Source organism: Mastigoproctus giganteus, chromosome 11 (assembly GCF_048544385.1).
Source record: "Mastigoproctus giganteus isolate SK-2022 chromosome 11, ASM4854438v1, whole genome shotgun sequence".
Taxonomy (NCBI): domain Eukaryota; kingdom Metazoa; phylum Arthropoda; class Arachnida; order Uropygi; family Thelyphonidae; genus Mastigoproctus; species Mastigoproctus giganteus.
This window is the reverse complement of record NC_143585.1, coordinates 131,285,880-131,538,757: the sequence shown is the minus strand read 5'-3', so window position 1 is coordinate 131,538,757 and position 252,878 is coordinate 131,285,880. Positions and strand designations below refer to the sequence as shown.

At 38.5% G+C, this 252,878-nt stretch overlaps 1 protein-coding gene across 1 annotated transcript; it reads left to right on the top strand.

Moving 5' to 3' along the window:
- The first annotated feature begins 64,606 nt into the window (after positions 1 to 64,606).
- LOC150078436 (uncharacterized) lies at positions 64,607 to 230,655 on the top strand. The gene is made up of 5 exons (XM_090385122.1): positions 64,607 to 64,697; positions 187,532 to 187,664; positions 197,214 to 197,359; positions 209,958 to 210,087; positions 230,245 to 230,655. Exons 1-5 carry the CDS (start codon positions 64,652 to 64,654, stop codon positions 230,510 to 230,512), a joined length of 723 nt encoding a protein of 240 aa, XP_090241248.1. The 5' UTR covers positions 64,607 to 64,651; the 3' UTR covers positions 230,513 to 230,655.
- The last annotated feature ends 22,223 nt before the right edge of the window (positions 230,656 to 252,878 follow it).

Genomic DNA, 252,878 nt, shown 5'->3' with positions numbered 1-252,878 from the left:
CGTCATCAACCTTTGCCCCTGGAAGACATATCCTGGTCCTGTTCCCCCTATTCTTTTTACATACAATGTTTCCCGTTTCCCTGACAATAGAGTCACCAACAACTACTAGTTCCTGTGGAACCAGCTCATTCTGCCTTGGGGGTTGCCGCTGTGTTGCGTGATGTTCAAGTGCAAGCTTTCGCGTTGATCTGGGCAGCTGAGAGCTTGATGGGCCCCTTAATTTAGATCCTTCGCGGGCATCCACCCTGTCCTTCAAGCTCTCATCTAGGCGCATAACAACGCTGAGTTGTCGCCTGATTTCCTCACACTCCTTACATCGCGCACACACAAAGTCCCTTGGAAATATCATGTCCCGTACCTGATTGATCCACAAACATCAAGCAAGCAGTGCATTTTAAAAGGCTGTGATTCAGAGGGCAACTGCTCCCCTGAGCCACAGCACTCCATTTAGCTTGAGCTCCTTTGTTTTGCTGCTCTGGTCTGAGTCATGATTTCTATTCAATTTCAATAAAGTTATCAATTTCAGTAGAAAATTATAACCCTAAACTTGTATCCCAACGCAGTTATAACACTATATATCTATATATATTTTTTCGGTATCGAGTATTATCTTCGAGTTCTGTTATATAACTTCCGTATCAAGTTATGTATTAATTAATTATGTTACGTTTGTAAAATCTAAGTCGTTATATGTATTTAGTTAAAAAGTACAAATTAATTGACAATGAAGTTCAACAAGATTAATAATTTCTACAGATTAATTGATAATATTATATACTATACTGTACTAAGCTAACGCTATCTAGTTAGGGATTAAGTTAATATTATTCTATCTTTTTTAAACGGTTTTTTTTTTTATGTTTTTTTATTCACTGAAGTTTGAGAATTTTAGAGTATTTCCCCTCCTCTAAAATGGATTTAAATGAAAAAACTAATGTTCACATTGAAAACAACTTTGTGTGAGCTTTAAGAAAAAAAATTACAAAAAAAGCGATGGAAACACTCCATTAGTTACACTGTATAGTTTTTGTCGTGTTTAATTAAAATAAAGTTTGGTTCCTGTCGTAAATTTATTTTTATATTTTTAACAGATGTTTTAGTGGCCTGTATAAATTACTCAATATTATTTTATTCATACTTATACCTTATAATAACATTTTAATATAGCCTGTACATTGTAAGCTCATTATTAATACAGTATATGTTTTTAAAATACATTCGATTTAACGGACTTTCGGCAATAGCGGACACCCTTTCCCCCAATCAGTCCGTTAAATCGAGGGCCTACTGTATATTAAAAGACTGCTTATATAAAAAGACAGTTATTTTCCGAATTCTAACGACCCGTCCAATGCTCTAACAGCAGCGCATTGGACGAGTGGTTAGAATTCGGAAAATAACTCGTAAAAGGAAGTTTGTTTGAATAAATTGAAGAGGAAGGAGGAAAAAAACGGAAGATTGCTTAGTCACTCAAGGAAAGGGCACATATGAACGGAATCTTGAATTGGTATAGTGTTATTTGTAATGTGGCTCCTGGGGTTTCTCCCAATTCCGCTTTTAACTTTGTGATGATTACAAAACCTTGTAAAGGCCAGCTTTATGTAGGTTAGTGTGTGTTCGTGTAGTGTTAGTGATGGCTGTGTTGTTCATCTGACCTCTTAGCCTAGGGGCTTGTGTTTGGACCCAAAAACCTCTAGTTTACCGTCCAGCGACACGAGGAGGCGGGCCGGGCAGTAGGGAGTGTACGCTCTGGCGGGGAAAACCCTGGGATACCCGAAACATACAGCGGGGGGGCCAAAAAAAAAGAAAGTAAAATTGAGAGGGAATGGTGCGAGATAGGGAGAGGGCGGGATAAAAGTAGAGGAATAGAGGGGGGTAGTGTAGACGCCTAGCTAGTTGAAAGGGGCACTAAGGGTAACCCCCCCCCCCCCAGTGAAGGACTCTTATCCTGATCCAGGGTACCTAGGAGTTGATTTTGAATTGGTAGTGTGCTTTTTCATGAAATTAAGTTTCATCCGCTCCCCAAAATTCTCAGTTCCACTTGAATAATCCAATAGTTGACATTTTTTCAGCCAAGTATTTCAATATATAGTTTTCATTGTTCGCTAAACATATTTAATTATATTTATAATTTATAATACAGTATATAGATTTAATATTGTATTATGGTAATTATAGATTTCACTATATTAATTTAATTTAATATTAAATTAATTTAATATTAAATTAATATAGCGTATATTCCATCATATATGAGAATCTCATTTAATCTTTTATATAATTGGAATTATTTCCAGGATTGGCTGAATTGGGTCCCTCAGTTAACACATAATTATTGAAATTAACGATTACTGTGACTATGTTGAAAAATAAAAATATACGTATTCAACTGATCATTTAATCAAGGGCTAGACAGGTGATGTGGGAAATTTTTTTGGCTGATGCTGCAAAAGTTGCTTTCTTGCATCATTTGCCATACTAAAACTATTTCGAAATTATGTACGTTTTTAGATGAACTCTATTTAGTACCATAAATGGTGTCGGAGCCAGAAAATTTCATTAGGGTAGGGAGATTTTTTCGGTTGCATCTCATATATGATGGTATTTTAAAAATATTTTTTTTATAATTTTTACCAAAAAAAAAAAGAAATAGATAAATTACAAATAGAGCCGAGAACTTAAAATATTGCACAGTTAAAATATAATGCTGCATTATATGGTTAATTAGCTGCGGAGGACACTGCTCTGCTGATAACTCCCAGGATCTGTTGCTCGCTGTTCTGTGTGCATATTATGAAAGATCTTCGAAGATAATAAAACATTCAAACCTACATTGGTATCATTTTGCTTTTTTTCCGAATTGGGAATACGTATGTACATAATGGAGTCAAACCAGTGCCGTATTAAGGCACGGGCTAGCAGGGCCCTTGCCCGAGGCGCCAAATCTTACAAATCATGAAGAAATATATATCCTTAGTAAAGGGGGCGCCGAAAAATCTTTCTGCCCGGGGTGCGAAAACATCCTGGTCCGGCACTGAGTCAAACGTTTTTTCGTAGTATTATCTTACCGCTTCTTCAGTGACTGCAAAGACAATTTCTAAGGATTATTATTATGGAATTCTTAATTTTTAGTAGAATTAAAAGTTTAAGTTAACATAATTTATATCTAATTCGAAAAATTTTGTTTTAAGTTTAATTTTATATAAGTAAATAACAATAATATGTTATTTACCTTCTGTCTTTGCAATATCATCGCCACAAAAGGTCAATTCAGTCACAAGAACTTGTTGATTTGTTTATGGGTGAAACATATATATATACTCTGGTTTTACTTAAGCTCCACCTCCCCTCTCTCCAAGACTCTTATCGCTAAAAACTGGCTACAGTATAGTAATTACGCTAAAGCTTACATAGCAAGAGAAAACTCATAATAATCAGGGTAAAAGGACATTAAAAAAGGCAGCAACAAATTCAGACCAGCTTTTCATACATGGACAGAGGACCATAAATGGGCATTTTCCGAAACATCAGTACGAAACTCAGCCAGATACCATAACCTTAGACTAAACAAAAAAGCCTTTTTAATAGAAGCCACGGATAACATTAATCTCAATAAAGGAATTTAGATCGAAAGCAGGGACATACACACTTTAAGAATAGCCCTAACCCAAATTAAAAATCAGTTTAAACTTCTTAACCGCAATACGCCCTCCAACAAAACCCCCACCCCCCCAAACAAGGAGTGGTAGGTCAGTCACTGCTTTCACCCGTTAATAAATCTTGTGGCCTAAGTGACTTTTTGTGATGGTGATATTGAAAAGACAGCTGATTTACGTATTGTTGTTATTTACGTACTTATATAAAATTAACATTAAAACAAAGTTCTTCGATTTAGATCTAAGTTTCATAATAACCCTTACTGTCTTTGCAGTCACAGTCTTAAAAAAATATCACGAAATGTTTGGCTCCATTATGTACATAAAACATAATTATACCAACGTAGCTGGGAATGCTTTATATAATGTGACTTTCTTATATAATCAGACAACACAGTTTACCTACGTACCATGCCGCTCAAGGATACCTTAGATTATGAAGATATATTCATATACAGTATATCAGACATATATATATATATTCTTGTTTATAATCCGGCACGACCACCAGGTCAGTGGCGTTTACAATAATCAATGAATACAAATGTTAATCGTATTTAGTAGTCACGGGCTTGAACCCCAGGTCTATCTCAAAGAGCGTGTGCTATTGCACTTGCGCTCCTGATCACTCGGCTACGCCAGGCCTACAGATATTTTTTCTTATATATATACAAGCTGGTTAAAATTCAAGTATCCCTATGTAGAGTGCTCTGGAGGGAGTTCTAAGGTCGTACTGAAGAGAAATTTGGACAACAGGTACAATAAAGAATGCGCTCGCCATTTATTGGAAAAAAAAAAAAAATTAGTTACAAAATTTGTCACTATATGGCGCTGTGGCAATACAAATCACTTGAAGAGCGCTACAATTGTTCAATGTGTCCTACATTTTGGTCAACAACAGTTTCCATTCGAAGAACAGCGTTTTCTACAGCAGAACATAACATGTCAACTGGAATAGCCAGCACATGACGTCTAATGCTGTCCTTCAGATCTGCCAGAGTTTGATATCCTTCCCGATACAACCGGTTCTTCAAAAAACCCCACAACCAGAAGTTGCATTGGGTGAGTTCCGGTGATCGGGGTGGTCAAAATGTCTGGAAACATCGGCTGATGACCCATTCGTCTGTAAAGTGTTGCCTTAGCAATCTTTGGACACAACGGTGGATGTGGGGTGGCACACCATCTTGCATGAATATGGTATCCTGAAGGAACCCACGTTGTTGCAGCTCTGGTATTGCGAAATTCGCCAACAACATTTCATAATATCGCTGTTCACTGGCGGAACAGGTGCGGGGTTCAGTCGTGTTACCTGTTCAAAAAAATATCGCCCAATCATGAATGGTAAATCCACACCACACTGCCACTTTTGGAGAATGCAACGGGACCTCTTGGATAACTCGAGGGTTTTCTGTTGCCCAAATGCGACAGTTGTGCGTATTCACTTGTCCATTTAAGCAGAAGTGGGCTTCATCACTCCAAAGGATATTCCATGGCCAAGTGATATCGACTGTCATTCGCGTCAGAAACTGAAGCGTATGTGAAACGAATATCTGCATCATCATGCTTTAGCATGTGCATCTTATAAGGATAGTACCGCAACACCTAACTCATTACTACCCTTACAGTGGAATACGGCATGTCCACTTCACCAGAAACAGCTGGCACACTTGCGCTACCACATGGAGATTGACTCGATAAATCCACCACAGCCATATCTTCAACACGAGAGGAGTCCACTCGTTTTCGACCTCTTCCTGGTTGAACACTAAGATGTCCTGTCACCTCATATTTCGCAATCATTTTGCGGGCAGCACGACAGTCGTAGGTCCATGTGGGCCTTATGCACTTCTGACGCCGGAATTCTCTGATAGCCGCAGCTGCATTGTTGCTGTTCTGATAGTACAGCTTCACTAATAGCGCCTTTTCCTGCAACGTTCTGACAGTACAGCTTCTCTAATAGCGCCTTTTCCTGTAACGTTGTTGGTATTGCTGCTGTAGTGCAGGCAAACATCTACTGTATGATTTTGAAGAAACTGCTTTGCTTTTATACAGTACAGCAGAGCTGAGTAATGAGGCTGTGGCAATAACTTACGATTATGCAAATAACGTTAACGTTAAGTTATTTGCATAATCTTAACTAAAATAGTTACGCGCCATACAGTGACAATTTTTTTTTTTTCCAGTAAATGGTGAGCGCATTCTTTATTGTACCTTTTTATCCAAATTTCTCTTCAGTACGAGCCTTTGAACTCGCTCCAGAGCCCTCTACATAGGGATACTTTAATTTTATCAATCCTATATATATATATGATAAGCCCAAACTATTATTCATTCAAAATTACCAAAAGAATATGTAAATTTGGTTTACATTAATTTATATTACTTCCCTTTTTTGGCATCACTAAGGTCATCAAATAAATAAATACTGTTATAGAGAAATTATTTGTTACAGCATATTCGGTTTAAAAATATTTAGAATATTATATAGATTTCTAATTAATCTGCTTTTTCAGTTGCCCTCCACACTTTATGTACAATGCAAAAATTTCATTTAATATTTTTCCCTCGAATAAAAAGCAAATTTGATATTTAAAGTATTACTTCAAATAAACAGCAGATGGCAGCACCGATCGGATAAATTTCGCACTCACAAAACTGTGTATTATTTATAAGCTGAACCGTTTTTGAACGACCACAGCCTTTTGTATATGTTTAAGAAGTGGAGCCAACAAAATAAATAAATAATAAATAAATAAAATTAATAATAATACTTATGTACCAAAACCCCTATGTGTAGGAATGGGCTAATCTGTTACCCTGATCGGGAACGGCTGATATAAGATTGTAGTTCGTACACCTGGCGGTCAGTTTTTGAATGTATGCCAGGAAGAATGGGTCGATCGAGACCTTTCCGACTTCGAACGTGGATTGATTGTGGGGGCAACGCGTGCAGGTACCAGATCTCGAAAACAGCAAGCATAATTAAGTGCTCCCATTCTGTGAACTCGCGGGTCTGTAGTGGCTGGTTCAACAGCGGTCGAACGGCCAGCCAAAGGTGATATGCGGGAGAGTCAAATGATGTCGATGCCAGTGGTGAGCATCGTGTGTCTCGTCTCGTAACACAGCAGCGACGTAGTACAGTGGCTCTGCTACCCAGTACAACGTAGGAAAAGGAAAACCAATGTTAACATGGACTATATGCTGGACATTACATTAGTATAGGTTATGGCAGTCGACGGCCAACACTTACACAAGAAACTATGGCTTGCATGGGCATGTCAGCACCAACACTGTACCACCACATACGCCTGGTGTGATGAATACCGTTTCCAACTCTATCATGCTAATGGTCATATTCGCATTTGGAGAAAGCACTATAAGGCCATGGTACATGGATGCACCGTTGGTGTTTCGCAGGCTGCAGGTGGTGGTTTTATGGTTTAGGGACTCTTTTTCGTGGAAGGCCCTGGTTCCGCTGATCACCGTTAGTCAACGACTCTAGGCGCAGTCCTACCTTTCTGTTGTCGCAGATCAAGGGCATCTCTTCATGATTACAGTGTATCTAGACAACTCCAGCGTCTATCAATATCCAGCATCTATCCTGCCATCCCACAAGGCCAGCAGGGGTTCTTTGCTGTGGAACTACGTACTTCTGAGTGTGCGGTGCGTCGTCATTTGGGATATTATTCTTGCATTCCCGATATTGTAGTGCGACGTCATCTGTCGCAGGGTGGCCTGCTGAGCCCGTACATTGACCTGCACTCTTTGTTCACCATGAGTAATCCTTTAAGTTCTGTTGGGGAGAGGTTGTTTGACCCGTTTGATACCATTCTTTGTACACCTTAACAAAGTAGGTCATCATGCCCTTTTGATACTCTATGTCTATGATATCTTTGCTACATCAATTTTTTTACTTTATTATTATTTTTATTTTATTTTATTTTACTTGCTCATTTTTGAATGGTTTGGACATTTAGTACACGATACTCGAGGTATACTAAGGTTCGCGCTCAGTTGTGGTCCGCCACCTCGTGGCGTAGACGGATAGCAGGGCGCACCTCCCTAGTGCTTGATGCTTCCTGGTAGCAAAGTGGCTAGAAACAACTAAGCAGCATAACAACATACACTGAGTGATCACTGAATTATGACCACCCCCATGAAAACTGAATGCGACCCGTTGACCACGTGAGATACGAGAATGCGCAATTATTCGACCTACATAGAATAGATAAGGTGTCAGTGGTTCAGTAGATAGTAAAATTCCGAGCGTGATGGGTAAAAGGAAGGATTTATCGGACTTCGATAAAGGACAGATTGTGGGTGCTCGACGAGGTGGTGCCTCGATTTCCCAAACGGCTGAACTGGTGGGGTGTTTGAGAGCCTCCGTAGTTAAAGTGTACCAGGACTGACGTCAAAATGGTCAAACAACGACCCGACGGCACTGTTGAAGAGTTGACTACTCAATACAACATGGGCCAACCCGGAACAATATCCGGCATGAACATGCGTCGCACACTCGCACGTATGGGCTATACCAGCAGATGACCCCTACGGCATCCTCTCCTAATCAAGGTTCATCGGCATAAATGACTCGCCTGGTGCAAAGAGTATGCAAGTTGGATTAGAAGACTTGAAGAAGGTGTGCTGGTCGGATGAGTCACGTTATTTACTCCACACCGTGGATGGTCGTGTACGAATTTGGCGTCAACAGCATGAGGCTCTTCATCCGTTATGCATGGTATCAAAAGAGCAGGCCAGTGGAGGCGGTTGTATAGTGTGGGGCATGTTTCACTGGCAGGAACTTGGACCCCTGGTGCATGTGGAACAAAGTATCAGTGGGCTCCGCTATCGTCAACTGCTTGCTGACTGTGTACACCCCGCTATTTTACACTTTTTCGCGAATGGCGATGGTGTCTTCCAAGATGACAATGCGCCGAGCCATCGGGCACTTGCTGTGCAGGGATGGTTTGAGGAACACAGTTCTGACTTCCAGTATATCGATTGGCCTCCGAACTCCACCGATATCAATCCCATAGAGCACTTGTGGGACACTATGGAAAGTCAATCAGGCGTCTGGATACACCAATCACCTCCATACTTGCATTACTGACCGCATTACTGACCGCATTGGTTGGCATACTTCCCGAACGCTTCCGACATCTTGTTGAAGCAATGGCATGTCAGATAACTGCTGTACTGAGGGCAAAAGGAGAATCTAAGAAGTATTAGGTAGGTGGTCATAATTGAGTGATCACTCAGTGTATGTTTGGTCGTTGTGACCAGACATGTGTTGAAAGGCAGGTTAATCGTTTTAGGTGTGATTCAGGACCAGAATTGTACTTGTGGAAGATATGAAGTGTCATATAATATGGCTTTATCCACATTATTGGGACTTTGAAGAAATTTTTAGAGTGATTGGGCTCTGATCATATGGACGCACATGATCTCTTTAAGAACAGAATGAAATACAAATGCTCAGGATGTAAATATTGCTCATAGTATAGTGTTTTATTTATACATGAAGTTCTATTTATGCAGTTTTTCAATTCAAGAATGATGCTTAAGTGAAGTGCAGAAGGAGATGCTATGCACATGTTGTTATCGTAAATGGATAGCGATCTGCCTCCATAAGGCAGGGGGTAACACGCCTCACTGTCTCACCAGGTGGTGAGTTGTGGCTAAGTAGTCTTGAAATGTATAAATTGTAGAAATAATGTAGTTTTTGAAATGATCATGTGTTTCATGTAATATTATGCAGGTTTAAGTGTTCATTCCATGATTTTTTAAAAACAATGAGTTAATATTATTAAAACTTATAGAGAAACTGGATTTTTTAAGAGTTAAAAACAAGTAAATTCTTTTATAATTATTAAAAGTTTCTTTTTGGGACACTGAAATGTCTCGGTTTTCTGACATTTTTAAACGCAGTAGTTATTGGGCAGTTTTTATCATCGCCATTTACAGGAATTCATTTTCAGTCTCAAACTAAATCCAGACTCATAGTAATTCTCATTCTCAGATTAATTCGCAATCGGAAACTAAATCTCAGACGCAAGCTAATGCTTACCCTCAAACTGATTTATGATTAATAAAAATCATTCGCATTTTTAGTGCTGGAAAAACTATTTATGCGCAGAAGTTTACTATGAGTCCAGCTGTGATCTATATTTCTAAGGAAATAAGAATGACAGCTGGGCATAAATTTTCTCTTCGTTCTCTACTATCTAAAGTGTTTCACAATTGCACGCAACAAATGTAGGAGCACGTTCTTTAGCTTAAAAAAATAAAATAAAAAAGCACCTGTAAGAATATCTGGCTGAAGTCTTTATATGGGAAATATAAACATTAATCTCAAATTATAAACCTTGTAAAACGGCAAAACAGTTTTGGGTTCAAATTTATGCCGTAAAACTATTTTAAAGAATACATACCGACGTGAACAGTGTTGCTCTACCAATTATTCAGTTAGCAGTAACCAGCTTTGCGGTGGAATTGGCGCATCATGGCCTTAGTCGCCCTTCTGCCGTAAAAATCAAATCAAACCAGCGTCGCAGGTACGTAGTACAGTGCCAGCGTATTTGTTACTTGAATTTCACGTTCCTCACTGCTTCTGTTTACAGTGCAGCATTTGTTAAACCGATATTATGAGAGATACTACGAATCTGTTTACTTTTGCCGAGTTAACTTATAATTTATGACGAGGTTCAGAATTCCATAGCTGCTGTTTGCATATACGTCGAAAAATTTCCAACTTGACGAGTACCAAATCCTAACACATTTGTTGTTGTGGAGAGACCACTTTGAGAAACGCTTGCACCATTGGTAGTCGGAGGTAATTTGTGCTGCACACGTATCTCCTTCAAGTACCAATGGTTGTCAGGTGTGTAACTTTCATCTGCAAGTGTCTGGAGGACATTACAGTATATGAACAGCAGTTGTATCTATTTCACAATGGATACAACTGCTGTTACAACAGGGCTAAAAATAGGAATTCCACGTGTATAGTAGGCACGTAATCTGCTTTGTGTGGTGGGAGAATGTGCTTTGCAATTTCCATTAATTTTGCTCATGATGCAATGCGATTTTCGTTATTAGTTCGTCGAAGTGTGAGAACTGGGTCTTTATTTTATCTTATTTAATGCTATTTTTCTTATAATATCCCCAGCACTTAGAGAGGCTTGACCTCTGTAAGTGTGGCAAGATGTAATTTGATCCTGGCCGCCTTGGATGGCCGGAATTTGCTTTGCTTTACCACAAGACGTTTACGAGCGGCTAATGGGGGAAACCCTGGGGTCCGCTAATTTTAACAAATTAATAAAAATGAATAATATCCCCAGCTTACCTTGGAACCTCATGTGCTGTTGCTGTGTGTTTAAATTCCAGAACAGGTGGTCCTCACTTCCTTCCAAGGTCTACAAGCTCAATTATTTGCTGCTCAATTATTTATTTTATTTACCTTTTTCAAAATCAGAAGATTCCATGTAACGAGGATTTTCTTTTATTCTTTCCCCAAACCGGTTATTTACTATAGAGCTGTGTGTATTTCTCTTGAATGATGAGACATATATATTATCAACATAACAAAGTTTATTTCACCGTTAGGATCATAAAGAAAATACAAACACTAAATAAATCATGATTATACAATTACCCATAGCCTTCTTCCATTCCACAAAATTTCCAAACTCACGCATACCTCTTTCTTTTCTATTAAAGAGCTTTACAACAACCAATAGTGGGAACTTATCTCTCTCTCTCTCTCTCTCTCTCTCTCTCTCTCTCTCTCTCCCTCCTTTTACTTATCTTTGACTTACTTTCCTAAAGTGTCTTACAACTTAACACATATTTACACACACGTATATATAATTACTTTACATTCCATCTCTCTCCTGTTACATGGCAACATCAAATTTGGCATACAACCTTCCCTGGCTCAGTGGGTTATGAACAAACTATGGTTATTCCCTCTGAGCACAGACTATTCCGAAGTATTGAAGGTATTTTTCTTGCTGAAGAAAAGCTGCCGAAATTAATTGTAAAATATTTTGAATCACTGTTAAATACTTCCATGTTATGCATAGTGTGTTTAGCATATTCAGTTACTAATTATTAAAAATTGACTGTTCCAAAAATTTCATCATAGAGTTATGGATCACGTGCATCAGACGATCGAAATGCTTAAATTAGGGATTTTAGATAAAATTTCTCCTGGTAAGTTCTTGAAAAATTTTTCAATGGTCATAAATTCAGGGTGAGCAAATGATATCATTTGAAGATGAAATAGTTGACATGTAGAAAATGACTTATGAATGCAGAATTGGTATAGTACAGGATCCTCGCTGCCTCTACAGGCTCAATGAAACTTTGGAGCACCTCTTCTATGACTGTCCCCTCAATGAAGACATAGGATCAATCTTCTTCACCAGAATACAACAAATACCACGAGGTTATGAACACTTCTAGTTAACGATGAGCAGCAATATCGTGCCTTCTCTCAGTTTTCCCGGGATCTGTTCACTAAAAGGAAACGTCTGCAGACCCAGTGTCGCAACGACGCCGAACCTCCCCAATGGAAATTGGCACCCTCATAGCTTTTTTCAGGGTGAGACTGTAATCTGACTACACTCTTATCTCTTAAACAAGACAAAACTTAGACTTGACTCTGATTCGGGATTTGACAAACCTGGACATTTATCTTCACGTGCTCTTACATTCATCTCCATGGACAGTGACTTTGTACGTGTCATGGATTGCTCCTGCTGACCCGTCTTGCTGGATAGGATTTTTGTTGCCAGCAGCCTCTGACCATTCATGCCACTAGCGATCTACACAGCAAACTTGCTATGTAACTTTCATCCGCATCCATGAGGGTTCTCTCCTGGGGAGTTCCCTCCCTAACCTTCGCCTGATTGACCGTTCGCGCCTCCACTGTTTATCTTGCACTGTTCCCTCACTACTCTTAACTTTTAATTTTTCTATTAATTTAATCTCCGTCCAGGAAACTTAGGTGACCCTGGCAGAGCCAGCGAGGGAAGCAATCTCTACTGCCTGGCTCACCTCCTAGTGCCGTGGGGTCCCACCAGGGACCCCACGGCCAAGTAGCCAGACGAACAACAGAACACGACACAAATCTACATAAACCACACACACACACACTTCTGGCATTTATGGAGTACTGTTTTCTTCAGAACAGTACTAAAGGCGCCGCCGGAAACATCGGTGAACCACCGATGGCGCCTCACCCCAAACACTAACTATAGCCACACCAACTCTGCCACGCTGGTATATGACTTCTGACATTACGTTTGATACCACTGCGCAGTGGTATCGTCACCGTCCTCCTCACCCCGGGTGGAAAAGGCCTGGGTTCGAATCCCGTCGATGACGCGAGGAACTTTAATGGACTTTTTTCACTCTGTGGCTGAGTTAGCCTGTCTCAGGTGTAGTAGATAGCAAGGTTTTTTTTGTTCAGCTAAACAGGCAAGTCGACATGAGAAAACACGCAATTTAAAGACACAAATACGGGTTTATGTATTGAATTACGGGTAACCCTAATATAATAGTTTGATTACGTTTGAAAACAATCTATAATTCGTTTCGAAAGCTTGTGGTTTGTAATCTACTATCAAAAACACACACGAAGACTATAATTCCTCAGACAATTTATTTTCCTGAATTTAACATACCATATGAATTAAAATATATATGTAGAATCCTGTCCTGTAAATGTTCTTTGGTCATATGGACGAAACCGTGTGTAAGTATGTATAAACCATTAATCCCTTTAAGTTATGTAAATTAAACATACACTGGTGTTCAGAGAAAGTGCATCACCTAGGAATTTCACATTTCTCACTCTTTTTCGCAATGGTATGTTACATTAATGACTAGCAGAACTAGTATTCTTGAGTTTGGAAAGAAATCTACTTACTGTAGACTGATTATAAGACAATCTATAAACAATATGACGGAAAGAACATCCTTCCTCACGTAAAGCAACAATTCGTGGCGTCAACTGCACGGAACTCGCCATCCTGACACAAGCAAGGAATGACTGCAACTCTTGCAGAGCGTGCTTATATAGCTGAAAGTAACAGCTGATGCAATATTACGTCATCACCTACGCATGTCATCTTATCTGATGCAACCTGCAAGAAATATTGCCATATACTTACGCTATTCGGACGACAATTACAATTTTAAGGGGTGATGCACTTTCTTTGAACACCAGTGCAAATTTAACGTGTAAAGATTTTTATTAATCAAAATATGAGTAGAGCAGAAAAATATTTCAGTAAAATACAGTCGAGTAAAGCTTTTGGCTTCAATTTATTTTATTTCAATACTGCTTTAATCATTCTTCAAATATATTAATGTAATTATTTTTCGATATACTGTATATTAAATCATCTTTTCTCTTCTACAAATATTTCTTTAATTTTTAGAGCACACGTTATCTAAACTTATTATTTTTTTTTTTAATTTAAAGCCAGATTTCAGGCTTTAAAACTTTTGTCCCGGTCGTGGTTGTCAACAGTGATTAAGTCTAGAATGAGTATGGGAGTAACGTCCCATATCACCTGAAGGTGATATGGGACGTTACTCTCTTTTCACAATGCTCAAAGCTTGTTCACATAACAGAGATTAGCCTTAGCTGGCATTTTCTCAGAACGCATCACCCGGGGTTATAGAAACACCGGATGTAGTAATATACCCGTAATCCTTTCGAGGAAGAAAATTTATGTTTACGGTATGCCCAGATGACGTTATAGAAGCAGGAATAAAAGAAAAACGAAATCACAAAAAGAAGAAAGAAAGAATTGAATTGCAGTATTGTATTATGAAATAACTGTACACTCTCCTTCGTGAAATATAAAATAGTTTTATTACAGACGATCAGGTTATAAAATAGTTTTTATTACATGATACAGGAGTACTAAAGGCGGACTGCACGAATGTTTGCAGAAAGCGAGTAACAAAGCACACTCCAATAACTGAATGAAATGGTTTTAATACGTAATAAACTGCTGATAAAGAGTTACACAAACGTTCCACTTATAGATCTATTAGCTACCTTGGAGTGACCAGTTTGCAGTACATAACATTAACGAAAATAGATAATGAAATGAAAGGAAATGCAGACGTGCTGTAGCATCTACAAATACACCTACCGCAGAGAACAGAATAAGAATTGTTTGAATGTGGTGGGGAGGTGAAAATGATTTCATGTTGCTGGTAGCATTACATTATATGGACTCTCTATTGTCTGGATCCTGGAATTCGGAGAAGCGTTTAAGCGAATTATTAATCAAAGGAAGAAGTAATGAGGTTGGGAACGCATATGTACCGTGATGTCACTTGACTGTTACTGCGCTTAGATGCTCTTGTCATCTGCATCAGACGACGGAGAATTATCCGTGAAAGTGTAATTTTCCAGATCAAGCACTTCTAGTCGCCAGGAGGATGTAATCATTCTCTTCTTTCAGTCCTAGACTTCATTCTTCTCTCCTTCCATCAACGCATTGGAAGGAGAGAAGAATGAAGAGATTTTGGCGACTGGGAACACTATGAAGGATGTTTAACATTCCCTACCCCGGAGATGGGGGGCGGTTTAGATATTTAAGCGAAACGGTAGCTTTCATGTCCTTGTTCACCACAAAATTAAATTCACTGGTCTGTAGTTGCCCAGTGCCTCTTTCTTACCTCTGCAGCCCATGGAGAAAATAGTGCTTCTCCAGTTCACATTGGAATTTAATGATGATTTCTATGACATTCCTAACGGCTTGAGGCAGTTACATGTTCGACATTTTAGTATAAGAGGATGTACACTGTCAATCTCTTGAAGCTTACCCTCCATCAGCCGTAATAGTTTTCTTTATAGAGACTTCTCAGAGATCATTATACAGTATCACTTATTTTACAGCAGTCTATTCATCAATCCTGTTTATCCCTGATTTAAACGTGCTTTCGGTTAGGAGCAAAGTACCTATTCAGTTTATTCGTCGCTATTATTGGCTTCATGGCTAGTATAATAGCTAATCGCTGTTCTTTCACATCATGTTGTAACGACCTGGGTTCGAATTCCTTCAAGACCGATTAACATAGTCACGGTTTTTCCATACCGTGGTCGTGCTAGGTCTCTTTCCTTTCTTTCTTTATTTTTCTCCCGAAAACGAGATTTTGGAAGATAACCAAGGTTATAGGTTTCAGGAGTAAAAAAAATCACAGCATATAGAAAAGTCCTGAGTTGAAAACCTGTTTTGGTGGGTGGGAGGATTTTATAAGCCTTTATTCATAACTTAGCGAGTTTCTCAATTTCGCTGTTTGTTTGTTTGGCCTAAGGCTTTAAGCATCAGCGACTTAGGCGATATTGCGCCATAAATATTATGTCTGTAAATTGCATGTGTTCTGTGGTCAATTTGTTATTTTCTGAACGAAAAACTCTAGTTTCCGGGAGAGAAAAAATCATGATACTCTCGCCTGAGAGCTGCTAACTCAGCCAAGTTTGGAAAGATGCCCATAAAAATTACTCACGTTATCGATGAGATTCGAACTCAGGTCTTTTCTACCCGGCGTGGGAAGGACGGCAATTCCCACTGTGGTACCGCGAGGGCGTCAGTTTTACGCAGCATGGGTTTGTATCCTAGAAACGTGTAGCTCTCTAATGATTTCCTTATCCTCTTGTCAGCAGTTCTCTGAACTGTTAAGGCTTCCTCTTTGTCATAGAGGCTGTGATGTCTGTTTACTGATGTCATAGAGTCTGTCATCTGTTTTAGATGTCATAAACGCTATCAAATCGCAAAGATCGTTTATTTCATCTTTTTAAGAGAATTCCATCTTTATTAAGTAAAATAATTCTGCGAACTAGAATAGGCCATGCTGCGAAAAATCCAACTTCGTAAACGATCAGCGATTAGCGTTTAGTTCTGTAGAAAAAAAAAAACTTAAAAATTTAAAATCGGGAAAATAGATATTGCTCTCTTCGAGGCATTTTACATGTCGTTGTACTGAGACAATGTCACACAAATCGGAAAGCCTAGCAATATGGAAGGAAATGCATCTTGGTTAAAATGAGCAATGATGTGGTAAAACATGAATTACTTTTAGTATAATATGTTTTATTATATTATTGTATTTGATGTTATATTAAAATAATACTTCTCAGCATAATTACTATTTTAATAATAACACTTATACAGCAGCAGCAGCTTGAGCAACAACTGTTATTAAAAAAAAAAACACGGCATTGCACGTTTAAGAATAAACGGAAATTTATATTTTATTATCATGTTTAAAACTTTTTCCGAAAAATGAAAAATTTAAGGGAAGTTAAAAATCTAGAGGACGGATCAAGCTAACTCTCATTCCTATAATCACCGTCTTCTCACACCGAGTGGAAAAGGCCTGATTTACAATCCCGTGGGTTGTGTGGGTTTTTAATTCAGAAACTCAGATTTTTCGTTCAGTAAACTGATTAGACACAATGCAAGGACGTCTCATGGCCTTAGTTGGTTTGTTGCTTAACACACGCTTAATCCAATCACAGCGTGTGTAAAAGGAATGGGCTTGAATCCCGCCTCCATGGGAGAAATTTTTATCGTTTTATTTATTTTTTTTCCCACAGTGTGGCCGAGTTAGTTGCTTTCTCCTGCATGTTTTATCTCCTCGAAATTCAAGTTTTTCGTCCAGCAAATTGGTAGATCGACCAAAGAAAAAACGTGAGGAATTTTTATGAGCCTTTTTCACAAGGTGGCTGAATTAGTTGGTCTGAGGTGAGGATAGTATGGTTTTTTTTATCCTAGAAACTCGAATTTTTCGCGAAACAAGAAATCGACCACAGAACAGAGAATTTACAGACAGTGTATATGGGAACAATATGGCTTTACAGTGGAGTTGCTAGTGCTCCTAAACCCCAACAACAATCAAAGTAAACGCTCCGTTATAAACACAATATATTGATATCTCATGTCGGTAATTGCTCTATCGCATAATACACACACAAGCTTCTTCAAGTTCTCTGCCCACAGGCAGTTTCACTGCTCCATTGACGCCATTTTTTTCTATCTTGTGCTTTCCTTTTAATACCCGCATAATTTCCTCTTCCCATCCAGTCCTCATTCCAATTCTCCTTCTCCCAACAGCTCTCCTCCCACACATATTTCCTCAGAATGCTTTCTCTTCTCAAAACATGCCCTATAAAGTTCTTTTTTCTTCTTCTTAGTTCTTTTACTAACGTTCTCTCTTCTCCTACTTTTCTCCAAACTTCCTCATTACTCACTTTGTCAACCCCTTTTCACCCTTTCCATTATCCTCCACACCTACATCTCGAAAGCTTCTAGCCGTCTGATCTCCTCTCTTCCCAGTGTCCATGTCTCTGAGCCATAAAGTACAACAGTCCATATTAATGTTTTCACCATTTGCTTTCTCAATTCCTTCTCTAAACATCTTCGCAATAGTTCCTTTCTATTACTAAATGGCTCTTTGCCCATTGCAATTCTTGTTTTTATTTCCTCCAGGATTTTCCCATTTTCTCTCATTATGCGTCCCAAGTATCTATTTGTCCACCTGTCTAATCTTATTCCATCTAATGTTACATTGATTCTTCTTCCTGGCCATTTTGAAATTAACATTATCTTGGTTTTCTTGCTGTTAATCTTCATATTGTACTCCTTTACTTTGCTGTTCAAGATATCCAAGGAGCTCTGTAATTCCTCCTCATTATTAACAATCAAAGTCTGGTCGTCTGTAAATCTTATTGTCTTTATCTTTTTTTCCCTCCTGCTTTTACACTTCATTTTTGCTTTTTTTTTGTACTCTTTCATCATGCTTCTGCATAAAAATGAAATAGTAAAGGGGACATGGAACATCCTTGCCTTGAGCCCCTACCGATTTCTACTTCTGAATTCTTTCCATCAATTCTAACCACAGCTGTCTGTCCCATGTACGCATACCAATTAACCTGGGCCGATCCTTATGGGATGTAGGAGGTGGCTTAGTCTCTGAACCACTCGTACTGTTTAACGGACGGAGTTCTAATATATATAGAAATATATAATTTTCATCAAAATCATGATAAGGAGCCAGTACCACTGTTTGCTCACGGTTCACTTGTACCCTAGGACAAGTCCTGCAACCAACCAACCAACCTATTAACCATCTATATGAGTACGTAATGTATGTTCTGGAGTATATCTCCTCCCCCGCTACCAAACTAAGATCCTTACCATTCCGCTGGTCATGAATGCTTTATCCGATTTCGTGTATAACTTTTTTTTATACGGAACGAAACTTCTAATTATATTTTAAGGTAGGTTTTCGTTGTTGCACTCGTGGATAGAACCGTTGGTGGAATCGCCGTCCTTCCCACACCGAATGAAAAAGACCCGAGTTCAAATTCCATCACTGACGCGACGAATTTTCAAGGGCCTTTTTCACAACGTGGCAGATTTAGTCGGTCTCAGGCGAGCATGGTTTTTACTTCAGGAAACTCGGGTTTTTCGTCAGCAAACAGAAAATCGACTACAGAACACGCACTTTACAAACGTGTTGTACACGGCTCAATATAGCCTAATGTCCCATAAATCTTAGCAACCTTTCGTTGTTGCTGTTTAGTGTGATGTGCGCGAGGTGTTCATTTAGATCTTGTTTCAGCCTCACTCATGAAACTGTTTATACATTACTCGCTTCAGCTTTCTGCATTATGGTATCTCTGTGAACCGGCCATACAGCCTTTTTACACAACTAATCTGCGTAATACTTTTCGGTTATCCGTTTAATTTAATCTTAAGGAAACAAAAAATTAAGCTGCTGTGTCACATGGTTAGCGAATCACGGAAAACAGATTCAGTCAGACAAAGGTTATTCATATATTAGTTACCATATTTGTCTCCATTACACATAAATTTGATTGGGGTGGGATATTAATAAAAATAAATGAAGATTGTTTATATGTATATTGGCCATGTCAGAATTTTGACATAATCTATTAAAATTTCGCATCAGAAAAGTTATAAAATTTTCCTTTTGAATGGTAAACACTTTTTTTTTTTTTTTTTCAATATTGGCGAGGATTTATCTTGCTCATTCTCCCATTTCCCACCTCTGCGTTTGTCCCTGATTTCAAATATTTCAATATTATTGAAGCTTTTGTTAGGGCGAGGCAATTACTCACGCTTGGAACTTTTAAGCTTGCCATGTAATACTTTAATATTCCTGTTGATGTTTGAAGTCTCATCCAGCCACTAAACGAAAAATTGGAATTCCACATAAATTTAGAGCAAATAAGTTTCAGGCTTCCCGAAGTAAGGTACTTTAAATGCAAGTACATAGTAATAAAACATTATTTCCATATAAAAAGCAAACTAAAAAAGATTTAAATATCTCATTTTTTCTGCGAGGAAATAATATTTGTAACTTTGGTGATTCGCTGTACAATATGAGATGTTTCTGTGGCAAACTTGGTTTGCATTTTCAGCTACTTACAGAAATGACTCTTTTAGCGCTACTGGACGTAAATGCAGAATTGAAACTTGTTTAATAATTGATAATGAATTCTGTTATAGCGTATCATTAATAATTAATTATGCTTTTAATAGCGTGCATCTTTCAGGGGAAACTGAAATATTCATATTTTTGTCTAGTTTTCATGTGACGAGGCACATTTTGGAAAACAGCAAATAACTGCTGCATTACGAGGTCGTGAAAATATTTCCGAATAACTGAAATTAGTTTTTTTATAATTTTTAAATTCAGTTCTATAGTGATAAAGTATAATTTAAACATAAAGAATAGGCATTGCATCTGCTCTGACGTAACCCATTACGTATCAAACGTCATTCGATGTTTTATACGTAATGGGTTATTGTTTGTTGTCTTCAGATAATTTATAGGTGTAAATGTTTTACTAAAGAATAAAAAATAATATTAATTTTTAAAATGTAGGTGTATTTTAGCCTGTGCAATGGGTTGAAAAGTCTGTTGTTATTAAATGATAAACGTATACTGGCCTGTTAATAGATTCGTTTCCTTTACTAATTAAAATATTTATTATGAGCAAGTGAAAAATAAATAATTCAGGTATGGCTGCTGAAGAGTGCTGACAATCAATAAACTGGAAAATGCGGACCAAAATGGCGTAAATAGTTCAGCAGAGCACTATGCAAGGATTAAAATAAAAGAAAGCCTGTCTTTTTCAGCATTACTGTCTTTTGTGGCAGCAGGAGATGGTTATATTGAGAAAGAGATTTTGTATAAAACAAAATTCAAATTCCACAGGGAATTGAAACCAATCCACCTGATATAAGCCCTTATTTAGAGAACGCCACCTAAATCCCCTGTCCGAGATGGGCCTAAGCTTCCAATCCCTTCTTGGTAAGTGATAGTCATGCGACAAGGATAATTTAAAAGATCAGACTTCTGAAGATTCGGGCTCGCCATTAAATATTTTAACAAAGGTAGTGTGTTAGTTATTTGTGACATATTACTGTATTCGTGGAGGTGGCTCTTATATGATTTAAAAGGGTAAGGAATAACTTATTCTCAAAAATATAAAATTTTACAATGTTTGGATAAAAAATCGAACTGTCCTGCAAAAGTGTACAGGACAACTCAAAAAAGAGATTATTCCTGATAAGAGTGAATTAGAATACAACCATAACGAAGGTTCTACTATAAACAGACATGAGAGAATTTTAAAAGGAATAAAATAAGCGCTAAGGATTTATCAGAACGGCCTTCAAAATTAATTCATAGAGAACTATATTACCGTGCTGGGGAAGGGAGGGAGCAGTACACCATCGGTGTGTGTGTGACTATGGTACTTAAGGTGTTCCTAATATTTTTCACCATCAGTGTAGTTATGGCGTTTTAAGCAATGTTTTTCTCCGATTCCTCTTAATGAGTTCGTCTAGTGGCAATATAGGCCACAGCCTAGTATATCCTGGCCTTTAAAGAATAGTTTTCTATGAGGGGCGCGATTTGGGCTGAAGGCGTTGTGTTCACATCGAAAGTCTAGTTATGTAAATAGCCCGACCCTCGATGCCGCAATTAGCATATATCTTATTTCTACTTCTGGTTGATGTGGATGAGGGTTAGCAGAAAGAGACAATCATATAAGAAAACTGAACATTTATTAAAGACCTCTCATACACAATACATTCACAATTTAACATAAATAAAATAACAATAAGTTCGAATGCTATTGTAGTTTTACATTAGGGAACATATCCCCCATCTTCCTTTATTTTAACTTCGCGCACGAACTTATATAGAAGGATCAATTTGCATACTAAGAGTACTTAAATGCTGGGATACATTAATAGTAAAGACACCAGAAGACTTTGGCCGTCTTTTTTTATAGAGTGAGAATTCATTTTGCAAACTTAATTTTCCTGTGTATAAATGTTCAAATCTAAGTTATCTCCCTTATGTATGTATATGTGTGTATATATATATATATATATATATATATATGTTTTTCTAATTATGTATTTAAAATTCTATGTACACCCTTCTAACCAACCAGCAATACAGGGCGTGAAAGCAAACTTAATAGACTGAATAATAATAATAATAAAAGGTATATAAGATACCAACACCAAATATTAAGAAGGAATCATTTATCATTCTCGTTTCCACTTTAGTAGGAATTAACTTGATTATTTATATTAACTCATTGTTATCTCAGACATTCTCCTTCCATACTTATGGAATAATATTTGTATAATAGACAATTTCCACTTACCATACTCACTATGGCCCTGAGCCCTCAGGGGTTCAGGCGGTCGGGCGACGAAGAACCAGCCTAGATATCTGGGCTTCCTTTTCTTTGTGGCGAGCCCCATCGATTTGGATGGTTTCTTCGGCCTCCTTCTCCGTCGAAACTCCTCTTTCCTCCGTTGAACTCTTCTCACTCGAATCCACTTCCCAACAAATTACAACAAACACTAAAAGACTCCCCCCCTTTCCTAATGGGTCCACCTTTTATATCTGGGAAAAACTCTCCCCCAAGTTAAGGGAATCTTAGCTTTTCCATTCGCCCGTTCAGAACTGGGACTGAGGTTCCTATCACTTAACACCTGATTGTATTTAATACTTGTCAGCGGTTCCCACACTTACATAATCAGTTGTTCGATACTAAGGGGTTCGGATATCTATCTCTGATTACAACCGTGCAAGGCGGATTAAATTTCACTGTCCCCTTTTACCTTGGTGAGGTAGTGTTACTATTTTAAGAAATAGTTGAGAACAGTGGACTTCAGTTACAACAGAATTAATTTTCCTAACTGTACTCTCCTCATTTATCAGCATGAATTAATAATTGCTCAAAATACTTGGTTTTCGTTAGTATTAGAACAATACAGGAAAATAAGGTTCTGTATAAATCCTTAATAAGTGGGCATTGGGAAAAGGGGAGTAATTAAATAAGTAAGGATCAATTCGTAGCAGGAAAATTAAACGGGGAGGGGGAGACACGGGGGAAAGCCAACGTATAGGAGAAAAAATTAATTCTATTGTAACAACTAGAATTAAGTGAATTTTTGGACTATTTCATTTCTGATGACATGACTTCCTACACGAAAAAATATATATATACTCTGCTCGAATAAGTGTTCTTCAATCTTTAGAGGATAAGAGGCTATTTATAAATATTTGTTAGAATTAGAACCGACAACGAAGAAACAAGAGATTTTCTTTGTTGATTAATGTGGAAAAATAGAATATAATTCAATTAAAATTCTTTGATCCAATGCGAATATTTCTGTGCAATATTTAAAAAAATACCATTCAATTCATTGTATAAGAATGGCCGCACATGTGTTCCGTTATTTTTTTGTTTGTTAGCGAATAAGTTGACAAAACATGCTTGAATTTATTTAATTTAATAATAATAAATTGCCAACAGCATAATTTTTCAGTTTGAACCAAAATTTGTTATTATAGACTGAAATGACCATCCTTAATACATTGTAGGACGTAGATTTCCCCGTGATCAGGTTTGGCTTCGGAAAATTCAAGACATACGTCTGTTATGTCTTGAATCCACGGAGTATAATAAATGAAATGATTTTTGTTAATATATATATATATATATATATATATATATATATATATATATATATATATATATATATATATATTTGATTTACAGCTTTTAAAGATGATTAACAGCTGATTCCAGAGGTACCCACTTTGTGATTATTGAGAAGATAATTATATCAGAGACGATTCCACTTTCTCCCCTCATATTTAGACTACTCAGTGGCTTGTACTATGAATAACGCCGGATTTTCTGAGGTGCAGTGGCACAGTTTCTCTAAGGGCTCCAAGAAGTATTTTTAAGTATTTTTAAGGGTAGTAAAGGACGTATGGTGATCCACATGGGTACCAATTACATAAAGCATAAACGAACTGGTCAAGAAATACAAAGAACGAAATGTTCTTATTTGGTTTTTAGGAGCATTAGCAACTAAGGCCATATTGATCCGGGGATATGCCGTGGTCATTCCCTGACCTTTCCGCATCCTCCGTATTTGGTGGTCACGGGCTCGAACCCTGGTCTAATCAAGAAACGTGTGCTACGCACTGCTGCTCCTGGCTACGGAGGCGCCAAATGTTCTTGTGTCTATAATTCTGTCCGGATATGACAGAAGGGAATATATGATGAAAGCCTTGTGAATCAAGGCTTTTAGGTGGGGGGGGGGAGTTATTTGCAAATGTCCTCAATGACATTAGCACAAACCCCCTTGCATCTCCTCTATTCTTGAACCTTAAAGGTTCAGTGGATGCGAATTCGGGGAATTAGAGTACTATACGAGATGAATCAGTGTTGTGAAAAGCCAAAAATTCCAAATTTTATTTGTTTATATAGTGATACCGTATATAGCGTATTGTAAATAAATTAATACCTACTTGAGTTTTTGATTAGTTGATGTATTAGAATTAACGGAGACATGGTGTCATCTAAAGATAGAGGGGTATCTAGGGATATTGAATTTTATTATTGTGAGCACAGTGTGTGTTCACGGTAGATAAGGGAGGGTCGACGGGACGGAGAGTCATGCTTATCAAAATGCTCTCTGAAAGTCATCAATGTACTCGTGTCGAGAGTCAGATCAAGTCCAGATGGACGTTGGATAGTCTGGTATGTTACTTGCTAAACAGTTCTCAGGACACAAATCTTGTTATACATCTTGAATGTGTAACCAGTTTTGATATTTGTGCCATTTGGATGATCGTTATTTATTCGAACATATCATAAAAAGTACAAAGAGCTCTAATATCCTTGACGTCATTTTCAACAGGGTTCCGCATTCAAAATTTGACAGTCCTAGAACCAATAGCTGGTATGATCAGATTGTCATAAAATGGGTAGTGTACGAAGAGATTTCTGTGGTCAAGTGGAAAAGGGGAGAGTTTCAGTTTCAAGAAAGGAGGGTTGTAGTGGATAAAGTTATTTCTTGAATTCTATTAATTGGAGGGAGAACTATAGACTGTTGGATACGAGTTCATCATGCGAAGTATTCAATAGGTTTATCTTCGATGTTACAAATGCATTTTTTTTTTCAATGAAAGTTCCTCAAAAGAAAGATGTTAAAGTGGATGGCAAGAGAGGTTGAGTTTAATTGGGCAGGACAGTTACAGGCTATCGTGAGATAACTAATTTATAGGAGTATTATAAGCGTATTTGTAACAAAACTACTGGTGGAATAAGGCAGGTGAAAACTACGCAAGAGACATCACTAGTAAAGAGTTAAAAATGGAGGAAAAAAGTTCTTTTCGTATGTGAATACAAACAAATATACGCAGTGCTTTACATTTCAGGCCCGTGTGTATTACACTATACTGTATTAATTTACAGACTACTGTAAATTAATACAGTATAGTGTAACGATTTCGAAGAAGAGTTTATTGGAAGAGCTATAAAACTGAGGTAAGGAGTGGAAGGTATTCTGTTATACCAAAAAAGGCTGCATATTAGTGCATCAGCTGTTGATATTAATGAGATCGTCTTTTGAATCCGTGGTGATCCCCTCTGCTGGAGAAATGTTAACGTCTCCCCAATCCACAAAGGAGGTAAGGCAAAGGAAGTGAAAAATACGTTATGAGTAATTATAAATCACTAAATTTGACTTCAGGATGTGAGAGATTATTGAGTCTATGGTTATACGATACAGAACTACCTCGACAGAAATGGTATCCTTTAACGGACCACAGCATGGGTTCTTCAAGGGAAAGTTTTGCTTGGCCAATCTAGTTAATTATTATTACGAAATAATAACACAGTTTGATGCAAGAACAATTTTGATATAATTTACCTGACTCTTAAAGCTTTTAATACGAATCAGTGGATAAGAGATTTTAATATGGGCTTTGTTGGATTAGTGACTGATCAAAAGATAGGAAAGGGAGAGAGAGAGAGAGAGAGAGAGAGAGAGAGAGAGATCGTAAATATATATTGGCCAATTTTTAATGAAATTTAGTGTGGCTCAATTTCTTTGAAGAACCCAGTTATAAAATTTCATGAAATCCGTCTACTGGAAGTCGATTGTTACATATGTTAATGGACGGATAAAGTGAAGACAATAGGTACTAAATCACCTAAACAGAAACCCGATGCGATTTGAGAAAGGGAGATGAACATGCGCATAATATATATAAAAGTTTAAAGGTATTGGAAAGATGGAATTGGTTCATCCAACATTCTTCTTCACCAAACAGTTGGGCGGCAAATTTAATTAGCAATCCTTCGAAAGGTTGTCCTTAGGATATCATTTCCAGCAGCTGTCCAAGGTAAAATTTAAATAGAAAATTCTACTTCGGTCTTAGCTAACTTATAAAATGTGATGAATGAAGCCAATACTAAGATTATGTGACAGTTATTTAAATATATTAACATCGCAGAGCAAGTTGTAAAGCTGATAGTTAATAATTCCGCATGGCAGGTATTTGGCAAAAGTCCAAGTTCAGGTAACAGCAGAAATAATTTGCCAAGACCTTGTCTGCGCCAGTGACGATGAATTTACCATGATCCGTAGGAAGGGAGGTAGTTGTAGACCGCACGATTTTCATCTATAAAATTGCCCTTCATTGTCGTAATATCTATAAAATCCTGCTGTTGTAATTTTGGTCCAAATTGGCGACTAAAGTCCTGCTGCTACGACAGCAGGATTTTATAGATGTTATGACGACAGTGAAAGTCAATTTTGTCGAAGAATATCGTGCAGTCTGTAACTACTTCCTTACCATAAGAAACATGGTACACCAGGGAAGATAAGGACTTGGCACAATCGTTCCATTACCTTGACTTGGATAAATGCCAAATACCTACGGTAATCGTTAGCATTTGCACCCCCGTCTGTTATGTTAATATATTTAAATAACTGGAATGCCGCCTTAAGATTGCTCTCTGAATCTAGGTTTTACTTAGAAATTCATATTTATTTGAATTTAAAAGGATTTTTATAATTTTAAATAGCGAACTTTTGTTTATTTTTATCTCACTGTGATAACTGAGGTTGTAATCTTTTCATGAATTTTAAGAATAGACGCAAAAACGGAAGAAATAGAGAAATGAGAAATTAATACGCTTGTTTCTATACTTGGCAAAGTTCAAGTATGCCGTTTAACCGTGGAACCTTTTTGAGCGCAGCATCATAAGTTTATTTCTTATGCCGATGATATAAAATATTTTGTTGTATCTAAGGAAAGAGCTCTTGTGCTCAAAGTCAATACACATGCCAACGCCCATCTTTATGAATTGCATTTATACTTATCTACAATAGGTTTGCGGCTAAACTCTGACAAATCAGCACAACTGACCATAACTAATAAGAAGATCAAGAATCGAATATATTTATTTATTAATGGAACACAGGTAAAGAAAGTCATCTCATACACTGACCTCAGAGTGACGTGGGATGAGGGCTTCACCTTTCAAAACACCAGAATAAAAACTCTAGCTGCCATATGGGCTGTAAAACAGGAGATAACTGGGTTTCGTAACCAACAACTATTAACCAATACATCCAAAAATGTGTCGTTTCCGTATATGCTTTGACAATTTGGTCCTTTGCCCCAAATAACTATATAAGGAAGTTTCTGGGCCTGGAATACTGGGTGCCGCGATGAACGAATAAGATTGCCTGGAATCCCTTTACAGTATCAAAAACCATATTATATGCAAACTTGAACGTAGCTCCGTGGATTCAGCTGATTACTGTACGTAACATCTGCACTCTTGCTCAACTTTTGACTGGGAGTTTAGGTGCCCTTGTAGTCAGACCACGTCCTGAAGGATAGGATAGTTAAGCCAGGCTTAAATGTCCACATAACGTACGTATTGCTCTTCATAGCACTATGTACTCTTCATACACTACGTACTACTGTGCTGCATTCATAGCACAGAGGTTTTAAAGCGGCTGTTCTATTCTACCACTCTAGAACTTTTTTTAAAGACCTCAAAATCGACCCGAACAAGTACTGGCAAGACAAGACCTACAGGAATCTTATTGCAGTTGAGTACTGTAGTGGCTCAGTACACTATTGTTTGCTCTTGAATTTTGAATGTGCCTGATGGAACTTTGGACATTGTTGCCTGCTTTTGAATGGATGTACCCCATTTTCTGTACGGGTTTATAAATTGTACCTGTAATACTGTATGTATGGTATTGTAAATATACGGCTGGGTTGCCAGAATTTGGCAGTGACCACCTGGTACAATAAAAAAAAAAAAAAAAAAAAGGAGAAAACATCAATAATTATATTGCAGCTGAGATGTACACCAAACGAATCGGGAACGAAGAAGACTCACAAAGAAAGAATATAAAGTCTAAAAACTCTGCTTAAAGAGCATCTGAAAAGATTGATAAAATCTCAAGAGATTTAATACTTGTAATTCAATTAATGGTGTAAATAATTGTTTCTAAGGGATCATTTTTCTGTCTTTATTTATTTTTATGTTTATCTATTAAGTATTGAGGAATGATGCAGGTGCCACCCCATCCGCCTGGAGAATTCCTGTACAGGGGTGTTCGATCAATAAACGAATAATAATAATAATAATAAATTCTCCCTTTCAATCGAATAAATATCGTTATCGAATTTTCTACTATAATTGAAAGAATTATATTTAGTTGCCTGATGCAGATTTGCGTATAACCTGGTTTTGCCGACCGGGCTAGCCAGGTGGGTAAAGTGCCTGCCTGGCAACCCAACGGTCGCGGGTTCGAATCCCGCCTCGGACTTGGATCAGAGTAAAATGCAGAAACTTTGGTGTATTATGGCCACAGAAGCCGATGCGCTAACAAAAAAAAAAAATCTGGTTTTACCCTTCCCCCATTTTTATGTACTGTGAATAAAATAAATTAACGCACAAAGTAAATGAATCATGCGAGACAGTGAAATTCCTTGAGGATTCCGCGCGCTTTTTTAACAATGTTTTTCACACTTCGTTCATCTACCACGGTCGCGACTATGAATCTCTCATAATTTCATACCTTTTTGTATCCTGGGAAAGTATATCATTGCACTCTCTTTTGTGTATCATCACTTCCAATATAGATTTAACCCGCCTTCTCATGAATCTGTTTCTCCTTGCGATCTTCTGTTAAGAGGGATTCGCGATTCGGGTACAAAATGTCTAGACTGATTAGGGAGGTTGCACAGGCTTGATCCGTAGCTTTCAATTGCTTCCACGCTGGGTCTGTTTTAGCATATATTCACAGGCCGATTTGCACGGCTGAAATCATGGCTAACTCAGTTTAATTGTCCTTCAGTCCGGGCTAACTTAGCCAGGATTGAAGAAGCCTTAAGAAATTCCTACAAGATCTGCACGGATTTGAGCCAGACCTTTCCAACGACTCACAATTGGCGATGTTACTATATTGTCGTGAGTATTAATGCATTTAATGCTTGGTATAATTCCTGTTTTTGGTGTTACTTGTTCTTCGCACCAGTTATTTACCAGCTACCTCCTCCTTTATTTGTTTTTTCGCAAGCTTTTTTTTACAGTGAAACCTAAAAAAAAAACAGCCATCACTGTTTTTGTTCTTGACCTATTCATGAATTAACCACGGAAAATTCAAGCCTCGCGCTTGAGCACTCATAGCCGAGTGGTCAAGACCCACCAATTTTCCGTGGTTAAGACCCACGCGATTGCTAAATACGGCGATGTTCTTGTATTCTCTCTAATTTGTGAATTATTCTGATCCTATGTGGCCGTCCCGGAGTATTAACAGAAAATTTATTTTCGTGTTTGTTACTTTTAGTTTCACACGTGTAAAGTATATATATTTTTTTTCATTAATTTTATCTTACTACAGTAAACTCTTTAAAATCCAGATTTTAGAGAGATCATCCTCTTTGGAGAATCACATTCTCCAAAGAGGCTGATAGAGAGGCTATCAGGCTGAGCAGTTTTGGAGAATCGCATTGCAACGAATATTAAGCACTAATAGCCGAACTTATTTACATTTGTAATTATTTATAACGACTATCTTGTCCTTTCATCTGTTTTTTCATGATTTAAAATGCAGTGTTGTTAATTCTCACAGCAGTACATGCTTTCTATTGTAACGAGTGGACCTGATATTTCGTTACTTTCAACAAGTAGCTTTATCTTTATTACAACTTTTGGGGGGAAACCCCCTCTGATTTCATATACCGTATGAAGCTCACATCGAAATATGGGTGTTGCCACTAGAGACCACCTGCTTGTCTGATGAGGGACTAGTTAGCCCTGAAGCAGGCTGTCATTGCAGTCTCATCTTTTCAGCAAATAGACAATTAACCTATCGGGGAGCCATCTGTTTGAAAGGGCAACTCGTTGCAAAGGCAGGTTTGTTCTGCTGTGAAAATTAAGATTAATCCCTTATCTATGCAGTTTAAATCCTGCTGGTCACAAAAAAAGACAAAGAATAAGACAATCCTGCAAGCATTTTATAAAGAAAAAAAAATGTCACTCTTTTTACATGGAAAGACAAATGCGATCATTGGAGTCCAGAATTATTTTCTTAATACTGTATTTCGAACTGTAAAATGTTGATTTTGAAAAATGTGCCGGATTTTACAGAATTTACTGTGTATTATTATTTTTAAGACTACCGTGTACTGGCATCAGAAGCTGCATGATAAACTTTAACCCCAAGTAGTTTATACACGGCTGTGTTGCATTTACCAATTCACTTTCTGATAATTTGCTTTATATACCTTCGCATGATTTTGAGATTTCCAGACGTGAGTGGGACGGGTTGAGGCCTTCCCGACGAACTTTTGGCAACGCGGTCATGTTTATAATATCATACAGATTAAAGCCAGTAGAAAAAAAAAAAGAAAAAGAAAATTTCTACGATGGCTATGTCCAGATGTAATTTTCAGTGATATCGCTGATATCACATTATAGATTTTGTCAAGGTGACTGTAGTTAATATTATTGAGACTAGTTAATCATTCTGAAATGCCGATTTTAAATTCTGAGAAGGTTTTTATGACGACAATGCTTCAGGAATATAATACGATGAGGTGTGTATAGAGCAAATAATTGCGCGGAACGGTATGAGGCCGGGCACAATCTCACTGTTATCAGGAAACCTTAAAACCATTCTGCTGTCTTGGAGCTGTTTTAGCCATTTTATAGTCTCGGACAAAATGATAATGAAATTAGTGCATCGTTCACCCCCCCCCCCCCAACACAGTATCCTACCGTAATAATCAGCCTAATTCAGTAATCTGCCGCCTTAACTTTAATTCCACTTCCCGTAACCTCATTCCTGAGATTTCAGCTGACAGGATGCTTGCAGCACATGCTTCAGCAGGGGTTAGCAACACGAAAGACACTTCATGACCTGCTGATATACAGTGGCGGACAAAAAAAAACTGCATCGCTTGCGAAATTTACAAATAGTGTGTTTTGTGCTGCATTGTGGGTTGCAGAAATGTTCGAAATGCATTTGTTAGATGAGATATATATCTCTGTGAATGAAATCCAATAAAAACACTCCACCTGACACACCTAATTGCCATAAATATCTTCCCAAAGGGTAAAATGCGTAATTAATGGAAATATGATAAATCATGCAAATGACAATCATCACAACCAAACATACATTTTATTGCATTTACGTGTACAAACTGAAATGACAAGTTAACTTAGTGTTATGTACTGTCAATCAGAAAAATAAGTCCTCAATATTTTGTTGTTCCTCCTTGAGTTGCAATTACAGCCTTGTAACGATCTGGCATCGAGTTAATCAACTTTTGGATATACAGTTGCCCAATTTCGTGGTACCACACCTTTACAATGCTCTCCTGCAGCTAAATCTTACTTGTTGGCCTCTTCGGGCAATTTTACACCACAGTATGTAAGCGCAATTTTCTATAGGGTTCAAATGTGACTGTTGCCGGTCCAGTCCAACACTGTAATGCCAGCATTTCTGAGGTGACTGAACCTTAAGGGAGAAAAACGAGGGAAAACATTGGTGTAAGTATGTTTTAAGTCTTGTGAGACAGAGAGATAAACTCATCATTAAATCTAAATAGCATAAAACTTACCAATTTTGCTGTGTGGCAAGGTGCTGAGTCCTGTTGAAAAATGCAGTTTTGAATGTCTATGTGGTGATCCCTAATAACGACTTTCAGGCACTCCTCCAAGATAGCAATTAGCTTTCTGCATTCACCGTTCCGTTAATAAACTGAATTCGCCCCACCCCTTTGCTTGTTATGCATCCCCAGACCATCTGACCGGCGGGGAACTTTACAGTCAGAATGGTATGCCTCCGATTTTCGTCTTCTGACATATCGCTTCCCATCCGAGCCATGCAGGTTGAATTTCGATTCGTCAGAAAAGATGACGGTGTCGCCTTGCTCTTTTGTCCACGAAACATGTATTTTAGCCCAAGCAAGTCGCTTTTTCCTCATTTGTTGGGTCAACAAAGGCTTCTTTTTGGGTCGATAGGCATGCAGACCACATTCCGAAAGCCGTCTTTGGGTAGTTCGTGCACTTGTTTCAACACCAGAGGCCATCTGAAAGTCCACTTTTAGATCAGGAGCACTAGCATGGCGATTACGAAGGCACAGCCGTTTCAAATATCGATTTTGGGAAGACGTAGTCACTCTCTTACGGCCTGATCCACTTCTTCTCTTCACATCACTGGTTTCACGCTTTAATTTCAGCACCTGGGATACTGTTGACCGGTGGCAGTCTTTTTTTTTCAACGATAGCACGCGTAGAAAGCCCTTCCTGGGACAGAGCAACAGCTACACTTTTTTTTTTCTTGATGTAAACTGAACATATGGAGCCATGCTTACACCTCCACAAAACAGAATACTAATCAGCGTGTATACCCTTCCAACGCCGTATTTATAGAAACTGCTGATGCAATACCTTGCAATTACTGTCTGATACAATAGAAGCGTTATCTGACGCAATACCTTTGCTTTGCAACAAACAAAATGACTGTAATCAAACAATATCTTATACGTTTCACTACAAATGTTACTTTTTTTAAGGTGATGCAGTTTTTTGTCCTCACTGTACGTTCATTGGCCAAATGAGCTTGTCAACCAATCATTAATGCACTTTAGTAAAGGTCAATCGAAGAATACGATATTTAATTCAGTGTTGATAAAATCCCATGGCAATTTATTGAAAAAAAATTCGTTATTATCTATAATATTCATTTTTAACCGATTTTTAGCAAAGAACACACGGAGAAGATATTCCATCTACAATACGTTGTTGTTTCAATTAAAAAAAAAAAAAAAAAAAAAAATTCGCTGACGATTCTTAAGACGAATTTTCTTAACAAAACCCAAGCAAAACTGCCATGGAAATCATGCATCACAGTTTTTGATCCATGGTTCATTCCAGTAATGAACACATAATCAGGAAAGCAAGTCATCTATCTTCCATATACCTGTTATTAACCTTTGCGCTTGCTTCCATTGCACGATGCATAAATAACTCAGTGTGATTATCTTGGCGTAATTCAGTGTAGTACTTTTTTGCTTGAAAAATACGCTTTACAGTACAAATCCTAAGTTCAGTTCTCATATCACCTGAAATGCCATGTTGACGCCTAGTATTTTGTCTGCAGTATTGTTTCAAAGATTTTCTTCTTCGGATATGAAAGGTTTCGAAATTCATATCTTGTAGTTTTCTCGATTGTGTGATGCAAATTGCTGCTTCAGCAGTTGAGAAAAGAAGCAACTGTGTTTATAAAGCTAGAGGTAGAGGTGGAAATTTGCAGCACTGTGTGATTCATATTCTTTTTCATTATAATACCCAGCCACAGCAGCTGGAATTGTAATGGAAACTTATACGTCTCATCAAACCGAATGTTATTAATACCTCCTACTTGAGCTTCCATTTAGACCATGAGCATCAGTGCAAAGGAAGGTGCAGAGCTTGCTGTTTTGAAGAATCATACATTTCTTACGATTTATGCAACACATCCATTATAATTTTGGTTTGCATTTGCATCGAGGCAGCTAAGGCCAAGAGGCCTCATTCTACGGCCGATTTGTCGGAGACAAAAAACCCCCCGTGTAACCTTTGTCGGAGAAAACCCCATCTCACACCATGACGAGTCTCCGGTGACTCGTCTTGGTGTGAGAAAAAAAAATTCTCTCATCTCTTCTCTGGTTCAGCCCCTGGTCTTCTTTACATTGTGTGAAAAAACAGCGGTCGTAACTATTGTGTTATCCGCGTGGGTCGTCCATTATGAAGTAAGGAATATGAAAGAGGCATTTCCCAACCGCAATACTATATACACTGAGTGGCCACTTTATTAGGTTCACACGCCTGATAGCGATAGCCCTTAGAATAGCGTGGATTCGTCGTGGCATGAACTCAACGAGATGTCGAAAGCTTTCAGTAGGAATTATGGTCCATATTGACTCAGCTACCTTCTACAGTTGTTGCAAATTGGATGGTTTGTGAATCTCCACTCCGACGAGTTCGTTCTTCCTCATCCCACAGGTGCTCACCTGGACTGAGATCTCTTCTCAGCAATCTTGGTGCCATTTGTGACCAATAAGTGCAATTGGATCACATATGCTGACGATGTCAAGCTCCTTACTAGAATATCGCCATCCAACTCGGCAGCCGAAATCACTCAGCAAATCACTAGCAAACTGCAGGACATGGCTGACTACCTCAATACCTTCAACCTCCAAATCAACCCCCTAAAATCAGCACAAATAACTTATTCTCTAAAGGGCAGCCCAACAACGTTGGAGCCTGTGCTTAACGGCTCCTCAGTTCCAAGTGTTGAAACACACAAAGATCTGGGGGTCGTTTTCGACTCCAAACTATCTTTCAATGATCACATAAACCTCATACAGTCGAGGCTGAATTCACTACGCTGGGTCGCCAAACAACAGCTGCTCTACACCACCGACCCACAACTGGTAAAAAGATACATCGTATCAATCCTTTACCCGACAATACTGTATGCTTCAGAGATATGGGCCTCGGCCGCCGAATCCAACATTAAAAGAATATTCTCTGCCGAATTCTGGCTTCTAAAATGGGCCAACAGCAAACTCCACCTTCCCCCAGCTCTCAGATCAACGCAATTAGCAGAAGCTCTTCAACTACGCAGGCTCCGGTCCTACATCGGAGAAAGAAGGCTGCTGTTCACCATCAACATGGCCACCGGTAAAATTACAGAGCCGAACTTCTGGGATCACTGCTCTTGGCGCATTCCTCCCCCTTATCTCCGGTCTTCAGCACAGCTGCTAGCAAACCATAACCGACTAGTACTAACCGACAGATTCCTGCCAAAGCAAATGCTGCCCTCACTGCAAGCCATCGACGGGGACCTCCAAGAAGTGGTCAATAATAAAAAATACAGGAAGGGTATCCTCGTCGAACTGAAAATGTAAAACTGTGCTTTGTTAATAATCTGATGTAACTTATGTTTTTCTCATTTATCTTTTGTAAATATGTTTTGTAAACCCCTGGCACCACCATGCCGTGACGGGAACTAATTGTATGTCTATCATTGCTGCAATTAAAGATTCTATTCTATTCTATTCTATTCTATAGTATTATGATTATTATTATTTATTCAAGTAAAGGAAAAGAAAAGGTTACATTATGTTTACCCTAGACAGCAAAAAATTGCTAGGAGGGTAAACATAATTATAACAGATTAACAATATATACATTAATATAACGGATACAGATCAAATAAATTACAGCAGCTAAGTCAATATTCGAGATAATAATAATAATAAGATTCTTTATTAACATAAATTGTATACAATAGTGATTCCTTACACACCAAGCCAGAGGAATCTTACATTCGTTGTTTATACAAGTGACTTTGTTTTATAATAGAATAAAAAATGAAATAAAATAATAATAATAATAACTAAATAATAATTAATAGATAAAAACAAAGATGATAATCAAAATGTAAAAATGAAGTAGTAATTACAGCGAAAAAGGACTACGAGTTGAGCAGAACATGAAATGACATCGGCTAACTAAGATCGGCACTTACATAAATGTCCTTTACAAACAGCAAGATGGGACAATATGCCATCGCTATATGCCTTGTCTATAGTCCACAGGTCGATGTCGAACTAGTTGAGAGTGTCCAGAGTCACATTTGGGAAGTGTCTCTTTAAATTCTGTAACCGCTGGAGCCTTGAGCACAAGGAGGGGGTACTACGGAAATGTCTGCCTGGCAAACGCCAACCAACCGTGTTCCAGATGTTGATGTGATCCTGCTTAGCTGAGCGCAGATGAAGGAATGAGTTTATTTTTAGCACATGGGCTCTGTGAACCATGGGCGTATATTGCAGGTTGCAACAGAGAGTAGATTTAGATGTTGTGTAGATCTGGTGCGACCACAAGTTGGCCCACTTCAGTACCCAGAATTCGAGGCCCCATAGTTTCCTGAGGTTAGTGGGTGGTGCCGCCGACCAAACTTCCACGGCATAGGAGAGCACACTACAGAAGTAAGTTGCAAGGTATTTCTTGATTATTTGCTTATTGTGCATTTTGCACAGATCAGTTTTCATTCCCCAGAATGCTGTCAGGGCTTTGGAATACTGAGCTTGGATTTGCTTTTTATAGGTGAGGTTGGCATCAAGGATTACTCCTAGGAATTTGACTCTGTCTGTGGGAGTCAGAATATTTCCTGCCAATTCCGGAAGTAGAGAAGATGCAGTATCAGCAGAAGTCATCTGACTTGGCGTAAAGATGAGATAGTTTGACTTCTCTGGATTGACTGACAGGCCAAAAAACTTGGCATACTTACAGAATGTATTTAGGTAGCTGTTTACAGATTCAGAGGAGGTTTGTCTTTCTTGTGAATCATCAACATGGCGTTTGCATGGCAAGTAGCATACAGTATCATCAGCATACGATAGGAAAGCTGGAATTTGATCCATTAGTGGAACGAATATTGCTGCAAATAGCAAGACTGAGAGAGAACCACCTTGTGGGATCCCTACTTCGACGCTTTTAGTGACTGTAATACCATCGTCTTTGAAGTGAAGCATTCTCCTAGATAGCAAATTATTGAGGATCTCGAGCATATTTCCGGATATCCCGTAGAATCTCTCAAGTAAGGCAAGAAGGAGTGTTATTTGGACTGAGTCGAAAGCAGATTTCATGTCCAGAAAAATGGTGAGAAGATCTTCCTTGTCATTCCAGGCGTGAATTATTTTCTGTGATAATGATTGTAGGCAGGTTACAGTAGATCTATTAGGCATGGCATAATGGGTATGTTCTGGCCTATGCGCAAAGATTGCGAGTACTACATCATTATAGATGCACTTCTCGAGGCATTTCGGGAAGGGAGAGGCAATTGATATTGACCTGAAGTCAGCCGGTCTATTCGCACGAGGCTTCTTCGGAACTGCCACGACTCTGTATGATAACCAACTTGATGGCACATGTGCAAATTTGAGTACTTTGTTGTAGAGTTGAGTGAGCTCTTTGCTGATGAAATAAGAAGCAATTTTTAGACTAAAAAGAGGTATTGCGTCAATTCCTATGGTGGACTTGTCAGGTAGTGAATTTATTATTTTTATTAGCTGTTCTTCGGAAATTTCTGTATTACTAGAAGGTAAAGAAACGTTAAACGCTTCGTTCCAAGGATATGCTTCGGACACACGGTGATCTCGCTTAAAACGCAGCACATGCTCACACCATTCCTGGATATCTAAAGATAGAAGGGTGCAAGTATGACTTGTGGACCACACACGTTTTCCCCTGGATAGCCGACCGTTCATGAAATTGTCAATAGCAAATTGTTTACTCTTCTGGAAATCCATCCTTGCTTTGGAAAATTTGACGTATGACTCTCCTGAAGGCGACTTCTTGTAGGAGGCATGGGCTGCCTGTTTTTCCTTTTTCCCTAAAGGCCTTAGTCAGGAGATCATTCCACCATGGCTTTGAGTGGGGACTAAGGATGCAAGTTTTGGACATTGCAGACCTTGCAATGAATTCCATCCATCTCGAAAGCCAGTAGGCAGCCTCATTTATGTTAAGCTCAGCGAGTATGTTTCATGGGTAAAGTTGGAAAAGGGTAGTAACTTTTCCAATGTTGATGTATTTTGGATTGTATACTCTCCTGACAGTGTTTGTAGTTTGTACTTGTGTACGTTCATCCTTAGGTTCCTGCAGAGATATCATAGCAGCAATCGGAACGTGATCGGACGGGAGGAAGTTCTCAGTTATGGTCAGGGTTTCCTTTACTAAACAGTTTGAGAAGATGCGCTGCAGGGTAGCATCGCCATGTGAAGGAGGAACATGAATAATGAATAAGACCAATGCCCATTTCCGATATGTTCAATGACAATGTATCTAGGAGCTTCTTTGTGGCTGGCAGTGGAAGGTTAAAGTTTCCGAGGATGATGAGCTTTTGCCGATGATTGATTGTGGATGACAGCCATGCTGTCAGATTAAGGACAGAATCCTCAGAAACCGGTGGAGGGAAATAAACGGCACACACACACACAGAGATCGACAAACCAGCAATTCGGTAGATTCCAAGAACAGCTTCTATGTCACCTCCTGGGTAAGTGGATGCCTTAATCAGGGGGAGTGAACTCCTTTGACAGATTGCTACACCGCCACCTCGTCTCCCAATTCTATTAGCAGCCAGCGTGTGATAGCCAAGATTTGAGGTGAAGGCAGCAATTTCCATTTCATCTATGAGCCAGGTAACGAAACAGGCCTACGCGCTCTGGATTCATTAAGAATTTATTACAGTATACACAGAGCGTACAAATCTTCCTTTATTTGTACGCTCTGTGTATACTGTAATAAATTCTTATGAGCCAGGTTTTATTCAGAATGACGAAGTCGTACTCTGCGCAGGAAAGCAAATCAAGTAGGCCATCTAGCTTGTTTTTGACACTCCTGATGTTTTGTAGGAAACATCGAATTTTTACTTCGACAGAAGGTTGTACTATGATGAGATTACTCTCGGAACAGTATTTGCTTTTTATATAATGATCTGAAATCTCATCATCATCATCCTCTTCACTAGTATCACTGTCACTCTCATACAATAAATGATCTTTAGTGCCATCCATTGCATTATTTATACCGTATTTTTAAATGACTTGGCCACAATTTCAGTCTTAACATCATGCCATCACCTCAGCACTATTCACACACTTGTACTATTGATGGATGTTTCATCCTTCCCGTAGGCGTCGTACCATGGTTTCCCTCTATAATCCATTCCATTGCTCTCGCTTGTTATTCTTGAATGGCTTATTGATGTTGATATCTAACAGCTGTAACTGGGAAGTTAAGCATCCGGAATTTCTGCCAATTCTGTGTTCATCATTTCGGCCAGTTGTTCGATGTTTTTAGTCCTATGTGCTCTAAACTGATCCCATACTAGCAGTGCATTTTTACGTAGTAGTCCACCAGGACGCCTGGACCAAACTTTTACAAACCAATCCTTCTCCATCCATCCATCCATCCATCCATCCCTTCGGTTGTACAAGTACGTGAATTCCATTTGGCAGTTTATCTTTCGGTAAAGTTTTTCTTTTAAAAATTAACATTGGCGGAAGTTTGGTCCGATCAGCACAAGTTAAAAATGCGGCGTGGTGTGTCTTTTCATGTCCGGTGGTTTTAATAGTTGTAGATTTTTGCCGTCTTAGATTTAGTTTTATTGGATGGCACATCAAAAGTCAACAGAATTTCATCCATATTTCCGATTTGGCTAAGTTTGTAGTTGCTTCGTTTTCTAGCGTTAAGGACAAATTTACAGAAATCCTATATTTTCTGTTCGTACTCAGCAGGCATTCTCTGCGCTATTCTAGTTCTTGTGCGTAAACTGAAGCCGTTTCTTTTCATGAAGCGATAACACCAAGATTCAGTTCCTTTAAAGTCGTGTATCCTAATATCAGCTGCTCATTTCGTGCTTCTGCGATTATCATTGTAGTACTCACTTCAATTCGCACGTCTCTAAGTTCGATTACCCAACTACACAAGTTTTCTTTCAAATTTGGCCATTTAGGTGGAATTTTACAAAGTTGTGCTTTTTTTTTTTTTATCAGCTTCTTGTAATAAAACTTCGTTTCCTCCATTGATGAATCATCTTCTCAGTAGGCGGTGTTCCGAAATTTCGTTCTGCTGCTATGTTCCCGTGTTCTCTGGCATATTTTACTACTTTTAGCTTAAATCCAATAGTATAATTTTGCCTTCTTGATGCATCTGCTATAGATTAGGGCTTAAATGTATAACTGGAAACACTTATTACTCCAACAACAGACTGGTAATTACCGAAAAGTGTACTAACGTATTGTAAAGACGAAGGGCGATTTTTCAAGGTACAGTATTTATAAGGAATAAAAAGTGCGTCTTATAAGCCGACAAACACGGTACGTCAAAATTCAACCACTGAAGTGTATTGTCCCTTGAGGCAGCTATGGTGGGAGCACCATATATTATGCGCTTGTTTTTTTTATTTATTTTTATTTTTACAAATAAAATTACAACAGGTTGGTTTAAGTTTATAACGAGTAAACTGAACGAATTACATAAAATTTGAAACAAAATTATAGTAGTTGGATTGTGGGAATTTTTATGTATTTATTTAAAAGTAAAATGTATTCAACAGAGTCAGAAATGCTAGAAATGCAGCATGGTGAGCCATCATAACAATCATAACATCAAAACGATGTTGATTAGTTTGTCAGATGACAGCGCAAAACACCTGATTCTTTTGAGAAAGTTAAAATTAAATTTCCTCTCAAGGGCTCAGGACGGTTTATTGTACTATTCACTTAGAAATGCAGACGGTGCACCTGTGATCTTTAATGATACGAAATGGTACATTAATTCATAACAATTAATAGAGTGTATTGTAATATTAAATCCAGTTGTTCCTGCGCAGACATCTGATGAAGTTCTTTTATCAGATATCCGTATGGCTGTAGTCCAGTTTCTCAGTGGGACGATTTTGAAGTCAAATGAGCATTTAAATCTACAGAGGGCAGTAGGAGAGACTTGAGAAAACTATAGAGCTCTGTTGAAATGTAATATTCGGAAGTAGCATTATTCACTAATAAAAATCAAACCTGTTTATTTATTTATTTGAATTATTTAAGATCGTGTGAGTCTGTTAGATTTTTACTGTAGTGTTGCTTAACTATTATGTGTCATTACGAGTCCCAGTTTTTGGTATTAATAATGTTTAATGAAACAAATAAATAAATAACATTGCAAAACTAGTTTTCCATGAGTCCTGAATATTCTCAAATCTCATGTTCTCCGAGGGCTGGGTAGGATAGCGCATTCTAAATCTTTCACTTATACCTGAACTCTAATTAATTAGAATTATGCGCAGCTTCCAGAGTCTCTTTCTTTGCAACTATAAATAGAGATGCACTTGATTTATATATCAGAACATGTCAAGAATTTAGATTAAGGTTATGTAGGTTGTAAAGAGCGTGGTGTTCATAGAAAGTGCAATCACCTAGGAATTTCACATTTCTAACCCTTTTTCGCGATGGTATGTTACTTTAATGACTAGCATCACAAATAGAAATATAAACAAAAGATATTTATTAATAGTTAAGGCAAAGCTAAGTAATATTTGACAGGTGTTCTCCAAATATTCCAAAATGAGCATTTTCAAACTTTATACAATAGTTTTGGTAAACACGACAATTAAGGCTGAAATGTTATCAGAAACCCTCAGTTTGCTTCAATTTATCATTTTAAATGGAAAACAAAATGAAAAGTTCACCAGGTGCAAACTAATATTTAGTTGAACCGCCTCTGGCCCTGATGACAGCAGCACACCGTCGAGGCATTGACAAGATCAATTTCTGAAGATAAACAACTGATAGCTCGTGTTCCAAACACGAATTTTGGCTTCCTGAAGTTCACGAAGGGTCTTTAGGAAGCCAAAATTCGTGTTTGGAACCACAAACTATCAGTGGTTCTAGCAACTACAGATTCCACACGATACGAGCAGTTCTCTATAGGATTCAAGTCTGGGCTGTTTCCTGGCCAGCTAACAGTTGTAATGGACCGTTCTTCCAACCATTTTTTTCACCTGTAACAAATGTAAAAACATTACTGTCAAGCCTCTAATGCGGAAATGAAGATAAAGTAACTACAGAAGTGCCTACTTACACTTTTCGCCCGATGACAAGGAGCAGAGTCGTCCTGAAAGATGCAGTTACTTGGTAGGTTGAAATGGTCTCTAATGGTTGGCAGCAATTTGCCTTCCAATGCAGTCAGGTATCCATTGGCATTTACGGAACCTTTTATAAATTGCTGGTGACCTACTCCGCGATACGAATTGCAGCCCCCATATCATATGGCTGGTAGGGAATTTCACTGTAGACACCATACAGTCTGGATGGTATTTTTCACCACGTCTACGGCGAATCGTTTGTCTTCCATCAGAGCCATGCAGGTTGAATTTCTTCTCATCCGAGAAAATAACTATAACTGACTTCCACTGCTTGGGGGTCCATTTAATATGCTCCTTACATACCAAATTAATCGGGCCTTTTTCATTTTTTGTATGAGGAGGGGAGCTTCTTAGGACAACGGACTACAAGTCCATTTTTGAAGAGGCGTCTTCTGACTGTTACTGCACTTGCTACCACTCCTGTATGTGCTTCCCGTTCCGTTCTCTTTTCAGCTCAGACGAAAAAGCTTTACGGTTTTTAAGGCATAAGCGCTTCAAAACGCAGTCCTGTTTTGGCGTAGAGACTCGTTTGCGTCCGGTTCATTTTTTCCTATCAGCAGAACCAGCATTCTTGAGTTTGGAAAGAAATCTACTCACTGTCGACTGATTACAAGACGCTCTATAAGCAATATGACGGGAAGAACATCCTTCCTCACGTAAAGCAACAATAGCGCTCTTTCCTCGTGGCGTCAACTGCACGTAACTCGCCATCCTGACACAAGCAAGGAATGACTGCAACTATTGTAGAGTGTGCTTATATAGCTGAAAGTAACAGCTGATGCAATATTACGTCATAACCTACGCGTGTCAATCATATATGATGCAATCTGTAAGAAATATTGCCATTACGTTATTCAGACGACAATTACAATTTTAAGGGGTGATGCACTTTCTTTGAATACCAGTTTATATTATTAAAATCATAATAGTTGTTATTGTGATAATTATCTCTATTAACCATAAAGTGAGAAGATTTAGATAACGGTATATTTATAGTGTATTTGTCCACTGGTGATTTTACTAAATATTTTTGTCTTTTGTAAGTTATTCATAATTACTTTATCTTAAAAAGCTTATAATATTTTAGAAATTAATATATAACTAATAAAATAAACTTTGAAAACAACTGTAATAGGTGCAAAATGTATATGTTTCAGATTTATCATTATGATTACTTCAACTTTTCCTAAGTCCATGATCGGCTATTAAAGTCACCACATTGGCCTCCAATACACACCACGTCCTCTTCTTAAAATTGATACTATCGATCTTAGGGATGAATCTGTCTCTTCCCTGATTTGCTTTTTCCTAACGATCCTGCCATAGTCTAAAAATACTTTGTGAAATTTTATTTTTCGCTGTCCTGATGGGTAGGGTATGCTCCAACTCTCCCACATCTGTTTACATTAACGTTATAAGGATGTACCTTTTAATAATGAAATAAATACTTAAAAATAGGTTTAATTAACTTAAACTCAAATTACGTGGAACCCCTGGAATGTTGTTGCGGCACCCCGGTTGAAAACCACTGCCTTACAGCATATTCAAGATTTCTTTTAGCCGCTAACAAATCTGCTGGAATCCTTCCGGGTAAAGCATGCAGAGCAACAAAGTTCTATTCCTTGGTGATACTCAATAGCGCTGGTCTTTGTGTAGCTGTCAACTGCCTTCTGATTTAAACTTTATCAACTCTGTGCTCCGCTGCATAAGTTATTATGGAACAAATAAACATTGATACAGCATATTTAAGTGCTTTCCTTTTATTCCCCAACTTGCGCGCAGCACTCTTTGTAATTTCATATAAATATTTTTTACTTTATTTCTCAGGAATCTCATATGATTGAGGAAAGACAGCCTATCATCAATAATGACTCTTAAGTAATCTCCGTCCTAGAATATGCCAGTGTGATACCTTCTCCTTGAATCGGAGGGTGTCTTCTTTCACTCAGCCTACCATTGAGTAACATACATTTGGACTTTGGTATTGAGATTTCCAACCTTATTTTTTTGTGACCACTCCTGAATAATACTGAAAATACTTTTTGACTTTGTTTCCAGCTGATGTCTGGAGTACGCCTCCATCAAAATAGATATTGGCATATGAGAAAGCTATTGTTAGGCTAGACAAGATCCATAACAACTCATCCATTACAATAGTCCACAAATTTGGACCGAAAACCGGTCACCGGTCCTTTAGGACATCCTTTTTGGATAACCGTCTCCATCTCTGAAAACCTTGTCAGAACTATGACTGTTCTGTTCGAAAAATAATCCTTCACAACATTGTACATATTCATGCGTCATTCGTAATCGCCTCAAAACTCCAGGGCACCATAAATTATCGAAAGCTAATTTGAAGTCAATGAATAATCCTATAATTAGCTTCATCTACCGTCTGCATTTTAACTTACATGGGACAGCTTCCGTTGACAAAACCAAATTGGGGCGGAGTTGGTGACAACAAACCGGTTAGTCTGACTTAAGTGGTAAGGAAAATCTTAGAAACAATGATTAAGAGTGCAGTCCAGGGACATTCAGATAGATATGATATTCTGAATAACACACAATGGTTTTGTTAAGGGAAAATCATATTTAACTAACTTAAGCTATTTTGACACAGTTACTCGTGAGCTGGATGTAGGGAACAATTTCGACATAGTTTGTTTGGATTTTAGCAAGGCATTTGACTCAGTCCCTCATGGGAGGTTATTGTATAAGTTGGAACATATTGGGATTACTGAAAAATTCTAAGATGGATTTCTAGGTGGGCAGAAGGCAGAATTCTAAAATGGATTTCTGGATTTCTGTTGGGCAGAAGGCAGAAGATTGTATTAATGGATATCCTTCAGATTGGTGTAAAGTCAGAAGTGGGGTTCCCCAAGGATTGGGTCTTGGACCACTGTTGGTACTGATTTTCGATTTTCATAAACGCCATCGACGATAGGATAGAAGAAGAAGGCTTGATGTCAAAATTTGCAGACGACGTAAAGATTGGTAGATTAGTGGTAGATTGGTAGATTTTAACAAGTTGTAAGAATGGTCAGTAGAGGAAGATAGGGATCTGGGGGTTATAATACGGGCAGATATGTTTTCTGAGCAGTGAAAACAGACAGCCATTAAAGCCCATGGTGTCCCATCGATGATTTATCGAACATTATTCCCTAGAGATATGGCGGTCCTAGACCCACTGTATAAGGCAATTGTAAGACCACATTTGGAATAATCCAACCTCAAAATTTGCGGTCTTATCTTAAAAAACCTTTTCACTGACATCCACCTCAATAATGTCGATTCCCGGAGCTTTATTAACTTTCATAGCCTTGATTCCATCATCCGATTCTTCATGGATGAAACCTAAGGCTGGCTTCACACGTGGATACGCGTATATAAGATACCGATAAACCTTTACAGCTATTATAGTGTATACTGTGTTCGTGTCTAATGGCACCAAGGATTTCCCCCATCTCCGCGTTGCTTTCATTGTGAGTGTAACAGTTCACTGTAAAGGCCAGAGATTTAAAAGTATATGGATTTTGTAAGTGTAGTGTTGTGTATCGTTGTTCTTCTGGCCATTTAGCCGCTAGACTCCTGCTGGGGCCCAACGTTGTCCACACTGTGTCTCGTGGAGGCAGACCATGTACCCAGTAATTTTAAAATTTTCACACTGGCAGGTCCTGCTACCTAATTTCCTGAGATTTCAGTGGCTAGGACCTAAAAAAAAATAAATAAAGGGGGGGGCAAAAAACACTGGAAAAGTAAGGCCGAAAGAGGTTTATATTAATGCTGTTTAATTTTGGTCGTTTTTGAATTTTGACATTGTGTGGGGTGTACGCTGACAGTTTAGGCAGAGTGGGGAGGGGAGGCTGATGACTGGGAGGAAAAAGACAGAGGTATGGGGACGATAGAGAACACGACCCCAAAAAAAGTCAGTGGGGCACGCCCAGGCCCCACCAGGAGAAGAAGGGGGAGGCAAGGGATGGAAGGAGACAGAAACCCGTATCCTCCCTCTGGCCTAGAAAAGGGGATTTATAGGGAACTAGGTTAGGCACCTAGTTCGAATCGCCAGATTGCACTTGATGGGGTTTGAGTGTGTCAGTTTCCTTATCTTCTGCTGTACGTTAATGGAACTTCTCTCTCAATCAAGGCCCCAGTCAGTGATTCAAAGCTGCGTCGTGAGTTGTGGGTGGTACTGCACAGTTTTCAAATTTGTGTCCGTAGAAGCGCCCCACGTCGGGTGAACAATTCTTGAGCAAAGTGCGTGAAGGCAATGTAGTCGTTGGCGTTATCAAGGACGTGCTGTTCCCGGTCTTTTGGAAGATAGTGGATTTTGGTGAAGAGAGTACATCTTAAGTCCTCATAGAGCTCCCAGTCATACATTAAATGGCTCCAGCTTTCCGAGGAACCACAGTGGCATAGGGGTCATCAATAATGCCTAGTGCTTGTAATTTCCCTTTGATGGGCCCATGGCCAGTTAAGAAGAACGTGGCATGGAGGCTGGGGGAGAACCGTTTCGACATTTCCGGATAAACCCTAGTAGTGTCGGGAATGAACTTTATCGTAATCTTTCCTTTAGAGGAGTTGGTCCACCTGGATTGCTAGGTAGTGGGCTAGGCGTCTTTTCTCTTCTTTAGCTGTGTTAGCTGGGTCTGTTGTGTAATCCATGACTGATACTGCTTTGCCCTTAGAGAGGCAATATAGCAACCCGCATCTGACGACCTAAAGGTCCAGGGGTAGCACACCGGCCATCACCTGAATGGCATGAGTGCTAACCGTGCACACCGCCCTGGTGATGATCAGTAGCATTGCTCCTTGTATTGTTTCGAGAGCTTTCTGTAATTGACTGCTGTTATGGCCTTCGTGTACCAGATTCCTGCTGCGTATGTGATTATTTTTACGACGATGGCTCAGTAGTATATGGAAAGAGTTCGTTTCTTCAATCCCCACTCGCGGCGAGAGACTGTTTACCAGTGAGGTGTAATTACGGATCTTTTTACGTAGATACGTCAGATGAGGGGTAAAGAATAGGTTCTTGTCCAGGATTATGCCTAGATACTTCATTTCTAGTGGCACGCTTGACACTTCTGCCCTGTATTTTTAGTTGTAGAGGTCTCCGAATGTCCACCGTTCCTTTAAGAAGTATGGAGCAGGTTTTGTCCCGTGAGATCTGGAGGTTGTGCTCATTAGCCCAGTTCTGTAGGGTAGCAAGTGCTCCGTTTCCTATATCTTCAAGATGTGCTCTGTTATTGGCTTCCAGGGTAAGGACCAGGTCACCTGCATACGCCTGAGTATTGACGTTTGCTAGGTTAGTAGAGAGGAATTCGTCTAGGACGATGTTCCAGAAGAGGGGCCCCAGCACGGACCCCTGTGGGCAGCCCTGTAGATTGTAACTTCTCCTCAGGGGAGTTTGTTGGTGGTAATCTTATATACCACCCCCCAGGAGTGGTATATAAGGTTACCACCAACAATATTGCCTGGGGTGATCTGGTTGTATGGTGTTCTGACATTTATGCTGCGGTTCGAGAGATAGATTTTGGGGCAGGTTTGTGGCTCGAAGTCTACCCAGGACGCTTGACCACCACATTGAGTCAAACGCCCCGGCGAAATCAATTGAGATTGCGAGGAAATATTTCTTAGTAGACTTTTGGCGGTTGTGACGATGTTATCCAAGGCGTCCACAGCTGACCGTCCCTTCCTGAAGCCATACTGGTTTTGTGACTGGAGATTGGCGTTGACATAATGAGTTGTTCTGCTATGTATGAGATGTTCAAAAAGTTTGCTAAGGCAGGAGAGAAGAGCAATTGGGCGGTAGGAGTCTGGTCTATCTGGCGGCTTTTGGATTTTTTAGGATCAAGCGTACACTTGCTACTTTCCATGCACTTGGGAAATATCCTACTTACAGACAGTGGTTGAAGTGGTCCAAGATAGGGTGTGGGGTATATTCAATTAGTTTCTTAACAATTTATGGCTCGAGTTTTTCCAGACCAGGTGACTTACGTGTCCTAGTTCCTGCTGCTGCTAAGTTCCTCCAAAGTAAATGGTGGTTCCGTTGTTTCCGTGCTGTAGTCATCATTTTCTCTGCATAGCAAGAGCTGCTGTGGGGTTGTTACCATTGCTGGCTGCTTAAAGATTGCATAAAGAATATTATTTATCGAGCTTGTCCGGGTGTTTGTCATATTTCCCGTTGGTGTTACGGTTGACGGGATAACTTCTCCTCAGGGGAGTTTGTTGGTGGTAACCTTATATACCACCCCCCAGGAGTGGTATATAAGGTTATCACCAACAATATTGCCTGGGTCGCCGGCGACGCTAGCGGTATCTAGGCGGCTGATCTATTGCACAATTCACACGGAGGATTCTATATTGGATACTTCGCGAGCCGCGCTCCACTCCTAAAGCTTTCTATTCTTGTTTTGCTATTTAATATTGTTTTACTGTTTTATTTTTTTACTATTTTACTATTTCAGAATTTATCGGAATCACACAGAAATTCTTCGAAGAGTACATGAAAAGTTTCCCGTTTTGTCACGCAAACTAATGATTGGATGAATCCAATGTTTCATTTCCGTTTTTTATTTTAATTTTCTTTTTTATTTATTTTTTTTTTTTTTACAAAATCCAAAAGCGAGTTCTGTCGACACCGTCCACAAACAAAACTCTTGGTGGCAAAGCTAGTGATTGGCTGGGGAGGGGAGCACTTGGTCGTTCTCTCACACCTTCGCCGACTCCTTCCCTATACTCAGTCTACCCGTGAGAAAGAGTTTTGAAGTGCGTGTTGTGTTTTTGTTTATTCTTATTCCTTATCTCGGTATTCTCGTGTAAAACCAGCCTAACGGTGAAGAAAGGGTGCATCCATTTTCGAGATTTGAAGGAGACATTTCAAAACAGACGTGCTTTTAATGCATTGGTTAAAAACATTACGAACAAATTGATAAAGGACTTACTGTTGCTTCTTATAACATTTCGCAACTGATTGCTAAATGTGAAGACGCACATAACATTGGAGAGACTTTTCCTACCAGTTGCGAAGAAAATTATTAAAACTATGGACCGCCCTCTTAAGCAACAATTCAGTATCAAAAGACTAGATGGCAAATAACATCGAAAGTTAGCTATGTGAAAATTTTAGAGTGATTGAATTTGCTTTACAACGTGATGAATCAACTCTATGTGATAGTGAAGGTTATGTACTAAATGAGAGAGAGAATCGTATTCAGCAGTCACGGGCTTGAACCACAGTCCACTCAAAAGGTGTGTGCTGCAGTACTCTTGCTTCTGATCGCTCTGCAACGTCACGCCTTGGCTTACATTTTGTAAGTGCCAACGAGAATATTATTGAAGTTATTATTTGGTACGCATATACAAGGGAGCAGCCATTTTTAAACTAGCTAAAAGTTACTTTGATAGAAAGAGGCATTCCTCTTACCAATATCCTAGCATGCTCTAGTTGATCGATATAAGCGATATTATATCGAATTAATACGCGATATTAATACATTAAATAACATGATCACATCTTTGGAGATTTAAAAATCGGTGTTCGCTTTCTTTTAAAAGCATCGTGAAGCTTTATTTTTTTTTTATCATAAATCATTATGATTATAAGAGAATTTGTGAAAGTCTCTATATCTCACTTAATCTTCTTATATCATAACGATTTCTAGCATACTGAATTAAGAATCCCTACTTATATCAAATGAAATATCTTTGCTTTTTGTAGGGTAGTGTATTTCATTATAAAGGTTGAAATGTCTCTGAAAAATGTTAATTGTATTATTGTTGTTAGCTTTATCATCTTACAAAAGCTTATCCCCAGGTGTCACTTCGTATGGTAAAATGTGGTGAGGAAATATAGCGCTCCAGAACAAATTAATTTTCTTTGGAAAATAAAATCTTGATTCATATAAATGTCTGATATGCGGGGCTGTTTCCATGAGTTAGAAATAGCCCTGCATATGAGACATTTATATGGTATCGCACAACAAAAATACACTTCCAATTATATAAAGTAAGGGTTGAGATGTTTAAAAGGGGGTTCGATTGAGGTAAGCCCTAAGGTGACTAAGGCCCCAAGTGTCAATACAAATCTTGATTTAACAGACTTGAAAAATTGGACTGGCACTCGTGTGTGCTCACGAGATAGGAAAAACCAGGGACATGAATCACGGCATCTGACAGCAAGCGTCACAGTCTATTTATGTATACCCTTGTTATCAGATGGTTAAGTCGTGCCCTGTTTTTTTATTATAACCTCACTTATAGTGTACCATCATGTCCCCCCCCCCCTAAGAAAATTGGTGAAAAGAGAAAGCGTGAGCATCTCAGTTTTGCGCAGAAATTAAAGCTCAGAAAATTAGAGAAGTCAGACTCTGTTATGGAAATTTCGGTGTCTGTTAGAAATATGGCTTAAACAAAAAAAAACAGATATTGTAAAAAGCAAGGCTAATCTGGACACTAAAGATTCATTAATATTTCAACTTCGGCTTCTTAGATCCGACCCTGAAGGAAGTTTTTTTTCCAAATAGTTTTATAGTTTTATAATAACTGTGTATCAAGCAATTTTTAATTTTTTTATGAAAAATTTATCCCCTTCTCCTATATTATGACGTTTCTAGTTTATAACAAGGGTCACCAATAAGCGGACTATAATCCGCATTCGGACTGTCAACGATTTATTTCAGAACACAAGTTATCCGAACCTAAGTTAGTTATTTGAAAAAAAAAAAAAAATTAAATTTAAAATATGAAATTTAAAAAATTTATCACGTGTTACACTGAATTCACAGTTATTGTTTTGTAATAATAAGTGCTTTGTGCAATCTAAAGTTATAAAAATGTTATCATAATATTTTTAAATTTTATTACTACATTTTATAAATTTAATAACCTTATACCACAAAAGGATCCGGACCAAGATAAGTTATATTAAGACTAATTGGTGATGACTCCTAGTTTATAATGCAAAAACAAACGGATGTAATGTGTATTACATTTGTTTTTGCGTGGACAGCAGGTAAGCTACCAGCAGTTAGGACTTGTAGGTTGATGTAATGAGTCCCACTCTTTATGAAGCTAGTTAAGACAGTGTGTATAAAATTTGAAGCGTATTTTGTGTTCAGGAACCTGGTCATTGATTGGTATACTGTAAATGATGGACATTTCCCTTTACTATGACTTTATGCCGGAAAATAAGGCACAATTTTACTTGATAAATGAAGTAAACATTTTTCGCTACTTTTTTATGATATCTTTTTTGTTGGTTGTTGTTGATTCTATGTTGTTGATTCACAACTGTATGGTCATCTCCACTGTACAGCCTTGAAGCTTTCTACAAGTTGAGTGCAAAACAGGAAATAATCATTGACGCTGTCAGGCTAAAACTCTTATCACGTAACACGGTTTTATACCTGGTCTTCATAAGACATATATAGATAACGTTTCAGGCATATATAGATAACATTTAAGGTTAAAAGTATGTAAAGGAAACAATTATAATAAAATAATGTTTACTGATTCATCATCTGTACATGAGTTTGTAACGCACATCGGCAACGTAAGTCAATGCATAGAAGCATTTATGATAGACAGTACGTTTCTAAATTAACTTATGTGGTGGTCGTGTAAGTTGGTTTAGAAATGGCAGTTATGTCCGTTTTTTTTTTTTTTTTAATTTGGTCACTCTAGTTTAAAATATTGTTGAGATTCAGTTGAAGTGTAACTTTTTAACTGAATTAAGAACTTTTATAGAACGTTTGAAATATTTAATTTGTCATAAGGATCAGTATTGAACGGATTGAGCAAGCTCATTGCTGATGGGATTTTTCCTCTTGCTCAGATTAAGAACCTGAGGGGGAATAGTTTCAAACTGAGGAAAGACAGTTGTAGAATAAATTGTGCGGAAATTTGCCTTTAGCCAGCGGGTAGTTGATTGCTGGAACAGACTTCCATCTCTTGTTGTGGAATTTGATAGCTTAAATAAACTTAAGGCTGAGCTAGATAGGCATTTGGAGTAAATGGGAAGGTTTTTTTTTATTTTGCTGATTCTGCATAAGCTTGTTTTCTTGCATCGTGTAAATTTCGATATGCAGGGCTGTTTCCAGGAGTTAGAAATAGCCCTAGATATGAGACATTCATATGGTATTGCCCAACAAAAATACACGTACATTTATCTAAAGTAAGAGTTGAGATCTTTAAATGAGGGTTCGATTAAGGTAAGCCCTGAGGCAACCTCAACTAATAATAATGCTAATTAAGAGTTGAGTGGGGGTATTTAAATTAAGTGCAAAGACGACTTAAAAATTAAGCATGTTTGTGTGTGTGAATTGCGCATATTCTTATATTAAATACGTTAGATTTTCTGTTTATGTTCCTGGACGACCACATAAGATCAGAAGCGTTAGCAGGATAGAAAGAGAATATAATCTAGAAAATAAAAAAGACCTGGGAGTAATTGTGCAGTCAGATATGAAGTTTTCTGAGCAGTGCAGACAGTCTGCCAGAGCAAGTCATGGGGTATTGTCAATGATAAACAGGAATTTTGCTAGCAGGGATAAGGAAGTGATTATTCCTTTTTTATAAGACAATGGTCAGGCCACACCTTGAATACTGCGTATAGGTCTGGAGGCCTCATTTTAGGAAGAATGTAGAGTTGCTTGAGAGAGTACAGAGTAGGGCAACAAGATTGGTGAGGGGAACGAAGGGGTCTCTTACCAAGAAAGGCTTAAGCTTTGCAAATTTCAGCGTCTGGAGACTGGGCACTTGCGAGGTGATTGAGGTGTATAAGGCTTTGAATGGGTTGAGCAGGCTCAATTATGATGAGATCTTTGCTCTTGCTGAGATTACGAACCTGAGGAGGCATAAATTCAAATTGAAGAAGACAGTTGTAGAATAGATGCGCGGAAATTTGCCTTTGGCCAGTGAGTAGTTGATTGCTGGAAGGAACTTCCATCTGCTGTTTTGGAACGTGATGGCTTAAATAAATTCAAAGAGGAACTGGACAAACTTTTAAGGGGAATGAATGTGTGAAATGGTTTTTTTTTTTTTTTGGCTGATGTTACAGAAGCTTGCTTTCTTGCATCACATGCCTCTACTACTACAAGAATGTAACTGAATTTTAGGGCTTATAAAAATTAGAATTTCCAGGTGGTCAAAAGGGAAAAAAAAGCTGTCATAGAGAACTTCTCTGACCTGCAATGGGAATCAAGCTTCAGAGCTTTACCAAACAAAAGGCAGGGCGGCATGTTCACCGGGGTGAACAAGAAAGAAGGAAGTCAAAACAAGAAGGCAAGAAAGGAAAAGAAGATAAATTACATATGAATGGGTTTATCGAAACAGCTCTAAATAACAAGTGGAATAGCCACGAAAGCATAACATATTGAACCATCTGAATAAATGAAAATGAATGATAGATTGGATCAAGGTTATGTGTGTGAGTTATTTCTATGGTAACTGGTCACATTACTTCATTTGGCGGTGTGCAGCGTTGATCCACTGGATCAACACCGTCCTCCTAGATTTTATCCACTGAATTTTATACATTCTTGAGGAGAAATTGACTCTACATAACACCAGTCTCCCTTAACTTTCTTGTTATTTAGTGACATTTCACATAATATTGTTTATCTCAACAATAGCAATATATATAATTTTTAATATTTTTCTGCATATTTTATTTATTTGGATCCCACCGTGAAATTGAAAAATGACAGCTACAGATAAGCGTTTCACAAATGACATTTTAGTAATTTTAATAAAGTAATTATTGGAAAAAGAAAATAAATAAATTGGAAAATAAAAAATTCATAGGGATATATGAAAGGTCAAAACACCATAAGATCAATTCTACTTGGTGAGCCTTGAAATAAAATTAATGAATGTAAAATTAAACAAGTCAGGCAAATTTCTCAGTTAGCACAAAATTGGAACTTTTTTCTTAGTCATAATTGTTTATTGTCTTTTTTTTTCCATTTGATGTGATAATAATGTAAAAATTTGTTTCTTGAATATACTTTTGCAAATTTAGCAGGCTTGGGATTGTAAATTTAGCAGATTATAAATTTTAACGCCATTCTGTTCTGTGAGAAGAAAATTGAAGTAAGATTTTCAGATTTAATTTTCCACATTTCGTATATTTATTTATTTAATTATTTTTTTAATAGTAAACTTTACCGAATCGCTTTTAATAACCTTTATATGCCGTTATTCTGAAAGTCTACTGTTGTTGGTAGTACACGAGGAATAAATGGCAAGAGTTCCATCATATTATTTTCTTCACTTTCGTGAATGATTGTTTCGTTAAGTATAATTTCTAGTTAGCGGTAATCGGCAACAGTTTTAGTTAGCTTTCAATTTCAAAATTTGAAAATCAATAAAATCTTATAAAAGGTTTCCCGATAGAATTTCAAAAGGACGACTATTTGTTTTACCGAATCCATTGAAGCTTTATCCAGTTGACTGGCAAATTTGCAGGGTTTTTTTCCTCCTAGTGATGTTCTTTAACAAGTATGTTGTAGGAAAAAACTCTTCAGACTGCATACTACCGATAAACTTTTTCATGTGAATAGCTGATGCCATGTTCTTTATTTTAACACTTTTTGTTCGTGGATGCTCAAAATACTGAATCTACACTTGAAATGATATGAATGTTACCAACCTCAAGATTATGCAAAAAAAAAGATGCTTTAATGGTAATTTAAATACGATGTAAGTTGGTTTTCTAAACTTAAATTTTATAATTTCCTCTTGGAAATAATTAGTGCGTAAACGTAAATTTCCTCAAACAACCAGAACATGATTTACATCGATTAATATACTGTGTAAACAACCAGAACATCGTTTACATCGTAAGTTTAACTTTTCATTGTTTTCACTTTGTAAAGATAACCTTACGATGACTTACATCACGTCTCAAAGGTTTCTAATTTTCATTCAATGTGACAACAGCGTGTTGCTCCTTGTGATCACTTGTGGAACTAATGACTTAATTCTCAAACAGAATCAATAAAAAGAATCAAGGAACTTGTAAATGGGTATTTTTTTAAATTGATAACTTGCTCTACACCGATTCAAACTGGCTCACTTTTGAAATCCTTTTTAATAATATTAAGAGTTATTAGAATGAAGTCAAATGGGTTTATGGCCAAAGTTATTATGCTACGACAATAGCTGTCATAGCATAAAAAAAGCATCACGTGATACAGCATCCACGTCATTGTATATAAAACAGCATTATCCTTTTCCACTGAAGCAGTGCGTTTTATTTAGAGTAGGAAAATACCAAGGCAACTCGTGGCTAGTTCTACGTGTAATGTGAATTCTATGCATTAAGTGGAAGATTTAGTTTACTCATCTCTATGTACAGAATGTGGCTATGCTTTTCATGTACTATGAGAGGTTTTAGGCCATTTACTGTTTTTCCCGTACATTAGAACTGAAATAGTAGATTCAGTCCCACGCGTGTAATGACTGCTATAAGTTCAACTTCAAGTAAACCAGATTTGAGGTTTTCGACTTGGCAATGCAGATAGAAATTAATGTGATTTAATTTATATCATGTTAAACTCCTGGCTTTATAGTCGTGATGGTATTGCAATAATAAGTTTGTACACTATTTTTCTTCCTAATTACAGCAAAGATATTTAATTATTTTATGTATTTTCCAATCGTAATAAGGTTAACCGAATATACATTGTACTGCCAAAAGGATCAGAACACCCTTGAAGTTTGAAAAGAACGAGTCACGCCTGCCACCAGCCTGTCAGGAATAGGTATAAAACTAACTGCGTTCACGCTAGAAATAAAGCAGATCAACGAAATGCATTATGCGTGGATGCGTTGAGCTTAGTGGCAAGTCATCGTGGGATGCCACATTAGCAGTCAGTCCCTTCGTGTTACTGCAGCAAAACCCAGATCAGTAGTGCACAATCTTTTATGTCGAATGGCCACATTGGAGATTGGATTTGCTGAGGCTTCGCGGGCCGGGTAGGGAAAGGATTGGTTTTATGTCATACTGTTTTCCACCATAAGAGCTAATGAAGACTCCTTGGTGTCTTCCTAGAAAAATAACTTAACTGAACTGCATTTAAACTTAATAAGAATTTTTTTTAAAAATTTATATTTAACCATGAATATCAATAAACAAAAAAAAAACAAACCAAACACTTTATTATTTAAACTTCTAGAAAGCTCGAGGCACTTGCAGTTGTGTCTCATGTATATCAAAATGTTGGAGTGTATGCTTGTATTGAAACAGCCTGAACTGATATTGTGCGAAGCTGTAGTTCAATAAAGGGAATTATTGTTCTTTTATTAAGAAACTGTGGTTCATATTTTCCCTTTAGGATGTTCAGTTTGACTAGTGATATTTTTCCAAGTTCTTTTGCGGACTTTGTAAAACCTTGTAGAGAGCCGGATCTGGCTTGGATGTCGTACTTTGAGCACCTGCGCCCTAGATAAATGGTGCATGATGTAATCACGAAAGGGAAACGTCATGGTGCTACTGCAATCGAGAATCTTCTGTCAGACCGCAGAAAATTAACGGAAAGCGGCTAAAGGGCGCTCAGAAAAATGGTGTGCAGTTTCTGTCAGTCCCTCACTAAATAGTTTCACCCAGAAGTTCAAGGTGGTATTGGGTATGTTGAGGGTCTAACGGCTCCTGGGATTTCTCCCATCTCCGCGTACGTTCTCTGTGTCGAGTGACAGTGCCCTGTCAATGCCAGAGGTTTGACAGTATGTGGGTCATATAGAATGTAGTATGTTGTGCCCATTGTTCATCCGGCCTGTCAGCTGCCGGGTCCCTAGTGGGGCCCGATGTTAACATACCCAGCGACGGCAACGCCGGCTGGGTGTACCAATAAGACTAATTTTACTCTGGCAGGTCCTGCCACTTACTTTCCTGAGATTTCAATGGCTGGGACCTAAAAAAAAAATTATTCGCCGTTTGCTTAATTAGCATTAGCATTAGCATTAGTAGAGGCATTTGATGCAAGAAAGCAAGCTTATGCAGCATCAGCCAAAAAAAAAAAAAAAAAAAAAACCCCACTTCCACTTCACCCCTCTGTTCGTTCAAAATACCTGTCCAGCTGGGCCTTAAACTTATTTAGGCTATCAACCTCCACCACAAGGGATGGAAGTCTGTTCCACCAACCAACCACCCGCTGGCTAAAGGCAAATTTCCGCACGTCTATCCTACATCTGTCTTTCCTCAATTTGAATTTATGCCCTCTCAGGTGATTTTTCTGAGCTAGAGGAAGAATCCCATCAGCATTGAGCATTCAAGGCTTTATACACCTCTATCAGATCACCTCGCTGGTGCCTAGTCTCCAGACACTGTAATTTGCAAAACTTAAGCCTTTCTTCGTAAGAGCACCCCTTTGTTCCATTCACTAATCTTGTTGCCCTTCTCTGTACTCGTTCCAGCAGCTCTACATCCTTCTTGAAATGAGGTCTCCAGACCTGTATACAGTACTCTAGGTGTGGCCTGACCATCGCCTTATACAATGGAATAATCACCTCCTTATCCCTGCTGGAAAAATTCCTGTATATCATTGACAATACTCCATGAGCTACTCTTGCAGCCTGTCTGCACTGCTCAGAGAACTTCATATCTGCCTGCACAACCACCCCCAAGTCCCTTTCATTCTCTACCACAAATACGATTTGTTTAAACATAGAGCGGGGTTTTCGCTGAATGAGTTTCTCTAGAGGTCTAATAGTTCAAGATGGTCATAGGGTCTGATTTAGTACAAGGAGGATGGTTGGTTGGTTGTTTTAGGATTTTATGGTGCATTAGCGTCTACATCTAAGGCTGTAATGCGCCAAGTCAAGCAAGGAGGATACGTAGGGAGTATAATAGTATTGGATTTTATGGAAGGACTTCAGTACACAAACCAAATATTACAGCAGGAAACGCACAATGTCGACTTGTCTGGTGCACAGCCCATTGTAACTGATCTCTGTAGCGTTGGAAAACTTATGGTGTGACGAATCTTCGTGCACGGTTTCCTGATATGAAGGCCGTATTTGGCTAGCAAATGCATGCCTCAGAGAACGTTATTTACTAGACTGGGTCACCCAACTGTGAAACTTTTGAAGGTGCTGACCCGTCTTTGGTTGCTTCTCGTGATTTAGGCTTAGATCATTAGTCTTTGTTCCTGGAACAATGAACGTTGTATAGTACATTGTCATTCTGGATAGTACCGCGCTTCCTGTGACGGCAATGTGGGAACGGTTCCTTTACTGTTTTAGTACGACAGTGCATTATGTCATACCTCACAGTCTGTAGTGACTGGGTTTGATGATATGGGCGTTTAAAAGATTCATTTGTCTGCCCAGAACTGGAACTGCAAGTGGATTTAACTGGACACTGATCTAAACATTCAGTGTCCGTTTAACTGAACATCTTTTGGGACGAAAAGGCACATCGCCTTGGAGCGAAGCCAACTCCTCACGATCAGTAACCGAAATGACCGCTGTGTTGAAGTAGGAATGGACCAAAACTACTGCCTTCCTGTTATCAAAATTGGTGTGAAGTCTATCCATAAAGATGGAGTGTGTAATTAAGGACAAAGGAGGTCTACCTCTGGTTGCATGTTTCAAATTGCACATATTTCATAGAACCTTTTATTAGCATATATCAATAAAAGGTTTTTTGAAACATGCAGGTATCTGGTTACTTTTGGTAATATAGTTTGTGTGTGTGTGTGGAAAATGTTTGTTAATGGCGAAACCGCTGTCGATTGACGAGCTCCTTCACGCCATTGTTTGAACGAAAGCGACGACCTTTGAGTTTCCTCTCCCTCTCTCTAGAGAGGATACTCAAAAGTCAGAGGGTACTCTTGTAAGATGAGCATGAAAGTCTGTGTAGTTTGGCCCATATTATGCCCATTTATGAATTTCTTACACCATTGGAAGATTGTGATGCGTTTCAAGCAGTCTGCGTTATACTCAGCTACACCATACAGCAATAAATGTTTTCTGGTTATTCACCCTCTGCACTCAAAAATTGCGTCACTTCACGCTGAGCACATTTGGGCGTATTCACGTGTTATGCAGCACGCAAAAGACAAGCCATTGTTCCGTCTCGCAGCGAGAATCCAACATTTGTACCGATACACCTGTCCCAGAGGGCGACGCTATCTGTTGTTCCCTGCATCTCCCACCTGAATATCCCAAAGGGCTATGTTTCATATGAACGTCACTTATACTGTACATCATGCTAGCTCAAAATCAAAAAGAAAAGAAAACAAAATCATAAATAGAGTAACTTCAGCGCGAGGCAGAAGCAGGAGTTAACTTTCATAAGCTAGCCGTTTATGATAGTTGAAAATACTAGTTCAATAATACTGTAATTGTACAATATAATTGTAGTGACAATAAAGGCTCTAATTTGGAATATTAAATATTCTCTTAGAAGCATGGTGCGCAAGTATATCAGGAAATAGAATTCAGTGAAATAATTGAACACTTAAACCTGCGTGGATTGTAATCTGCCTTTAATTTCTTGAAGAATTACATATTGTTCTCAGACGTTTCATGGTACTGTCCGTAGAGGGAAGTATCGCTGAAGAATTGATACTAAGTGCTACGAAACGTCTGAGAATAATCTGTAATTCTTTAAAAAATTAAAGGCAGATTGCACTATATGCAGATTTAAGTGCTCAGTTATTTCACCAAATTCTAGTTTGGAATAGAATTTGGAAAAAATAAAAATATTCTAATTCTTTTTTTATTTCCTCTTCCATCTATATAAAAATAGCGCTTCATTTCTCGTTTTTTTTTTGGGGGGGGGAGGGTGGAGAAGAAGAAGAGTTCTAGTGAAAGTGCGAAACATCTCGAGTAGAAACGAGAGCTGAATTTTTTCTTAAAATCCGCAATTGCATTTGATTAGTGTAGTGAATGGGAGTCAATTCAATTATTTTAAGTTTATCTAGTAAATTTTACAGCCCTGTTTTAACGTGCCTAACGATGAAATTCCAAAATCAAATATCGTTGTTTCTGAAATAGCGTTATGCGTGAGAACACCTACCTTCTGAGACTTTCTAAAGTAGTGTATGCTAGACAGTAGTTGTAACTGAAGGGAAATGCTGGAAAGAAGCCAGTTACGTGACCGCATCCACTTTGCTTCCTGCAGGAAGCTCAGTTAAAGTAGACCTGAACTCCCAGACTAATATCTTGATACAGCTCCCTGCGTTTTTACCTTTAGGTTAGTACTGTGTTAGTTTAGCCGATAAAACGAAAGGCAACTAAAAACAAAAGAATGCGCTGTTAATTACTTGATTGCATTAATCATGCTTAGCATCTTATAAACCTCTCTTTTTCCAACCTCATTATGATTCGCATCTTCCCATGTCTGCAAGAGCTCGTATTAATTGCATCCGAACATAAAAGCTTTACCGATGTCGAAGGATAAAACTGCAGCTGGACGCCACATATTTTTATTTTATTATTATTATTTTTTTTTTGTGATTTTCAGAGGGGGGGGTTAGAATTTATTTATTTGTGGCGCTTTTAAACAGTCATTAACTGATATACTGACTGTTTTCTTCTCAATTTTTTTTAAATAAAGCCACATTGTAACAAAAAAAAAAAAAAAAAAAGCGCGACATATCCCAAATACAAAAATTACTTATCCCTTATTTGATATCCCTTTCGTATATTAATTATATACGATAGGGGTATCAAAACGTTCGTACCCTTACATAGAAATAATAGCCCTGGAAAGATGAAACTTCACAGGAACTTTAATCCTTTTCTATGTACTCTCCATGTACAGAAAACACATTTCTCCCGTCTATGGATCAGTTGTTTAATGTCTTGATCGTAGAAGTCCGCACTTCATTGATGACTTCCTGAGACGAATCATAGCGGCGTCTTTAGTCTCCGGATCATACTGGTACACCCAGCATTCGTCATTTGTCACCAACCGATCAAAAAAGTTCTCAACATTCGCATTACACAAATCCAACAATTGGAGAGAACGTCGCATTCGACATTGCTTCTGCAAAGGCGTCAGCAATCTTGGAACGTATCGTGAGGAGACTTTAGACATGTGCAGATGGTCATGTAAAATGCTGTGGGCAGACCCATCACTAATTCCCACTGCATTTTCGATTAAATGAATTGTCATACGTCTGTCACTCAGCACTAGCTGCTCAGCCTTTGCAACCGTCTCACTGTCTGTGGATGTTGATGGCCTTCCTTCTCTTGACTCGTCAAAGACACTTGTACGACTGCACTGGAACCCCCGTTTCCACTTTTTTACAATTTCATAGGATGGACAATTCTGCCCACAGACAGCTTTCATTTCTTCGTCAATTTCCTAAGCTTTCTTGCCCTGCAAATGCAGAAACTTGATCATTGCTCGATCTCCACTTTGTCAACCATTGCTTCCTTCAACAGATTCCGGGCTCCACCTCTGGTGTACGATCACCTACGGGAATGAAACTTCACATGTTAGTTATTGAATATGTAGACAATTTATATTAAAAACTGCATCTTCCTACTGATGTTTGATCTAGGTCAGAGTACGAACCTTTTGATACCCCCTCGTATTATGTTATTTTTAATGCGATCCATGCTATTTCAAACATTTCGCGACACACTAGGATTTTTAAGCGACTCACCAGAGGATCGCGACTTACAGAATATGAGGCCAGTTAAGGCAGTGAGGCATCTGTATAATGCTGTACATTGTGTGTGTTCGGTACATGAGAGTAATAAAATTATCAAAGCGCAGCTGATATAGTTTATTATACACTGCTCGTCATTGAAATTGATCCACCTAAAGGTCTACATGCTTTGAGCACAAAATACACAATACATCAAATCAGATTGTAAGTGGAGTGTAGATATCAGTGTAGAGAAGAAATAAATAAATTTTCTGTTTATACTTCGGGACGACCAAACGGTCAGAAGAGTTTTACAAGATACACAGAATACAAGAAACAGCACCGTATTCAGCAGGCAGGGGCTTGAACCCCGGTCACTCAAGGCACGTGTACTTATGCACCCGCGCGCCTGACCACTAGGCTACGGCGGTCTATATAGTATAATAAAAAAAATAGTAACTATAATGACTACACGATACAGAAAGCGGACTTTTTCTACATCTTCCCAAACAAACAAATAAAAATCCGATCACTCATACTTTCCTCGTTGCAAGAAATCGGCCATATAATGTTGAAATCTGTATATCAATTCAGTAATAGTTACAAAAATGGGCTGCAGATCAATATGAAGCGGGGCCTCCAATTATAGCGATAGAAACTCACTACCAAACGTCATGGTAGCTAGTCTCAAAAAAGTAACGATGTCATCTTGGAGAACAATAAGCCATGCTTCTACTTATGCTGCGAGTTGGGCAAACAACAGTTGTAGGGAGTTGATCCACATCACCTAGGAACTGTTGGAATATTATATATACACTGTGTGTATATATATATATATATATAGAATATAGTAACCGGATATAATATATATATATATATATTCAGTTACTATTATTATTATTATTACTGTTGGCTACCTACTTTTCCAAATGCCACATTATTAATTTCCTGTCTTAGTTCTTGAGTATTTCCTTATCTTTTCCTCGTATATTTTCTGGAGGTTGCTGGTGTTGGGCACCGCTATATCGATCAAGTAGGTAGCCATTTCCTTCTTGTCAATGCGGGTTATGTCTGGTCTGCTGTGTGGGATTGTCTTGTCTGTTATTATGGCACGGTCCCAGTATAGTGTTAAAGTGTGTTAGTTGTCTGACGGCACCAGGGGATTCCCCCATCTCCGCGGTCCCAGTATAGTCTGTGAGTAGAGGTTTCTAGTGTGGCTTGTGGCTCGTACTTCTAGTAATACGGTAGACTTTCTTTAATCAGCTGGTATATTTGCGCTAATTTCTGATGTATTATCCTAGCCACCTGGTCGTGTTTTTTAGTGTACTCCGTCTGGGTGACCACCCTGCATCCTTGCGGTAATGTGCTGGATTGTTTCTGAGGCTAGGTGGCATCGACAACATGTGTCATCTATTACTCCGGGGTCCTTGGCGATGTATTTCCTGTAGTTCTTGGTGTTGATTACCTCATCTTGGATGGCAAGCATGAATCCTTCGGTCTCGGGGAAAAGCTTTCCTTTTGTGGGCCAAGGGTTGGAAACCATTTTATCTATGTAGTCTTGATGGAGGTCATTGTAATGTCTGCCATGGAGAGTTTTCTTCGCCCATATTTCTGTCTGTTTCTTGTGTGTGTGTGTGTGTGTGTGTGTGTGTGTGTGTGTGTGTGTGTGTGTGTGTGTGTGTGTGTGTGTGTGTGTGTGTGTGTGGATCTCCTTAACAAGGAGATCTTGATATTGTCACAGTGACTGTGGTCGGTTTTCCTTTGTGAAAATGGCTGCAATTCGATTTTGTCGAGATAGAAGGTTCTTTTATGGACCCTTTTTGGGTACTCTAGCCCATTTAGTCAGTCTAGGGCAAAGGTTTTACGAGTTTTTCTCCCCGAAACCCGGGTTTTTTACCCCGCAAATATACCGTAATATACACGTCATTTACAGTAGATATTCTGACACCTCACGGACTCAGCTTCCTCGATTTTTATTCTAACCCAGTCCAACTCTCCTAATAGTAATACTGTTTATTTGTAATGCAGTGTCGCTACCAAGGCGACCAGTTCGAAGATTATGATTTTACTTTCGGTAAAAATGCAGAATAATGACATCATGTTGATTTTCATTTAACAATAGTTTGTTGGTTTTATTGCTGTATAAAATTATTTTTTTATCATTAGGAAGTTTCTTTTTAAAGTTCCACGAAATTTGGCTGACATATCGAGGAAAATTACTATAACCTTTGCGTCTTAATATATAGTCCATTTAATATTACTGTATTGTATTTGCCCTTTTTTTAAACTTTGCTAAGTTAATGATGCACCCTAGGCCTATTTGCTTACCAACCTTATGCCAATTAAAGAATAAACCCAGCGTTGGCGGAGAATCGATTCCAGTGCTCCTTTCTGTTATTATGGCTTCTGTCAATAAACCTCAGCAAGCCAAAATCTCTGGCCTCAGTGAACTGCCATAAATATCCGGCGGTTGCTTGAGTGTGAATATTGACTTAAACAGCATCTCACTAACGGAATAAAAGGCACTTTCATAACGCCGATACATTCTCATGATGCTGTCGACCACTTCTTGGGCGTGTGACGAAAATTCGCAAATGCTACAGTTTCACGTCATCTGTGACGTCACCGCTCAATGTTTCGCCTACATCGTTCCAATGCTGGTGGTTCCGAGCTGTATCACACATTCGGCCGTTAGTTTTCCAGAATGAATGGTGCCCTCGTTGAACTTGTAGTTTTCCTCGTCATCGCTGGTAAGTAATTCACACCACCTTAAGGATATTTGCATTTGCCAGTGATAAAATTGTATTATCTGAGGGAGAGCTTATTCTTTTGTAATAGAAAAGCGATGAATCCAGAACCGATATCCGTTCCTCTACACTACACTTCTTACAACCGCAGAAAACTGAAGATGTCGGAAGCATTGCCGGTGCAGTAAACACGCAATAATGTCGGTAGCTGATAATACCCGGTTATCCAGCTGGTTTGCAAATGGCATTCTTATAGTCATTGCTGCATAAAGCAAACTAATAAAGGTGCCCAAAAGGGATTAATGAGCAACGATCCAACTATTATTTTCTTTCAAGTCTTTTAATATAAAGGGTCCCTAGAGGTCCTCTCCCTTCTGTCTGCAAACAGTTCCTTAGTTTTCACTTGGGTGTATATCCGAGGTAAGTGGAAGACAGGCGCTTCCTTGCAAACAAGTTCCGTACGAGGCTCATTAATGAAAGACAAGAATTTAATATTGTCTTTCACATTGTGTAACCTCAATGAAATTCTTCTTTATCAGGTTTGTTTGTTGAAATATTTATTTTAATTGTGAAGTACAGTACTGCACGCATATTGCTTAACATTTTCGAGTTAAGAAAGATGTCTTTACATTAGTGCCTTAGTGCAAATGTGCTGGTACCTATTAGGGCATTTATATTCGTAATGAAGACACGAAAGATGTGCTACAGCAGATTATTTTATGAAATTATACGTCGAAGTTTTTCAGTGGAATGTTAGTAGTTCAAAAGGTTGCACGTGTATAGCAGTAAACATCGATTATATGAACGGCATATTATTATTGGTAATATGGACCAAAAGGAAGTATAGTTTTGGTGATGGTAGTTATAAATTGTATATTTATTCCGAATGTATTGAATATTTCATTTAATAAGCAGGTTGAGTTAAAATAACAGTAAATTAATATACCCACATTTGTTGAAATAAGATCAGTTTGGTAGATTCCAGTTAATCGTTCTTACAAAAGTAGAAAGAAAAGTCGAATATTGAAAATTTTGTTAAATCAGTAGTAACGTAACGTAACTGGAATCTGTACTCGTTATCAAATTCCTCGGGAGGTGGGGGGGAAAGTCGTGTAGTTCGAACGTGTGTTGAGCAAATAAATGGTACATGATGGTGCATAGTATTCGCTTTTCTCTTGAGCTAATAGTATTTTATTTTGACAATTTCTCTGGCAGTTTTTTACGATTATACTTGTATATTTGTAAATGTATTCTCTCAATAATGTGCATCGAGTTCTTTTAACCATCTAAGCAGATTTCGTAATAGGAGTTTTCATTAACGCAGATTCTTCTATTACTAGGGTTTCCTCCACCAGTGTTATGCGTACTTTTGAGTGGTGGGGAACATGAAGAAGAATAAGTGGAGTACTTTATTCTCTGTTTAAAAAGAAAATTAGGTAGTTAACACATGTTGACTAAAATTCAACAGTAGATGCATGATTTAAAGCAGGCATCCAATGTTGAATTTTAACATCGCATTTCATATGATGTGAAATATACAGTTTTGATCATAATACATTTATAATAATTGTGCTGAAAAGGGATCATATGTAATTATTCATACTTATAGGTTAAACGAAAACTAATTCATTGTTTATCTGAAGACTGGGTTCAGCAGAACCTCGGAACATTGCTAATATTTTAAGTGTTATTTGATATGGTAACACTTCAATAAATACTTTTTAAATTGCATTCACGTAGTATAACAGTGTACCTAGTTATCATTTAATCTGTACATTTATAAGAATTGTTTAAAATTTGTACTTAAATATAATTGAGCTCAACGTTCCATTAGCCCGTTTCGTTTAGCACTAAAAGAAAAGTTGATTTGACCTCTGTGTCAGATAGTCAATACGGAACGTTTCAATGACGTAGCCGTTGCCACTTAGAAGGACAGAACCTTTCGGTAGTCATAAGGATTTTCCCTCTGTAGAAATAAAGGTCTAGAACCATTTTTTATTTTTTATTTTAAAATAATGTTCATATTGCAGAGTGGACAAATTCAGAATCATAGAAAACAACGTTCCAGATAATCCCTTTTAAATATGCAGTTGCAATAAATTGAAACTGTCTAACGATCTAAATATTAGTCTAATAAAACTCTAAGATTTGTATTAAACGACAATTTTACCGATTTTGAATAAACTCTGATCTACATGTTATTAGGAAATAATATTATGAAATGATACTAAAACGTCTGGAGAATGAATATTATTTTAATACCATATTAAAATAAAAAAAAAAAAAAAAAAATGAGAATGCTACTTCCCAAGTGGTAAAATTATTTTCTGCAGAATTATGTTGTCTTCTACAATCCCCGAAAACTGTTACCACTAGTGATCAAAGACAGGCATATTTCATGGTGAGATCCGGAAAGGGCAAACTTACGGGGGAAGACTTCGATTATGTGGGCTACAGAGCTTGACAACCAGGCACCTTACAGGGCATGATTGGGGTCTATAAGACTCAGAGGGGATCATAAAATGAATGGAGGCGAAAATTTCGCTGTTATAAAGGATTCCAGAACTTGGGACCATAAATTCAAATTACGGAAAAGTTTGGACTTCATTGTAGGAAGTTTTCATTTAGCTAGCGAGTTGTTGATTACTGGAACAAGTTATCTCCTTGGGAAGTTGAGTTATTTCTTCACGTGAAGAAATTCAGAGGTCAGTTGACATAAGTGAGGAGGACAGCACATAATTAGTCTATGTTCTTATATATCTCGTTTTATCTTTTTTTATATTTTCCTTTATATTTTTATTATTTATTATTTTTTTTTATTTCTTTTTTTAAAAATTATTATTTATTTTGGCCAGTGCAGAAAAAGCCTATGTCTTTCTTACACTATATGTCTAATAGTAAGATCTCGGTATGCCATTGTTAATCTTATAAATTTTTTCGTGTCTATATTAACAGAAAACCTGATATGGTAGTTATGATATTCCGGCACTAGCCGAATTTTTTCGAAGACAGGTAGGTAATACGAGTAGTATATCCGTATTCACTTAAATATTCCCACTGGACTGGTCATCATACTTAATTCTAAGGACAATGGAACTATTCAGCGAATGTAAAGCTGATCCATCCAACCTTTGAAACCGTTTAAGTTTGAAACCCATTAACTTGTTGAAATCAACAAGTTAATGGGTGGTTTATATTTGGATGATTTAGCAGGTCCTGAGCGGAGATTCTGGCTATCCCTCATCCTTGAAATACATGTGCCTCTGTAGCCCTGACACTAATCTGAAATAGCCTAACCGAACTTTCAGGCTAAACGAACGAATTTTGTACCATTATAGTTGTAGTCCTTTGTTAGATTTTGTACAGTATGTCGCATGATATTCAAGGAAGAAAACTTTATTTTGCTTCTGCTGGGAAAAATAAATAAAAAAACTTCATTATTCCATCCTCAAAAAAGTATCTATCCAATTCTTCCTTGAATTTTGCCAAACTCCCCGCTTCAGCTACCCTTGCAGGCATCTTGTTCCAATGTCCCACAACTTTCTGCTTGAAGGTAAACTTGATGAGATCTGGTATACTGTCACTCCCTAAAGTTTTATATTTGTTCTCTGTGGTTCTTATCTCACTCATCACTGTGAGAATATTCATTTTACTATTCCTCTCATTCTTCTACACTTTAAACAAGTGTAGAAGAATGAGAGGAATAATTCCGCTACACTTCAAACAAGTTCCCCGCCCCGACGTGTCTGGTTGCTAGTCTTTGAAGACCATATTTTTTAAGCTTCTTCAATAGGGATTAATGCTTAGCAGTCTTATTTGCACTTTCTATAGAGGTCCTATATATCTTTATTTATATGCGGCCTCAGGACCTGAATATAACATTCCAGGTGTTCGCATCATCGTCTTGTAGACAGGATTAATGAAATGACCTTCTACTTGCAAAATTCAGATAAATCACACAATTTCCTTTTTGCCACCTACTTACACTGCATATTGAACTTCGCGTCATCCTGTACATCCTTTAACATAGCGGATTACTTGCATAATTTCCCATTACAAAGTGTGTTTCCATTATTGAAACACAAAATCAGCTCGGTTGATTTTATATTCTGTAGCAAAATATTTCTAAATCACAGTGTAAAATTAGACTAGCGTTATACAAAATGTTTGCATTATATGGATTTAAATGTTTGTGCGTTTCCGCTCTGCATCAATAAGCAGCGCTGAATAGCTGCATTCATCGTTATCAGCTGGGAACCGAAGTGATCGCAGTAAGCGACGTCTGCTATAATTTCAGTTTGCAGCATAAAATTTACTTTGTGTACAATAAAATCATACCGTGTTTAATTATATTGTAGACAACGTAATTTGATTGATTTAAAATAAAAACAATTCGACGTGTTAATGTTTTTATTTTATTGACTGCGTATCAAACTGTGGAATAATTGAACTGAAGCAAACGAATTGGATTATAAACCGACAACGAAATTAGAACAAATTAACTTCAGAAAAACAAGTAATATGGCAACAGAGCACAAACTGTTCTTGGATATGGAGTGCGATTTTAGGCAGAGGACAGAAAGTGTTTCATTGTGATATAGCCTTGATATTTGAGAGACAGTCATCATTTATTGGTATGATGCATTGATTCATTCAAAGCCCAACATGGGAGGCATGTTCGTGAAGAGCGAATAAACCGCGTAGATATTGTCTTCCCTTTCCCGCTTTGTTAATTTTTTCTTTCTGAAAATTTAGGATGCTCGTAGGCAACACAAAGCTGCTAAAGTTACCGCTGGTCATTTAACCTGAGTGCAAATGTTGACATAAATTTTATTATAAAAGCTCTCCGATAGATTAATATTAAGATTTATTAAAAGTGTCCAGGCCCTCAAAATTTGAGCAGTAAGCAATTAAATTCCATTAAACACACACGCACACTTCTCTCGCGAGTAGCACAGTACGTATAAGCATTGTCCTACCCACACAAGATGGGAAATAGTAATAGCCATATAGTGCAAGGAAGCCAAAGGCTTTTGCTGCACTAATCGCAAAAAAAAAAAAAAAAGAAAAAAAAAATATATATATATATATAATAAATAAATAAATTCGAAAACGAGTAGATAAGAAAATTCCCTCCTCACCTAGGTATCTGTCCAGTTGACCTTTGAATTTATTCAAACTGTCATCCTCAACTACCTGTGAAGGCATCCTGTTGCAAAAATCAACGACTCTCTGGCTAGAAGAAAACTTCCTATAATCCAGTCTAAACCTACCTCTTCCCCTGTAATTTGAATTTATGCTACCGAGTTCTGGAATTCCGTATAACAATGAAAATTCCGCCTTCGTTCATTTTACTAACCCCCTCTTAGAGCCTTATAAAACTCAGATAGGTCACCACTGAGATGACTGGTTGCCAAACTCTGCAGCCCACATAATACGGGGTCTTTCTTCGTATAGTTTCCCTTGCCAGTCTTTGGACCCTATTAAGAAGATTAATGTCTTTTTTTTCCAGATGAAGTCTCCATACTATTTCAAATGGGGTTTTACAATTGCCTGATACAGAGGGACTATGACCTCCATATCTCTACGGAATAATGTTCGATAAGTCATCGATGGGATACCATGGGCTTTCCTGGCTGCCTGTTTACACTTCTCAGAAAACTTCATGTCTGCCCGTTTTATAACTCTCGCTGTTCCCCAGGTGAATACTGCTTAGTACTGATCATTAACTACTCTACCAATCTTTTCATCGTCTGCAAATTTTGACGTCAAACACCCTGCAGTTTTCTGCATTATAACATAGTTGCCACTTTTCTGACCATTCTTGCAGTCTGTTAAAGTCATTCTGAAGGAGCACTGCTTGGTACTGATCATTAACTACTCTACCAATCTTTACGTCTACAAATTTTGAAATCACGCCTTCTATTCCATCGTCGATGTTGTTTATGAAAATCAGAAACAACAGTGGTCCAAGGACTTGATCCTTGGGGAACCCCTCTTCTGACTTTACACCAATCTGAAGAATATACATTAATCACAACTCTCTGCCTTCTTCCCTGTAGCCACCCAGCAGTCCATCTTAGAATTTTTCCAGTAATCCCAGAATGTTCCAGCGTATACAATAACCTCTCATGAGAGACTGAGTCAAATACCTTGCTAAAATCCAAATAAACTACGTCAAAATTTTTTCCTACACCCAGCACATGAGTAACTGTGTCAAAATAGCTAAGTTAGTTAAATATGAGTTTCCCTTAACAAAACCATGTTGTGTATCATTCAGAATGCCATATGTATCTAAATATTCCTGGATTGCACTCTTAATCATTGCTTCTAATATGATCCCTATCAATGAAGTCAGACTAACCAGTCTGTAGTTACCGTCTTCGCTCTTAAAACTGCCTTTAAGTATTGGTGATAAGTTGGCACTTCTCCAATCCAAAGGAATCATGCCGAAATCCAAAGGCCCTCATAATGAACTTAAGGATACAGTACACTACCTGGCAACTTCTCTCAAAATGGGTATGCCATCAACTTTAGGAGCCTTACTTACCTTTATGCTGGAAAGGTTTTCTGATTAAAAAAAAAGACATCTGCAATTTTGAAATCAATAATTTCATATGATCCAGCCTCTTCTGAGCATGAATGGTCTTTATTCAGTAAAGACAGATGCAAAGTACCTGTTCAGTTCACCGCAACATTAGCTGGATGGTTTAAGGGTTTCTCACACCCAGTGCTCAGAGAAAAATGTGAATCAAAGTCCGATCTGATACACATTTTTCTTCCTTGTTTTCACATACATGAAAAATTCCTTGTTTCTCTTCTTTGCTCTCTTAGCCAGTACTGTCTCATACGCAGCCTTGGTCGCTCTAACCTTACCTGTGATACTATGACAAATCAACTTGTAGCTCTTGTAAGCTTCAGTACTTTTCATTGCTCTGTAACTGTCCCATATTCTCTTTTTCTGCTCTATGTGACAGGCCAGTTCCACATTAATCCATTATGGCATCCTCCTCCTGCAATATTTTCTTAATGATATGCATGTGTTCATGGCTTCTGTGATTTTTGCTTTAAAGGTATTCCATAATTCAAGTGTATTCGCCCTCACTCTGCAATCTATCCAATTAAGATGCGATATAACGCCTTGTTATAGACGTCAATATAGACGTTTTGTTAGCCCCGTATGTCAGCATTAGTTGTCCTAACAAGGCAGTTTCAGTCATTTTATTGACAACATTCCTAATATAACTGTAGACTCAGTTAAGACTAAGTATTCTTCTTTAGTTTACTACCCTGACACACACCCCTTGCAGTTATTTTGGCTTGTTTCCCTATGTTTGTATTATGCATGTTTCTCTTCTCTTCCTGCTCATTTGAAATGTTACTACCCTCAGAACGTCTTGCCATCATCGGCTGTTGCAACAAACAAGAATTCTTGAGGTGAGTACAAGCATTTATTTGACCCATATCATCAGATAAACGCGGATCTATATTATCCTTCTCCCCGCCCTAACTAGCAGTTTCCCTGAACCTTTAAGGTATCCTCAATGATACTGGCAATAATCGTTGAACCACATTTGTTCAAATGAATACCATCTCTACAAAATAGATTCCTTCTACCTAAAAAGTGCGGGCCACGGTGATAAAAATTTTCCCCCAGATTACTGGGTTTGAATTCCATCAATGACGTGAGGAATTTTTATGGGCTCTTTTCACAACGTGACTGAGTTCACTAGCCTTTGGCGAGGGTTGCACGCATTTTCTCCTGGAAACTCGGTTTTTTTCGTACAGAGATTAGGCAAATCGACCACAGGACTTACGCAATTTACAGACAATATTTGTAGAAGAATAAGAGAAATTTACCTAACAAGACAGATATTTATTTGAAACAGAATTTATAAAATTTATTTCTTATTTATTTTAATTAACTTAATTGTTATTTTAAGTAAATATTGTATTATTATTAGTAGTAGTAATATTATTGTATTATTGTATTGTATTAGTAGTAGTTATGGGGGTGGTTATGTCCGGCTATTATTATTGGTTGAGGAAGTCTGTCTATCCTACAGGTTACTGGATGGCTGCTTTCTGGAGTTCCTAGATGTTTTCTTTGAGGTCTTTTGCTGCGAGGTTGTTATGTGGGACCTTTGGCACCATGCCTGTGAGCGACACGGTGATCGAAATGGTCGTTACTTGTTTCATAGACAACAACTCTTTGACTTCATGTATAAGGTCTGATGTATTAAATTGTACTTCCTGACCTTTTCTTCCCAGGTTTCATAGAGGTTGCTGGTATTGAACACTGCCATGTCGATCAAGTAAGCAAGCTTTTCCTTCTTTTCATTGACAAGAAGGACTCCTGGTACTTGGCGATGTATTGGCTGTAGCTCCTGGTCTTGGCTGGAGAGAGTGAATCTTTTGGTCTCGGGGAAGAGCTTCCCATTCGTGAGTCATGCGTTGTGGAAGCCATTTTATCTATGTAGTCTTGATAGAGGTAATTGTAGTGCCTGCCATGGAGTGCATTCTTCGTTCATCTCTCTCTCTCTCTCTCTCTCTTCGTTTTATTATTATTAGACCAGCTAAACATTCAGAAATAATACATGATAATAGTGACAAATGGGCCTGGAGTACTGGGGTCCATAGTTTAACAAATAGATATTTAACACATGATAATATGTTTGTTATTAGTGAAAATAAGGAAAAATTACTCTGAAAACTCACAAAACAACTTTTGACAAGAGAACAGCTATTTATTTTGCTCCTATTGATATAGTATTAACTATGAAGTCAATATGTGCACGAGTCTTACTATATAAAAAAAAATAGGAACAGCTTTTGACAAGAGTATTGAAATCAGTATACGAAGAATTTGGCTCAATTCTGATTACAGAAAAGGGATATTACTATTATTTCAAATTTTAGTCAAAAGCTAAAACTGAATGTAATTAATTCTAAGAATAAAAAACAAATATGCTCTTTGATCAACTCACTCGCTCAGCTCTTCTTTGTAGAAGATATGTTTCTAACTAAATAAGATTTAAGACATTTTATCAGCAAGTCATTATTTATTTGGACTTCAAATTTAAAAGAAGTTATTCCATAAGTAAACTGAAGAGTCCTTAACTAGTAAATAACTCATTTATAATGGATCAGTTGAGATATTTTCATTGCGATATCAACTAAATTTTAATTTATAAAATCAAGTAGTTTTCTCTACTCTCTGAATACTTTTTTATTTTATATTATATTATTTTTATAAATATTGTAAGTTCTTCGTGCTGGATTTTTCTTCATTTGAACGGCATCCGGTTTATTCTTAAAACCTCTTTCGTCGGGAAAACAATCTTTTTCTTTTGTACGGCAGCAAGCTTCTTAATAGAAGCCTATGTATTCGCTCTCTCGGGATCGCTACTAGATACAGTACAAAGTGCAGTATATTCTTTCAGTTATCTCATTTATATTTCATTATTCACAACTTTTATCGCTGCCACCACTATTTCTTAAGGAATGATGGTTTCTTAATGGAATGGAGAAGTTTTGGCTAATGAACTACCGAAGGAAAATGGCCATTTTAAAAAAAAAAGCTCGCCGAAGAGACAAGGTTAACATGAAGTAAGGTTGCAGTTTCTGGATACGAAAGACAATTTTTGATAAAATATAATGTCTAAACACAACAAAATATAATATCTAAAATAAACTATAGTAAAATCTGGCGAGATCCTGAAGGGGTTTAGTAAAATGAAAAATGGAAGAATGTTTTCAATGGAGGGCGACCAGAACAAGAAGGCACAGATAAAATCGTAGGAAGTAATAGTAGAATAGATCTTATGAATTTACCTTCGGGCAGCACGTTGTAGAACGTTGGAATAAATTTCCGGCAAGAGTAGTTGGGGCAAAGCGTTTGGAAACATTCAAGGAGTATTGGTAGTAGGCACTTTTTGACGATCGGATTAATACAAGAGCTTTTTCTTTCTTTTTTTTTTTTTTTTTTTTGGCAGATTCAGAATAAGTTTGCATACTTGTATCGTCTTGCCATTTTAATACTACCCTGCTCGATAAAACTAACAGAACATACGTAGAAAACGTGGTGTAACTCGTGCAGCTTGCGATTAATCTGGACAAAAATTTGGGCGCTGGTTTACCATAGAATAACGATGAAATGAGGAGACAGCGAGAAACTTCGGACAAGTGAAAGGTATATTTATAGAGGTTATATAAGAATTACCAAAAAAAGGTCACATTACAGAAGTATAATGTTCGAACACATGTTCGATCGGGCTTAAATCTGTTGATTATGCTGGCTACGGCAGTCGTTGGATATCTTCAGAGTCAAGATATTCCTTCACCACTTGACCTTTATGTGCAGTAGTGTTGTCGTGCATGAAAAGAAAATCTGGGCCAACCGCACCCATAAAAAGTGGCACATAGGGTTCGAGGATCTGTTCTCGGTATCTCTGCGCCGTTACGGTACCCTTATCGAAAACTTGAAGAAGGGTGGTGCCGTTGATCATTCCGTCCCACGAGAACACTGCTTCGACCGTAAGTGTCCCTGTCTCTGATGTTGTAGGGATGGTACCGCATTCCTCGTTGTCTCCAGATGAATTGGCATCTAGAACCTGCTTGTAAGCTAAAAACGGGACTGATCAGAGAACAGAACTGTATCCAATTTTTCAGGGCTCCAAGTCACATGTTCATGGCACCAGTTTCGACGAGCTCTGTGGTGGTTTGGGGTTAAAGTGTAAAGTATTTGGTGTCTAACGGCACCAGGGGCTTTCCCCCATCTCCAATGCATGGTTGTTTTTTGTTTGTTATTTGGTTTTTAGGAGCATTACCAACTAAAGCCATATTGCTCCGGGATATGCGGTGGTCATTCCCTGACCTTTCCGCATCCTCCGTATTTGATGGTGACCGGCTCGAACCCCGGTCTAATCAAGAAGCGTGTGCTACGCACTGCTGCTCCTTCCCACCTGGCTACGGAGGCGCCCCAATGCATGGGCTTTCCCCCATCTGCGCTACACTTACAATGCATGTTGTATGCATTGTAGGTGTAGCGCAGTGAAAGCCAGAGATTTACAAAAAGTATATGGGCAGTGTCCTGTTGTGTAAGGTCATGGCATGTTGTACCATTTACCGTTGGGCCCCTAGTGGGACCCATCATTGCCCACACTTGCCCCATGGAGGCAGGTCAGGGTACCCAGCAGATTTATATTCAGCACTCTGGCAGGCCCTGGCCACCTAGTTTCCGGAGATTTCAGTGGCTATGGCCTTAAAAAAAAAAAAATGCGTGGCACATCGCTTTACTAGAACTACGCCGAAAGGGTTAAAAGTTGAAGACTGGGGGATAAGCAAAAGTATGGGGACATAGTGGATAGTGGCATAGTGTTTGGGTAAGGTGCCACTGTGCTTTCCCGCATCTACGCCATCAGTACTCTTGTGATGTATACAGAACTCTGTAAAAGCCAGAAAAAGTGTAGTGTGTTGTATGTGAAGAGTTTTGTGTTGGGTTCTGTTGTAATGTTCTGGCTCCTTAGCCTCAGGGCCTTAGTGGGACTCCACGTTGTCTGCCACCACCACCACTGGGCGGTGAGCCAGGCTTCCACAGTATTCTGGCTGCTCTCTGTCAGGGGTAGCCTGAGCTTCCTGACAGAGAACAAAAAAATAAAATAAATAAAATGATAATAAATAAATAAAATAAAAAAAAAAAAAAAACAGTGAGATTGAGTGGGGAAGATCGTACGAGAAGCGGAATCAAAGTGGGAACAAGGAGGAGGAGGACAAGGAAAGAAGGCATCCTCCAGCGGATCAAAGAGGTCAGAAGGAGAAGTGGAAATCACCCCTGACATTGGGAGCCCACCCATTGCCAGGGCAAGGAAGACAGTTTGCAGAACAAGGAAGGTCTACAAAGGAGAGCGCCATGTTGGCATACCACATCTGGCAAGCCAGATTTCAGCTGCACCCGACCAACCCAAAGGTATTCAGGTGAAGAAAAAAAAAAAAGGTGCGAAGAGTTAGTGTCATCAGTTGGGTTGTCCTGGAATTGGTATTGAGTGCCTCAAGTGGGTAGAACGCCTACTCTGTAATACATCTTGAACGAACTCAATGAGAGCTATATAGAAGTTTTCTTCCGTAAGAAAAAGGTTCTCAGAAATTCGGGGATTTTCCTGTATCTTCGTGAATAGTCTAGTCTGGTAGTCGTCATACTGGGGACAGAGGTACATGACATGTTCCCAGTTTTCTTCATGGTCACAGAGACAGAATAGGTTTTCTTCAATTCCAAGCGTGGCTAACTTATGTCTAAATGGACCATGCCCTGTAAGCAGGAAAGTGACTTGGAGACCTGGAGCAAACCAGGGAGGAGACTTTGGGTATGTCAGTGATACAGTTGGAATAAATTTTTTGGTAACAGCACCTTTTGTTGTTGAATCTCAGTGATCCTTCCATATTTCACGCAGTTTGTCTGCTGTCCTTCTCTTTTCTTGTTTTGGATCATTTACCATATCAAGTTGAATGCCAGCGACTGTGCAAGGGATCCCTTTTCTGAGTTTATGATGTAATCCGCTCTTTATGACTTCAAGGTGGAGGGGCATACAGCCAGCCAGGACCTGGAGAGCAGGGGTTCTTACGGTGCAACAAGCTCTTGTGATGGTTAAAAGCATAAAACATTGGTATGTGGACAATAGGGAAGACGTTCCCAGGTTGAGGGGAATAACTCTCAATCTACATACAGTAACTTAAAATCTTGACGTCCAGAGTGCACATCCTCCTTGGCATCATCCTTATTGAAAAACAAATTTCGACATGATTGCACCCTATCCTTTTTCTTCTTCTTACTTTCATTATGGAATTCTTTTATAGCAGCGAGGATCAATAGAAACCAGTCTTCATTACTACAAGCAGGACTCCGAATGGACGCTGGAATGTCTTTCTGGTACGTCAAACATTTCGGTAAAGTGATATTATGTATTAACTGTCTTCTGCACACATTATCCTGACGAGCATTCTTCTTCGTAATTTTCCATTTTAACCCTGTGTCACAATCGAGATCTCTCTGTAAATCGGGACATCATCCGTGGTCGTATGAAGACCTCATATATTCCGATATTCATCGAAAAGCCCCTTTAGGTGCTTCAAGAAATTCATCAGTGCCCAACTTTCTTAGTTCCTTTTCACTCTCTTTATCAGGTAACTCCACTGAGCTTTGGATTCACTCAACTGAACCGAGTCTTGTGTTGAGCTCTTTAGCGTGTGGCACCAGCAGCTTTTTCAACGTTACAGAATTCTAATTCCAAAGTGAATAATCCTCTCCTGCCCTATTTGGGTGTGTTTCCTGTTGGAACAGAAAAATCGGCAATACATTCTGATTGTAATTTCCTTGTGTTGTTTGTGTGTGTGTTAAACTCAAAAGCAACTAATGATTTGGTACATCAGTATGGTGTGCCTGCAAATTGCTTTTCTTTACGATCGATTTTCCTGTTTGCTGTTGTTAAAAGACGAGCTTTCTGGAGTTAAAACCATGCAACTTTCGCCTGAGACCGGCTTATTTAAAGATAAAAAAAATTCATCTCATTGTTGACGAGATTTAAACCAAGGCCTTCTCCTCCCTGGGGGTGGTGTTTATATTCACTGTGCTACCGCGAATAATGGCAAACCACTCGTGTCACAAGGCCATGGTAACATAAGCTTTCTTCTTTGATTTCAAAACCAGAGGAAGCTAAAGTCTTTCAAAGCTCTTGGTTTCTCCTAGTGATAAACGAATGTCGCTTTCAACTTGACATTTCAAGTGGTATTATCTCCCAGGGGGTGTCAGTTGATTCTTGGTTTGCCTGCCTGGACTGCTCAGGTTTGCACTGGCCGACAGCACGTTAGCGAAATGTAAACTTTCTGAGGTCTGCTCTATTAGTTTTTCCTCTGTTAATTTATGTTTATTACCCCAAGTATCCCATTTCAGTTTTATTCCACTTCCATTCACTTTGTTCTTCTTTTTCCTCCGTGCCTTGTACACCTCAATCAGCTATGTTCCCCTTCCCGCGCGTACACACAGAATTATGCTTAGCTTTCCCAATATGTAATCCACGTCTTTGTGGCCTTTCCTCATGTTGATGACACTTTGCTATTCTCAAGAAACGAGCCGCCTGTCTTTGGAACTTTCAAGAAGATTAATGCCTTTCTTTCGATGCGGTCTCGCGATTTGAAGACAGCGGTCCAAATTTCTCGAACCAGCTGTTGCGAAAAATTTTAGAAAATCATTGCAATTTTCTTCGTACTCCCTAAGATTGTGGAAAATACTCTTGTTCTTCTCCTTTATCAAAATGTAATTTACATTAACTCTCTAAGGCTTGCTGATTTGCCAGCTTCAAACCGAGCAATAGCTTTAAATTTTGTTTTCGAAGTGGGCATTATTCATTGGCTTCTTAGCTTCTCATTTCATCTCGAAGCTAGAGGCGCTTGAGCTTATTCCAAAAATAAAGTCAATAAGACAAAATCGGCAGACAGTTAACTGGTTTGAGAACCTCATCAGAAATTCTTGGTAGACTGGCGCTGTTGGGCGATTGGAAGTTACATTAATGGCGCTTGAGAGAGGTGGTATGTGACCACGGATAAGAGAATCCGTGGTCGACAGACATGAGAGACGACGGATCAGGAAGTCGATGAGGGCCCACAGAAAACACTATCGTACTGAAAACCGTGCTTAAGAATAAAACCAATCTTATTAAAATAGAAAATGATTTAAAATAATAAACATCCATGTTTATCATATTGAAAATGCTATTGTGTCATTTATCGTATTAGCCTAATTCAAGTTCTAACAAAGAATTAAAACATATTTTATTAGATGTAAAAAGCAATTTTTTAATTTGACACTTTTCATTTGCTGAAATATCTTCATGAATGAAGGAGAATCGCAGATTTCTCCCGCGAAAGGAGTCATAAGGATGGACGGTGATCTGTATTCTCAATTGGTTGTATTAGTTGGGAATATCAACAGATGATAGGTGTCACTGTGGAAATAGGGAAACATGGAATATATATATATATATATATATATATATAATCTTTATTGTGTACAAAAGGATGTATACAATTTACCCTTCACGGCAAGAATGCCAGGGGCTTCACATTGGCTGGTGGAAGAAGGCCTTGAGGACGGGGCCCACATCGAAGTTCGGGTTCATCCCCCAGGGCCAACAATATAATAAGTTTCAGTTAAATTATTCACAGTATTCATATTCATAAATCACATTGCGTTTCACTGCACGTGGACCTCAGAATGGAATTTAAAAAATCAACTAAAGAAATTGGCAGATGGGAAGACGGCAAAGAGGACTGTATGTTGAAAATGGAAACGGCATTTAAGTCATTTCACTTTGTAGTAGTTGAAATTTTCAACTACCGCATTGTATTAAGAGTATTACTGCAACTTCAGAGTTTGCAATAAGAAGTATCTGGTTTGCAATAAGAAGTACATGGTATGGTAATGATAGCCAGGAAGTTTTACTTACGTTGCTAGCTAGATAAATACATATAAATAGATAAATGCATATATATACACTGAATTATGACCACCTACCTAATACTTCGTTGGTCCTCCTTTTGCCCTCAGTAAAGCAGCTGTCCGACGTGGCATTGATTCAACAAGATGTCGGAAGCGTATTACCAACCAATCTTGTATTACACCATGCCATTCGGGAAAAAGTGTAACATAGCGGGGTGTACACAGTCAGCAAGCAGTTGACGAGAGTGGAGACCTGATACGTTGTTCTACATGCATCAGAGGTCCAAGTTCCTGCCAGTGAAACAAGCCCCATACCATACAACCGCCTCCACCAGCCTGCACTCTTGATACCCTGCATGATGGACCAAGAGCCTCACGTTGTTGACGCTAAATCAGTACACGACCATCCACGGTGTGAAGTAAATAACGTGACTCGTCCGACCAGCACACCTTCTTCCAGGTCTTCTAACGTCCAACTTGCTTACTCTTTGCACCAGGTGAGTCTTTTACGCCGATGAACCTTGGTTAGGAGAGGATGTCGTAGGGGTCGTCTGCTGGTATAGCCGATACGTGCGACACATGGTCATTCCAGATATTGTTCCGAGTGGCCCGTGTTGTATTGGGTAGTCAGCTCTTCAACAGTGCTGCGCCTGTTCGCCTGTACGAGTCGTCGGACCCGGTGCTCACATCTAACTTCTACCTTTCGCTGACCTTTGCAGTTTTGCCGCCTGTCCTGGTACAGTTTAATTACGGCGGCTCTGGAACACCTCACCAGTTCAACCGTTTAGGATATCGAGGCACCAGCTCGTCGAGCACCCACAATCTGTCCTCTATCGAAGTCCGATATAAATCCTTTTACCCATCACGCTCGGAATTTTATTACCTACCGAACCACTGACACCTTATCTATGCTACGTAGGTCGACAAACTGCGCACTCTCGTACCTCACGTGGTCAACGGGTCGCATTCAGTTTTCATAGGGGTGGTCATAATTCAGTGATCACTCAGTGTATTGTAGTAGCTGAAAACTCAAAACGAAATATTGTTTTTGCAGGACAAGTGGATGTGTTTTTTTTTTTTTTATGTGAACCCCAAACACGAGAGGTATTAGAACCTAGAGTACTTAGTACCGTGCTTGGGTGTGATAATATTCTGAGTTAAAAGATGAATGCTTGTTCTGCGGCGTATTTTACGCCATTTCAAGAGATACGATATGTACATACAGTGTCAGTACGGTGGCAGAATTGGAACTCAAGAATAAAATATGCATATATATTGCGTCAGGAAGACATTGGCATGTAGTGGCTCCAGCTGGTCTATAGGTGACTTATCTGAAATGGAAGAATTTTGGGGAATCTTCCTGTGGCAGCTAAGTTTGGGTATGGAAGATTGCCTAGGTTAGCTAATTCAGTTACACATGAATGGCACAAGTATTTTTGTGTGGCACATCACGGGGAAATGAAGGAACAAGCTGCTGAATGGATATGATGCGGATTATTATGCATGGCGATGAATATAGAAGAATACATGAAGAATTACAGTTCCAACAGTTCATGTTGCTGTGAATTTATAGTAGTATATATTTATAGTAGTATATGAATCATGAGTTCAAATGGGTTGAGCTCATGCTGCTCTGTCTGTGTGATGTACAGCTCATTGTGGTGTGCATGATGATAACAGGTAGTAATTGGTTACGATGCAGTATAAAAAATATGGTAATCGGTTATGATGAAGTTCTTTGTGCTGAAATTTAGATGATTATGTACTGGTACCACCATACGTATGATTGTGTGGGGACTGTATACGTTACTATATGCTGTATGGACAATATGCCGACCGGGCTAGTCGGGTGGGTAATGCCTGCCTGGCAACTCAAAGGTCGCGGGTTCGAATCTCGCCTCGGGCTTGGATCAGAGTAGTGCAAAAACCTTGGGAGGTGCATTATGGCCACAAAAGCCGATGCGCCAACAACTAACAAAAAAAAAAAAAAAAAAAAAAAGGACAATATATTATCTACTATGGGGCAAAATATTGATGTGTAACACTACACGGAACTGCCTTGCCGCGTAAAGTAACGTACATAAAACGCGTGGCGGGTATTTCATAATCTGGCTTGGAACCGCTCTAACTTAAGAAATTAAAAAAAAAAAAAAAAGGAGATGAGCAGTAAACAAAGAAAAACAAACGAATAGGAAAAGCTTCCTGGTGCAGCAAACTTAATAATTGAGTTGTTGCTAAATGCGGATATCAATATGTCATCGAAAGAAAATGTCATGTGGAAATTAACGTATTCTTGTGTGTTTGAAAAAAGAAATTAAAAATGATCATTCTGTTATTCAATAAAAACTGTTAACATAACAAAAATCCGAGATATATAAATGAGCGTATTCATTACCATTCATGTAGTAGTAGTAGACACCATTATCCTAAAAGCGAAACGGCGGCTTCCTAATATTGATCCTTCTATTTTTCCTCTTCGAAGTTCAGGAATGAATAGCTTGCGTATTGCGTGACTGATAAATATGTATGACTGTTGACTATATACTACATGGCATTAAGCTGGCCTTCCTTTAAATATCATTTCTCAACTATTTTAAATTATATTTGGGGCCACGGTTAACACGCATGCTTCATTGAATGTTACTAGAGTATTCCATTTTGATTCTAGGATCGAACACTCGAACATTTGAAGCACATGAGCTGCACGTGCATAGCGGATTGCTGGTGGCCAGTAATAAAGTGAGCATTTGACCCACTACTTGCTTAAAAAGAACAGAAAGAAAATAAAACCAATGCGGTGGTAGTGGGATAAACAAATACTATCACTCGGACATGGTTTCGGCTTTTGCCAATCAATTCCAGTTAAATAACTGAACAGGGACGTTTCAAGAAATTCCTGAGTTCCTGGCGGTCTTGATAAAGTGGCCGCTTAACCTTCTTTGTAGCCTATCCAAATAACATGTGGAGCCCCGCTACTTTCAAATCTCTTTCAAAGAAGTCGAGCAAGATGTAAATTTGAAAAGACACGCAGGATTTATGAATTTTATTAACGTGAGAAAACAACAGAAAATAATTTTTAAAACATTTGGTGTTTTTATTAATACTAATTTTGCAATGAAATACCAACAGGGACCTCGGGCAGTCCCAGATTCCTGTCAACTTCCGGGTCTGCTGTTACGTTAAGATATCATGGAACTGAAACGATAATCTTAGGACATTAGTTATTACAGAATAAAACTTAAGCTCAGCAAAACGTAATAAAAATAATACATTCCAAGGTGGGCCTCTTGACCTATTCTTAACTGTTATAAACAATCAAATACGTATCTCATGTTTTAAGGCACCTATTTAATTTTTATCATTATAGCAAAGAGATTATCCTACTTGACTAGTTACTAATTATATTTTATAATTCACAATATGCTAAGAAACTTTCTGCTATTATGGGCTTTTTACGCTTATTTAACGACATCGCATTTTCTTTTTTCTTTCAATTTAAACAACATGCAGAAACGCAATATGCTTAAACATACTGTATATTCTTTTGGCCCGCTAACATTTTGACTGATTTTTTGGAAGAGGAATCTTTATTTTAATAAATACAAAGCAAAAATGAAACATTGCAGAAGGCTGCGATGTTTTGTTTCAATCCAGACTTCTTTAATTGCACTCTCTGTCACATTGGAGTTCCGCATCCTTTTTATTTTTTCAGCCGTTTATAAGTTTTTTGCACTATTGACAATGTGCGTTTGATTTGCGTTGCTTCAACTCGTGACTAAGTGATTATGATCGTGACTATCAGTGTATCTTTTATATCAAAATTTTCAGTACTTTTTTGGCGTTCAACTTTGCGGGCTCATGATGCATGTGTCCTTTTGAATGATCCCAATATTACGGAAAATGTGTCCGTAAGTTTTTGCCATAATGTCCGTAAAAATCATTAGTACAGTTGTTAATTATACTCCGCCGATAGTTATGGCCTCGCCACTCTAGCGATACACTGATTGAGTTAGGATAGAATTACTGGTAAGTTTAACCTAACAAATAAACCTAATAATTAACAAATACCAAATCATTTTCACAGAATGACAGCTCTTGTTACACCATCCCGCTCTTCGTTTGGCAACCAATTTATTTCGCTTTTGAGACCCTCACGGGAAGCTCAATGGATAGCGTGATTTCTTTCTTTGACCGCCTGAAACTTGAATTCCTGTTGAATTCCAGTAGGCTTGATTACGAGTTCCACGTGAGAAATACATCAGCCATTCTGTTGGGCTTTCTGTGAACTTTCTACTGAATAAATTCACAGATATGATTTGCTCTCTTATTTTCTTGTATTCACATACTTAGCTATCTTTGCTTGTGCTTTCTTGCAGTCAGCTTTCTCCCGTCTTCTTTATCAGTGGCTTTGTTACTTGTATATTCTTTTATATATTTTTTTTGCCTGGTGCTGTATATAAAATAATAATAAAAGAAATAAAGTAATGCTGCTGCTAAAAAAGAAAAAAATAATAAATAAATACATAAAAGAAAGAAAGTAGTGATGCTGCTTAAAAAAAAAAAAAAAAAAAAAACACTTAATTTCGTCTGCGGGCCTAATCCAGAAGAAAACTTACACTTCTTGAGGATTTTAGTTTAAATATTCAACAATTATTAAAGGAGATTTAACCAGCTGTGCATGAACAGGGCCATTGTGCTGTATCCTGTCGACACTGAACGCCTTCGCAGAAATACGCCTGGAGCAAAAGTCTGAAGAATCAGATATGACTCCGAGCTTTGAAGCAAAGACGACTCCTGTCCTGGTTGAAAATTAATAAGTGCATCAAGAGGAAGTCTGAGATCATCATACAGGGAGCAATGAAACAAATGCTAATGCTAATGCAGATCAGATTTCCCCGATGGCCTGTAACTGTCCCATACTTGTTTAGTTTGCCCAGTTAAATTATTAGCCTCGCCTGTCATCCATTTGGTATCTCTCGTTTGCGGAACTTGACCACTTGACTACGAATGCGTGTTTGGCTTTATGGATAAATCCCTTGAATATTTCGTGTAGCGTATTTATAACCACAGCATACAGCAGTCTCTCCAGTTAATGGAGCCCAATAAATATATCATCCCATTATAGTCCCCTTTCTTGAAATTGAAGCTATCGCCATTTACGTTTGACATTTTCTGGTATTGTGGTCAATGCCTGCTATTGGTTCTCCCACTGTCACGTTTATGGAATCAGCCAATTTGTCCAAAAACCTTTTACCATATAGTGTATTTCGGGTCTTACGTACATTGCGGTCTCTTATAGACCGCAATATATATAAGACCTGAATAAAGATAGTTGAAGTTTCCCCTAATGAGAAATAATAGTTACTAACCCATTCAATATGCTCAAGGTCGTCTCTAGAAAGTGACAAAGACGTATTCATTTGGATTCTGGTTTATTCCTTCCGAAGAATACCCTCTCTTTGAAAGAATTTGTCGACCAGCCTAATCGGTTGGTCGACGGGCAATTAGTACGTTAGATCATCGTGCACTCAGACAATCAGACTACATTTCACTATATAGTTCCTTTCCTGGATGTTAGAAGGTTCTCCGAAGAAGAGAAAACGTCGAAAATTAATTAGAAGACCGAATTGTGGCTCATTTGTAGAGAGGACATTGGTCCTTGACTCTAGAGATTAAGTTATTTTCATTCGGTGAGACAGACTTTTCTGGAGGTGGGGAGAACACAAACCATGCCATCTTACATAAAGTTCCCTTTCCTGTGGCATTATGTATGCATACAATTTGTCTAGAAATTGTAGTTTCTGTATGGCCACTGAGAGGCCGAGAAAGAGAGAGAGAGACCTATTTCTTTACGGATTCTCACTGTTAGAATTATAGCAGTCATTCTACCTGACCAGGATACAGTAACCCTTCTGAATTTCACAGACACCTTTCCTGCCTTCTGATGTATATCGTTCTTAACCATAATGCCATTCTTGATGTGATGAACAGTGATGGTAGACTGGAAAAAAGTAGATTGAAATATATTATTACCTTATTGCTCCGCTATTTTGATTCATGACAAACCGAACAATATACCATGTCGAAGAATGGCTGTCTGTCTTCAGTTATCTTCCAAAGAGAGAGAGAGAGTATTACTGTCTGCAGAATGAGCTTAGCCACTAGAGTCAGTTTCGCGGATTTTTAGTGAAGTTCAAGTTTCACAGTATCCCTCCCATTGTGGAGATTGCATAATGAAATAATTGGACTTCTGCTCTTAGGAGAGAGACTGTTAGACTGTATCCTTGGTCATAATTCATGTTTAATTAATTAGTAGAGGCATGCGATTGCAATCAAGCAACTTAATTAATAAGAAATTAATTAGAGAGCAACGTAATTAATTAATTAAGCAAATTAATTAAGTTATACTTAATTCCTTCGAATATTAGCAAAGTATTGATACTCCTTCTCATAAAAGTAAAAGACTACAAGTTGCAATTTTTGGTAAAATAAGTGATTACAGGAATCTCTAAATATTAATTGACCCTTAATTTATTTATTAATTAATTAAATGTAAATTGGATTAAATACGTAAATTAACGATAAATTTTTGTATGCTATTCGCTAGGGGAAAATGTTATGTCAGTTTACCTTTACACACAATGAAAATAGGACTTCGCAAATTAATGTGAGCTAACCTTAATAATTTTGTATTTATAGGTCTTCTTAAAGCATATTTATGGTACCTATGAGGTAGATCCGCCATCTTGAAACAATATTATTATTATTATTATTATTAGCTATATGGTGCAAGGAAGCCTGAGGCTTATGCTGCACCAGCCAAAAAAAAAAAAAAAAAAAAAATCCCGAGAGAGAGAGAGAAGTAGAAGGGAATCACCAAGAAAGAGAACAATGATGATATCCAGCTCAGGATCCAAACTCACCAGATGTGAGCTCCTGGGATACGTCGCCACATCTTGTTATTAATAATGTTTATTTACAAAATGAAATTACGCAAAAACTGATGATAATGTTGTCATAGTATTGATAGAAATCAATACTATGGCCATATAGAAATCAATACTATGTATGTTGGTAACATTGAGCGCTCACATGGCACCATCTGCTGACACAATTTGGAAACAGCAATTTTTTAAGATGGTGGCACCTGCAACCATGCACCAAAGTAGATGCGATCAGTAATCAGACATTAGAAGCAGAAAAACTTGCTAAAATTTATCTCAGAACTTTGGCTCAGTTAAGTTGTGCATGAATCAGTAGCAAGTTTACGAATGAGTGAATCAGTTTAAGAATGTGTTCAGGATTTCTTCAAATAGGGCTGGCACATCGCGTCGTGACACCTGAAGTAATATTATATTGGCAGTGGAAGAACTTATACGAAGAAACCATCACATTACCACGGCTTGCAAGATTAGTGTTGGTTCAGGGCATGCTATCGTTGACGAGTAATTGCACTTTCGAAGTGTGAGATGAATCCTGGGCGCACTATTTTGTACCAGAAAACAAATGTACAAATGTACTTTTTTTTTTTTTTCACAATCCCTTCCTCACGGAGGCTGGATATCGACCAGTTACCCCGTTAGAACCTCCTTTATTTAACATACTTGAGCAAGACTTATTAATGGGGACTGTTTGGTGGCAGACTACAAAATTGGTAAATACTCAAACCTGAAGAACCATTATTCTTAAATTAGCATCAAAATAACATCTACAGACCCTTATCCATCACCAGCCGAAAGAATTAATCATTGAAGTTCTGTCGATATTCTATGTATATCGAAAATAATGTTTTCTACTGGTGTCTAAAGTATTGTAGTTAAAACAAATGTTTATTCCTAATTATACATTGATGGAACGAAAAGAAAAGGAAATAATAAAATGCTAGTTATATTATAAAAATTAAGGTAACTAATAATAATAATAACGTAAAAGCAGTGTATAAAGCATAGTAATGTCTGTAACCTCGATAAATTTGTTTTAAATCATATTTTAAATTTTAACTCCTTGTATCGATATCACATAATTTTTGACTATATCTTTAGCATATAAATCCGAAATAAATTCCTTTTTTTTTTTCATTAGAATTCTGCTGTGACACCCGTATGGTTGTAAATTTATCTATAATATATCTGCAGACTTACTTGACAAGTATAGGACAATGTTGAAAAAAGATCGCGAGTTAGGGTTAAATTTGAAAGTGTCTGCCCAGACAGGATAGGAGGGAGCAGATGGAATAAAATGAGACAAGTGAAGGACCTGGAATATCCCTTCAAAAGAGGTGTGATAATATACTCTCACAGAGTGGGCATGTACATTCGCCAGATGATAGGAACAGTGGCATACTCAAAATAAACTGTTGGAAACATTTTTCTAATATGTAGTTGATTTTGGGTGAACGATGTGAACATTATTGATTTTGGGCGCAGAAATGTGTGCCAGTCGATTTAAAGCTTTACTTTCGTTTATAACATTTAAAATTGCACTTAGTAACTATTCAAATTAAGAAAGTAAAATGATACATTTCATTATTCGCAGTTAACTGTATTTTTAAAAAAATAAAAATCAGCGCATGATGATCAAAGCAACGGCTGTACTACCACTGTTAAAAATGAACATTGCCCGGTATATGATGGCGTGCGAGCGTCCGCAACGTGTATCATTTCTTAGGTTGAGAATTGCAAGTAAAATTATTCATTTATGACCATGATGACGAAAGATGGGTTGCTGGTTATTGTAAATGCATATATGGAACTTTGTCAGTTAGTTAGAACTCTCCCAAAACTGGACGGGCTATTTCTGCATCATTACAAGATAAGAAAGAAGATAAATGCCAGTAACTTACAGTTACATATAGATTTATACTTCTACTAGCAACTATAAATTGGAGGAAATTCGGAGACCTTCGCTAAGGTCTTTCCAAATAGCGATCGATCGTCAGAGCGAACTACGAATGGGAATGATTTTTATTATTATTTATTGACTCTTGTAAAGTATGGATAGCCTGATTCCCTTTGGAACAATTTGCATTAAATTCTTTGTCTGAGCTGTTCATTTCAATAAAAAAGTAAGTCTCTCATTACTATTTACTACAGAATAATCCTATTAAGGATGCTGCAATAATAATAAGTGTATGCTTATTATTTTAAACTTTAGCCGACGCCGCTTTTAACAACGCAATTATTAATTAGTTTAATGATAATGTTCCCTTCAAACGATGAAGATGAATGTGAGGTCAAACGCTGTTTCGAAAAGCTTGTTTAGGAGTTAATTAGTGAGTGACATTTTTATCTAGTACGACAGTCGCAACTCCCCCTTCATCAGTAGAAAAGAGGAAAGAATGTTCTCCACCCAGGGTGATGGATGTTATTTATTTCTCGTAAATATGGAGTGTGGCAGAATACACGCACACCGTGAAACGTAAAACTAGTGCTTGTTTATGTGCAATGTTTGTTGAGTGCAGTCTATTTGTCTGGCAAACACACACTCACGCAGAGGTTTCCGTGATGGGAAATGCCTCCCGGGATTGAGTCCTGTATTTGTATATGCTTTTCGGGTGGGAATGTGGGGGTGGGGTAAAGAATCGTTTTTGATGCGCATAATTGCTAATTCATTTTCTGTTTATCAGCATTCTCTCTCTCTCTTTATTGCATCTGTTGTAACCATTTTAATACGATTGGTGTGTACAACAGATTAATGGATGAGCAGTGAGAGAACTGGCATTTACAATAAAATATACAATAAAAGATTGGAGGGAATAAGAAGACACATCAATTTTGAAAGGGATGAGGTGATATGGAAGAAAGAGAGAATTGAGTGAATGAAACATGCTTGGGATTCCTTGTGTATTAAGTGGAAAATAGTGTTCCCCGTGAAGGCCGAGGCGAAGGAGTTATCCTCTGTACACATTGTTTTCATACATTAAAAGCGTAATTGACAGCCGTGTTCATGTGGTATTTTCTTGCGAAGTCGCGTACTCCATAAGAACATTAATTAAAGTTAATATTCTTTCCTTGTTAAATAGACTTCCTTTGGAAAATGATTATGTTCTCTTTCTGTAAGTTAGATAGCCCTTGATAATAAAACGGTTATAGTATTATTTACTTGATAATTGGTTTTATTTTTGAATTAAAGAAATATTTTTATTCATAATTAACATACTTAATAAAATGCATAAAAAATTATGCATTTGTGTGCTTTGCGATAGCTATATGGTATAATAGTGATAACTATTTTATTACTGGATCATTAAAATCCATTGCAATGCCATCAGATGGTTGCTTCCATTCACTATCATCTCATCTCTTTGAATATGCCATCCACTTTATAATTTACTTTACTTTATAACTGAATTTTATTTAAGTAAAGTTTGTACTTCATGGCTTTATAACGTATAAATTTATTTTCCGCTTCGTTTTTAAAAATGAAGGAATATACATTTCATGCTTTGGTTTTACTCGAGAAATTGCGCCACACGTAATTATCGCAAAAAGAAAAATTTGAGGCAATGAATGATGCCTAATTTTTCCCATGTCTTCCCCCCTTCTATCTTCCAAGGAAGCTATTCATCCATAAACATTTAATGTTAGAGAATGTGATGGACGTTATTCTTTATTTTCACCTACATCAACCTCTGCACATAATAAATTAGTAATAATATTTAAAGTATTTTTGTTTCTGGATGTTATCAGTGTTATTATAATCGTAGGTAGTGTTACATTCGATCATTAGGCATTAGTACATTGCAGTACTTTGCTTGGTCCCACCAAAAATAGCGAAATATGAGCTTTGAAAAAATTCTAATTACACTTGAAAGGTAATTATCGATGTTGTAATATTTAAAAAATAAAATGAAGGAGCAATAGAGAAGTAAAATAAGGTATACTGCTCAGCACAGAAATTTTTTTAAACGATAATTTTAACGCAGCCGGTCATAAACTTTAAGTAGCAGTTTTGCTCTCCACAAATAACTCCTGTCTCCTATAGGCGAAAACTTGGCTAAATTTAGCCACGATTTCGATGTCAAAATTAAATATCATTATCGTGGTTTTCAGCAGTCATCCAGCGAAAGACACAAACTCCCTTTTACGCAGTATTTGTCAGTGTCTGTTTTCAACGAAATTATTTTTACTCTTGATTTATTAACGTAATCTTACCCCTATAATGAGTACGCCTACCACATACCCTCATAAAAACCATGCTACACTCGTCTGAGACCGACTAACTCAGGTACGTTGTGAAAAAGGTCCGTAAATATTAAATTCCTCGCATCATTGATGGGATTCGAACTTGGGTATCCACACGTCCCCTGTGTGGGGACGACTGTGCTACCGATGAGATCGATGCCGTTGTGGAAAGCCCTACGGAGTAGGCAACCTGTTTATGTGCCCATCGACGCACTCTGCCTGCAGTGCGCACTGGAATACCATTCCTGAACATTAAACCACTGGAAAAGTCACCTGGTCTGATGAATCTAGGGCCGATGTACGGGTGCGTAATCAACAGAGGTGAACATCTGCAACCAAATTTCAGTATTGGATGAAAACTGGCCGTCGCTGGCAGTGGTGTCATGATTTAGGGAATGTTTTCATGGATATCACTGGGGTTCCCTCAATACCCATTGAACACACACACTCTCACGGCCAAGTCCTACTTCGGCATCGTTTCGGACTAAGTGTTGTCCTACATGGTGATCTAGATGGCACTGGATTCTTCAACAAGACAACGCCCATTGTTATAAGTCCCGCATGGTGAAGGAATGATTCCAGGATCAAGTCTAAGCATTTATGTGCTTTTCTGGACGCCAAACTTTCCCGACATCAATCCCATCGAACATTTGTGGGATACTACACTACGATCTAAGCCATGAGGCCGAGAAGCGATAACATTTGTGGGATGCAGTGGAACGCAGAAATTCACGCCAGTGCCTCACTCCATTGACGAACTCCGGAGCTGGTCCAGAATACATGAGGACACTTTTCGCTGTCTTTTAAAGTCGATATCATGCCGGGTGCGGAGCAATATGGCCTTAGTTGCTAATGCTCCTAAAAACCAAATAAAAAACAACAAACAAACATGCCGGGTGCAAGCGGTTATCATGGCGAAATGTGAACACACACGCTGTTAGGTAGTTGGTCATAATGTTTTGGCTCATGGGTGTATGTTGATTTTTTGACTCATCTTTGTAGGCAAATCTCTCTCGGATCTCGAGTGCCCAGCTAACTTGGTCTTTTTATGACCTTCTTGCTTGGACAGTTACTAATGGGTCGATAAGAGTCTCTGAAGGAGATATGCGCAGCTTATCCCCTGCTTATCCTTCAGAGACCAAGCTGATGGTTTTCAGGGGAAAATCCTTCCCTCATTATTATTAATTGAATTTCCCAGTGATTTCACAACTTCCGGAGTTATTGTGGATGACCAGTTAAGCTTTATGGCCCATGTGAATCATCTGATTTCAAGATCAAATAGTATATGGGTGCTCTAAAGAGAATCGTCAAGACTGAATTGGGCTAAGTAGAAAACTCTCTTGCTATATGACAAGGCTGTTTTTATTCCTATGGCCACAAGCTCACGGAGTACATGGTTTCATAGGGAAACCAACGTAAAATTTAAAGATAAATTGATCACGCTTCAAAAATCAGTGCTCCTTTCTACGTTTCGGGCCTGCAGGACAGTGTCCACTACTGCATTGCAGCAGGCCTTGGCAGGTGTACTTTCATTGGGCCTCCACCTCGTTTACAAAGGTCTCTGTTACAGAATAAAACATAGTCCTCACTGAAATTCTTGATATAACCTGTAATCTATATACAGTCAAACAAAATTCGGGATATTGAATGATTTGATAAGCATCTAGCAAACTGGATGGACACACTGTAAATAAAACACGAATTTTCATACCTGACGTTACCTTTGCTACCGGAAAGGATGTTAAGAGATGGTTCAGCCCCAGTCTTTATTTTTCATTCCTAATCACTGGTCGCGATTTCCTGAATTCAAAATTATTCAACTCAGCTTTGTTAATTTAAATTTTTGTTCCTGCAAGTTCGAGGAAACTTGAGCTCACTTATGAGCTCGTAATTTATCATGCTACAACTAAAATGACTCGAAAATCAGCATTAAAATCATAAAGTAATATTTTACTAATTTTGCCAAAGGAAAAGCTTTTTTTGGGGGGGGAGATGAAGACTCCTTTCAGATTTTCCAAAGGTTTGGACTATAAGTGTTTACGTTATATGTATGTTAACTATTCCACAAACTATTGTAATTCTAGAAGCACATCCACACTTACAATAAAGTGCAGGACTTGTAACTAATTTGGAAATCCCTCAACTTCAAACCATGGATAAAGTTTCAAACCAATATATGATTAGGCTCTTGGATTCTAATAAAACTATTACTTATGAATTCTCCACATATACCAACCTTACAGGACCTACCTGATTAGAATACTTTGCTGATCTTCTTTTATTCCAGGATTAGATTAATTTGGTCTCACGTAGATTAACTGCTGATACGACGCACTTGACTGTACTTACCTGATTTGACTTTAGAGGATTGGACTTACTTTCACGACCATTGACCTCTTTTGGACTTCCCTGGCTAGATACATTGAATTGGACCTACCTGACGGGACCTTCTCGGGTTTACATGCCTCTTCTTTGATAGATCAGAGCAAATTTTTTGGTTCTCCAGGACATTGATGAACACCTGATTTGGGGGGGCGGCAGAAATTATCAAGTTGAAGAAAACCTGATTTTTTCTCAGCCCCTTATGGAAACAGAAAAATTTTGCTGGTATCCAGGAGTACCTGTGGTACGGTAAACATAAAATCTTGCACCAGTCCGCGAATTAAATGATCACCTCTCATAAAATGCGGTGTACACGATACAGTGACAATAAATTTAAAGACATATGGAAAAATATTAGAATAAAACTAAATAAAAAGGGTACTAATTTTAATACTATTTATTCATATTATTAATACATTTTAATTCTATGCACTAAAAAGGAATGCTTTCTTTTGACAGATTCATTTCTTAAATACTCTTTCTCCTCATCTAGAAGTAAAGCTATGGCAGTAAGGTCTTCAAAGTTTTTAATCATTTTACGACAAACAGTACAGCTCTTTGTACAGGCACTGACTGAGCCTTGTCTGCGCGTATTCGAACAAATCGTAATTTGAAGTGACTGCTGTTGTTGTTTTGGTTTTTAGGAGCATTAGCAACTAAGGCCATATTGTTCCTGACCTTTCCGCATCCTCCGTATTTGGTGGTGGAAGTGACTGCGATTTGACGATAGGGTTACCTGTATGGTGGATCGGCGTTAATAGGTCACAGTTCCGTATGAAGTGGCTATCCAATGTAGAAACGGTGTGTGTAAATTTGGCAAGGGATAAAAACTGGTACTAGAGCGAGAACAGGAATGACTTAAACATAATTGCTACCGAATCTCGTTCTGTGATGGAGAGTTTCACGTTTCCCCCTCACATTCTTTTATTATACAGTTATATCTGGAATTATGCTTATGTATTTATGTCCTTTATTAAAAAATATTTCTTTAGTAGGCGTACTTGCTATTTTGAGAAATATATGGAAACTATTGTTGGTCTGTTTGAAATAGTTCAGAATATGGCACGCTGCCTCATTTTCTTCATTCCAGCCCACTGAGCATCCCATCATTCTGAAAGATGCTTATCCCAAAATGATGTAGTGCATCCTTTTTCCATTATATAGATCGCCATAAACCCCAGACTGTTCTTGTCCGTAAGGGAATTACAGTTTGTACGTTAATTGATTCCCCCACATTATCAATATCAGGAGACATTCCTGGGCATGCATTACTTGACAGGTGGTACTGTTCTCAATTAGCCTCATTCACCAAATGACTATTTCATTGTCGGCTTTTTTGTGTGCATTTGTGTCTCTTGTGCCTTCCTAAATATTTATTGAGCTAGACTGAATGCAATTTGAAATAGTCGAATTTTTTCTTCCTAACTTTTGAATGTTTTTCTCTCGAATTTTATTTTATTCGAGAGTATTGAAAAGTTTGGGAACTTCAGAAACTGGCTTGTAAAATTTTAGCTGTTGCTTAACAGAAATTAAGTGGGTAGAGGTATAATAATCATCTGAAAATTTCATCATTTTGTGTATACATCTCAATCAGGGTGGTTGTTACATCTGTTTTGCATTATACATCGCGTGGTATTAAAATTGTCTCATATAATTCTGTTATTGTGTCACCTGAGATCAGTTCAAACGTATCGTCTATGGGCTCACGAAAATTAGTGTATGAGTAATATCGCTGCAATAATTTATTAATCGATATGAGATTAATGGAAGTTTCAAGTGTTCCAGTCATGCGAGAAGTAGCATTTCGGTGCCTTTATTATATGATATTTGTTCCCTGTAATGTGCGCGTAATCTTGGAAAACGATGCCATTTGTAAGTTAAATCATGATTTCATTTCTAAAGTGTATTTGACTGTAGCTATATAATTTTATTCACATAAGCTACTTGTTTATATAATACTCGGAAGAAACGTAAAAAGTAACAAATTTCTCAGTGATACGAACGACGTCTTCATAAAATGCGTTACTGCTGGGAAACTGCAAGTAGCTAATCAAGTTAGACTCGTTGCGCAATAAGCCTGGCTATATGTGGGGATGCACTCTACTCCTGTATTGTAGCCATCTGGAAGTTAATCCCAAGCAATCTTCGCAACATTATGTCGATACTTGCGTTGTTTGAGCTGATTTCGCAGCGCTGAATACTTGTGGTCGATGACGAGCACTAGTAATCCGTACTATCCGGTATTTTGTACAGCCCTCTTATGTTCAGCAGCAATCTTTATTCCCAGATGAACCTCTTTAGGATCCCATCATTTAATTTGCATCTGCAGGTTATATCATAGGAATTATTGATCGAGAATTAAATAAAATGAGCCGTCCGTGGTTATTATCGTGAAAACATTTAATAATATGAGATGAAGAATATAAAAGTAGTAAAAATAGAATAAAGCTTCAAGCAGTGTAATGTCGTATGCATGTAAAATTACTAGCTGGACATAGCTAGTCAAAAAATGGTCACTATAAATTTACTAGGCATGTTAAAGAAATAATTATGGTGATATTGTTTAAGAAATGCGAGATTTCTTTTAAAATGGGCTGTAATATGTTCTTAAAGATATATATACTTCCTGCATTCGCACTTATATTTTTGCTTAATCACATGCTCTGTCAGTGATGAACATGGCATTTCATTAATAGATAACTGACATCGAAAAGCGCTATGTGGAATCGTGGAATCCGAATTGAAGCCTGTAGATGTCAGTTATGAAATTAAACGTTGAACGCAAATGTTTTCTATTTAATTTATTACAATATTAATAAATAAAACTTTGTTCATATACAAAACTGGTGAGGAAAAAGCTGGAGCGCGGAAAAAGAGATTTGGAGGGCGGAAAGCTACAAAAATTAGATTTGGCTTTGTTGTCATTTAATAAAGACGAATTCAAAGTGTTTCAATGTCGAAAGGTCACAATCCTTAAAGCTGAGTGTTCTGGATCTGTAGCGGTTCTTAGAAGGAGAAAAGAGAAGTGAAGTTTATTGGTAAACAATCTTCGACAGTTCTGTGCAACAAACAATAAAAATATTCTCACTAAAGAACACTGTTCTTTAGTCAGAATATTGTTTGCTGTTCATTAGGTGAGAATGTGTAAGAACATCAGTGAAGCCTGTTGTTCTGCAAGTACACATCTTTTTTGTTTGTAAATTTTTCACAAAACTTATGTAACAACCAAATACTGTAGTTTGCTTTTTATTCGAAAGAAAACATTTCTCACAATTTTTTTACTGAATAAATTGAAATACTTTAAAATATTTAAATACCAAACGGCTAACCAGAACATATTTTATTGGTTATGCCTGATCTGACTACACACATTTAAAATGGAAGCCGATAATATTATTCTTCGTAATATTTTTATACCCACGTCGTTTTCTGCATAACTTTATGCAAATTTACTCAATTTGTTTTTCTGCAATCACTGCTATGAAACCTCGTATTTGAATTCATTCCATCATATTTTTTTTTATTTATAATGTCAATATAAGTATGTATTGCATAAAATTTCATTACATTCAATCCTATTCTTTTATTGAATATACCGTATAAAATTAAATACACGACATAAAATCAATATTAGAGGAGGAAGGCCATCTTCATATGACTGAAATAAGAAATTAATTCATACTGGATAACAAAATAAAAATAAACCACATTTATAAACAGAGAGAATATACAACAATAACAAAAAACGTTATCTGACTACTTCTATATAATTTTTGCAGCAAAGATGGATTTATACCTCACTAATCAATATTGAAGAGTGCAAATAAAAATTTTCGCCTATGGCGCCAAGAAACCTTGGACCGGCGCTGGTTACAGATTTATATATTGTACTACTATTCTTAAATTTAATTAGACAGACAGACAGACGTATGTAATATAATTATACTGTAATATTAATAACGGTTCGGGAGTTAAATTTTTCATTCAGGATTAGGAGACTGAAATGGCGTGTTGTAAGTTACGATTTTTTTAAAAGTGTATTTTAATATGAAATACAAAATGTTTTTCCACAACAGCAAAATGCTAGTAGGGATATTCTTAATTATTCTTAATCAACATATTTAATTTATTTAGGGAGCGTTAAAAATTTCGTTTTTAATTTAAAATTTAAATAAAATGTTTCTGTTTATTTTCTACAGCTGAAAAAATTAGTATTTTTAGTTCCAAAGTAACAACTTATCTTTTGGAGTTTTGTTATCAATAAAAGTTATGTTAAGTGATTATGATATTGCTTTTGTCTGAAATGTTCTTAATTCATTGAGTAAATGAATAGCAAGTACAGAATACCTCATGGATTCTACAGAATGTCTTTGACATGATCCGAAAGCTTCAGGAATGTTTTGCACTGAATTGTTATCATAATAAGGAGAATACACTACTAATTTTGTAGTCTAAAGATAACAAATAAATTACTTTTTTTGTTTGTTTTCACTAACTAAATGCAGCGTTAATTTGCAATTAGTATATTGCAAAGCTTGATGACAATGAATTAAATTTACGCAAATAAATAAACGTAATTTTATTCTTTAATTAATGAATAAAATTGCGGTTTAATTCAGGTTAATGTGAGAACGGAATTGTTCTGTACCAGGCTTATAGTAATCACTCTGCCTAAGAAAAATATTTTTCTTTCCTTCCGTGAATTACAATAGATTGTGTAAACAGAAAAGTAGTTGAATAAGTGAGTGTGTCGTATGGTACGTAAGGATCAACGCGTATTTTTAAATTGAAAAAAGATGGTTGCAAGATAGATATGTGAAAATTTGCATTCAGCCAGAGAGTAATTGATTGTTGGAACAGAGTTCCATCTGATGTTGCGGAAGTGGGTAGTTTGAATAAATTTAAGGAAGGATTAGACAAATTGTTGGAAGGGATGGACACATGAAATGGATCGCTTGCTCTCTCTTTCTCTTTTTAACTAATCCTATATAAGCTTGCTTTCTTGCATCATTTGCCACTAGCAGTGCTATTACCATAATTGGAATAATTTGTTTCCTAAATGGTTTTTCTTAAATGTATGCATTTCTTCTTCTTAAAAATAAATTCACTTCGTTTCACATAATGAGAACCTCTGCACTAAATTAAAAGGTGTTGATTTGCACTTGCTGTAGAAAGCTTGTGTCGTTGTTCGTGTCTGAGCGGCTCCTTATAATGCTCAAACTGTCACATCATGAACCCGAATGTTTGGGTTTTAATTTTAAACAGATGACCAGCCGGGAAGACGGGTAGTCAGGCACTCACCTCTTATCAAATATATCACCCTTTGTACGAATGAAAGCTCAGACAGTATATTTGGGAATGCAATTCCGGCTCCAATGTACAACGTGCGGGACTCCTCCCCTGCGATACCACAAAACTTTGTGTATATCCCCGAAGAACATATATTAGAATAATTAAAAATTCATATCCTGGATCTCATAGTCAAAAGGCAGTCCATTAAAGTTAAAATAATTATGTAACGTACGAAGACTATTGGCAGTTATAATCGTACATATACACATCATTTTTTTAAGATGCTATTCCAGATAAACTGATACTTCTTAAAAAATCTAAGGACTGACGTGATTGCATTTTTTGCCGCGTGCGAGTCGCCTTCCCCGTCATTAAAAATAAATACCATGATTCTCTGATACTTTCGGTAAGTTGTTTGGCAGATGGGGGGATATAATAACTGGCTATATTCAGGAAGAACATCAAGCTTATTATCTTAAAGAAAACCATTAAGGGGTGGAAATAGGATACAGTTCTACGAAAAGATTAATGTTCATTTCTGCTGTCTTCATATCATGAAATGAAATAAATTGCGATTTCTTTATCTAACATCTAAATTTTCTGCAAATTATCTGCTCCAAAGATCCTATAAATGGATTCTTAATTATATTTATTCAGCTTTCTCATACGTATACATTTTCAACTACTATTTATGTACTGCCGTTTGAACTTTTGAACCTCAGAATCATTTTCAGAGATGGATATGGCCCTCTACAGAGATCATTTTCTTTTTTTTTTTTTGGACATTCGGGGATTCAGCTAATATTTTATTCGAATAAGTTTCATTAGCACTGTTTTAATAATTCACTCAGAACTTCACTATAAAAGCACACGCAACGAAGAACATGAATCATGCCTACTAATAATACATTACTCTCCACAACAATTTAGAAATGTGTCACATAAACATGAACACCAAGCTCTGTAACGGAAAACAAGAGGGAGGGGATAATTATAGCGAGATAATTATATTTAAGCCTATGTGTTCCGAAGACATTTTTGTAATTGGGAGCGGAAAATTATATTACGGGGTGGAATTTCATGATAGTTAACATCAAAATCAGTTTAGCATTCAGTAAAAAAAAAAGTCAGAAATCATATTTGCTAATGGATTTTGGAACTCAGTTCGGATACTCACTTAGCGATTTACTGCATTCAGCACTAGGGAGAGGAGGATATAACTTATGTAAGTAGAGTGCAAATATATATTTCATGGGAATACATATGAAGCAAGCATCGAAATATATATATATATATATGAGTTTGAATAATCAGTAATATAACTTGTAATATAATTCAGAGGTATTATAATTTTGAATACTAAACTATGAATTTGAGATGGTTTACGAAGTCTTGTACGGGTAATGTTCAACAGATAAGACAGAAATAAATTTGATCATCACAGAAACAGAATTGTGAACCTTTTTACAATTAAATGATGAGCTGTCTGCAGATTTACAAACTATTTGACTGCTTCCTTTAACATTTGTGCATTATTTCTATATTAGTAATGATTTCATCTGTGTTTTTTAAAATCCAGGTGTTCAACAGAAGGTAATTTGAATCAGGCATCCCTGGTGATATGTTTATTATTGGTATTAAAGGTATATTATTGGTTATTCAACCTCAAAATTGATTTCGCCCTAGTGCATATTGATCATCACAGAAACAGAGAACCCGTTATCGCTGTCTTACTTTCAATTCGGGTGGTTGACCCACAGACGAAGTCACCCGAATTGTGGGTATACAACGATAAGTTATGTATATTTTCCTTTTGTATATATATTATGCGTTTTCCATAGATCCGTCTATGTGTATAGTGTGTTTAGGGTCAAACTGCACCAGGGGTTTCCCCCATCTCTGCGTAGCATACATAGTCATGTGATACAGAACACTGTAGAAGCCAGAGAGCGAATTTGGAAAATGCAGCATATGTTTCTTCTGATTCCAGGAAATATTGTTCCCGGAGTCTCGGGATGAATTAAATTTTTAATATTAGAATGCACCGAAGGTTCTCATTTAATGGCCACTGGTACATCAGATGCTCCCATGATTCAAGTTGGCCACAGGAACAGAACAGGTTGTCAGTGAGGCCCAGGGTGATAAGTTTTCCTCTCGTGGCGCCGTGTCCAGTCAGCAGATAGGTTGTCAGGAGAGCTGGGGAGAACCAGGTTGGTGACTTCGGGTAGGTTGGCCGGATTTTTGGAATGCATCGTAATATGATTATCATACTGTAACTTTCCTCACAATATATTAATACGATATATATATATATATATATATATATATATATATATATATATATATATATATTCATTATCAGATCGGACCGTCTTTGTTGGAATAACGGCGAGTGGCGCGGCATGGACTCTGTAAGGTGTTTTGGTACGTTTTGGTCTAATTGTAACCATTCTTCCATCAAAATGTCACTCGGGTGCGAAAAAGTTGAAAGAAGGGGGACTTCGTTGCCGAATAGGTCTTTTCAGCTTATCTAGCACATTCTGAATAGGACTGAGATCAGATGAATGTGGGGGCCAGGAAAAATGGTAGAAATCTGCGTTATATTCTCCGAACCATTCTGGCACGATGCATTGTTGCATTGTCATCCATAAAGTAGCCATCAACTTCGGGATAAAAATATAACATTGCAAGGTGCAGTGGATCTGATACAAAATTCAGGTATGGTATTCCCTGAATGACATTCGGCCTTCCGCCCGTATCAACGGACCCAGTACATGTCAACAAAACATTCCCCATACCAAGATACCACCTCCAGATGCTTGGGTTATCTTAATAGGCAAGCAGGGTCTATTGCTTCGTGAGGTTCTCGCAACATTCTTTGCCCACCATCAGGTGCAAAACAAAGTATATTGTTATTCGTCTGACCCCATGACTTTCTTCCATTTTTATACTGTCCAATCACAAAGTTCTTGCTCTACTGCAAGCGGACTTTTCTCTGAAACAAATAGCTTCTCATTAGGCAGGCGATTGCCGATACTCAATTTCTTAAATTCCCTGCGCATGGTACGGGTTGAAATAGGGTGGTTCTGGACTTGGCTGAATTCAGATGTTATTTGCTGCACACCGAGTTTCTTATTTTTCCGTACAGTCCTCCTTAGAGTACAACGGCTCTGCTCATGGCATATTGTTTTTCTGCCACATTTACGCGTTTGAGTTGTTGAAGAACCGCTCTGCATTTCGTCTTACCTATAATCATTATGGATTAATTAGAACAAAATTCTTCCCCACAAAATAACTCAGCCACGGAGAGTAAAATGATCATAAAAGTTCCTTGCGTCATTGACAGGATTCGAACCCTGGCCTTTTCACCCCGGTTTTCGGAGGAATGTGATTATAACCGCTGTGCTAACGCAAAAACTATGGATGGGGACAAGAAGTTCTGCTCGTATGACACACACACACACACACACACACACACACACACACACACACACACACACACACACACACACACACACACACACACACACACACACACACACACAAAAAGGCACAAAGGAAGAAAGGTTAGTTTTCTAAATGCTCTTGTAAAACTCAAACCTAACTAATAAATTCAACCGGGGGTGGGTGGAAATATTAAAGCACATCACCAATTTCTTCATATTCGATTAAATAACTATATAGTTATTAAATATGAAGTCCGTATGACAAAATTGAATAGGAGGGGCAGCTAATAAGGATAATTCTTTAATAAATTTAAATAATTTTTAATCAACGATAATCATTTAGACATTTAACATCTCATTATTATTAGTGATGGGCATAATGGAACTATTTCTTGATCGAGTGAAATAATCGACTATATGCAAATTAGTTAATCACTAAATTTTTTTTCTTCAGCTTTCAACAAGAAAAAAAAGTGACAGTGAAGGGGGATCTCTCTATCTCTCTCTCTCTCTGCTTGAAGGGATTATTTTGAGGACTGAGTAGCAAATGATCAACTGAAAAATAAAACAAACATTTTCAAAGGGTTGAAGCTGATATATCCAAAATACTTCTGATGATACAATTTGTACACTCTTTGATAGTCAGGAGTCCTTTCACCAACCGTGTGAATTTATCAGATCAGTTTTTAATACGTAGAACAACTCTTGGACAGTAGATTCCAACCTTCTCGTTGTTGGATGTGATGGCTGTCCCCACCACGAGGCTAATAGTTGCTGCACGAATTGTTGTTGGGTTTTAGAAGCATCAGCAAATAAGCCCATGTTGCTCCGTGTATATTGTCTGTAAATTTTCTTTTTGCTAGACGATAAACCCCAGTTTCCGGGAGAAAAAACCATAATATCCTCGCCTGAGACTGACTGACTTAGCCACATTGTGAAAAGGATCCATAAAAATTCCTCTCGTCATACACGGGATTCGAACTCATGTCAGATCTTTTCCACCCGGTGTAGAGAGAACAGCAATCCTACCAACAATGCTACCCACGAGGACATCGCTCTGTCAGATGTGACCCTGAGATCTCTTTCGACTAAGGTTAGCACTTAGATAAGCTAGGACCGACTTTGAAGCTCTGCTTATAATAATAATAATTTTAACAATAAAATATTGGCAAAGTGATCTTACAGCGAGTATTCCATACAGGATGTCTTTTTATAGATTAAGCAAAATTAAAACTCGAACAACAACAAAAAAGTGACGTAAAATGGATGGGTAAAGAGATAATACCTGAAAGCACGATAAGTAAACAAAATGAACAGTGTTAATGGGCAGAGAAACAGTTCCATTATGTAAGAGTCCGTGTACTTTACTTGCCTCAGAATTTGTTTTTCTGCGGAACGATATCGAAAGCTTTTGGTTTACATTTTTTGAAAAGTAACACCAAGTAGGATCCATTAAATTCCACTTCGAATTTGTTTCGAAATCTTTTATGCTATTTTTTGTTTGTTCACACAGAAAGGTGATTTACTGTTGATTTACTAGAGTTTATAACATTAATACAGTATTAAATAAGGCTGTTATAATTGTGTAAATTATAAACTGTGATTAGGCTTGTTTGCCCTTCTGGATTGTAAATTTTCAAAATAGTACGAATTATTCTTTATCTGTTCATGGCAGTTTATATTTTTTTACCTGAGTTATGATATGGAAACGAAATATCGGGGTTTTTTTGTTGTTATTTAAAATCCATAAATATTAGTCACCATTGTGACAAACATTTCCTATATCTCTTTTCGTTCCCGTTGTTTCATGTACTTATGCCCAAAGAGTAATAGCTTTTACGTCATTCACTTTATTTTCTTGCCTTCCCCTGCTTTCAGACACTGCTTTTCTCCATACAGGAAAATACACGTTCTCCATAACATTGTCGAATGCTGTCACACTACAGACGTACTCGTCTGTATATCATTTGTCTCATGCCGAATGAAACTATCTGTGTCTGTTAGCATGGCAGCATGTATTCGACTGTTTTACATCTTTGTGTGGAGAAGAAATCATATATTGGAGAATTTCAGTTTTAACAATACCTTGTAAGTTTTCTACCCTTATATTTTGAAGTAATTTTAGTAATGACTTCATTTTTACTAGATATATCAATTCTCCTAACTGGACTACTTTGTAAGCTAATGATTGTAATTACAATTTGATGTATAATTATGTCCCTATTGTAAACATTTAAACACTGTCTCTGATATAAATAAAGTACAATTTTTTTTTTATTCTTCTTGGTAACTGAAAGCAGTAGTAAGTGGCTTTTTATCAGTAAAGGCAAATTGACCACAGAACACATGTCATATACACTGAGTGATCACTGAATTATAACCACCTACCTAATAATACCATGTTGGGCCACTGTTCGCACGGTTAGTCTGATTTCAGTGGTAGGGAAAGTCTTAGAAGCAGTGATTAAGAGAGTGCAAATCAGGGATAGAATGAAATGGCATTTGAAAGACACACACACACACACACACAACGTGGTTTTGTTAAGGAAAAATCGTGTTTAACTAAATTAGTGGGCATTTTGACAGTTACTCATGAGCTGGATGCAGAGCACAATTTATACCTAGTTTATTTGGATTTTAGCAAAGCATTTGATTCGCTATATCATGAGAGGTTATTGTATAAGCTGGAACAGGTTGGGATTACTGGAAAGATTCTAAGATGAATTTCTTGGGGGCTGCAGAGCAGAAGGCAGAGGGTTGTGATTATTGGATATTCTTCAGATTGGTGTTACGTCAGTAGTGGGTCCTCCAAGGATCAGTTCTGGGACTACTGTTATTTTTCATTTTCATAAATGACATCGACGAAGGGACAGAAGGCGTGATGTCAAAATTAGCAGACGACGTTAAGATCGGTAGAGTTATTAATGACGTTCTGACCATCTCTGAAGTCTGTTAAAGTCGTTGAGGACTTGAACAGACTTCAGAGATGGTCAGAGAAGTGGCAGCTATGTTTTGATACAGCTAAATTCAAGGAGAATAGAAACCTCCAAAATAAATTTTACATTTGATGAGGGTTAAATTGAAAACAGTGGTGGAAGGAAGGGATCTGGGAGTTATGATACAGCCAAATACGAAGGCTGCCTATTTTCACTGAACAGCATAAACAAGCAGACAGGAAACCTCATGGTGTCCTTTCATCGATAGAACACCATGGGGTTTCCTGTCTGCTCAGACCGAGATTGCGAAGAAATTCTGCCATATTCTACTAGGAAAATCAGCTAGGAATTCAAAAGCTAATGGGGTATGATCTCAATTGAATATATAAAACTTTGCATTGAGCTTATATTTTCGAGATCGTGATTGATGAGGTCTAAACTTGAGTTCCCGCAATCGGTGGTGTTTTAATTTAATTTAATCTCTAATATGTCTTTCTACGTTTCTTTTATCTTGAACGGAACTAGTTTCTATATGCTTTAGTGATATACATTAATCAACTTTGAATCTAAAGTGGTATGCTCTCCCATTTGTTGTCAGCTTAATTTTCTAACCAAAATTAGACTTACACTTCCCGACCTTTTATCGTCCAAAAGTTTTTTTACCCCTCAGATTAATCTGTTATGAATTAAGAATGAAATTGAAGGAAAGGAAACAAAATAAAATTAATAGCAATACACGATTTCAGTAAAAATATTAATTCACTATTAAGTTATAACAAGAAGATATTTCGGTATGTAAATATGGATTTCATTATAGGTCACCCTATGTATTGAGTTATGTTTAAAGTGGAAATGACATTCCAGTAACAGACGAGGGTGATTATTAAAATGAAAACAGAAAAAGTTATATACGAGCTGTTTTAAGTACTCAGTAAGAATATTTAAGTCATTGTAATTCCCATTACACTGTACACATGTCCTCCTTCTAGTAAGTGTGTTCCTGCAGGGAAAAATTCTTTTGGCTGGTTGAAGCCATCAATGCATCGCCGCGTTCACTTTACCTCTTGACCTGACAACCAGTTACGAGCTCCGAAGGGCCTCTTTTAGTGTCCAGAAAAGGTGGTGAAAAATCACTATGTTTGATGAGCATGGAGAGTGACGTAACGCTTCAGATTGAATCTACTGTACGTCTATAGCTTAGAACGAGTGAATGTAAACAAACCTCGACATTTCTGAAGATTTGTTTGCCATCGTTTGATGTTTGCTTGCAGTTGACTCATGCGCGTTTCACCAAACTGAATTCATATACTACTACTATAACTCTTTGGCTGGTTCATTTCTCCTGCATTAAAAAAAAAAAAAAACATTACAGATAACCTCTTTCTTCATGCATGATTGCAGTGCATCTGTTACCTTGTATGCTGTCTTCTTAAGAATGATGTCGGCCGTATGTATTTAGTTTTTTTATGGAAATGATGTACCACAAGTTCCCTTTTTTTTTGCATTTGCCCCAACACGGCGACTTTATGGTTTTCATTTCATGCACCCTATTATTTGCTGATGTGTGTGGTATTGCTGTCATTCACAAGTGAAGTGCAAATGAAATGATACAGTAGTTCGAAATTTTTACTAATCCGTATGAAAGTCATCACGATCAAACAGTAATTTTATTTTGTTTGATCTTCATACGTGGACATGTGTTATTGTTAGGGCGGCTCTTAGAACGTCAGTTCAAATCCGCCTCGTGTCTCTGTGAAAAGCAGTACCGCTGCAAAAGGGCCGGATATGTGAATAGTGTAGGTTTGTGTGTACAGTATAACATGTTGTGTTGTTCTGGCCGCTTGGCTACTCAGAAGCGGAAATCACCTGGAAAGCTGTTTCCGAGGAGTACTCTTCCATACCATGGGAAGGTGGGGCACTGCCCAGCAGATCACAATACGAGACGCTGACCCACCTGACGTTGCCAAAAGGTGGGCAGATTCCTCTGAGGTAACCAATGGTATTAAAAAATAATAAAAACTATTATATATGTATATACACTGTATATATATATATATATATATATAATAAAATAATAAAAATTAAAAATGATAAATAAAAAAAATAGAGAGAGAGAGACTGCGTACAAACCCTTGAACTGTACGAAAAATTTATTGTACATGAAACTATGGAACTCGTAACCTACTAGTTTCATGCCTGAATGTCCTCTTTTTCTTTTCGGTGTTCAAATAGAACTTGTAGTGAAATTAAATAACTCAACACATTTACCTTTCTGTTCAACACTGCCATTTATTTAAATTCAACCTTTACTCCTATTATCCAAAAAATGCAAGCAAATACTCTTCTGTTAAACACTTCATGGGCAAACACATCGAGCGCTTGTAAATTAATGGGAGACTCTATAAGTTTAGTTTCTTGACCAGAAAAAATGCTTCCCACTGAGATCTCAAGTTCAGTCCTTATATATATGTAATATGTACATTCATATAATACATATACCCAGCTTTCGGGCATCCCACAAAAGCGCAGAGGCGTGTTACCTAATCCAAGCTTGTATAAGTTATCATTTAGTGAGCCGTGTCCAGAAATTATATATGAAGCTGACATTGCGAAAGAAAACCATTCGTTCCTCTTTTTATCCATTAAGTATGAAACCTGTGGAATAAAATTTTTTTGTCACGATTCCAATTTCTGATGTGTCCTATTTAATTTGCTATATTTTTACCATCTCATTCCAACTCTTGTTTTCCTTTCTTTAACATCTTGTATATTTATATTGACTCCCGGATATTCTGTTGGAATTTGTTTAAGAATACAATAACAGTCCTCGATACGCAAGGAAGAGATTCAAAGGATGCGCTCCTACGAAAACCTGCAGAGCAGCTGTCGAAACAGTTCTACACACACCTAGCATTATTCGTTGTAATGACCAAAGGTTTGTTTGGAACCTACCAATTCCCTTCCTGTGGTACCATGCACCTGCTTCATAGGTCATATAGGGAGGAAAACAGCATGATAGTACGGTATCCTTCAGAGTTTTACGGGATAGCCCCCAATTAGTTCTTGACACCCGAAGTATAGCTGCAGTAAACTTCTTAACCTTATCAGATAGATATGAAAGAAAGATGTGGTGAGAAGTTTAGTTTGTGGTCTTTTATCACTCCTAAATACCCTTACTTCTGTTACTTTTTCTTATCTCATTTATTTATAACATCTAACTCATTATTTTGTTATTATTGATCTCTGTACAGTTAGAAGAATATTTATTCTGCTTGTATCGAGCAGCAAACAACTACAGGTCAATATCAGAGCTAGAGCGCGACTCTGCTGGTTTCGCACAGTTTGGAACTGATGATACTCTCGCTCTTTGATTTCGCTTATCCTAATGATCTCACATCTTTTCTTAAATTATAATCTTTGTTAACTTATTAACCTAGCAAGTCATAACGAAATGCAGTAACGTATACTTAATTTAATGATTAACATGAGTAGTACAGCTATTCAACCATTTACTCCAACTAAGCTATATTTTAGTTCTCTTATCTTTGTGACTTGTCTTCATTCAGTATTCTGATGCAACCTCTTCTACTACCCTCAGTTAAGCTTTAAATGCTGCTTTCATGCCTTATTAAGCAGGCATATAACTGCTGTTTAATAGGTTTTCTTTAGTTGAGTGTCATTTTAGTGACTTTTACGCGAAATAGTAGCCTCTTTATCAAAGTTCTTTTTCATTAAATTTATTGAGCATAACTGATGCTACTTATGTGGTACCTTTCTGAATTCTAATTTCCTTTTTTCGTGCTGTTTTAAAAAAAATTCTTATTCAAGTAACTGTCTTATTTTTCTCTCTGTCTTCCATTCTAGCTTAATGGAAAGCCTTATGCTAGCATTCTATGTTTTGGAAAGAATCCAAATAATTTTTTGTCTTGCAAATACAGAGACCTTCCGCACTGCGATATTTTTAAAAGTCGATAGATAAAAAGGTACTGTCGGGTATTCTTCCGGTACTGCAAACATGGAAAACTTTTAATTGACGCGTATTAATATTTTAATACGATGTTTAAATTTATCGAAATCATGTTACGTATTATAATTTAGTTAATAAAATATTTACTAGTTATTTAAGATGTTATATTTTTCTAAATAATATCTGTGATTTAAATTCTTCGTTAAATATATCCTGATTTTCCTGTTGTGGTAGTAGTGTTTTAGAAGCATCGGCGACTAAGGCCATATTGCTCCGTGTATATTCTATGTAAATTGCGCGTGTTATGTGGTCGATTTTCTGTTTGTTGGCTGGATGAAAAATCCGAATTCCGGGCGAAAAACCATGTTATCTCGCCGGAGACCGACTAACTCAGTCACATTGTGAAAACAGCCCATAAAAATTCTTTACGTCATGGACGGAACTTGAACTCAGGTTATTTAAATCATGTTACGTATTATAATTTAGTTCTTTTATAATTCAGGTCTTTTCCACTCGGTGTGGGGAGGACGGCGATTCTACCAACTTGTGCTACCTACGAGGGTCTGATTTTCCTGTTTTTAAAACTGCATTCAGTGGCATAAGATTAGCATAAAATTAAAAATTCTCAATTGATAATGCCACTTTAGAGATTAAAGTAAATTGCTAGTAAAATCACGAAATTCATGAAACTTTTAAAATTTTGGAAATATCATGGTAACAGTATTTAACCAAGCAATTTCTCAACTGTCCAACTATGCTGTAGCGCTTATGAATGGTTGTATATATTACGTAGGTGGTGTCTTATTTTTATCAACTACTCTTTCTGTATTTGTGACTGCTTATATAAGTATTTCGTTTTTCTGTATAGCATAAGGAGGGCTATCATGGTTTACGAAATGTAACTGCTGGAGAGTGGCCAAATCAATAATGAATAAAATGCCCAGCAAAGAACCTTGGATACCCCTGAGGGTTTTGAGCGAAGTTTACCGTATTTTCGAGAGGCGTCGAAGCTCAGTTGGATGGAATGAAAATTCTCGCATTGAGAGAAAGTTTTTGTTTTTTAATATATGAAAAACTTTGAACGCTTTGAAACCCTTCGTTCTGCGGTCTCTCTCTCTCTCTCTCTCTCTCTCTCTCTCTCTCTCTCTCTCTCTCTCTCTCTCTCTCTCTCTCTCTCTCTCTCTGATTATAAAGTATAAAGGAAAAGAGATAAAGTAATATTCAAAGAAATAGTTTGACAGTGGTTCGGCCCAAGTGCTTTTACTGTATTTAGCACTTTCCCTTGAGTTCACCGAAACTAATGTCACACGTATATTTTACTTTCATCCTACGGTTTTGTAAAAATCATCAAAATTTGAAGTCTAGTACAAGTTTGGGTTGAACTTAAAAGAGTGAGCACCATAAACGTTTACTTTCCAGAGAAATTTTGTGTATCAGGAATTAACAGGGAAAAAAAAGCGCCCGAATGATAATCTTTACATTTAGTGGCCGTGTTTATTATTATGGGTCTAATACTAATAAAAGGCACTCTTGTTTTTAGGGAAAAACATTTCGATCTTTCCCAGTAATATCTTACTTTTATCTTTTCTTCATCTGCTGCAGCGAACATTTCTCCAATGAAATGGTTTCATCTGCGAAAAAAAGCTGTCTTTTGTTTTTTTAAATATTACTTTCGTCGTTGGCTGCCTTGAATATCAGCGAAAGCATGGAATGTTCTATTTCTCATACGCTGATGTTACTACGACCAGTTTTACAATGCGCTGCATCAAAAATGTGATCATTTCATTTCTTTCATCCTTCAACAATAAGTTATTCAAAAAATTATCATTGATGTTTGAAATTCCTGCGCCAAATGATACATTCCAAAACGCAGCCATTTTAACTGGAGCTTATATAATGCAGAGAAATGATCTGGAGTTCCGGATCTACGAAGGTACGCTGAAAAAGTAATATTATATTTTTTTCTTGAGCAGATATTGCAATGAAGAAAAAACGGATATGTACTTGATATTTGTTCAACCATTTGATACAGTTGCTTTTTACTCTAATATCTCTGCGGTCCATGCACTTCTACAGTATGCACGTAGTTTCGGGCTGCTGTCACGATAAAACCCGTACAACTTCCTAACAGTACTAACGTTTCACAGTTAACATGAATTCACTGTCCTAGGAGAAGATATTCTTTAAGTTAGAAAAAAGTATGAAAGGCTGACAAAGTCAGATCTCTGAGGTTGGATGAGAGCTACAAGCAGTAAAACCGAGGTGGCAAATTGCTTTGGTCGTTCGTGCACTCGTGTGAGACTGCGTGTTCTCATGCTGTAGGAGAACCTTTGAATTGATGTTGTCAGTTTTTCAGAGTTAATGGTGATACCGGGTGGAATGATTTGTGAATGGACTCTGTGGATAACATCCCTCAGAAGAAAACAGTAAGAACAATTTTTGTTTAGCAAATGCCTTTGTGTTTTCTTCCTTTTTTATATTTTTTCTGGTATTAGAGAACCTTTCTATCGATATTCCAATGGCCGTCTCTTGTTCGCGTGATCATAATGGCGCGCTTGACACATCTGACGTTCATATCATAGCAACAAATATCCACATACTACCATCATTTTTAATTGCATGACTTTTTTATCCATTAATTAAATTTATTGTTAAACTTTTCCATAAATTGGTCACATTTATGGTCACATTTCTGATTAATAATGATAGACTGCTATAATCACTCTCAATGATCATCCCCCACATGGGGGTGGTCATTGAAAGTGATTATACGATTGGTAGAGAAGAAAATGTATAGTATGATTATAAATGATCATAAATCAGTATAAGCTAGTCTGAAATCAAGTTTCTAAGGGGATTAGGTAGGCTAAGGCAGATTATGAAAGGTTTTGGCAAAGAAAATCAGAAAAATATTATTAAATTAGTAGTGGTAAATGACACAAGAAAGCAAGCTTACACAGCATCAGCCAAAAAAAAAAAAAAAAACCACCACCTTGTTTTTCACCTCTCCATCCTCTCTAACAGTTTATTTAGTTCTTTCTCGAATTTGTTCAAATTACCGACATCTGCAACACCGGATGAGAGTTTGTTCCAGCAACCATCCTTCCTCAACTTGAATTTATGCCCCGTCATGTTTGTAGTCTGAGCAGGAGGTCGGACCGCGCTCATGGGGGCAGGTGTGCGGGGGATGAGGACCCAAAGGGTACTCCATGGCTGGGGCTAGGATCTGTTGAGTCGTCCTGTCTGCAAAAAGAGGCGAGCTGTGCAAATTTTTGGGATCTGTTGTTCCTGTCTCCATGCAATTGTATATTTAATCCTTTAAATTTCTCGGGTCGAGGACGCATGTACTCTTTTATATTGTACGTGTTCCTCGCACCTTAGTCTGTAAATATTCACACCTTTCTGGCACAGTGCCGTCCCGGGGTGACCCAAGGCTTCTTGGGGGAAATAAACTGATTTTAATAAGAGAAAGGATTCTATCAGCGTTGAGCTTACTCAGTCCATTCAAGGCCTTAAACACCTCCATTAGATCTCCTCACAGGTGTACCTAGTCTCTAGTCGCTGCAGTTTGCAAAACTGAAGCCTTTCTTGGTAAGCGCACACTTTGCTCCTCCTCATCCTTCCTAAAATGAGGCCTCCAAATCTGTATGCAGTATTCAAGATGTGGCCTAACCATTTCTTGTACAAAGATATAGTCATCTCCCTACCCCTGCTGGAAAAATTGCTGCTGTATATCATTGGCAAAAATCCCATTAGCTGTCCTGGCAGCCTGTTTACGCTGCTCGGAGAACATGTCTGACTGCACAATAACCCCCAGGTCGTGTTTTTTTTTTTCTCTCATTATCCACTGCTCTGAGTGTGGTACTACGCAGCTGGTTCGTTATTGTTGCTCCCCCATATGAAGTATCTTGTATTTGTCAATTTTAAACTTCAATTGCCACTTGTCAGCATTTCTGCGTAATTTGTCTAGATCTAGTTTGCAGCAGAATACTCTGATTCCTGATATCAACCACCCTGCCAAACTTCGTATCATGAGCAAACTTCGGCATTAAATTTGATAAGCATTTATCAATATTGTTAATAAATAATAATAAATTTATAATAGCAAAGGGGCAAGCACTGATTAATAACTACCCTCTGTGTTTTGCCAATCACCCTTGCCTATATTCATAGCAATAAAGTTGTCTCCAATGCTACATTACTACAATTTATACAATAATCTTTCATGTGAAATAGTATTAAAAGCTTTACGAAAATATAAGTACGTATATTTAGATTTTTCGTATATAAAATCTTTTTGCGTCCTTCTCTGACTACGTCATATCTCCTGCACCCACCTCCTGTGATTAGCAACGGATCAGATTGGTTCAGACAATATTGTTGAGTTAGTTAGTTCTCAAACGGGAGCAGAATGGTTTTTCTCTTGGAAACTCGGGTGTTTTTCGTCTAGCAAACAGAAAATCGACTAGAGAACACACGCAATTTACTTGAAATTAGTAGTCTTAATCACTACTACTTTTAAACTTCAAGACAATATGCACGGTGCAATTTCGCCTTAGTTGCTGATGCTTCTAAAATCCTACAACAGCAACGACAATAACTTGTAAAGAGATCCAGGTCCTGTTTCAGGTACTGTCATTGAGAGTGCATACCATTTTATTTTACCTTTACTTGGTATTTCTGTGCAGGTGTCTTTTGACCTCGGGAAGGTGTCCTTATGCATATGCAGTTTATCATAAAGTCTTTAATTGTATCTAAACATACACTGAGTGATCACTGAATTATGACCACCCCTATAAAAGCTGAATGCGACTCGTTGACCACGTGAGGTACGAGAGTGCGGAGTTAGTCGACCTACGTAGCATAGATAAGGTGTCAGTGGTTCTGTAGCGTGATGGGCAAAATTCCGAGCGTGATGGGTAAAATGAAGGATTTATCGGACTTTGATAAAGGATAGATTGCGGGTGCTCGAAGAGCTGGTGCCTCGATTTCCCAAACGGCTGAACTGCTGGGGTGTTCCAGAGCCGACGTAGTTAAAGTGCAACAGGAGTGGCGTCAAAATGGTCAAACAACGACCCAACGGCAAAACTGCAAAGGTCAGCGAAAGGTAGAAGTTAGAGGTGAGCTCCGGGTCCGACGACTCGTACAGGCGAACAGGCGCAGCACTGTTGAAGAGTTGACTACCCAATATAACATGGGCTAACCCGGAACAATATCTGGCATGATCATGCGTCGCACCCTCGCACGTATGGGCTATACCAGCAGACGACCCCTACGGCATCATCTCTTAATCAAGGTTCATCGACGTAAAAACTCGCTTGATACAAAGAGGAATCAAGTTGGACGTTAGAAGGCTGGAAAAAGGTGTGCTGGTCGGATGAGTCACGTTATTTACTCCACCCCGTGAATGGTCGTGTACGGATTTGGCGTTAAAAACATGACTCTTTTGATCCATCATGCATGGTATCAAAAGTGCAGGCCGGTGGAGGCGGTTGTATGGTGTGGGGCATGTTTCACTGGCAGGAACTTGAGCCCCTGGTGCATGTGGAACAACGTATCACTGGTCTCCGCTATCGTAAACTGCTTGCTGACTGTGTACACTACGCTATGTTACCATTTTTCCCGAATGGCGATGGTGTCTTCCAAGATGACAATGCGCCGAGCCATCGGGCACTTGTGCAGGAATGGTTTGAGGAACAGTTCTGGCTTGCATCATATCGATTTGCCTCCGAACTCCACCGATATCAATCCCATAGAGCACTTGTGGGACACTATGGAAAATCATATCACGCGTCTGGATACACCAATCACCTCCATACCTGCATTGCTGACTGCATTACACACAGCTTGGTTGGCCATACCTCCCGAACGCTTCCGACATCTTGTTGAATCAATGCCACGTCGGGAGGCAAAATGAGGATCTACGAAGTATTAGGAAGGTGGTCATAATTCAGTGATCGCTCAGTGTAAAACATAATTGTATCTAACTAACATTAAAATTAAACCTCTCTAACATTAAAAAAATTTGCATAAATAAATTATACAATTTATTTATGCAATTTTTTATGTTAGATAATTTTCTGCTGGTACTTTAGAACAGTATTTTTTAACGGTGGTACGCATACCTTTAGTGGTACTTCAAGAAATTTGTGTTTATTAAAAATGTGTATCAAAATTGTAAGATACTGGGGATACTTATAATTTTTTGTTTATTTGTTGAAAAGGGGGGGGGGGGTCCGATGCACAAAAAGGTGGAGAAACACTGTCTTAGAAGATTAGCAGCCTAAAAAAAAAAGTTTATTTTTTGTCAAGTACGATAATTTTTAATATATAAATAAACAATTTTTTTTTTTTTTTTTTTTTTTTGAAAACATGCGGAAATCGTAGTTCAGAAGGTAATGGCATTGTTAGCATTGTTTTCTCAATTGAAATTGAAGTAGGCATCCTCCAGCGAGCTGAAAAAGAGAAAACATCACGAGCGATTAAACGATGCGTCAATTTAGCCAACAACAACGACAAAAGTTTTTCGTACCTCCGGAGCAAAAGTTGCAGATTCTAGAATAAATTGATCCGATGATTCCAAAAATATCTCGACCACTTCTCTATTGAAAGTTTAGAAACTTAATGACGACTAATTTAAAATATGCGATAATACATATGCCAACTTAAAAATTAGTCATAATTACTTTAAAAGGTTGGTGATTTGTTGTAGGCGCATCAGCAACTTAAGCCGTATTGCGTCGTATATAATGTCTGTAAATTGCTCGATTTGCTGGATGAAAACCTGAGTTTTCCGGATTAAAAAAACCATGTTGCCCTCGCCTGAGATCAATTAACTCAGCTATGCTGTGAAAACACACCCATAAAAGTTGCTCGCTTCATTGACGAGATTCGAACTCAAGCCTTTTCCACCCGGTTTTGAGGAGGACTGTCATTATGCCAACTGTGGTACCCACGAAGGCTTTGTTTTGAGAACTTTAAAATGAATAAGTATTATAATTATAAGTAAACATAATATACTACTTTAGTACCAATTTGGAAACATTATTTGGAAGGAAAGCAAAATGGACGTATGGTCCATTTTGTGCTTTCCTTCTTAAGAAACCAGCTGTATTCTTACATCATGGCAGTATCCCAGCGACTTCGGTATCGCTTTTCCATCATGGTGTGTGTGTGTGTGTGTGTACGTTAATGGAAGCACTTATTTTTTCCAAATTTTGAGAAAAACAAAACTGAGATAAGAAGAAATTTTAAAAGACTTTTGGCAGATCATATCTTTATAACATTGTAGAAAAGTTGACACCAGTAACTCATAATTATCTTCTTTCCTTTTTCCAAGAAATATATGCGCAACTGCTGTGAACTATCGCCAAGCTGCTGGTTCAGGATCCTGTAGTTTTTTTTCAAATGCATTATCTTTGAGAAGTTCCTTTATTTGAGTCCCAACGAAAATTCCTTCTTACAGTTTTGCATCTGTTAAATTTGGAAGCACTTCCCATAGATAGCAGTGAATCCACTTCCTTTTTCCAGTGCCTTAACAAAATTCTTTATTAGAGAGAGAGAGAGAGAGAGAGAGATAATCTTTAATGCCCTTCACGGCCAAAAAGCCAGGGGTTTACATTTTTACAACCTCCCGAAACTTCCGGGAAAATAGAACAATTAATTTACAAAAACAGGTAATTTTACAAAATAAAACTTATTTTATACAAAGGAGAGAATTCCTTACGAGAGTTAGGTCTGATTGAGCTGACTTAACATCGAGATAAGAGCACCAGCTCAATCAGACAGGAACAGATGCAAGGTACACATGTCAATGCAGATTAGTCCTACTAGACATAATTTTTTTCCTGTAAGTCCGGTCAATAGCGAATTTGTTCAGGTCGGCGTCAAGTGCCTGGGTTTGCTTGAACATCTGCTGAGGGAGGAACCTGTCCGAGAGATGGAGTCGCGCTGAATGTGAGTAGAGCTCGGGATTGGCCCTAAGGGCAGCAGGGGGGATCCTCCAGCCACAGGTATCCCAGAATGAAGGTGTTGCGATTATGCCTGTTATCATCTTGACTGTTGCTAGGAGGCGTTGGTCTTCGACTAAGGTGGGAAGCCGTGGAATCCCGAGAGAGTTGGCAAGCTGCGTGGTGTGAATCAGAGCTGGAAGGTTGTGCTTCCTGTTGGCCCACTTTAGGAGCCAGAATTCTGTGGCAAAGAGTGGTTTCTTTATTGATGGTGCCGCTGACGCCCAAATTTCAGCAGCATAGAGTAAAGGTGGAAAGATGATTGCTCTTATGTACCTCACGGTTGTCTTTTTATCTCTGATATGAAGGAGATGCTGTTTTGCTATCCACCGGAGTCTTGAAGCACGTGTGAGGAGCATGTCTATGTGGGCGTTGAATCGAAGTTTGGAGTCGAATACAACGCCCAGATCACGATGGCTGGATGCAATTGGGATGAGGGTGTTGCCGACCGAAGGCTGGAGAGAAGAAGGAGTTTGCTTCAATGAATACACCATGAATTCGGACTTAGCAGGATTGATCTTGAGCCCGAACTGGCAGAGGTAAGATGTGACTGCAGTGAGAGTGTTGTTAATTTCGGTTTTTACCAGATCAAGGTCTTGACCAGGGATGATGGGAGTCAGTATCTTGATATCATCTGCATAGCTCAGTAGACATCGAGAATGTGCAACCAGTGGGAAGATAATAGATGAGAACAGAAGGCCGGAAAGGACCCCTCCTTGTGGGACTCCTGCGGTGACGGATCTAGTAAGGGTGCGATCTCCTGTATGAAGCTTTATAACTCTGTTATTCAGAAGAGAGGAGAGAAAGCATAATATGTTCCCTGTGATCTGGAAGTGGCATTCCAGGAGAGTGAGTAGTTGGTTTACTTGGACGGCATCAAATGCAGCCTCAATGTCTAAGTAAGTCACAGCTAGTTCGTGCCTTTTCTCGAATGCTGACAAGATAGTATTCGTTGTGGCTAGCAGATTTGTGATCGTTGATCTGTTTGGAAGGGAGTAGTGAATTTGGGCTGGATTACTGGGCATGATCTGCTTGGTGAGGATCGGGAGTAAGGTCTTCTCCAGGAGCTTCAGCAGGCTGGAGGAGTTGGAGATGGGTCGGAAATGTTTAGGTTTCGATGGCGACTGAACTTTGGCTAAAGGTTTGATAAGATAGTTTTCCCATTGCTGTGGGAAAATCTGGTTCGAGAGTAACTGGTTGAAGATAATTAAAAGTGGCTGAATAATGTACGGACTTAGGCATTTGAGCATGAATTGGGGAACTCCATCATCACCAGCGGTTGACGAGGCAGGTAGAGAATTGATGGCGACGATCAGCTGTTGTTTTGTGATCTGAATGGTGCTCAACACTTCTTGCTGGGTGGGCTCTGTTAGTAGAGCCAGATCTGAGTTTGGCATAGGATTACGATTAAATCTTGTGACGAAATCGAGCCACAATTCAGGATCAAATTGCAGAGGAAAATGAAGGTTCACTTTCTTGTATGGAATTTTTCCTTTAACCAGATCTCGGTTAACGTATAATTTGATTGCCTCAGATTTCATGCGATTAAATTGAGCCCGTGCCCTAGAATAAACGATGCGATCATTGACATTTTGCGACTGTTTCCATGTGCGATGGAGCTGTTGCTTCAGCTGGAAACTCGTTTTGAGTTCTGAATTCCACCAAAGTCTTGTATATGGACTGATTGTGATTTTTTTAGAGGCGGCATATTTGGCAACCGTGTTGATCCAGTTTGTGAGAATGTTCACAGCTATTTCTGGGTCACAAGTCTCTAAGGCCACCCAGGGAATGAGAGAGGCGGCTCTGATGCACTTATCTACGTCAAGTAAGTTGGGGCTAGTGATGTCAACCTTTTTTGTTGTCCTTTTGGTTTCTAATTTGGGGGCTGGCAGATATGCAGTCACATGTATTGGGACATGATCAGAGTCGAATGACGTTTCTGCAATGTAATCAAGGGTGCAAGGGATAGAGGCTAGAACTAGATCTAAGAGGTTATTCCCCCTGGTTGGAGCTTCATTAATAAGTTGTAGATCAGCACATCTCAAGTGTGCCAGAAGATCCTTTTTCATATTAGATAGCTGAGGAGGTAAATTGAAATCACCACAAACTACGTGAGAAGCTGTGGGATGCAGCTGATTGATTATCCAGTTGGAAACTTCAAGGATGATTTGCGGGGAAGGCGTTGGAGGTATGTACACCACACAGAGGTCAAACGTCACGAAGTTGTATCTTAACGTAACGAGGATTGCTTCATAGTTAGGGGAGTTACTGGATTTATTATCCAATAGCTTGAAAGTGGATTTCTTGTAAAATATTGCGACGCCTCCACCCTTGCGTGCAATCCGAGATGTGAATACGACCCCATAATCAGCTGGGGCAGCTGCTGCTAGGAATTCTTCATCGTCATTGAGCCAGGTTTCGGTGATGGCGAGCAGGTCAAAATATCCGGGGAGCAGAATTTGCTCCATAGTGTCAAGCTTGTTCCTAAGACTACGCACATTCTGATAAAATATGGTGCAGGCAGGTACTGTAGGTACTTTGATACGGACGGGTGGTCTCTGACATAGCACGACTCGATTCAGCGGGGTGTGTCTAGGACTGATGAGCACAGGGATCGGCATATTGGTGTTCCGTGTCTGTGGTTCTAGTTGCGGTAACGAGATCTGGGATTGCTATGAATCAGGGTACCATTGGTGGGAGTCCTTTCCATTACTTCTATATCGCTGCCCTTTATGCCCGAGATATGGCATAACAAGAGCTCCAGCAGGCCAGATTTCAGGATTGAAGAGTGCTTCAAAATCTGCATCAGCCACATCGATCTTAAAGGAGGCGTAGGTGGGATATTTTGTGGATAGCTTGGTGACTCTACCATTCATTTTGAAAGCAGCAAGAAGGTGTTCCACATCATCAGCTGTGGTAGCAGGGGAGAGCCTACTAATGAAGACATTACGGATCCGCTTGCTCATCATTCCAGTGTTCGCAATTTGCATCTTGCTGAAGTGCAAATTGGTTCCAATAACTTTAAGATTGGGGCTCAGTTCCTTAACAGTTGGATTACGGGTCAGTGTTTGTTCTTTTGTTCGTTGGTTTGCAATCATTGCATACGTTGTAGTGTCTCTATGGGTCTTTACATTAGATGCAATCGTAGTCCCTGCATAATGGTTACCTCTCACGTTGTTTGAAGCGGAACTACAATTGCGATGTACTTCAGCAGCCAAAGCATTATCCGGATTTGAGCGCGAGGACCCCATATGTGAGTTTTGTGATCGCGAATAGGTGCGATTTGGCAGATTCTGCTCCTGATGAATTTTTGGGTCTTCTGTGAGGCAGTATTTCCTGAGTATCCGTTGGCATCTGCTGTGATTTCAATATATACTGGTCTAGTGCTACGTTCAGGGCACACAACTTCAGACTCACATGTTGTAAGAATGGGGGCTGGAGAGGGGTCATAAAGATGGGGTGGTTTGGGTAGGAGCTCTCGGTTTCGCGTGAAAGTGTTCGTCCGGAGGCTGCTGCTCATTATGGTTAGTTTGAACAGCAAGATCACAAACCGATTGCTTCAGGTCCTCAAAATTTTTCCGCAACACCTCCAATGTTTTGTGTATGCATTCATTGTGTTCTCGTAGTCGCTTGTTTTCTAGCAGTAGGTCTGCGAGGATATTATGAATTGGCGACAGCTTTATACATAGAGTTGTCTCAATATTTGTGAGGAGCGAGACCAGGAGTGGACTGTGTTCGAGTGATGTTTGATTAATTATTGCGGAGATCTCTGTTGATAGGGTGTTATCCTGTTGGGAGCTACTAGATTTTTGCATGATGAGATCTGAATGGTCATTTTGTTCTTCCTGTAATGAGTCGGGTGTCAATTCCACATGTGCATCTGGCGATGTCAATTTTTCCGTGGCTACCTCAGGTTCGGGTTGGGTCCTGTGCTCAGGTGAATCCGAAATTTGGTTAACGTCGTTAAACGTTTCACCAGTTGTTCCGAGTGAATGCATATAATTTTCTCCCTTACAGGGGGGACACTGCCAAACTTTCCGTCGCTTCTTTCCGAGCCTCTTTAGGTCCAACGCACATTCGCTTCCGTATGTCTTGAGACAGGAAGTACATTTTATAGCTACGTCCGGAACAATTCCACAAATTACACAGCTTTCATTATTTGGGTGATCTTGCTTTAAAGGCATTTTCAGATTTTAGGCGCAGATAAAAGAATTACGAGTAGTGGGCTGGAAAAGAGTTTACAATTGTGTTTAGTAGTTGCCTTAACTACGTATCGTATTCCAAGTGATACGTTTACCGATCAGATACAAAATAAGTCAAAAATTACGGCTTATTTTAGTTGGCTAGACTTGTTACTGTTGGATGTAGAAATCCGCTTGTACGAGGCGTGGATAATTGCTAGGAGGCAGTAAATGACGTTTACCAAGGAGGAAAGAAGTAAAGCCTTAGTGGAACATATTTTGTATTACTTCTCCCAGGTTAAAATTCCTTCCTGTCTCTTCCTACTTCTGCATAATATAATATTTTTCTGTTGCACGACTCGCCCATAAAATTAGAAAACAATAGTATTTTGGGAAACTTTCTTGGAGACCAGTGATTAATCTAATTACCTCAAGATCACCACAGATATTCCAAGTAAGGTTATGGCACTATTACACTGAGGATCTCGGACTTACTTTCATATGTTTCTTCCAAGCCAACAGCATGACGCAGAGAAAAACTGCTTTTAAACTTATTTTTTGCGCAGAAAAGCTGCTTTTCAACTTAATTTTAAGGTATCAATAAATATACGCCATTTCATTAGGATTGTGTTAAATGCCCAGTTAGTTCAGACCATTAAATATCATTACAGAAACGCATACCGTCTTCTTCCAAAACGAAATAGTCTGAAAACACTTTGTGACGTTTTCGATATCTTGTGATTTTAGTTCCTGCTTCAAGTAACTTTCACTGTTGTACTCTGGAACCAAAGAAAATCTACTTGGACTTTAGATGAGTTTAAATCATGAAATTAGTTATCCAGCTCTTCTTGCTGTGGGGCGTTATAATTTTCTGGTTGGTAGTCCGAATCTGTTGAAGTGGACAGTCCAGCGAAGACTGCAACACAACAGTCCTCGCTGTATTCATCATGCTTTCTTTATTCCACGAGTTTGTTTGTTGTTGTTTGTTATTTGGTTTTTAGGAGCATTAGCAACTAAGGCCATATTGCTCCGGGATATGCGGTGGTCATTCCCTGACCTTTCCGCATCATCCGTATTTGGTGGTGACGGGCTCGAACCCCGGTCTAATCAAGAAGCGTGTGCTACGCACTGCTGCTCCTTCCCACCTGGCTACGGAGGCGCCTTATTCCACGAGTGTGGCGGCTCTTGTATAGGCAGGTTCTCCATTATGTGGAACAGGCTTTATTGCAGATATTATGTTATGATGTTTGATGCTGTGCTTGCCTTTTCTGGATATCCCAGGTATTTTTGTCATGCAGAAATACCAATCGTCAAAATGGTTGCATAGTTCCTGCCACGCCATAAAGCCCACGTGCGTGGGTAGCACAGTAGGTAGAATCGCCGTCCTCCCCACCGGGTGAAAAAGACCCGAGTTCGAGTTCCGTCGATGATGTGAGGAATTTTTATGGGACTTTTTCACAACGTCCCCGACTTGTCTCAGGCGAAGGTAGCATGGCTTTTTCTCCCGGAAAGTGGAGTTTTTCTTCCAACAAAACAGAAAATCAATCTCAGAACGCACGCAATTTACAGACAGTATACATGGAGGAATATGGCCTTAGCCGCTGATGCTCCTAAAACCCTTCTACAACAACAGCAGCAGCCATGCCATAGGAACAGCAAAAGGCATGCTTTTAATTTTACCAGTTAGTCGCATTCTCAGATTTGTAGTGCAGGTTATATGGCACATACACCGTTGAGCGAAAACATTATGACCACCTACCTAATATGATGTTGGTCCTCCACGTGCAGCCAAAACAGCTGGTACCCGGCGAGGCATGGACATTACAAGATTTCTAAACATGTCTTGTGGTATCTGGTACCAACACGCAACCAGCAGATCCTTTAGCTCCTGTAAGGTCCGTAGTTGAGACGCCGCATATCGGAATTGCTGTTCCAACACAACCCACAGATGCTCGATAGGATTGATGTCTGGGGAATTTGGAGGCCAGGGCAATACCTGGAAGTCTTCCTCATGTTCCACTAACCAGTCTCTAACAGTCCGGCACGGTGTGGTATGGCGCATTATCCTGCTGAAAGACAGCACCGCCAGAGGGGAAAACCGTTGCCATGAAAGGGTGTACCTGGTCAGCAGTGTTGTTTAGGTCAAGGTCAAGGTGTGTTTGTTTTAATTGTGATCTACAGGGTTCCCCTTATATGTCGCTGTAGCATCTGAAAAGGCAAAGGCCAGGCCGGCAAGTGTATATATGTCTCATGCCCATTGTAGTGCGTGTCTTGTTTGTTATGTTGAATGTTGAGTGCCTGACGACTTCGCAGTCAGGGGGCAGGTGATGTTTAGGTATAGGTATGTTTGAGGGTCAGACGGCTCTGGGGATTTCTCCCATCTCCGCGTATGTTCTATGTATCGAGTGACAGTACCCTGTCTATGCCAGAGGTTTAAAAATAATGTATGGGTCATGTGGTATGTAGTTTGTTGTGCCCATTGTTCATCCGGCCTGTTGGCCGCCGGGCCCCTAGTGAGACCTGGCGTTACCATACTCTTGGTACACCTGGCCGGGGATGCCGGCCAGGTGTACCAAGAGACTAATTATACTCTGACAGGTCCTGCCACTTACTTTCCTGGGATTTCAGTGGCTAGCACCTAAAATAAAGGTTGGAGCGATTGCAGTTGATTTAGGTAAAATTGCATTTAGAAAGCGCTGCGTGGGGTTTTACACTGAAAGAACTATTACTAGAGAGCCTAAAAGGTCGGGCAAAATTTGATGTGATTTAAATTTGGAGATGTAGGGAAGTCGCTGTACAAGAGAAAGTGTTGGGAGGGTGAAGACTGGGGGTGAAATAGGAAGAAGAGGGGTCAGATAGGAAGGCGATCCCCCATTTTCAGTGGGACATGCCCATGCCCCACCAGAGCGAAAATTACGTAGGTGGTAGACATCAGAGTGCTCGGCACATGGATGACTGGAGCCAGGATAGCAAGGTCCCCCCCCCCCAAGAATCGGGGTTTTTCGTCCAGCAAAACAGGCAAATCGACCATAGAACACACGCAATTAACAGACATATAACACACAGCACGGCAGATGAATTTAATTATTCAGGTGGCCTAAAAATAATAATAGTTTGGTTTCGGATGACTGGACTCAGGGTATCCCAGCAGAACATTGCCCAAAGCATGACACTACCACCACCGGCTTGTTTTTGTGCCATGGTACATCCAGGTGTCATCACTTTCCCAGGTAAACGACGCACACGTACCTGGCCGTCCACATGGTGCAACAGGAAACGTGATTCATCGGACAAGACGACCTTCTCCCAATCACTCAAGGTCCAGTTTCGATGCTCTCGTGCCCATTGTAGGCGCTGTTGCCGGTGAATCGTAGTTAGCATGGGCACTCGGAGCGGCCTGCGACTACGCAGCCCCATTTTCAGCAGGGTTCGATGTACTGTGTTGTGACTCATTACTCCCTTCACCATCATTCCGATTACCGGCGAGATGTGCCACAGTCGCCTTCTGTTGCCAAGTACCATCCGGGAGAGCCTTCGCAAACCTCGAGCATCGATGAGCCGTGGTCGTCCAACACCTCGCTTGCGGTTCGTGGGTTTCCCCTCCTCGGACCACTTTCGGTAGGTACTAACCACGGCTCACCGTGAACATCCCACCAGCCGTGCCGTTTCGGGTATGCTCTGACCCAGTCGTCTGGCCATTACAATTTGGCATTTGTCAAACTCGCTTAAATCCGCTGCCTTTCCCATCTGAAGAACAAGAGTAACACTGATTAACGGAGCTCAATATCAGGTGGTTTTTTACACCGTGTCCCGACCCGCGCACGCGCTGTAGTTCACCTGCAGTTCCTTCGATTTGCATAACGACTGGCTGGTCATAATGTTTTGGCTCATCTGTATATGTGGAACCCACGTTTTGTCCTGATCAACAATCTTGGAACCAGAATACAAAGAATATGCACGTTTAATAATACTGTAGATTTTCTTCCTGAGTTTAAAACCGCCCACACATGTACCAGAAATTTCCAGGGTGATTCAGACACTTCGTTTGCTTTTGCTTGAACATTTTAACAATATAATGCTAAGAAAAACACTGAAGAAACAAGCAATATACAATATATACGCAGACAAACTGTACACGTACTCACACTACAACTGTACCTCCTCTACTGAAAGAGAACGGTTGGAGGCAGTTAGACAAGGTTGAATATGTTAACCGTACCCAATATTACTTTCTGTGCATATGTAAATAATACTGCTTGCAGGTAATACAACAGATGAGGGTCATATCGACTTCCTTAAATTGTAATAAGATATATGTAAACACTAACCTGTGTGTGTAGAAAATGTGACGTGATATGTACTTTCAAAAATAATTATTTTCGAAACCTATGCATAAAAATTGACTGCAAGCAGCTGATATATTAGGGGGGAGGTAAACATCATATTGACCAGTGTTATTATTCGTACTGCATTGGAACTCATTTTTAACTGAGTTTGTATTCCAACACACAAACAAACAAACCATATTGGATCGATAAAGCCAAGGTAAAGCGTACGAGCTGTCCATGGAAGATTATTCACGTTACTGTCACACAGTTATTGATTTTCGGTGCCGACATCAGGAGAAGATATGGTGTGTGTTGTTAAAGGTTAACATTTCCAACATAACATTCTGTCATTGGGTGATGGGTGTCGAAGAATGTCACAGCAATAATATGTGACCTTTAGTTATTATAATTGAACCAAGTCCAAATCTTAACAAAAATAAAAAAGAAGAATATCAACGGCTTTCTGGACAGACTAATGTTTTTCTTAAGCTTCTCCCTTGGATTAAAAAGGTATCTCTCGAGGGTTCCTTTAATTACATCTTCAATTGTTTTTCAATTATGTGTATTGACTGTCCAAGAAACTGTTGTCGCGGGGTAACGACAGCATGCACATTATGAGCTCTAACTCATACGTTTCTGCAAAAAAAAAAAAAAAAAAAAAAACCATTAATAATAATAAAACGGACCTAAGACCGGACATCAAAGAGATGTGGCACATGCAACAAGTAATGACCATCCCGATCATCGTGTCAACCACCGGTATGGTGCCAAAGTCCTTACATAACAGTCTAACAGCAATAGGTTCTCCAGAGAACACATACAAGGAACTCCAGAAAGCCGCAATCATGAACACCTGTAGGATAGTAAGAGAGTTCCTCGACCAACAGTAACATCAGACCTAACAACCACACTGTGCACTTGGTATCAATACCCGTCACGGGGTGTAACCCCATCAGGGAGAAGTAATATAACAACAACAATAATAATAATAACACGCAGCGAAGTTCAGTTACGATTTACTGTTTTTCAAACTCTGCATTTTCAGTCTACCCTATAACGTTGTCCTTTGCTTTGTTTTGTGTAAGGTTGTGAGGCCTCTTTGTTCCAACTCGAGCCTCTTCCACACGGTGCAGAAGGGCAGCGATTATGCAGAATATTTGTATCCTCAAGATAGCAATATTCTATAAACAATAGTGAAAGTGGAAAGCGAAATGCTAACGCCATACGATAAATTACTATCTGCAAGGAGGCCAGGTACGAGTTAAGTTGCTTCCTATTATGCCTGAGACTACCTACAAAATGATAAAATAAGAATAAATAATTAATAGATAACTATTCCGTTTAAAAACGTCAAAACCCAAAAGTAGCAAGAAAACTTCCTTGAAGATTACTGCGTTCTCAAAATTTTTGGAGAAGCGGTATTATTTATAAGCTAAAATCGGTGAACAGAACGGCAGTCCCTCAAGGATACCCTCGAAACTGCATTCAGCAGTACCTCAGAATCTCAAATCACTCGCATTGCAATGGGCGTTGAATAACATCAAAATCTGGCATTGGACCGAAGATTTGGTGGTCTATTGAAACTTCTTTTTACAGCTGAACACGGATCTTCACGACCTATTAGAAGTCACCGACATAGTGCAATAATACTAAGTACAAATTACCTAGAGAAGTCATCGCTTAAGCCATCGACACACACTCTACTGAAGAGGTGGGCCAGCTCGAAGAGGATTTTTCGCCAGTTTAGACAACGATTCTCACTTGATTCGAGTAACCCTTCTGGATTGGTAGATCACACGTTTCCGGGCTTGTACTTTGACACCTCCCCTTACTGCGATAACGACTTCATTCTGGTATCCAACCAAATTTCACTTTACACCATGTTTCTGGCGTTGTTTTGTTTTCTTGAAACAGTAACTTGTTAAAAAAAAACTAGCCTGCCAATCAAATGCCTTGTTGGGCTTTATGGGTCCTTCCTATTCATATTAAAAATCTGCACCCCTTCATAAACGTCTTCCCATTCACTTTTAACTGGATTTTTCGTAATGGTTTTATAATTCTTAATATTAAACCTATTCCGAAGAATATAGACCGATTCCATAGGTTACAATATGCTAAAAACCATAAACGATTTTATGGTCATAGACACAGCTGTAAACTCAACTGTAAAGAACAGATCAGCAGTCACGAACCTCCTGAGACTTTCTGTGGGATTTAAGAGGCGATCTAACCAACATAGGAGAAATTGATGTCCTCTACATCAAAGCAGCATATAGCAGCGGATTCTCCCTCACATACCTACTTAGGAATTCTTGAGAATCACCGACCACTTACTCAAAAGCTTTTAAGACAACTACTATCCAGGAGATAAATTCTCGTGAGGGGTGAAGACGCTTGCTTTAAGTATACCCTGGATAGATCTGTTCCTCAGGGAGCTATACTTGCATACTTCCTTGTGGCTGCTGTTGATTCTTTCATGCAGCCAAGTAAGAACTTTTTTTACACAGGATGACCGCAAGATGCTTTGCAAATGCCAAGAAGATCGCTCGGACATTTTACACACCAGATTTTAAGCACTTAGAACAAACCTCAGAGTTTAGTTCTAAATCTCACCATGTCCACCCAATTTCTTCTTTTAACAAAAGCAAAAAAAAAAAAAAAACATTTCAGCTCCTGGACGGCCTCCATGTGAACAGAGTCCAGCATTATTGCGATTTAAGAGCCACCAAGGTTGAACAATTCACATTTCTATAACACTTTGCAAATGCCAAGAAGATCCAGCTCCTAACAGTTCTTTGGAGAGCGAAGCGCAAGAACTGTCCTTTATTTATCACCCAAGGCTTGTGACTCAATATCTTTCCGCTAGCCCTCTACTGGTTGGTAATTTGGAATTCTTTTAGAGATGTGATACAAGCACAATGGAGCACCTCTGCATTATGGAAAGTGGCCAAGTTCTTGGCTAAATGAAGATTTCCTTCCGCATTGGATTGGTGGTGTTGGTGGGGGGGGGAGGGTAGTTACATGTCTTCTCCACTCTCTTGACCTAATTCCATTAGATTTTTACATGTGAGACACGTATAGCAACTGGTACACAGAACTGAAGCGTCAGTATATTATCTTTAATTGCTTGCGTTCTTTGGCCGGTTTGCTGAGTGCAAAGTCAGAATTTCCAATGAAGAAACCATGCAACTCTCGTCTGAGACGGACATAGTAATTGGTTGTGAAAAAAGCGCACAAGAATTTTTCGTTTCATTGACGCAATTCGAACTCAGGCGTTTTCCATCCAGTGCTGGAAGACGGCGATTAAATCCACTGTGCTACCGCTGGAGGGGGAGAGCCCTTCCCCCGTATGGATCGGTATTTTATGGGGGTTTTATAATTTTTTTTCTCTTATTTTAATGCATTTTAGAATGACAATTTTATTTTTAGGCTCTTTCTGGGGTAGATCCATGTGCTTTTGAATGAGCGTATGAAGTAGTTATTTATTGGATCGGAAAGGTATCATTTCGATATCTCTTTAGTTAGAAAGATGTACATTACAACATCTCATAGTTACATATGTAAATAGCGATAAAATTTTATCTTTCTTTTTGATAATTTTTCTGTGAGAAAGTTATATGTTTTATTACTTTATTTCTACTATCTTTGTTGTCAGTCATACACATTGTTAAAGGCTACTCCTGTAATGTAAATCTTGTATATCCTAACGAAAAAGTTAATTGCTCTATTCATAGCAATTAAAATAACACATTTGATTTTTTGCGAAAATAGTTTGTTACAATACGGTATTAACGTTTAATGGAGAACTATGTGCGCGTGTTATATGCTAAAAATTATTTTGGTATATTCGTTTACGCGTTTATAATTTCATTATAGTCAGTCTTAGCGGTTATAAAATAAACTTGCTTATGCGGTAGATAGAGTTGTGTTTTTCGCAGTAATAAGTGAAAGATTCCCAATGACAGCTTGTTAAATGTTTATGGAATGCAAACTGAATCCTGTATCCAGACTGAAAGGCTACCACTGTGGTGTACCTGGTTATCATTTAAATTTTTAGTTTTTCTTAAAACAGCAACAAATAAGCACTACAGAAGTAACGACAGGAGGTGATTGTGAACTCCCTATCCAGTATTTGGAGCTTTTTTTTTGACGATCAATAGTGAAGAGGAAAATTTTGACGAATATGGATCGGAAATATCATGTTATTCAGTTTAAGATTGTTGAAATTTTGATAGCCAAATAAGAATTCAGAAGTCCTTCCTTTATTTATTTGTTACATTTATTGCACCTTTTGTAAGTTGTACCAGTAAGTGTGCAATTAGAGATGTGATACAAGCACAATGGAGCACCTCTGCATCATGGAAAGTGGCCAAGTTCTTGGCTAAATGAAGATTTCCTTCCGCATTGGATTGGTGGTGTTGGTGGGGGGGGGGGAGGGTAGTTACATGTCTTCTCCACTCTCTTGACCTAATTCCATTAGATTTTTACATGTGAGACACGTATAGCAACTGGTACACAGAACTTGTGTCGACTCCAGAAGAGTTACCTCAACGTGTTCAACATGCTGCTGAAAGGCAAGCAATTTCAACATTTAAGGGAAATCATTGTTCGAAGAATCACCTGGGAGAAAAAAAAGAAAAAAGGTCCTTCATAGTATCGCTGCCCTCTCTTACACGATATGTTTCCCGTCATCAGCCAGAATTGAGAAACACCTTCTGACGAGACTTCTTTCCCTTCCAAGCTGTTTTGGTTTGGAGTTTTTGGAAGGGAGTTTCCTATTATTCTTTTACACTGTCTGTCTGAGAAAAACATCTTTTGTGTATCAAATCTACCACTTCACAAGGGTGGTAAAGATTAGCTGACTTGAAGCGTGACTATAGCTTAGAATGATATGTACAACTATAGCATTATGAGAAAGAGCGATCGTAAATCGCATACTCTGCCTAGACGAAAAGCCCGATAGACTTATTTAAAATGACTGTCTCTGCACTTCGAACCATTACGTGTAAAATGCTGCTGAATATTCGAAGAGGCATCGACTACTTTTGGAGGCTTTAGACGAACGTGCACATAGAATACTTCACTAAATATGTCATGAAGCTCGTTTAGTTTTTCCTTTTGATTTTGCTCTCTTTTGTTTCGCTGGATATGCTTGCTGCTATATTAAATATACATGGTTGACCGACCAGATTTTTTACATATTTAACTTACTAGTGAGAACATTTATTTAATGACTCAGCGTATCTTAAAATACCCTGTCTATCTTTACATATCTCTAAACAGTCTAAAAACACAGAATCAGTGCAGTTTTTGCTATTATTCTATTTAAATTGTTATCATTACGAAATCATCCTGTACTTCAGTAGGCTATAATTTCTTCAGTTAGAGCCAGTTGTTGTTGGTTTGTTTGATCATTATAGATGCATCATTCTATTCTTGGCGACTAGATTAACTTTTTTAAAAGCGTTTGTCTGCAATAGTGAATTATTCGGATTAAAAACCTGCAAGGAATTTGCAGAGTCTTGAGACTGAAAATCAGACCCAGCGTTGGAAACTCGGTTGCCATGCGTCCATTTCAAAACAGCCCAACATACTCTGCAATTTTTTTTGATGCAGTTTGTTGTGATTATATTTACGTATTTCGTTTACGAAATTTGTTTTCTCTTTCTCTTTTTTTTTTGTTGTTACTTGTTTTTACGACAAAGCAACTAAAGTTATGAAGCGGCTGTGTGCTTTGTATTAAATCGCATATATTCTGTGATGGGCTTGCTTGTTATGCTAGATGAAAAATCAGTTCGTGTTTCTTGGGAAAACACCGTTCAACCCCAAACTGAGAGTGACTTCCTAGGCCTTTTCTTGTATGAGTGAAAAGAGATCGATCCTAACTAATGTGCTATATGTGAGGTTTTTTTTTATATATGTTCTTATATGCGTAACGCTGTTAATCGTTTAGAGAAGTCTGGGCTCAAGTCCATTCGATGAGTGGAGTGATTCTTAAAAGTCCTCTAATTAGAGCTGCAATTAGCCGATCTCAGTAGATGCAATAGGGTTTTTTCTTCGTGAGTTCTTCCGGGTTTTGCACCCCACACACCATTCCAATCTTCCTGCGAATACACAGTGTGCGGAAAAAGTACACTATTTACGTTTTAGGACTAGTAACCCAATACTCTGAGGTGAGCTGAAATAAAGTTGACAAAGAAGGAAGCAAAAATTGTTTCCCTGCTCATAGTACGTAGCGTATCTTTTATTATTTTTCGCAACGGTAAATCGGAAAGTATGGTCTACAGTATTTCTTTCTTTCTTTTTTTTTTTTTAAAAGCTTATCTGTTTATTTTCCTGAAAAAAAAAAACATTCAACCCTACTTGAGATTAACTCAGCCACGTTGTAAAAAACAGCCAAAAAAATTCCTCGATTTCTTGAAGAAATTCGAACCCGGGTTTTAATAGGCAGTGTGGGAAGACGATACTTATATGCGCCGGACTACCCGTGAGAGATATGTGTACAAGTGTATGTGTGTTCACGGTCCGATTTGCATGTTGTATGGGCTAAAAAAATCCGGCATATATCGCCGGGAAAAAAGCAAGAAAACCGCTACTCCCTCCGCTGAGATCGGTTAAATACAGTCTCCAGTGAAGAGGACTTTAGAAATTCCTTTAGTCGTCGACTCGAATCGAATCCAGAAATGTCTGAACGAGTGAAAGATCTGGGATCACACATCTGCCACTCGTTTGGACAGATGGCGCCAGCTAGATTGCTACGGAAGGCAATTAGATCTAAAAGGAACAAATAACAAAATCCCATCATATAGCTTTTCATAAAAATAATCAATGTAATAGCCGTTGAATTGAAATTAGGCATGTTCCATCAGTCAGAATCAGAGGAAACTCGGTTAAGAGATGTCAATCTGTCGGTATGAGTAACTCCGAAGCTACAACTCTGTGTTTGAGCTCACACATATAACTGTGTCATGGATGTATGGTTCCAATAACTAAAGAACATCCAGCCAACGACTATTCTGGTCATAAACAGCTCGTTGATGTGAGAGGTCAACGTAGACTGACAATACTTATGCAGTCTACAGTCAATCACATAACAACTCAGTACAACAGTGGTAACCAAAAAAGGCATTTCAGAACGTACAACTCATCGTACCTTGTCTCGGATTGGGTATCTCAGCAGGCGACCTAACCACAATTCCCCTCCTGTCGGCAGAAACAATTACAGTGGGTTCAGAAACACCGACACTGAACTGTGGGGAATTGGAAAAACGTGCCTGGTCTGACGAATCCCTATTCCTACTGTTTTCCACTATGCCTAAAACCACATGAGTCTATTCACTCATCCTGTATGCTAGTGGTAGCATTGTAATGGTTCGAGGAGTGTTTCTTTAATGCACATTGTGCTCCTTGATACCAGTGGAGCAAAATTTGGATGCCACAGTATCTGGAAATTGTTTCCGATCAGGCACATCCCTTGCAGTGTATTCCATTGTGACTGAATTCTTCAGGCAGGATGAATGATTCCCCATTGTCACAAGGCCAGAATTGTATAGAACTAGTTCCAGGAACATGAGAGTGAAGGGCGCCTCCGTAGCCAGGTGAGCAGGAGCAGCAGTGCGTAGCACATGCTTCTTGATTAGACCGGGGTTCGAGCCCGTGACCACCAAATACGGAGGATGCGGAAAGGTCAGGAAATGACCACTGCATTTCCCCGGAGCAATATGGCCTTAGTTGTTAATGCTCCTAAAAACCAAAATAACAAACAAACATGAGAGTGAATCCAGTCTAGTGCGTTGGCTTCCTCAGTCATCAGCTCTCAATCCAACTGAGCATAAGGTGGAACGAGGTCTTCGTATTCGAGATCCGCAACCATTCGATTTGCAGTAAATGTGGGAAACCATGTTACCGAATCCGGGCTGTTCAGAGGATTAAAGAGGAACCTAATGGTTATTAGGTAGGTGTAGGTAAATAAAGTGGCCACTCCGTGTATAAAGTATTTGTCAAAATAATCACCATGAACATTCAAACATTAACCCAATATTCGATATGAATTTCGAAACCCTGTTAGAGCAATGTGCCATGTCATATCACTGTCAACACCATTGTCACTTTAGATGAGAAAACATGGATATCTGAAGATGCTAAATCAGAGCTATATAAGTATGCTCTAAAGTCTGATTGAAACAATCTGCTGTCAGATGTGGAGTGCGATTGTGCATTATCATGTAAAATAATGATTCCGTTCAAGAAATTGAGATTTTCTTCTGATGGCATTTCTCAGTGCTTGTAGAGATGCGCAATACGGGCATCACCAGTGTGGCTGTGTTCTGTGGATCAGGAGAGAATTTTTTGTTGCTTTAGAGGAACGTGCATTCGCTTTTCCTGCAGCAAGTAGTTATTTGATATATTTTTTTTCACTCACTGGAAATCCAAGGATTCAGAAGAGAAAAGATGTATTCAGTTCTCAACTCCTGTAAGTGTTCGCTCCAGAAGGTTCTCCTATGAAGGATTTCCAAATAACGCCTCATTTGCTGTTTTTTTTTTCCCTCGTCTGTCTACATATTTGAATCCTATCTGCTTGGCGCCTCCGTAGCCAGGTGTGCAGGAGCAGCAGTGCGTAGCACATGCTTCTTGATTAGACCGGGGTTCGAGCCCGTGAGCCACCAAATACGGAGGATGCGGAAAGGTCAGGGAATAACCACTGCATATCCCCAGAGCAATATGGTCTTAGTTGCTAATGCTCCTAAATAATGACAACAACAACCTAGCTGCTTGACACCTTAGAGATATTCAGTATTCCAGATGGTTTATGTCCCAAGCTGTACCACAAGAAGTTTCAAGAATTTGCCTAATATCTTTTTAATTAGACGGCGATTCCCTTTAAGGATGCGTTCAATTCAACAACATTATCAAACGATTTGGCAGCGATTCTTCGCATGTTCAAATCTTCCCATAAAATGCACTTGCACTGGTAGATTCTGAAATAAAGATTCAGGTTTTTCATACAAACAATGAATAGTGAGAATTCCACCTTGACGAATTAGCTCTTGAACGGTGTCAGTATTTTCATCGGTTTTCTGGTTGTTTGTAACCGTCCAGAATGTTCTTTGTTTTCCACAGAAGTTTTTCCAACTTTGAATATTAAAAAAATAATAATAATCCTAATATATCACATGTTTCGGAAACTGTTTTACTACATATAGCTAGGAAAATTCATATTGTCGTTAGTGTCGTTACGTGACTACTCAAAAAAAAAACTCCACAACTTTTGGATAGCACCTCCTCTATAACGTGCTTATATTACTTTTATAAATTTAATTTTATAAATTAATTTATTAATCTCATCTTTTTCTCTGATCTAATTCTTTAATATAATTATAATCTTCTTGTGCACGACGTAATTTTCATGTTTTGTGCATATTTTTGGAGAACATCCGTGCAACCTTTCGTTTCCATTACTTCATGTAATTCAAACTTGGCCTTACAAATATTGTAGGTTTGTTACACGCTTTCCTTGGAATAAATCACGTGTAAAGGTCTGCCTGGTCACATATAAAAACGTGACCCGCATTATGTGATGGAGGTCGCATACATATTCATGTCAGACGGAAACTAAGACTGAATAATCAGAGCAGGAACAAAGTTTCACTAACTAAGCGTGAGACGTGTGATTAGTGAAACTGCAAAATGAACGTCTAGCTGTGTATCTGCTGAAGCACAAACTGTTCGTTACCTCGTGATTAATGTTCAACATTTTCATGTTATTTAACTTCACTAAGTTTTACTGATTTTATATATATATATTTTTTTAATTTTAACAGAGGAATCTCTGACTTGCTCAGTATTAATTGAAGTTTACAGGTCACAAACATTCATGCACTTTGCATTGTAATTAATGTCTTGGTTTTACATGTTTGTTAGAGAATGTTGTGGTCCCTGCGAGTAGAAGAGGGGGGTTACGATCACCGTCCTTCCACTGTGTGGAAAATCTCTGGGTTTAAATTCCGTTTCAACGGGAGGAACTTTTATTAGCTTTTACACAACGTTGCATGAGTTAGTACGTTTCATGCCACAGTTGCAATTCCAGATAGTTCTCGCGGTAGCACAGTTGATATGGTCAATGTCCTCCCCAAACCCGTGGAAAAGACCCGAGTTCGAATTCCGTCAGTGATTTTGCGCCGAAAACCTTACAACAGCAACAATTCCAATTACAAACAGAATATACCGATTACCCATGGCCTTAGCTGCATTTAACATTACATCACCACCACGTTTCTTAACCAAGTTCTACAAAAAGAAGTCACAAGCGGAGGTCTGGGCTACAAGAATGCCATTTGTCATTCAATTCCAGCCATGATTTACTCTTCTAAGTTCATAGGTGTGGTTGTCGATTGCATCTGATGAAATTGCTGATATGCATCTGACTAATACCTTTTTTGAAATCCTATCAGCACCTTGTCATAACGATTTCTGTTTTATTATTATTATTTTTTGTGATATCTCTTCTATTGCTTGCGCATTTTTAAACCTGTTTCTGCTATGAAATTTTCTCTTTAGCGCCATTCACTTCATTTGGAGGATATTGGATTACTTTGGTAGGGCATAGTAGTGGCATAGTATTTAGGTTCAGGCGCCACCGGTGGTTTCCCACATCTGCGCCATATGTACTCTGTGATGTAATGCAGAACTACTGCACAGCCAGAAAAAAAAAAAGTGTAATGTCTGGTTAATGTAGTATTGTGCTTTGTTCTGTTGTTGTGTCTGGCTGCTTGGCCGCGGGGCCCCTACTGGGACTCCACGTTGCCCGCCACAACCACTGGGAGGTGAGCCAGGCTGCCCATTATACTCTGGCTGCCTCTGCCAGGGTTGCCTGAGCTACCTGACAGAAGCCATAAAAGAAAAAAAAAAAAAAAAAAAAAAATAATAATAATAATAATAAAAAAAAGAAAAGAAAGAAAGTTATAATAAAATAAAGAAAATAAAATAACTAAAATAAAAAATCATAAATAAAATAAAAAATAAATAAAAAATGAAGAGTGAAAAAAAAAAAAAAAAAGTTGAGGCTGTAAAAAAAAAAAATAAATAAAAAAAATAAAAATAAAAATATTTGGTAGGGCATAGTGGCATAGTGTTTTGTGGAAGGCGCCACCGGTGGTTTCCCACATCTGCGCCATGGTACTTTGTGAAGAATTTACAGAATCTCTGTAAAAGCCAGAAAAAGTGTGGTGTCTGGTTTGTGACAGAGTTGTGCTGTGTTCTGTTGTTCTGTCTCTGGCTGCTTAGCCGCAAGGCCCCTAAGGGAACCCCACGTTGCCCGCCACCACCACTGGGAGGTGAGCCAGGCTGCCCATTATACTCTGGCTGGCCTCCGCCAGGGTTGCCTGAGCTTCCTGACGGAGCCAAAAAAAAAAAAAAATAAAATAAAATAAAAATAAAAATAAAAAAAAAAAAATAAATAATAATAAAAAATAAAATAAAAAATAAATAAAATAAATAAAAATAAAAAGTAATATAAGTAAATAAATAAATAAAAAGAAATAAAAAATAAAAAAAAAATAATAATAAAATAAAAAAAATTAAATAAAAAAAAAAATAATAATAAAAATAAAAAAAAAAAATAAAATAAATTAATTAAAAAATTAAGTAAAATGAAGTAACAGATTAAAAAAAAAAAAAAAAAAAAAAAGGGAAGAGAGAGAGAGGAGCATAGAAAAAGAGAGGATTTGAGGGAGAATGAATTTGGGTGGGTTGACAGGGGAGAATAAATCCACCCTAATTTAGCCGAAGTATAGGAAAGAGTGTGGGTTTAAAAGTCACAGGGGACAGGTGCCCCTGTGTAATTGTCAATGGCATAGTGCCTGTAGATCCCGCACTAAGGTCAGTGCCAGCAATCCCGCACCTAGATCGGTGCCAGCAGTATATCCTACCCATTTCGGGTTTGCGATGACTTTTAAATCCCGCACTCCGAGGAGTGCCAGCATCCCGCACCTTGGATGGTGCCTGCAGTGGATCCTACCCTATTAGGGTTTGCATAATTATGTCTGCGTTTTTTCCGGGGGAATGGAGAGTTATCCCACGCCGGTCCGGTTTAGTTCTTGGGCTCTGAGTTCTGCAATCTTAGCTCGCCTAAGAGCAAATGTTTCCTGCGCGTAGGTGGTTAATGCCTTATAGGTATGTTCCTCGAGTAGCAGAGTGAATTCTTGATTGCGAGGGTTTCTCTGTATTGTGGTGAGGAATTTAAGCCTAATGTTGTCGTAGCTGGGGCACTCATACATGAGGTGCCCCCAGGACTCCTCTTCGCCGCAGTGGCAACGTGGATCATTCTCGATTCCCATGGCGGTCAGTTTTTGTTGGAAGGATCCATGGCCGGTGATGATAAAGGTCACATGGAGGCCAGGCGAAAACCAGGGTGGAGGTTCTGGGTGAGTTGAACTTATGGATGGAAGGAATCGTTTTGTGATGGCCCCTTTTGTTGTAGTGTCCCAGTCATGTTGCCATATCTCTTGTAGATGTTTGGTTATCCGTTGTCTTTCCTGCCTGGTGCCGTTTGTTGTGTCAAGTTGAAAATTTAGCAGTTGGGTTGGAACTCCCTTCCTTAAGTGATAAAAAAGCCCTCTTTTAACCACTTCTAAGTATAGTGGCTGACATCCAGTTAATACCTGCAGAGCAGGGGTGCTGACGGTGCGGCATGCCCTGCAAATTGAAAGGAGCATGAACCTCTGGATTGAATCCAGCTTACGTTTATTTCTTGCTAGGATGGCTTTTCGGTACCAGATGGAGGCACCATAACAGACAATTGGCACGTATGCCGCTTGGTATATCAGAGTAAGAGCTTTGTGCTTCAGCCCCCAGTCTGCCCTGCTGACCCGCCTTATCATAGCACTGTACCTTTGAATTTTGTTGGCTAGATACTTTAGGTGGTGGTGGAAGGTAAGCCCCGAGTCTAAGAAGATACCTAGGAGCTTGACTTCAGCGTGCAGCCGTATGGGCATAAAGTTTAATTTTATTGTAGGTGGTCTTGTGATTTGTAGTCTGCCTTTAAGGAGTATGGACTTTGTTTTCTCTCCTGAAATGGTAAGGTTGTGCAGGGCTGCCCAGTTCTGAAGTTTTACCAGTGCTCCATTTGCCATTTTCTCTAAGTTCGTCCTGGTGTTAGCACATACCAAAAGGACAAGATCATCCGCGAAGGCCAAGGGCTCAACACCTCCCAGGTCCATGCCCAGGAACTCATCCAGGACAATAGACCAGAGGAAAGGGCCAAGCACAGAGCCCTGCGGACAGCCTCGATCGATGTACCTAGTCACTGTCTGGAATCTGTTGGTAACTTGGACTTTTCTACCAGTTAAATATGACCTTAAACTGTTGTATAGGTTGTTGGAAACATTTGATTGCCGAAGCCTCTGAAGAACACTGGGCCACCATAGTCGATCAAAGGCCCCAGCGAAGTCTACCATGATTGCAAGGGAGTACTTAAAGGCTGTGTGAGTTGCTTGAGTGATTAAACTGTTAATGGCATCTTCTGTGCTGCTACCTGCTTTGAATCCAAATTGCTTGTCACTTGGAAGTTTTTGTTCTTCATATCTGGCGGTTAAGCGAAATAGGAGCAGGCGTTCTTGTAGCTTGGCCATTACAGAGAGCAAGGCAATCGGGCGGTAGGAGGTTGGAATTTGTGGTGGCTTGTCGGGATTTTTCAATATAAATTTCAAGGTTGCCGTTTTCCAGGATGTTGGAAATGTGCCTTCTGTCAGGCACCTATTTAGAAGGCTTAGGAGAGTAACAGGATAGCATTCTGCAAATTTTTTAACCACATCCACTTCCAGCAGATCAGCACCAGGTGTTTTTCCTACTTTCATTTTGTTTATTGCCAAGTCCATCTCAATGTTAGTGAAGGGGGATTCCACAGAGGCAGGATGATAGTTGTGATTTTCATCTACTATTTCTTGTTGTTGTTGAGTCATAGCTGCAGCTTCAATGGGATAAATGGTGTCTAGAATATTGTTAATGCTATCCTTCCAGGTGTAAGTAGAGGAGCCATCCATCTTTAGTGTCGTATCGAGTACCTCTCCTCGCGGCAGCTTGTTTGTTACGATCTTGAAAACTATGCCCCAGGGGTCCTTATTCCCAGAAGTGGATACCAGGGTTTGCCACGTTTGCTTTTTACTTTTACGAATTAGCTTTGTGTATTCATTTCTGACAATGCGATAAGCCTCCCTGGCGGCATCTACCTCATGGGGAGGTAGCCTTGATCGAGCCTGCTGGAACATTTTTCTTGCATGGTGGACTCTTCTTCTGAGATCCTGTAGTTGGGGATTCCACCAGGGAACTGCATATCGGTAGGGCCTTCTGCGTGGGATGGAGAGATCACATGCAGATCTTATGGCAGTGGTAATAATCTGTACACAATCATCTGAAGGGAGTGCTTCAGGGAGTGGAGTGTCTTCAGGGAGTCTTCTTGTTAGCTCAGTCCGAAAACGTTGCCAGTCTGCCTTTTTTGAATTGTACCGTATCACATCTCGTGGGATCGGAGGGGTCCGTTCCACAGAGCGAACCAGAGAAAATGATAACGCTCTGTGGTCCGACGTGGTCCAGGCTTCTTGTACAGTCCATTTGGCTAGTTTGTTGGCAATGTCTGGGGTGGCTGCTGTAACATCTATAGTGCTCTCCCAAAGGGGGCCGCTGTAAGTTGGAAGTTGATCTGGTCGGTTTATTACTTGGAGGCCTGTGGCTAGGAAGAATTCTTCTAGTTTTGCACCATTTCTTTGTGCAGATCTGTCAGGGGTGCGACTGTGCCAGAGCAGAGATCTGCAGTTTGCATCCATGGCTATTAGTAGTGGTCCCCCCTGGAGAGTCTCAAGAGCCGTCTGAATGGTTGAGATCGCTGGGGTGATGTCTTCACCAGGGTGAGTATATATTGTTAACAGGAACAAAGACCCTAACTGAGTTATGATTTGTGCACAGGCACTGTTTGCAGTGCAGAGTGGTGTAATCTTTGTTGTGCTGATTTCTGGGTTTCTGATGATTATTGCTGCCCATGGGGTTTCGGTTTTACAGTAGACCATTTTATAGGATGCAGGGTAACCTGTGACCACACCTGAGCGAACATATGGTTCCTGTAATAAGGCCACATCAATTTGGTTTTCTTCTATTTTCACTTTTAGTTAGTCAGCTACCAGCCTCGCTCTTTGTGCGTTCAGTTGAACTATTTTTATTTCATGGTGGCAGTTTATAGAGGGGCCTCTATCCATAGTGGATTCTCATTTGGTATTGGCTTTTGGCTTTCAGGTATACCATACAGTTCCCATCCCTGATTGAGTGTTGATGAGGAGCTTTCACTGCTTTGCAGTTTGCACAGACTGGGAGCTGGTCTTTTGCTGGGCAGTCACTGTACTTGTGCCCTTTCTGGGCACAGTGGCCACATGTTGAATCACGCTGGTTGCATGTGTGTGATGTGTGGCCAAAGCGAAGGCACTTGTAACATTTCGTAACTGAAATATGCTCCTTAAACCTATGGCTTCCCCAGCCTATGAAAATGCGACTCTGTGTTTCTAAGATTTGCCATGCTCGCGTGGAGAGCTGGATTACCCAATTGACATTTGAATGTGTTTTAGATTTAGTACTGTATTTTGGGCTAACGTCTTCTTCCACAGTGTCCTCAGGTAGGTGCAGACTTAGATTTTTGTGGTAAATTTCCTCTTTGAGTTCTTCTGGGGTTACACCTTGCTGTATGTCAAATAAGACAATTGAGGGTCCTTTTTTCTTGGGAGCCTCTGCCTTTAAACCGTACTTAATCATATTATCATTACTTAAAATTGTTTGTGCCTCTTCTCTGGAGTTGGTTTCAATTACCACACCTGGGTGTCTAGTCTTCCGCATACTTTTGATCTGGATTGTCTTCATTTGGTCTTTTAGATTTTTGGTTAAGGTTTCCTTTACAGCATCACTTGTGTCAAACTGCGCGTCTTCTGTTGGCTTAATCAGGATTATATGTGATTCTGTCTTTCTTGTTAGTGTTTTGGTTTGGGGTCCATCTGGTTTATGGGATGCTACTTTAGCGCAATTTCGCAACGCCTCCGAAAAGGTAGGGGGGCGGTGTTGCATTTGTTTTCCCCCTTTCTGAGGGCGAACCTCCCATTTCGCTTGCAGTTTTTCGTATTCGACGTAGAGGTTTAAAATCACCGTCTCCATCTTGCTGAATATGTTAATGAGGTCAGTGCGGATAGCAGCAGTAATTTTCGATGATTTCCCCACATACTCCTCAAGCGTCCCTCTGATAGCCATAATTTGGTCAACTGGGGTTCCAATTAGAGGGGGTAGAGTGGGGTTCGGGTTTGCAGCTGGTTCTGGCACTTCGTTTGTTTCTTTATGTGCATCTTTGTTTACCTCTTTGCTGGTCTCTTCAGTCACGTCCGGATGCGGGCGAGACAATTGTTGTGAATCCTTGGGTTCACAACTGCTTCTCTTTCCCTTTTCTAGGCAGTAGATTTCGCCTAATTGTAGCTCCTCGACAGATAAGTCCGCAGGAGTGGGAGAGATTTGGTCAGTTGTTGTGCTGTCTCTCTCTGCGTTGTTTTTTCCAGCACTTGAAATACTGCTTTTGCATTGGCTGCAGTAGTATCTAGATCGAGCCGTGGAACTTATCTTTGGAATCGTAGATCTTCCAGAACAGCACTCCCCCAGTCTTCTTTTGCAGGGGCCATTACAGATCAAAAAGACTTTAATATTTTTTCCGCAGCAATCACAAGTTTGTTGGCTTGCGCGACCAGGCATAATGATTATTAAAAGGAGGGAAAATTGGCAAAGAACAAATATTTAGAGTAGCACTACAGTTGGGGCAGAAGGCTTCTGCAATTTTTATTATTATTATTATTTTTTTTTTATTTATTAGAAATATTAGTGCAAATTCTATTTAGTTTCTCAAGTTCCTTATTTTTAAAGAGTTCAACTGCTAGGCAATAAAAGCACTTCCTACTATGTGAGGAGTGTTTGTGTTCAGTTATATTTAGCGTTAACACGACTTTCCCTTTTTACGTGCCCCAGAGGGTAGCCGATGTCCGCTGCAGTGAGACAAAGTATACAGACCACCTGCCGGTTGACCTAATTTAGGCGATCTGTAAAATGCTGGTCAACGTGGTGGAAAGCATTCCGCTGGCTATAATGCTTGGCTGAACAAAATAAGATATGTATTCAAGTTTTTAAATTGAGAATAAAGTTGTTTACCTGATCATTTAGTGGGTACAACTTGCCTCAGGAAAAAGCACACCAAAAACTGATTCGCTGGATATCAGAAACTCGACAAGATGTTAAGCATAGTCCTTTAAACTATTCATTGAACAGGAGCCTGAAAACATGCGACCGCACAGTGAAAAACCTACTCGCGTCCATTTGGTAGGGCAGTGTATATGTACCCAGTACTAGGCGTTCTGTGCTTAAAAGATTCCCTGGTATCACCAGGTAGTAGGAGTAAAAACTACGCTTAGCGCTAGTTGGAGTGCCATGAGTATTTCAAGGGTGCAATTGGAGTACAATTTCAGGCAGGCAGCTGTGGTTGTCGAAGACCTTTTGGGGACAGCAACGGAGAAAGCACAATATACGGTATAGTTTTACTTGTTATGCAGCTTTTAGTTATTAACTAAAGTTAGGAAAATTGAACTATATAAAGATCTTTTATACTAAGTGCATTAACTTCTTTTCCTGTTTGGACAATCATCCCGGCTGAGGTGGTAGCCGAACAAGTCAGTGAGGGCGCAGTGCAGCTGGTTCGAGAAAGTTTTAGGCGAAGCCCAGTGAAATTCATTCGACGTGCCATTCGAGATTTAACATGGGTCAACAGTGTGTAATGTGTTACGCCGCCGTCTGAGGATGAGACTGTACACATCTCGTACAGAAGCTGTCAGTCGATGACAAAACCAAGGGGACAAAGGGAACGCAGTTTTGTTCGTAAATTCTGCTATGATTTGCTACAGTTTTGCAATTATGCTGCAATCTACTGCGCACACATTTTTCTGTTGTTGATTAAAAACTTGAAGTTATTGTCTGTCACCTAGAAGTAGTTTCAAGTTTATGTAGTGTATATCCAATTAAAGCGTCACAATGACTCTAATTTTGTAAAGGAGCTTTGTGGGCATCCTGTAATTTAGCGATTCTTCTAATTGAAGGTTTTGGCCAGAGTCATTGTGGCAGGAGTCGGAAAATGGCCAAGATTAAGAGGGGTTTTAGATGAAAGAACTGTAATTCTGTCTCCGTTGATTTCCATTTCATATGGTATGTGTCTTAATCTCTGAAGCCGTTATTCAGGTCAGAAGTTAACCACTTTCTGAAGGGGATTCACTATTTGACTAGTGGCAATCTAGTCAGTTCCCGACTGAATCAATTTGAACATTAGCATCACTGCAAAAGTAAAGCCACAATTTGTAAGCACGTTCCAGAAGGTGGAGGATGCTACTTCTAAGTAGCCTAAGGGCTGCTAAGATATTTTTGGAGATGTTTATCATTTAAATGTCTTAGCTCTTGGATCATTAAAGTTTGGTGCTTCAGTGACAGTACTATCGGTTGGAAAGAAGGCCATAGAATCGTTTCAGATCGGCATGCCTCTAATGAAAAGGAAATTCTAGTAGATTCAATCCCTTAGTAGGTTACTTGCTGATTAACTTGTGTCATATCCATGGCTTCTCTTATAAATACGGGCAAGTTAGGTTAGATCTGTGAAGTTCCAGAGCAACTAAGGCTGTGAGATGTCTGTATATTGTGTCTATAACTGCTATCATTCCTGGGTCGGTTTGTTGGACGAAAAACTCGATTTTATGGAAGAGAGAAAGGGGAAAAAAATATGCAACCCTTTCTGATACCGACTAACTTATCCACGCTGTAAAATAAGCACATGAAAAATTCCTTGCGTCGTTGACGGAGTTCAAATTCAGGCCTTTTCCACCCAGTGTGGCAGGACGGTGCTTATAACCACTGCGCTGCTGCGAGAACAAAAACTCGCAAAGCCTGACCTAGAGGTGCCCGTAGTTAGGTGGCAGGTTAAAATCACTAGAAACCAGGTGTTGGGCTGATAGGTTTCTCGCGTGTAGTAGCACAATGGTTATAATCATCGTCCTCCCCACACCGGCTCAGGTTTGAATCCCGCATGACTTTTATGGGCTTTTCACGCCGTGGCTGAGTTAGTCGGACTTAGACTAACCGACCTGACCAGAGAAAACGTGCAATTTATGAATATAATAGACATGCGTAGATGAGGTTATTCTCGGGTAACCCTAATATGGCTTTTTTCTTTTTTTTTATTTCTTTTTTTGAGCTGATGGCCAGAGATAATTCAGTAGTCTGTGTGCAACATCGTTAATAATTTCGGTGGCTGGTCCTGGTGGAATATAAGCAGATGCGATATCAGTATGACTGAAGCGGAATTGTAGATAGAGGTTGCTTCAAGTGACAGTTTTTTGTGGTTGAGATTAAACGTACATAAGGAGGTGTTAAACAGAATTTCCTCTGGAGTGCTCCTTGGAGGAAATCGATGTTTTCGGTTGACGCAAAAAAGCAAATCATCCTGATTTGGTTTTTGCGTCTTTCATAAACAGTTATTATTTTTTGCTGAAATTTGTTTTTTCATATTCTCGTCCAGTACTGCATGATCTCATTTTCACTCCTTTGCTGGCTTAGCAGCCAGCGCAGTTTTTAAAATTGCTATCCATTCACACCGTTTGGAAGAGCCATCGAGAAGAGGGAAGTGATACCCCCCTCCTCTCTCTCTCACGAAATTACTTTGTCTCGGGCGAGGGTTGCATGGTTTTTCTCTTTCCTCCCCAATTTTTTTTATACACCAAAACAGGCATACGGATCATAAGAATATACACTGATCGTATGTCGACTCCTGGCTTAAATGCCTCACCTTATTCCTAAAATACAAATGCACGTAACCACCTCTTGACATTTTTGCCTTAGTGAATAATTGCAATTTATTTCACTGAAATTAAGAAATAGTAAAGTTACGAATTCAAATTAAGGAATTATTTATGACATACCCTGCAAATCAAAATTATTATGTTTTAATAATAAGTACTTTTTACTGCAATTCAAAAACTGAAAACTCTTTATTGTTTATTATTTTTTTAAAATAATGTTCGTTTTTAAAAGTAAGTTATGACAGTTTTATTCTAAATGCTCGGTGTCACGCATGTAAGCTAAATGCAGCACCGAAGATAAAATGGTGCAGTAAGGTGACATTGGACTCATGCCAAGAAGAAAGTATTTTTCGATTAATAGGAAGGAGTTCATGAGATTTAAGTGCCTCGTACTGTAAAAAAAAAAATCCCACACACACACTACTCATGTAGCAATGATGTTTATTTTTTCTACTTGATGTCCAGAAATTATTCTCAAAAAAATTTAGAATTCTTTGTTTTTATGTTTATTTTTATCGTCCTGATTCCTTCCCTCCCATTTTTCATTATTTAATAGAAATTACGAAATTAACAGTTGAAAAGTTTCTTGGCCTGGAAATTTTAGGCCAAGGAATAAATTTCTAGAACTGTAAAACTCCGCTAATAACGAAAATCGGTAGACCTTTCAAAGTTCAGCCACAAAATACGCCGTCCGTTGTTAAACACTACTGCATGATGCATGTAATGCTGTTTAGCAATGGCTGACGTGTCTGAAAGTTGTAAATCATTGTGCTACTAACTTCTCTGGTTCTTCTGGAGTATAAACAGAAAGCAAAAATTTAATATTGACATTTTTATTGTTGGTATAATTTCGCATATTCAAACAGGGATCCAAATGAATCAGGAGAAACTTTACTTTTGAATGGTATGAAGTTATAAACTATTCGCTCTCTTCAAAAATAAATGTTCATAGTAGTCATCATGTGATATTTTGTTGCATTTCTGCCAAAAATATAATTTTGATCTCTTACGAGACGTATCTTAGTCACAGCACATAAGACGTTCCCTGATAGCCTCCCTTTAGTAAGTAGCATTAGCTCAGCTCAAAAGGAGTACTGCCAAAATAGATGCTTCTTTGATTTAAACTATTGGATAGAGCTCGCCAGATAACAGAAATTATATTTTTTGTACTAGTTTGTGTACTTTCCGTTAGTTTCACGTTCTTTTATTTTTTACTTATTTGATTTCGAATTGAACATTTAATGCCGGTGCTACTAGTGCCAAAACTTTCACCTGCGTCCTCACTGATCGTGTTGCGAGATAAAAAAAAAAATAATAAATAAAATAAAACAAGAATAAAAATATTTCTTTCTGTGGGAGACTATCTGCACTATTAATTTTTCTGTTTTATTTAACATCCACAAATTAAATTACATGTCATTTAATTTGTGGGCGTGTTAAATACTCTTGTTTTTAAACTTTAACCGCACACCCATGGAATAATCCAGACTGCATAGGAGAGATAAATGGCGATTAAAAAGAAAACATAATCAGAATTTAAGAATTGTTATTGATACTGTTGTAAATTAAAAATGGAAAACGCGCAGTAACAGATGAATGGTGTAGTTAGAATGTTAATCTGCGCAGGAAACTGTTAATCACTAGCATACTAAGCTTTTTCAACAAAATGTGTTTGACGGGAATGAGCCCAATAAACAAGACTTAACACTATTCGAAGGATTTTATATCAGAACCTCAAAATGGATTCAAAAAAGCTTCCTTTTTTGAATCCAATTGAGTATGTTCTGTACTCGATTTGCTGGAAGAAATGGTTTTCTTCCAGCAAATCGGCTACAGAACACACTCAATTTACAGACATTATATACGGTGCAATGTGACAATTTCTAATGCACCTAAAATCCTACGACAACAAATCTAATAATAGGAAAACACGTTAAAGGGAAATTTGCAACGGCATTTGATAAAGTCAAAAGAAACAAGTTTTTTTGTTTTTTTTTTTTTTTTGTTTTGAAATAGTGAATCTTAAGTATTTCTTTATTTAATAAGCTCATTATAATTCACAAAGAATTTCATATAAAAGAAGTTATTTTGTATTATTGTGGAGAGCCAAAATGTAAATTAGAATTTAAATGAATGACAAACAAATAAATATTTAAATTAAAGAAGATTTTTATTAGAAAAACTCTAACCTAAAGGTAAGTAAGGCTCCTGGAACTGATGGCGTATGCCAAGTAATTTTGAGAGAGGAGGCGAGAGTGCATTGAACTATTAAAGTTAATTATGAGGACATCTTTGGATCGGAGGAGCGCCCAAGTATCGCCAGTACATAAAGGCGATTTTAAGAGCGAAGTGAGTAAAATTACCCACTTCGCTCTTAAAACCACCTTTATGAAGTCAGACTGGCCCGTCTGACTTCATTGGTAGAAAAAATCATGGAGGCAATGATCAAGAGTGCAGTTTTGGATTATTTAGGTAGCAATGGAATTCTGAAGGCTACACAACATGGTTTTATTAAGGGAAAATCATGTTTAACTAACTTGGTTAGCTATTTTGGCACAGTCACTTATGAACTATATGTAGGAAATAATTTCGACATTGCTTATTTGGATTTTAACAAAGTACTTGACTTAGTTTTCACGAGAAGTTTATATATAAATTGAGAAATGTTGGGATCGCTGATAAAATTCTAAGATAGATGACAGGGTGGCTGGAGGCAGAGGATTTTGATTAATAGTTACTGTTCAGATTGCGCTAACGTTAGAAATGGGGTCCTCCAGAGATCGGTTCTGGGATCATTGTTGTTTCTCTGTTTTTTTTTTTTTTTTTTTTATAAATGACATCGACGAAGAGCGTAATGTCAATCTGCTGATGATGTTAAGATTGGGAGAGGGTGGTTAATGACCAAGCCAAGCAGCGCTCCTTCACGACGATATGAATAAACTTCAAAAATGGCCAGTAAAGTGGAGGCTGGGTTTTAATGTAGCACAATTTAAAATCTTTCACTTGGGAAATGGCAAACCTAAAACAACATACACCGGGTTGGGAGTCGAATTAAAAACCTTTTGGAGTTACGATGCGAACGGACATGAAGTTCTCCGAGCAGTGTATCGAACGGACCTTCGATAAATCATAGATAGGCCTGGTGATGTCCTATCGATGCTTTATCAACCATTTGATTCTTCATAATCCCACTGTATAAGGCAGTTGTAAGACTGCACTTGGAATACTGAGTCCAGGTATGGAGACCGCACCTAAAAGAAGATATCGAATTTCTTGAAAGGGTCTAAAGACGAATAAGCTGCTTGGTGCGATCAGCAAAAGGACACCTTTATGAGAAAAAACCTCGGTATGGGAGCTACAGAGCTTGTTAACCACGCACCTTATAGGGGAACCTAATTGAGGTCTACGATGCTCTGAGAGGAAATATTAAAATGAATGAAGGCGAAATTTTTAATGTTACGAATGATTCCAGAACTAGAGATAAAATAATTGGGGTAAGGGATATGACTGAATTGTAGGAAGTTTACTTTCAGCCAACAAGTTGTTAATTGGAATAAACTGCCTTCATGGATGGTTCAGGCTGACAGCTGAAGAAAATTCAAAGGTCATCTTTTTATTTATTACTGTTATTTTATAAATTTTACTGGTGCAGAAAAGCCTGTGGTTTCGTTGCTGAATAGACATGCTATTTTCTGTTGCATATCAAAAACTGAGGATAAATTACAAAAAAGCAAAGCATTTCAGACTAAATTCAAGGGAAAAAACTTGAGTAATGATTGCATTCTATGGATAGAATACAGTAAGAAATAAAACTGTAATAGACACTTCTAGGTTTATTTATTTGTTTACAATAATTTTAGACAATAGGTTGCTTTTTTGTTAAAAGAGGATTTTTTTTTTACTGTTGTCCTATGATGAAGCATAAGACAGGCTTTTAGCATGTGAAGAGGAAACATTTATATAAAAAAGTGAATAAATCCCCAGTACTTCAGATTCTAATGATCGGACCTAATGGCGATTTCATTAGATTTAAAAATCTAATTAAATCCGGATTAATTAATAAATGCTGGATGTAATATGATGAAATATAAGAGAGGCTTTTAGCATATGAAGAGGAAAAATATATCTAAAAAAGTGAATAAATCCTCAGTACTTCAGATTCTAATGCAATTCATAACTTTTTTTCCCTCGATACTTTACAGTTATGAAACTTGAACACTAAAATATAAATATTACCCAAAGATTAATCATCAGTGAAATTAAATTTATGAGGAGAGCAGCAAACTATACATCGAGAGACAGAAAGAAGAAAAAGAGATGCTGGAAAGCACTTTGAAAGAATGAAACGTGGCAGATGTGATAAACACTTCTTCCACTGAAAACCAAAGGGGGGAGGGGAGGAGTAAGATGTGGTCAACTGCCGAGAAGATTAACAAGCGAAATCCAGTGAGACTAAAAGAGGATATCAGTTGCCTAAATCCTTGATATGTACGATGATGACTATTTCTTTTTCTCAATTGTCAAACAAGACACGTTACCGTATAACTTTGTAGAGGTCTTTAGATTTCACCAGACAGGGCTCATATCATGTGAAAAACCGTGTAACATTAGAGAACGTGATACTAAAAAAGGACTCCAATAGTTGATTCCTTATTAATGACCGTTGGTACGAGTATTGGAGGTCATTAATTTAATTGGATCAGTGTGGATTGGGAAATGCCATAAAAACTATTTACAAAAGTTATTTTTAAATTTGCAGGAACAGTGTACATAGGGGACGTTTCATAACATGCGGGCCATATTTTGAGAACCTATTCAGAACTTGAATACAGATTGCTTTCCTGTATATGCACAGAAAGAAACATTGAAATAAGTTCAAAACCATCAGTCACATACCACCAGAAAATTGTATTTTAGTAGCTCTAAGGGGAGGGATGCATTAGCGTTGTAAAAAGCCAAAAGATACAAAATTTAATTTGCTTATATAGTAAAGCGAGGAATTTTAAATGAATTAAATGAATTTGAGCTTTTGATTAAGTGTCAATCAATGCTGATGTAATAGGACTAACGAAAATATGGTGCCATCAAAGATATGGGGCGAATAATTTTATTATGGTTAGTAAAACTTGTTCAGAGATACAGTGGAGGGTGGAAGTGATTGTTCTTATCAATAGCTCTCTGAAAACGATCAAACTGTATCCAGATTCAGATCAAGTTCAGATAGACGTTTAGGCTGGGTGGTGCAAGATGACACAGGGAAAAGGGTAGATGATGGTCGGGGCATGTTACACCAAACGACTCTGAGGAGTACAGTAAAAATCTGTTTTGGATACTTGAATGGGCAGCCAAGTTTGATTACCTCATTGTGGGAAACTTTATAACCTCCTGTAGATTGAAAGCGTGAACGGGCAATACGCCATTGGGAAAGATTCTTGCGCCAGCTCGATGATTGTTATTTATTCCAATATCTCAGAAAAAGTACTCTTAGTACAAGGGGCTCTAATATTCTAGACTTTGTTCTCATCAAAGATCCAGACTGCATCTAAAATTTGATAGTGCAGAAACCAATAGCGGGGAGGTGAACGTAGCGTCAAAAAATTAGTAATGTCCAAAGAGATTTCTGTGATCAAGGAAAAAGGAGAGGACTTTAATTTCAAGAGAAGGGACTATAATGGAGTGAAGTATTTCTTGGGTTCAAATAATAACGGGAGAGAATTATAAGCTGCTGCACACTGGAAATATTCAAGGGATTTATCCATTTGTCCCAATGGAGAAGTTTCGCATAAGAAAGATATCCAAGTGGATGCCAAAGAGATTAAAGGTTTAATTGAACAAAGAAAAGAAACAGACTATCGCGAGATAGTGATTTATATGAGCATTATAATCGCATTTGTAACAAAGCCACTGATGGTGTGAGACAACGAAGAAAGGGATTCTTTTCTTGCGTGAATTCAAAAGTGAAGAGAGTGAATCAGATTGATCCCTTACTTAACAAAACTAGGAAGGTCATAGAAACCCCAGCAGAAGTGGCAGACAAGTTGAATAGGTACATTGCAATGATCTTTACAGTTGAAAGACATCCTAACTACGTGAGACTAGTGATAAGGAGTAAGGCTGCTGTAAATTAAGTGAAATGTCAATCTTGAGGAAGAGTGTATATGGGGAACTACTTAAGTTGAGTGAAGGTAAGGCTCCAGGTGTGGACGGTATACGTTACGTTATATTTAAAAAAGAAAAAAGATAGGTTAAATGTAAGCGGATCATCCCGTTGATGATGTTAACAAAGTCTTTAGACTCTGGTGAGATAACTCCTTTTCCCAGGACTGGAGAAGCGAGACGTTCCAAAGACGTGATGGAGGTGCCAAAGACGTTATGCGAAAATATAGACCAGAACGTTTGGATTCAGTGGTTAGTAAGGTTATGGAGTGTTTAATGAAGGATGCAATACAGGACCAGATCGATAGAAATGTGATCCCATAAGGGATAGGAATGTGATCCCTTATGTGATCCCATAAGGGATCACATTCCTATCATCCTGCTGTGATCCCTTATGGGATCACAGCAGGATGATTTGTGAGGGTGGGAACGTTTTGCCTAATTCATCTAGTTAATTAGACGAAGTCATAAAACATTTGGATGCAAAAAACAACTTCGAAATTCGTAACTAAACCTTTACTCAAGTAAAGCTTTAGTTACCGTTACCCATGAAAGGTTATTTATGAACTGTAGCAAATTGGGTTTAATGGCAAGATTGGATCAAGGGGTGGCTGAAAGTTACAGATAGTAATCATAAATAGACATACCTCGGAGTGGACTGGTGTAGCAAGCGGAATCTTCCAGGGATCGGTGTTGTGACCATTTCTGTTTCATTATTTTTCTTAATGATATTGATGAAGAAGTGTAGGGATAGTTCACAAATTGCTGAGGAGTTAAAAGATAGGAAGGGTGGTTAACGAGAAGAGTCAGGCCATTTTGCGTCAAAATTACTCAGATTGTTCCATAAATGGTTTGGAAAGTAGCAACTGAAGTTTAATGTTTCTTAGTGTTAAAGTTTTGCACCTAGGGAACAGAATTCCATGAAATTCTTACAAGTTAAGGGAAGAGTTAAAAGTAGTCCCGGACGAAAAAGACCTAGGGGTTACGTGTCAGTCAGACATTAAATTTGTTTCCATACAGTGTAAACAGGCGACTAGGGAGGCACATGGTATTCAGTCTATGATATATATGGAAAAATATGTTATTATCCCTTTGTATAAGATGATTGCAGACTGTGTTCAGATCTGAATGCCTCACTTGAAAAAAGCCACAGAAATGCTTCAGAGAAGGGTATCCAGATTGGTACAAGGTGCTAATCGACGTCCATGTAAAGAACGGCTTAAAGGTGCGGGCTGTAAAGCTTGACAACTAAGACATCTTAGGTGGACCTAATAGTGGTCCTGAAGGATATCAGTAAAATGAACGAGGGAGGTATATTTTCACTGACGGAGGAGAAAAAATTGTGGGGGGGGGGTACAAATAAAAAACTTTGGGGAACAACAGAATGTTGGATCTAATGAAGCTTCCCTTTGGGCAGTGTGTTGTAGATCATTGGAATGAACTGCCTGCCATAGTGGTTCAGTTTGATAGTTTGGTTAAGTTCAAAGTTTAATTGGAGAAAGAAGAAAAAGGACTGCCTTATTAGGGCTACCCGATAATTAACTCATCACATTACATCTGAAAATTTCATATATTCTGGGTTTTTCGTCTGCCAGACGAAAAATCGAATTTCGGGGGAGTGGGAGGGAGTGTAAAAAGTCCATAAAAGTTCCTGTCGTCACTGACGGGATTCGACTTTTTCCAGCGGGTGGTGGGAGGATGGTGATTATAACCACTCTGCTATCTGCGAAGACAGCGGAATTGGACATGAACTTTAAACATGTGTCCGATTCTGAACTTTAATGGAGATATGACTGTTTGAGTTCTAAAAAAATAATCCTCACGTACCTAGTAAAATGTTCAATTCATAACTAGGCACATAATTGCCTATTCTTATTATTTTTTACTATTGAAAACTCCACACCCATTTATTTTTCAAAATTCTAATAGTCATGGATAGCTGCGTAGCTATTCACAATACGTTTATGTAAGTTTTTTCATTGTTTTCCGATTCTGAACTGATCCAGAAGGCATGGCTAACATGTTATGAAACAACACTTTTTCGAAAAATGAATTTCGTTTTTCGGAAAAAAAAAACACTAAAAAATTGCGTTCGCATCTCAGTGCATGGACAACGTAAATATGATTTGATGTTAAATGAATCGAAGAATAAAAACGTCTTCTTAATGTTGTTCTGTTTCTCTTGCTGAAGTATTGCTAGTTTTCGTTCTTTTTATCTAGTTTGAGTTTCTTTTTTTTTTAATCTAACATTATTTGTACTTTTGGTTTCTGTTTAGCTTATTGCTATACGTACCCGTCCGTGATTTTGCATTACTTTTTAATGCGAGTACAGTACATATAAATTATATAAATTCTTTATTGTTGATAAGTACAGAACATGTACTAGAGACAATAATACTTATAACGGCGACATGGCCAGGAGTTTTACATTATAAATGAGATTAATTGGCAAAAAAAAAAAAAAGAAGACGACGAAAAACAATAGGCGATGTCATTTATTTTAAAGTAGTGCAATAACAGGGAAACTCGTTATGCAAACAAAGTTTCTTCTGCTGTGAGTAATGCATTAACAAAACGGTTTAAATCCTTGTGCCAGGAGGATTTGAAAATGAATTATACTCATTGCAGATAGTAAAGAACTCAAAACCACTTATTGACATACAGTAATATGAAAAGAAATTTTCGGGTTACCTTTTGTTCGTTGAAATTTATATGGAGGGGACAAAAAGTACTTGGAATGCCCCTAAGCGTTGGATGGACCTTTCAATGACGAGTTCTCTTTTGTAATTTTATTTTTAAATAGACACAGAGTGCCAACACAACCGATCTGAATGAAATCCATTTGAGACTGACAAAACACGCTGGTGTTATTACGTGTTACACGCTACCTTACTGACACGCCCGCCTAGTTTCACACAGTATTCCTACGGAAATGCGTGCTACAATGCGTCGTTTTACACGCTCGTGTCGGAGCGTCCTAATATGAAGCTGGGTTTAAATTGGAAGCTGTTAATCATGCAGAGGCCATAATTATTTGTGGCCTCTGCAGTTAAATATTCCATTAATTTAATTCCAAAAAAAAAAAAGAGGTTTTGAATCAAATAGTTTTGCACACTTCACCCATTTCGTTTTACCGAAATAAACAAAATCGAGCAGCGTCGGCTATGCACCTCAAAGCGCAATTTTCTAATATTGACTTACACACGTATCAATACCTGTGAATTCCTGTAGCCCAGAACTAGGAGTTGACTTAAATTCGAAGTTGGCTTATACTCGAGTATCTACGGTAGATCAGTTTAATGGTTTAGATCCGTGGTGTATACCTTTTCTTTGCAATCCATTTCTCATTCGTATTTGAACATCCCTCATAGATATACTGCGCGCAGAGTATAAGAAGGAGGGATGTTCAAATACGAATGAGAATTTTTTTCATTATAAAATATTTAAGTTACTCGCTTATTAGGGTATAAAACACTACGAAAATGTTATTCTACAAATGAAATAACCGTATGGCAGATCCTGCCCTATTCCTACTAAATGAAAATTCGAAATTAAAACTAAATTTGAAAATGTGCATTTTAAATTTTTTTTTTATTTAGTAACAGCGGGATGAGGGTGTATATAACGTTTATTCACTCTGCCTTTCCCCGTTTATATCTATTCTCTCTACCTTTGGTGTGACAACAGAGTCCCACAGTGGGTCCCGGAAACATAACTATTCAGCTAAACGTTTTAGTAACTAAAATCTAAAAATATACTGGCTTTACATGCTTTACATACTCCCACCTACCTGGTATACTAGGCACAATATGGCCTTAGCAGCCCTTGTGCCATTAAACAATATACCAACAACAACAACAACTTGGTATACTTTTAGTATACCAGTTAGTTGGGTGTATGTAATTTATTTTTACTCAATTTTTTTAAATTCAATTTTTTATTTCACGTGGAAAACTTTTTTGTCGTCAATCCATTTCATTTTGTGATGTACAAGATCTTTTTTTTTTCCTTCTCGCAGTCTGAAAAGATATTTTAATCAACCAACTGAGATATAGCAAACCTCTAATATAAACTGTCCTTTTTTAACCGTCATTTTTAAAATTATCCGTTAGACTGAATAGACTCTGGGTTGCTGGTAAGCAAAGGACACATTTACTTGCATAAACTAAATATGACGTATTTTTTTAAACACAGCTTTATCCAGTCTTCCGTTGTTCAAATGGTAATAGTTTTTAGGTGAACCTGTCCTATACAGATTGTTATTACATAGATTAACTCTTCCCCGATCATGACTTTATCATCATACTGAAACAAATAATAAAATGAAAGAACTGTGGTAGTAATTAGTGTCACTGCTTACTTATTTATGCAGCGAGGAGAATTTTTTATATAATATTTCGGGTTGGTTTGTAATTCCACTATAAAGCGCATCTTTAAATTATTGTGATGTTTTCAACTTTCTCGATTTACAGAGGAGATTTCTCCTTTTTTTTTTTAAAAGTTCTTCCTCACCTTCAAAACAGTTTTTCTCCTTTACACACATACATCTATAAAACTATGGCGTTGCTGTTAAATTCGGAATTTTAAAAACAGTTCTACGAATTTGGGTTAATTTCGTTGTCATTTCTAGTTCACGAATTTACCGTTGGGTGCATGTTATAAAATAGAAAACGCGCGTAAGGATATGTCAATTAGAGGGTAAGCTAAAATGTGTTAGATGCAATGTTAAAGTCTTTTTTTTTTTTTTTTTTGTGATACGAAGTTAAAATTGATTTAAAAATAAATGTTCAGTAAGGTGCCAAAGAAATACGATGTACTGTTTAAGAAGAAATACGATATTCTGTTTAAAATCTGGAAAAGGTGATTCAGGTAGTAATTATTCTTAACTGAACCTGCCTTGTACAGATTCTGGTTGCTTCAAAAAAAAAAAAAAAAAAGAAAAGGAAAAAATAAAATAATTTTTTTGTGTATACTCCACAACGACCACATAAAATCAGATGAGATCGCAAGATAAAGAAAATACAAGAGCATTATCGCATTTACCATTCACGTGGGCCGGAACCATGGTCAACTGAAACGCGTGTGCTACTGCACTTTCGCTCATGACCAACCGGCCATGCTGTGTAATTGTGATTTTTTAGTTTCAGGTGGCCAGGTGATCAGGCATTTGCAAACAAATAAGCATAAAGATAACAAATAATAAACAATTAAACTGCGTGCAGTACGTGGAAATAAATTCAGAAACAGATAATATTTCAAAGTGAAGATAACCATGTTATCTCTTTCTTTTTTTTTTTCCCTCTTAAAAAAAATTTGTTCCGATTTGTTTTATATATCTTTATTGCATCAGTATTAATATCTAATTACACTGATGACTAATGTAATACCATAAGAGCAATAGTGCTAGGGGGTTTGAAATATGATTATAACGAATAATCATATAAATTTACGCTAAAAAGTAGATATTTACTGTTAATTACAAAGAAATACATTAATCAGTAAAATAATTATTGTTTTTTTTTTCTCAGCGGCAGAATCGGGATGTCTTTGGTACACAGTATGCATCGTGCTTGCTTGGCATCAGCTCAATTGCTCAGCCATTGCATTAACGCTGTTATTTGTGCTACTTTGGTGTGGCGACCACACTGCCTGAAAGTCGTTATGAGAATTGTTCGCTGATTATACACCTTCTGTAATGCTTACCATCAGTAAACTTCCTGTAATCAGCATATCAATTTTCTGTATGTTGTGCAGCATTTCCATTGGCAGGAGCCTGTTGACTTTTCTGAGCCTCCATGCGACAGATTGTGGAGTAGAGCACGCTCTTTACGACGATGGCAGGAGAGGTGGTGTGGATTTTCATTGGTTCGATACAGGAGCTTCAGGTCCTGTATCGGATGTAATCTATTTTCTGGCATAAGATTGGATGAATTGCGGCAGTAATATAATACTGTACTTATAATTCGAAACTATAGCCGTTATATTCCTACCTATTTGGCTGTTATTCGACCCTTTACTTCATGACGGCGATTCGGGCGAATACGGGGTGAGTTGGGCTATCTCTTTACTGAACTTTTAGATCATTCTTTCTGTGACGTAGGTGCTGATATTGCCCAGTTGAGGTGCCTAGCACTAGTTACGTCTCTAACAACAGTTGTTGCCTCCTATCAGTGGATTGGCATAAGAACACTTTTGTTTTTTAAAACTACATTTTCAATAAATTTTTGTATAAATAAAATTTTTGAATACATTTTTTTTTGTTATTTAAACGTTTGTCTTACAACTATTTAACCCAAGATCTGTCCCACTGCATAGGTTACTTTTGAAACTAAGTTCTACTATCTTACGATTCCGTAGAAAATTTTTGAATGGCTCTGATTTTCAATGAAGTATTTCCGGACCCATGTTTCTGTAACATTTAGTCATTACTTTGGTCCGTGCAACACACCCTCCAATTTACTGCACTTATTTCAGGGACGCCCTATGTAGAGCGTATTTCGTTATATCGACGCCTGCGATTTCTTCAAACTAGGTTCTCTTCTGGCACATTCTCCTACAAAAATAAAATTGATAGTGCTATACGAGCTAATAGATATTAGTATCCTTGATCGTAGAACATAATCATCTTCTGAGTTGTGTTAACTCTGCAGACGCGTTGTTCAAACATACACGCATGAGCCAAAACATTATGACCACCCCTGTTTCCACGAGTGGACCCATCCCAGAACACCCAGGCGTGACGTCACCGATCAGCATAGCATGTATAACTACAGCACGTGTAGTGCCTCTCAGTTCGCCAGTACGAAATCCATACAATGGTGAAAGGAAGGACCTGATGGAGTTTTAACAGGGTATGTTCTGCGGCACTAGGAATTCAGGGCCAGCATCCCAGCAACCGTATACACCGTTCGAGGGCCACCGTAGTAAAGGTATGATGAGAATGGTTCGAAGAAGTAGACACAGCCATGCAGCGTATGGGGACAGAGAGACTACCACGGGTTGACAGTCGAAGTGAACGGCAGCTTTCACCTGCTGTCCGGGACAACAGCCGACTCACAGTCCCTCAGTTAACGGTAGACTACAGTTAGGGCACACAGAGAAACATTTAGGCGCCTCTGTAGCCAGGTGGGCAGGAGCAGCAGTGTGTAGCACACGCTTCTTGATGAGCCCGTGACCACCAAATACGGAGGATGCGGAAAGGTCAAGGAAGGACCACCACATATCCCGGAGCAGTATGGCCTTAGTTGCTAATGCTCCTAAAAACCAAATAACAAACAAACAACAGAAACGTTTACGGGCTCGCCATCCAGCGGACATTCTTACTGAGTAGGAAATCAGTTCATGTACCCGTGTTGACCGATCGTCATCGACACCTCCGCCTGCAGTGGCACGGGAGCATTGTTCTTGGACATTGGACGACTGGAAAAGAGTTGATTGGTCTAATGAATCAAGGTTCCACCTTCATGCCTATCGATGGGTGCTTATTCGACGGCGAGTAGGTGAACAGCTGGAACCAGACGCACGGTTGAAGATAGATTGGCGGCAGTGATATGGTTTGGGGGATGTTTTCATGGAGATCACCGTGTATCCTCATCCCTAAGTGTAAAGTGTGTTTAGGGTCTAACGGAACCAGGGGTTCCCCCCATCTCCGCATAGTCTACATTGTCGTGTGTTACAGAACACTGTAAAGGCCAGAGATTTAAAAGTGTATAGATATTGTTGGGTGTAGTGTCGTGTACCGTTGTTCATCTGGCCATTTAGCCGCTGGACCCCTACTGAGGCCCAACGTTGCCAACATTTAGCCCCGTAGAGACAAGCCAGGTACACCAGTATTTTTAAATAAGTACTCTGGGTCCTGCTACCTAATTTCCTAGGATTTCAGTGGCTAGGACCTTAAAAAAAAAAAAAAAAAGGAGGTGCGTTAGAGGTTGGGTCAGGCCAAAGGAGTTTTAAGTTATACAGTGTGGAATTAAGAATTTTGGGTGTAGGGCTAGGATAATTTTGACATGGGATGAACGCTAGTTGGACAGCTAGGGGGGACTGAAGGCTGGGGGGGGGTGAGAGACAGAAATATAGGGTCGATAGAGTAGATGACCCCAAAATCAGTGAGGCAGGCCCATGCCCCACCAGAAGGAAAGAGGGGGGAGGTTAATGCTGCCCAAACAGTTTAACTAGACTGGAGAACAGCTTCAATCTGTGGCAAGTCTATTTGCAAAAAGAGGTGGCGAGAAAAGCCATATCAGCACTTTTCAAAGTTACTAAATTGAAAAGTACAACATGCAGTCACTAGTGAGTAGTAGTGATTCATGTCTAAATTCAGTTCGTGATCCAAAAGAAATGGCAAAAAGTGCAGTCGAGTTCATAACCATAGGAAGTTTATTCTTACAGATGCGGAAAGTATCCGTGTTCCTCTCCTTTGACTTCCTTTCAAACCTGCCTCACATCCTCTGGTCATTATTCTTTGATATGTTGAAGAATGTGATGTGAAGGCTGACTCTTTCACTTCCGTTTTGCAAGTTGTCATCAGAAGAATGATTCTGACTTATTCATAGGAAATTCTACTGCTAACATCGCGGAGAACTCAAACAGGAAGAGAAGATTCTGTTCTTTTGTTCGATGTTGGGTATCTTATTGCTGTATGTGACTACCTGATGGTTTCCACCGGTAGCAATGTGGCATCGTGACCTTTCTTTTCATACCAGGTGGAAAAGGCCCGGGCTCGAATCTTGTCGATGACGCGAGGAGCTTTTATATCTTTTCTTTTTTTTTAACTCTGTGGCTGAGTTAATTGGTCTCAGGTGTAGATAGCAAGGTTTCTCCCTGTCCCCGGAAACTCGTGTTTTTCGTCCAGTAAACAGGCAGATCAACCAGAGAACACACGCAATTCACGAAGATTGAACACTTCGGCAGATGAATGAACATTCCAAGGAGGCCCTAATGTGACATTTATTACATTTTCCATCGCTTGACTTTGGCGAGCGTTGGAAGCGAAGACATGTTATCAACGTTTCCCAGCGGTACGGAGACGTTTTGCACGCTATATTTTACACAGCTCCAAGGTTAGTCAGTCTCAGACGAAGGCAGCAAACTTTTTCTACCCAAAACTCTAGATTTTCATCCATAAAAAGATATAAACTGATCATAGAAGACACGCAATTTTCAGATACGATATACCCTCGCCTCGTGGCCTTTGTTGCTCGGTAGAAATTCTAGGCAACCGAACTGCCTCAACCTTGTTTGCCACTGCAAGATGAATACGCCGACAGCTGCCTTACCCATGTGACATTATGGATGCCTTTGCTATCAAGTAGTAACCCTAAGCATGTTACCGTCTCTGCATAAATCAGTGTAGCGCCGTGTGCAGAAAATATTGTATTTATGTAGATTTATCTAGTTTATCAATTTGTGAACATTGTTACAATTTATTTTATCAGTTCTACGTACAGTAGTTTACTGAATTTTAAAAAAAGTACAGTATATTTATTTTATTATTACAATGCGTAGTAGTTAATTGAATTTAAAAAATATATATTGTACTTTTAAAATTCAGTAAACTACTGTACATAGCACTGATAAAATAAATTGTAACAATGTTCACAAAGGAGCTGGTAATTTCCGAAAGAATAATCAAAAAATGACCTATCCCAACCAAACCTAGCATATAAATCATGATTCTTGTTGCTTATCTGTATAATAATGTTATTTTTTTTTTGTTTAGATGTTTTTTTAGCCTGAACTACTACGCTAAATCACTTTTAAGAAAGTGAGCATTTCGAGAGATTACTTTACCTTTCCATTAGTGTAATGTCGCTATAACTAATTCTTTTTCTGAAAATGCTTGAAAGTACATAGGAACGCTTCAAAGAGATATCTTTGAAGAAGAGAGAAGATGGCTTAACTTTGAAAACCAAAAAAATTTCAAAATTAAAGTAATCATTTCAGGAAGTTGGCTTCTAATCTTTTATGCAGTCACAGATCACTTGATTTTATCCTAGAGTGTTGTTGGTTACACCAACTGCAGTCACATTTATGCTTCTTTTGCCTAGTGCCGTACTTATCCCGTTCCCTGATCTATCACTGCACTCACTGTTTAATAATTGAACAGCCCACTTCTCGAAAGAGTATAAAGAGGTCGCTTCTTGATTTAGTGCATTAAGCCTGATTATGCTGCCGCCTAAGGTGAAATAAGCCATGCTTGGGTGCTTTGTGATGAGAAAGGAAGGAAAGATAAACGTTACTCTTAGTTATTTGTGGCTGTTTTTTTTTTTTTTTTTTTTTTTTTTTGCAGTTTTAACTTGAAAATGCATTATTTTCCATCTAATATATATCGCGTGGCTTTTTTGTCCTTGCAAATAAGGCTCTCGAACTTCTTTTGAACACTGCAAGTGTATATTTTTCTGTAAAATAAGAGGGAATGCTGAATACTTTAACATTTTCCTCTAAGAATCTAGTATTTTAAATTAATAAACGTGTTTTACGTTAAATAAAATGTATATTGCATTATCTTTCAAGAATTACATATTTCAATGTGTGTCTATCGTAGCATGTATTGTATCAGTTCCTAGTTATTTACCAATTCGTACGTAATGCTGTTAAGAACTATTAGATATATATTTTTTTGTTATCTGTACATTAAATCGGGAAACTCACATTACTCTTCCATTAGAAGCGATCGGAAAAATCACCATTTACCGGATATTCACATAGAAAAAAAAAAAAAAAAATTCAGTAGCCGCTCTGTTTTAATAATTGAGTTTATTTTCTCTGTTTAGTTTGTTGGTCACGACAACATGCAGTCCTACTAACTCAAAGCCAAAGGTACAAGGGTTGGCATCCGTCCAAGTGAGTCATTATTTTCCCGTCCATACTATGGAGAATTGCGGCTGGCTTGCGAGTGACATATCTTTTGCGTGTAGTTGCTTACATTGTGATCCGTGTAAGTTGTCCCAAGAGGATAAAATCCTATTGGGGTAAAAAAACATCTACAGAGTAGTACAATAGAATAAATTTGCTAAATTAGTGGATCATTCTCAGTAAGTTTTTAAGTGTTTGCGTTGAGCTATATTTCTGAAAGTTCTTTTGCAGTTTAGAGATCATTCATTTGACATAACAGGCTTAAGATGCCTGGGTTGGAGTGTGCTGTCTGGCCGTTTGGATTTTATTCACTTTTTAGTGAGGAAGAAGCTGTACATGATAGAAAAGTTTCGCTCTTTTCCTCTCCTTTCTATTTTTTTGGGCAGATGCAGAAAAATTCCTCTTCCTTGCATCATTTAGCCATTATAATACTAATAGTAAAATACTAAGTCGAGATAGTCGGTTAAGGAGAGGATTACAGAGTTGTTGTTTCTCCCCCCCACCCCTGACAGCTATGGTTTTTCATCATCATCAAAACAGGCATACCGATTTCAATACGCATAATTTACAGGCATAAAATACACGGTAATGTACACGAAATTATAATATGCAGTGGTCTAAGTAAGGGGAGTATTTAGTTACAATATCCAACACTTAAATATAAACACTATCTTCTTTTCATATTTAAACATGTTCGGACTAAAATCTGAGTAATTTCACCGAGTACTTTATCGTCTATCTATTCATTTACTGAAGGCTATATGCATGTTACTCCTACAGGCATTCGTTGTGCGAGTAGATACAGGGAGTATGGCAGTTGAAATAGTGATTAATAGAGATTACAACTGAGAGTAAGAAATTAGGATACCAATTAGTTACAAGGGAACACATTTTTGCCTTCGTGTATATATATAAAACAGTAAAAAGTTTAGCAGAAAACACTGATTGCGTGCTAAGCAATGAGAGTTAGGAAACTCCCTGTCTTTCAGTATTTTTCAGCATTACTTTTGGTTTATTTTAACACATCTCATGGCTATAAAAGAGCAACATTTAGTTCCCAGGGAATGGTAATGTTAACAAGGATGAACTAAAAATTTAAATGGAACTAAATTTTTAAATTAAAGAGGGCACATAGTCTATATGATGAGATATTTATTTTTAACAAGGATAAATATCTAATTATCGTATTTAGTAATTTTTCACGTATGTTATTGTCGTAATAACAAATTATAATAAAAGAATTTCATTGCCCGTGCTTAGTATAGAAAGTATCCTTATATTTCGGTCGTATTTGGATTGCGAGCCTGGCAGTTAGTTTCATCTGTTTCAGAGTTGCAGAATGCGTGTCTTATGCAAAAGCTTTTCTTATTCGAAAATAATATATCTGCAGTCTTATAAACTGTCATAACGAGATTGCTTTTCTAATGCTTAAGATGGCATCACGTGAGGGTTTCCATGGTTGCAGTTTTAAAATGGTGTAGTCAGCAGTTTTAATTGCTTCAGATATTAAAAGGCACCTGCCCTTCCTTTTGTTCATAAATTATTCCAGGATTATCACTATTTAATGTTACTTTAAATGGTCATCAAATAGACTTAACCTCCATAAGTCTCTTATGGAGGTTAAGTCTCTTTGATAACCTTCATTAATATACCTAATGCATTTAACTTTGATGTAAACGATCTAGGAAGATTGCTGTGAATTATTGCGTTTTAAAATCCTGCTTTCGGAGACGGAAATTTTTGAGGAATCGGATGTTTGAATCTCCCTAAAGCTGAAATAATTTCAATCCGTTTTTCCGAGAGTGTGCTCTCGGAGAAATATGGATCCCTTACTGTTTATCAGTTTGCCATTCAAAAGTTTACTGTCCAAAGTGTTTTTTATAATCTGTTACCTTTATTTATTACTCACGTATTAAATATGTTTAAAGTGAAGCTGTTAATCGTAATATTGAAACGCTTAGTTTTTTGAGTGGGCCTCGTTTATACGAGTCGTATAAACGAGGCCCACAAGCTCTTAAAATCATCTTGTACGACTCTCAAGCATTTGTAAGTTATCTTTTGCAACTCTCAAGTTTGTCTATATTTTGTAGGTCATGGGTGTAATCGCAGTGCAATGAGATTTCATTCATGACTTATGATCTTATGTTTTTAAGTTGAATGAAAATCATAAATGGTGAGATCTGATTTCTGTCTACATATATTATTCTAATAAGTACAAATAAAAATTTATTAATATGTAAACACGTATCAGAAACTTGTAATGTTGATGTGATATCAGAAGCCACAAAGAATGCAGATCTTATTTTTTTTAATTTAATGTTTTCTAAATGTGGAATAGATTAACTCAGTCTGAAATAATAAAGTATGGACCCCTTTCTGATTTTGAAATATGAATGTTTAATGAAATATTTAAGACAGCATGAAAGAAATAAAATATTACATCTGATATGTGGTCTATAATATTAATATTTTGCTACACATATTTAAGGAAAAATTGAGGTAAGATTTCAAACCAGTGACGCGAGAGAGATAAATGGAATCGCTGGAAAGACAATTTTTTTGTTGTTATTATTTCCATTTTCTAATCTAAGACATTTTTCAATTTTTATGAATTTTGTTGTTATTGTAACAGTTTTATTTATTTATTCAGTTTGAGCCCTTGGTCAGCTAGATACAGACTTCTACATCAGTTATATATAGAAAGTTACATAAGCAGTTTATTGAGTTATAATTTTCCAATTATGACACTCAAAAAAGCTAAGCATTGTATAGGAATTGTAAAATAGGAAATCGGTAATAACTTTGGGATTACGAAAACATGAAAAATACACAGAAAAGGGACAATTCTGATATCAGGAAAAAGAGTAGCAGTGTCATTTCGGCAATGAAATTCCGAACAGATCACAGTAACACATTATAGTCAAAGGGTTCATCTTGATTATGCCTGCCCTGCTTCACCCGAGATACGTGAGGCTTTTTCATTGCTATTGGGCAACTAGGTCAGTTTCTGAGAATAGAATCGGTTCACAGAGCCTTGCTCCAAGATTTTCTTCCTACAATTCTTTTCAAGGTATAACTTATTTTTTTCAAGGTTGTTTCATAATTTTATCGCGTTGGAGGGAGCATGTAGGAGATAAATTTGCTTCGACTTCGATAGATGGTGAATGTGGAATTGGACTCTCCTCTCCTCTTCCTGCTGCACATAATAATGCCGATATATCTAGACCACCCAGCGTATGTGTTAAAAGTTGGCTTAGGGTTACGGCATTACGATTAACTGAGGTGTTACCAGGGTATGGGTACAACTCATTTTCGAGGTATCTCTATGGTTTGATGTTTGTGTTTGAAGTGAGTACTCCTTAGAGGTCGAAGGGATTCCTTTCAGTCCATTTCAACCATTGCAAATTTGAGTATTCCAAACAAATGTGGGATTTAGGATATAAGGATGGAACAGCTGATCAAATCGCCGATACGGATATGATAATTTGGACAGTACATATCTGAACAGTGCAGCGAAATATTTGGTCCTGAAGGCCTTGAAGTGGGGCGGGGATGAAAGTGTTTGTGTCGTGTTGGCTGAGATCCTTGTAGTGAGAAATCTTCTCAATTTGGGAATCATTGGTGGTGAAAACAAACTATGTTGATTTTTTTCTTTGTAAAGGTAATCTGCAGTGATTTGTCCTTATTTATTTTGAGATCCATGCATATAGTGTGCATAGTGTTAGGATCAGGCGTCACCTGTGGTTTCCCACATCTGCGCCATATGTACGCTGTGAAGAAATACAGAAGTAAATGCCAGAAAAGTGTAGTGTCGAATGTGTAGTATTGTGTTCTGTTGTGTGTCCTGGTATTTGGCCGCAGGACCCCTGGTGAGACCGCACGTTGCCTGCACACACCGCTAGGAGGCAGCCAGGCTGCCCATAATCCTCTGGTTGGTCAGGGTCGCCTCAGCTTCCTGGGCAGAGACTAAGTTAAAAAAAAATATCGCGTGTGTACCCTGTATACACGAAAGTCTATAATCCTCTCCTTCTTGTTCATAAAGTCTGCTATTACAATTCAATAGTAGTTATTCAAAAATCATATTAGTCATTTTGAGGACTTGTATATACAGTATGTATATAGCAGGCACTACCTTTAGAGCATGTCATATATGGCTTACGCTCATTGAAAAAGTTGTACCTATATTTATTCTTAAGGCAGTAATAAATTTCATCTTCCATAAAGGGAATTTTTCATTAATTTTTCATCTGAATAAAGTTCAAATTTATAGTGTACTGTTAAACTATAATTTCAGTCTATTAGTTAGTCCTAAAGTTACACGGAATTCAGAGGGCGCTGCTTTCTTTGGTTAATAATTATTTATTTAATTTATTTAGTTTGTCTTGAAATTATCTGAACTGAGAGGATGCTGTTGTCGCTATTTGTTTTATAGTAGGTAACATGTGCTCAAATAATTCATTCTTTTTACTTAGTACAGAACAGGATGGAAAGCTACGTATTCCTATTTATTTATTTTGTTGTAATTGGTTATTCTTAATTTAACTGTTCTGTATAGATGGTCTGCAATTTATTACTAAATCAGATAGGATGAATTATATTAATTATTATAAATATTCCTACAAATGTCAATTTATTTAAATATTCCTACATTTGATAATAGACATTTCTTCCAGTTCCTTATTATTATCTACAATTGTTATTCTATATTTCTTCATTGTTGTAATCCTGTATTTGTCCATTAAATACCTTCCTTTAACCCCTAATAGTTATACCAGGATCCCTTACTAAAGGGTCGGGCAGTTAGGCTCCCGAAGTAGCATTATAAAAACCTTTTGCTTTGCTTTTCACTTTTACTTTGTAACCCTAAAATTTTATACCTCAAGATCTATTAGAGTAATTCGAGGGAAATTGAGGTACTATTACTATACTTATTCTTACCTCCTTTCTCCTTATGTCGGCATATGCTTTCTTTTGCACACGTATAAAATAAATAAAAATTCATCCCAACTGAAATGAAAATTATGGTTGGCACTCTTTTTTCTGTATTATATTCTGTATATTCGTTTCAAAGCTCTCTGTCGGGCTAGCTGTTATCTTGCCTGTTTGCTGTTAAATTTAAAGTCTAGCATAAAACGCCTTTATGTTTATTATTTGGACCTAGTTAAACAGGCAGATAACAATCAGAAACAGATAGCCTTGCTAATTTCACTACCCAACATGATTTTTACCTCCAGAAAATCAATGGTTGTTTCTGGTCAAGTTTTATGTATAGAATTTAAAATCAATCATAAAAATTTCCTATCACGTCTCAGTTTTAAGATATAGATAGATAACTGGATTCTGTACAAAGATATCATTACTGTTTGAAATACAAGTTTTAAACTTATTAACTTTTGGATGGTTTTGTTTATTGGAGTAAAAGTTAAGCAAGTACATCATTACTGTTCTTGCAATATAGTATATTTTGATTTTGATCCACTTTTCCAGACGTCAGTATTTTTATTAATTTTATTACACCATTCAGCTGTTCAGTATATAGTGTATATGATAAACTACGCTACAAGAATTCACCTTCTGTTCAAATTTACGAATTGATTTTACTGTTTTTAGGTTAATGCATTGTTAAAATGGAGAAGACAAAGCACAGAACTCTAGCGTCAATCACCCAGACAACTTCTGCTATGTTTGTGGACACCTAATCCCAAAAACGCAGAGGAAGAAAATATACAATGTCACAAAAGTTGTATATTCATTGTACTTCGGCTGCAAGATCGGTGACCAAGAAAAAATTGGGCTCCACATATCTGATGTATTACTTGTACAACGAACTTAAGGGTGCGGTTATATGGCAAGCTGGGAGCATTACCTTTTGCTTTCGCTATGGTGTGGCTCGAGCCCAAGAATCATTTTGACGACTGCTATTTCTGCATGACAAAAATAAAAGGCATTTCCAAAAAGAGCAAGCACTGCATCAAATATCCAAATATCCCATCAACAATTAGGCCAGTGCCACACGGTAAAAACTTCCAGTACCTGTGCCACCAAAACCCTGGAGTATTGGAAGTAGGGATGAAGGTACAGAAGAAATCGTTTTAACAGATGTCGCGGAACCGTGTATTTCACATGATTTGGACTACGAGCCAGAAAAAGAAAAAGCCCCGCACTACATTGAACAAGAAAAATTAAGCGACTTGATCAGAGACTTGGGCTTACCCAAAGAGAAGGCTGAATTACTCAGGTCCAGACTACAACAGTGGAACTTACTCTCCAAAGGTACAAACATTACAATATACCGTAAGCGAAATGAAGAGTTTTCTAGATATTTTGCAATGGAAAACAACGTGTGTCTGCAAAGACGTCGTCGGTCTTATGCACGAACTGAACATTGATCACAATACCCTCTGAATGGCGTTTGTTCATTGATGCGTAAAAGCTAAGTTTGAAAGCAGTATCTCTTCATAATGGAAATACATACTTTACCATCAATTCTTCTTGTTTATGCTGTTGGCCTGAAACAAACTTACGATAGAGTGTCCCAAATTCTTGCTGCTATACGTTACAATGACTGGTTTCAGGTGATCTCAAAGTGATTGGACTGCTTGTTGGGTTGCAAGGTGGCTTCACTGAATACTGTTGTTTCCTGTATTTGTGGGATAGTTGTGCAACAGCCAAATACTATGTCGTACATTGGGATAAGGGAGATGAATATATTCCCGGCAAAAGCAATGTAAAGTATGTTCCATTGGTTGATCCACAAAAGGTTTTTCTTTCCCCTTTACCCATCAAGCTTGGACTGATTAAGATTTTCAGTAAGGCACTGGATAAAGAAAGCAGAGGATTCGTATATTTACTAAAAATGTTTCCCAATTTATCTCATGCAAAGCTGAAGGAAGGAATTTTCATAGGTCCTCAAATAAGAAAGCCCCTAAAAGATGAAGAATTTCAAAGAAACGTGAATGATGTTGAACTGGCTGCATGGAGATCTTTCAAGGCACACGGATTCCTCGGAAAGAGAAAAGAAGAGAACTATGAGCAACTGGTGACAAACTTCTGAAATATTACAAGAACATGGGGTGCCGAATGTCATTAAAAATGCATTTCCTTCATTCTCATCTGGATTTCTTTCCTGAAAACTTAGCAGATGTCAGTGATGAACAAGGAGAGCGCTTCCACCAGTCGTAACGACAATGGAAAAACGATACCAAGGTTGCTGGGACTCAGACATGATGGGAGATTACTGTTGGTTCCTTAAACGGGAAAGCAATCTGGAGTATAAAAGGAAATCATTGAGTGAGAAACATGTCTAAGTAACATATATTGTGTGTAGTAATTATAACTATGTATGCTGATATTGTATAAAAACAAGGAATTTAAAAAATGCGTTTATCTTTTGATGTAGACAAGAGCAAAGTAAAAGATTGATATTTTCATAATCACAAACTTTCGTTCCAGAGGTATGACGAAAAAAAATTGTCGGTTAGTGTTATTGTTGGGATATATTGAATGGGGTTAGCCCTCAAAAAATTGTCCATTCAGTATATCCGGATATCAATATTTTGCTACGTAATCATTATTTTATTTTATTCTATTTTATACAATATTGCTAATCTTTGCGTGTTATTTGGTTTTTAGGAGCATTAGCAACTAAGGCCATATTGCCCCGGGAAATGCGGTTGTCATTCCCTGACCTTTCCGCATCCTCCGTATTTGGTGGTGATAGGCTCGAACCCGGGTCTAATCAAGAAGCGTGTGCTACGCACTGCTGCTCCTTCCCACCTGGCTACAGAGGGGCGCCTAATATTGCTAATTATATGTTTATTTCTAGGGTATAGTAGTGTAGACCAGCACAGGCTATCTTATTCTGTATAGGTTCTTTTGGCCTTATGGCCTACAGATTACTTTTATGTCTATGTTTTAATACATTTTGAATACCTAATTATACTATAATTAGTACATTTTTGAGTACTAATTATACTCTTACTATAGTAATTATATATATATATATTTAGTAGTCACGAGCTTGAACGCCGGTCCACTCAAGGAACGCGTGGAATGGAATGGGCAAGTAAGCGTCAATGCCTTATTATGGGTGATTTCAATTTGCCTCTAATTGATTGGAGTAAATGGGAAGGAAACTCGACATGGGGAACAAAATTTTTAAATCAACTAGATGACTGTTATTTGTATCAACATGTCAGGGAAAGTACTAGAGAAAAGAATATCCTAGACCTCATCATCACACATGAATCAGATGACATAACAGGGCTGACAGTAGAGGAACCAGTAGCAGGAAGTGATCACGGAGTTCTACGGTGGATGATGACGAGAGAGGTAGCAGAAGTAAAAGGCAAAGGAATGGGGTTTAATTTCAGAAAAGGAAATTACGATGCCTTAAGGTACTACATGGCCTCTATTAACTGGGTAGATATCGCGCAGAGAATGAATACAATTGAACTGTGGTACGCTTTTAAAACATTAATCACAGATGCCTTGAATGCGTATATACCATTAAAAAAATACTCCACGAGAAGGGTTCCAAGTTGGATGAATAGTGAAGTTGCCACATTACTTGAGCAGAAAAAGGTGGCATGGAAACGTTACAGAGCAATAAAAAGTACTGAAGCATATAACAGCTACAAGGTGGTGTGTAATAGAGCCACAGAAAAGGTTCGACAGGCAAAGGCAGTTTATGAGAAATCACTAGCAAACAGAGCAAAGAGGGGGGATAAGGAATTCTTCACATATATAAATGCCAAGAAGAGCAGGACAAACCAGATCGGACCTTTACGTAAGGGAAAGGGGATAGTAATAAATACACCAGCTGCCGTTGCAGATGAACTCAACAGTTATTTTGCATCGATATTTACAAATGAAAAGCCTTTTGTGGCAATGGGAAATTGTGGGAGCAAAGTTAAAAAATATGTAATTAATGATATTGAAATTTCGCAAGATTATTTAATGAAAAAACTTTCAAGCCTACAGACTAGTAAGGCTCCTGGAGTTGATGGAATATACCCTATAATCTTGAGAGAGGCGGCAAGCGAGTGCATTGAACCACTGAGGCTGGTTATGCGAGCATCACTAGACTCTGGGGAGATTCCCTTGGATTGGAAAAGTGCAAATGTATCTCCCATACATAAGGGTGGCTCCAAAAGTGAAGTGGGAAATTATCGACCTGTCAGTCTGACTTCAGTAGTAGGGAAAATCATGGAGGCATTGATCAAGGGTGGAATTCAGGATCATTTGGATAGAATTGAAATTCTCAAGGATACTCAGCATGGTTTTGTAAAGGGAAAATCATGTTTAACAAATCTGGTTCGCTATTTCGAAAGGGTCACTCACGAGCTGGATTTAGGGAATAATTTCGACATTGTTTATTTAGATTTCAGCAAAGCTTTTGACTCAGTCCCACATGAGCGGTTGCTTTATAAGCTGGAACAGGTCGGAATCACTGGGAAAATCCTTAGATGGATAGAAGGATGGCTTCAGGGCAGGAGGCAGAGGGTTGTGATAAATGGCTATTCCTCAGATTGGGTTGATGTAAGAAGTGGGGTTCCCCAAGGATCAGTATTAGGACCACTGTTGTTTTTAATTTTCATAAACGACATTGATGAAGGGATAGAGGGCGTGATGTCTAAATTTGCAGATGATGTTAAAATTGGTAGAGTAGTTAATGATCACTGTCAAGCTGAGCTTCTTCAGAGAGACCTAGATAGACTTCAAGAATGGTCAGAAAAATGGCAGCTGTGCTTTAATCCAACAAAGTGTAAGGTATTACACCTGGGAAACAGTAATCCCAAAATAACTTATTCACTTGGTGGAGTTCAACTAAACCCAGTACTGGAGGAAAGGGACTTGGGTGTTACGATACGGTCAGACATGAAATTCTCTGAGCATTGTAAACAGGTTGCAAGGAAGGCCCATGGTGTCCTATCGATGATCTATCGAACTTTTGCAAGTAGAGATAGGGACGTGATAATCCCATTATATAAGGCCTATGTTAGACCACACTTGGAATACTGTGTTCAAGTATGGAGACCGCACCTAAAGAAAGACATCGAGCTTCTTGAAAGGGTGCAAAGAAGGGTAACTCGCCTGGTGAGATCGGCAAAAGGGCGTCCTTATGAAGAAAGACTTCGAATATGTGGGTTGCAGAGTTTGGAAACTAGACACCTTAGAGGAGATTTGATTGAGGTGTTTAAGGCTCTGAGAGGCATCAGTAAACTGAATGAGGACAAAATTTTCAAGATTATAAATGATGCTAGAACTAGGGGACATAAATTCAAGTTACGCGGGGAAATGTTTAGATTGGACTGCAGGAAGTTTTATTTTAGCCAGCGAGTTATAAATTACTGGAATAAGTTGCCTTCATGGGTGGTAGAGGCCGACAGTTTGGGGAAATTCAAAGGTCATCTGGATAGTACTTTCGGGTAAGGGAAGCGCATAGGATGATAGGATTAATTTCCTTTTTATTTAATTTTTAATTTCATTTTATTATTTTTATTTCTTTATTAATTATTATTATTTATTTATTTAATTTTTGTTTTTATCATTGTTTTGTTCGGATTTTTTTTTTTTTTTTTTTTTTTGGCTGGTGCAGCATAAGCCATAGGCTTTCTTGCACCATACGGCCGTTACTAATACTAATACTACTAATACTAACGCGTGCTATGCCCTCTCGCTCCTGACCACTGGGCTACGTCAGGCCTCATACTTGGTTCATCCCACAGCGCCAGTTCTGCTTACCAAAAGTGGCCCACTGGGCACTCACATCCTTTCGTCCGGGCTTCGAGTCAATCAATTTGGAGTCTGTTATCTCAAATATTCTTGACCGGCCCAGCTGGTTGCAGAAAAACGTTTATGATTCGCCTCTTGATGGAAATATACAACCGGTTCAGCAATACAGACGGGTACTGTAACGCCTACATTACATGCGCTTCAACTGGTAAGGCTTAAGCACATGTATGCCAGCTCTGAGCACATCCAGGATCACCTCCGATGATCCTTTGGCAAGATATCCATTTCTCTGGTTACTAGAAGGTTTCTGCCACGGATGGCAATGATTAACCCAAAGCCACCTAAGTGGTATGCCCCGAATCATAAACGTTTTTCCGCCACCAGCTGGTTTATGCCAGCTCTGACACATCCAATATAACTTCCCATGATCCTTTGCGCGACCTCCTTTCCTGACTCCATTTTGTTATAAAATGGAAGTTACGTCAATTGACGTCATTTCCGTTTCGCAAAATTGTGCCAAATTAATTTTACTACCGTCCGAAATGAGTAGGCGCTGTCAAAGATGTTTACACATCAAAAAAAGCGATTAGATAGATTGGAAGAAGGGGGCGGTGAAAGTAAAAGAAAGGAAATGTAGGCAAAGGCATCCCCAAGCGGTCAATGGACACTAAATTCCATCAGGCGAAGAAAGGGGAAAAGGGATGGAGTAGAAAGTGACTGTTCAATGGTGCACAGATAGGATCGCCATTTGGCGCCTCTGTCAAGTCCAGGTGGTGTCCAGTCCAGGGATTTAAGTAAATCCAATGGTAGTTATCAAATTCCAATAGTCGGGTAGTTGTCCGTTTAGTGGTGTGATGGTCAAGTTCACGACTGTCTAGTCTGGATGGTAGTCTATTATGATCTCAAGCCGTCTGTTGTCTTCCTTGGAACCATTGTGGTGCCAGTACAGGAACTGTGGATTTCCTGTACTGGCACCACAGTACAGGAAAAGGATAAGGATTTCCTTCGGCTGAAGATCTCTCCCGAAACGCGTAAAAGCCGTATATTCCTTCCTACTGTCAAGTAGGTGTGCTTCTTGATCTTTGGGTATGTAGGTCAAGGAGCTGATGAAGGCGCAACGGAGATCCTCATACAAGGAGGGTAGTCGTACACGAGATGGGACGAACTCCCACCACAGGTGCAAGTGGGATCATCGGTGATTCCCAGGGCTGTCAGTTTGCCTTTTAATGATCCATGTCCATTTAACAGGTATGTAGCATATAGGCCAGGCGAAAACCGGGGGGGGGAGGCCTGGGGAACACCCAATCGATGTGAGGGAAGAACTTTCTAGTGATTTTACCTTTGTTGGAGGTAGTCCATCTCGCTTGCTACGCCTGCTTCAGATGTGTGAAAAGATGCTTCTGCTGTTCTGTTGTTTGCGGGGTCTGCTGTGAAGTCAAGGATGGTCTTGGAATTTGCTTTGGAGAGATGGAACAGCAGTCCACAGCGGACGACCTCCAGGTCCAGTGGCATGGGGTCCGCCAGGATTTGCAGAGCATGCGTACTGATAGTGCAGCAGGCATGGGTAGTGGCGAGCAGGATGTTCCTTTGCTCTCTCACAAATACCCTAGAATAGTACCCTACTGAGAAGCGTGTTTCAAACATAACTCGAACAATTCTTCGATCATTAAGAAACCAGAGATCCATGCAATGAAAGTATTCTCTTCAGACTGTTTTTTTTTCCCTGTTAAGAATTTCTTCCCCTGTTATTGTATCCTAATCATGACCATAAAAAATCCCAACTCAAGATCTTCTCATTAAAATATATGCAACCTCAAATCATCCTACAAAGACTAAAAGCTACAGACTGGACAAAAATTGCTGCTAGCTACCCTGATAAAACACTTACCAATTTAGCTAACTTGTTAAAAGACATCGCCTGTGAACGGGCCTCCAAATCTGTACGCCTGTCTCCCAGAACCAAGAACTGGCTTACCAGCGACGCAAAACTCGCCTTCATCATCAAACAGAAACTATACAGGAAGTGGCAAAGAACACGGGATCTAGCCGACTACCAACTCTATAAAAAACATCGGGCACGCTTCCTACGCATTCGGAGGAAGGCGCAGAACGACTGGATTGCACACAGAATGAAACTTGGGAAAAGAATCTTCACCAACAAGAACCAACAGTCCCCCATGACCACTGACATCTTCCACGCATGGGCTAACTCGCTCGCAACTAAGCCCCTATCTGCTACAAACCCCTTTATTCGAGTTAATCCACCAGCTGACCAGACATCACTGGATAAAATTGCCATCACAAAGGAACGCCTTACTGAGGTCATCAACAATCTTCCCAACAAGTCTACCACTGGCCCGGATGGATTCCCTATTTTCATGATTAAAATATGTAGTGTATATATCATTGACCTCTTGCTTGATGCATTCAATTCCGTCCTCGTAACAGGAGTGTACCCTGCTATCTGGAACACATATTATGTTTCTCCCGTTCCAAAAAAGTCTAACCCAAAATCGCCTAATGACTACAGACCAATTTCCGTAGGATGCACTTTCCTCAAAATATTGGAAAAAGCCATACTTCCTGCTCTCACCCATCACATGTTCAGCCACAAACCTCCATACCTCCATAGTGTTCTACCTGGACGTTCCACGATCACCAACCTCTTGGACACACTGTTCAGAATTGAAAGTACCTTAAGCAACAAAGAGCAACTGGATATTGTGTTCCTCGACATTAAGGCGGCCTTTGACAATCTGTCCACCCATGCATTATGTACCATACTGTGCAACTACTTTAAAATCTCTGGCAACATCCTAGTTCTCCTTAGGAACCTCCTTCAGTCCAGGACTCTATGGATCAGAAATCAAAACCATAATCACCACATTCTTTTTACCACCTACGCAGATGATATTAAGTTCTTCATCATCACAAAATGCCCCAGTCTCTCCAGTCTATTACCGTGAGCTCCAACCGACAGCTACATGAACTGGAAAACTACCTTCATGCGATTGGACTATCCATTAATAAAGAGAAAACTGCACAACTCTCTATCACCAAGAAGAAAAATACCAACGATGTGAACATCATTATAGCGAACTCTCCAGTTAAAAAAGTCACCCAACATAAAGATTTGGGTATCATCTGGGACAAAGACCTCACCTTCTTGCCTCACTTTAATGCCACTCGAACGAAAACATATTCGGCTTTATGGGCAGTAAAACAAGAGATCTCCAACTTCCATAACTCGGACCTTATCATCAAATACATTCTTCGTTGCATTTTCCCAATTCCGTTATATGCCTCGACTATATGGTCCTCAGCACCCTCATCATACCAAGCCAGGTTCCTCTCCTTGGAATTCTGGATCTTGAAATGGCTAAATAGGGTTGCCGGGCTAACACCTACAATCTCAAAATCTGTTCTGGTCACCAATCTTAATACGCTTCCTTGGAGGTATCTCATCATCTCTAGGAACCTTCTTACCCTCTCTCAGCTTCTATCCGGAAAACTGAAGTCACCCGATATTTGGGATATCATTGCCAGACCGTCCGACAGGAGAAGATGCCAGTCCAACACCTCCCCATACAGATCAAAGCTGCGTAGCATGTCCTCCCTGGACAACATGTTTCCACACAACTCCTTCCAGATATTTAATAGATTAGCCATAGACGTTGAGAAACTTTGCAAGGACAGAACATACAGAGCTTCCATACTTGCAGACATGTATTCCTTAGTCATGTTCTAGGTGGACTCTATGTGATGCCGCACTATCCACGCTCCAATGTATCCGTATGCACTTTTATGTGTTGTAACTTTATGTTTTTGTATTTGTTGTAACTTTATGTTTTTGTATTTGTTGTATCTTCACCAGTGGCTGTTTAAGGCCGTATATTGTATCTGGCTCTGTATACAATGTATTTGTCTGTATTTTATGTTTTATCTATGTATGTAACTCATGTCCTCTAGCTGCATAGCTGTAAAGGGACATTTCTTCGGAAAATAAATTGATATTAATAATAATAATAATAATAATAATAGTGCTAACAAAGGTAAGAATTCGATTACAGAATGTCTGTTTCCAATAGTAGAAGAGTGTTACTGAGTTTCACAAATTGAGCTATTATACCCATGTTATAAGATATATGAGTACATTTAACCACTGTCGGCTAAATGAAATAAAATATTGTATTTTATAATCAGATGGTATTAAGTTGAACGCGTCAATAGTTGTTGGCTGTTTTGAAAATAGCCTTTGAAACTTAGTCATAAAGCTAAAAAGCTTGAGAGTTTTGAAACAGTTTCTGAAGGACTCAGTGCTTGTAGGCATCTTCATTTGCATCGGTGACGTGTACAGTTACAACCAGTACATTACTGTTCAAGCGCCCATGATAGAATACACGAAATCCACGGAACTGACATTCCATGGCTAGGAATTATTCTAAATTAATTTTATAGCCACAGTTACTAACTCTTTACAAAACCAAAGGGGTATTCCGACGTTTCGTGACATTTCATGTCTAATGTCTAATTTTTACTTGATATGAACTTAGGCCTTCAAAAACAAGAAGCTTAAACATTAAGCAGCCATGTATAAATTAGACCATAATGAAAATGTAATTACACAAAATAATCTTCAAAGTGACGGTAGTGTGTCCCATAGAATAATTGTCTCTTGTTTAGTCTGATACGGTTCTGCGACAAACTTTTCATTTTCACTTGTTTCAACTCGCTGTTGAAAGCAGGGTAAGTTTATAATTTCTCATCGTGAGAGGCATATAGTCTGCCAAAACTGGGCAACATTCACTTAATTCATTTATCATAAATTAAGTAAATTCATGAAACATTCATTTAAAGCAGTCAACCGAGTAATGCTCAGTCTGTAACTGGAAGTACTTCGGTAAAGTAGTTCTAGCTTAATTAAACTGCTGCTTTCCATACACTACTGAAAATAATATTTAGAGAATTTTATGGCACAGGGAAGTATTTCATATTCTACAGTTTTGATTTTTCTGTGGGTTTGAACGACGTGAATTAAACCTGATAGTTGAGTTATTTGAAGAAACAGCTAGTTTTCAATGTTGACTTCATACAAAGTTCGTGAGGTAACGGATTGGTATCTCGTATATTTGTTACGGTGTCCTAATATCATTATTACTATTATTATCAGGACTTAACAAATTCCTCGAAATAGATTCCTTCTGGGAAATTAATACAGGCAGTCCCTGCATTACGCTTTTACTTTCATTATGCCCTTTCTGTTATAACCATTCTTCGTTTTATGCTCCTTAAATTTATCTAATTGTTATTTTATTGCATAGTAATTTAACACAATTTTTGAAACTGTTTATTGTACTTTGTATAATGTAGTCTTATTAAAAATAAAATGAAATCTTTATCGAGATATAGAGTTACATTTTTTGTTAATACACTCATGTGCAAAAGTAATGAAGGTACCTAATTTTAGAAATACCTCGCCACCTATCGAGATATCAAGAAAATTTTGTATAGGAATTCATAAATAAATTATTCGTATAAAACATCAGCTCATGAAAATTATGCAGATTTCGTACATTGAATGAAAGATAACATAACACACAAGGGTTAAGAGGGCGTGTTGAGCCCTCGTATTGTCAATAAGACTACATGTTATAAGGCAATATGTTTTTCGTTTGCTTTGCATCAAAACAACTATGAGGCGTCACTGTAATGTCTCTGTAAATTGCGTGTATTCTGTGGTTGGATGCTTGCTTTGTTGGATGAAAAATCCGAGTTTTGGAAGGAAAAAACGATTCAGTCCTCTCTTTAGACTGTCTGATTCAAATTATTATATCAAATTATGTATTATATTAGGGTCATCCATAATTCATTACATAAACCCGTATTTGTGTCTGTAATTGCCTGTTTTGCTATACGAACCCCCCCCCCCCCAGTTTTTTTGGGGGAAGCCTTGTTATCTACGTCTGAGACCGATTAACTAGCCACGGAGTGAAAAAAGCCCATAACGTTCCTCGCGTCATCGACGGGATTCGAATCCTGGCCTTTTCCACCCGATATAGGGAGGATGGTGACGATACCACTGTGCTACACGCGCAGACGAGACTGTCTGATTCGACTACGATATAAAAATCCCAATAAATAGAGTTTAAATAGACAAACAACAGAAAAATTATCCTTCATACTGGATTATACTGCTCGCCAGTCAAACTCCTCTCACCAGACCTCTTTTATCATCATGAGATCTCAGTCTGATTGATATGTGATTCCTGTGAGCTGCACTGACTAGCAAAAGTATCTCTTTGTATTCTTGTTTATACTTCGGCACGACCACCAGTCAGAGGAGTTTATAATAAATCATGAATACAATCGTTAATCGTATTTAGCAGTCACGGGCTTGAACCACGGTCCACTCAAAGAGGTAGGGCCAGTTGGAAATACATCCAATTCCTTTATGAGGGAGATTATAAGTAATGTAGGACTCTAGCACATGAGAAAGGGTTGTCAACTTGCAATTTATTAATTAACTAACTGAGCCCAATGGAGAAGTGTATTATTTGCCAAGTTGAAGGCAAGCTGTACCCCTGAACAGCCTCACATAGTGCTAGAAAACTATGTAAGTAATAGTTCGCATCTCTATATCGTTGGAAGTCACGGTTCCGCTCTCAAAGATGTGAGTGAAGCAGGTGGCAATTAATAGTAACGCCTATCCTTTACATTATTTGGCTGAATGTGGCTGAATTTGATTTATCAGAGAACAGAACTTGACTGTCGTTTCAGTATTTTAAGTTCTCTACTCTGCAATTATGAGAAACAGGCTTTCTTGTGGGATTGGGTTGAATGAATGAAAATTCTAGGTTCCTGGCACAGAGTTTCCTTTGTTATAATCCTGCCAGACACGATGCGTCCATGGTATGCTTCATCAAGGTGTATAGTACGACGTGCGGAAATGAGAACTCAACTGATTTGATGTGCAGACATTTTCTGTTGCATTTTGCTTATAAGGACAGGTTTCGATCGCTTTTCGAAGTAGTTGTCCGTGGAAGGCATTCACGGACAACTACGTCGGAGTGGAGTGTTCAGAGGTACCATAATCATTATAATCACTGTACCCCCCCCCCCCCCAAAAAAAAAAACGGGTGGAAAAGGCTCGGGTTCGAATCCTGTCAATAACGCGAGGAACTTTTATATACTTTTTTTTCCTACCCCGTGGCTGAGTAAGTCAGTCTCAGGCAAGGAGAGCAAGGTTTGTTTTCTCAAGGAAACCCAGGTGTTTCGTCAAGAAAACGGGAACTTTGCATTTCGTAATTGGCTTGTTTCTAATTCTTCAGTGTCATTTTCTGCCTACACCAAAGCTGGCAACAATTGTAAAGCAGTTATTAATCAGTCCAAACTAGAGTTTGAACAGGCTAAGAGTAGAAAACTTGCTTCTTGCCCTAATGGTAGCCTAGCATTCTGGTCTCTTGCCAAAGCTATTGGCCGCAACTTTTGCCCATCTCTGCTCCCACCTCTGTCCAAACCAGATGGTTCTGTTGTCACTTCAGCCAAGGATAAAGCTAACCTGCTAGCATCCCATTTTTCTTCCAGCTCATGTATTAATGATCTTTGTAAAACACCTCCCACCATTCCCAACACACTCCATTCAATGCCTGCTGTGGTCTTCCGTCAAAAGGATATCAGAAGGATTTTGACAAATCTTGATGCTAAGAAAGCTCCAGGTCCTGATGGTATTTCTCCACTTGTTCTCAAAACCTGTGCTCCTGAACTTACTCCTATTCTTTGCCGCCTTTTTTCACTTTCTTATTCCAAAGGTGTTTTTACTTCTGCTTGGAAATTTGCTCATATCCATCCAGTTCCTAAAAAGGGTGACAAATCCCTCCCATCCAGTTATCGTCCCATTGCAATTACTTCTACTCTTTCTAAAGTAATGGAGAAATCAATTAACCGCCAACTCTTAAACCACCTAGAAACCTTCCGCCTGATCAACGATCGCCAGTATGTATTCCGTCAGTGTCGATCCACTGGTGATATTCTGGCTTATGTTACCCATTTATGGACTAATTAATCAGTCCAAACTAGAGTTTGAACAGGCTAAGAGTAGAAAACTTGCTTCTTGCCCTAATGGTAGCCTAGCATTCTGGTCTCTTGCCAAAGCTATTGGCCGCAACTTTTGCCCATCTCTGCCCCCACCTCTCTCCAATATTCTGGCTTATGTTACCCATTTATGGACTAATTCAATGGAAAGGTTCGGTGAAACACAAGTAGTTGCTCTTGACATCTCAAAGGCTTTTGATCGTGTTTGGCATAAAGGTCTGCTAAACAAGCTTCCATCTTATGGTTTACGAACTGTTTTTAGTAATTGGTTATCCAGTTTTCTCTCTCTGATCGCTCACTGAGGGTGATGGTAGATGGCTCTCTGTCTTCTAACTTCTCCACTGATTCCGGTGTCCCGCAAGGTTCAGTTCTTTCCCCCACTCTTTTCCTCTTGTATATTAATGACCTTCTTCCATTAACTGGAAATCCTATCCATAGTTTTGCTGATGATAGCACATTGCATTCCACTTTCCATTTTCAGAAACCTTGTCCTGCTCAATCAGCTTCAACTTCTCGAAAATCTGCTACCAATTCCTTAAATGCCAATCTTCAGGTAATTCTCCAGTGGGGCAAAGAGAACTTAGTTGATTTCAAACCTTATAAAACTTAGTCTTGTCTTATTTCTCGCAAAAAGGATTCTTCTGCTCCTATGCTTACCTTTAGTGACACTCCGATTTCTAGGCAAAATGATATATCTCTTTTGGGGATTACCCTGACTTCTAATTTCTCTTGGCACAAGCACTTTACAAATATTGCTTCTTCTGCATCTAAAAAACTTGGTTTTGTCTTTCGCTCTCAGCGTTACTTTTCTTCCAAACAGCTGATCACTCTGTAAAAATCGCAAATCCGCCCTGCCATGGAATATTGTTCCCACATCTGGTGTGGTGCCCCCAAAACCTCTCTCAGGCTTCTTGATTCCATTCAGAAGAGGGCAGTTAGGTTAATTAATGATTCATCTCTAACAGAGTCTCTCCACTCGCTTTCTCATAGACGTACTGTTTCTGCTGCATGCCTCTTCTACAGATACTTCCATGGGCATGTTCTTCTGAATTGGCTTCTATAATTCCTCCTCTCTCTTTCAAAAAAGTCCGAACACGTGCCGCCACCAGCCAACGTCCATTTAATGCCAACTTCAAACTCACAGAACCAACTTTTCTTCTTCCTCGTTTATTCATTCAACTGCCGTTTTCTGGAACAACCTTCCTTCTTACGTATTTCCTGAAAATTACAATCTACAGAAGTTCAAGTCCAATGTCAACAAATATCTTCTTTCGTCTTCTCAACCTCCAACCCAAGCACGGTACTAAGTACTATAGGTTCTAATACATCTCGTGTTTGGGGTTCACAAAAAAAAAAAAAAAGAAAGAAAACAGGAAAACTGATCAGAGAACACACATAGTTTATGGATATATTACACATGGGTGGATGAGGTTGCTCTCAGTTGATCTTAATAGGACAGTTTTTTTCACTTATCGTGTAGGTGAAACAATTTTGTTTCCTGAAATTGTTTCTATAGCCTTGAGATGATACAGTCTGGCGGAACATTGAATAACCTGGTTTCCTCCACATGTAGTGGGCATATTTCCATCCTTCCAACGGAATTTCATCGCCTAAAATTATCCAGATGGTATTTCCATGCTATGTTATACAGGCCTGTAAAAGAAAGCCTATCATAATGTTCGCCCTCACGGATAGTTCAGCCCATATAAATAAGCACTGTCCTCCCCACACCACGTGAAACAGAACCGGGTTGAAATCCCCTCAATGACGTGAGGAATTTTTATTAGCTATTTTCATATGTGACTGAGTTAGTCGGTCCCAGGCGAGGGGGTTGCATGGTTTTTCTTCCTGGAAACCAGTTTGTCGTCAGCAAACAGACAAATCTACCACAGAACACATGAAGCCTACAGACATCCGGCACAATATAGTCTAAGTCGCTGATGTGCCTAAAACCCTATAGCAATATATAGGTTTTGTCTGTCTATTTTTCATTGTACGGCCCTCGTGGGTAGCACAGTAACGGTTTGGTCGAATCGCCGTCCTCCCCACACCAAATGGAAAGGACCTGAGTTCGAACCCCGTCGACGACGTGAGGAATATTTATGGGCCTTTTTCACAACGTGGCTGAGTCAGTCGGTCTCAGGCGAGGGTAGCATGATTTTTTCTCCCGAAAACTCGTGTTTTTTGTCCAGAAAACAGAAAATCGACCACAGAACACACGCAATTTAAAGACAATATATACGGAGCAATATGGCCTTAGTCGCTGATGCTCCTAAAAACCCTTTTGCAATTCTCATAGTAGGAATAAAAATGAAAAAAATGTCATGTAAGCCTATTTCTAGAAGGGTTGCGATTTTTCATGTGGAACTTTATGCAATTTTCAGGTACTTTACCCTGAAAAGACGTGTAGAAATGCGTGTGATTCGTTTTCTCAGTGCATACATTTTGCTTCAAGCATTGGTAAATGTGTAATTTCCTTAGCTTTTGCACACACACGAGTGTACATATGTATATATTGCATCAAAATATATCAGCGTGTACCATAAATGTAGTTTTCAATTTGTTTTACTTAATCCACACCTAAATTTAGCTTAAGTTAAATTTATAACTGTAAAATTTTTGACCATTTTCTATTCAGTTAAACAGAAATATGTATGTTTTGTCACTTTTCCCAAATTTTTAGCAAAAGCCCAATCTATACAATATAAAGAGAACGATGGGAATTAACAGAAACTTAATTTTCAATTTGTTTTACTTAATCCACACCTAAATTTAGTTTAAGTTAAATTTATAACTGTATAAAGCATGTTTAGGGGATTATCGAAATGCTTAATTTGAGAACAGATTGTGGTAATGCTACTACGCTAGTTTTAAGAAAATGCACTAAAAAGTATATTTTCTTAAAACTAACTAACTTATGTCCCTTTAGTTTTTCATTACTAGGTTACTTATGCAGATTATAAAATTTAAAATTTTGCATTTGTACTTGGAAGAAGAATGAATATCTAGCAAATCAAGAAACGTTCAGTAATAATAATATTTTCGACCAAAGAGGGCAGAAATGTTAAAGAAATGCATGAAAGAATGATTAGAGTGTTTGGGCAAATATCACCCATTTATGCTATCATGTTACAACATGATTGGCTGCGTTTAAGGAGTCGAATAAAAAAATTTAGAAATAGAAGAATTGAAGAATTAAAGCGTCTGAACTTGAAAAAGTACTGAACGTTTCCTGTGGAAGAATTTTAACATTAACACATGATCATTTGGGAATGTTCAAAGTTTGTGCGAGATGAGTTTGCAGAAATCGTTCCATTCATGAAAAACATCAAAGATTGGAGTTATTGAAAGAGAATTTCAAGTTAATATTCTTGCTAATCCAGATAGATTTTTATCTCATTTGTGACAGATAAAGAAATCTGTCTACATTTTGATGAGTATGAATCCAAGTTATAAAGATTTAGTGTAAGAACTTGCCAACCCCAAAAAAGTTTCGAACCCAACCATCAGCTGGAAAAAATGTCTGCTTCAATTTTTTGGGACACGAAAGAACTGTTGTTAATTGATTATACCCTGCGCCCAAAACCACAATAACAGGGGAACATTATGCCAAAGTTAAAAGTTGTTCGGCTTCTTCACTACAATGCACCCGTGGGCAGTTAAATCAACCCCTTCCGTACAGCTCAGATTTGGCCCCAAGTGACTATTATTTATTCAGAAATTCCAAGTATTATTTTCGTGGAACGCATTTTAAAGAAGATGCATTGCTAAAAGCAGCTATGGAAGCCTGGTTTTATGCCTAACCTGAAGAAGGATTTTAAGGATTAAACTCTTTGCAGATGAAATTTAGTAAATGTATTGAACTTCCGGGTTAATATATTGATTGGGGAGAACATAGAATTTTGACCCATGTCTTTTACACTCCGTTCTCAAAACTTTTTGGCCACCTCTCGTATGTATGGCTGCAGAAGGATATTCAAAGCAATAGTTGAAATCAGAAACAATGCTTATATTCTACTGCTTTTGATTGGAGTTTTTCTTTTTACACAAGCCGAAGACCAAGGGCAAGTATTTAACCTTATGGTTTCGGCCTGTGTTCAACTTAGAGACAAACACCGTTTCTAATATCTTTAAATTCTATAACATCAGCAGTATATGTGAATCCGCTGTATATTTTGAACCCGCCAGCTCTTTGGAACTTTACTGGCTTCTCATCAGTTGGCGGGTGGTCTCTATTAGTGAACGTATGCTGAAATGTTAATAACGTATTTTGTCTCAGTGAACAGCCAAGCGGTGTGTGGAAATTTGACCTTTAATCTCTCGAACGGGGTTGTATTTGCGCTACGAGTAAACCCTATATGATTGCAAGAGGGATGGATATTCAACGCAGTAGTTTAAATCAAATAAAATGTGTACGCTTAGACAAAATACACTATTCACAGTCCGGCATGTGCTCGCTAATACGATGATTCCTCTTTTGAAGTGATGCTATACAATTTTAAAAGGTGTTAGCAACTTAGGCAAGACTCTTGGTCTCTAGTGGGAGCAGGATAATACTATTGAAATCGCGCGCAGTGAAGCGTACGAAATTTATTTGATTCCTTTAATTTTCTTTCTTTACTGGAGCCTTGTGATTATTCCTGAAAGTAACAACGCAACACAAAGTGTATCTTTGTGTTGTAATTTGCATTGTAATTGCATCATGCGTGTTGTGTTGTAACTTGCACGGGACCTCTTTATCATTCAGCTTGAGAGCCTGCTGAAGTTTTAATCTGTGGTACTTCACTGAAACAAAGAGCAATTGCTATGCTCTCTCTCTCTCTTGTGACTCATTTACCCCTTCCCGGCTATTAATGTCTATTTACGTGGACCTGTCAGGAATGCCTCACTAATACGCACCACAGTTTCCTCACTAATTCTTGATCCCAGCCTCGAACCCTTCAAAAATATACACCGTGTGTGTATTTTTTTGGTATTCTGAAGGTGACTTTCCTGCTGGAGGCATCATTTTTAGATTTCGTTCGATACTCAGGTTGGGTAGCGGTAAGGATTTTTTTTTTTTTTTTTTTTTAATGAAATGATAACGGTTCTTTTTCACTGTTACAGTCTTGTTGCATATTTGCATGGCATTAAACTTCTTTGACTGTGTAGTCGTCCCGAAGTATAAACAGAATTTATTTTTAATTTTTATTATCCACCACGACATCTTAGTTGGCACAATTCCTCGTCGTATGGCACTCTTTTGGGCAGGTCTGGGTTCCGACCAATCGGAGGAGGAATTTCTAAAATCCTTTTCAGTCGAGGCTTCAGTTGAACCAATTTCAGACGACTGGAATGGGGTTTTCCATGCTAGTCTTTCCGAGATCTTCAGTAAGGTGCACGCACCATATACATGGACCCATGGACAGACACGGAACTAGTTGCATGCTGTTTATAAACTTAATACACTGGTGCAATCTGGCTTAAGATGCTGATGCACCGTAAAACCAACAGCGGAACAGATAGCAATTCGTTTACGCTACGTATTTGCATTGCTCTTAACAATCAAAAATTGTTAGGGAGGACATAGGGTTTAGTATCAATTCTCTTGAAAGTTTTCTGAATTTCAGTGTTAATAATTCTTGTTTATAATTAACATATTCTAAGTCCTCACTTTATTCTTTTGGGACACTGTGTAACTAAGATTCTTTAGGCACATCATTTTAACAGTTAAAGATTAAACTACTTAATTTTTGTATATTCCAAGCAGAGATGTTTTAATATGCCAAAACACCTCAGACAAGTTAAGCTGTTTTATGGTTAACTCTGTAAAAATGACTTTTAAGTGTAGTTCTGAGATCATTCGTGCTTAATACATTTCACTGAGTGTAATATTTTATTCCAGCAATAGAAGATATATTAAGTCTGTCATGTGACCACGCAGAGATGATACTGTGCTTTGAGAAAATGAAGGCTGCAATCATGAACGAAAATTTGTTTCTTCCTGGCACCAAAGAAGATTTACAAAAATACTGCGAGTAAGTTAGCAAACTATTGAATTTTAATTGGTGTTTTTTATAGCTTCTATATAACTTCTTCAATAGTTCATTATAATATAAGCAGTCTTTATTGTACACGTAACGTATGTTCAGTAGTGTCCATCACGGCAATGCCAATGGTTACAAAGGTTGGATTAGATTGAACAGTATTAACGGACAAAGACTTATATAATTACATGAAGATGATCAATTACAACCATTAAACATAGGACACAAGGAATTTATTGATACAGAACTTGCCACTCTCCTTAGGCTTCATGCTTTAAGATTGCATCAGCCCGTGTAGCTGCATCTAATTAACCAACTTTCAATGACATCTGATGTTCTTAAGGCATTCTTCCGATGAAGGATTGAGCAGGTCGCTTCTATACTTCTTGTTAGCAAATTTCAGAAGGTAACCATCAAGTCTGGGTTAGCATTTCTTTGGTCAGGAATCGGTTCGATAAGGCCAGCCTGTTGGAGTTAGCGATCAGCACGTGCTTGGCTCGCAGCTGGGGTTGGAGAATTCGCCTAGCGCAGCTTTCCTAGAAGTTAGATTGAGAGATTATTCCAGCCATAACATAACCGTTTAAAGTAAAAATAAGTAATTAATTTATAAGTAATAAGTGTTACAAGTAGTTGCAAACTAGAAACTTCATGTTAGAGATCTTTTTTTTGTTGTTGGCGCATCGGCTTCTGTGACCATATTGCACCTCCCAAGGTTTTTGCATTTTCTACTCTGATCCAAGCCCGAGGCGGAATTCGAACCCGCGACCTTTGGGTTGCCAGGCAGGTACTTTACCCACCCGGCTAGCCTGGTCGGCCTCAGAGATCTGCTTTAAAAATACTGTTACAAAATATTTAAAGGGAAAATAATTTACCCAATGAAAATAAGTGGTAAATTAATGAACTTACCAGAAAAGAGAATTGTTCGGCCCTCTCGATAGCTATTGAAAAAAATTATTTTCAAGCCAATTTCCATCCTCCTGCACTACCTGTGCAGGAGGGTGGAAATTCTTCCATCTTCCTGCACAGGTAGAAAGAAACCTCACTAAGTGATTTCAGAGATAGCTGCTCACTGACGTCTACACGATCCTTCGCTGGATGCTGAGAGAAAGTTGTCAACCGGAGGTTGTTCTCCATGAATTGGCCTTCCTCGTCCTGCACCAAATGAAGATATACCAAAAGAGACAGGTGCTGAGCCTTCCAAGGACTCTTCCAGTTCATAATTGCTTCTAAATCAAGATCCTTTTTAACATTGTGCAAAATCTTATTCTAATTGGTACTTACTCTGGCATGCTCCATCCGTTTACCCTTGGCACCCTTCTTTGGTTGTGGCGACCGGCTGCACGACGACGTGGTCCTTGAGATTGGATTCCCCTGTGAGCTAATGTCACCTACCGTATTATATCGGTTTCGGAGGTTACTGGCTCTAGAATAGCCTGGAGATCTACTTCTTGGGGAAATTGGACTGTCCATTCCTGAGTCACGAGCACCTGCGCTCCTTAGTTCCTAGTTCAGCTGATTGTCTATCGGCTTTCCTTTTGGCATCTTTTATTCTACCTATTTTTGGACCTTTCATTCGGTCCATGTCCTTCCGCTACTACGTGTTTTCCCCTGCACCCCACAGAGCGCAACAGGGATTCCTCACTGTGATCATCTTCCTCATTCTGAAATCCATCTCCTGCAGTAATATGTGTTATCCCGCCATTAATCAGTGGCCCTTCATTCCAGCGATCATGATGCTCGATTGCTACATCCTCATTATGTTCTTCCAGACCCAATTCCCTGTTCGGTTGTAGCAGAATCATCCCATCCGCAGTTGCAGTCTGTAAGAGTCTTACCAAGATACTGAATGTGAACGGCTAATTTTGCCCCACAATTTCAGCTGCAATCAAAATTGTGCCGCAATCACCACAAAGAAATGGAAAATTAGCACCACTCTTTTAAGTGCATTTTTTACTCTGGTGTTCCCCCCAACCCCACGTGATCTACAGGTTATAGCCTAAAACTTCGCCCGGACATTACGTGGTGCAAAATAACCGCACAAACTTCTGACGACCATCATTTTGTGTCTTTTCTCACCCTCTGTGTGACTATACATAAATAAACTCGTTAATCCGCAAACCCCGATTTTCCGACTTTTCACAATGACGCCAGAATGTACCCAGGAAAGTGAGGCTGGACAAGCTGATCCTGAAGGGACAGTACTGGATAAGTCGCTGATCGTAAAAACTGAACTGGAGGATCTCCTAAAGGACCTAAGCAGTAGAGTGTCGGTGGCCCTTGGAGGACAAATTGTAACACTGTTTTCCAAATTAGAAATAATCTTAATTGAAGACCCACGTGGACTGCGAAAGGGCTACGGCGAAGCTCGAACCATTCCTGGAAGTTGGAGCTATCCAAATGCAACAGCGTGCTCCTCTGCCCAAGCACCGAGGAACACACAAAGCAAAGAAATGTCGAGGACTACAACTGGGGTGCCATCAAGGGGAATCCACCCAATAAGGCAACCACTGCTAAAAACCCCAAACCTCATAGTCCTGAGAGGAAAATGCAACACGTACAAGTGAAGAATTAAAAACAAAAATTATGACAAGCTTAAAGGATGACCTTAAAACAACCAAAATAAAATCAGTACACAAGACGAGAAACATAGGAATTATCATCGAAACAGAGACCGAAGAGGACATAAAAAATATTATCTCCAACCCCAAGAGTTCTTCATTAGGGTTAACTGCGGAACCACCGAAAAGAAAGAGCTCGTCAATAAAAATTTTTGATTTTAGCAAGGACATTACGCCACAACAACTCACGGAGGAAATTATTTCCAGAAACCTTCAAGGAATTGAGGAAGAACGGGAGCCCCACAGGCTTGTCCAAACAAAGTAAAAAAAATGGAACAAGCAATAATTGGATAGTGGAGTTAGCCCCACGGCCTGGCACGTTTTAAAACATCAATCCAGGGTGTACGTTGAATGGGGAAGCCATCGCTGTCATGAATTTGTGGCTGTGCCGAAGTGCTACAAATGATGCAGGTTCGGCCACACTTCGCATACATGTGCTCAGACAACTGCCACATGCGGCCATTGTGCAGAGAGGGGGGGGGCATGAATACAACTCACGTCCCAACAAACATAAAGGCCCACAGTGCTCCAACTGCAAGCTTAACAAGATGGACCACTCACACTCAATAAGAGACCCTAACTGCTCGACATACCTGAGAATAAAGAGTCAATACAAGAACAGAATCGACTATGGGGACACGCCCTAAACCATTTAATTCTACAAACTTCAAGATACTCCGACAAAATGCCCAACGATCAAAAGCAGTTGCAGAACAACTCAGAATTAAGGCGGATGAAGTGAATGCCGACAGCATAATCCGCCAGGAGCCTTACATACACTTAAAGCGTATGAGAGGATATCCAGTGACATATAAGGTCATCCAGGTGGAAGACGACACCCCCCCCGGGCAGCTGTCCCGGTGCGCAATCCAAATGTAACAGCAACGAAGCTCACACAGTTGTGTACTCCCTGGACAGCCTGCGTCAACCTACTTACAGCCTTGGGGCCTATCTACGTGGTTTCCCTATACTGCAGGCGAGGAGAGAGGAAATATTCTTTGCAACCCGGTACCTACAGACACTACTCAGCACATTGCCCAACCAGAGGATCCTCATCAGTGCCGATGTAAATTTCCGGTCCCCGACCTGGCATAGCACCACACCGGATCGCTGCGGGACAAGAAATGTACAGCTCCTTGAGGACTTCCTGGCAACCTCCCCTCTTGTACCAAACTATTATTTTTATTTTTAGGCCACCCGAATAATTAAATTCATCTGCCGTGCAGTGTGTCTTATTGCGTGCGTTAATTGCGTGTGTTCTATGGTCGATTTGTCTGTTTTGCTGGACGAAAAAGCCTAGTTTCTGGGGGGGAAACCTTGCTATCTACGCCTGAGACCGACTAACTCAGCTACGGAGTGAAAATGCTCATGTCATTGACGGGATTCGAACCCGGGCCGTTTCCACTCGGTGTAGGGAGGACAGTAACGATACCATTCTGCTACCCACGCTGACACCCCTCTAGTACCAATCAACAGACCAAATCAGCTACCAACCTTCTGTAAAACTCTGTAGGAGGCAACTATAGATGTCACTCTAGCAACCAAGAACATCGCTGGCTACATCTCCCTGGGAGTGCAGGACTCCTGGACGACTTCCGACCACAGAGTGATTACATACCAGATCCTCCTAACCATAACCAGATTACCCTAATCAAGCAGGCCACTAATAGGTTTGCAACTAAAAAAGCTGATTGGGAACTCTTCAAGGAACACTTGACTGCCGCTACAAACGAACACCTTCGACAACACGCCAACTGAGGGAACCCAATGATCTACAAAGGGAAGTCACAAGGATAATCACAGCAGCTTCTGAAGCGGCAATAAAAAGAAAGAATCCAAGGCCTGGTGCTGTCCCTTGGTGGGCACCTCAAATCCAACAGCTGAGAAGAGAAGTAATCACAAGACAGAACCAGTTTCAATGATCCCGACATAGCTGGCCCGCAGCCGAGGTCGCTGCCTGAGGGAAAGCTATAGGAATGCAAGGAACCGCTACACCAGCCTCATTCATAAATCCAAGCGGAAGGCCTGGAACAACTGGTCTCCACAAAAAAAAAAAAAAAAAAAAAAAAAAAGCAAACTATTATGTTTGGGCCACCCGAATAATTAATTTCATCTGCCGTGCTGTGTCTTATGTCTGTTAATTGCGTGTATTCTATGGTCAATTTGTCTGTTTGCTGGACGAAAACCCCCGGTTTTCTAGGGAAAAAAACCTTACTATCTACGCCTGAGACCGACTAACTCAGCCACGGAGTGGAAAAAGCCCATTAAAGTTCCTCGCCTCATCGACGGGATTCGAACCCAGGCATTTTCCACCCGGTGCGGGAGGACGGTGACGACACCACTGTGCTACCGCGCAGACTGGTCTCCACCAGCGGAAACAACGATCCCTGGAGAGTGGTGTACAAAATTACCACTAACAAACTCCCCAGAGGTGAAGTCATCACATCAACAATAACGCCGCAGGGTACATCGGCCACAACGTGGGACGAGTCAATAGGAAATATATTGAACACAATCTTCGACACAATATGGTGGCCAAGCGTCCTGCTTGGCCACCATATTGTGTCGCCAGACTCAGGAAATCGTCCATACCAATGCATCTATACAGCGTAATGAAAACGTACCTGTCTGGAAGAAGAATACAAGTAAATGCACCATACAGGAGTCTGGCTAGACCTGTTTGCAGGGGTTGCCCCAAGGATCAGTCCTGGGGCCGCTCCTGTGGAACACGGTTCTGGATGAGTTCCTGGCCATGGACTTGGAAGAAGCTCGCACCCAGGCCTTTGCAGATGACCTTATTTTGACAATAACTGCAGACTCCAGGGCCCAACTAGAAGCCATTGCAAATCCAGCTTTGACAATACTACAGGAATGGACCTTGACCCACTACTTGCAGATCTCCTCAGCAAAGACCTGAACAATGCTCCTGAAAGGAAAACTACAAACCCGAAGACCACCACAGGTCAAGATTGGCAACACAACTCTCAAACTTTACACCCAGCCTCTCATTTGAACCCCACTTGAAACACATAAAAAGCAAAATAAGGAATTACTCAGCCCTTGTCGCCAGAGTTATCAGGAGAGACTAGGGACTCAACAAACGCACCCTAACCCTATACTATAAAAACACCTTTCTTCCTATAATCATGTATGCCTCCCCAATCTGGTACCAGAAAGCCACACCTGCAGTCAACAGAAGAACGCTTGATACCATCCACAGATCTGTCCTCCTTTTGCTTACTCGTGCCTGCCGCACAGTGAGTACGCACGCCCTCCAGGTGCTGGTGGGTGCTCTCCCACTGGACCTTGAAACTGCTAGAACAGCGATGCTATATTACCTTGCCAAAGGAGTACAAATTATCCATGTGGGACACACCACCAACCCCGCAAACAACCATAAGATGGAGCAAACCAAGCTGATTAAACACCTGCGGCAGGCATGGCAGAGTAGATGGGCCCACTCCACCAAGGGAGAGGTCACAAGAAAATTCATCCCAGACATTGACAGGATGTGCCCCCGGTCTCCTCCCTAGTTCCTCCCAGGACTGAACACAACCTATCTGATAACAGGACATGACCCTTTTAATACCAAATTGACAGCCTTTGGGCTGGTCGATAGCCCTCTCTGCTTCTGTGGAGAGGCAGAGACCCGGCATCATTTGATGCATAGATGCGAATACTACGAGGATCTACGATGCCTCCTAATTACCAGGATTAGACATACGCTGCAGAACCAAGAGCTATATCTCCAAGATACAGAGGACGAATACAAGCACTTTTGCGATTTGCTCAAGACTTGTTCTCCAGAAGAAGAAGACTACTTGCGATTCACGGACCAGACTAATTAACACAATATAATGAACACCTTATAACTTGGATGTTAGGCTGACTTCATCCTTAGACCCCCCCCCACGACTTGACTAAGACCGCAGCTCTGCTGCCACCACCAAAGAAACAAGAACATCATCTCCTGGACACAGAAGATGAGATATACCACTCAGCCGATATGCGTAAAATGCCTACAGCTGAAGAAGAATTGAACTTGCCCTGCACAACGACAGACAAACCAGGACATTGACTTTACCTGATCAAAACTGAAAGGAACAGGAGGAAACTCAAATTGATGAGGAAAACATACCCACTTAAAAACCCACTAGGACAAGACTGAACGGAGGATATCCCCAAATGATGTTGGACGGAGTGCAAACTTCAACCCTCTGATTGCACCCTGAGACACAGGGTTCGAATCGGGCTCATATCTGTAACTGAGATAACCAGACTTGATCCTGAAACTGACTGAAATAACCTTTTAGAAAACGAAACATAAGCCAACCAAGTGGATTGGAAATCCAAATATCACAACTGAACTGAAGAGCAGCAATTGCTGCCACATGCCCTATTGGCGACCTGTGCTGGGCTCTAGCCCAACACACTTGCATTCCCCTCCCTGGCGGGGGGAGGCAACAGTGCTCCTGTCCCCTCCTTTCCCTGCCACCCTCTGTTTATTCTCCTGGTGTGGCACAGGCATGCCCCGCTGTTCTGCCATTGCAGGATACTTACCTCTCTGTCTGGAAGTTGTCAAGAGGGGTATCTTCCAGCGCCTGAAGAAGGGAATCCCAACGCAATTGTTAAATCTGCAGTTGAACCATGCAAATTACCCTAAGAAGGAAAGAAGAAAAATTGCAGACCACCTACAAAACCTCTGGCAAGAAACATGGGACACAACGCCGAAAGGAGAAATCACCAAAAGGTTTATTCCCTCAATAAGTGGGACTTCCCCAAAGCCTCCTCCCTGGTACTCGTCTGTGCCTGCCTGGGCCGACCGGGCTAGCCGGGTGGGTAAAGTGCCTGCCTGGTACTCGCCTGGATTGCAAGTCACCTTCCTGCTTACAGGCCATGGACCGTTCCAGCAAAAATTAACAGCCATGGGAATAGAAAATAACCCATATTGCCACTGTGGTGAAGAGGAGTCCTGGGAACACCTTATATACGAGTGTCTCACTTACGACAACGCCAGACTTCAATTTCTCACAGAGAATCAAGGAAACCCCCGCAATCAGGAGTCAACTTTACTTCAAGAAGAGGCCACATACCTAGCCTTAACACGCTACGCCCAGGCTGTTTTCAATTCTAGAAGAGCAAGACTTGCGGAACTCAGGGCAGAACAGAATAACTTGCTACTCCTGCGAGCCCCGACTGGGGTTGGATAATGCAAGCACCCTGGGTGCAGAATTCACACAGGAGCACCTGCTCCTGGGATTTTTAACTCCCTTCTCCATCCTCTACCTTAGAGTGGACTGCCTTCCCTATTGGTCCACTCCAACTACTGTTCCCCACATTCTGACCTCTTCTTCTTCTTCTCTTACTCCCCCATATGCTCTCTTCAGAAAAGAAAAAAGAAAAAAACTGTTCTGCCTTGGGGTAGCCTTCTCTGTCGTCCCCATAATTCTGTTTTCCCCCCAGTCTTCAGTCTCCCTCCCTACTCTGCTTATATCGCCAGCGAACGCCCCACACAAAGAAAATTTTTAAAAGTGTCCAAATTCTCACCGCATACATGAACCCCTTTCGGCTTAACTAGTTTCCAGCGTCCATCACCCCCACTTTTTTTTTTGTTTATTTATTATTATTATTTTTTTTTCCATAGGCCCTAGCCACTGAAATCTCAGGAAACTAGGTAGCAGGGCCTGCCAGAGTAAATAATTTCTCAATACTGGTGTACCTGGTCTGTCTCCACGTGGCCAAGTGTGGGCAACGTTGGGCTCCAGCAGGGGTCTAGCCGCTAAATGGCCAGAAGAACAACGATACACAACACTACACTCATACCATATCCATACACTTTTAAATCTCTGGCCTTCCCAGTGAACTGGTACGCCTACAATGAAAGCAACGCGGAGATGGGGGAAACCCCATGTGCCGTTTTACACTAAATACACTTTACACTAATTAAAAAAAAAAAAAAAAAAAAGTTTAGTCCGTATTCATCAGAGAGTACCAAGGCGGAGTTGAACTGACATTCAGGTGCCGTCCTACATAAGTTGCAATCCTAAGCAGCATCTATCGCCATCCATTACTTCCTGCGATTCTGTAGTTACTAGATGCTTCCCGAGGCCTAATTGCAAATTATTATTATTAAAGTAGTCTCAAATCTATTGAAGCACTCCGATGGCGCAAGGGGCTTCTTCTTCTTTCAATACCAATTTTTAAATATACCGGTCAGTGTCCTTTGTTCCAGTGAGTGACGTCTATGTTCATATAATTTGACTGATTTTTATCGCTCCGTAATCAGATACAGCTCGTAGACCAAAAATGTCACAAGTTGATTCCGTGAGTTAAACGCAAGTAAAGTACCGTCTCAAATATTTAGTATAACTGAAAATTAATCAATTATTGCGGCGCACATAATATCACGTCTGTCCTACTCAACTGCCAGCGCCATCCTGTAGTAAGAATAATCATTGTCCTTTTTAATTTTTATTTAGTTTAACTCTTAAAATTTGCAAACTATTAAACTTCGGATCGGGTCCCCATCGAGGGCCTTTGTGTTGCATACCCGCACACGGTGGCCTAGGAAAACCTTTGCATTTTTTCAACACCCTCAAGGTCCGGGGAGGGGGGGGAGGCGTGATACGGCGAATGCAGTTCATTCGGATGTATTGCAGTTGCCGGACGTTTCGCGAACGTTCTTTTCCGCTTCTTCAGTGATTGTCATTTATGGCACCCACACAAATACCAACAAGGAAAAATTATTTTTTGATAATGCGAAAATTATCCTGAGCGTTAATTTGTTCACGCTCAGGATAATTTTCACGATTATATTGTTATATTGTTCACGATTTATTAGCGAATTTTTATGTTCGTGGAATTCTTTCCTAAAAATCTGCCCCCCAGTAATCTGTACTAATTCATCTATCTTTTCTTGCAGGCATATTAGAAACGGACTGGAATGCTCTAATCGCATCATTAGCCGTTGCTTGAAAGAAGATGAACAAGATCTCTTCCGAAACTTTTCTAGCGGGATGGTCAAAATGAAGAAAGACATCTGTACGGAAGACTCGGATATAAGCAGAAGTAAGGCAACGCATTTACTCGATATTTGTTCTTACTTTAGCTCTTTATGTAAATATTAGATAGTACGTGTTACTCATAGCTTGGCATGATCATAAATTGAGAATACAATTTTAATACATTAATTTTATTATTAAAATAATCATCACTATATTAGCAAAATCAGTGAAAAAAATCACAGTTTTTAAAGATCCTGGATCGAATCTCGTCGATGGCATAAGGAACTTTGAGGACTTCAAAGCGAATTAGCCAATCTCAGGAATAATTTTTCGTCCTTTTCACGGATGCTTCATAGCATGAGTTCAAAGCAGTACAACGGCCTTCTCAGTGAACTGGTACGCCTACAATGAAAGCAACGCGGAGATGGGGGAAACCCCACCAACAGGCATTCAGATGATCGGTCATATTGTCTGTGCCAAACAACCTATAGGATCAACAAATCAACAACAACCTATAGGATCAACAGATAACTCACAGAGATCCAGCCAAGGCCAATAGAGTGTACTGATTTCCTTGGCTCGATTTGGCATATAGGCTCCCACAGATACAGAATTAAGAAGTGCCTGCCATTTCCCATGAAACCAGATAATACATTATATAGTTTTATTTCTGTACATATATTATAATTTATGATTGACTTCTTTTATTATACATTTAGCATTAGCATTAGTGGAGGCATTTGATGCAAGAAAGCAAGCTTATGCAGCATCGGCCAAAAAAAAAAAAAAAAAAAAACCACTCCCACTTCACCCCTCTGTTCGTTCAAAATACCTGTCCAGCTGAGCCTTAAACTTATTTAGGCTATCAACTTCCACGACAAGGGATGGAAGTCTGTTCCACCAACCAACCACTCGCTGGCTAAAGACAAATTTTCGCACGTCTATCCTACATCTGTCTTTCCTCAATTTGAATTTATACCCTCTCAGGTGATTATTCTGAGCTAGAGGAAGAATCCCATCAGCATTGAGCATGCTCAAACCATTCAATGCTTTATACACCTCTATCAGCTCACCTCGCTGGTGCCTAGTCTCCAGACACTGTAATTTGCAAAACTTAAGCCTTTCTTCGTAAGAGCACCCCTTTGTTCCATTCACTAATCTTGTTGCCCTTCTCTGTACTCGTTCCAGCAGCTCTACATCCTTCTTGAAATGAGGCCTCCAGACCTGTATACAATACTCTAGGTGTGTCCTGACCATTGCCTTATACAAGGGAATAATCACCTCCTTATCCCTGCTAGAAAGATTCCTATATATCATTGACAATACACCATGAGCTACTCTTGCAGCCCGTCTGCACTGCTCAGAGAACTTCATATCTGCCTGCACAACCACCCCCAGGTCCCTTTCATTCTCTACAACTGTCAGTGTAGTACCACAGAGTTGATACGTTGCTCTGGGGTTGCTGTTTCCCATGTGTAGTACTTTACATTTGTCAATGTTAAACTTCATTTGCCACCTCTCAGCCCATCTGCTCAACCTTTCCAGATCCTGTTGCAGCAGCATAGTGTCAGTAGTGTCCTTGACAACCCTGCCTACCTTTGTATCGTCTGCAAACTTCGACAATAAGCTTGATATACCATCATCAATATCATTTATGAATACAGAAAACAATAATGGACCCAACACTGAGCCCTGAGGGACTCCACTAATAACATTAGTCCACGACGAGCAGTGTCCATTGATTACCACTCTTTGTCTTCTCCCCCTCAGCCACCCCTTTATCCACAGCAGCAATTTGCCTCCAATGTCACACTGCTCCAATTTGTTCAGCAGTCTTCCATGTGCAACAGTATCAAAAGCTTTTCTAAGATCCAAATATATAATATCAAAGTTACTCCCTGCATCCAGTTCCTTTGTGACTGCATCATAGTATCCAATCAAATTGGTCAGGCAAGACTTCCCCTTAACAAAACCATGCTGTGTCCGAGCTATAACTGAAGTCTTGTCTAAATGATCCTGCAGTGCTTCTTTAACCAGTGCCTCCATTAATTTTCCTGGAACAGAAGTTAAACTCACAGGTCTATAATTGCTTGTGTCAGCCTTTGATCCTCCTTTGTGAATTGGGGTCACATTTGCACATCTCCAGTCTGTGGGTACCTCCCCTGAGTCCAAGGAAGCTCTCATAATTATGGCTAAGGGTTTGCTTACTTCCTTTGCTGCCTCCTTTAATATAACTGGATAGATCCCATCCAGCCCGGGTGCCTTTCTTGTGTTTATCTTCAACAACTTCTCCTCCACTTTACTGTCAGTTATTACAAGATTCTCTAGCTTACTGCTAGAGTTGAATACACTTCTGGCTTCCCCTCGCTAAATAACTCCTCATGTGTGAATGCCGATGCAAAATATTCATTTAGTTTGTTAACTACCTGAGCAGGATCATCAACAGTTGACCCATCGATATCAAGTGGACCAATCTGATTCATCCCCTTCCTTCTAGAGTTTACATAAGTAAAGAACTCTTTGCTGTTTTTCTTTGCATCCCTTGCCAAAGATTTCTCGTAATCTGCCTTTGCCTGTCTAATTTCCTTTGTAACTTGGTTACAGATCAACTTGTATCTGTCATAGGCGTCTGTGTCACGTGTTAATTTATATGTATCCCAAGCATTTAATTCTCTGCCATATGCCTCATCAGTTCATCTGACATCCATTTAGGCCTAAACCTTGAACAATATTTCTTAGTTGGTATGTAAAGCCTAGTAGCTTCCAAGATAAGTTCTTTGAATGCTTCCCATTTTGAATTTGCTGTTGGTAACATTATCAGTTGGCCCACTGTATAGAATTTAAATACTGTCCCAGTCCATCGTAGTCGCCTTTACGAAAGCAATACCCCTTCCCTTTACCCCTAATGGTAGTTACCTCTTTGAGTAAATCCCACTTCAGCACACTGTGATCACTGTCACCTAGTGGTTCATTTATCTGCAGATTCTTAATGCATGAAGAATCACTGCTGATAATCAAATCAAGAGTATTACTCCCTCTAGTTGCCTCCCGAACATGCTGATGTAGAAAACAATCATCCAATAAATCCACAAAAGCCTTGCTAATGTGTGAGTGACCAGCCCCCAAATTCCAGTCAATATCTGGGAAATTAAAATCTCCCATTATAAGACTCTCTGATTTACTGGCCCACTCTATTTCCCTGTACAATTTCTTATTATACTCATCAGAGTCATTAGGCCTATAGCACACTCCTACTCTCAATTTTGATCTCCCAATGCTTATGTCACACCAAACTGACTCGACACTGCACTGTCCAGCGATGTCCACTGGCTTCACTTCCTTGGATTTTATGTATTTCTTAACTAATAGCATAACCCCTCCTCCCTTCCTATCCAGTCTATCCTTTCTGTAAACGTTGTACTCCCCAAATTCCAGTTCTGCATTCCTTATATCTGTGTGACACCAAGTCTCTGATATCCCAACAATATCTGCCTTTGATGTTTTGATCAATACCTCAAATTCATCAAATTTATTTACTAAACTCCTAGCATTGGTGTACACGCAAGTATACATGCACCTATTTCTATTCTTAGCTACCCTAACACAACCCATGTGTTTACTTGTACCGCAATGACTCCCAGCAGTCTCTGAAATATCCTGATTCTTGTTTTTCAGGCTTCTGCTCATTCCAATAGAAGCAGTGCAAGAATCTCTTTCACCTCTTTCAGTGGCTACTGTTAATCTATTCGTCTTTGTATCCCCCCAAGCTAGCAGTTTTCCGACCCACCTAACACTGCCTCGATAGCATCAGCAAATATTCTTGCACCCTTTCTATTTAAGTGTATCCCATCCCTGTAGAAGCAATCTCTCCTGTTAACAAGTACAGTCCAGGCTGAAAAAAATTCTATCCCTTGAGCCTTGCACAATCTTTCCAGGGCCGAATTGATCGACAAGGATCGACATTTAGAACAAAACGTTTGTTACAAAATCACAAAAGAAAAATGATCACGTTTAGAATACATTACGTAATAAAATAAATAAAAAAAAAAAAAGGTAAATTGTAGCCATTATCAATCCACTGCAGGTGGAATCCTCAACAATTCACGTGGAAGAAAATGGACCAAAATCCTGCTGCGCTATTTCAGTGCTTGTTGCCAGATTGGCCGTATTTAGCAGTCAGGGACTTGAACGCCGGTTTACTCAAACAGCGCGTGCTACTGCACTCCCGCTCCTGACCACTCGGCTACGAAGGCCATCCACGTACAAACCTTCAATCCTCCCCCTCCCCCCTCCCCCCGTTTTTATTTTTGAGACTATATTAGCAGGAGCCGCGAAACTTAATAATTCTGAGGGCCGCCCAAGATAATCTGAGAATCTTTCTGTTAAATAAAATTCAAATACTCAATAAGAATTTACTTTTCAGGTCAAGTCATTTCAAAATCACGATTCCGACTTCGTTTTAACTATACATATGTATGTATATAGTTAAAATATGTATGAAATTTAACGTATAACAGTAACATATATAATATTTAACTATAGGAACATATATAATATTTAACTATAGGAACATATATAATATTTAACTATAGGAACATATATAATATTTAACTATAGGAACATATATAATATTTAACTATAGGAACATATATAATATTTAACTATAGGAACATATATGAAAATAAATTTTCTGACATGTCACTCCTGGATGACCCGGTCAGAGGATCATGTGGACTAGAACTACAGACACTGTATGTACAATTGCGCTGACCACTCGGCTGCAGAAGCCTCTTATAATCCTTATATGTCGTGTAGCTTTATATCGCTATTTTGTTTATCCACTAGTAAGTCGTAGTGGTGGTAGAGAAAGAGAGGAATGTCAGGTTTATTTACCAATAAAATTGCATATGCCAGTGTTTTTAAGCATGGAAAAAGTTTGATGAAATGAATGATCAAACTTGCAAAATTCACAATTCAGGGTGCATCCATTTGACCATTATACAGTTTGGCAAATGTTTTGAGGCGTGACCAATTAATTTTGTCATCACCGGTTCAGTAATTGAGAGTCTCAATCATTTATATCCTTGAACTTACCAATGGAAATCCTGCTTCGTTATTTGTTCAATAATTGTGTATTTATTAAAAAGTGTTTGCTCTACGCAAGGTGTCTTTTAGCGTTCGTTCTCTCTCTCTCACACACACACACACACACTCACACTATACTTTTAACTCTTTTAATCCAACGGTCTTCTTGGAATGTAGTCTGTGCTAGGTCATACAATATTTTGGACCATAGGATTTACTTTGCACCATAATACTTTAAGTAAACTGGTCTTTGCTAAATAGCATTTAGTGTTCGTTTCTTGTTAAAATACAGGTGCATGGAAATCACGAAATTTAGGAAAACAGAATTTCATAAGCGCTTCACTTAGGTACTTGAAAATTTCTTGAGTGATTCCTTTTGCTCAGGTGATATGGTATGGTACTTTTGCTGATCCATCAGGAAAGCAGTTTAATAGGCTCTTATTCCATTTAGTCAAGGGTATATAGTAATAATTTTTTATTACTATATACGATGTATTTGTATAGCAGAGCTTGCCACAGACTGAAGATTTTTAAACTAACATGTGATTCCACTAGATGTGAGGTCTGGGATTGCTAACGTCAACCCCATCATTTCGACAGCTAGAGAAAATAAAAAGATTTTTTTTTTTTAGATTAGATGTTAGGTTTTTTTTCCAAATTACAGTTATTTCCGGGACACACGATGTCGGATTAAAGTTCAAGTGCACTGAAAATTGAGATTCCGCTTTTAGCAAACAGTAATAGACTGCCTATTAAACAATCCATTCTATTACTATTTTCTCAAATCAGTCAAGCATATGAGAGTTCAGTAAAGAATGTTTTTTTTGTTGTTGTTAAAAAAGTTTGTTAAATGTTTGTTTGTTAAAAAACGCAGAGACTCCTATAAGACTATGCATTCATATGGATGGAGTATAAGACTATACTCCAACTATGCATTCAGGGCCCTGGATACTTTTGCTGCTTCTGCCCATCTTTTAATCCCAAGACTACTGTACAAACGACATCCATTTCGAAATGATGTTGACTGGTCACAATGAATGTTGTGCAGTGGGAAACATAACGTGACTAGCTTCGGTTGTTGGAATGCAGTTTACGCCATTCTTTCATTAGATTTTCATATGTTGCGAATAACAATATAAAGGAAGAACATATGTGAAAGTCGTTGTTTTTGGATTAACATTGAATGCTAATCTAAAACAACAAGGTCATAAGTTTCCTTTTATCGCCCGTGTGTTATATGTTCTAAGACAGCTTGTTTATTCATTTCTTTGCGGGATAAAAATCTAGAAATAATCCCTAAACCTCCCGAAACATGCTAAGGCATCACTTTTGAGAAAGCTTTAATACCCTAGCGGGTAGCACAGCACTTGTGATCGACGTCTTTCCTCACCATGTAAAAATGTGCGGATCCAAATCCTGTCTCGACAAAGAATTCTTATGGCTGTTTTCACACCGCGGCCGAGTTAATAGGTCTCGACATGGAGTTGGGTTTTTTTTTTTTTTTTTTTTTGGTTTTTTTCCCTCACGCCTCTCGGAAACGGCTAACACGCCGTAGGATACACACGCAGTTTACAGACACAAAAACTGACGCTTCATAGCCTTTTTTTTTTAGCGAAAAAGTAACAAGAGCGTCGAGAAGTTGGCTCATCGTGTTATCGATGAGATTCGAATATGATCCTCTCCAAATTAGTGGGGCCCCGGGTGCCAAGCGATTGTGACTGAGCGAATTCTTTGTGCTTAAAGAGTGATTTTCAAAAATTGATATTATAGTTCTTTTACGTTCCTGTCCTTAAAACAATTTATTTATTCAGTAACAGCTCTTGTTAAAAAAGTACTTTACAGAGCAGGAAAGGAAAGTCACCTTTCTTTATTTCTTATATATTTATTACTAACACCTACTACTTCTCGCTTGGTCACACCAGGCACTGCTCCTGCCTCCCCGTGGCGGGGCCGGAAATCTTGGCAGAACAGTTAATCTGCTAAGGGCCAAAAGGAGCAATTATGGAATACAATATGTTTCCTCCACTAGAGCCGACAAGCTCTCGGCCAGACATAGAAAGTGAACATGACATTGTCTCAACCGAAGAGGTTTAAGACCAACTCTTCAAACATAGATTTTCCTGCATTTCTCATAATGCATTCACTTACGGATCAGCCTCTCACCAAATTGTCTCCGTTTCTTATTCAGAAACATCTCGAAAGTCTTGCAGGATCTCCTAAAACAGTCAAGCGACTGCAATCAGGAGACCTACTAATAGAAACAATCAGCAGGAAACATTCGGAGCATCTACTAAAAATTACAAATTTTGCTGGAATTTCAGTAAAAGTTTCTCCCCACGGTACCCTAAACACTTCTAAGGGTGTTATATCCAGCTGGGACCTACTGAATGTGTCGGAGGAGGAGATATGTCAAGAACTTCAGGAGCAAAATGTAATTGCAGTAAAAAGAATCATGATTAAAAAGGACAACACACTGGCACCTACTAGGAATATTATACTCACTTTTAATACTCCAAACCTACCTTCTTCCATAAAAGCAGGTTATCTTCTTTGCCGCATTAGACCCTACATCCCTAATCCATTGAGATGCTATAAGTGCCAAAAGTATGGCCACTCTCAAACGGCATGTAGAGGAAACCCAGTCTGTCCCAAATGTGGTTCCACCGATCATACTCAAAATGACTGTTCAGCAACAGAAATGAGCTGTCCTAACTGTAAAGGCAACCATCCCGCCTATTCTAAGACATGCGACAGGTGGAAAACCGAAAAGAAAATTGTGAAGTATAAAATCGAAAATAAAGTAAGCTTTCAAGAAGCGAGAAAATTAATTGCTCCCAGTATTACAAAACGTACATATGCCAGTGTCACACAAAAATATCAATCAGTGGCCACCCAGACTGATGTTACAGTCCCCTCAAACAACTCAATCTCTGACTGGGCACGAACTGTTCTCTCCCAGCAACAGTCCAATATCCCGAAACAGTTGAACCAGCCAAGCAATACTGCTCTTACAGTACCAGCGAAATCTCCTTCTCCTACTCCTCCAACGAATGCTGCTGCTCCATCAAATAATCGAGGTTCAAACATCAAAATGAATATTCAAGACACATCCATGGATACAATTGACTCATCCAGACAGGAAGACCCAGTCTTAGAAATACATGTGGAAGAAGATATGGACATCGGTCGGCCATTCTTCAAAAAAGACAAACCGAAACCTGAACGCCATAAAACAGTCACATCAAAAAAACAGTCAGATATAGCTTCTTTTACTAAACACCAATAATGCCTTATATTCTTCAATGGAATTGTAGAGGATTTCGTTGCAATTTTAATGATATTCAAGACTTAATTAATCGCTACAATCCAGTTGGTTTCTGTATACAAGAAACCTATTTAACTTCCCAAATTTCTGCCAGCATAAAGAACTACTCTATCTACCGACAAGATCGTAATACTTCCACTTCCTGCTTGCCTGGCAACCCACGGGTCGCGGGTTCGATTCCCGCCTCGGGCTTGGATCAAAGTACTGCAAAAACCTTGGGAAGTGCATTATGGCCACAGAAGCCTATGCGCCAACAACTACCAAAAAAAAAAAAAAAAATACTTCCACTTCCGCTCGTGGGGGTGTGGCCATCTTGGTCAATTCAAAAACCCCAACCAAGCAAATTGTTTTGAAAACTGAAATTGAAGTCATTGCTGTGCGTTTGGTAACCGAAATTGAGTTAACATTAGTATCAATTTATCTTCCGCCAAGTCATACCTTCTCTTACCAAGATCTTGAAAACCTGCTAATACAGCTACCTTCCCCTATCTGTCTCCTGAGGGATTTCAATGGCCACCACCCCTTATGGGGATCTACTAAACTGGACAGTCATGGCCGACTGATTGAAACCTTCGTAGATAAGCAAAACCTTACCATTCTTAATACCGGTGCACCTACTCACATACAATTACCAACTAGACAAACTTCTGCAATCGATCTCTCGATATGCTCCCCTATTCTGTATCCAATCATGGAATGGTCTGTTATGGACGATCCCATGGGCAGTGATCATTTTCCGATTATTTGTGATTTGCTCACTGCACCACCGCCAGTAGCCAAACCCTGCAAGAAATGGAAGTTCTCTCGAGCCAACTGGGCCAAATTTCAGTCAGCTGTCAATCTGGATGAGAAATTTATAAGAACACAGTCGATAGATGAAGCCACTGATTATATTACTTCACAACTACTATCTGCAGCTAACTGTTCAATTCCACTGTCGAATACCCAGTTCCGACGGCACATTAACTATTGGTGGAATGAAGAATGCACCAAAGCAAAGAAGTTAAAAAATAAAGCATGGAATTTATTTCGTAAATCCCCAACCACAGCTAACCTTATCAACTACAAGAAATTAAGGGCAAAAGCACGCCTCATTCAGAGGCAAGCCAAGAAGAATTCTTGGATCCGGTTTACATCTACCATAAATAGAAACACTAACTCCAGGTTAATATGGAAGAAAATTAGGCAGATTTCTGGCAAATTTCCAACCACCCCTTCGCCAATTCTTTCGTGGAATGGGCAAGAACTCTCTGCTCCTGAAGACATAGCAAATGCCTTTGCTAAAACTTTTGCCGAAGTTTCTGCGGCATCAAATTATTCTCCGGATTTCCAGAAAATAAAGACCACGACTGAACAACGTGCCATCAACTTTCGAACCCCAGTTTCCCTTCCGTATAACCAGCCTCTTCAATATTCTGAACTTTTACATGCCATTAAAACAACACGCAACAGTGCCGCTGGGCCAGATGGAATATTTTATATCATGTTACAAAACCTTGGTGACAAAAACTTAGAAATACTGCTGATCTATTATAACCGAATATTTCTAGAAAACATTTATCCCAGCTCTTGGCATCATGCAGCAGTTCTTGCCTTTTTGAAACCCGGTAAAGATCCTACCAGTCCGTACAGTTACAGACCAATTTCCCTCTCCAGTTGCCTTGGTAAACTACTTGAAAAAATTATCCATAATCGATTTGTTTGGATCATCGAAACAGAACACCTAATGAGTAATCACCAACATGGGTTTCGTAAGAACAGGTCCTCCTTAGATCTCATGATCAAAGCTGAGTCTGCAATTCGTAATGCCTTTGTAAAAAATGAACATCTTGTTATGGTTTCCATAGACATAGAGAAGGCATTTGATACTACCTGGCGTCATGGCATTCTCAGTGACCTTTATGCTCTTGGTTTACGAGGCAACCTGCCCATATTCATTAGGAACTTTCTTCAGAATCGTTCATTCCAAGTTCGAAATCACAACTCACTTTCTGCGACATTTTCACAGGAAGAAGGAGTGCCACAAGGGTCTGTACTGAGTGCAACCCTTTTCGCCCTTAGAATCGATTCCATCACAAAAGAACTTCCAAATGCTGTTCAGACCTACCTTTACGCTGATGATCTCTCTATTTCTTGCCATTCCCAGAACATGAGATCCATTGAACGGCAACTGCAGATATCCCTGAATAAAGTCCAAAGGTGGGCAAGGTTAAATGGCTATCGTCTATCACAGCAGAAGACTGTTGCCATCCATTTTTGTAATCAACGAAAAATGCATACAGACCCTGAACTTCATATATCAAACTTTACCATTCCAGTGACTAACAACATCAGATTCTTAGGATTAATCCTTGACAGGAAACTAAATTTCTTTGAGCACATTAAATGTGTACGTACTTCCTGCCTCAAAAAACTAAACATACTAAGAGCTTTATCTGCCTTGTCTTGGGGTGCAGATCGTACATCTTTGTTGCTCTTATATAGATCACTGATTAGATCCCGATTGGATTATGGTGCTCCACTCTATGATTCTGCTCGTAAGAGTATACTATGATGGCTAGATCCTATACAGCATAGTGCATTGCGGATTGCACTTGGGGCGTTCAGGACCTCTCCTATTCATAGTTTATATATTGAAGCTAATGAGCCACCTCTTTATCTCCGCAGAAAAACGCTGCTTCTTAAGTATGCAGCCCGAATACAAAGTTGCTGGCAGCATCCTGTTGAGCCATACCTTTTTAATCCACCACTGCAAAATCTCTATAGAAACAAACCCACTAAAATAAGACCAGCAGGTTTACGCCTAATTGAAATAACACAGAGTTGGAATGTTCCAATTTTCAACAGGCAACAAGTAATGAATTACTCTCAACCACCTTGGAGTCCGCCTCTACAATTAACCTGCGATACTTATCTTCACGAATGGGGAAAGAATCGCCTACCAATAATCAATGTGAAACAACTCCATGCAAGCCATATTCAAAAATATGCCGATTTTTTACCGATCTATACTGATGGCTCCAAATCACATTCAGCGGTAGGAGCAGCGGCAGTTTTTCCTACTTCAATCATTTCGGCTGCTCTTCCAGCTCAGTATAGCAGCTTCTCAGCATAACTCTATGCAATCAAATTAGCCTTAGAAAATCTGATTCAATACCCATCTGTAAAATACATAGCATACACGGACTCGCTCAGCTCAATTACAGAAATGCAACATTCCTCCTACAAGGTTCACCCTGCGTTAGATCAAATCAGAAGTCTCCTACTGCAAATACAAGAACGTCATCAATCAGTGACCTTTTGCTGGATCCCAGCACATTCGGGGATAAAGGGGAACGAACTCGCTGACAAAACTGCTAAAAATCCATCAACTTTTGATTTAACCTCCGTCCATGTTCCAGCCTCTGACTACAATTGCATCATACAAACAGCAAGTCTCGCGCAGTGGAAAGATCTATGGCACTCCCAAACCAATAATAAACTCTATCAGTTGAAACAGCACCCAAAGCTTTGGCACACTAGTACCAAAACAGTGCGAAGATCCTACCAGTGGTACTTGCAAAGGCACGAATAGGACATACGTATCTCACTCACCTCCATCTACTCACAGGAGAGGATCCTCCTCAGTGTCCACACTGTTTAACACAGTTATCAGTGAAACATATTCTAATTGACTGCCCACAGTATCAACAAGACAGAACATCCGTCCTGTCTTCCCTGAGAAATCTGCGAGAACCGATGACACTAAATGACATTATTGGCGAGGAAGCAAATATCAATGAATTTTTCTCTTTCCTGAAAAAAATTGGACTATATCATAAATTCTGAAAGATCACTGTAACAAAAATCAAGTTATTACAACAAAAATTTATTTTTAGCAGTTTCCTATGAATAGGCGCACTATAGCCTCAGTAGCTTATGCGCCATTAAACCTCCATAACACACACACACCCAAATTAGTGGAAAACGGTATTCAGGCTCAATATCTCAAGGACCCTTAAATCTTAAAAGCAGTCCAGTGAAATCTTAAGAGAATTTCTAATATGTATGTCTTTTAGAATCGTTGTTAGCAACAGATTAATAGCAGTTGGAATTAAGTATGCACAGCATTTCATTTCTGTTAGTACTACAGTAGTACCACTTCTGTTTTATTGTTATTTTTCAGTGTTTGTCTATTTTTATAAAATCTCTGTTAAAACTTGATTTTACCAGATCAAATTTTTTTCACCAAAATACTCTTGCAATATTTCAGGATATATTAAGCATGTGAACTGCTTCGAGAAAAAATCCAATGAATTTAATGACTGTACGCTTCGTTATACATCAAATCTAATGGCTGCCAAGGATTTGAATCCTGATGAACAAATTCGGATCACATGTTGGTAAGTATGCCACTTTCATACTATCTACAAATCCTATTGTCATTGTTCGTTCGCTCTCACGCAACCACACCCATGCATGCATGCATACATACATATGAGATTCTACAGGATGATTCAAAAAGGACTTTACAACTTCTTAAGTGTATAGAAATTTATTCAGGAGGAGACATATAATTTATTGAACTGTCATATTGTAGCAAAAAACATCGTTATCAGATAACGAAGTCTCTTTTGCGGAATCAGAGATAGAAATCCTTGGACCAAAACTCAGTCTACAAGACGCCAGTTGTACAGACACTCTGCAGTTAATTAATCAAATTTGTTCAGAGCAAAACTCGTCAATAAGTCGAAGCAACACAGATCATCACGACTTGAAATCCCATACAGATGAGTTACAAAACAGACTAGATACGGTCATTACCAACCAGGACCTTTTAAAACAGCAAATTTGGAAGATATTAACAACTCAGCAAGAACTCATAATGAGTTCTGAAAAAGAAAAACAACGGAACGAAAAACTCAGCGAACAAGTTACCACAATCTATAATTTGATGTCTACGTCAAGGAACAAGCATGCTTCAATTTGCAATGTGCACGAAATGGAACTTAAATCAAAAGGTGTAGACGCATTCAGTAGCAGACCATCTGAACATAACAACATGAATGAAAATTCTGATATGAATAACATGGTCAGTAAACAACTTTTGTCGCAAGATGTTCCATCTGATGTAATTTCAAAGAATCGTAATACCGCTAAATTGATCCTCTGCTGATATTCTCAATAACTGTCATAACGAAGCACCCATGTTAATCAGCTGCAAAACACCGGGGTGTATCAGGGGTGAGATAAGTTTTTCGTCGCAAAGCTTGTTGCAACCGTCGTGTACCAAAGACAAATTAACTGTTTCCCAGGCCCGGAGCACTAATAATGCAACGATCCAAACTGATACCTCTTTGCTAGGAATAGTGTCAACGGCCGCACTGTCCATACAGGACAACCCAAGGCCAGAAATCCAGAATGAGTCAATAAGAAAATCTGTCGCAGATGAGTTGCAAAGCAATTTCTTACCTGTGTTAATAGATAAACTGATGTCTGCTCTTAATGATCTGTATACTAATACGCAAATCAAAACCGGATGCTTCAGAACTCTTAAGTTTTCCAAACAAAATGAATTAGTTAACAGAATCAACACTCAATTCACCGCCCAATCAGCAGAGTTAGATATTTTGACCTCACACAATCCCGCTGAATTTGAATGTTGCCCAAATACTCAGGGAGGCAATCACCTTTCAGATGAACCTCAATTCCCTAATGTAGCAAGCAGCGAAGTCCCGGTCATGAATTCGTGTCAAGCAGCTGAACAGAGGTGCGATCCACAAGTGGCGGCCCACCAAATTAGCATCCCACCTCCAAAATTGACCTCAGTTTTACCATCTGTGCTGCTGTCTGAAAGCAGCAACACCTCTGCCTTCACGGACAAAAATCTAGGCAGCCATTGCTCACCTGTCATGAACAAACAATCTTGGGCTAAAATCGCTGCTACCCGTTCTGTTTCATCTCCTCAATTGATGGCTAATCAGAACCCTCATTTCTCCAGGTCACCCTTTCAAATTAAGAGTCACCCTGCCAATATCAAGGAAAAGTGTCAGATTAGGATTGGTACCTCCACGTCCTCTATTCTGTGATCGACGAGCAAGTTCCCACCTCCCAGCACAGAAGCCTTTTTATTTCCCGACTGGAGCCACTGAACTGCTGAGGATATTGACGCGGCAATGAGTAAAGAACTGCATACCAAAGTATCCGCAAATTTACTCAAGAAAACGCCAAATTACTCGTCCTTTAGAGTAGTTTACGAAAGTGGGCATTCAGATCTGTAGCATCCACGTCTGTGTGGCCAGTTGGCACTCTAATCAGGCCTTTTTATGAATCGAAATACCCAAAACCATCCACTTCAACTTCATCTTGTGAGCAAAACCGAAGGATGACACAGCTCCCCCTGCATGACTAATTGTGAAACTGCACTAGTGTCTCTCGACTGTCGAGAACCCCTGCACCACATGTCCAGCTCCAATCACTTTCTTGCCCCAGCTACTGCTTATAAACATACTGATGTGACACCACATAACCCTGCTTTTCAATCACTTTCAATTAACAGGATAATTTCCACCAAGCCTAATCTGTTGAGGTATTCAAAAGCATCAACAAATAGATCAGCACTTATAAAAATTCCCTTTCAACTCACCCTTAGAGTTTTCTACAAACATGTCCGGAGTCTCCGAAATAAACTTGAAACTCTCGAACAACTCTTGTTGTCCAACAGCATGGTTATAATTTGTCTATCAGAAACATGGCTTGAACCTGGCCAGGAGTCAATAGCCTGTGCTCCGGCCGCTGGATTTTCATCGTTCTTCGCATCAAGATTTCAATCTAGAGGCGGCGGTGTTGCCATCTTCGTCAAAGATTCCAACCTGAAATTTGTGCACGTCACATCTAGAAACTCCTTATTTTATGAAGCAATACTCGTGACTGTGAAGTTTAGTGCCTGTTTTATCGATTTAGCGGCAATCTACATACCCCCAGCTCCAGATATTGCAATTGATGATGCTACCGGCTGGATAATGAGTAAGTTACACCCTTCTGCTACTCACATTCTCTGCGGCGATTTTAACCTTCCACCCCATCTGAGCCCTCTCCTTCAACGGCTAATGAACAATCTCTGTCCATTAAAGTTTACTATTATCAATGAGGAGCCAACGAGAGGCACCAATCGCCTCGACTTGATTCTATGTTCTGGAATTTGCAGAGTCGACATTCCACCAGAAACGTCCTTCAAATCAGATCACGACCCAATTGCATTACTTCTTGTTCTGCCTATGCCCGGCTTCAATTTTCATAATACTGTTGAAAAGAAAATCATATTCTCTCCGACTTTTCTGGATCCCAAAAAGTGCCTCGAGGCAGCGCAGTCTGTTCCATGGCATGTGCTTGTTGGATGTGACCCAATCCTCGCAGTTGATCTAATCACAAGATGGATAAATACAGTCACCCTCTATGCGTCAGGCAAAACCGTACACATTTCTCCAAGGAAATCCTAGAGCTTGGTGGACCAAAGATCTACCGCACAGTTTCCACAACAAGCAGTACCTTCACAGGCAGTGGAAAATCTCTGGCACAACCCAAGATCGAATCGTATACTTCAGAGCAAGAGCTATTTTCAACCGACTCAAGGCATCAGCAATAAAGAGACACACCGATGCTACCATGTCTAAAGGAAAAGCGCCATACTCATCCAGACACAGTCTCATTAATTCAGATCTTGATCTAGATAACTGGATGGACTACATTTCAAGATTCAAAGCCAATTCCGCTTCTGCTGAAATTTCTCTCCAAAACTCTCAATTTGCTCCTACTGATGAACTTTTCATAATTTCCATCACAAGACAGCAACTGATATATGCTATTAACTCCCTGCGTCCATCTAGTACAGCAGGCCGTGATAAGATACCTCATTTCATAATTAAGTGTCTTAGCCCCTATATCCTAGATGCATTGCTCTCAATCTACAACTCTGTTCTTTCTACACGAGTTTTCCCTGCTCAATGGAATGAATACTCTGTGAGGCCACTGCCTAAGGTTAAAGCGCCACGAAGCCTAAAAGATTTCAGACCAATCTCAACTTCTCCCACCCTCCTCAAACTTCTTGAAAAGGTACTCCTTCTAGCACTAAACAAACAGCTGATGCCACAGATACCGAAACAGTTCCATTTCGCAGTCGTAACTAGATCCACCATAACAAATCTCATGGCCGCACAGACATCAATTCTTCAAGCCTTCGAAACTAAATCCGAATTAGCTATTGTGTACGCTGATATTGAAGCTGCTTTTGACAGCCTAGACGTCACAGCCCTTCTCAGTCTTCTGCAATTCTTCTTCAGGATTAATGGAGACCTACTAGCTTTCTTCACCGCCTTATTGAGGAATAGAAGAAGAAGACCCATTTTACAATAAAAATCAATGCAGGAGTCCCACAAGGTGGTGTCCTGTCTGGCCTTCTCTTCTCAGCCATTCTAATTCCTTTCATGAGTCCCCGTGATGATGCTTTAATATATGCCGACGATATAAAGTTTCTTACTTTAATCCCACCGTCTGCAAACCCAATGGCAATTACGTCTTCAATCACAGAAAACTTGACTGCTCTTTCAACTTACTTGAAGATGTTTGGATTAAACCTTAGCCCTTCAAAATCTGCAATAATGATTTACTCGTTGAAACAGCAACCAACAATAATTCAACCATCAGTTTTGGGTACTCTCATCCCAGTGGTTATCTGCCATAAGGATCTCGGTGTCTATTTTGATCCGAAGCTGAAATTTAATGTTCACACAGAATACCTCCGGAAGCGATTTAACATCCTACGTTGGAGAGCGAAGCAACACTTACTTCATTCCAACGATGCCGCAACCACTACCCGATATCTTCAAACCACTGTTTATCCGGTTATTTTATACGCTGCTGAAATTTGGGCATCTGCGTCGCCCTCACTTCAAAAACCGGTGTTCTCGTGTGAATACTGGACCCTGAAATGGGCTACAAATAAGCATCGCCGACCCTTTCAATTGAGAACAACTGACATGGCTGAGCAGCTAAATGTACCCAGGCTCCCGAGGTTAATTGACAGCAGGCGTTTAACGACTTCAGTAAAAATGTACACAGGAGCGATAAATGCCCCAAACATCTGGGATTTCTGTCAGTGGCACAATCCTACGCCATCCTTGAGGTCAGAGCCCACACTAATCCTCAAATACAACCGGTTGAAACTGTGTAGTCGGTTCCTACCTGTCAAAGCACTCCCCAAAATTCAGGCACTGCTTTGTCTTGGAGTCAACCTACAGAAAATGACTACCGACTACAAATACCGTCACATGCTCCTCGAGTGGATTACATCTGGTGAGTATGGGCTTGGCACACCCAGGGTCCTGAGCTGGATATCATCATTCTTCTCTTTCTTGGTGATTCCCTGCTACCTCTCTCTCTCTTTGGGTAATTCAGAAATTTTTCAGAAATTTTTTTTTTTGCCTGGTGCAGCATAAGCCTCAGGCTTCCTTGCACCATATGGCTAATAATAATAATAATAATAACATCTGTGGAACTGGGATAAATTCCTCCAAACTGGGTTACGACGTTTAGTTCCTCTTTATATTTTCCTATTATTATAATTTAATTTTTACATGTTTAATTTTGTGTAACTCATAATTTCCCATGTAACTGTATTTTTGCCAATTAATCACATATATAATGTAAAACTCCTGGCCATGTCGCCGTGATGAGAATTATTGTCACTAGTACATGTATCGTACTTAGAAGCAATAAAGAAGTTTTATTTAAGTTTTACTGACGTAGTGCCGTAGTATCGAATTCCGTCACCGTGGGCGCCAGCGGCTTGCATTTCAAAAATGGCTACTTTCACAGGTAGATTGGTCGAGCAGGGCCGTTACATGGTCACCTCGTTCCCCAGATTTGACACCTCTAGACGTCTTTCAATGGGGTTTCATTAAACATCGAGTGTTTGTTCCAACCTTATCTACCAATCTTGTCGAGCTCAAAACTAAAATCACCGCCGCAGTTACAGAAGTTGCGCCGGATATATTACGTCGCCAATTGCAGTCACATCGAATGAAAATGTCTTTCTAGGTAAAACTTGATGTTTTTTGCTACAATATAACAGTTCAATAAATTATATAAGTCTCCTGAATAAATTTCTATACACTTACGAAGTTGTAAAGTCCTTTTTGAATCGCTCTGTATTTTTGCTTTGTTCTTATATTTGAGACTCCTGAACGTTTTAGTGCTGTAGGGGAGATTGGTGTTACTAGTTTTAAACTTTTCTTTTCTCACTTTTGCCTGAAGTTAAACTAGCAAATAATAAGCTTTCCTCTGCCTCGCTCTTTGGCTTCAATAATTAAAATTTTAAGTTATTTTTATTTTGTTTGCTAAATGCTTTTATTTTTTATTAATTTTTTTTAAACAAACAGCTTTATTTTGTAGCTCTAGTGAACGTTACTATGGGTATAGGTATGTCGAGGGTCAGACGGATCCAGGTATTTTTCCCATCTCCCCGTATGTTCTATGTATCTATTCGTTTGCTAAATGCTTTTTTTTTTTTAACAAACAATTTTATTTTGTAGCTCTAGCGGACGTCACTGTGGCTATAGGTACATTGAGGGTCAGACGGCTCCGGAGATTTCTCCCGTCTCCGCGTATGTTCTATCCATCGAGTGACAGTACCCTATATATGCCAGAGGTTTAAAAAATAATTTATGGGTCATAGTTAAACTAGCAAATAATAAGCTTTCCTCTGCCTCGCTGTTTGGCTTCAGTAATTAAAATTTTAAGTTATTTTTAATTTTGTTTGCTAAATGTCACTATGGGTGCAATATAATCCGAGTGAAACTGCTCTTTGGGCATACTTGTTTGTTGCAGGATTTTAGGCCATCAGCTATTAAGTCTACATTGCGCCATATATACACGGAATGATCACTGAATTATGATCACCCCTATGAAAACTGAATGCGACCCGTTGACCACTTGGGGTACGAGGGTGCGCAGTTAGTCTACTTAAGTAGCATAGATACGGTGTCAGTGGTTCAGTAGGTAGTAAAATTCCGAGCGTGATGGGTAAAAGGAAGGATTTAACGGACTTGGGCTCCAGCAGGTATCTGGAGGACAATAAGGACAGATTGTGGGTGCTCGACGAGCTGGTGCCTCGATTTCCCAAACGGCTGAACTGGTGGGGTGTTCGAGAGCCGCCGTAGTTAATGTTACCAGTACTGGCGTCAAAATGGTCAAACAACGACGCGACGGCAAAACTGCAAAGGTCAGCGAAAGGTTGATGTTAGAGGTGAACGGCGGGTCCGACGACTTGTACAGGCGAAGCAATGTTGAAGAGTTGACTATCCAATACAACTTGGGCCAACCCGAAACAATATCTGGCATGACCATGCGTCGCACGCTCGCACGTATGGGCTATACCAGCAGATGACCCCTGCGGCATCCTCTCCTAACCAAGGTTCATCAACGTAAAAAACTCGCCTGGTGCAAAGAGCATGCAAGTTAGACGTTAGAAGACTCGAAGAAGGTGTGCTGGTCGGATGAGTCACGTTATTTACTCCACACCGTGGATGGTCGTGTACCGATTTGCCGTCAACATGAGGCTCTTCATCCATCATACATGGTATCAAAAGTGCAGGCCGGTGGATGCGTTTGTATGGTGTGGGGCATGCTTCACTGGCAGGAACTTAGACCACTGGTGCATGTGGAACAACGTATCACTGGTCTCCGCTATCGTCAACTGCTTGCTGACTGTGTACACTACGCTATATTACACTTTTTCCCGAATGGCGATGGTGTCTTCCAAGATGCCAGTGCGCCGAGCAGTCGGGCACTTGATGTGCAGGAATGGTTTGAGGAACACAGTTCTGACTTCCAGCATATCGATTGGTCTCCGAACTTCACCGATATCAATCCCGTAGAGCACTTGTGGGACACTATGGAAAGGCATATCAGGCGTCTAGATACACCAATCACCTCCATGGCTAGCCGCATTACACACAGCTTGGTTGGCCATACCTCCCGAACGCTTCCGTCAACTTGATGAATCAATGCCACGTCGGACAGCTGCTGTACTGAAAGCAAAAGGAGGACCTACGAAGTATTAGGTAGATGGTCATAATTCAATGTCTGTTATCTGTATATTGTGGTTGATTTTCTGGACGAAAAACATCAGTTTCCAGAAAAAAATACCATGCTGCACTCGCCTGAGACCGACTAACTCAGTTATGTTGTGAAAAAGGCCCCATAAAAATTCCTCACGCCATAGAAAAAGGTCTTTACCACCCAGTGTGGGAAACGGTAACCGGTAAAAATATCCCTGGAAAAAAGATCCTATTTTCTAATCATAATAAGCCTCTATTTCCAATAGCTAATTGTTGCCTGCACCTGTATCACGCGGTTTTCACTTGGCATGACCACCATAGCTGAGCATATGACATTCTATACTTTTGTAATAACGTTTACAACCGAAGAAGGACTTTTATTTTGTGTTACTCCAACCTTTTTAATTTTATGCCATTTAATATGGAAATTATTAAGTCTAACAAAGGGAATGAAAAACTATGTTTAAACGGATTTGGATAATTTTCTGAAGAAACCACAAATAAAGTGCACTCTCTAAACTCTAAAGCAGCATTTTCAGGTTTCGACATCGTCTGTTTCCTGTCAGATCGTCCTTCATTATCCATAATATCTTTCACTGTAATAACACAATATGAGAAAACAAAATAGGAAACAAAAGGAAATATTTATTTTTTAATGCTAAAATGATGACCGTATACAATTATTTCACAAACACCACATTACTAACATTAATCATAGTTTAATTATATCAAAATCACAAATTAAAATTTTCAAAAAATCATACAAATTATAATCAAACGTTTAAGTATTATAATAATCTTAATATCTTAATAATAATACTTAAAGGCTAAATTCCATTATTTGGGTAACACACACTGCACTCTGTGCAGTGTGCGTTGTCGTAGAACGGATTGATTGTATGGTCGAATTTTGTGATTGGGTGAAGGCAATTGTGAAGATATTTTCTTTCTGATTGATTTGTGTCGTCGTGGGGGGGGGGGGTGCTTAGCTGAGGTAGGATGTTTTTCCTCCTGTCCCTCTGTTTTAAAATTGGTAAACGAGTTCGCGATTTAAAAACACATTCAAGTGGGGGGGAAACACCCTAGGCATATCAACGTAGGAAGACAGTGGACGGAGAAAGCAGTGAAGCAATGGCACCTGCCAATCACTGATCTGGAGTTTTATCTACTTATAATTTTATTATAATAATAACAAAAAAATGGGATATTTTTACCTGGGATATTTTTTTTTCGGGATTCGTGGGAAATAGGGACCGAATGATGATGTTATCTTTGATATCTTGTTGTCTGATTTTTTGGAATGAATAAATGAAGTAGCAGATTTTCAGAGTTTAAGTGGAATCATATTAACCAGATATTAAAATAGAAGCAACATCACTTTAAGTGAACTCTTTATGTTTCGAAATTGATGTATGGCTTTGAATTTCGTGAAAGTGCTCTATACCAATTTTCATCAAAATCCGCTCACGTAGAATTGGCATTTAAGAAGGGGAGAAAAAAAACGGAAGGTGGTTTCTCTTCTGGAATGTGAAATAGCTGCTCATCGCAAATGATGAAGCCTGGGCACGTAATCCACATCACGTCTCGTGACCGTTTGTAGCAGTTATTCATAAACAGTGTCGAATGATTAACTTCGTCATTATTTTGAACGCATGAAATTTGCACAAAGTAATCAGAGCATTAATACCAAAATCTGTCAGTCTTTGTAATGCAATATAAATTATATCGAATAGTTTCATAATTACTTAAAGAATCGCAAAACCAGATTATGGTATTGTTACATTTCTGGTTAACTTTTTGCTCTTGAACATTCTAAATTAAAAATCGATAATTCGAATGGTTAAATTAGTATACAGTTAAACGGCATTTGTAAATACAGTAGAACCGAGACAAGAAATTCCGCATAAGAATTTTTCCCTTGTACTACGTTTGGTTTCTTAAGTCCCAATTTCGTCTCTATATATTGTAATGTATTATTTTCCCGCGTAAGAAGTTTCCCGGGTAAAACGTTTTCCCGCATAAAACGTTCGCGATGAAGAATACACAGTGTATTATCATAATGACGTTTTCCCACTTAATACGTTTTTTAAATATAGAAATTCTTTATTTTTAATATTCAAAAAATTAACCAATATAAACATTTTGGTAATCGAACAGGCATTATTCTCGAATAGGCAACACTTCGCCAGTGGATTCTCGGCGGATACCACCACCCAGGGGTGGTGGTGGTATCCCCCGAGAATCCACTGGCGAAGTGTTGCCTATTCGAGAATCCAGTATCACAGGTAGTTCAATATCAGGGCAACTCGTTGTGAAGGTATTCACGATATCAGGTATCACAAAAACGATGCCACCTACTTCGGTGATTTACTACGAACTGAAAAGATTCTATGCACTAACTTGTTCGATTTGTGAATTTTCCAGTGTGAGGCTTTCAGCCTTAAAACCTTTTTTTTTAGTATAAACATTTTAATATAATAGAAGTGACATACTGTAATTGTTTTCATCGATATCCATAATTGGATAGCGTCTACCATGTGAAGCACGGTGAAGCATTTGCTCTTCTATATTTTCTGAAGTTCTGAATTACTTGGTGGATTGTTGCTCTGTCCTCTTCTAATTGTGACCTTTCAAGGTATGTTGAAACTCCAAAGGAGCTCATCCTTCCAACTTGTTAATGAGTATTTGGTAATGAGTTTAATGAACAGAATGTTAAGCAATTAGAAATCCTCAGTTTAAAAATGTTTCCCATAAGCAGAGTAAAATATTTATAAATTCTGAAATAGTACTTAAAAATTATCTTTAACTTATGTATGTATGTGCACCTTTTCATTTTTATTTCTGTAGTTAATATTTCATACCTTAGGTCATTTTCCCTTCTAAGAAGTTCTAAAACTCCAGTCCCTTGGAAAATTTCTTATCCTGGTTCTACTGAAATAATATAAGCTATATAGTGAAAGGAAGTCACAGGAAACATATGAACTATTTATTAAATAGTTCATATGTTACCTTTTTGGACTAATAATTAATACATGGATTTCTTTTCATGAATTATTTACGAAGTGCAGTCTCTCTCTCTCTCTCTCATTGAGTGACACTTAATTCTTTGAATCATTCCACAAAATCAAATAAAATGCTTGAAATGTACGCAGTGCGTAACGTTTCAAGCGCGTTTGAATTCTTAAATTAACTGAATGTTTTATTCTTCTTTGATTAATAGAAGTGAAAAGTAAATAACCAGTTATCTTGTTACCAGTTAATTACTAATTGATTAACAATAATAAATAAAAGTAATTGTTTTCACTTCAGATGCCTAACTTGTGGAATTTGTTTTTGTCATCCTATTGGGCGGAATATGCACAGACAGCAGCTTTAGTATGGTAAATGGCTCCCAGCAACCACCAGACATGTTTCGCACTTGGCCATGCATTTATAAAATTAAGGCTTTATCGATGCGACTGATTCCGTAACAACTTGAAGAGTTGTTATAGAATCAATCGCCACTCTTCCTTAAGTGCTGAAATATAACGAAATTGAAAAGTTTGGACGAGTTGCACTACCGTCTTTCTAGGGCTTCCCAGACATAATCGACGGGATTCAGTTGCAAGGTAATCCGTACGATCGATACCTGCATCTTCCAACTTGTTGACTAACCGTTATGCCCTATAGGGGTCGAGTGTTGTCGTCCATCAATGCGAACTTTTCGCGAACAGCACGAGCTTGAGGAAGAATGGGACACAAGATCTCATCTTGCCTTTAATAAACTTTACTATACTTGCCTTTAATCAGGGTTTCGTGCCTAACAATTTGAGGTTTGTACGACCACAGTTACTAATGCCACCCCATAGGGAGTTGTTTCGGTTTCTTTTATCAGGTCACACCGACGAGAATCAGACTGCAAGCTGTATCTGGAGTTATCTGTGGAAAACACATGGCTCCATTCCTTTTAAAACCAATTACGATGTTCGACTACCCACATTCTTCTGGCCATACACACATGTTTCTTGCATAAATCTGCTGCCGTTGCAGATGAACTCAACAGTTATTTTGCATCGATATTTACAAATGAAAAGCCTTTTGTGGCAATGGGAAATTGTGGGAGCGAAGTTAAAAAAATATGTAATTAATGATATTGAAATTCCGCAAGATTACTTAATGAAAAAACTTTCGAGCCTACAGACCAGTAAGGCTCCTGGAGTTGATGGAATATACCCTATAATCTTAAGGGAGGCGGCAAGCGAGTGCATTGAACCATTGAGGCTAATTATGCGAGCATCACTAGACTCTGGGGAGATTCCCTTGGATTGGAAAAGTGCAAATGTATCTCCCATACATAAGGGTGGCTCTAAAAGTGAAGTTGGAAATTATCGACCTGTCAGTCTGACTTCAGTAGTAAGGAAAATCATGGAGGCAGTGGGGCGTACCGCTAAATTAACATGTAATTGGCATTATTCTAAATTTTATATACGTTACGTTAATTGGATTTAAAGTTCGAAATTATATAGGGGTTTCTGGGCTATTATTTATGTCTAACTTTTATTCTTCTTTTTCGTTCATTTATTTGGTTATTTTTATGTTTATTTTCGCTCTACAGTTTTTGCCATACTACTGGCTTATGTTTTATTTTATTTAATTAAAAAAAAAAAAATATATATATATATATATATATATTTTGTATATAGGGTGATTCACTACCAGTGCGACAAACTTGCAGGAGGTGTAGGGGGCACAAAGACGAATCGGAATCACATAGCATTGCAGGGTCCGAAATGCCTTCGTCATGCGGTAGAGGACGTTGAACGGGAGGTCGCGTGAACAGCGATCCCGCTGGAAGTCAGCATTTGCGAACCGGTTCCCAAGGCAGTAGGATGGACGAGTATTCAAACGTTGAACTGGCCGACATGCAACTCGCGTATGGAGTTGCGGACTGTAACGGGCGCGCCGCTCTGCGCTTGTACCAGGAACGTTTCCCGCACAGGCGTGCTCCTCATCATACGATTTTCGCACGTGTGCACAGAAGGTTACGTGAGACTGGTTGTTTCACGAGAGGTACCATGAATCGAGAGCGAACGACGAGGACGCCAGACAATGAGCAGAATGTCCTACGTCTTGCAGAAGGCAATCCGAGTACCAGTACTCGAGCGATAGGCCAACGATTGGGTATTTCCCAGTCCACTGTATGGAGGATACTGTCAACAAACCAAATGAGTTTATACCATCTGCAACGCGTCCAATCATTGGAGCCTGCGGATTATCCACTCCGGAGGACTTTTGCTACTTGGTTTCTTCAACACAAATGGTTCGCAAATGCTGACTTCCAGCGGGATCGCTGTTCACGCGACCTCCCGTTCAATGTCCTCTACTGCATGACGAAGGCATTTCGGACCCTGCAATGCTATGTGATTCCGATTCGTCTTTGTGCCCCTACACCTCCTGCGAGTTTGTCGCACTGGTAGTGAATCACCCTGTATATATACACACATATATTAAAAAAGAAAAAAAAACATTGTGCAAGAGAAAAGTAAGGGAGGAAGGCAGAAGACTGGAGAGTAGGAAACAGAAGAAAGGGGCTGACAGGGAAGAGGGCCCCTGATGACAGTGTGGCATGCCCAGTGCCTCACCAGAGAGAAGAGAGGGGTGGCGGGTGGACGAAAAACCACCTCCCCACACACACACAAAAAAAAAAAAAAAATCATTGTGTAAGAGAAAAATAGGGGGGGGGGAGAGTAAAAGGACGGATGGTAGGAAACAGAAGAAAGAAGCCGGAAAAAAAAAAATCATTGTGTAAGAGAAAAATAGGGAGGAGTAAAAGGACGGATGGTAGGAAACAGAAGAAAGAAGTCGAGAAAAGAAAAAAAAAAAAAGAAAAGAGAGAGAGAGTGCAGGGTAGGTACAGCTAGCACGGCCAGCAGTTGGAGCCGATAACTTGCTGTAAATCCAGCAGTGTGAGTGCTTCTATGGTGGATGGGTCATGTTCAGGAAGGTCTAGTCCAGATGTCGTCATTGGGACTCCATTTGGTGAATCTGTGTCGCATCCAGACTGAAAGCTGGTCCGGTAGTCCATGATAACGAATAGTGGGGTGGTCCAAATCGGGAGTCCAAGATATGATGGTCAAGTCCAGGGATCGATGGTAGGTCTCTTCTTGATGAGATGCGTCACGTCTGGTCGGGAGAAGTTGGTCCAGGAATCAATGATGAGGAATTTGTCAAGGTATGTGTGGACCCTGTCTTTGATTACACTGCTAGTATTGTCCCAACAAAGTGGGGAGACCAGTTGACTACTAGAGATGTGAGGGATCAAGTTGGGTTCTGTACTCCAGATGGTTTGTTGGTCAAGTGTTGTATAAGTTGGTCCAAGGCGTTAGCATCCATGGCTCAATGATGCACGGCAACAATTGGTAGTCGTGGTTGTTATAACCTATTGATTCGGATACTAAGGTGGTGGTAGCGCTTTCTGTCTGGTAAATAGGTCCATTGCAAAATGAGTCAGGGCTCGGTAAGTTTCTTCATTCTGTAGAGTGAGGTGTTCTTGATTTTGGTAGTTGAAGCGTAGTTTCGTTATTAGGATCCTCCTGATGTCCTCGTAGATTTCACAGCTGTGGGCAAGGTGCTCCCACGTCTGATCCTCTCCACAGTGGCAGCGGGGTGAGTCTGAAATTCTGAAGTCGTGTAGTTTTTTCTGAAAGGAGCCATGTCCAGTGAAGACCAGGTGAAGATGGGGGAAAGGGGGTACAGAGTAATCATCCCCCTGCCAAGGAAAGGGATGGAAAGTGAATCGAGTGAGAGTACCCGGTTCTGATCGCCTAATGACGTTTCGGCAGCAAACTGCACAATGTCTTTGTCGGGTCTTCCTATGCCATTCCTGGGACATGTCCCGTCCATATGGAGTGGTCAAGTCCAGATAATGGCTCCAGTTTAAGCCGGTGGTCAGTTCCAGGTTAAGTTAATGATTAGTTGTTCTTCAGGTTGTAGTTGTTAGGTTTTTGTTTGGTTGAGGTATCTAAGGATCTTTATTCTGAATGACGAGTGATTGGTTTGTAGGAAAATTCCTGCTAAGGTTGTGGGTATGTCCTTCTAGTAAAAAGATCCTACGCAAACTGCGTTAAGGCTTTATAATTGTCTTCGCTCTCCAAGAGATACTGTTCTTGGTTTATCGACGAGAAACGTATTCTGGTTATTAAGAGGCAGTGTAGGTCTTCGTATAGTTGACAGTGGTGTATGAGGTGCTCCGACGTCTCTGGCTGTCCACAGTGCTGGTGGGAGACAAGAATTATGTTGCTCTTCAGCAGTTTGCATCTGATGTTTTCACAAGAAGAAGAATTAGTTATACGGCTATGAATAATTCTATTCCTTTGTCTGGTGGAGCTACTCAATAGGGAGCAACATTCCCTAATTTTTTTTATTATTATTTATTTATTTATTTCATTTATTTTTTTTAACACCACTGGAAATCCCTTTTTTTTTTTTTTCTCTCTCCTCTGGAGTGGGCCCCCAGAGGAATCTGGCCCATCTTTTGCCAACATCAGGTGGGTAAGAGTCTCGAATTGAGACAGTGCGAGCTCCATTGAGACTGGCCCACCTTCCCGTGGTGTGGACGAGTACCCAGAATCGTCTGTCCAGGTGACTGATGATTCTGGGTGGCCAAGCGGTCAGCACACGCTTCTTAGCATTAGCATTAGCATTAGTAGAGGCATTTGATGCAAGAAAGCAAGCTTATGCAGCATCAGCCAAAAAAAAAAAAAAAAAAAAAAAAAAAACCCACTTCCACTTCACCCCTCTGTTTCTTCAAAATACCTGTCTAGCTGAGCCTTAAACTTGTTTAGGCTATCAACCTCCACCACAAGGGATGGAAGTCTGTTCCACCAACCAACCACCCGCTGGCTAAAGGCAAATTTCCGCACGTCTATCCTACATCTGTCTTTCCTCAATTTGAATTTATGCCCTCTCAGGTGATTTTTCTGAGCTAGAGGAAGAATCCCATCAGCATTGAGCATGCTTAAACCATTCAAGGCTTTATACACCTCTATAAGATCACCTCGCTGGTGCCTAGTCTCCAGACACTGTAATTTGCAAAACTTAAGCCTTTCTTCGTAAGAGCACCCCTTTGTTCCATTCACTAATCTTGTTGCCCTTCTCTGTACTCGTTCCAGCAGCTCTACATCCTTCTTGAAATGAGGCCTCCAGACCTGTATACAGTACTCTAGGTGTGGCCTGACCATCGCCTTATACAATGGAATAATCACCTCCTTATCCCTGCTGGAAAAATTCCTGTATATCATTGACAATACTCCATGAGCTACTCTTGCAGCCCGTCTGCACTGCTCAGAGAACTTCATATCTGCCTGCACAACCACCCCCAAGTCCCTTTCATTCTCTACCACTGTCAGTGTAGTACCACAGAGTTGATACGTTGCTCTGGGGTTGCTGTTTCCCATGTGTAGTACTTTACATTTGTCAATGTTAAACTTCATTTGCCACCTCTCAGCCCATCTGCTCAACCTTTCCAGATCCTGTTGCAGCAGCATAGTGTCCGTAGTGTCCTTGACAACCCTGCCAACCTTTGTATCGTCTGCAAACTTGGACATTAAGCCGGATATACCATCATCAATATCATTTATAAATACAGAAAACAATAATGGACCCAACACAGAGCCCTGAGGGACTCCACTAATAACATCAGTCCACGATGAGCAGTGTCCATTCTTGATTAGACCGGGGTTCTAACCATTCACCACCAAATACGGAGGATGCGGAAAGGTCAGGGAATGACCACCGCATATTCCTGGAGCAATATGGCCTTAGTTGCTAATGCTCCTAAAAATAAAATAAATAACAATAATAGACACAACAACAGAACACACACAAACATACACTACTTATTTCTGGCCCTTCTACAGTGGTACCGTTCTTCACAGAGATACGAGGCGGAGATGAACTGACGTTCTAGGTGCCGCCCATTACACACACACACACACACACACACACACACACACACACACACACACACACACACACACACACACACACACACACACACACACACACACACACACACACACACACACCACGCCGACCGGGCTAGCCGGGTGGGTAAAGTGCCTGCCTAGCAACCCAAAGGTATGAGGTATGAGGTATCTCAGCAACCCAAAGGTCGTGGGTTCGAATCCCGCCTCAGGCTTGGATCAAAGTACTGCAAAAACCTTGGAAGGTGCATTATGGCCACAGAAGCCGATGCGCCAACAACTAACAAAACACACACACACACACACACACACACACACACACACACACACACACACACACACACACACACACACACACACACACACACGCACGTCCACAGTGGCAGAAAGGGGTGTCACTCAAAACGAAACTGGAGAGTTTTACTCTTATTGCGTCGTGTCCCGTGAGTAGGTAAGATGTCAGCAGTCCCGGTTTTCTCCGGGACTGCTGACATCTTTTGGGCTTTTGGGAAACACTAGTTGATTATCCGGTATGAATTTTCGGGTGACTTCCCCTTTTGCCGAAGTCGTCCAGCGGGTTTGCCAGGCCTGCTGTAGGTGGGTGAGAAGGCGTTTTTTCTCGAGTTTACGATCGTTCGCCGGATCAGTTGTGTAGTCTATGCAGGTGATTGCTCTGCCTTTGGATAGTTGATAAAGCAACCCACAGCAAACGATCTCCAGGTCCAGGGGGAGAGCGCCCAAGGGCGTGGGTGCTTACAGTATAGCAGGCTCTCGCGATTGTCAGTAGGTCTCTAGCTTCCTTTTGTTTACTCTGTTACCGCCTTGTGGAACCAGACTCCTGATGCGTATGTTATTGCTGGTAAGAAGACTGCCTTATAGAATAGGACTAGGGTTCTCTTCTTAAGCCCCCAGTCGCGACGAGTGGCTCTAGCTATTAGTGCGGAGTATTTTTTGATTTTGCTTCGGAGGTAAGTAAGATGGGGTGTGAATGACAGATTTTTATCCAGCAGAACACCAAGATATTTAAGTTCGGTGGAAAGCTTAATTGTTGTTTCCTGAATCTTTATCTGGGGAGGCCTTCTGATATTGAGAGACCCTTTAAGTAAGATGGAGCAGGTTTTTGTTGGGGATACCTTTAAGTGGTTTTGGGTGGCCCAGTCTTGTAGGATATTTATAGTACGGTTTGCAGAGATCTCTAGTTGAGCTCTTGAGTCTGCCGCCAGCATCAGGATCTGGTCATCCGCGTAGGCCTGTGGAGAGGAGAACATCTCAGATGCGTGCCGATGGGACCTTTAACATTGACTGTGTACTATTAAGGGTTGTTTATGAGAAAACAAACAAGACTGTTGTGCGCTTAGGATTTTCTGGTAGGTAAATGAACAAGCCAAATAAGGACATTTGTAATTGTAAGAGCCTCAGCGTTTCGTCCTCCTCGGTCCGTGCAACTAGAACTGAACCCAACTGGAGTCAATTAAAATCACCCAGGAAAATTACCGCACTGATAGAAAAGTTAGATTGGAGAAAGTCGAGTTTCAAAGAAAGGGAGTCAAAGAGTGCAGTGGAATTAGTGGATTTGGGAAAGCGACATAAGCAACAGATGAATTTTACAGAGTGGATTAGTACGATTTTAAGACAGAGGAATTCCAAAAGAAGAGATTCTAAATTAGGAAGTCTCTGGCAAGGAATATCAGAGCGGACATATGCACACATATCGCGTTTTAAGCGAAACGAATCACAGAGCGAATAAATAGGGAAACTGAAATGAGTGGTGGTTGAAGCAACCATATTTGACTTTCTGTCAGAAAAAAAAAAAGCCAGTGGGGCTTAGACCACGGGACTAACACCATTGTTTGTAAATCAATGAGGAAATTTTATGTTTTTTGGTTAACTAATCTAGTCAACCAAATTCAATTCTAGATTAGTCAACCAACCAGCCATTAGTTGACTAATCCAGTCGTTTGACTAGATTATGCAATGAACCCTTGAGAAGCTGGTCCAGGCTGATGCGTTCCTTTTTTTGTTACCGAAAACATCATAAATAAGATAGTGAAATTAGCGAAACAAATGTGTTCTTAATGAAGTCATCAATATACAGTAAACAGACTTCGGAATTAACGGCAGCGTCCATTGAATTGTTTTCGTTAGTACGGGATCCAATAGCGGAACTGCCTCAAATATAATTAGATAGTAAAAGTTACCATCAGTTAGAATATTTTTGTAATAATGCAGAATGCCGGGAGCCAGGATTTTCTTAGCCATCAACCTTTCAACAACCTGCCGATCATGTTAGACATCAGTAGGGAGTCTGAACATCCAGCGAGGGTAATCGAGAGCTGTTACTTCTGAATAAGCTTTAATCAGAGCTTTTACTGCTATTGTATGACAGCAAAATTTCAAGCTTGTCTGCTTCATACAAATGCAGTAACAAACAATATTACAACATATAATCTTTTTATGACATAATGTAGCACTTTTTCATAACATTTTAGCAATTTTTCCGACATTATATATGTGTACATATATCTTTCGAATATTTTTAAATATCTTTCGAGTTTTCTAACGGATAATCGGATTTTGCTCACAGCTCCATGCAGTCCGTTAAAGTGAGGTTTCTATGCTTCTCAGGGTTCTTAAATGTACTAGGCATGTAAATTAAATGGATTTTGCTGGATACTTGTCGGTGCTAAACGATCTTATGCTGTGTATTCTTGTCTCTTATTCTGTTTAACAATGTGGACTACCTGAATATAAAAGTAATTACTATGGCTAACCTAAATATTCTATAGAGAAGATTCTATAGCCGTAGAGAAGCCCCCGCTGCTAGTACAGCGGTTATAATCACTGAACTTTCACACCGTGTGAAAAAACCTGGAATTCGAATCCATCCCGTTACGACGGAACGAACATTTGTAGAGATTTTTTAAAACATTGTGACCGATTGGTCGATCTCGTGTTGCCTGGTTTTATCCATAAAGAAAAAATAATAATAATAATAGTGCTTTCAAATTAAATAAGCATTTCTGCAAGATAAAGACTTTTCCGGAAGCATTAGTCTCTATGGCTCTCCAGTGTATGACTCTGCGAGGAAAAGTACTTTAGACCGGTTAAACACGATCCAGCACCGTTTACCTTTCTAACCTGTTTAGGAATATGTCATAAAATATAATAGTTATTTTAAATAAAGTCAGTATTTCATTATTAACCATCAGAAATTCACAATATGGCCCTGGCAGCCTATATGTTGTTAAACTCCAACACACAACAACAACAGCATTAGTCTCTAAAATTCCATCGATTTGTATAGAAAACAACTGTACATTGTGAAAGACCTTGTTTTGCATTTTCTGAATTCATAATTAACTTGATTCTGTGACTCTTTTAGAAATAATAAATAAAAATGTGAAACTGTAAATGTAATTAAGAGATTGCCCATCAGTTAAAAGTCTAACTCCGCACTCCTCTTTTTTTTTTTCTTTTGCAGTTCTTTCCACGAGTATAGCCATTGCATGAAAACTATAGTCATCAGAAACTGTGATCGAGACGCCACCGACCTTATAGAGGAATTTATATCCACCACTCTAGGATCAAGTATGCAGTACTGCAGCCAGTTCAATAACATTCCTTCCAAGAACTGTCGGAGTTCCACAGACAGTCACTTCGCCGGAGACTCAAATAGATGTGCTTATTGTAGTGCGGCCTTATCATGGCACATTTTATTGCCTATAGGATTCCTTCTGTACCACTGTTAGTTAAAATCGTTAAGCTGTTAAAAACCTGAAGACATTCAAGGATCCATGGGAAGAGTTGTGTTGTTAACGACTTTTTTGTTGTTGTTGTTTGTATCAGAGTCTGGAGCCATATTTGACGATAAGTTGAAATTACTATTTTTAGACGAGATAAGCATTTGATGTTATTTTAATTTGATGGAGTGACTATTTGAACAATTTCATTACTCCCGGCTGATTTTATAACGTCATTTTTAAGACTGGCAGAGAGTATTTCTAAATTCTGTATACTTCAGTTGCAAGCGTTCGTTCTTAAGCCGTCTTTCGTTCTTCGATCATGATTTTTGGATGCCTTTAAGTTACATTCTGCATTTATCCCACAGCGAGATATCTTTTAACGTGGCTCTCCATTAACTTCCACAAGAAAATGGCTTGTTTGGGAGAACAGTTGGTATATCCAAGGGTTGCAAACTATTTGGTTAAAGCAATTTAACTACATGATATCATGCTTTGAAAAGAAAATAAATCTTCGTTAGTATTTTAGCCTTTTTGCAGTCAACATAAACCTGCTGAAATAGGTGCGTAGGAAGAGGAGAACGAAAGCATTTAATTGAAAACGAGCTTGTTTACGTGAGTATTTCCCGATCAAATTGCTATAACAACTTGTTAGGCTAAAACAATTATATTAGATTTCAGTGCTAAGTACAGCGTAAGCGAAATATTCTATATATATTTTCATTATACGACCATATAATTTAATTTTGTTTCGGTATTAATTTTTGTTATACCATTTCTTTTAAAAATATAAAATGTTTACTTTTTTGTGTTGAAAAACGTAATTTTCCAAAATAACAGGGTAAACATGCCATGGTTCATATTCGGAACATATCACTGCTTTAGAATATAAAAAATAGGATAAAATGAACTTTTACCTTCGAAATATTTCCAAGAGAAGAGACTACATTCTCACTAATGATCTCATCAGAATTTCAACTGAAATGAAAATTCAAAATTTTCACGAAAATAGGATGGAAAATGAAATATTTTTATTTTGTTTAATGACAAAATTTGTTTAATAGCGCGCATATACTACGTTACAATTTTTAAGAAGTGTTATTTTGAAGATATAAATTATAATTGATTTTAATACGCTTTATCTATATCTACGATAAATACTTTGTACGATAAATTCCTTTCATAAATAGCATTTCATAAACTTCATTTTTTATTTTATTTCTGATTTTTAGATAATCAAACTTCTCTGCAAAATAAGTAGCTGCATTAAAAAAAACACTTCAATTTTTCAGTGATAAATATATAATTCTCCTCCATCAATTTAGAACAAAATAAGGTTTACTATTGAATGCCTCATGACCGAAGTTAATGCAGTAATAATTTTGTAGGACAAATTCCTTTAAGAACTACCCTAACTCTTATCAAAACATGTGTTAAATGCAGTGAAATCAGGCCAAAGGTCGATTGATCATTTCAGAAAATGAAGAATCTGGGTGATTCACTTTCCTTGATGGAAGTGCCACTTCATTTAAATACCAACCACACCGACATTATGGTGAGGCGATTACGTTGTACTTAATATCTTTAAATGTTACCTGATTTATGTAGGCTTAGTGGTAGCGTAATGACACAATTATCTGTTATAACTAAATTTACGTAAATTTTGTAGCTACAGATTACATTATCAGTTTACAGATAAACATGGCACTTCACTGCGTTTATTGTTACAAAAATTTATAATACTGAAATAGTTCATGTCAGAAATTTTCTGTGTATTAATTTTCAAGTATTATAAATGATTTTTATTTGTTTTACCAACTTTCGCAATACTAGAACATCGCATTCACTAGCTGTTAAGAATTGACTTTAAATTGTACGGTGTAAAGAAGTATTTTTATTGATTTCATTCTTCATCTGCATCTTTCATATCCATTAAGATCATCGTTGTCAAGTCTTTCAAATTTTCATCAAGAAGTTAGAACGCCAAAGAAGATTTATTTACGATTTAATACATCAGAATAAATCAGTTTTTTCATCATTCTAATATCTTGTGAGAGCAATCTGTAAGGCTCTTAAAATATACATGCTATTCACTAGTTAATGTAAATTTTAAAGAAGTGCCACCTTTTGATAATGGCGAATATCAAAAGATGCGTTACCGAAATGTATAACTTTATCAAACCATATGTGTGTGTGGAGATGCGAAAATTTTACTATGATCTAGGAGGCCCAGCAGTGACAACGGTTCAGGTAATGGTTAATTTATGTGTATAAGCCAGTTTACTAATCATAATAATGCCTACGCTCCTGAGCAGGATCTAGTACCGTTAGAGAACTGGCGGATAGGATTTGGTCCCAGTGCGGCGATCCCATTCCGATTCATAGACAGGATGAGGTGGCTAGGATTCGCTTGGATTTTGACAAATGCATACCATAGTACTCATGATTAGTTTTTGCTGGATGTGAAGTTGGAATAAGTAAAGATGGTGATTAACGACCGATGAGGAAGGAATTAACATAAAGATATATGTATTCCGAGATGGCCACAAAATGGATCAGGGATGCATTTACAACTGCTCGGCTGTGGTCTCGAATGAGTAAAAATATACCTGCTGTGTTAACTGGGTAACAACGACACATTCACCAGTTAAGTTAAATTGCAACCAGTTAAATTACAATTGTTACCAACGAAAAATTTCGATCTCTGACATAACGAATAATTACTTACAGTGGTCGTTTAAGTGATACATCTGATCGCGACTAGGATTTTGATCATAGAAGCGAACACAAACCTGGCATGGTCAAAATAAGCGAAAAATGCTAAAATTAAAGCATAATTTTTATGCATTGTTCAAGAGCACGGTTAGGTTGTTCGTGAGCATACTCGTCAACAACAGGTTAGGGATGAAGAGCACCAAGCAAGTCCTGTGCATTGTGGTATTATGTTAAAATGAAGTCGGCAAATGCAAAGCACCTTTAAGAAGGTGAATATAACTGAACACTGCCCGATACCCATGGCCCATTGAATTCCCGCTAACGAAGAACCCGGAAAACCCAATTAAGAATGGTCTGTATAGAATTTTTGACCGTTTTTAACAAGTGTGCCCCTTCCTTTTCAGAGTTTAAGCTCATTTATCTTTTTATATTTGATCTGTTTTTAATGTTACCAATTTACGTGATACATAGTTGGAAAATTTCCAGTGAAACAAATTATTTAGGTTTTTGTGATACATATATATAAAGATTAAGTTTTTGTGATACAGACATGTATCAGAGCAGCCCAAAATGATTGATATGGTAGCAGCGCTGAATTAATTAATAAACAGCGTAAAGCTTTATAATTATGTACGAAGCTAAAACCGATTTTGAGATTGATTTTTTTTTTTTTTTTTTAATAGAAAAACTGTTCAACTATTGGTTGACTTGATTGACGTAATCACTAATGGTTCTAATAAAAAGACCCGATAATGTTCACTTTAAAGTTTTTCTGCTTATTCCTAGGAAAATTTTAGTGTTCATTATCGGTTAGTTACCCCATTTTTTTAAAGACTAAATTCGAAAAGACATTTAACGCCGATTGAAAATAATGTGATAACAACACACCTTTCGCATCGGTATCCTCATATTGTCAAGCTTTAATTTTGTCCGCGACTCAGGGAAACACTGCCTTTATAATTAATTGAATTTTTTTTTTTTTTTTAAATTCTTAAGTCACCAATTTCTACTCAAGAGGTGAAATAAGGAGTGCGAATTTCAGAGTGTTTGAATATGATCGGCTGCTTTGCATGTTCAAAAGAATCCCTAGGTAAACTGGTTTGTTCATTATGTTCGGCACACTTTTCTTTAGATATGTAACATATGTTTATTTAATTATTTCGGATACACGAACCGTTATTCATAAAATTTGATATGTGGCTTAAAATGTTGAATACCACTGTATTTGATGAAAACTAGCTGGTAGAGGTCTTTGGTCCATCTCTAGAACTCAGTACTATCGGTAGTCTAATAAGACCTAATTTCCCAAATTTTCAAAGTGCCGATTGTAAACAAAGCAGTCCGAACACGTGCCGCAACCAGTCAGCATTCTTTTACTGTCTAACTTCAAACTCACAGAACTTACTATTCTTCTTCCTCATTTATTCATTCAATTTCCGTTTTCTGGAATAGCCTTCCTTCATACGTATTCCTGAAAATTACAATCTACAGAAGTTCAAGTCTAATGTCAACAAATATCTTCTTTCATCTTCTCAACCTCCAACTCATGCACAGTACTAAGTACTATAGGTTCTAATACCTCTCGTGTTTGGGGGTTTCATAAAAAAAAGAACGTGTTCATTAGCAATAGACTGTTTCAATATATGGTCTTCAGAAGGCTGGCTGGTGAATTCTGTCTATTTAGCCAATGATGAAGACCAATTATTGCTGAACCTTACAAAGAAACTTTCTAAAGATTAATTGTCGAACCACCCATGAAACCTACAGTTATTCATCATGCTGTTATGGTTTGATAGAGTTATTTATTTCGGTAAACACCTTCCGCCTTTTGCTATTTCAGAAATTTTGGATGAAATATTTAAAGGTGTCCATCTTTAAAAAGAATCTTAAATATATTTAGCAAGAGAGAGAGAGAGAGGTCAGTATCAAAAAACCAATTGTTGTCAACACTGTGTGCAGTTATTTTAGAAAGAAATTATGTGATGTATAATCGACAATCCATCTATCTGTCTAGCTGTTATTCGTTATTAAAACTGTTCTTGAAAACATGTTTGTTCACGATACTGACCTCCGATTTTTCATCTACAGAGATAAATTTTATATCATTCGAAAAGGCTCAACCAGGAATCGAGTTTATGATATTAACCAGAATTTAAAGTTAATTTTTAAATAGGAAATTAAGTAATTGATCCGCTTGCTAAATGGCTAACTGACATAAATCATAATATCTTAAGCGCAACCATAACGGTTAAACTATAATGCTGTGTTTCTCAGCTTTTTTGTGCAAAGTACGTCCTTTTCGAAAAAAGAAAAAATATTACAAGTGACCCAGTTGCTCACAATTTTGACGCATACGACAGAATTTTTCTAAATATCTGTTGTGTTCTTCCTCTTCCCCCCCTGACTTCTCTCACGTAATAAATAAAAATCGATAAAAAACTCATAATGAATAAAAGGATTTCATGCGTGATTTTACTACATTGGATATACAAGATGAAATTCACAAATAGGCATTTATTTCCCCCCCCCCCCCTAACTACTCCTCATTTCTTCTGACAGAAAATTTGAACGAAGTGCTATAAATGAGAGATCAAATAAAAAAGCATGTCGCCGGGAAGAAAATTTACTGATCGAATAAACTAACTGCTGAACGTTAAACGTTCCCGAGTCGGCTCATGCAGGAAGACGACCCAATAATCGGAGGCCCAGAACTTCCGATTATAGGGGACTCTAAAAGTAGATATTGTAGTTGACAGTTAAGCGGGCTAATTAGTATAGCGATCAACCGAAGGTGTTCTAAAGGTCTTTACAGTAAATATGCATTTTCTTTTAACGTTTTCAAAGACCTTAAGAAGAAATTGCTCATAAAAAAAAAAATAATAAAATAAAATAATGCCTATCCGGACCCCTTGGTCCTCCCCTCCTTACTGAGTGCACTCTGAATGAAATCATTCAGATCTTTTATGCACGCTGTATATACACCATAAGTTTTAATGTTTAATAATAATAATACTTTTTTAGAAATTATAAAAAATGCATAAACGTTGACACAATAGAGAGCTCTTTACGAAGTTACAAATATAGTAATTACAAGCAGAGACGAGTAATTCATACAAATGTTTCGAGTGCTGAGACCTCCATTGGAATGAAGACAACTCTGTATTCTGTGATCCTCTTGGATCAGAAATGCCACAAAGAAGTCGATCACAAAATCCGGTAAGCCTCCGTGTAAAGTAAGATGACTACTTCATAACTGACATAAATGACTTCATAACTGATATTAAATTAAAATAGAATTTAGAGTTGTAAAGTAGCTTACTTATCTTGTGCGAAGATCATCCCCTCCCCCATCCCTTGCTGACAAAGAGAAAGAAACTTCTGTCTGCTGTGCAGGAGTAAAGTTGTAGCTTCAACTGAAATAAATAAAATACAAAATTCTGAGTCACTTGTGAGTTATACCCTGTGCCTATGCACATTGCACAACGTGCTGCTTTCCTATTTTTATGTGAAGGTAACGGCCAAAGAAGTGGCAGTGCCTCTCACATAGCCTACAATATGTAGTAACTGCAAGAATTAAAAAAATGTCCCTGTTCATTTCTGGTCACCATTCATGTCAGACATTATGATGTACCTTGTTTCATTCAGCACAAAACCAAACTGATCCTAAAATCAAATAAAATGTTATAATTAATGGTATATAATCATGATATATAAATAGTATATATATACATACAAGCACATCATCTTGAGCCCGTAATTTGGGAGTGCTCGTTTTATTTTATTTATTTATTTTTTAATCACTGGATTGCATGAACCATGGATCTCAACTTTTAGACAAACGGAGCCTTCCCCCCTCCCCGTTGTTACTTATAATTTGGCTTCGGCCCTTATTTGGCTTAAAAAATGTAAAGTAGGATTAACGGAATTTCATCGTCACTCTTATGGGGAAATTTCCATTTATATTAAAAAAAAATTGGCAAGAAACACTTTTACCATTCTAACAGGCTATTGGTAGAAGGAGAATAGTGGCCGATAGAGGTTCTCTCTCTTCGATAACCTCCTTCCATTTATAAATAAATCCATGCAAATAATAATAAATTTGGAACAGAGACTAAAAATTCATTACACCTAATTCTGTTTTTGCACGAACTTTTTTACACGAATTTGATTTAACACGAATTCAAAATAAATATTTCATTCTCTTTTTACTCGAGTCATTTTGATTTAACACGAATTCAAAATAAATATTTCATTCTCTTTTTACGCGAGTCATTTTGATTTAACACGATTTCTATGAATTTTTTTTTGCCTAAATTCTAAGAAATTTTTTTTTTATTTGTGGCATATTAGTATCATTTGTATATTACACGCACCAATAGATTGGATAACAGCTAGTGTGTGCGTTTTGAAACGCGTGCTTTTGTTTACCAATGTGTACGTCTAGGTATCAATGAATCATCAACGTTTTTATTGAATTTTTTGCATACCTACGGTATTCGTGCATTGTATCTTCGGAAGACATTTAGTAGTAAGCTCTATTTCAAAGTGAAAGAATCTTTAGTGAAATTTGTGCTCATATAAATTTATTAATTTTGCTGATAGTCAATAAATTGTAAGTTTACAAATTTTTCATACCTTTTTTTATTAATTATAACTGAGATATTTTTCGGTAGCCCTTATATAATGTTGAATAATTCGCCTATTACCAAAATGAAAAGGAAAGCGATTTCTTTGGAACTTAAAATTCAAATTTTAGATCGTCTTGCAACTGGACAAGGGGCTACGTCTATAAGAAAGCATTTTGGTGTACATGAAGCTACCGTAAGAACTATTAAGAAAAATGAAGCTGCAATTAGGAAGTCGGTATGTTCGGGAACAAAAGTAAGTGTTAATTCATCATCATATACAAGAGATATTGTCAAGGAAAAAATGGAAAAGGCTCTGGTAATATGGATAGAAGATCAGTCACAAAAATGAGTACCAATAGATGGAAATGCCATAGCAAACAGCACTAAGAATTTACAGACAGATTAAAGAAAAGGAGCCAAGCACTTCAACTCAGTTAACCAGAAAGTATGAATTTTCTGCGAGTACAGGTTGGATGACAGGGTTTCTTAAAAGGAATGCTCTTCATAATATAAAAATTAAAGGTGAAACTGCATCTGCAGATGAATCGGCTGCTAAAGTATTCCCGCAGGAACTTGCAAAAATTATTGAAGATGGAGGATACACTCCTGATCAAGTGTAGAATGCAGATGAAATTAGTTTCTTCTGGAAACGAATGCCGAACAGAACGTATGTAGCCAAATCGCAGAAAACTGTTGGTGGTTTTAAGGTAGCTAAGGATCGTGTGACCTTATTATTTTCCTCCAACGCTTCAGGAGATCGTATGTTGAAACCACTGCTGGTAAATCGAGCCCTAAACCCACGTTCAATGAAAGGTATAAATATCAATAAACTACCTGTTCACTGGATGGCAAACAAGAAGGCCTGGGTGACCACTACTATCTTTACAGAATGGTTCAACAAATGTTTCGTCCTAGAAGTCAGACGTTATATGAATTTGAAAGGTCTCGAATTTAAAGTTCTTCTGATTCTTGACAATGCACCCGGCCATCCTGTCTTGGAACACCCAAATGTACAAATTTTATTTCTGCCACCTAATACTACATCTTTGATACAACCGCTAGACCAAGGTATAATTGCGACAATTAAAACATACTACGTAAAACGAACATTCCAACACGTTTTGGACAAACTGAATGATGAAACACTAACAGTCATTGATGTGTGGAAGAAATTCTCAATTATGGATTGTATTAATCAAGTTGGATTAGCGTTAACTGAATTAAAACCAGCAACTTTAAATGCGTGTTGGAAAGCGGTTTGGCCACAATGTGTAAAAAGCAAAGATCCCATCATCCCTAATACGACCGAATTTCCTAACATCATTACAATGGCACACAAAATTGGTGGAGAAGGATTCGATGATCTGTTGTTTGAAGATATTGATGAATTGTTAACCGACAAAGCCCTAAGCGAAGATGAAATATTAGAGGTTGTCTTTGGAACTCCTTATCCCACAGAACGTAGTGATAATGAAGAAAATGATCCTGTTCTAAATGCAGATTTAATAAAAGGTCTGGAACTGGCCAGAAAATTAGGTAATCATTTTGTCAAACATGACCCTAATGAGGAACGCGCTGGGAAGTTTCAACGTGAATTGAAGTTGTTGACAGCCTCTTACAGAGAATTATATAACGGCCTAACCAAAACACGGACACAACGGTTAATAACTGAATTCGTTTGTAAAACCGGTGAAACATCAGCACCAGAGGAGACTCGTGCTGATTTTGCTCAAGAGATCACAGAAAGAATTTCATTAATAGAGGAAGAAGACGATGTCCACAACATTTCTTGCGATAGCAGTGATATTCCAGTCGTACGCAAACGTATGCGCCATTTATTATCAGAAAGTGAAAATGAATAAAATCTTGTTATGTGTAAAACAGATTTTTTTTTGTTCATGAAGAATTTTTTTCATTTCATATGCATACAAATTTACTTTAATACATTTTCATTACATATTATTACATGTGTATTTTGTTGAAATAAAATAATAAGCTTAAAACGAATATTTTTATGTGTTTTTTTTTAATTATTTTTACTGATTTTTTTAGATCCGGAACCAATCTTCTTTTCTTCCATAAATACAATGCCTTTTTTACACGTATTTTTCAGGAACGTATCTATCGTGTAAAAACAGAATTAGGTGTATTTCATTTTGCATGGTGGATAGTAATTGCTCAGGGTTGCCTTGAAATACATGAAGCGTTTTGTACAGAGGAAATAAATATAATGTTATATTGAAACGTTATCGCTAACCCAAGAATATTTGACATGAGCATCTTTCATACTTGAAAGGGTTTTTTCCCCTTTATTTTTATGCAATATTGGTTACGTTATATGTAATATCTCTGGGCTCGGCAGAAACCTGCTGATTACTCTTTGATACTTAGACACTGTGTCTATATGCTTAAGCCCTCAACGGTGGCGTTTCTAAGAAAGATCAAAATTAACATTGCTCTTTTCTTTTTTTTATTTATTATTTATACGCTAGAACACTAAATAATGTGATCAAAAGCACTCACCCATTTAAAAATAGTGTTGCTTCATTAATGACCCACAGTCAAACAAATCAAATAAGATCATAATGATGGGATTCTCAAACCTTGCGATACGGCTCCCCCCCCCCCCCTTTCTTCCATGATAATTAAATTTGTGCGATCCCCATGAATAAAACCAATGATTTTATTTTGGTTGGAGTTGGGCAAGAAATAAACGTAACACTTTTAATAATTAAATTTTAATTTGTATATCAAATAAAACACTGATAGATAAACAAAAAATTCCTCATTGGAAATTAAAGAAAAAAATTAAAAGCATATTTTTGATGGGAAGGATGAGCTTGCTTTGCTCAACTACAGTGCCTGAGCAAAACTTAAAAACAAATAAACTGGCAGCCCTCCTGAGGTCACGACCCATAGTATGAAAATCCCTCCTAAAATGCATATCATTCAAATTCCTCTTCTGATAAGTCCATGAACCAGTTTTTCATTACGTCTAAGCTCTGTAGAGAAACAGGTTTCTCTTTGCCAAGTAAATATCCAAACTCAATATTCATAGCTATGAACAATGTTTAAGAAATGTAGCTTTCTCGAAGTTTCTTTTTCAATTTTTTATCTAATGTAGCGGTACATTTTCTCTGCTATAATACTGATTAAAAATATCCATAAATTTTCTCTCAAAGTCTTTTCATCACTGCAGTCCAGGTTGTTTTTTTTAACAAACGATCGTTCTAAGGTAATTTTAACTTGATAATGAAACTAGTCAAGCAGACGAACCTGAAAGTTTTTTAAACAATATCGATACAGAAAAGTATAGTTAAAGATAGCTTCGAACAACATTATTTTTTTTACTAATAGGGTAATTTCTTATTTCCGATTTATGTGAACAATGCTAAGGTGCAATTAAAAACATGGTTTGTATATAAGGAAATGGGTGCGGATTCTGAATGAATATTTCTTAAATAACATGATTTGTTTTTATTTAAAGAAAAATATCAAACGGAAGTCTGTAATGTTTAATGGCTGTAATTCATACTATAACAATTTTAAATTTTGAATATCTTTACGTAATTATTTCATAACTTCGGAGAGATAAATAAAAATAAATATCAATGAATAAATAAATAAATGGCAATGCTGTAGCGCAGAAGCTTGGAATGAACAACATCTAAACTTGGGAACGAACCACAAAGCTTGAGCTCCAAACGGCATAATCAAAATACTAGTGTAGCGAAGTTCTCAAGTAGTTGCGTACGGAGCCAATTTACTAACTCATTAACTTACTAAATTGTACTTGAATTATGCTCTGTACCCGATAAATTTTCAGTTTAAGATCAAGATTTGCGTGGAGTTACGTAAATTTAGAGTTTGAACATAATGTGTCTGTTACTTTAGAGTCATTCCAAGTAATAAATCTCTAAATTTGAATTTCTTGTTCCCCATGTATGTCTTTCACACGAGTGACTCATGATTTAATAGAAAATATAGTAAAGTAATATATTTTACTGTAGCTATAGTAGATCTACAGACGTTTAAGCAATATTTATTAATATATATTTAATTATTATATGTGCTATATATAGATGGGACTCCAAAAAGGTAGATCAGGGATTCGCGAGTAATGCCTGAATTTTTTTCATATATATAGTATTTCAAAACAGAAAAATTTAAAACGCAGAAACTATTCTAGTAAGCGTTAAAGGATGCAATAAAAAGGGCATGGAGGGGAGTCCTTGGATTAAGTTTGAAGACCACTAATTCAAATTAATATTATGAGTATGTGCAAAGCCGTTCCAAACAATCTTGGCACCTATGGAAAGAGGCTCCTTTATCCTGACTTGAAGGGCATTGTAAATTAAAAGACAGACAGACAAAAAAAAAGAATCAAGTGGCAAACTATCTCAGCATGTTCCTGCGCGAAACACATCCTTAGAATTAAACATCGAGAACCGAACATTCACAACCGAACCTCAGGTTTAGATTGGTTTTATTGTAAAATTGCGCGGTTCAATTGTGTCGGAGACTAAGTACGATATAAGCTACTGAGCATCCCCTGAAGTCCTCGTGCATCTTTATAACGTCCTTTAAAAAAACCTGAGAAAATACAAAAAAATATATAATAATAAAATTAAAAAAAATAATAATAATAAATAATAAAAAAAAATAATAATAATATAAGGACTTACATTATTATCCTTAACAGGCCGCAGAACTGTTAAGGAGCATTGCAACAACTGTGTAAGCGCTGTATTCTTCAACAATGTTGCAATCATTTGATTTTATAATTGTATAAATTTTCAAATGAATATGAGTATATGTAAAACACTTAATTAAAAACAATGGGAAATATAAATTCTAGTAATAAGTGTGAGAAATTTTTAAATTGTTGAAATGCGATTTCAAATTGGAAATTGTAACTATATTAATAATTCATTTTGTAAACGTTTATACAGATCATGAAAATTTCTATTGAGAATAGAAATTTTCATGATTTTCTCTCCTTCATTGGATCATAATTTCGCCTGATATCAGTTTGTTAAAAAAAAAAATTTAATCAATCAATAAATAGATAAATAAATACAACGCAAATCTTTCGTGCTAAATTCTAAAATGCGTTTTGCTGTATGCAGAAACTAATCTACAAGTTACCAGCTTATCACACTACCCAGTGGTCAACAAGGGGGGGGGGTACCATGGTAACTACAGAAACAGAGTACTGTACATGATGTTAGTGGATATGGAGTGAAATATTTTTAGACGGGTGGCAGAAAGTAGTTTCTTTGTAATAGCATTATAATAATTAACCACAGGCATTTGAGGAGCAGTCCAGCATTTACTAGTGTGGCGCAAAACATGGGTTTTTATAGAGAAGATTGTTTATTTTGGAACCTTACTTTACATCTAAATTATTTTCTATGCCAAGAGAGATTCATTATAACATTCAGTAACACTGAGAATTACATTCGCACTGATGAGAATGTTCTTTGTAGAGTTGCATCAAGAACTAAAAAGAGTAAATACACAGACATTTCCAGCACGTAGTTATTACTTAAATTCTGTATTTGTTTATAATAAAATATTGATTAATGCAAACGTAGTTGCATTTTAATTAGATTATTGCAAACTGGCATTATACTTCAATTGGAAAATCGTGTATTGTATTTTATAATTCCGCTAAACTTTCTAATCTGTAATTTAAAGAATAGTTTCTTTCTGAATTGCACACAGGCACTGGACACGGGTTTTCTTTTTTAAAATTTTGTTGGGGGCGCAGGTCTGATTTGGTGTCTGGGGTGAGGAGAAAGAGTGACTTTTCGGTTAACAGATAATACAACACCATCCAGCTAACACTTATTCTCAATATTAGCTGAATTGTGAGTGTGTTGTTTCTCTTATTGAATTATATTGCGTTTCACCTAACATTGTTTGGAATCAATGGTTTCTCTGTTGAAATAATCTCAGTTAATCACGTTACATGCCGTTATTACTTTTGCCAGTAATGCATTACTTACATAACTGAACAGTATCCAGTATTGGCAATTATCAGTTCTCCAGATATACATCACTGACGTAAAAATTACGTTGTGCGAAAGAATCGTGACCATTATATTATCATAACGTACCACTGACACAAAGAAACTCAGCTACACATTTTTAGCATTATCCTCGAGTATTATATACACATATTCGTTAACCTTGTATTCATTTTATTGATAAATACAATAACACCATTCAATTAATTTTGAGTTAGCTTGTCTCGCTGCCTGTAATAAATTTACACGTCTGCAGCGAGAAAAATGTAAGAAATTTTAATATGATTTTAATATCTGAAGCACTACCCGAATTTCTTGCGCATTAATTTCCTATGTTTCTATAACGATTTTTAACAGACATAAGTTTAACTCTGTTTCTGTGTTTCATTCAATTCAAATTTATTTCTAGATTTTGTAAAACGCTAATTAATTGCCTTATTCCTTACATTTAAGTTTAAAGTTTATTAACAAGTAACATAAGATTTTTCAATCTTTAAAGTATGTAATCCGAAGAAGTCAAAAACAGAAAATAAAATACTGTACTCTATACGCAAAATAATATCAATACGTTTTTTTTATGACTCGATTAGATCTCATGGAACTGTAACCATTAAAACATGCATTTGTGATTGACTTTCCGAAGTATATTCTCTTCTCCCCTCCCCTTAATATTTTTTTAACATTGAGGATCCCAATTTACATAAATGGAATATTAAGAACTGTAATATATACGATTTTGGAATACTTATTCAAAAAGGTAATCAAATTGAAATGTAAGGATTTGTTTGGTTGGTTTTGGTTTTTACGTTGGTTTGTATGAGCGACTAAGGCGAAGTCCATTAAAAGAAATGGTTTCATTATTTTATGGCAAGCTGCGTTTGCAAATCATGTTAAAGAATTATATAGTGCAAAAAAAAAAAAAGTATGTAGTAATTAGTTCCTGGGGGAAAAAAAAAATTGTCAAATGCAAACAGTATGCCAGCGCAGTTAGTGAATCAACTAAGTTGGCGATCATGAACTTAATCCAACAAGTAAATCTAACTATAGATTTTATTGATGTGTTTTTTTTTTTTAAACGTAGTTTTCGAATTGTTTGCCAATGAGCAATGCTTTCTTATTCACATGAATAGTTTCCTGCGAATAAAAAGGCATATGAATATTTCTGTTAATTTTGCCAAAATTGCAACGTGCCCCCCAAAATATTCCGTGTCAGTTTTTATATTAATAGCTCAGGTAGCTGGGTATCGTCTTGCATACAAGTACATTCTCTTAATTCCCTGTACATTCTCCTGTTTCAGTTTGATTGATATACTGTACTGGCAATGACAGTTTTAACGTCGGGATTACATTCCTAGAAAACAAAATGTTAAGTTAAACGATGTTAATTGATCGGATATAATACTCTGTATACCAACTTTTAACAAATAAAGAATATAAAATAATTTAATGAGGAAAATAATACTAAATAATTAAGGAAGGAAAATAATACTAAATAACTAAGGAAGGCAAATGTATATATTAATTGTGAGAAGTGTATTTACAGTAAAATAAATTTAATAAAAACAATATGCAAATACTATTCTTTGTGTTTAGTACTGAGGATGTAACTACATGCTAAGTGAGTTGAGGTGGGTGATGAGCTGAATGGCGGAAGACGTGCGTCATCATGTTATCTGGACTTGGGTTAGAATTTAATCATTATTTACTGTACAACTTTTTCTCTTGTAAACACGTGTGGCTAGTGGGGGAAACTCTGGGGACCGCCACAACAGCACATGTAAACATGCATGAACATTTTACATCTTCACTATTCATAATGTATATCCAGCAAGTAGGGCAGTGGTTTTCAACCGGGGTGCCACGGCACATTAAATAAATTTTCTGTTTATACTCCGGGACGACCAAACGGTCAGAGGAGTTCACAAGATAGACATAATACAAGAAACAGCACCGTATTCAGCAGTCGTGGGTTTGAGGGTGCTTCAACAACATTCCAGAGGTGTCATGTAATTTAGGTTTAAGTTACTTTATATATTTATTTCATTATAAAAAGGTGTATAATTTGTATTATAAATTATAATTTTGTTTATAATTATATTATTATAAACAAAATATAATAACTATCATATAACATATATTTTTTTACACATATATTATTCTCTCCGATTCTCTGTGTGTGTATATATACACACAGAGAGAGAGAATCGGATTATTAAAAGGTCGAAAACCACTGTGTGTTAAATATTTCTTTTGGCCAAGGGGCGCCGTGAAAAAATTACTGGGGCACTACGGCTGCCATGAATCGAAAAAGTTTGGGAACCCCTGAAGTAAGGAATAGGCGGTTAGTCAATCATAGTGACAGTGGCGTTTGTCAGGATAGGCGGTGTTAGGGGGGAGAGAATCTCCCCCCTCAGTACTGTGAGTTAATAGAATTAATAAATAAAGTTAATTCTATCCTATCTAAGAGCATCGGTGGGTCAACATCGACTTAGTGATCTGGTCTTTCTTAGTGTAGGAAAACGAAACTCTGAGAATATTGATTCTCGTGACGTTGCCGGCCAATTTGCGGACTAGGAAAATCAATCTTTAGAATTTTTTTGATTTATAGAATTTATCACTATTGTCATAATATTTGTTTAGTAAAGATGAATACAGTAATTATTTTTTTAACATTTTGTTGTTTGACATCGACAAACGTAAATTTTGTAAAATCTTTTGTGGAAAAAAAAAGTAATAATAACAATTATTATTATTTTTGTATTTAAATAATTTACATAAAGGGTGAGCGCAAATATATTGCATTGCCCGCGGACGCCATAACCTCGCTACGACTGGTGATCACACAGCTAAGGTAATCATATGCAAAATGGAGGCATAAGTGAGTGTTTGTGTAGAAATGTTATCAAGCGATGCGCCGTGGCATATCACGGCGCACTGCTGAATGTATTTCTTTCGCCACGAAAGAGCGCGCAGCTCAAAAACAAATTTAGAGACGTTATACTGATAACGTCAAATGATACAAAACGAGATCGTTGCCAGTAGTAAACCGAGTACCTTACTTTTGTGTTACTGCAATAAACTCGTGTCATGTTTTCAGCACTTTATTTTTATATTGAAACATGTTCTGCCTCTTAATGCAGATAAATAACAGGATTAATTAAGCTTTTACGAAACTAGCATTTTTTGTAATGTTGAGAGCATATTATAACTGTGTTGTGCAGTACGTTGTTTGTAATATTCTTTAATTTTATTTACTATTAACTCAACGCAAATACAGATAAGAGTGAAGAAATATAGAACTGAATCATAGTGAGCTATTACATATTGTATTAATATCGTTTAATAAACTTTCAATAAACATAACGTTGTGTAGAAAATTTTTTCACATTAACAATTGTTAATAAGTTATATGCAGGGGATTACCGTTGTAATAATCCTCTGCAACGCATGCAAATATATATGTCGTTCAATATATGTGAAGTAATTCTGAAAAGTGGACACGCACACAAAATGTATGTACACACACAGAAGTTGCCAAATTATTATACTCAAGAATATATAATTTGCCTTATTTTATGGAATTGTGTTTTACGACAAGACAGGGACACTAAAGAAAGAGGATATTAGAAGATTTGAGATGTGGGCATGGGTAGGGGTACAAAGCTTGAAAGGGTGAAACGGGGAGATAGAGTTAAAAAATGAGGAGGTATCGAGGAAAGTAGGTGAAAATCGAAGTATGATAAATGCTAATAAGGAAAAGAAAAACTTCTGATTGGCATGTATGAGGGGAAAGTTTCTTAAAAGATGTAATTGGATGGAAAGTAGTATGCGAGGAAGAACGAGAATTACAAAAACCGGATGATCTGATAGAGGCTGATGGCAGGGCCGTGCCGTGCTATGATACAGAGAGGCGACCGCATCAGGCGGCACCGTAAGGGGGCGGCATAAGCAGCGAAATCAAAATACAATTTGAACCATTAAGGGGCGGCATTTCGAAGACTTGCATCATACTGAGAAAATCTACCGCACGGCCCTGGCTGATGGGTACCATGGACAGAACGGAACTGTGGAAATGGAGATTTGATTGAGTTCTGGATATTATGGCCCTGGAATGAGGTAGAGAACTTACGATGACGACACCGATGAACTTCATTTGCAGTTATTTATTATTTTTAATATCTTGAAACGTATTTATAGTTGTTAAGATTCTCTAGTTTTTCACAAGGGCATAATGTTAACCTATTGTGAAGGAAATTCATACTATGCAAAATTCATGGTTTTTGTGAATGCATACAGTGGAACCGTCGAAATCTGGCCATGGATTATTCCGGCAAATTTAGGAAACGGCGAATTCGGCCAACCACCTGAAAATTGGAAAACTTAAATTTACTCTAACGAAAGAGGCAATCTATGTATGGAGCACTGTTTCGAAAAATACTGTAACACTGTGAGGAAAGAACTCTTTCTCGGATTTCGAAAACCTTGCTGTCCATCAGTGAAGACAATACTGGCGATATTATAAACATACTTGGTTGTTTTATCACTTGTGTCATAACAAACATCAGAAAATTCGAGTTGGGACTTCAACAATGCAAAGAAGAGGAAACTTTTTCCGAAATTCTGTGGAATGGTCGATGGACTGGTCTGCTTACCCTCTAAAGGTGTCTGTGGCTGAAGAAGTTTCAAACTATTTTAACGGTACGTATGTTTCTGGCAGCAATAATGGGATTATTCGGTTACGAAGGACTGCTCCTATGTTTCCGCCGGAATGAGATGTACATAAAAAAACACAACACTATAAAACGAAGATCGTACAAATAACTGAGGTGAAAGTTGGACTTACGATTTTGGTGGGTCAGAACCATCAAGTACAGTATATCGGTGTTAACAGAAAAAATGAAGGAAGAGGTTGCTTCCAATGGAACGAAAATACAAACAACGAAGGCTACTAGGGATGCCTACAACAAAGAGAAGACGGCCACTTTATGAGATATTACAAGTTCAATTAAAAACAGCCCTACGAGAAGAATATCTAAACAGTGAGAGATTTGTTATTTTATTTTATTGGAAGCCCTTATTCATAATATAGGATCTGTAGAAACGTTGTAAATCATGAATAAAATAATTGTCCAATCAGTTTCATTTCTGTTTCTTCGGGTAGAGTTATTCAGGAGTGCATATATATATATACTGTGTATTTTGACTTTTCTGTAATAAATAATAATAAAAGGTAAACGGCAAAATGTTTGAATGGAATTGTAGGAAAAGTAGGTAAAAAGTATAAATATAAATACGTATATCCACAGGGGCGAGTTATATCCTCATGGGGCCCAAGGCAAAATGGAATTTTGGGGCCCCATATAAAGAAAAACTAATAAAGAACATTTTCAATTTCATTTTATTGTGACAACAAAACAAATTATATGACATAAGAAAAATATCTAATCCAGAAATAATACATACACTTAAACTGATAAGTATTTTTAACTGACAAGTATTTTCATACTATTTTTTATGGACTTTTCGTGCGTTTTGGGCTTAGAAATTGTATATCAGTTCATTATAATCAATCCTGTTTGTAATATCATTCTCAATACAAATTATTGTCAAATTACTTAATTTTTCTTGTCCAAGTGAATTTCTGATATAATTCTTAACTCTTTTAAGCACAGAGAACGATTGTTCTACTGATGTGTTCGAAACAGGAATTGACAAAAATATTTTTAAAATTATGTCCACATTAGGAAAAGTTGATATTACTCCTTCATGAATTGCTTCGTACATTAAAGAAGGTGAAGATAATTTTTATTTTTTGCAAAATATAAAATGCGTTAATTCTTTTAAAAACATTAGCATCAATGTCATCTGAATAAGTATTTATTAAATTAATAATCCAATTGTCATATTCTCTCGGTGATGTTTCCCTTAAATTTAAATTTGTAAATATAGCAAAATAATTTAAAATATTTTGGTATGCCTCAACACGTCTGTTAATTTCTACTAGCAATTTATCTCAAATAACATTTAAACAATGTACAACAAATATGCTTGTTTGCCTGTCAACTGCACACCCCGATCTCTTTTTTCATCAGAGTATAATTTTCTGTATCGACTTCTAACTTTATCGGATTTATAATCTTTATTGCCAGTTACGCATAAACTTCGGCTTCTATAGCATCAAAAAATTCATTGCTACCTTGAATGTCTGATTTATATCAAAAGGTGATATAGTTGTACACGTTGGCACTAATGATATTAAGAATAGGAGACCGGCGCAATTACTAAACAAGTACAGGTCACTGTTGAAAAAAAAAGCTGTGAATTAGGGTTGAATTTGAAAGTGTCTGCAATTCTGCATAGACACGATAGGAGGGAGTATATGATAAGAGCCCTGTCGATCAATTAGGCCCTGGAAAGATTGTGCAAGGCTCAAGGGGCAGAATTTTTTTCAGCCTGGTCTGTACTTGTTAACAGGAGACTGCTTCTACAGGGATGGGATACACTTAAATAGAAAGGGTGCAAGAATTTTTTGCTGATGCTATCGAGGTAGTGTTAGGTGGGTCGGAAAACTGCTAGCTTGGGGGGGATACAAGGACTAATAGATTAACAGTAGCCACTGGCAGAGGTGAAAGTGATTCTTGCACTGCTTCTATTGGAATGAGCAGCAGCCTGGAAAATAAGATGCAGGATATATCAGAGACTGCTGTGAATCATTGGGGTACAAGTAAACACATGGGTTGTGTTAGGGTAGCTAAGAAAAAGAACAGGTGCATGTATACTTGCGTGTACACCAATGCTAGGAGTTTAGTAAATAAATTTGATGAATTTGAGGTATTGCTCAAAACATCAAAGGCAGATATTGTTGGGATTTCAGAGACGTGGTGTCACACAGATATAAGGAATGCAGAACTGGAATTTGGGGAGTACAACGTCTCCAGAAAGGATAGACAGGATAGGAAGGGAGGAGGGGTTATGCTATTAGTTAAGAAATACATAAAATCCAAGGAAGTGAAGACAGTCGACATCGCTGGACAGTGCAGTGTCGAGTCAGTTTGGTGTGATAGGCCTAATGACTCTGATGAGTATAATAAGAAATTGTACAGGGAAATAGAGTGGGCCAGTAAATCAGAGAGTTTTATAATGGGGGATTTTAATTTCCCAGATATTGACTGGAATTTGGGGGCTGTTCACTCACACACTAGCACGGCTTTTGTGGATTTATTGGATGATTGTTTTCTACATCAGCATGTTCGGGAAGCAACTAGAAGGAGCAATACTCTTGATTTAATTATCAGTAGTGATTCTTCATGCATTAAGAATCTGCAGATACAGGAACCACTAGGTAGCAGTGATCACAGTGTGCTGAAGTGGGATTTACTGAAAGAGGTAACTACCATTAGGGGTAAAGGGAAGGGTTTTTGCTTTCGTAAAGGCGACTACGATGGACTGAGACAGTATTTAAATTCTCTACAGTGGGACCAACTGATGATGTTACCAACAGCAAATTCAAAATGGGAAGCATTCAAAGAACTTATCTTGGAAGCTACTAGGCTTTACATGCCAACTAAGAAATATTGTTCAAGGTTTAGGCCTAAATGGACGTCAGATGAACTAATGAGATATATGGCAGAGAAGAAAAATGCATGGGATACATACAAATTAACACGTGACACAGAAGCCTATGATAGATACAAGTTGATATGCAACCAAGTTACAAAGGAGGTTAGGCAGGCGAAGGCAGATTACGAGATATCTTTAGCAAGGGATGCAAAGAAAAACAGCAAAGAGTTCTTTACTTATGCAAACTCTAGATGGAAGGGGATGAATCAGATTGGTCCACTTGATATCGATGGGTCAACTGTTGATGATCCTGCTCAGGTAGCTAACAAACTAAATGAATATTTTGCATCGACATTCACACATGAGGAGTTATTCAGCGAGGGAAATGCCAGAGGTGTATTCAACTCTGGCAGTAAGCTAGAGAATCTTGTAATCTCTGAGAATAAAGTGGAGGAGAAATTGTTGAAGATAAACACAAGAAAAGCACCTGGGGTGGATAGGATCTATCTAGTTATATTAAAGGAGGCAGCAAAGGAAGTTTGTAAGCAAACCCTTAGCCATAATTATGAAAGCTTCCTTGCACTCAGGGGAGGTACCCATGGACTGGAGATGTACAAATGTGACCCCAATTCACAAAGTAGGATCAGAGGCTGACACAAGTAATTATAGACGTATGAGTTTAACTTCTGTTCCCGGAAAATTAATGGAGGCACTGGTTAAAGAAGCACTGCAGGATCATCTATACAAGACTCCAGTTATAGCTCGGACACAGCATGGATTTGTTAAGGGGAAGTCTTGTCTGACCAATTTGATTGGATACTATGATGCAGTCACAAAAGAACTGGATGCAGGGAATAACTTTGATATTATATACTTGGATCTTAGAAAGGCTTTTGATACTGTTGCACATGGAAGACTGCTGCACAAATTGGAGCAGTGTGGGATTGGAGGCAAATTGCTGCTACGGATAAAGGGGTGGTTGAGGGGGAGAAGACAGAGAGTGGTAATCAATGGACACTGCTCATCGTGGACTAATGTTATTAGTGGAGTCCCTCGGGGTGTAGTATTGGGTCCATTATTGTTTTCTGTATTTATAAATGATATTGGTGATGGTATATCAAGCTTAATGTCCAAGTTTGCAGACGATACGAAAGTTGGCAGGGTTGTCAAGGACACTACTGACACTATGCTGCTGCAACAGGATCCTGAAAGGTTGAGCAGATGGGCTGAGAGGTGGCAAATGAAGTTTAACATTGACAAATGTAAAGTACTACATATGGGAAACAGCAACCCCAGAGCAACGTATCAACTCTGTGGTACTACACTGACAGTGGTAGAGAATGAAAGGGACATGGGGGTGGTTGTGCAGGCAGATATGAAGTTCTCTGAGCAGTGCAGACGGGCTGCAAGAGTAGCTCATGGTGTATTGTCAATGATATA

Bases quoted from the DNA above. Each gene is read 5' to 3' on its own strand.
- LOC150078436 (XM_090385122.1), top strand. From the start codon at position 64,652: ATGAATGGTGCCCTCGTTGAACTTGTAGTTTTCCTCGTCATCGCTG. The intron at 187,665-197,213 runs GTAAGTTAGCAA...CTTTTCTTGCAG, and splicing joins GATTTACAAAAATACTGCGA to GCATATTAGAAACGGACTGG. The intron at 210,088-230,244 runs GTAAGTATGCCA...TTTCTTTTGCAG, and splicing joins CAAATTCGGATCACATGTTG to TTCTTTCCACGAGTATAGCC.